Source organism: Homo sapiens, chromosome 5 (genome assembly GCF_000001405.40).
Source record: "Homo sapiens chromosome 5, GRCh38.p14 Primary Assembly".
Lineage (NCBI taxonomy): Eukaryota > Metazoa > Chordata > Mammalia > Primates > Hominidae > Homo > Homo sapiens.
The window spans coordinates 12,876,932-13,165,289 of NC_000005.10; the positions used below are offsets into that span (position 1 = coordinate 12,876,932).

A 288,358-nucleotide genomic window follows, 5' to 3' on the forward strand; every position below is an offset into this window, starting at 1 on the left:
GAGAACCACTTTCAGCAGCAATAAAATCCCCCACATTTACCATCCTTCAACTTATTAATATGACTTCATTTTTCCTGGATGCCAGACAAGAGCTCAGGAGTCACAAATGCAGATACAAAAGGCTGTCACTCTGGTCCTTTGCCCTCATTGGCAGAGGGCAGCTGCATCACACAAAAAGGCAAAGGGCACACTGAGCTGTTAACACTTAAGCCATCAGTGGATGGCAGAGCTAAAAGAGCACTGTAACGCACCCTTTGGGGCATTGGGCATCACAGGCACCCTGACCTGGATGCTACCATAGGGCCTACATGGAGTTTGCTCCTGCCAGCACCCAAAACAGGCCAGTGGGATCCCCTACTTGTGCTCCCTCCCACAAGGGATTTGAGCATGGCAAGCTGAGTAAACTGAGTTTGTTCCTGCCAGCACCGAAAAGCACTCGCTCTGGTTCCTACACCTACTCACCTGCGTGGTCCCTCCTGGAAGGGGTGGAAGGCATCAGGTAAGAGTGAGTGGGGTTTGATCCCCCTGGCACCGAAGCAGCTGGCAGGTTCCAGTGGTCATTCACTCCAGTTCCTGCACTTGTTTGCTTACATGCTCCCTCCCACAAGGAGTTTACACTGTCACGCTGAGTAAATGAGGCAACCCTGTAGTGAGTCCCAAGAAGGGGTCAGGGAAATATCCTACTTCACAAGCATGGTAAACATATAATTTTAGATAACTAAAAACAAAGGTAGAACTTATTAATTATTTGAAATATTGCTCATATATTATTGTGCTAATTACATTTAGCAAACTTAGAGGTGTCTATAATACTTATAAATTATATATAATATACCCACCTTTAATTAGTATTGGTAAAATATTAAGAAAATATTTACTTGAAAAAGGTATAGTATATGAGTATACTTATAATTTTTATGTTCACATATTTTTGTAGTGAAAATAGAATTATTTTTAATATAGACTTTTTTTCTCATTAACATATCCATCTAATTTGGAGATATTTAAAATACAGAAAAATGCAAAGATAAGATGAGAGACACCCACAAACTATACTATATTTACCTTTAAAATTGTTATTTATTTTATGGAAAACAATGAGAAGCATATTTGAGCATTTCCAAATATCTGCAACCAAATATCTTTCTCTTCTGGAGAAAACATTATTGAGAAATTTTGGAGTAGTTTCTCTAAGTCTGTTTTTCTTTTGCTGTTGTTTGATAATACACCTATATTTAATCATAAATAATTTCAAGTGCTATAATATTTGTTTTAAAAGTATGTTTGTTTTAAAATTTGAAATGTTTATACATTTTAAAATAAACATCATAGCACTTGAAACTTATTTGTGACTAGACATAGGTGTACTTTTCACTGTTTCTCAACAACATACATTCTTAATCAACCTGCTATCAGCAATCAACATTATGTTTTCAAAATCATTAATGCCACTCGCTTGATATTTTTCTTTGATGCATGAAAGTTAATTTTGATAAAGTCCAATTTATTATTTCTTTAGTTACTTTTACTTGTGGCATTATACTCAAAGAAACATCGCCAATTCTAAGGTCATGAAATGGATCCCTGTGTTTTATTTTAATAGTTCTCTAGTTTTAACTCACATTTAGGTCTTTATCTACTTTGAGTTTATTTTTGTACTTGGTTTAATGTATGGATCCAATTTCATTCTTTTGCATATCCAGTTGTTTCAACTGGATTCATAAACTTCAGTCTGTCAACTGACAGATTTATAAACTCATGTATCTTTGATAAATTGACTTTTAATGAGGATGACAAGACCATTCAATAGGAAAAGAACACATGAACGAATGATGCTGATGCAACTGGATAACCAAAAACAAGTAAAAGCTATACAATTAAAAAGGAAATAGCAGAACTATCTCCATTCATAGTTTTCATAATTTTAAAAACACAACATTCCCATGAATACACACAAACACACACACACATACACACAATCTTCGAGTTAACATAGTCAGCACAGGTACAATATACAAGATAAATACACAAAATGTGGATATCCAGTTGTCTCAGCATCATGTGTTAATGTGTTCTTTTCCTAGTGAATGGTCTTGGCACCCTTATTACAAATCAACTGACCACAGATGCATACATTTATTTCTCGACTCGCAATTATATTTCACTGATAAATATGCCTATCCTTGTGCCAGTTCCACTGTTTGAATTACTTGAGATTTGTAGAAGGTTTGGAAATTGAAAAGTGTTCATCCTCCAAATGTGTTCTTTTTCAAAATCATTTTGGCTACTCAGGGTACCTTGCAATCTCATATGAATTGTAGAATTGACTTTACCGTTTCTGAAAACAAAAACCATTGGGATTTTGACAGGGTTTGCACTGAATATGTAGATCACTTTGGGGAGTATTTTCATCTTAATATTAATTATTTATATTAATAAATGCAAGATATTTTTCATTATGTAGGTTCTTAATTTATTTCAACAGTGGTTTTTAGTTGTCAGCATACACATCTTTCTCCTTCATTTTATATATATATATATACACACACATATATGTAAAAGCTTAATAATATATATAATGAAGAAGGTGAAAGACGTGTATAATAACATTAAATTATATATACGCATTCTGATGTTATTGTAAATGAAAATTTTTTGTTTCTTTTTTAGGTTATTTGTTGCTAGTCTATAGCAATACTGTTGATTTTGTGTATTTACATTGTACACTGTAAATGTGCTGAATGTATTAACTCTAAGGTTTTTGTGTGTATGTATGTTTGTGCATTCTTTGGAATATTATATAATTATACAACAGTGAATAGAGTTAATTATACTACTTTCTTTTAATTGTATATCTTTTATTTGTATTTTTCTTTAATTGTTCTGGCTTGAATATCAAGTAAATGTTGAATAGAAGTGGTTAAAGTGGATATCCTCATCTTGTTCCTGCTCTGAGGATGAAAGCTTTCATCATTGAGTAGACTAGAGTGTTTATTTTTTTAATAAGTGCCCTGTATTATGTTGAGGAAATTTCCTCTATTTCTAGTTTTTGAGTCTTTCGATTACAAAAGAGGTTTAATTTTCTTCTAATAATCTTACTCCATAAATTGAGATGTACATATTTTTGTTGTTGTTTTTATTATTTTATTTTGGTGTCTTGCCCTTAGTGTTTTTGTATTTTTTAAATGTTAAACAACTCTTGCATTCCTAGAATAAATCCCACTTGGTCATAGTGAATTGCCCTTTTAATATGCTGCTAAATTCTGTTTGCTGCTATTTGCCAATAATTTTCGTGTCAATTGTTATAAAGGATATTGGCCTATAGTATTCATTTGTTATGATGTCAGTCTCTATCTTCGGTACTAGCATAATGCTGATCTCATAGAATGATTTAGAAAGTGTTTCACCTTCTGATTACTAGAAGGGTTTGTAAAAGATTGGCATTAGTTTTCTTTAAATATTTGATAGAATTCACTGTTGAAACCATCTGGTTGTGAGATTTTCTTACTTGAAGTTTTTTTTAAATGACACATTCAATCTCTATTTGTTAAATGTCTATTCAGATTTTGTATTTCTTCTTGAGTCAGTTTTGTAATCTGTGTTTCTAGGAATTTGTCAATTTCTTCATGGATATCTAATTTGTAGTGTATAATTTTCATAGTTTTTTCTTATAATTTTTTTTTAAGGTTTGACATAATATTGTTACTTTCATGTCTGAGTTTAGTGATTAAGTCTTGTTCCACTTTCTTGATCAGTATAGCTAAATTTTTGCAATTTTATTGACTTTTTTCAAAGAACCAACTTTTGGTTTTATTATTCTACTTTTTGATTGTACTTTTGAAATTTGTATTATAATCTCTATATTCCTTTTTTCTTATTAAATATATAACTAAATTAGGAAGAAGAGACAAATATCCCATGCATAAGAATTCCAAACAGCTTATGTAGATATCCTTATCTGAATAAGGAGGAAGAAAATATTCCACTCTTTAAGCATGGGCTTTGACAGTAGCTCTCTTCCAAAGAGTACAGTATGAAAAGGTAGAGGAGAGAGTAACTTTATGTTGGAGAAACTTGGTAAATTCAACTTCAAATCAAGGTCAACATCAATAGTCTGTACCCTTGATATGTTTCAATAAAAATGACATGAACTATAGAGTTTAGTTAATGCTAATGCACCAATATTGGTTCATTCATCATAACAAATGCACCATAGTCATATAAGATAGTAATAATAGGGGGAACTGAGTGAGAGAGTATATAGGACATTTTTATACTACCATTTCAACTTTTCCCTAACTGTAAAAGTGTTTTAAAAATAAAATCTATTTTTATTTATTTTTTATTGTTGTATATATTCATTTTATTTTATTTTATTTTTAACTTTTAAGTTCAGGGGTACAAGTACAGGTTTGTTGCAAAGATAAACTTTTGTTATAGGGGTTTGCTGTATAGATTACTTCATCACCCAGATCTTAAGCCTAGTACCCATTAGTTATTCTTCCTGATCCTCTCCCTCCTCCCACCCTCCACCCTCCAAAAGGCCACAGCGTGTATTTTTAACGTCTATGTGTTTATGTGTTCTCTTCATTTAGCTAGCACTTAGAACTGAGAACATGCGGTATTTGGATTTTTGTTCCTGCATTGGTTTGCTAAGGATAATTTCCTCCAGCTCCCTCTATGTCCCTGTAAAGGGCATGATCTTGTTCTTTTTTATGACTTCATAGTATCCATGTTGTATAGAACCACACATACCATTTAACCCAACAATCCTATTACTGAGTATATGTCCAAATGAATATCAATCATTCTATTATAAAGACACATGCACACATATGTTCATTGTAGTACTATTCACAATAGCAAAGACACAGAATCAACCTAAAGTCTATTATTTAAAAAGCTGCTTGTTAGATGTGAAGAATACCTTCATAATTTGTGAATACACATTATTATTAACAATATTTTTATGATTATCTCATAGTGCCCATCATAGATAATATCCCATTTAGCCTCAAACATGTCCAAAATATTGAGCAAGCATTGTTGCAAATATTTGCTATAAATATACTTGATGTGAAGAAACAGTCTTTTATTCTACCTGTTTTGCTATATTAATCACATCAATATAAAGTATCTGGAAACCATATCTTATTTTTATCAAAGATGTTTAAGTATAATTTGTGATAAAAGAATAAATAACCTATTAAATCATACATAAAACACATTTTACTTCTTTCTAGCTTGTGACATTTTTGTCACACTTAGTTGATTCAGAGTGGGCATAATTGCTATAAAAATTTGAAACAAGATATCCATTGTCACAATAATGATTGGATGTTATTGCCAAATGCTAAAGACAATAACGCTTAAAAACAATGCTAATCCTATTGTTCTCCACGGGGAGTTCTTAAATATGCACACATAAAGATAAGGTGTTTTAAAACCTCATTCATATTCTCTACAGGAAAACATATAAAACATTTTTAGTAAACAACTAAGACCAGGCAGTTTTGTATACTGTTTTCTGTTATATTTACTTATGTGTCTATTTTACATGATGCAGTTTTTTGATCCCATGGTGAACATAAAATACACAAATATCTCCTCTTGTATTCCCACACCCCATACTCCACACCTCCACTGCGTTCTTTTTACTTCATTAACAATTCTGGAACTATTACACACACCCCACTCTCATCATCCATGTGGCTTTTTATGATTTTTGCCTCTCTCCTTCATCAGCCTAGTTCCTATAACCACTTTTTGCTTCCTATGTTTAGTAGTAATTTTAAGCCCAAATCAACATAAGCATAGTTTGATGAAAAAAATATACACTTTGAAGTTAAATAGCTATGAGGTCAATTCATGACTTTACTACTTAATAGATTTTGAGAAAAGATATTTAACTTTTCTAAACAGCAGCTTTTTTTTTTTAAGTGAGAGCAAAGCGTTGGTTTTTAACACTCAATCTAAAATGCTTTCCATGTGGCCTTTAACAAATGTTAGTTTCTTTTCACTTTTCCAATCTGTATGTTCAATTCCAAATCCTAGGCTGATCACACATTCACCTGCCGTTGTTTTCATTGCTGTTGTCATTATTGCTCACAATCTGTTAGCTATTGCCCAAGAAAAGCATCATGGGAAGCATGATTGTCAAGCCACAAGTCTTCTCTCTGACCTTCAGTAGTGCTTTTATTGATTTCTACTTGTCAACTACCACATTCCAGTAATTTCCTAGTATCTACAAGTTCCAAATGCTATCTTTACTTTTACTCCTTGGAGATTACTCTGTGTTGTACTTTACTGGGAATTTAGAGGCCACCTAATATAAACTCTTATTATCTCTATACTTAAAAATCCATGTTCATCCATATTAGTCTACACAAAAATGATATTTTTTCTGCCATGTGCATACCTGTGTAGATGTGTGGGGGAGGTGTGTGTGTGTGTGTGTGTGTGTGTGTGTGTGGCTTTGTGCTGTTCCACTTCTGAACAATATGCTATATTATGTCTTGGCAAGCATGTATCCTGACATTTAAAAAGTAGATGAAGAAAATATAATTATGCTCTATAGAACAGGGCTCCCCAAACCCCAGGTCTAGGGACCAGTACTGTTTAGTGCTGCACAGCAGGAGGTGAGCGGCTGGCAAGCAGTACTGCCTGAGTTCCGCCTCCCGTGAGATCAGCAGTGGCATTAGATTCTCATAGGAGTGCGAACTTCCTTGCAAACTGCTCATGTGCATGTGAAGGGTCTAAGTTGTGCGCTCCTCATGAGAATCTAAGGCCTGATGATCTAAGGTGGAGTAGTTTCATCCTGAAATGGTACCCTCCTCCTCTTCTGTGGAAAAATTGCCTGCATTAAACGGCTCCCTGGTGCCAAAAAGTCTGGGAACTGCTGCTCTAGAATACTCTGTTTTTCTTTCTTTCTCTTTTTCTCTCTCTCCCTGTCCCTCTGTCTCTGTTTCTCTCTTTCTCTCTCACTTGTTTACAGAATAATTAATGCTTAGGTTTATTGTTGCTTCAATAATTCAGCTGCCTACTCAGCTTCCTATTTGCCATTTATTTCTGGTTCTTACTGGTTACAATGTAAACTAAGGATTATTGAAATAATACTAAATTCACTCAAATTATGAGCAGGTCATTGGGTGAAAATTTTAGATTGAAGATAGAAATGTACTTGAAACAAGTTAGCATAATGGATGTTTTGAGCTTTTGCAACATTTGGATTTAGGCCATTTGTAAATTTATAGAGTGAATCAGCTATTTAGTATTAATATTAATACACAAGTTTACAATACCAATGAATCCCTTGGACATATTTTGAAAGGTGTTTATCTTTTTCATTTACATTATATGGTATTTAATTATTTTTGAAGGCAAATCTCAATATTGAAAGCCCTTTGCAGCATCATCGTAGCAAGGAGCGTATCGTCATCTCTCAGGTTTCTCATATCATGATTTGAAGAAAGAACGAGATATTCTCAGTGGGCCAAGAAATGGGCACACTCACAATAATTCACTTCACTGCAAGTTATAATATAAAATTATCATACTTATTTGTCATTATTTGAATAGTAAGCAAAAAGGGTATGAGGATTTGAAGAGAAACCAAAAAAAAAAAAAAATAGCAGTTGTTTCCTGGGGAGTAATCAACAATAAAGTCAGTTCAGCCAAGTGGAACACAGAGAAAAATTGGTCAAGGGCAACTAGAGCAGGAGCCAAAATGAAGTTAAGTTCATAAGGCAGGAGCTGAATGTTTGCAGTGATAACAAATCAATACTGCCTGTAGGTCGTATTGGTAAAAAATAAAATATCTATCTGAGGTTTTATATAATGGTGATGGACAGTTAATAAAGCAATGAGGTTATTAGGAGATCAGGTAAAATGAGTTCCATTGGAATATAACCCTTTATAACAATTTAAAGAATCACTGTCTCTACTTCAGCGCCCTCAAGCTACTAAATTCCATGATTATATTTTAGTAACTATTAGACAAGAGTCTAGGTAAAATCAATAGATTAGGGAATTGTAGAGTCAAATACTCAGCCCAGCTTCGTCTGCATTGTGGAGAGACTAACTGGATACTTTATGCCAATATCTTCCCTTGACAAGGAATTATACCTGCTTTAAATTATTGTGTAATATTTTAATATGATTTTGTGAGTTAACACATGGTAATTCCATTTCTTCCTATTTCTTGCATTGCTGTTTTAATTTAAGCAATGTCTTCGCTGTCATTGTGAAACTTATGTGAGTCACTAGACTGCTCCCTGATGCAGTATGTTTAAGGCTAACTCTCATTAACCATCTTCTGCTGACATGTTAACAAAAGCTGTCATCTGGATACACAGACAAGCATATGGCCACTAAGGAGTTTAACATTGTCTATTAGCTCTCTGCACGTATTTCTCTTTTCCTAATTCCCTGGTACTTATTTATTTCCCCAAATAAACTGCAGGTGGATTTTTATTTTAGTGTACTAGACAATGTTATGGATTGATGAATTGAGTGATCCAAATAATGATCATCATTTATAAACATGCTCATAACAAGACACACTAATTTCATCCAACTTTAACACAACTAATATTACAACGGTCTCCTCAGAGCAAAATATCATCATGCCCTTGGAATGTACTGATGAAAAGAAAGCACTGCCACTCAATCGATTGAAAGAGACAGGAGATTTCAAAATTAAGATATGATCCTATAAAAGAGATATACAAAGTTATTTACACCCAATCACTTCTTTACTGTAAGAAATCATTTGCAGATTCCTTTCAATCTCTTATGGGAACTAGAGAAATTACATGTCCCCAATTATTTTTAGACAAAGTAAGATCTGTACTCTAACCAGCTATTTCAGGACTTATCCTTAGTCTCCTATAAAAACACCTTCCCAAAAATAATTACTATGCCATTTTCCTGTATATACCTTTCTCATTTACATTGAAATGGGTAGACCACTGTTCTCTATATCTTTTCAATGGAAAACTCATTCATTTTGTTAACATGTTTTTAAATGAAGTTTAATCCATTGGGCCCACCTCAAATGGCAACTTTTCTTGGCATCTTTTTATAATACCACCAATTACTGCCAAATTCTTCTTCTATTCAAGTTAGCTATGCTTTTCTCTTGTAATTCTTGTTTAATTATGTTATTTGCCTATAATCAAACTGTGTAATATGGCATAAATTAGTTAAATATAACAATAATAGCATCTATCTTGAAACAGTAACAGCTAATCTTTATTGAACACATGTGTGTGAAAGTAATGCTCAAGGAATGTCTAGAAGCTATTTATATTAAAGTTCTTATGTTAGTATTTATTTAATCAACCCAACGACTTCTCCCAATCAGCAAATGAGGAAAACAGTGCATGGAGAGATTAAATCGCTTACAGAAGTGACAGATTTCTGGTCACTTTTGCCATGTTCTAATAGTTAGAAACAAGTAACAGGCTCTGCTTCTGTTCAAAGGATTATTACACAGGAACGTGACTACCAAATTGAGTCACGAATTGAGTTCCCAATTTGAGTGACTACCAAATTGGGAACAAATTGAGCTGTGTTGTAGTCTCTCCATCACAGCCCATCTGTTGACCCCAGTGATCTGTGTCCTTCTTATAGAAAAAAAATACATTCATCTCCTCCCAGTGTCCCTGAGTCCCATCCCATTAAACTGTCTGCTCTATGTCCAATTATTTATCATCAAAATTAGATCCAGGTAAGGAAGAAACTTCCTTAGTATAATTTCCTTTACCCTGTCAATCTATAAAGCTAAAGAGACAAGTTATCTGTCCCCCACACACCCAACACACATGGTATAACAGTCAGAGGACAGCAGGAATAGACATTTCTGTCCAAAAAGGATGACAAATGATTTACTGGTCCATATTGATTTTAAAATTGATCCAGGGAAAAGTGTTGGCTAATCCTTGACTAAATTTCAAAGCCTCAGAATAATTCTCCTTGGTGCCCCCTTTATTTCTCTGTTCTTCATTCCAGCCTCTCAGTCAGCCTTCCTTTTTTTTTCATGGAAGTAGAATGTTCCATGCCTAAGTAGATTTAGTGGTTTGGTTGCTGCCTGTAGAATTTCAGAAGTCTGAACGACTCTTTTCATTTTTCACTCTCCATTATCCCTTTAGTCCAAGTTGGCAGTGTTTTTGCTAAAACAATTTTCTCAAAAACTGAGTAGGTGTTTTCTGTCTTTCCCAGGGTTTCTTTCTATTAGATAAAAGCCATACCCTCAAATCCCTTCTATATAATCCCTCTTCTACCTGGGACTCCCATAGAAAGAAGTGAGTGACAAGAGATTAAGCTTCCTAGAGGTCCTATTATTAGACTGAGAGGATCTGTGAGACAAAACTTTGATAGCTTTAAAAGGCCATTTTTATGACCAAATACTCTAATCATTTGATCTTTTGAAGTTTTAGCAAAGATTGTGTAATTACACCATTTTCTCTATGCCAAGCTTTATCTAAAGACCATGTTTTCCTGACAGTTCATAGAAACAATTTCCTAATTTTAACATCTTTTGTCATTTGGAAAAGCTAGAATTTTCTAAATTATCAAGTCCTTTTGATTTAACAGTTCCTTCCTCAAATTATCTTCCTATATTCTGACACATTGCTACAGAAATCAAGAAAAAAGCAGCTGGCATATCCAACACTTTTCTTGAAGGTTTCCTTTATTAAATAACCAAGTTCATCACTTATATTTTCTGTTGTCTACATAACTACAAGAGACAACTTCACTAAGCTCCCTGCTGGTACATGTCTCCCTTCCTCCAGTTTCTAGTAACATATTCCTTACTTCCTTTTGAGCCATCACTGGCGGTGTCCTCAAAATTCTTATTCATAATAGTCTGATTGAGAAAACTTAGTCTTTACCATGCTTTTCAAAAATTGTTTATCTTCTGTTCACTGTCTCATTATAAAGCCACTCCCACATTTGTAGTGTTTTCAGAGCAGCCCCTCATTTTCAGATACTTGAATCTGCATGTCATCTACAGCTGCATAACAAATTACCACAACTTAAAGGCATAAAACAACATGCATTTATTATCTCAGAATTTTTGAGAGTCAGAAACCCAGGCATGGATTAGCTGAATTCTCTGCTTCAGGGTCTCTCATAAGTTTACAGTCAGAATGTTGGCCAGACTTGAGGTGTTATCTGAGGCTCCACTGGGGAATGGATCTTCCATCAAACTCCTGTTATTGTTGACTGGATTCAGTGTCTCCTTTGCCATCAGACAGAAAGCTGTAGCTTTTTCCTAGCATTTGGATGGTGGCTGCCTTTAGTTTCTTGCCAAATGGGTCTCCACAGCATGGTATCCTGCCTCATCAAACTGTGCAAACAGAAAAGTCAATAGAGATGCTGCTAACAAAGCAAAAGTTAGAGTTTCATGTAGTGTAATCAGTCAAGAGGCATTCTTTTATCTTTTCTGTATTCTGTTGGTTAGAAGCAAGTATAGCTCCTGCCCATAGTCAAGAGGAAGACCTTACACAGGGCATGCATGTCAGGAGACAGAGATAATTTGGTCAGTTTTAAAGTTTGACCATATCAGGAAGTAGAACCATTATACCTGAGAACTTTTTATATTCCTAGAAGGTATGAAAATTATAAGAAACAGCGAGATAGCAAAGGGTCATTGTGCCCAAGTTTCAATATTGTATTCCACAATCCTGATTGAAGGGACTAACGATATTTTTACTAGACTCCAAAATGCATTCAGGAGATAATATGAATGTGACACATTGTTATTTTGTAATAATCATCACAGTTCCAGTTAAACACAATCTTCATATATGGTTATCATGTAATAATAACGGCTAGCATTTCAGCATGCATTGTATCCTAAACATATGTTATCCTAAAATCAGTATCATTGGCATTAGCTACAGATCTTGGTTCAATCCTCAGTTTTGATAGTGATTATATAAGTGTTTCTGTGTGTATATTATATACTACACATGTATGTGCACTCAGAAAAAGCTATGTAGTCTATCTTTCTGAATTTTAGTGTCTTTATCTATAATATGGGTGCAGCAATGGCATTTAATTGAAGCAAGTGTGTTAAAATGATATGAGTAAATGAAAATCTTGTATCGTGTTCAACAAAAAGAAATCCTCCAATATATTAATTGCTCAAGACAAACATACATTGTGATTAAGTAGAAGGGCCATGAACCAAAAAGACATTGTTGCACAGACAGCTAAATACACAAGCAGAAGTTCAACCACTGAAGAGAACAAGAAAAAAGAATCATCCAAGTGAGAGAATAACATTCACTTATTTTAAAATTGATAAACAATTTCTTTTTAAGGTTGCCATAATCCCACTAGAGAATGGATAACTATTTACCATATATATTTATACAAGTACATACTCCACACAATGCTTATCAAAAGTATGGAATCCATTACTGGCTTTTTCACTGGATGTGAGTTAAAGCGCTCCTCAAGGTATGAATGTGTATCTTCATTGGGGTTCAGTGGATTTCTCATAACCATTACAAAGGTATGAGGCCAATAGGGAAATCTGAAGAAGCCAAGCTCATTCTGTAACATTTTAATTTTGCCCTATGTATTACTAAGCATTAAAAAGTTGCCCTAGAATTGTATTCTTCATATCCCATCTTTTCTACCTACTGCTAAAATGTGTGCATTTATTTTGTTGTAGTTTACGTTGATTCATAAGCTTCTTTTCTGTGAGTATCCAGTGAAAACATCTTTTTTTTTTTGGAAAAGTCTGGAAATGTCTCATGGTCGGACGACCCACAGTCCTTGGTGGTATGTAGAATTATCCTTAGGGATGCAATACCAGAGATAAACACTAAATTTCAACTCTCAACTACTTATGCTATAAGAGATTAAAAATTTTTTAAAAACATAATCAAGAAAGAAAATGATCTCTGTTACTTGTTAATTGTCATGGTTTCTAAGAAAATTCTTTAGAAATAAGCTTATTTCAAGAATTGTACTTTATAATATTTGCAGACATAATGATTTGTAAAATATAACAGCTTTTTGGAATTCAGTTTCTTCTGTTAAATAATTGTTTTCATAATTTTAATAAATATTTTGCTTTCATTTCATTTACAATTATAATATAAAGCCATTCATAAAAACAAGTCAAAATTAGACAACTAATTTTATTCAGAATACAATTATATCTCGCTATGCTATTATACATCAAAATAAATATAAATGTCTGAACTTTCCCCTTTAGACAAGATTAGATAATCCACTAGTCTTATTCTAGTTCCTTAAAAATGAAGATCAGGTGATGTCCTCCTAGTGATTTACTAATTTTAAACTAAAGAAGAGAGAGTGGTAGGGATAAAGAGAGGCAGACAGAAATATTCAAAACTTGTACTCTGTCATGAGGTTTCCTAGCCTTTTTAGAAACTAGAAGTAAAGATGAGTTGGTTCTTAATGATAAAATAAAATACAATCATTTTACATATTAAACACTCTCAGGTCATCCTAAATTTCAGTGGTTTAAAGAGGCAACCAAAATACATGAATCAGCCATTATCCCCTATATTCCTGAACATTCCCATCCTTCATATACTCACATTTTCTTTCACATTACCTGATTTTTTTTTCCTTTTTATTTCTGGACCAGCTTCACAGCTCATTTGCTTGCAGTATGGCATAATTGCCTTTCCCCTTGACATGTTCTGAATACATGGTTTTATGTTAGAGCTTGAACAATGGAGAACATATCTCTGTCTGCCCAATAAGCTAAGTTATGGCAGAAAATCCTGATATTAAAGCTCTCATAGACAGGGAGAGCAATTTATCTTTTGATTTCATTGAATCTATTTTACATATTGGAGAAATCTGTTGTGGATAAAATAAAACCTCCTTTTCCTGCCCGCCTCCTGGGTGCCTTCCTTCAACAGTCATCTTTCTTTTTTCTTTTTTTTTTTCCCTTCTGAAAGCCTGGGGATTCCCTTTTGAAACTATTTGGTCCCCGTAACCGTATACAAGACTAAAAAAAATGTTTTCTTCGACCATTAGCCCACACTCATTTCAATTTCCTTTCACTGTGAATGCCTGTGTTCAAAGTCGTAGGCAACAAATGTCTCTGCCTCTTTATGCCCATTGGCCTCCACCTCCTGGGCTCAAAAGATCCTCCCACCTCAGCTTCCTGAGTGGCTGGGACTACAGGAACTTGCCACATGCCTAATTCTTTTACTTTCTGTAGAGATAGGATTTTGCCATGTTGCCCAAGCTGGTCTCAAACTCCTGAGCTCCAGCAACCTGCCCGCCTCGGATTCCCAAAGTGCTGGGATTACAGGCATGAACCATCACACCCGGCCTCTAGTAGGTATTTATGAAGTACCCTCTATGAGCAGTCTTTGCCCTAGGTATGGGACATAATGAAGAATAAGATCATGGTAACAATATCATTTAAATTTTCAACTAGCATGCCTATCTGTAATTTAGAATATCTATTTACATATATTTAGTAGACATTTTTCTATTAAAGTAAAAATGACACAATAATATAAATAACAATGTAAAATATACCTCCTCATCACTTTTCATTGTTCTCATCATTGGAGTACATTTTGTTTTCTGTTCTATGTTATATTTTAAACAGCATATTTTGTTTTGACAAAAATATATAACTAGCATAAAATATTTTCTTCAAATCTTTATGCCCCTATATACAGCATATTATTTTAATACAATGACAAACACTAAAATTAGTCAGTGGTCAATTACTATGCATTTTCATTATTATAGGTCAATTTGTGAATTTTTATATTATATAACTTGGTATATATTATATACCAATGTGATATATCCTTATCTCTCTATATATGTATATATACATGCACATAGAACATATCACACATGTACATATTATATTATGCCCAAAATTAAATGTATGTGTACACATGTGAACATACCTGTATGTGTATGTGCTTGTGTGTGTGTGTGTGTGTATGTATGTATGTGAAAAATACATAGATATTACCCAAGGTAGAGTTAGTAGTGTAAAATAGGGCAAAATAAATTATTTAATTTATGATTTCATACTTTTAGTTTCTTTGCAGAGCATATTAATTTACAGTGTCACTAGGAGCATATGAGTAAACAGTTAGCAATATAATTTTTAATTAAAAATTATTATTTTCTCGTCTCATAGTTTTCTTGCTGTTATTTTAGCATGTGTGTCCTTAAACAGCCTAATTTTTCAGTGGTTCTATCACTCACCCTAATTGTCATGAGTATACTTAAACAGTGACTGTTTCATTTTCTGAAAAATCTCTAATATTTTAAATGCCAAAATAATCAAGTTAAAATTCCAAAGGGTGTCTTTTAAAGCTCTTCGTTGTCTTGTTCAAATACGCTTGTTGAAATTCATATCTTGCTGCTTTTCCTTCAAACTTGCAACCTACTGAAGACATGGCTGCGTCTTATTCCTGATACAATAGGCACAGATTAAACCCTCTCTGTGCTTTTTTCAGTTTTCTCTACCTCAATGCCATGCATTTCTCTCAGCAGATTGTAAATGCATTTGCCTTTCCTAATTCATCTTCTCAGAAGAAAACTATAATTTATAAAATGTGTTTCTCCTTTATTAGATTATACTCTCCTTGTTGACAGTGACTAGACTGATCTGTTTTTTAAAGCAACATAATGGATAACACCTGGCCCAAGAAAGATGTTTAACAACTATCTACCTCTGCTGACATTTTAGTCAGTAGATCCTTTTCCCTTAATGAACTTCTTTTGTGTTCTGACTTAGTATAAAGTTAAGGTGACAAACTAAGCTTTAGGAAGGCTTAACAAATGGTCCACTTCTATAAGTAATGAATACCTATTTATTTATTTATCTCTATGCATGCATTATTTTATTTTATTAGTTTGTTTCTTCTACTTTTAAGTTCAGGGTTACATGTGCAGGATGTGCACGTTTGTTATTTAGGTAAACGAGTGTCATGGTGGTTTGGTACACAGATCATCCCATCACCTAGATATTAAGCCCAGCATCCATTAGCTATTCTTTCTGATGTGCTTCCTCCCCACAACCCCACCTCCAAAAGGCCCCAGAGTCTGTCGTTCCCCTTCATATGTCCATATATTCTCATCATTCTTCTCCCACGTGTAAGTGAGAACATGGGGTGTTTGGTTTCTAATTCAGCAATTTGCCACGGTAACATATTTGGTCTCCATTATCTATATAACTAGGGGAACAATTTCTCTTCAGTTATTGATATCAGGAAATAAATCGCAGTTGGACTCTTCCGAGCAGTGTCTTTTCTCAATCTTACCAGTAATTGTGGAAACAGTTTGCTATTTTCTGGAACTTTCCCAGAAAGAAGATATAATTTATTTGGCCTGGGATCTGGGAATTTCTTCCTGAATGTAGAGATAATTATTGATCGTATGGTTTTTTTTTTGGTGTCACAATCTAAATCATTATCCATAGCTAAGCCTCCAAGGATATTATTGTTAATCTTTTATTATGTATTTATACAAGTAGAGTAGACCTGCTCCTGGAAGTCTTGCATGTAAGAAAGAAAATTCAAAAAGATTATTTAACACAACTAAGACTATTCCATGGCTATCATTGTTTTCAAAACTGAAATATAGTTGGATTTCCTTTCTATTGCCATTCCCTTTAATAAGAAGCTCCACACCACAAACAGAAAGAACCAGAATGGAATATTTCAGAGCTAGATAAAAGCAAAGGGCTGGTAGCTTACAAGGATAAGGAAGCGAGGATGGGAATTCAGAAATATAAATGCACTGATATTGCTTATAAATATGCCGAGTCAACTCCAGAACCCAAGGTCTTGAGATTATATGACTCTTGGCTGACAGAGGATTATGTAAGCATTCCTGTCAGGGTCTTGACAGAAAACAAATAGCAATTCACAAAGAGTATAATTGAGGAGAGTAAAATTAAAGCACCTTTAAAAATGTGTGAGAAAGTATAAAAGAAATAAACAAGGAACAATAAAGCAGATACCAGGAAGATAGCCATTGTCCTTGTTCGAGAAGGGAAGGGCGGGGTCAGTTACCAGAACTAGGTAGAGAACTGAAGCAGAGGAGGGACTACCCCATAGGAACTGTTGGCTTCAATACAGGAATAAAGAGACTGCTGACATGTGGTTCTGGAGGGAAGAAATCCAGGGAAATAAATGTCCTCCCTTTCTTTACCTTCTTCCTGAAAATTTCCTGAGAGTATTTTCCATTGGTATATGCTGACTGCAAGTCCTCCAGTATCCTGTTGGTGGATTCTAAATGGATAAAGACATACACACACACACACACACACACACACACACACACACACACACACGTATATGCATTCGTGCATATAGGCACATATATATGCACCAAAATGTGTGCATGCTCAAGATCCATATATGAAATGGTATAGTATTTGCATATAACCTACACACATCCTTCTGTATACTTTAAATAATCCCTAGACTATTTACAATACATAACACTATGTAAACAGTAGTTACACTGATTGTTTTTTCTTTGTATTATGTTTACTGTACTGTTTTTAATTTTATCTAAATATTTTCAATCAGTAGTCAGTTGAATCCTCAGATGCAGGAACTATGAATATGGAGGGCCAACTGTACATATAATTTTAATTATACTAATACATAAATAATCATATGTCTCACTTTTCATGAGGATGTTCTCAGGTTCTTGGCCAATAAAATAGCATTATGGTGTATGATTACATAAAAAATAAGAACAGATCACTGTTTCTACATATACAAAGTCAAAGGATTTGCCAACTGATTAATTCAGGACTATTCTCTAACCCTACATAACTAGAGTTAGAATTGGCTGTCTGCACAAAATCCCCATATTTGAATGCTAAGTATTTGAACATCAAGAACATAGACTCCTTTGACTGACACCAGCTGGTGGAGTCATTCCTATATGGACTTCAGATCATTGATAATTGTTAAGACATGATGCTGCTTTCTGCTCCCTTCTCTTTATAAATAGCTTTTGGAATCCAACTGATTTCATACACATAGCTGATCCAATAAAAGTTGAATTCATAAATGCATGGACCATTAACGAAAGCTATGTGGAAGAAAATGTAAGTTTATGCTGTTTCACTTATGAATGAATATATATCTAAGAGTCTAGAGGAACTTCAGTAGGATAGGGAAGAGATGAAAAATCCACACATGAAATCTCTGTATTTCCCCTGTCATCAATCATAATTGGGTTCAGCACCTAGAACCACGTTCAAAGATTATTAATAGCAACAGATAGACAATGTGCTCATAGATTTGAAAAATGCTACCATGTACATGTTTATATATTTAATTAAATTGTGTAATGGATAAACATATGACTTGTTTTAGGGTATAAATAGTTTGAAATATAGCAAGCATTATTCATTTTAGTAAAAAAGGAAAATAATGCAGGTGAAGGTAGAGGGAGACGAGACAGCAAGAGACTGTCACAATTTATTCATACATTCACGTATACATTCTATCCTGCTATGATGGGAATCTTGTGAATTTTGTGAATACATACATAAATAAAACGGGCTTTGTTGGGCTCCATAAGTGTATTCTCTACAAAGTACTGCAAAGCCATATTCATCATCACATGAGCACAAGTTTCTATAAGCCACTCACAAAGAAAATAAATATGGACAGAGGACCTACAGTTTACCAAAAATATAATGGCTTTCTCAGAGAATTTTTTGAGGGTACCGATTAATTCAAAATTCTACAGAAGTCAGTCTTATTAACTGATGCAAACTGATTGAGGCAGACCAGCTGTTGGGCATTTTCCCAAGCACACTCCCACAGGGCCCATGTCACTCATCCACATCAGAATCCTCCAGAGTCCCCCTTTAATTGGGGAACATGAAAGAGTGACACAGAAGTCCTATGCTTCTTTTTGAGAAGTCCTCAAAAACACATCCCAAATAAAGTTGGAAATATCATCTTAATTTTCATGTTTTATAAACATATGATGTCTGATGTTTATAGTGGGTTGAATAAGGTCCTGCCCCATACCCTCACACCTTGCCTAAATTCATGTTCACTCAGAACCTCAGAATGTGACCTTTTTTTTTTTAAGAGTCTTTCCAGATGTGGTTACTTAAAATGAGCTCATATTGGATTAGAGTGCACCCTAAGTCCAATGACTGGGTTCTTACCAGTAGAGGAGAGGAAAGACAGCCATAAAGACACAGAAGAAAGAAGGCCAGGCAACAATAGAGGCACAGATCAGAGTGAAGCAGCAGCAAGCCAGGGAAGTTCAAGGCTTGCTAGCAATTACCATCTACTAGGACGGGCAAGTACCCTCTACTAGAGGGAGGGAGGGAGGATGGCTGTGCCAACAGCTGAGTTTGAACTCCTAACCTCCGTAACTGTGAGAAAATCAATGTCCTGTTTTAAGCTACCCAGTTATGGCAGCGCTAGGAAATAAATACAATGGAGTTGGTCATTTTGGTTGAGGTGAAGTTAAAAGCTGTGAATATCTTAACTCATTATGTGAAATACAAAATTTTTATCATAAAGAATTAAACTATAAAATGGAACTTAGAAAACAATAGCTTTAATATATTATTGCTCCATACAGAAACTTAAGGGCTAAAAATATGCAATTTAAATATATTTCAGACATTGCAGATGTAATCCTCCACTCTTTTAATCAATTTCCTTGAGGGTTAAAAGGCTTAGTTGCAGTTTGGAATACTTCATAGAGATAAGCTTATGGACTCAGCATTTAATGAGTTTATTTCAGGTAATGATATATAATTAAAAGCATAAATGGAGACTTAAGCTCAGCTAAAAGGATTTCTTTTAAAAATCACAATTAATTTACACAACATTCAATGGCGTTTAACACTTTGAGGTTGAGCAAAAAGAAAACTTACAGAAAGTACTCATGCTCAAATTATAAGCAGAAAAGGAGATTGGTATGTTATCCCAAGAGAAAGAAGTTTTGTTTCTTTTGTTGTCATTTGCTTTAACATATTGATATTGGATATTTCCAACACTCTAAGACAACGAAAGATTTTTTACTACATTTCTAAAATGGAAGGCTCTCTTTTTGACAATACCATCGCCTTCTATGCCAGGGATATAGAGTCAGTTTCATGTCAGATAAATCAGGTGCCATTCTTAAAGGGTAAATGAAAGAGATGTATGCTATTTATCCTCTCTGCCAGGAGGATTTCAGCTGTGTGGTGTAGATCAGCCTAGTTAGAAAAATTGGCTAAGATTCTTACATTGTCTGGCATTCTTACAAGTAGAGGAGAGGAATTTTTCCTTCCTTTCTTTCTTCCTTCCTTCTTCCTTTCCTTCCTTCTTCTTTCCTAAAATATTTTCTTTTTAGAGTACTACTCTTGTTTTCTTTTATAAAAATATATTCTGCTTTAAAATTCAGCATCTTTCTTCATCATATTGCCTTCAATGCTTTCCTTTTATTTTCTTTGCAAGTCCTTTTTTAAAAAGTGTTTCTACTTTGGTTTGACTCTTTTTGCTTTAATATTTAAAAATTTGCTTAATATTTTTAAAATCTTTAATATTTAAAAATTTGCTTAATATTTTAAAAATCTTAATATTTTAAAAATCTTTACAGTTAATTCACCATTTAAACTATTAACATATGTTTATGTTTGTGCTCCTTTAATCATTACTTAAAAATATTTACTAAGTAACATATTTCTAAGAATCATCCTTCACAAGTTTTACGCTGCAAAGACACCATCCCTCCTCTTGGCCTCCCTCAGTTTCACCCTTACTTGTTGTTTTCTTCTGTGCCCCCACCTCCACATGCCTTCGGCAGAAACAAGCAAATGTGCTATTGCATAGATAATCTCAGTATCTCACTTGATCACCCTTTGCTTTATGATAGTTTTTCATTACCATCTTTCTTTTTCCTCCAGCTCAGCCAGACCTCATACTTCCCCAAGCTGTTGCTTTGGCTCTTCCTTCTGTCTCAAATGCCCAATGCCCAGGTATCTGCTTAGTCGACCTTCATTTACCGCCTTAAGATTTTCAATGAGCTCTTGCCACCTTAGTTAACACTATCATTTCCATTCCCTCCCTGGTGCCACATTTTTTTTTCTTCCATAGCATTTATCACTTTCTCACATGCTACGCAACTTCATCATGTGTTATACATATTATTTATTCTTTGTTTCCCCAATAGAATATAAGCTGTACAAGAGCAGGGATCTTTGTCTTTGTGGTTAATAGGTGTATCCTAAGTGCCGGGATAGTGATGGGACCATATTACATCTGTTTACCTATTTTTGAATAGATGCATGAACATACATTTTTTTTAAATTAATCAATATGTCATATGTCAGTTGAGTACTACCCACTACTAATGACTGGTTTATGTTACCTTCAATATTATTTCAAAATCTATAAGCTTCTAAGAACCTCTTCACAGTTTGTCAAATATGGAAATTTATAAAAATTTACTTGGCTGTTTTTCTCAGAAGTGTATAGTAATTGATAACTTACAGTATATTCCTCATACTTTTATAATTTCTGTATTTATAATAACTAGCATTAGTATCTTTTATTTTTATTATTATAAAACAATATTTTCTGTTAGCAAGAAAGAGGCAGTTAACTATTCTGTAAGTAGGTGAAAACTATTCAATGAGACTATTAATTGAAGTACCTTTCTTCTCTTATACCCATGTCACTTTTTAAAGGTTTTCATAGTATTAGATCTGCAAAGTTCTAACTTATTGTAATTGAGTCAGGGAGCAAACTGACTTCTCACTAATTTACTTATGACTGAAACATCATTTTCAGAACCTGAAGTCACACCCAAGCCATCAAGGTACGTATTTAGTATCTGTTATTTACTGGTCAAATGCCTAAGGTGAAAGAAATACCAGTTGGAATGCTGAACTTGAGAATTTAAATCTTTGAACTGCCATCATATTATCTTCTATAGGATACGTAAATATTAACTGGTATAGTGATTTACAATTATTGGAAGGCTACCATTTGCTAATTTACCATTAGAAATATTGTTCCTTTTGGAAAGTAGATTGCAGAGTCATTGATATGTTAATTAAATTATTTGGCAACTGTTACATGTCAATACAATGACAGAGAAATTATCAAAAAATGACTCGTATATTAGCAGTTTTTGTCTTTGCTAACACTTATACACAAATAATGAATATTTCAAAAATCATAAGTGAATTGTGAATACTTGTTTTTAATGTCTAGCTAGTCTCACATGACTCTAATAAAACAATAAAATAACTCACTTTAGGTCATTTTGCTAATGCTACATGACGTCGATGTTAGAAGGAAAATTGTTCATCATGCCACTTCAAGGCAGATCCACAGGAGTTATATTTTACTTCTGGTGGTAACTATGGTTTTTTTTCAGCTTGTAATTGAATAAAATGTCAAGAAAGAGAATGCCTCTAAGTAAAATACAATACACATTAACTCAAAATTTACTAAAAAAAAAAATGCTAACTTGCTGTTTTCCTAATATGGATCATAGGTTTACTTAAGGGTACTGAAAGCAGAAATGGTATTACATGTTGTCAAGAGGGCAAAAATTGTTGAAACATGTCGCCTCATAAAGGAGAACAGGAATGTTTTACTTATAAAATTATATGTATGGAAAGGAAAAACAAATCTGTTAAATGATATAGCAGAACATCTTTCTACACTTGCAATTGTATTTTCAAATTTCATAAAAATTCATTATTATAGACCTGGACCACATAGGTAATAGTTAAATTTTACATTTAGAAGAGTTGTGCTTATTAATTTTTTCATTGTCATAAATAATTATAATATAATTTCTAATATTCTAATATCTGGGACAAAGAAACAAAAAGAAATCTTCTATTTTGTGGAATTGAGAGGGTTGATATTAAAAATAGGTTGGAACTCTGATTTAAAGAACTGATTAAATAGTTAGATATTGGTCATGAGGGGATGGGGGAGACTTAAGATTGCTTGCAGGCATGAAACCTAGGTGACTAGTGAAGTGATTGTGCCATTCTCTCAGATAAATAAAAATGATAACGTAAGGTGCATGAGCAAAAATGGGTGAAGGTGTTTATGAAGCAAGCAGGAAGGGGTGACATAGGACTCTGAAATATGCAGATCTGGAGCTGTGGAGAAAGATAGGAAAGAAATGATCTGAGCCATTAACTGAAGCAAGAGAGAGGATGGAGAGAGGGAGGGAGGAAGTGGGAAAGACAGAGAGAGAGACAGACAGGGGTGCGGGGAGAGAATATAGATGAGAGAAAAATTGAGTCACAGAAAGAAACGTTTCAAAGTGGTGCTGAAGTATCAGCTGAAGTCATTGCTTTAACATAAATTTACTTTGCACTGTACACACTAAAGACCTGAGAAAATGGTTATTTTTTTTCCATGACACCAGAGCAAATATGCAAGAAAGAGAAGGAAAGTGAAGATGCCAAACACATTGGAAAAAGGCTGGTGGACAAAAGGAATGAAGCGCTTTGAGAAAGGAAAGGGAAAGGAAACAAGTATAATAAAAAATCAGCTGAGAGAAATGGAAGGGTGGAAAAATATCAATAGACTGGATGAGGTGGCTCACGCCTGTAATCCCAGAACTTTGGGAAGTCAAGGCGGGCAGAACACGAGGTCAGGAGTTCGAGACCAGCCTGGTCAAGATGATGAAACCCCGTCTCTACTGTAGATACAAAAAATTAGCTGGGTATGGTGGCAGCTACTCAGGAGGCTGAGGCAGGAGAATCGCTTGAACTCGGGAGGCAGAGGCGGAGGCTGCAGTGAGCCAAGATCGTGCCATTGTACTCCAGCCTGGGTGACAGGGCTACACTCCATATCAAAAAAAAAAAAAAAAAAAAAAAAAAGAAAGAAAAACAATAGTATTGGTGAGTTTGAAGAATATTTTAAAGGGAAAGTAAGAAAGTAGCGAGCACACAAAAAATAAGACATCTTGTTGGATAATGGTCTATTTCTTGTTATATACAGTTTTAGAGAAGGAATAGGAATTTCATAAGAAATTTGAGAAGACAGATTGGATCTGCAGCCATCAACTAAGGTACCCACACTCAAGTCTGATGTTGAACGACTTTTGTGTATCCAGTTATCTGAAGACAGAACAGATAACCAACTATCTGGGGACTCTCCTTCTAGCTGGGGTACTTAAATACAGCCATTTATGATTATAAGAAGTTTTGAAAAAGTAAGAACTTCCTTTCCAACTGAACAGAGAAAAAAGAGAACTTTAGGGACCTACTTTTGTTTGTTAGAGTATAAGAAATAAAGTGGTTTTGCTAGATGAGCGTAAGAGGTCAAGTCCTGTGGGTCCACGTGGTTGTTTGTGCCAAGGCTGTATAGAAAAAGAATGTTGGCCAAATAGCAAACTCCTTGGTGAATGGCGTCGAGAAACCAGGAAGTGTGTTGGTGTCAATTACAAAATAAGAAAAGTATAGTTAGTATCAATATTCAGAAACTTAAATAAGGATAATTTCATGGCCAAATGAAAAAAAATCATCATTGAGAGAAAGCAACACAGAGCATCACTGTCTATGTTCTGCAGTGTGTCATGTCATGAGCACCCTTACTACAGAGACTGACAGGAATAAGAGGCAAGTTCGAACAGAGGGTCTTCAACTTCCCAAGTGACATTTTAAAGGTCCCAGCTGATGTCATGTGCCTGACAAGTTAATAGACATTAACCTGTGAGCAGTACAAGAAATAATCTTCTTGAGAACATGCCCTGGTGTCTCCAGAAAAAAATTTTAGTAACAAGAGGGGTTGTGTGTCGTGTAGAATGTGGACTCATCTTATGGACTTCTCTCTACTAATGGGGCCTAGGGATCTCACAATTTCATATTGAGGGACAGGCATGCCTTTAGAGAAGATTGTGAAAGTGGCCTTTCAGAGGAACTCTTCCCATACAGTGGACAGCAAGATTTGCAGATTTGTTCCATGAGTCATCCCAGGTTGCTTCCTGTCTCATCCTCCAGAACTAACTGCTAGTAGTTACCTGTATAAATAGTTGAATCTTCTCCCTCTTCTCCATGTCCACTTTATTTCCTCAGTTGTCCTCTTGATGTCTCACCTGGACTATTGTAGTAGCTTCCAGGTTGATCTACCTCTGCATATACATGCTCATAGCTTTGTATCTGTTTTGAACTGAAAAGTTTTATAGAAAGGAACAATGAAATGATTGAGCCTGACAAGGACAGAGGATGGCCAGTGAAGGGACACTGTGTACCCTCCAGTATAGTCATTTTAAACTACCACCTATCACTTTGGACCAATTTTCCCATATCTGACTCCAATTGCCATTTTCTATTCTTTAGATTTTATTAAAAAAAAAAAAAGCATAGAGAGAAGGCTAATTTATCACTACCCTGGAGTGATTTCTTAGGGGAAAAACACCTGCAATACTTGTATTTTCAAAAGAGAAGACTGTTTAAAGTTTTTTTTTTTGGAGATAAATACTTCAGATGTGCAACATGGTACACATAAAAAGAATATCATATTATAAATAACAAACTTCATATTCTTGTTGTTTTCCTTTCTATATCTTACCTCTTGCTCTCTCAGAGATGTTCACATCAGGAACAAATAAATGAAAGGAAAGACTAAAATAAAATTAAAGAAGAAAATAAGATATATACATCTATGTGTGTGCATGTCTGTGTTGTGTTGTTAGCTTTTGACATGTAATAACTCTCCCCAAAATCTAATGGGTTAAGATGATAACTAATTATTTAGCTCACAATTCTTCTTTCTTGTACTTTTGACCTAATCTGGGCTTGGCTAATCTCGTTCACTCATCATCTGCAGTCGGTTGGCAGGTCAGCTCAGGGTGGCTGGTTCAGGATACATTGCTTCACACTCATGTCAGCAGGTTATGTAACTGCCATCAAGAGCAAAAGGAGAGACTGGACCATGTGTCACTCATAATCCAACAGACCGTTTCAGTCTGCTCATGCAGCAGCAAAATTCCAAAGGCAGCAAGAGGTTTTCCAAATCTCTCCTTTCATCAAGTCAGCTTCTGCCTCACGGGCCAAAGTCCAGAATTAGTGTGAAGGGCACAACCCAATGTGTGTATCCATTTAAAGAGCATCAAATTAATATGCTACAAAAGAATAAACTTAATAAATGTTGTGAAAAACATCTACAATAGAAACCAAAACATTGCTTTGTTAAATTAATGGAGATCAAAATAAATGGAGACATATTCTATGTTCATGTTTTAGGAGTCAATGCTGTAAAATGTAATTTCTCTCCAAAGTAATCAGTGAAATTAACACAATCCCAGTCACAAACGCAGCAGATTTTTTTTTTTTTGATGAACTTGGAAAGTTCTTCCTAAAATATGTATGAAAATTCAAAAATGTCCAGTTGTCTGGAAAAACAGTACTGTTGGGTAGCCTAAATTACCTGACATCAATAATTATTATAAACTAATTCTAATCAAGATTATACAGTGTTAGCATTAAGGAAGGAAAAATGGATTAATAGAACCAAATAGAGAATACAGAAATACAGCCACACTTACACGGCCACATGATATTTGACAAAGATTCCAAAGCAGCACAGAAGGAAAATAAAAGATTTTTCAGCAAATATTTCGTGACAGCTGGACATCCATATGGAATAAAATTAACCTTGAACTCTATCTCATTCTATGTACAAAAAGTAGACCATATGCCTAAACTTAAAAGCTAAAGCAAAAGGAGCTTAGGAGAAAACTAGTTTAGTAGGTTTTTGCCATAATTTCTAGTAGACAACATTTTCCTAGGACACAAAATGTAGTAAAAATAAGGGAAAAATGGATAACTTAGACTTCATCAAAACTAAACAATTTGCTCATCAATCGTCACCCTTAAAAATATATAAGAAAGTCACATTCTAGGAGAAAATATATGCACAACATAGTCTAGAAACATCCCCAATGGGCAAAAATTTGAACTGTTTCATTAAAATATGTAAATGACTAATAAGCACTTTAAAAATGCTCATGCTCAACACCATTAGTCATAAAAGAAATGCAATTTAAACCACACCAAGCTACAAATCCCACAGAAAAGCTAAAATGAAAAAGACTGAATGTACAAATGTTGGCAAGGCTGTGGAACAACCAGAACTCTCATCCATTGTTAGTGAGAATCCCACAGAGTATAGAAGTTAATTATTGTATGCCTATAAAAGATCTTTAACAAGCAGAATTCATTTAATGTTAAAAATTCTTCAACTTGCACTTAGCATTCTATTATCATTTTTCTTTTCGTATCCTAAATGCTCGTTTCTGATTTATTACAGGAAGCTGTATTCTCAACACCACTGGTGGCCTTGATGTGTACATGCACATGAGACAGATCCTTATTAACTCTTTAGAAACTTTCAGTGATACTGGAAATAGGAAAACCTTTAATTTGCTCATTTATTTGTGTATTTTCTGTGTACTAAACTTGCTACTGAAGACAACATTCTATTTTATGTCACCTAAACCTCATGCCATCCAAGTAAATTACTGGTAAATTCTTCATCCCAAAGGATGATTCCTGCTTAATTTATATAAACAGAAAACTTCTAGGTTTAGTGGACAAAAGACTAATTTGAATTATGAAAACAGAGAATCACAGCCCCTCAATCAATTTCCAGACTTGAGCCAGTTTACAAACCCAGAATCCCTTGAATGAAGGGGAGGCCGGGTCCCCTTGAGAAGGACCCCACTGCACTACTGACAATTTATTCTGTTAATTTTTCCACTAGCCATCCCCAAGGAGACCTCCAGCCTTCTACCAGGGTAACTGTGCACTGGGGAAAGGGAAATGATCAGACATTTTGGGGACTATTGGACTACTGGACTACTGACACTGATTCCAGGGGACCCAAAACATCATTGTGGTCCTCCAGTTAAGGTAGGGGTTCCTGGAGGTCAGAAAATTAATGGAGTTTTAGCTCAGTTCCGACTTACAGTGGGTCTCCAAACTCATCCTGTGGTCATTTCCCCAGTGCCAGACTGCATAGTTGGCATGGATATACTTAGCAGCTGGCAGAAACCCCACATTGGCTCCTTGAGTGGTAGGGTGAGGGCTATTATGGTGGGAAAATCCAAATGGAAACCATTAGAGTTACTGATACCTAGAAAATTCGTAAATCAAAACCAATATCGCATCCTTGGAGGGACTGCAGAGATCAGTGCCACCATCAAGGACTTGAAAGAAGCAGAGGTGGTGATTCCCACCACATCCCCATTCAACTCTCCCATTTGGCCTGTGCAGAAGATAGATGGATCTTGGAGACACCATAAGCAGAAAATGCAGTTTTTTTCTTCTTTGACTTCTGGTTTACAGAACTGTGAGATGATAAATTAGTGTTTGTTTTGTTTTGTTTTGTTTTGTTTTGTTTTGTTTGAGACAGAGTTTCTCTCTTTTCGCCCAGGCTGGAGTGCAATGGTGCAATCTTGACTCACTGCAACCTCCGCCTCCCAGGTTCAAGTGATACTCCTGCCTCAGCCTCCTGAATAGCTGGGGATTACATGATTACATGCATGTGCCACCACGCCCGGCTAATTTTATATTTTTAGTAGAGACGGAGTTTCTCCATGTTGGTCAGGCTGGTCTTGAACTCCTGACATCAGAGTGTTAAGTTTCCAAATTTTGATGATTTGTTATGTAGCAAAAGAAAACTACTACAGGCTCATAGAGCACAAAATAAAAGCTGATTGTATTGCCTTCAGAACCAAATATGGCTTCACCAAAGAGAGGAATGTTTAACTGTGTCTTTGAAATGAGCACTAGTTCCTTAGTTGGAGATGGCAACAAAGTCAGGAAGGAAAGTGAGCATGGTGCATTCAGACATCACAGACTTGAGGGCTGTGACTGAGGAATAAGAATCCTAAGGTTCAGTGGCAGAAGGTGGGATCTCTAATGTTGGTTGAGAATATGTTGCAAAGGAGTTTCTAATGATATACTAATAGATGTATACCTCTCGGAAATAAACAGCCATGAACACCATTTAATTACTTATTTTACAGAGGAGTGGCATGGTTCTGTGTGAGGAAATTACCACTAGCTCAAAGCAAGGATGGAGAAAAGTGAGTGTTGTCATTTTAAACTAGTTAATATGGTTTAGAGATTATCAGTGATAAGCAAAGCTACACAGACACTAAACATATTTTTTTCTAAATTTCGACAGAATATTATGTTAATTGGATTTACTTTTTCTGGGCTCTGTTGTCTTTGTCTACAATTTACAGGTGACTGCAAAACATAAAATTATAGTGTCCAAGCATACAATATTTTTATATTGCTACCAGTAGTTAGTACAAAAAAATTTGATGGCATAAACATAAAGCATGCATTACTTGTAGTCTACAAGTCATCTGGAGAAATCTCTGGGCCTTGACTGGGCTTACTTATGTGTCTGTGTGCAGCTGTAGGTGCACACCTAAGCTGACTACTCTTGGGCTCTGTCACATATTTTGCTATAGTTTATTAGACAGCCTCATCTAGAAAAACTGACCTCCACTCCAAGATGCCTTTTATTATCCTGCAAGCTATGTCTGCCTCTTTATCAAGGTTAGCCTTATAAATGACAGAACATCACTATCTCTATGTTCTATTGAAAGAAATAAGTCACAAAGTTGGCTCAAATTAAAGCCTTTAGAAAACTGATTTTGCCATTTGTGATAGTGGACAAAGTCCTATTGCAAAAGATTGTGGATGCAGGAAGGCATAACAATCTGGGTCACAATCAATCCACAATAGTATCTGTTTTCACTTTTCAAGTAAATCCCTACATGGTGATCATAAAAACAAATGCTCTCAGGATAAAGCAGAGAACGTGTGATATGAAAGAATTTGAACAATAGAGACATATGATGGCAAAATGGTAAGTAGATGGCTCTGCAAACACATTTCAAAACACAACTCCAAAAATAGTTGTTCTAGCTAAAGAAACACCTTTGAAGGAAATTTTGAGCCTTTGTTTATAATATTTCTTATTAAAGAAAGGCTATTTCGATCATAGAATATTACTTTGAACCACATAATTTGTGAATATCCATATTTAATAGTTTACTATCTAATATTTTAGTCTACAACACAATAAATTGTACAGTGTAATAATTTATTTTATTTTTATCCCACTGCAAGTTTCACCCCTCCCTCAACCTGCTCACCATTGTTTAGTTTTATTATGCATTGTGAAATAATTACTCAAGCATAACATTTTTAATTTACTTATTTTGAGGATTGTATTAGTCCATTTTCACACTGCTATAAAGAACTACCTGAAACTGGGTAATTCATAAATTGACATAATTGTGAGCTTATTTGACTCACAGTTCTGCATGGCTGGGGAGGCCTCAGGAAACTTACAATCATGGCAGAAGGTGAAAGCAAGCACCTTCTTCACAAGGTGACAGGAGAAAGAGTGAAGGAGGAATGCCACACACTTTTAAACCATCAGATCTAGGGAGAACTCACTCACTATCTTAAGAACAGCAAGGAGGAAATCTGCCCCATGATTCAATCACCTTCCAGCGGTCCCCTCCTACCATTTGACAAGAGATTTGAGTGGGGACACAAATCCAAACCATACCAAGGATTAATTGTAATGTGATCAACATACTTTAAGATGTATATCCATGCATTCTTCTTTTCAATTTTATCTTTCTAGTTATTGAAAAAAATTCCACATTTATTGTTCTGCTACTGACTGGATCCAATTAGAATTGCAAAGCAAAATGCTTAGGATACTTAAAAGTGATATAAATGTTAGAATACTTTTTCTGAAAGCAGCTCCATAATACTGGATAATTACACAAATTAAAAAAAAAGTTGTAGTGTCAATAGCAGACTCTTGAATTTTTTTTAATAGGGACTTAGCAGAAACAATTTTTGCTCTGTCTTTCAATATACAGAATATAGTTACGGTTTGAATGTGTTCCCAAAAAGCATATATTGGAAACTTAATTTCCAGGTGCAGGTGATGAGATCATAAGGGCTCTACCCTCATAAATGAATTGACATTCATATTACAGTAATAAGTTCTTTATCATGAGAGTATGCCTGCTATAAAAGCAAGTTCCACCCCCTCTGACTCACTTGTGCTTTCTTGCCCTTCCGCCTTCTGCTATGAGATGACAGCAGGAATACATTTGCAAGATGGGGGTTCCTTGATATTAGACTTCCCACCCTCTAGAACTGTAAGGAATACATTTATTTCCCTTATAAATTACCCAATACCATGTATTCTGTTATAGTAACACAAAATGGACTAAGACAAAAGTTGTATAATCTAACATTAACAGGCAGCCCACCAGAGACTATATCCAACAAAGTATATAGCAGCTCCACACAATGGAACATGGGCCATATGACACATGAAGTAAATAGTAGCCATGTATTTACATGTTCCAAAGCCATTTGATTTATCTTCAAAATTCTAGAGATCTAGACTACTGAGATCTTGTTTGAAACAGAAACAGAATATTGGCCTTAACAGTTAGTAAACTATAGTGAGACCCGGAGCAAGGTATTTCCCCCAATGCAAGTATATATATCTCTTTTTATTAAATTGTGTCTCCTCATTGTGCATGTACTTCATTTTATTAGTTACTTTAAAAAGTACTATTTGTTTAATTAAGAAATTTCTTCTTGGCAAGTCTGAACCTCAGCTATTGCAAACCTTTAGTAATTACTCAAATCACAACTAAAGATTTTTAATACTGACTATATATTCAGATATAAAGATTCTTGATTTAGAGCAATGTCATTATTTAAAATATTGCTATGAGCACTTCAATACAACTTTAATTCTCCATGATATCATTTTGACTAGGGAATGTATGAAATACAGTTACCTAAACTCCTTACAATGGTAAATAATTACGATTTGGCTCCACATTTCTAGGAACTTAGTTTATTTTGAAAAGTTGAGAAACATCCCAATTTTCTATGCTTTCATTTTGCAATTTTTCCAATAGTTGGGAGAACCTATGTGGGTAATTGGAAAAACAGTAACACATTTTTCCTAATTGTTTTTCTAGATCAGGCTGAGGATCACTTAACATTTTTATGATTCAAGATGATTCAGGATAGAAATCAAATGTGTCATCATAATAAATTTAATATTTTTACTAAACTACTTATTTAATATATAGCTTACATTTACCTTTTCTACAAAACATTCTTCGATTTATCTGGACCTGCGTGATGTTGCTAATAAGTGGTCACAGTATGTGCTATTCTAGTGTCTCTTCCACCTGTCTGAAGGCATTAATTTCTGATAGACGTACATACTTCAATGATGTCCAAACATTAAGAGCTGTAATTGTAACCTAAGAAGGTTGAGTATTAGAACATGAATCAACGAAGTCTGAGACTCTGTTTTTCACAAAATCATTATGAATTTTGATGATTCTAAATATTTAATACCCGATTTTCTTCTGTAAACCTAGAGGTAAGATTTTGTCACAAGACCTCTAGAAATTTCAACAGTAATTGTGCAGTGTGTTATATAAAATATGAGCTCAATGGTAGTGTTGATAATGTGCAGCATTATAAAGAGTTATGTTGTTTACAATGTAATTATGTATATTGTTGAATACAATACACCTGTCATTTATAATATAATTGCTTATAATGCTGCACATTATCAACAATACCATTGATGGTTTATATATATGTGTATATATATGTTCATTTATATTGATATATAATTTATGTGTTGTTCTGAGTTACCCAGATCTAAACACTTTGTGGTCTCCTAGAATATGCAACCTGCTACTGAAACGTGAATTCTGTCCCAAGCAAAGACACAACTAACAGAGATCCTTATTGTCAATTTTTTGGTGGTTTCCTAGTATAACTCACAAATAGCATTTACATATACATGATGCACATGTAGGAGATGATAGAATTTGCAAATATTCTAGCTTTTATTGTATGCCCTATGCATGAAAATTGTTTGATTTACTATTTGGCACATCACAAAATCATTATAGTTTTCAACATTATACTCTCCCCTGTAGTGGCCATCTTATAGATGTTTAATATATTTGAGATAGTAATTTTTTGTAAAAGCATACTTTGTGATAAATGCTGTCTTGTATTCAGGCCAACAAACTTTTATTATTTCTTTATTACATGGAATCAAAAACTTTAAAAATGTATTTCTTTAAAGTGTCTCTGTGATTTCCAAAGCTGGAGTCTACAATAACTGTTTCTGCTTCCATTGAGAAGGCTGTCAAGTTAAAACTATTTAAGTAATACAGACAGAGCAGGTTTTGTGTGGATGTAATTTCCACTTTTTTTTTTAACAGTTTATTGCCTGAGGAAAGGAAATATTTCACTAGAGTTGTCTAATACATACATAACACTGACTATATGACAAATACAGCAAAGGAATATTGAGCACATCCTTCTTATTTTTAAGACTCTAGCATGTTCAATTCACTTGTGGGAGCAACCAACTCACTGATTTTATACATAGCCATCAATGTTAATAAAAAGAAGTCTTAATATTTCTAGATAAAGACTAAGCAGTCACAAATCCATTGTTACTAATTATTATAACTCCTTTCTCTACATTCCACCCTGGAAATTAAGGGCTACTAATAAAGTATTGAAGCCTGGAAGACAATCAGAGCAGAAATATGAGGAAATTTCAGAACACTACAATAGGACCAGAGGGAGAAAAAAAAATAGAGAGAGAAAGCAGTTGTATCTGGGAAGGTGTTACACGGATGTCTTCCAAAACCAGAGGAAAACCTCGCTATGCTGAAAGTTCCAGAAATTTGTAACTTCATTGCCTAAGACCTCATATCCTAGGGAAATGCTAACCATGTGATTCACTGGACTCTCTGACATGAAATTCAATTCATCACTCTGATTTATTAAAATAACCTATGAGGGGAAAAGATTAAGCAACCTCAGATGAGATTTGGATGACATCCATAGCAGCTATTTATTATATTCAGAACAGACTTTTAACCAAAAATGTCAACTGCCAACAGCTGCTCTTATCAGGCAACACACACACACACACACATACACACAGCACAAACTATTTTAACTCTTATCAGTATCGCTAGATTTAAGAAAATGTACACCTTAAAAAACAGAAGAGTATCTGGTATAAAATGAAGGAAAAACAAAAGAAATTATATAATGAAAGATAATAATTTGCCACATTTACAATATATTAAGAGTTTTAAATTAGAGAACTAAAAGAATGGAGGGGAGAATTCCATTTAAAAATGGAATAAATTTTTCATCGTCTGAAGAAAGAAAAGAGTATTTCTGTTCTAGAGATCCAGTGTTAATAAGCAGTACGAATAAAAGAATCACACTTCAATACATCCTGGTTAGATTTGAACAGCAGTAATAAACAGGAAATTCCAAAAGCTCTCATGGTCAAATCTAGGACTGTGAGACATAAATTTCAAAACAGCTTTCTTTTAGACGGCACTTAAAACCATAGGTCTGGATGAGATCATATAGAGCTATTGTAGAGAAAGAGAAAAGAGCAGGGTCTGTATTTAAGCTCGGGGAAACTCCAAAATTCAGAAGTTGAAGACTAAAAACTACACAATAAAAATCATATTTAAAAAGTTACCCAAGAAAACTGATAATGTAGAAAGTAAAACAAAAAGTATATATTTAGATCGTGTATATATAATACATAGATGCATAATAAATTAACAAAGTTAAATTTGACTTTTTTGAGAAGATAAAAAAAAAGACCCCGAATATAATAAAAAAAGAAAGAAAAATAAAATAATTTTTATCAACCCAGATCATATAGATGTTAAGCAGATAATAAGATTACATTAGGAACAACTTATGCCGAAAAGTTAAGACAACTTTTTTTATATGAGATCCATAGATTCCTTGAAAAAACGAAACTCATCACAAGTGACATATGATGAAACAAAATGTAACTAGCCCCACAGAGCTCAAAAATTGAATTAATTATCAACAAATTTCCTTTAAGAAAACACCCAACCCAAATGGCTTAGTGCTGAATTCTACCAAATATTAAAGGAAAAATGGTACTAATTATTCATAAAGTTTTTCAGAAACTAAAAACAGAAATAATACTTCCTAACTCATTTCATATAGGACCAGTATAGGCATAAAAACCAAACCTGTTGAAAATGTTCAAACAAGAAAAGAAGCAAGCAAGCAAACAAATATCCCTCATGAATACAGATGCAAAAAAGCCTTCTCAAAATATTAACTGAGTCTATTAAGCAATATAGAAAATAATACTTGAATGATGTATATTCCTTTAGAGCTAAATGATGAGAACACATGACATATAGAGGGGAACAGCACACACTGGGGCTTTTGGAGGGTGGAGGAAAGGAGGAGGAAGATCAAGAACAATAACTAATGGGTACTAGGCTAAATACCTGGGTGATGAAATAATCTGTACAACAAACACCCATGACACACGTTTACCTATGTAACAAACCTGCACTTGCACCCCTGAGTTTAAAAGTTAAAAAAAGAAAAAAGAAAGAAAAAGAAAAAAAAATACTATACAATAAGCAATTAAAGGTTATCCTAGCCATGAAAGGTTAGTTTACATTTGAAAAATCAAAGAATGCAGTTAAGAATATTAATAGAATCAATGATAAAAACTATGATCATTTCAAAATATAGTATTTTTTAAATTCAACATGAAACTAAGAATATAAAGAAAATTCCTGAACATGATAAAGAGCATCTATGAAAATAAAAGTAATGAAAACTAGTATCACGCTTAGTGGTGAAAAACTGAATGCTTTCCCAATACGATAGATCAAAGATGTTCCAAGTTTGAACATTTAAAAAAATACAAAAAAATCTTCACAGAGCATACTCACATGAGGGTTTTATTTCGAGGTAATGGCTAGGGTATGGCAAAAAAAAAAAAAACAAAACAAAAAAAACAAAAAAACAAGAGTACAAGCAACATTGTGCATTTGAGAGATATCCAGGCACAGTCCCCCTGGGTGATTCTTATTTGTACATGGACACAGAAAGCTCTGTCTCCAGGTTGAACCCCCAATATTTGAATGAAGACCTTAGCTAGTGGAAGTTCCCCTCTGTCCCTCTGGTTATATAGCCATACAAGTCTGTATAACCAGTTATGTCAGGTGAAAGCCATCAAAAATAAAACTGGCCCTGGAGTTACCAGCAGTATTTTAAAATTTAACTGCATATCACAACTTTCATAGCCCTCAACTTGGTCAACAGTTAAAACCAGACATACATGTATTCCCAGAGATATGCCTGGATCTCTCCCGGTCCATCTGTAAAATGATAGTATCCTCCATAGTTAGAAGGTAAGTGTGTCCATTCTCACCACATCTGTGCCACATTAAGAGATCCTAGTCATTATAAAGAGTCAACGAAGAAAAATAAAAGGCATGAAATTTAAAAAGAAAGAAAAGTCCCTTCTTTACAGATGGAAGATTTAATGGTAGATTCCTTACTAGCAGTTTAATGGTAGATTCCTTACTATTCATATGTATACAGATTATTGTAACTTGTTCCTAGGTATACAGATTACTGTAACCTGTTCCAGTGTATACAGATCACTGTTACTATGTATACAGATGACTGTATACATAGGAATAGTAAGGAATCTACCATTAAACTTCTAGAAGTAGCAAGTGAATTCAGCAAGGTCAATAGATACAAGCTAATATACAAAAATCAATTGTGTTTGTATGTACTAGGAGCAAACAATTAGACAATTTAAATGCAAAGAGAGAGGATATTAAAGGTTGTCACCACGAGCATAAATATGTGAGGTACTGCATTTGTTAATTAGCTAGATTTAACCATTCTACAATGTATATATAATACAAAACAACATATCATGCACAATAAATATATACAATTTTATCTGTTGATGTTTTAAAAACATAAAAACAATGAGAATATTGTAGTAAAATAAAAATGGCACCAGTTCGATAATATCAACAAAAACTCAAAATGCATAAAAGTCAATTATACAAACAATATAAAATATTTACATTAAAAATATCTAAATTTTGCTGAGTGAATTTCTTTAAAAAGACACCAAGAATAAATGGGGAAATATATCATCTACATAGAATATTGTTGGGATATATACCTCACCTTAATTGAGCTAAAGGTTCAGTACAGTTCCAATAATAATTTCTCCTTCCATAATTTCCAAATCCAAGGATGTTTCCTGGATTTAACAGTGAATGATGTTTTGGATATCTAGTAAATGAGGAGAAATATGAGCATAATCAGATATGTGATTCAGGCAGAATTTTTAAATACTCCTTTAGCATTTGCCTCTGGTTCTATAAAAAAATACATAGGGTACTGTTGTCTTTAAATTTAAAAAATCCATCATTTTTAAAATAAATATTCATTCATCTACTCTGAATCATGTATAATGTCCAAAATAATAGTTAGAATTATTGCTATTACATAAAGTAACAACACTTAAAGCTGATATGAGGTCAATAAATATTATGTCACATGATAAAGGAAAAAAAATAAAATGAAGGCATTTTCTTAGTACAAGTAAATATATGCACAGAAATGTTTTTAACAAAAGGAATAGGAGATACTCATGATGTAGAAGATAAATACTGATACACAGAGCTTACATTCAAGAAGAAAATATGTATATTAATATAGTATCATGAGTTTCCAAGTGATATTTCCAAATAAAAGTAGAGAGAATTCTGTAGGTAGAGTCAACAAGACTTCATAGCTGATCACGTGTAGGAGTGACATGGTAAAAAAGTTAAGGATTACAATGACTACTTACTTCCTGTTACTCAACTAAATAAAAAGATACCATATATTAAGACGGAAAATGTGTTAGTCAGTTTGGGCTGCTATAAAAAACTACCATAGACTAGGTGGCTTAAACAACAAATATTTATTGCTTACAGTCATTATTGTGCCCTCACATTGTGGAGAGTAGAGGGAGAGGAAGCAAGCATTCTGATGTATTTTCTTTTAAGGGGGTTAGCCCCCATTCATGAGGTCTCCATCTTCATAGCCTAATTATCCCAAAGTTCCCATTTCCAAATATCATTACGCTGGGAATTAGGCTTCAACCCGGGAATTTTGGAGTAACACAAAACTTTCTGTTCATAACAAGGAAAAATAACATTCCTTGAAAAAAGTATATATATTATATTGTTATATTATTATATTATATATATTTGAAACATGTAAATTATCAGTGTTATATAAGTTATCCAAATGTATATGCATATTAGGTCAATGGATAAGTCAAGTCTGTCTGTATCTAAGAAAACTAATCTGGATCGGTGATATAGACTTTGATAATTGAAACTGTGGAAGTACTTAGATAACTTTTGCTAGAGATAAGTTGTAAAAGGACAAAAATAAAGAGCACAGGATAAATCACAGCAAGGCAACACTTTTAGTTAGATAAGAAAGTCTGGGAAAGTAAAAGACTGGAAGTTGTTGACTGGTCACAGGCAGAAGGAAAACTACGGCGTGTGATACCCTATTAGCTAAGAAAACCCAAGGATTTGAGAAGTTAAGAGGGTTAGGAGTGTTGAATACTATTGAGAATTAATGCAAGGTAAGGGATGAAAGGCAAACAAAAGATTCAATAACACTGACGGCAAGATTAGAACAGCTTTGGTGAAGTAATAAAATGAAAGGTGGATTAAAATGGATAATGAATTTTAAAAGAAAGGAATTTTGTGTTTTGTGTATAGACTGTCATTTCAAGAAGGTATACACAATGGGAGGAGCGAAAGTAGATTGCTGGTTTTATACTTGGGAATTGAGTATTTAAGTCATGGTGAGAACGAACTATTACAAAGGAAGAGTTTGAAAATGCTATAAATAGGGTAAATCATTATGTTATGTGTATTAGTCAGGGTTCTCTAGAGAGAGAAAACTAATAGGATATATAGGTCTATATCCACATAGATCTATACATAGATCTATATCCACGTAGATCTATACATAGATCTATATCCACGTAGATCTATACATAGATCTATATCCACGTAGATCTATACATAGATCTATATCCACGTAGATCTATATATAGATATGTATAAAGGGGAGTTTATTAAGGAGTATTAAAATCACATGATCACGAGATCCCACAGTAGGCTGCCTGCAAGCTGAGGAGTAAGGAAGCTAGTCCAAGTCGCAAAGCTGAAGAACTTGAAGTCTGATGTTTAAGCACAGGAAGCATCCAGCACAGCACAATGATGTAGCTGGGAGGCTAAGCCAGTCTAGTCTTTTCATGTTCTTCTTCCTGCTTTATATTCTGGCCATGCTGGCAGCTGATTAGATTGTGCCCACTTGGATTAAAGGTGGGTCTGCCTTTCCCAGATCACTGACTGAAATGTTAATCTCCTTTGGCAACACTCTCACAGACACACCCAGGATCAATACTTTGCATCCTTCCATCCAATCAAGTTGACACTCAGTATTAACCATCACAAGTCAACCCATTGTCAACTCGAACCCATACACTTCTCCTGAGATCATACAGAATGTTCAAATAAAAACAATAATAAAATAATAAGGTCATAATTATGCCTAATATATACAACTATTCTTCCTACAACAGGAAATGCACCAATCCCCAACCCAAATACTATTACATAAAGCTAACAACACTTAAATGCTGATAGAAAGCCAATAAATCTTATGTCACATGATAAAGGAAAAGGAAATAAAATGAAGTTATTTTCTTAGTACAAGTGTATACATTCACAAACACGTTTTTAACAAAATGAGGAGGAAATACTCATGACAATTACAGTCCTCAGTTCTTCAAATGGTCACGTGGTCATAGCCGGTATTGACTACCACCTGCTTGTACTACCCATTCTGTATTCCCTCTACCTTAAGCAAGCACCTCAGCAGGTCGTGGCTTTATTCCTGGTAGAGTCACCCAAACCTTCATTCCTGAAGGGTCTGGGCCATTTGTAGTCCTGCCTAGATTGGGTTGCTGTAGTTTCTCATTGACCTTTATCACAGGGCATGGTAATATTAAGAGTCGCTCCAAGGGATCTCCTGTATTCCACAATATGCTTCCTTACCTTCATTGTGGAGTAGTAGACTGATTTCATCTTGATAGTCCAGGCCAATCACACCAGCCAACACAGTAACTCCCTTCTTAGACTGTTGACTTAAAGGTTGGAGGAGCCCAAAGTGTCCAGATGGCAATCTTAACTTTTAGTTTAATGGAATCATTTTTGTGTCTCCTGGTGGCAGATTCCTCCCTCTGGAACTAAGGCCTCTAGGCCAGCAGAAGGTAATGTTGCAGGAATAGGAAACAAAAATTTTGCTAGTGGATAACTAGGGGTGATGGTGAGTGGTGCCACTTTCACTTCCACCCCATGATTTCTGGACCCATGAATCCTGGCTGTGGGAGAAATGGTACCATACATTGGACACAGATTCAGAGCATACACGGTCTTCTGGAGAACTTTGTCCCAGCCCTAAAAAGTATTGTCACCTAGTTGGCATTGTAATTGTGACTTCAAAAGGCCATTCCACTGTTCTATAAATCTACTGCTTCAGGATGATGGGGAACATAGTAAGACCAGTGAATTCCATGAGCCTGAGCCCACTGCTGCCCTTATTTAGCTGTAAAGTGAGTGTCTTGGTCAGAGGCAATGCTGTGTGGAATACCATGATGGTGGATAAGGCATTCCATGACTCCACAGATGGTAGTCTTGGCAGAAGCATTGTGTGCAGGATAGGCAAACCCTTATCCAGAGGAAGTGTCTATTCCAGTGAGCACAAACCTCTGCCCTTTCCATGATGGAAGAGGTCCAATATAATCAACCTTCCTCCAAGTAGCTGGCTGATCACCCTGAGGAATGGTGCCACACTGAGGGCTCAGTGTTGGTCTCTGCTGCTGACAAACTGGGCACTCAGCAGTAGCTGTAGTGAGGTCAGCTTTGGTGAGTGGAAGTCCATGTTGCTGAGCCCATATGTATCCTCTGTCCCTGCCACCATGGCCACTTTGTTAGTGAGCCCATTGTGCCATGACAGGGGTGGCTGGGAAAAGAGGCTGAGTGGTGTCCACAGAACGGGTGATCCTATCCACATGATTATTACAATTCTCCTCTACTGAGGTCATCCATTGGTGAGCACTCATGTGGGATACAAATATATTCACAGTTTTTGACCACTCAGAGAAGTCTATCCACATATCTCTTCCCCAGACTTCTTTGTCACCAATTTTCCAATCATGCTTCTTCCAAATCCCTGACCATCCCTCTAAAGCATTGGTTACAGCCCATACATTAGTATATAATTGCTCATTTGGCCATTTCTCCTTCCATGCAAAGTGTACAACCACGTGCATTGCTCGAAGTTCTGCCCACTGGGAAGATTTCCCTTCACCGCTGTCCTTCAGTTTGTCCTAGAAAGGGGCTGTAGTGCTGTCACTGTCCACTTTCAGATGGTGCCTACATATCATGCAGAACCATCTGTGAACCAGGCCCTAGTCTTCTCTTCCCGTCAACTGACCATAAGGAACTCCCAGTGAGGCCATTGGTGCAGGCTGGGGGAGAGAAGTCAGGGTGGCAGGAGTGGAGACTATGGGCATTTGAGCTACTTTTTCATGTAACTTACTTGTGCCTTCAGGACATGTTTAAGCCCGATCATGTATATACCACTTCCATTTGATGATGGAATGCTGCTGTATATGACCCACTTTATAGATAGATGGGTCAGAAAGTACCCAGTTCATGAAGGGCAGTTCAGGTCACATGATGACTTGATGATCCATAATTAAACATTCAGTTTCCACCAAAGCCCAGTAATAGGCCAAGAGCTGTCTCTCAAAAGAAGAGTAGTTACCTGAAGAAGATGGCAGGGCCTTGCTTCAAAACCCTAGAAGCTTCCACTGTAATTCACCTGTGGGGACCTGTCAATAGCTCCAAACAGCATCCCTATCTGCCACTGACACCTCAAACACCATTGAATCTGCTGGGTCATATGGCCCGAGTAGCAGAGCAGCTTGCACAGCAGCTGGAACTGTTGCAGAGCCTTTTCCTGTTCTGGACACCACTCAAAACTGGTAGCCTTTTGGGTCACTCAATAAATAGGCTGAAGTAGCACACCCAAATGAGGAATGTGTTGCCTCCAAAACCCAAATAGGCCCACTAGGCGTTGTGCCTCTTTCTTGGTTGTAGGAGTGGCTAAATGCAACAATTTGTTCTTCACCTTAGAAGGAATATCTTGGCAGGCCCCACACCACTGGACCGCTAGAAATTTTACTGAGGTAGAAGTTTCCTGAATTTTAGTTGGATTTACTTCCCATCCTCTGGCATGCAAATGTCTCACCAAAAAGTCCAGTGTGTTTGCTACTTCTTGCTTACTGGATCCAATCAGCATAATGTCATCAATATAATGGACCAGTGTGATATCTTGTGGAAGTGAAAAGCAATCAAGAATATGACACAAAGCAGGAGAGTTGATATAACCCTTAGATAGGACAGTAAAGGGATATTGCTGGCCTTGCCAGCTGAAGGCAAATTGCTCCTGGTGGGCCTTATGGACAGGAATGAAGAAAAGGCATTTGTCAAATCGATGGCTGCATACCGGGTACCAGGAGATGTGTTAATTTGCCCAAGCAATGAAACCACATCTGGTATAGCAGCTGCAATTGGAATCACCACTTGGTTAACCTTATGATAATCCACTGTCATTCTCAAAGATCCATCTATCTTCTGCAAGGCCGAATGGGAGAACTGAATGAGGATATGGTAGGAATCACCACTTCTGCATCTTTCAAGTCCTTGATGGTGGCACTAATCTCTGCAATCCCTCCAAGGTTGTGATATTGGTTTTGATTTACTAATTTTATACGTATCAGTAACTCTAATTGTTTCCATTTGGACTTTCCCACCATAATAGCCCTCACCCTACCACTGAGGAAGCCAATGTGGAGTTTCTGCCAGCTGCTAAGTATGTCTATGCCAATTATGCATTCTGGCACTGGTGACATGACCACAGGATGAGTCCAGGAATCCACTGGACCCACTGTAAGTTGGACCTGAGCTAAAACTCCATTAATTATCTGACCTCCATGAACCCCTACCTTAACTGGAGGACCACAATAATGTTTTGGGTCCCCTGGAATCAATGTCAGCTCAGAGCCAGTGTACAGTTGTCCCCACAATGTTTGATAATTTCCCTTTCCCCAGTGCACAGTTACCTTGGTGAAAGACTGGAGGTCTCCTTGGGGATGGTTGGGAGAAAAATTAACGCATAAATTGTCAGTAGTGTAGTGGGGTCCTTCTCAAGGTGACCAGCCTCCCCTTCATTCAAGGGGTTCTGGGTTTGTAAACTGGCTCAAACCTGGAAATTGATTGAGGGGCTGTGATTCTGTTTTTGTAATTCAAATTAGTCTTTTGTCCACTTGATCTGGAAGTTTTCTGTTTATATAAATTAAGTAGGAATGTAGTAGGCTTCCTATCAATTTCACTTCTAGGAACACTGTAATTAATTAACCAATATCAGATCTCTACATGAGTCAGAGTATTCTGATTGCTGCTTTGCCTCTGCTGTCCATTACAATAGCTACACCCAACTTGTCTTTGATGGTTGAGTGCCACCACTTGGCTCCTGCCACCTTGGGATCCAATTATTCACATTGCATTTAAATTTTATTGTTCAGTGACTGCGGTTCCCACTGTTAGATCTGACATACAGGAAAGACAAATTACAGGACTCTTCCAAGATCCAGGTGCTGTCTTTGCAAATCTGTTTCACAAAGCATTGGTCACGGGTGTGTCTTCTAGACCCTCCCAGCTGGGATGAGTAAGTCTAAAGTGACTAACCCACTCCACCATCCCAATCTCCCTAAGCCTTTTGATCCCTTCCCCTACATTAAACCAAGGAAGATCAGGCATTTCCAACTCACTCACAGTGGGCCATATTTTAATCCATATTTCAGCTAACCAAGAAAATAAATTATTAGAACCTTTTTTAACTCCCAAGCTGCAACATTAAATTCAGAGTTCCTGCTTAGTGGTCACAAATCAATAGATTTCAGCCTGATCCGACTCTGTGTTCCTTCCACCATCATCCCACACCCTTAATATTCAATACCATGCCTGTTCTCCAGGTTTCTGCTTATATAAATTAGAAAACTCATGCAGTTCTTTTTGAGCATAGCAAACCTCCTCATGGGTCACACTCTGAACCTCACCTCTAGACGCTTGCCAGGAATTTAGTCTAGTTATACGTCTAGAAGCAAACAAGGGTGTTGAGGGTGGTTTGTAGGAGAATCACATTATCTTGCAACTGCCTGAGGGGAGGCCATCACTGTTGCCGCAGGCAGCGCAGGGCTTATCTTCTCAAATAAAGTTGGAAAGGCTGATGGCAGCATGGGTCAGGGAGGGATGTTGCCACTACTGGGGATGGGGAAGCTGTTTCTTCTATTCACCAGAGTTTACGAGCTCAAAATGTTTATTTTTGAAAGCAGAAATAAGCCTTGAATAAGAAAACTAAGATTGTTGACAGTTTTGAAGACATTATTGCTGTTACAGATATTGGTGACAATGATCTGTCTCCTTCTAATTATTCTATAAAATTGGTCAGTAATGCAGTTGACAGATTTTGGCATTTTCCATGCTTATGTGACTTCAGATATCAGAAAATAGAAATAAAAGTGTTGTTTAAGGACAGATTGAATATTAAAGTGATGGACTCTAAGCATACAGGAAACGGGGGAAGTAAAGCATAAAGCATAAAGTACAAGAAATAAGGAAGAATGCTAACGCATTGAATGCCCTGATATGCACCACAACTGATTCCAGTTCTAGTTAAGTGAAAACAGAGAAACTGTTGATATTCCTCCATTTTTGTTCTTCAAAAAAGCACTTTCTTTGTATTATTTAAATTTATCTCAGAATGATGAAAGTCCAAGAATATGGTTTGTGCATCTTATGATTCAAGAATGGAGAATGTAACTGCTAAATGGATAGAGAATACTGGATGGAATATGCCATACAGATGTGTATATCAGTTATGTTGCCGGTACAATTAAGCAGTAGAAGAAAAAACAGTGAAATATAAGGCATGGTTTTCACTGAAGGAAATGTTGTTGCTTTGGGTTACAATACAGTGAAGAGGTAAAAGGGAAGGTTCTGATTTAGTGAAAGTTCAGTCAATAAGAACAAATAATATTTGATATCTAGAATAAAGTCTGATACATTCTGGTTAATATTTTTTTAAGTTACAGATGCAAACACTAGGTCAAAGGAGGATTTTTGCTTCTCTGAAGTTACTAACCTATGGAGAGCTGAGTCTATTTCTTTTTCTTCTTTTCTACTTTTATTTTAATGTCAGAGAGCACATGTGAAGGTTTGTTACATGGGTAATGGTGTGTCATTGAGGCTTGAGGAATGAGTGATCCCATCAACAAGGTAGTGAGCATAGTACCTGATAGGTAGCTTTATAACCCATGCTCCCTCTAAACCTTCTTCTTAAGCGGTCCCCATTGTCTATTGCTCCCATCTTTGTGCCATGTGTAGTCAATGTTTGGCTCCCACTTATAAGTGAGAGCATGGAGTATTTGGTTTTTCATTCCTGCAGTAGTTCACTTAGGATAATGGCCTCCAACTGCATCCATGTTACTGCAAAGGATATGTATTCATTCTTTTTTATGAATTGTATTCCATGGTTTATATGATTTTATTTTACAGTTCTTTGGTGATGGGCATCTTGGTTGATCTTATATCTTTGCTGTTGTGAATAGTGCTGCAATGAACATACAAACGCATGTGTCTTTTTGGTAAGATGATTTATTTTTCTTTGGGCATTTTATTTATTTTCCATGGCTTTTTGGTTGACAAGCTTTTTATTATTGATTCAATTTCAGAAGTTGTTATTGGTCTACTCAGGGTTTTAATTTCTTCCTTGTTCACTCTTGGAAAGCTGTGTGTTTTTAGAAATTTATCCATTTCTTCTAGCTTTTCTGGTTTGTGTGAATAGAAGTGTTCATAATAGATAATAATTCTGTTATTTTAGAACAGGCAAAATTATGTAACCTAGAACAATAAATGCCTATGCAGTTCAAAAATGCACAAATAATAGAGGCTCAATATCTGAACATTAAATTTTCTTAAATGTACCCTTTTTAATAAAACTTATGCCTCTGTTTTTAATATTAAATGATCAGTAATTTATATAGTGTTTCAGGAAACAAAGGTATAAATATGTAAAAAATGTCTAATGGAAACTAGATCCTTGTATTAAAATGTATTTTCTGTATTTTTGCAGTCTAGATTAGTAACTTAGAACAATCTATAAGTTTGAACAAAATGCACAATATTTATAGTTTGTTGAAATAATACAGTGGAATTGTTAATAAAATTTTCACATTAATTCCTCTTTGGATATTATCTTTTTACCTAAATTGGTTAACATGAGGCAATTCCAATAAAAGAAAATGCCAAGAACATATTTGTAACTGAGGGAGCTATGAATAAAGTGAAAAGAGCAACTACAGTTTCCTTAAGGGCCTTTATCCACCCAAGAAAACCTGTTACGCTGGTTTGATAATTTTTTTAAAAAAAGAATTATGATATCTCTAATCTCTTATTAATTTAGCAAGCATAGATCTTTATTTAACTATGTTAACATTTCTGTAATTACCAAGAAGATTACAAATTCAAATACTGAAAGAGGAAGACATTATATGGAAGAGATGTCATTTTAAACAGATAAAAAAAGAAATGTTGACACTTTGGCACCTTTGCTGTTCTTAACAGAATAGAATGTGTGTGCGTGTGTGTGTGTGTGTGTCTGTGTGTGTGTATGTGTGTGTGTATCAAAGCAAGTTACAGATTTGGGCTAGGTAGGCACATTTTAGGAAAAACATATTTTATTGAATATATTTAAAAGCATCGATTGCTGTATATCCAAAGTAATAGGTACAAAATTACTCAACAATCTCAGAATATCTTAGAGATAAAATGTGATTTTTATGAAATTACCAAATGAAACAAGTGTTTATGATGGAAAATTGTATCTTGACTTGATTAATCTTTTAAAAGTTAACTGATAAAAGTGGCTGCCAAAAGGAACTAACAACTGCTCCTGGAAATGGTTTCTGGGATCTGTATTTATGAATTATAAATCAATTTATTTAATTAATGAATATTTCTGGATTTTCAAATCCTTTAATCCTCCAACATTTGGAATAAAATCAAATATAAGACTTTGTAGAAAATTTTCTGAAACGTATAAAAGTACCACCTCTGAGATGACCTCTCTGAAAAATAAGCATACTAATAAAAAAAATTGGACTGCCTTATTGTGTATGCCTCACAGGGTTACTTATAATGATAAACAAGATAAGCAAACAGCAGTAAGTGTTTTTGCCTGGACACACACTACCTTCTTATATGTTGTATATAGTTCATCAAAGTATTGATGGAGATTTTGTAAAGATTAAATGAAGGAATCAGTATACAATATATAAGAAGGAGGTATGTGGCAAAAAAAAAAGGTTGCTGTTGTTCACTTACATTGTTCATCATTGTAACTAATCCTGTGAGCCACACACAATGAGGCAGTCCAGTGGTTTCCTCTCTCATACTACAACAGTGGTACGCCTGGGTAATCTATGCCAGTTCAAGCTGTAGGATCATACAGGACTTATTTCACAGAGTTTTTACAGAATCAAGAGAAATGATACATAAAAAAACACATTAAATCTATAAAGAATTGTACAAATATAAAGTGTTGTGATTATTATCTAAATACTAGTTTTTATATGCCACCAGGGAAGAGTTGAAGCAGAAATCTTGACTGAATGTAATATATATATTATATATATATATACACACACATATATAAAATATACATATATTTACACACACATATATACACATATATGTATATATATACATATTATATATATGAAACATAGTTGTAGTAAATCGCAAGCTCATGAAGGAGAAAGGATCTTCTAAAACATACATAAGATGCGGTGACAGATTTAACTTGCACTAATACTGAATATATAAAGTGAATATCACGCCTCTGAGTTGTCTATAACTCTTCTGGTCCTATCATGATCTTCCATGTGCTAGCTAATGGTGAAAAAAAAATAACTTTCATATAACCTTTAGTTCAAGCTGATTTAAATCTTAATAAGATTCAGAAAATCAAATATTTTATTTCTTTTTAATAGTAATAACGTAACAGCTTGAATGTCAGATTTTCTGCCTTCCATCTCCCTTTCATATCTATTCCATAGACATGTCTGGCTGGGCAAGTGAAAGTGGGTGGCTTTCTCATAAGTTAGCAGGTCAGGGACTGATTGCAGTGTGTCTGACTCTCTCTGGCTTTCAAGACAGTGTCCCATTTCTTGCTGGCTAGAGCAGCATTTGTAACTGCTAAACAATCTGTATTTTGGGGATCAACTCTATCTCCTTGAAGACTCAGTTGTTCTCGGAATGTTCCAAGCTTCAGGCCCTAGAATCTGTGTCATTCCCGCAGTTCATCCAGCCTTTTACCTGGGAAGACATATCTCAAGTTTGCTATGCATAACCTTGTCCAATTCGGTACCATGCCGCATCTTAGTACCATGTGGGAAGGTCCTCTCTTCAGCTGCTCAACCTTTCACTTTTTCTACTGGGCTGGATTAAGCCATGTCTACAAAGTATCTCTGCGTAGTGGTTCCCTCCAAGAATACTAAATGAGAATCCCAAGCAAGATTCCACCTCACTTCCCTTATGTAAGAAAACTTTCCATTTCTACCAAGGCATGGAAAGGTTAAAATTTGAAGAAAAATATGATATTTCACTTCCGTGATTTCTTTTTGTTTATTTTTTCACAATTGTTTATGGTTGATTCCTTTTTTATTCTCCTCTTAAACAGCCTCTATCTACAATAAAAAGCAAATATCCAGGCTATGATGTTATAGATGAGAGGGTGTCCTCTCAATAGTAGGAAAAACGCTGTGAACTGAGACCTTTTTGACACACTAAATGAAGGAAATTATAGAAAACATTTTATCAAAACAACTCAACAGCCTTTCACATTTTCAAAACTCAAAACTCTTTGCATTTATTTTAGAAATATTTCTAATCCTCACCCCTATATAAACAAGAGCACAGTCTCTTTTTTTTCTATGTAAACTAATTCAGTAATGTCATAATCTTCAACCTCCTCCTGTCTTCTCAATCCAAGAAAGAAAAAAAAGACACAGACATCTAGGGCACACCAGAATGAAACTTTCGTTATCAGAAAGGTTAGCAAGAAAACTATCTTAATATTTTTAAAACCCCTTCCCTTACAGAGAACTTAGTCTTTAATCATTGTGCATACTATTGACTAAGAATATGGATATAATTTTGCATTAAGAAGCTGAAATAATATGTAATTTGAGAGAAACTTAAGAAAACTAAATATCATTTTTATATATTGCAGGGTTTTTTGTGCTGTCACTTAAAAAAAATTAAGAGAAAAACTCAGTTTAGATTAACTTGTGACTTCTTCCCATCAGACAATCTAACTTCTCAAAATAATATTGAATTCCCATAGCCATTCTAGAAAAACAGTGTACCGTCAATCCACGGATGGAAAACAATTTCAGAGAACCTGCTGCTTGGGTAGGTTATAAACATGAATCCTAAAATTGCTAGGAAATAGTCAATCTGTTGTAACAAAGGTAATGTTAATCTCTGCACAAATCATAATGTGTACTGATTCATCACTGGGCTACTTGCAGTCACGCAAATTATTGGAGATGAGAAGGTTTATGCTAACACCATAATGGCGAGGTAATTATAATAGAATTATGCTCAATGAGGAGAGTGACCTTTTCATGTTCACTATTGTTATGTTCAGCCCAAAGATTAAGGAGTATTAACCAAACACTGAATAAATGCTTTTTTTCCCCCCAGAGTGAGAATATAAATTATCATTTTGTTATACGTTCTCTATCATTGCTACGACAAGTTACCACAATTTTATTTATTATCTCACAGTTCTGTAAGTTGGAATTCTGACGAAGGTTTCACCAGGCTCAAATTAAGGCATCAGTAAGATCGTGTTTCTTTCCATGCTCTGAAGATGAATCTGCTTCCAGGTTCTTCGAGTGAGTTCCTGGCAGAATTCAGTCCTATGTGATGGTAGCACTCAGGTTTCCATTTCTTTGCCACTTGTCAGTCTGGGGTGATTCTCAACCTCCAGAGGCCACCCACTTACCTTACCTTCTTCTTTTAAGGCTATCTTTACAGGCGCATGGATGAGGCTGGAAACCATCATTCTCAGCAAACTAACACAGGAACAGAAAACCAAACACCGCATGTTCTCACTCATATGTGGAAGCTGAACAGTGAGAACACATGGACACAGGAAGGGGAACATCACACACTGGGGCCTGTTGAGGGGGTGGGGGGCTAGGGGAGGGATAACATTAGGAGAAATAACTAATGTAGATGATGGGTTGATGGGTACAGCAAACCACCATGGCACGTGTATACCTATGTAACAAACCTGCACATTCTGCACATCTATCCCAGAACTTAAAGTATAATTTAAAAAAAAACATGATAAACAAAATTTAAAAAAAAATCCCAGAGAATATTTGGGAAATACAAAAAAAAATGCTATCAATCGCTTGTCTTTTTCATGCTTTAAATCTCTCTGATCTTCTCTCCCTCCTTCTCTCTCCTCCTTTACACATCTGCCACATATCTCTAATGGGCCCTTTTGCATTCTTCTGTTACTTTTAAGGACTCAGATGATTACCCTGAGTTCACTTAGATCATTTAGAATAATCTCTCTATTTTGGGGGCAGCTGACTATAAATTCCAACCTCAATTCCATCTGCAAAGCTCCTTCTTAGCAATACCTAGATTATTGTTTGATTCAATGACCGTGGGACAGGGATTTGAGGAGGGGAAAATCTTTACATTTCTGCTTCCCACAATTTGCTTACTTGCCTTTTATTCTGTAATCAGCAAGTTTGTGAAATTCTAGGTGCCAGACACCTTTCACTTGTCACAATATAAGAATTACTAACTCGTGATTGTCAACTGCAAATAATAAAGTGCAGAGGTTAAGAGACACAAATAAACACTCTTTTCAATAAAATGTATTATAGAAACACTTGTGTATGGGTGTCAGTGGAACCGTGAGCCAACTAAACCTCTTTTCAGTGGCATAAGAAAATTTTATGGTAGTAGCAAGGTGGTGGTTCAACTCTCAGGAGGGTAGCAGAGAGCAAAAACTTTACAGAAAAGATATGATCTGATTATGCTAGAAGATCTTAGTTCAAAGTAGAAATAAGAGGAATTGAGATTCTAGGAAGAAGTAGGGTGCACAGCAGTGAGTTGTGTAAAAGCATACAACGTTCTAAAAATTGTGGGGAGACAATGGGGTATAGGTATGGCCAAAAGAAATAGTAGAATAGTTGAAAGACAAAATAAATTGCAAAAGTATTAATAGGTTGAAACAAATCTATAAATGCCTTGACTACTACTGCTAGGCGACACTAAGAACATAATGGAGATAAAAATCTAGAAAACCAGATATGTGAGTATGAGTGTGTATGTGTGTATTTAAGATAGCTGTAGAAGTTTAGTGCAATATAGGCTTGATAAGGGGACATAATGCTGAGAGATTTGAAAACTATAAGAAAATAATAATTTAGGTATTTTATTAATAGAACTTCTCACGGTACACTTTATATGCTCATGTAGTTTAACTCATTTTTATCTGTGAATGTCATAAATATAAATATAGGTTAAAGCAGAATCTAATTGATTCTTTGGACAGAGATTTTACTTTGGAGTCAGAATGGTTTCTTTATTTTCATACTGCTTTTTCCTTTTCCTTGTTCATGTTGGCTAGGCATATTTACTCCTTTTATATTTTAATCCTTATTCTATGCATTTACTTATGTTAACAGTATCAGATTTGGGAAGATAATTTAATTATGCACAGACATTTTCCCTCTTATTTCAGTATCAAAAATTTATTCAAATACGAAGTGGCACTGATTCAATGCATTATTACTGATGCAAGCAAAAGATTGTCAGCAGGTGAATTTGTGTTTATAATTCATGGTCGTGGGAAGAAAAAATAATCAAGTTTGGGAAAATGGATGCTAGCATAAAAAGCAGAATTTAAATATCTCTTTGTAGGTTCACAATTAAAATAGTTCTCCAAGGATATTACTTTATATGGACCCATGACAGTAACCATCCTACTGTAAATTTATTTGGTTCTTGCATGATAATACTGCAAACTCATCACTGCTGACCTCAGACAGCTTTCACAGATGTGCACCAACAAACACAGTCACAACACACTGGCCTTATTCCATATGCTACTGATAAAACGGCATACCATCTCAATAAGATTAAGGAAGAGAATAGTTATTTTTTAATGTAATATTGACTTTTTAAATATCTTTATGACCTTAGATGGTTTTGAGTTATTATATTTTGCATAAAAAAAGCATTTCTTTTTTTCTAATTTCTTTCACGGTACATGAACTGTCTTGTTGATTATACTGCATAGAAGAACAGCAACAACACAAACTAAAGAAAATGTACCATAAAATGTTGATATTCTTAAGAAATATTTTTAAAATACACACACTAAAAAGTCACCAAATGTTTGTTAAACTTATTTCAGTGTGTCCATTGTATTGTCACTTAATTTACTCAACAAACATTTATTGAGAGGTACTCTTCTATAAGCTGTGAATTCGGTGTTCAACAAATCAATGCATATACATTTCACATGGGTTGGGGCAAGCAATAAAGCAAATAAGAAAAAAGTATAGTAAATCATAGGATGATACATACATGGAGAGGATGAAAGATAAAGCAAAAAAATTGAATATAGATTGTCAAAAAATGGGGTATGGAGTGTGTGTGTGTGTGCGTGCGTGTGTTTGATGGGGTTGTGTGCAGAGGAACCTAAGAACACTACAATTATAAATGGTGAAGGCTTTCCTGAGTTCCTGACCTATGGGTAAGACCTGAACGTATGAAGATGAGCCTTGTGGATTTCTGGGAATGAGCATTCCTAGAAAAGGGAAAGCAATTGCAAAACCCTAATTTTAGAAGACAGTAGTATGGTGGTAAACAGACTCTAAAACATTAAAAAGCCACGATTTTTAGTGTTTGTTAATTTCTATTTTGTAAATATTCACACCATGACTAATTTTCAAGATACTGACATAATACTGCAGGACGCTGAGTTGGAATGACATGTACACAGTTGGAATGAGAGCTTGTTCCAGTGGCCCCAGCTCACCACTGGAAGAGAGTAATAGGATTTGAATTTGAGGAGGTAAGGACCAGATGGGGATGAGATAATATAGAGGCTTCTAAGTCATTAAAGGCTCTGAGTTTTTCTCTGTGGAAATTAGGAAATTATTGGATGGTTTAAACTCTACTTAACTCACACAGAATATAATATAAAACTATAGGAGTTATTAATTCCCCAATTAGAATTTACAAAATATTCCTTCCTTATTAAATCAAAAGTACTCATTAAAATTAAACAAATTTCAAGTTTACAGTTTTAAACATCACATGGAGAGCCAGATTAAATGGTGAGTCAATTAGGGAAAAATCTACAGACAGCACACAAGGTGCCATTTAGCTTGTTTGTTAATTGATGAAATCTAGAACTACTCATTTTCACCTTCCTGGTCACCAATACATTTACATTGAATTAATATTTAAATGCTATAGGATCAGAGGAGCACCAACTTTTTAGCTTGTTTACCATGGTCAGAAAATGTGTTGTGCTGAAAATCATCTACATATTATTGATAGCTCCCTCTCCTTTTCCAAGAGTGTTCATCTGAAAACTTAGTATTTCATCAAGCCCACTTTTCTTATTATACTCTGCCAAACATCCCTCACTATTTGACAGTGATAGCAAAGACCACCATCCAATATGAATAACATCACCTTATCTCCTCATGTAAAAAAAAGGAGTCTATATTAGTTAACCATTCTCACAAGACCCCTTAGGATCTCAAGGGAAAGTGGTCACTTTTTCCCAAGGACAAGTCTTCTACTTGTGCTCTACTTTCCTCTCCTTACCATTTGTCCAGATACTTTCTTCCATCACCTAGTTTATCAGTCCACCCATCAACAGGATCTATAATGAACATCATCAAATCACTGCAATATTGACAGAGATTCTTCTCCATGTTCCATAGAGCTAAAGCACTCTCTTTCTCTTCATGAAAAAGCTCCCAATGTGAAAATAGAGGTTGATATGGTTTAGATCTGTGTCCCTACCCAACTTTCATGTCAAATTGTAATCACCAGTATCAAAGGTAGGTCCTGGTAGGAGGTGATTGGATGGCGGTGATTCCCCCTCGGTGCTGCTCTCATAATAGTGAGTGAGTGCCCATCAGATCTGGTTGCTTAAGGCACCTTGCCTGTTTCTCTCTTCCTCCTGCTCTAGCCATGTGAAGATGGGCCTGCTTTCCCTTTATCTTCCACTATGATTGTAAGTTTCCTGAGCCCTTCCCAGGTATTCTTCCTGTACAGCCTGTGGAACCATGAGCCAATTAAACCTCTTTTTCTTATAAATTAACCGTTCTCAGCCACTTCTTTATAACAGCGTGAGAACAGACTAATTCCGAGGTTTTGATTTTGCTATGTATCATTCATAGATCATTATCCCACTGCCATCTGTCTTCCAACCCACTAGCTCATTTAATTCACTAATTGAAGTCATCAAGCATTTCTTAAATCTCAGATCCGTTGGGAAATTTTTGGTTGTTATATGACCACTTTGTGATATTTAATCCACTTGACAGCCTCATATCTTCTAATTTATTTCCTGATAATCACTGATATATATTTCTTTTCCTTCCTTTCTGATAGTGTTTTTCCTGCTTATGTTTCTATCCCTTTTCTCAACCCTTCACTAGGGTTATTTTCTTTCTGTCTTATCCTTTCCATGGTGTACAATCTCTTGATATATTCAGTATTTATCTATACGCTTGTCTAAATATCTAATTGATATATAGCTTGTCTAAATAGCTAATTGGTACATTTCATCCTGATGTCTTCTATATTTTCCAGAACCTTATTTCTAACAGCTTTAACCACATGCCTATTTAAAAGTCCAGTTAAAAAAAAAAAACTAAACTAAACTAAATTTAAAATACTTTTCTCAAATCTATTCTTCCATCTGTGCTTCTAATTTGGGCCAATGGTTCAAGCATTCATTTAGTGTTAAAGAATTAAATTGTTGAATATATTCTAAAATGCTCCCTATGTCTATTTGATAGACCAAATCACTAATGAAGTATTTTCATTTCTATCTCTTATGTTTAAAATCTATTCTTGTTTCTCAACATCTGACTTTGCCTTTATTAAAACCAATCTTTTACCCACCTAGGTGAATAAAATAAATACTTCACTAGATATAATGGCATCTTTGGTTATTTTTTTCTATTTCCAATTTATCCACCACTTTCCAATATACACACTTCATCAAATTTCCCAAAATGACTAATATGCCTAATATAAAATAAATAAATGCATTTTTAAAAAGTAAATTATTTTGCTTAGTATACATCATTCCTTTTGATATGGTCCCAATCTCTTGTGTGTCAGCTATTGTCTCTTTTCCACACCTTCATTTTTAGAAATAGAATTCCCTATATTTCTGAAAGGCAATCTTTTATAGGTATTTTTACTTGCTCTTCCCTCTGTCTAGACACCATATTCTTTCTCCACCTACATTACTAATTCTTTTTAACCTGTGAAAACAAAGGCTTTCTTTCCAAATGAAAAAATACGTATAAAGGTGCTTGAGTATCTACTTAACAAATCCAAACAAAAGACTACTAGTATTTAAAATAAGGGAAACTCAGAATCAGTACTTTATATAAGGAAAATGCTGGAGAATTTAAAAACGTATTTAAGAAAGTAAATGTAATTAATTTTAACCTACAGAATAAAAGAAACAAAAGCAATAATCCAAATACAAAAGAACAAATGTTTTCTTAAATGAAGAGAAAAAGTGTGTCTATATTTCAAAGCACTTACGAAGACCCAGGTATTATTAACGTAAATGATTAATTCTTACAAAGATTTTGATTAAAATCTTGAACTTTAAAAAACAAACGTATGAAAAATAGAAACATTTAGATAGGATAAATACATGAATCTACTAATATAGCCCCAAACAGGTAACCTTAGGTAACAGGTAACTTATTCTGAGTATATTTACAAAAAAATGCATTGTTAAATATAAAGTTGAGTCTAATATGGTACTAGAAAAATGATATATTATGTATAAATGATGCTAAGATAATTATTTAAATATGTGAAAACCACTTTTTTATTTATATCAAACACCAGAAAAAATAACAGCATTATTTTAAAATATTATAAAATTCATTGAATAAAATCTTAGAAAAAATGAAAACATAAGTGAATATCATAATATACTAACTGAAAATAATGTATGCAACGCTCATGTGCAAAATTCAAAAGAGAAATGTTGATGAGTTTGACCAAATACAAATTAATGACATTTACATGATAAAAGTAAACAAAATCAAGAGGTAAATGAAAATATTAAAGAAAAAAATGCAACATGTGAAGCGGTTTGTTAATATACTTAATATCTAAAGAACAATTTACAAATCATAAAAAGAACAGTATCTTACAATATAAAATTGGGCACAGTTTACATTAAAAAAGATATTTCAAGAGAGCAAGATAAAATAATTTTAACAGAAATAAGGAAACTGTAAGAGGTTTCATTCCCCACGTTTCATTTTATTGTTGTAACTGCTATAGTGGGCTCATAGTACATTTTACAATGACAATAAAAGATTACTAGTGGTTCCTTGTGCCAATGGTTTTGATGGCACAAAAGATTAGATCATCTTCATTGATCTAACAGTCATGACCTAAATTTGTTTTCATTTGTTCAGCAAAGCTAACGGTTATGTAACTGAAGTACTGAAATTTTAAAAGCAGCATATACAAAACAGTATGCCCAAATATAATATGAATTATTTTATTAACCATTTTATCCTTCATAACTCTTGAACAAGATGTATATATGTAGGCACAGGGTATGTTTTAAAATAATAGAGAAAACAAGGCTGTGAAAAGAAAGTTAATTTTCAGAATCTTGACAAAACAACTAAATTGATATAAAAATTTCTACAGATATAAAAGGTATCAATAGGTACAAGAAACAAGAATCTTATTTGAAAATGCATTAGTACTTGGTTACTGTGGCAGGTTAAGGAATGGCTCCATGAATGCCCATGCCATTAATCTCCGGAAACTAATTGCAGGAACCTCTGAATATGATATCTTACATGACAAAGGAAATTTTGTAGATGTGATTAGAAATTTTGAGATTCAAACATTATCCAAGTGGGCCCAATGTAATTACAAATTACTCTAAGAAAATGCAGGAAGGTCACAGTTAAGAAATGGTGGGAGGATAGAGACAAAAGTCAAAATGGTGAGAATATGCTATACTGTTGGCCTTGAAGATGGAGGAAGGGGCCATAAATCAGTGAATATGATGACCTCTAAAACTTGGAAAAGCTCTGAGACTCCTTTCAGAGCCTCCAGAAGAAACAAATCCTGCCAATCCCTTGACTTTAGCCTAGTGAGAATGATGTTGGACTTTTGATCTTGGAAATATAATTTGTGTTGTTTTAATCCAGTAAAATGTGGTAAATTGTAACAGAAGCAATAGAAAATTATAGAATCATAATCTTTTTTTGTTGAAATCAGGATATAATTTCAAAATCAGAGAACAAACCATGATTATTTATTTAAGTTGTTTTGAATGTGAAGGAGATTTTTTATAAAAGCATGTTTTGGGATGTGGGGGAGCCTATTTGTAAGGAACATGGCTATGCTGCAGCCAGGAAGGCAGAGGCTGAGGTAAACACCCTGCATGACTCAGCAGGATTGGAACACAGGTGCACAATTCCATGTGTTATATAATCACAGCTATGTAGCCATAACATGGGGAGACTCATCACCTGGCTCTGAGCCACTATTGTTTGTGAGGTGTGTAAATGCAGCACTGACACTGTGAGAGAGCTGCTGAATAAAGCCATGTTGGATCTACCTCCTGTCTTTCGAGTGTTCTGGAAGAACACTTGCAGCTCCCTGCCCCCCATCCACCCACTCCCCTCAGACCTCATCTGGGGCTCGAACCTGACATTTGGCATAGTTGGCAGGATGAGGTGAGTGGGTATTCAGCACCTGAGGCTCCTGGGTTGGCTATGTGGCTGCAGAACGGACTGTGGTACTCAGTGGCAGTAGTGCTGTTAAGATGGGCCCCAGTGGAAGCATGGGAGGCAATGGTCTGATCTCCCTCAAGGGTGGAGAAAGCACCGAAGCACCTGGAAGCATACAGCACCAAGAAGGAATGCGTCTTTGCCTCCAGAGTTGGATGGGTGTTTCTAACTGCAGTTCAGGAAGTACATGTTCAGTACTGCACAGGTAAGGGACCTCCAGGTGCAAGCTGTGCTCCTGGGGGCCCAAATGCACAGCTTAGAGCAAAACCTGGGGGTAAGGGAACACCAGCCACAAACAGGACACTTAGAGGCCCAGATAAACAGCCTGGAACAGGAGTTAGAGACTGTCATCAGTGTGATCTTGAGCCCATCCTCCCAGCCAGAAACTCCTGTTCAGTCTGATGATGAGGAGGAGGAGGTTCCTCCACTGTGGGCTCACCCTGTGATCCTTCAGAAGGTAGAGCAAAAAAGCCATTGGGCCCGAAGGGTGGGCCCAGGGACCCCCTCCCATAGTAGAGCACACTTCATATAGTGCCTACACTCCCACTGAGTCATGGGAGTTAGGCAAGCAGTGTAGGCAGTGTCTAGGGGAGCCCCTCCCCACCTGAATGCTTTGTCTCTGGGACAAAGTTGTGGATGCATTTTCTGCTCAGCCTCCAAGATGGAAAAGCTGGCTTTAATGACAGTGTAGACTGATGCCTGTGAAGTACCAGAAACTGTCAGTAGATGACAGTTGTGTACAGACTTGGTGCAAGTGATTCGGGAGAAGGATAATGCTGAGTGACCCAGTCCCTCCCAGGCACTTCAGTTCAAAGACACTTGCTGCAGCCAGGCAGGTGTGTAAAGATTTTACTGTCTAATTAGGGAACTGGCTGAAGTGCCTGGCACAGGGGGACACCAGACAACCAAAGGCCACATGTGACTTGGCAATCCACTGATCCCTGATCCCAGATAAGTTTCTAGGAAAGGATACATAGGCAGTTCTGAAGACCGGTCAGTGAAAGTAAAACCTGTATCTTTGCACTTTGACATCGGCTGCTTAGCTCTCCACTTATGCACTGTGTATGTCTCTCCCATACCTGAATACATTCTGGGGGTGGATGTTTTACACAGCTTGGCAGCTGTGTTGTCTGTCATGGATTTGACGGACTGCTTGACAAAGGAATGGGGACAGTACCACTATATATCGGACTTGGCTAATGCATTCTTCTCAATCGACATCACTCCGGGAAGCCAGGAACAGTTTGCCTTAATGGGAGGGCAACAATGGATTTTCATAGTGTTGCCACAGGGCTATGTGCATAGCCCCATCATATGTCATAGTCTTGTTGATATTACATTAACCTCTAATTCTCTTGCAGATTTAGAAGCAGCAACACCCCTCTTGCCTGGGATTAGGATGATGCAGCTAAGACCACCTTCCTGGCAGCCAAGCAGGCTATTCAGCAGGCACAAGCCCTATGGGTGATTAATCAGAGGCACCCATTTAAACTTAATGTACATGTGACCACCGATAGTTTTGACTAGGGCCTATAGTGGTGCATAGAGTGCTTTAGAATGCCAGTAGGCTTTTGGTTCCAACCTTGGAAGGGAGCTGAGCTCTGGTATTCATTATTAAAAAGCAGTTAGCTGCTGTATATGCTGTCCTTCAGGTCTGTGAGAGAATGATGGGACAGGCTATAGTAGTCATACGGACAACTTACCCAGTAGAGGGGTGGGTACACTCATGGGTAACAACTCCCTGCACTGGGATGGCACAGATATCCACTTTAGCAAAGTGGGGTGCCTACTTGGAACAGCAAAGTATACTGAGTACAAGTCCCTTAGCAACAGAGGTACAAGAGGTCTTGGGGCTTGTAGTCCTAATGCAAGATAAGGCCATGGGGCCTGAGGCACCCCTAGACCCTGAGCCCTCACCATTTAAAAAAGGGTGCCCCCCAATTCTTGGTGGGGAATGGTATATGGATGGGGCCAGCTGGGGTGCTACTACTGCCTGGACTGCTATCATCGTCTAGCCTAGTACTGACGCTATATGGTTTGATACCAGGTGTGGATAAAGTGGCTAATGAGCTGAACTCAGGGCAATGTAAATGGTGATCGCCAAGAAGGTGATACCTATAGTAATCTTCACCAATAGCTAGGCAGTTTATTGAGGCTTAACCTTTTGGTTAACTATCTGAAAGTTACAGAATTGATGAATGAGTCACTGGCCCATATAAGGCCAAGCCATATGGCAAGACCTATGGAAGGAAACATGTCCGTCTCCGACCAGGTATGGGGATGAATGATAATCTGTTGTTGCCTGCCCCAACTCCCCTGAAGGCAAGAGAACAGAAAGCCTGGTGTTGGCCATGGACCCTCCAAGCCCCTCACTGCAGGTGATTGGCTATCATAGCCCCCTGGGGGGAGGGCCTGCAGTATTACTTACATGTTACTCCTTGGGTATTTAATGTGTGACCTCCATGATGGGCCATTCCTAAGGGAACGGCCAGGGAAGGGACCCTCCTCCAGGGAACATATGTATTGTCTGTGTGGCCTATCATGAGCTCCCCTGTGACTCTGGCACAGGTACAGGACCCAAAAGAACCATGGGGAGCTGATAAGGTGTGGTACCATCGCCCAGGGCAGAAGCCCTTAGCAGCTGCATTGTTATCCAGAGACAAAAAGTTGGCCTGTATTTTGCCTGAGGAACGTAATTTATCCCTGTTAGTACTCGTGCCCGCTTTGGCGTTTCGGCCATAGTTTGGCATGCTCCTACAGCACCATGGACTAGGCCCACACCTATGCTGAGCTGACCAATGTCTCCAACTGCTGGATGTGCACCCTCCTTCCAGCAGCAGCTGTGGATGGCTTGCCCTGGGGTTCTGTGAAGAATTGGATGTGGCTAGAGACTTGGGGTCCCATGGACAATGCTTGGGGTGCAACATGCAAGCTTTGGATAAGAGGGTTGCAAAACCTACGGCATGCCTGCCCCCTGGCTGGCCCATAGTGTCCGGGATGGATGGGGCTGGCTAATGGGAGAACAAATGTACCATGATGTATAGAGCAACACTGGGGTAGTGTCACTGTGGGATGGTTGCCTGATGTGGCCTGTACAAACACTTAGAAAGCAATTTTGACTAATTGCTGGAGTCTTAGAGTGAGTTAATTTAAGAGTGAAGAATGCCTGGGGTCCCCATTTTAGGGGGCTCTCCATACCTACAAGAGCCCCACTAAGATGTCACAGTCAAGATGTAAGAAAAACCCCCTCTGGTTTCAGACAATACCGGGAATAGAAACCATTTTGAAACATGCCCAGAGTGTTCTTCACAGCAAAAGCCAACCCTTTAAGGGAAACTACTTTAGCGGAGCCTTATGTGACCAAGGAAGGGGCTATGAAAACAGTCTCAGCTCCCTCTAAACTTCCACTTCCATAGGAGAGGGGAAGGTCACATCTCCATGATCCAGAGCCACTAAAGAAAAAAAAAATCTAAAATCAAGAAAACAAACTCTCATCTCATGAAACTACACAATGAAGAGCAATATAAGAGTAAAGCAAGTAGGAAAAAAATGTTAAAAATAACAGCATGTATCAATATAATTAAAAACAGATAAACAATTGAGAAAAATCAACAAAACCTAAAGCTGGTTCTTTGAACATATCAATAAAAGTTGTAAATCTAAGCCAGGATAACAAAAAACACAGAAAAAGAGAAAGAGGTGTGAAAACATTATTGACTAATTCCAGAAATGAAAGGGGTCATCATTATGAATCCCAAGGAAATGAAAGGGATAATAAAGGAATATTATGAGAGTCCTGTGGCTGCAAATTTAATAATTTGATAAGTTAGATAAAAAGGACCAATTTCTTTTTTTTTCTTTTCTTTTTTTTTGAGACGGAATCTCACTCTGTCACCAGGCTGGAGTGCAGTGGCAGGATCTCAGCTCACTGCAACCTCTGCCTCCTGGGTTCAAGCGATTCTCCTGCCTCAGCCTCCCGAGTAGCTGGGACTACAGGCGCTTGCCACCATGCCCAGCTAATTTTTGCATTTTTTGTAGAGATGGGGTTTCACCACATTGGCCAGGATGGTCTCGATCTCTTGACCTCATGATCCACCTGCCTCAGCCTCCCAAAGTGCTGAGATTACGGGCGTGAGCCACTGCATCCAGTGCAAGGACCAATTTCTTAAAAACACAAACTACAAAAAGTCCTGTAAAGAACAGAGCCCTCAGAAATAATGCCACATATCTACAACTATCTGATCTTTGACAAACCTGACAAAAACAAGAAATGGGGAAAGGATTCCCTATTTAGTAAATGGTGCTGGGAAAACTGGCTAGCCATATATAGAAAGCTAAAACTGGACCCTTCCTTACACCTTATACAAAAATTAATTCAAGATGGATTAAAGACTTAAATGTTAGACCTAAAACCATAAAAACCCTAGAAGAAAACCTAGGCAATACCATTCAGGACATAGGCATGGGCAAGGACTTCATTTCCAAAACACCAAAAGCAATGGCAACAAAAGCCAAAATTGACAAATGGGATCTAATTAAACTAAAGAGCTTCTACACAGCAAAAGAAACTACCATCAAAGTGAACAGGCCACCAACCTACAGAATGGGAGAAAATTTTTGCAATATATTCACCTGACGAAGTGCTAATATCCAGAATCTACAATGAACTCAAACAAATTTACAAGAAAAAAAAAACAACCCCATCAAAAAGTGGCCAAAGGATATGAACAGACACTTCTCAAAAGACGACATTTATGCAGCCAAAAGACACGTGAAAAAATGCTCATCGTCACTGGCCATCAGAGAAATGCAAATCAAAACCACAATGAGATACCATCTCACACCAGTTAGAATGGCAATCATTAAAAAGTCAGGAAACAACAGGTGCTGGAGAGGATGTGGAGAAATAGGAACACTTTTACACTGTTGGTGGGACTCTAAACTAGTTCAACCATTGTGGAAGTCAGTGTGGCGATTCCTCAGGGATCTAGAATTAGAAATACCATTTGACCCAGCCATCCCATTACTGGGTATATACCCAAAGGATTATAAATCATGCTGCTATAAAGACACATGCACACGTATGTTTATTGCGGCACTATTCACAATAGCAAAGACTTGGAACCAATCCAAATGTCCAACAGTGATAGACTGGATTAAGAAAATGTGGCACATATACACCACGGAATACTATGCAGCCATAAAAAAGGATGAGTTCATGTCCTTTGTAGGGACATGGATGAAGCTGGAAACCATCATTCTTAGCAAACTATTGCAAGGACAAAAAACCAAACACTGCATGTTCTCACTCATAGGTGGGAATTGAACATTGAGAACACATGGACACGGGAAGGGGAATATCATACACCGGAGCCTGTTGTGGGGTGGGGGAAGCGGGGAGGGATAGCATTAGGAGATATACCTAATGTTAAACGACGAGTTAATGGGTGCAGCACACCAACACGGCACATGTATACATATGTAACAAACCTGCACGTTGTGCACATGTACCCTAAAACTTAAAGTATAATTAAAAAAAAAAAGAAAAAAGAAAAATCCATAATTTCTACTGGCCTAAAAGTATCAATGAAATTGAATCAATGATTCATAACTTTCCAAAACAGGAAGCACCAGGCCCAGATGGCTTCTGGTTAATTCTATAAAACGTTCAAGAATAAAAGCCATAAATTCACTACAATCACACTAAGAAAATAGAAGCAAAGGGAATACTTCATAAAATGCTCTATGAAACTAGCATTATCTTAAAACAAAATGAGAATTAAGACATAAAAAGAAAGAAAATCAGCAAACCAACATCCCTCATGAACATACATGTGAAAGTCTTTAATAGAATATTAGCAAATGAAATCCAACAAGGTATATAAAGACCAAGTGGGATTTCTTCCTGGTATGCAATTTATGATTTAAAATCAACTATATTAATTCAACGCAGCAATAGTCTAAAGAAGAAAAATCAGATAATCATATAAACAGATGCAGAAAATAATTGATAAAATTTGGTACACATTTATAATAAAACCCTCACCAAACTAACAATGAAAGGGAACTTCATCATAATTACACCTACCAAAAAAAACTCTACAGATTACATCATACTAATGTTGAAAAACTAGATGATTTCTCACTAACATCAGGAATAAGGCAAGGATGTTTGCTGTTATCATTCCTATTCAACATTATCTTAGAAGACCTAGAAAATCCGATAAGAAAAGAAAAAATAAATGCTACACATACAGATTCAGAAGAACAAAATAAAAATGGGTTTTTCCCCCAGGATGGCATACCAGTCGGTATATGTAGAAAACGCCAAGAAATCAACAACAAAACATTGAAACTAAAAGCAATTACAGCAAGATCACAGGATAAAAGGCCAATGTAAAAATGTCCATTTGTTTCCTTTATACCAGAAATAAAAATTTGACATTTGAAATTAAAACATGAAACAATTTTACACTAGCAACAAAATGAAATACGTAGGTAGAAATCTAAGCCAACCTGTACAGGACTTATACACAGAAAATTACAAAATTCTGATGAAAGTTATCATATAAAATATCTAAATAAATTGAGAGATATTCTATGTTTATGCCTTGGAAGACAATATTGTTCACATGTCAGTTCTTCTAAAACTGATCAATAGATTTAATGCAATCTCTAAAATCCTAGCAAGTTATCTTGTAAATATTAAAAAAACTGATTCAAAAGTTTATATGGAGGCCAGGCGTGGTGGCTCACATGCCTGTAATCCCAGAACCTTGGGAGGCCGAGGTAGGCGGATTGCTTGAGCCCATGCGTTCAAGACCAGCCTGAGCAATCTAGTGAAACCTCCTCCCTACTAAAAATAGAAAAATTATCTGGGCATTGTGGTACACACCTGTGGTCCCAGCTACTCCAGAGGCCGAGGCAGGAGAATTTCTTGAACCTGGAGGTGGAGGTTGCAGTGAGCCAAGATCGTACCACTACACTCAGCACTCCAGCCTGGGTGACAGAGTGAGACTCTTTCTCAAAACAAACAAACAAACAAACAAACAAAAAGTTTATAAGAATAGCTAATCAATACCCAGAGGAACTTTGGAAACTATGCACATACAAGGACATTAAACAAAATGCTCCTGAAAAACCTTTGTGTAATTAAGAAATTAAGACAGAAATTTTAAACAACTTTGAAACAAATGAATATGGAAACATGACATAACAAAAACCTCTGGGATAAGACAAAAACAGTGCTAAAAAGGAAGTTTTATAGCATTAAATGTGTACATCAAAAAATAGATCACAAATTAACAACCTAACATTGCTCTTCAAGCAACCTGAAAAATAAGAACAAATGAAACTCTAAGCTGGCAAAAGAAACCACAACAACCATAAGAACAGAAATAAATGAAATAAACACCAAAAAACAATACATAGGATTAGCAAATTGAAAGACTGGTTCTCAAAAGGATAAACAAAATTGATAAACCATTAGCTAGACTAACTTGAGAAGAAGAGAGAAGTTACAAATAATCAAAATCAGAAATGAAAATAAAAACATTACAACTGATACCACAGAAATCAGAGTCTATAATGAACAACTATATGCTCACAAAGTAGAAAACCTAGAGGAAATACAGAAATTCCTGGAACCACAGAACCTCCCAAGGTTGAACCAGAAACAATTAAAGATCATTAACAGACCAATAACGAGTAGTGATATTGAATCAGTAATAATAATAATTCCAAAAAACTCCAAGAAATCAACGACAAAACACTGGAGCTAAAAGCAATTACAGGAAGGTCACAGGATAAAAAGCCAACATACAAATGCCCATTTCTTTCCTTTATACCAGCAATGCTACATTAATTAAGACAGTGAAAGAATAGGCAAATCAATTGAACAGAATAGAGTTCACCAAATTCTAGTAAAATACAGTCACCTGAGCTTTAACAAAAGAGCAAAATAATTCACTGGTGACAACATTCCTTTTTCAACAAGTAGTGCTGAAACAACTGGACATTCATATGCAAAACACCACCTACAAAAACTCAAAAGGAACCATAAACCTCCATGAAAAACGCAAAAATACAAAATATCTAGGAGATAACATGAAAGAAAACCTAAATAACCTTGGTTTTGGCATTTGGTTTTAGATGCAATGTCAAAAGCACAAGCTGTAGAAAAAAATGATGTACTTTATAAATATTAAAAACTTCTCTGCAAAAACACTATTAGGAAAACAAAAAATATTTTATGAATTAAAATATTTGCAAAACATATATCTGATGAGGGACATATATCCAAAATATGCAAAGAACTCTTACACAATGATTAAACCAATGAACAACAACAGTTAATCAACGCTTAAATCTATGATTAGGAAAAACTCAATTTAAAAATGGAAAAAAAACCTGAATAGACACCCACCAAAAAACATAGATTGTAAATATACATATGAAAAGGTATTTAACATCATATATCATTAGGGAATTGTAAATTAAAACAAAAATTGATACTACTACACTCTTATTTGATTGGTAATACATATTTTAAAAATACTGAAAAAACCAAATGCTGACGTGAATGTGGAGCAACAGGAACTCTCTTTGAGTTCTGGTGTGTAAGAAGGCTTTATAGGGTAGTGAAACTATTCTGTACAATACTGTAATGGTAGATACATCATGCCATGCATTTGTCAAAATCCATAGTGGTACAGCACAAATGTGAACTTTACTGTAATCTGTTGACTTTAGTTAAAAATAATGTGTCCCTCTTGTTTCATTAATTGTAGCAAATATACTATAGTAATGCAAGATGTTAGTAATAGGCAAACTGTATGCAGGAGATGATATATGGGAACTCTCTCTGTATTGCCTGCTCAAATTTTCTGTAGATCCAAAACTGCTTCGATTTAGTTAGGAACAGTATTATAATTAGAAAAATAAGTAATTTTCTGGACCCCTTTACATTTATCTTTTACGGTAAACAATGTTTCCACTAATTAATTATTTCACAGTATCACTGCCAGAATTTTGGTAGCAGAAAGTTTTCTCCCGTTTTAATGTACTTGTGAATGCTTTACATTTAGATTTTTAAAGCATCTTACAAGTGACTGCAATTGTGGGATGCTCGACTTTCTCTATTGCCTGTTCTTCCATTTTTTAATCTAGTAATGTGAAATCTTAGCCTTGTCTGCAACAGGATCAGTTTTGCTCAGTGGATTACACTAATGCAATTCTGGCTCCTACTTATTAGGACAAATCAAAGAAAATGAGCCTAAGTACAAATTCCAAAATATGTGATTGGCCTGATTTGTGACAACGTGTACCCAGCTTAAGCTCACTAAGCTTTATAAGGACCCTATCTACAAACGGCAGTTGTTCAATCAATTAGGTGCAGCTGCAGCACCTGACCAGATTTCTAAACAAGGCTTCGTCTTTTAGCAAAGCAGGCAGACTCCTTGGTGTTTCAGGGACTTGTCTTTGGAAGTGAATGTGGCAGCAGCATTGAGGTAGTGAATTTAACTGAGAAACTGAGGCCAAGCTGGGGAAAATGGAAACAGAAAAATCCTCTGAAGACAAAGCAGCTAGAACCATACCATGTTTGGGATTAAAAGAGAATTGAGATACTAGAATTCTTTGGACGTGTTTTATTGGTTTGTTTCCTTGTAATTATTGGTGGCTGTAAGAAAATTGATCTTAATTAAAAAATTTTTACGAAAGTCAAGTATTATTACACCACAAAATGTGGAAAGCTAAGTTTTGCTATAAAGTGCAAAAACAAGAATCCATTAACAAATGAACATAAACTGAATGCAGATGGGCAGTTACCAATTCTCTGTTTCAGGAAAAACCTCTCCTAAAGCACATTAGATATGAGGGTACTCAAGGATAACAAGCTATAAACATGTAGACATTATTTATATTTCAATACAAGTACAACCTTAAAACTCTTAACAACATATTAATGCCATTTATTTTTGTTTGGAAAAAAATCACATCTGAGAATCCTTTAAACAAAAAGTATGCCCCCAGGTACAGCTGTCATTTTCTTCATTTTATACAATGAAAGGAAAGCAGAAGCTTATTTATCAACCAAAATGGTAATAATGGCAAATGGATAACTGTGATGAACTTCTCATTCCAGGAGTGAATTATCTAAAAAATGATTTCTAATCAGACTGCCTTCAGAGACCATAAGTGAGCATCATGATAGACTCTAGAGAGATGAACATTTTAAAAAGTGATCTAGTTTGGATATGTGTCCTCACACAAATCTCGTGTTGAACTGTAATCCTCAGTATTGGAGGTGGGGCCTGGTGGAAGGTAATTGGATCATGTGGTTGGATTTCTCATAAATGGTTTAGCCCCATCCCCTTGGTGCTGTCCTCCTGACAGTGAATTATTTCTCCTGAGATCTGGCTGTTTGTAAGCATGTAGCAGCCAGGGGGCAGTGGCTCATGCCTGTAATTCCAGCACTTTGGGAGGCTGAGGTGGGCAGATCACTTGAGGTTAGGAGTTCAAGACAAGCCTGGCCAATGTAGTGAAACCCCATTTCTATAAAAATACAAAAATTAGCTGGGCATGGTGGCATATGCCTGTAATCCCAGCTACTCAGGAGGCTGAGGCAGGAGAATTGCTGGAACCCTGGAGGCAGAGGTTGCAGTGGGCCGAGATCACACCACTACACTCCAGCCTGGGAGACAGAGTGAGACTCTGTCTCAAAAAAATAAAAAAAAAAATTTAAAAAAAAGTGTGTGGCACCTTACTCTCTGTCTCTTGCTCCTCGCCCCTGATTTTGCCAGGTGATATATGCCTGCTCCCACTTTGCCTTCTGCTATAAATATAAGCTTCCTGAGGATGCCACTATGCTTCTTGTACAGCCTAAAGAACCGTGAGCCAATTACACCTCTTTTCTTTATAAATTACCCAGTCTCAAGTATTTCTTTATAGCAGTACAAGAATGGCCTAATACATCTCCAGCGATTTCAGAGGCTAAGGTGAAAGGATAGCTTGATGTCTGGAGTTGAGACTAGTGGGGGCAACAGAGGGAGACTCTGTCACTACAAAAAATAGGCAGACTAACAATTCCAGTCAATGCAACATAAATAACCTCTGAATAACACATGGATTCATAAAGCTTACATGTGTAGAATCTTTCCTGAGGTGAAAAGGAAAAGACAAAAAAAATAAGCATGTACTAAAAACTCTAAAAAATGTAATGCAGATTAAAACAGAATGAACTCAGAAGTTTTAAAAATATGCCTGTACAACTAGACTTGAAATCTGTTTTTCAAATTCTAAGATTAAATCAGAGCTTTCAGATTAATATCACCAATAAAAATGGATTATCATCAAAAGAAAATACAAAAATAACTGGAATTTTAATTGATATGATTAAGAAGGATTATATAATCTCTAGAGGGACATGAAAGGCAATCATAAAATCCAAGAAAAACTTAAAAACAAAAAGCTTAGATAAAGCAATGATGGTGAGAAACTTTTAGAATATTTGGAAAAAGATCTAATCTAACTTCGAACCTTAGAATTCTCTCCCCATTGCACAGAGGTATGGTTGCTTAGGACTGAATTTCTTTCCTATTTATTGCTTTAGGAAATAAAATGCTGCCTGAAAATAGCATAGTATTTTAGGTTGCTAGCTCTGTATTTAAATGGCCTGGACTTTTATTTCAAATCTGATATTTATTAAAAATGTGGCTTTGGCAGCTTCCTTAAATATTCAGTGGCTGTCTCCTTGTGGTTAAATGAGGATTAATCCAAGTTATCTAGAAAATAGAAATGGAAACAAAGTGAAAATGATAAGGGAATTAGGAAAATGAAATCTTAGATCGACTATGGTGAGGGAATAGGACAAATGAGGCATGAAAGGAATAAATACAAGAGTTGGCAAGATGAAAGTGGATCACAGCTTCTGAGAAAAACACAGCTAGTATTTTGGCTATGTGTGGGGTTGCCAATTAAAACACAAGACACTAAGTTCTTTTTGAATTAGATAAATGCCCAGTAAAAATAAATCTAGACTTAGTAAAGGAGATGGGTTTTTTTCCTTAAAAAGATGATTGCAATAGGGAAAATGCTCTAAACTCTGAAATCTGCAAGCATAGCAAGATCAATAAGAATTTTTTTTTCTTTATTTTAGTTGGGACAGGTTATCAGGGATAACAAAAAACTTTTAAGAGTAAATCTACGGAGATTGAGCAGACAGCATGGTTGCCATTGTATGATAGGAAATGTATGTCAATGTGGCCAGCCAATCTCTGGGATGAGCTGGTAAGCGGGGTACATTCTGCCTTTTAAGGCTTGCTCAGGCTTGTGGGCAAGCCAAAGTTCATGCGGCCCATGAGGCCCATGAGGAGGAAAAGTCTGACTCAAGCTTGGCTAAGACAGGGCAGAAGGTGAGAACTGGTTCATTGAAATCACTTGATTATAAACAATAAATACTGTGTGGACTTTGGTTGTTTTGGTTTGATTTTTGTGTGTGTGTAAGTTGTCCTATCCAATGTTTGGAATTTATTTACTTTAAAAAAATCATGTAGTACTTCTGGTTTGTGGCCCAGCATGCAAGGAGCTTCAAAGTCTTCACTTCATTCTAGCAACTGGTATAAAGCTGAAAGGCTGAAGAATCAACAATTCTTCCTAGCTCCATCAGTGAAATGAAGATGCAGGGCAAATGAGGGCACAGGGCAAGGTGATGCCCCCAAATTGGAGAGACAGACCACTGCATTGAGAGGATTATTACTTACCTGAGCAGAAATACCCATGGGAACCAGGGTTGGGTTAGGAAAATCAGAGCAGAAATTGAATTGTTGGCAGCTTACTGTGGACAAGACTCAGAGAGTTAAAACCCCCAGGAGAGCCTAGCTGAAATGGGCCTTACACTTTTGGTTTCACTTGCAGCAACTCTACCAGTTTCCCAAGGTAAATATCAAAGAAAAATTGTTATGTCTTCATCGGGGAAAAACCAAAGGCAATCATTGTTAAATAAGCCAGGACCCTTTATTATTCTTTAGTTTAGCAATTCTTTATTTTTAATTTTTGTGGGTACATAGTAGGTGTATATGTATATATACACATAATATATCTATTTATATCATATATTTATATCTCTCTCTATGTAGAGACATGCAATTCATACACACAGTTTATTATTGTTGAAAAGGCCTTCTCTAAAAAGAAACTACCAGAGGCTAACCTATTGTGGTTTTATCAGAACCTAATTGATCTGGGGGAAAGGAAATACTCAACTTAAGCCCACGCTAGGCATCTTGCCCTATCTAAGGGTTGGGGTGAGAGTGGGGGAGGTTGAGAATCACTTGTAATGTTCATAGCCCAGGAGCATAGGCTCATAAAATACTGAGATCTAGTCATAAGACTGTAGTAGACTACTTGTTCCCACACATTTTACCAACACATTGCTAAAGACCTATTTACCAGAGTTCCTTTTACCCAGTATAGCATTGCCCTCTTTCAACAAAATATTACAAGTCATACTAAAAGGCAAAAAAAAGCACAGATTGGAAAGGCTGAGCAAGCATCAGAACCACACTCAGACATGGCAGGTATGTTGGAATTATCAGTCCATAAATTTAAAACAACTATAATTAATGTGCAAAAAAACAGTTATGGAAACAGTAGACAACAAGCAAGAATGTATGGGAATTGTAAGAAGACAGGTGGGAATTCTAAGAAAGAAAATAAAATGCTGGAGGCAAAAAAAAATCACTGTAATAGAAATGAAGAATGGCTTTGGTAGGGCTCAGTTTTAGACTGGATATGAGTGAGGAAGGAATCTCGGAGCTTTGAGATATGTTAATAGAGACTTTAAAACTAAAAAGCAAAAGCAAAAAAAAAAAATGAGAAAGAAACAGATACAACAAAATATCCAAAAGCTATGTGACAATTAAAAAAAGTGTAACATATATTTTAGTGAAATACTAGAATAAGAAAAAAGAGGAAACTGAGGCAATATTAGAAGCAATAATTACTGAGAATTTTCCCAAATCAATTTCAGACACCAATCCACAACTTCATGAAAATCAAAGAACACCAGGCAGAATAAGGGCCAAAAATTATACTTAAGCATGTCATATTCAAATTGGAAAAAGCTTAAAAGATAAGGAAAATTTTAAAGAAGCCACAAGGGGGAAAAATACCTTAACCTATAGACGAGCAAAGATAAAAATTGCATCTGAATTTTCCAAAGAAGCCACACAAACAAGAAGAGAGTGGAGTAAAATATTTCAATTTTTGAGAGAAAAATACTCACCAACTTAAAATTCTGTATTCTGTGAAATTATCCTTTAAAAAATGAGGAAAGCATTTCTCAGACAAATAAAAACAGAATTAGTCACCAGCAGACCTGCCTTGAAATAAATTTACAAGAGTCTCTTAAGAGAAAGAAAATGATATACATCAGAAATTCAGATCCACATAAAGAAATAAAGAGCACCAGAGAATAAATAAGTTTTCTTTTTCTTAATTGATCTGACAGATAACAGCTACTTGGAAACACTAATAGCAAAATGTATCCAAGTGTGTATGTGTGGGTTTGTGTCTCCCCTTCTCATTCATGAATATCATTGATATGTTTCAAATCACCATAAATGTACCTACTAAGTATAGTCAAAAGTCCAAAAGTTCTTTTAACCATTTTCACATGTTATAGCAACAGACAAGTAAAACCTTTTCCATCCTATTTTTATAGCCTATGACTTTAAGAAGCTGATAAATAACCTGTGACAAATCTACAGAATCTTTAATAAAAACTACATTAATAGCTAAGTTGCTATCACGGTGACTCTTCTCCTTCTAGGACTTGAGATCTAGAGAGCTAATTTGAGAATGATTATTTTTATGAAAGTAGAAGATGAAGATATAATTTGGACATTTTTCTATTGTACTGATGTGACTTTGAGATTTCTAGTAAAATGTCCTCCTCAAAGGGGAAGAATAATTTTAACTGTGGATATTTAATCAAAGCTCTCCTACAATAACGTTTCCTTAATATTACAGTCACATTTGCATTCAACATTTATTTAATATTTCTTGGTAGAAAATAGATACATGAGATGTGTGCAAATCTGCTATTTTTTAAAACTGTTTATATTGGTTTTGTTTTGTTTTGTTTTGTCTTTTACTTTTCTTTTTCTTAACTTGGCAAAAGGATAATTATCCATATGAATTCATTTTGTCAGGCACTTGTCCTGTTCATTGATCCAGAAGAAAAGTGTGTCATTTTTATATTTATGTTCTATCAAAGATTTCTTTGTGAAACTCAATCCTAAGAATATTTACTTGTGGTATAACTCTGGTTATCTTATTCTATGTGATGTAGTGCTTATATTTTAATTGTGTGGTCCCACTTGCACTATGAAAGCAGAAAGCGGAGAAAAGTGTTGCTTTCACCCTAAAAATGAAAACAAATATTCAGGTAATGTAAATAATTATTACTTTCTTTCAATCATCAAGAGCTAGTTTCAAATTTCTTAAAATCTAAGAAAAAAAGGGCCTTGCAACGAGAAATAGTCTCTGGCTCAACTCCTGGAGACCACAAGAAGAAGTGATGACTAGACTTATACAAATAGATAAGATCTTAGCAAGAACCTTCAAGAACCTGTTGAAAGTTGAGTGTGAGCAAATGTGAAGCAACTTACCATGGAACTCAGCCTGCATAAAGACCATTATTGGAGTCTATCTATAGAAATGAACTCCATTGGCCCCAACTTGTTCCAGGACATGGGCAGCCACAGATATCCTTTGCCTGCAGTAACAGCAATCCTTCCTATTTCAAAATACCCTGAAACTACCCACATGCTTCATTATAGACCACCAAAGTCTCACTAGCTTTATAAAACCCTATGTTAATGGAATGTTTGCCAACAGACTGTCTCAGTGTATTCTCCTTTTTCTCTATAAAACTTACACTCCTGTCTAATATCTTTGAACATTTGCTGAAATGAATGATAGAGCAGATGGTTTCTCTTGATGCAAGTTGAGTAAAAGGCCTTTGTTGCTTCAGTTTTGGACCTAGTTTTTTTTTTTTTTTTTTTGGTGGGGTGCGTTGGGGGGGAATGCAGAGCCTCCTGGTAGCACCTAATTGCGGGCTCTTTTCCATACACCTGCACAGGATGCTTAAGAGCAAGATTCAGTTAGAAGTAAAACCAGAGAAAGCCTTTCAAGGTCCAGGCAAAGAGATAAGGAAGAAAGTACCAGTGGAGGAAAGACAGAAAGCTCACCTAGACTCTTCTACACTATGAAATAAAAGTATTGAGTCATGGAGGAAGGGTAGCAATACCTCCTGCCCCAGGGCACAGATAAAGATGCACTGTGGCTAGGAGAGTGTAAAAAAAAAAGACAAGTAAAAACTCCTTATCCACAGGGGAGGCACCACAAATAGTCCTGGGCAAAAAATAAAATAATTAAATAAATAAAAGGCTCAATAGATACCTTGATAACAGATATGAGTCATACTCCTAAAAGAAGAACAGGATGCCCATTTTGGAAAAATAATCACTAGATATACAAGGTAGAGTTTGGCTGCCATGGAAAGAGAGCAAATCACTGAAGAAACTTTATGAACTGGTCCCATGGATACAGGGTGTTCCTAGGAGACTGAGCTCTCACCCATCCATCCATCTCAAGCACCCAAAAGTAGAATAGGAAGTACTGAGTAATCAGCAACCACAGTCTACTACTAACAAAGGAACAAAAGTGTGAGTAGAGATTCCTTTTGATATACAGGCATGCAGTGAAGGCCAATAGATGAAGGTAGAGTGCTGATACTTTCAGTTACCACATCAACTACAAAATAAGCCTAGAGAATTATAAAGGCGGTGATTCACTGAAGGTAACAATAGCAATTGCAAAACCCAAACACCAACTCTTAACTATGAGGGTTGGAATCAACCCTCATACTAACGGCCTAGCATCCTAGCAAAAGAAAAGCTATGATCAATTCAGGACACGAATATTACTTACCTCAGTCTCTAATCCTTTATGTATGACACCTAGCCCTCAGTAAAAAATTTAGTGACACGCACAAAAGCAAGGGCGCTGGTGGCAAGGTACAACCCACTGTGAAGAGACAAAACATTCAACAGCAGCAGAGTCAGAGAAAGCTCACAGGTGGAATGAGCACACAGGAAATTTAAATTAATTATGATTAATGAGCTAAAGACTGTAGTAATGAGGTGGAAAATAAGGCATAAACATGTGGGGGATTTCACTGGGAAGACCAGAAGTATAAGAAACAATTAAATGGAAATGCTATTAAGAGCAAAAATAAAAGCAACTTCAGCAGCAAAATGGTAACTGATGATTAATGCCATTGGCAGGCATCAGTTAACTTTACGTATCTGAGGAAAGGATCAGTAAACTTGGACATAGGTCAATGGAAATCACCTAAAATGATATACTTTAAACAAAGAGTATAAATACTATAAAACAGAGTATAAAAATTAAAAACAGCAGCGGCTGTAATAGTTGTAAGACAAAGCCAAATATTGCAAAATACATACAAATGGAATTACAGAACAAGAGGAAAGAAGAAAAGACCAGATAAATATTTGAAGAGATAATTGCTAAGAATTCTCAAAAATATTTAAAAAATAACAAGCCAGATATACAAGAATCTCAGAGGACTCCAAGCAGGATAAATGGAAAAACAAATAATAAAAAATCAGAAAAAAACCCAGATCTATAAGCATAATTTTCAAACTGCTCTAAACCAAAGATAAACAGAACATCTTGAATGAAACCAGAAAATAAACAAAATGCATCAGTATCTCATGTACTCCATAAATATATAGACTTACACAAAATTGAAAAATTAAATAAAAATTTAAACAAATAAATAAATATTATTTGACAATTAAAAAGCATAAAGAAATACACATGGTAGAGGAACAAGAGAAGACGTTAAGCACATTGCTTGTCAGACACCAGAAATCCAGAAGACAATGGGATGAGACCTTCTAAAAGCAAAACACTGCCTATGTAAATTCTGAAGGCAGCAAAAGTCTTTCAAAAATAAAAGAGAAAGCACATAATTTTTCTAAAACAATCTGAGAGATTTCAATGCTGTCAAAACTACCCAAGAAAAGATTTTAAAAGGTACTCTCTGAAAAAGAAATATGATATAAGATGCAAGCAGGTGTCTGCATAAAGAAATCTCTCTCTCTCTCTCTCTCTCTCCATATATATATATATATATATATATATATATATATTTGAAATGGCTGATATGGAAGGAAATAGACAGAAATTCAGGAGCAAGATGGCAGAATAGAAGGCTCTATTGATCATACCCCTGACAAGGACATCAAGTGAACAGCTATCTACAAAGAAAAAACACCTTTCTAAGAGCCAAAATCAGGTGAGCACTCATAGCACCTGGTTTTAACTTCATATCGCTGACAGAGGCACTGAGAGATAGAAAAGACAGTCTTGAATCATAAATGCCACCCCTCTCCACCACCCCCAGCAGCTGGTAGCATGATACAGAGAGCATCTCTTGGGCACTGAAGGCAGAGAGAACACAGTAAGTGTGAGGCATCAAACTCAGTGCTGTCCTGTTAGAACAGAAAGGAGAACCAGACCAAACTCAGCTGATGCCTGCCTTGGAGGGAGCATTTAAACCAGCCCTAGCCAGAAGGAAATTGACATTTCCAACTCTCCAAACTTGAGTTCCTGCAAACCTGGTGACCTACTAACTAAAGAACCCTTGGGCTCTGAATAATCAGCAGCAATACTCAGCTACTGAATCAAGGGCCTTGGGTGAGCCTCTGAGAATTGCTGGCTTCAGGGGAGTCTCAGCACATTACCAGCTGTGGTAGCTATGGGGAAGAATTCCTTCTGCTTGAGAAAAGCAGAAGGAAAAGAAAAGGCCACTTTGTCTTGCACCTTAGGTACCAGCACAGCCATAAGGAAGTAGAGCACCAAGTGGATTCTTGGGGTCCCCAATTCCAAGACTTGACTCTTGGATGGCATTTCTGGACCTGCCTTGGACAAGAGGAGAGGCCACTACCCTGAAGAGTGAGTCTCAAGCCAGGAGGCATTGACTACAAGCTGACTTGAGAACCCTTGGGCCTTAAGGGACCATCAGCAGGAGTCTGGCAGTACTCCTTATGGCCGTGCTGGTGGTGGCTGTGGGGTGAGATTTCTCTGCCCTTGGAAGGGAGCAGGAAGCGTGGAAAGGAATGCATTTTGTAGTTTGAGTGCCAGTTCAGCCACGATAAAATATAACACCAGGTGGACTTATAAGGTTTTTGATTCTAGTCCCTGACTCCAAATCAGTATCTCTGGACCTATTCAGGACTGGAGGAACTCTCTGCTCCAAAGGGAAGGACATAGACATAGCTGGCTTTACCACTTTCTGATCCTACAGCCCCAAGGCCTTGAGCCAACATAGGCATTAGCCAGGGAGTTGGTTATAGCATGCCTTGGGCAAAATCCAGTGTTGTGCTAGCTTCAGTTGTGACCCAGCACAGTCGTAGTTGTGGTAGCTACAAGGGTGCTTGTTGTCACTCCAGCCACAGCTTTAGGTGGCTAAAAACAGAAAGAGAGACTATGTTTGTTTGAGAGAAAGTAAGAGAAGAGAACAAAAGAGGCTCTACTTAACTGCAATTTTGATTTTCCAAGTTAATATCAGTATGACATATTCCAAGTTGTCATGATGTAAGTCTCCGTGGTATGTGTAATACTCAACTTGGTCAAACTCCTGACAGGTAATAAAATACTACGACAATTCAAGGGCTTTTTTAGAATTTTCAGAAGCTAATATTTTTAATATTGGTCTGGTATAATTAAATATAGATGGCTGTCTATTTTACGTAAAAATACTCTCTTAAAGATGCCCACCAAACAATTACTGGCGAGTACTATAAAACCCTTTGTTAGCTAGGTCCTTTACAAATCTAAATAAAATATAATGCATGTTTCAACCCTTAGAGAACTTACAAAGATAAATTAAATGAAATCATCAGTAAATAATTTAATAGTAACTTAATTTAGTTAGGAATAGGAAAATGAAATGGAGATATTCCTGTGGAGATACTGTAGTTCATTTATATATCGTCACATCCACTATGTTAAAAACAATTAACAATGATATATTAAACATCAAGATAACATTCAAAATGACCTATAGAGAAGAAAAACACTGAGCTTGTCTAAAGCAATTAGTGTAGTAACGAAAACAGCTAAGGATTATTTAAATTTACATTAACGAGGATTATATCTTATGAATTAAATTTGAAGCTATCAGTTAGAAATTTGCAACTGTAGATTACCAAGTAATATAGAAAAAGACATAAAACAGATATGTATGTTGTTATTGCTTTTATTAAAAATGCTTGTATGTAGAATAGACAAATACAGCATTCAAACCATATAGTGAGACCATTATAGTCTCATCAATGTGAATATTTTGTATATGACTTGAATAAAATTACTAAATCTTTGAGAAAAACATGGCTAACACAATGAGACTTATCAATAATTTATCCAAATGGAAAAATTATTAGACCTTCACCCATATACAATATAAATTTCCATATTCAAAGCCCCAAATGTTATTAGGAAAACTTTGAAAACATTAAAATAAATCATACATAGGTAGGTTCACCTTTGCGAACTGGAAAATATTTACTATTAAGTTTGACTATAAGCACATTAAGCAACTATTCCTGAATAAACTGTGATATAGTATGCTCCAGAATTGGAAAATATATTTCCATACTTATAAAGGCTAACATCTAGCCTCTACTAGAAATTATTCAATTCAGTAAGAATCCAATCTTTCAAGTGGATAAAAATAAAAATGAGCAAAATATATAAGTAGGAAATCCAAAATAGCAGAAACTAAAATGGTACAACTCCAATAATCAATGAAATAAAATAATATTTCATGACATAATATTAGCAGAAAGAAAAAAATTGTAGGCATAAAGAATTGGGAAAAAAGAAAAATATCAAATAATTTTTAATAAGGTACAAATTGGTATCATCATTTTAAAGGGAAAATTCTAATATTTAAAACTGTGAATACGTGTATATATTACTACTGACCACTGCAATTTCATAGTTTTCCAGGTGACAGTCCACATTTAGGAAAGGTTTTTGTATCGATATTTTTTGTAATATTATCAAAAATTTGCAAACAAATGTAAATACAATTTGTTATAGTCTAAAAAAGGAAATTACAAACCCATTGAGGTGAATTAACATCATTGATCAGAATAGATTGATGTCAAAATATTTTGAAGATATCTGATAATTAAATGCAACTCATGGGCCTAAATTTCATATTAGAATAGGGAAAAATGCTATAGGGACATTAGTAAGAATGTGGGTAAAAACCTGAAATATGGGCTGTGGATGAGACAATAATCTTACATTGATATTGAATATCCTAAATTTTATAATTATACTGTGGGATGGAAGGAGTGCCTGTATTCTCAAGAAATACACCATTAAATTATTTAGAGAAAATTGACATATTTTAACTTTAGCCCAAATTATTTGGAAAACAAATTATATGTACAGGCATACCATTTTATATTGCATATCACTCTATTGAAATTTTCAGATAGATACTGTCTTTTTTACACATTGAAAGTTTGTGGCAACCCTGTTTCAGTCAATTCTATTGGCACCATTTCTCCAATGCACATGCTCATTTTCTGACTCTGTGTCGTATTGGTAATTCTTGAAATATTTTAAACTTTTTCATTATTATTATATCTGTTATGGCAATCTATAATCAATGATCTTTGGTGTTACTATTATAATTGTTTTGGGACACCACAAATCCAGGCACATATAAGACAGCAAACTTAATCGATAAATGTTCTGTGTTTTTTGACTGCTCCACTGACTGCCTATTTCCCATCTATGTCCCTCTCCTGAGGCCTTTGTAGTATCTCAGACACAACAATATTAAAATCAGGAAAATTAATAATACTAAAAGAGCCTTTAAGTATTCAAATGAAAGGAAAAGTCACATCTTTCTCTGCCTTTAAATAAAAACTAGACATGATTAAGCTTATTGAGAAAGGCATGTTGAAAGCCAAGAGAGATTGAAAACTAGGCTTTCGGTGCCAATTTGCCAAGTTGAGAATGCAAAGGAAAAGTTATTGAAGGAAATTGGAAGTGCTACTCCAGTGAACAGCTTTATTGCTGATATGGCAAGAGTTGGTGATCTGAATAGATCAAATCAGCTGCAACATTCCCTTAAGCCAAAACCTAATCTGGAGTGAGCCTTTAACTCTCTTCATTCCTATGAAGACCAAGAGAGGTAAAGAAGTTGCAGAACAAAAGTTTAAAGGTTTTAAGAGGTTGGTTCATGTGATGCCATCTTCATAACATAAAAGTGCAAGGTGAGGCAGCAAGTACTGATGTAGAAGCTACAGCAAGTTATCCAGACCAGCCAAAATAATTGATGAAGGGAAGTACCCTAAATAATAGATTTTCAATGTAGATGAAACAGCCTTATATTGGAATAAGATGCCATGTAGTACTTTCAAAGAGACAGTGAAGAAGTCAATGCCTGGCTTCAAAGGACAAGTTGACTCTCTTGTTGGGTGCCAGTGAGTTTAAATTGAAGCCGTTGCTCATTTACCTAGGCTGAAAATCCTAGGGCCCTTAAGAATTATGTTAAATTTACTCTTCCTCTGTTTTCTAAATGGAACGACAAAGCCTGAATGACAGCACATCTGTGTAACAGCAGGATTCACTGAAATTTAAATCTACTGTTTGAGAGCTACTGCTTAGAGGACAAGACTCCTTTCAAAATATTACTGCTCATTGACAATGCACCTAATCCCCTGAGAGTTTTGATTAAGTGTATGCAGATATTAACATTGTTTTCATGCCTGCTGACACAAGATCTATGCTGTGGCTAATGGATCAAGGAGTAATTTTGACTTTCAAGTCTTATCATCGAAGAAAGACTTTTCATAAGACTGTATCTGCCATAGAGAGTGAATTATCTGATGGATCTGGGTAAAGTAAATTGAAACCTTTTGGAAAGGATTCACTAGACAAGATGCCACTAAGAACATTCAGGATTCATGGGAGGAAGTCAAAATATCAACATTCATAGGAGTTTGAAAGTTGATTCTAATCCTCACAGGTGACTTTGAGGGGTTAAGACTTCAGTGGAGGAAGTAACTGCAGATATGGTAGAAATAGCAAGAATACTAGATCTAGAAGGGAAGCCTGGAGATGTAACTTCATTGCTACAATCTCATGATAACACTTTTATAGACAGGAATTGCTTCTTGTGGATAAGCAAAGAAAGTGGTTTCTTGTGATAGTATCTATTCCTGGTAAAGAGGCTATGAACATATTTGAAATGACAACAAAGGGTTTAGATTACATACATTTAGTTGATAAAACAGTGGCAGGGTTGAAAAGAATCGACTCCAATTTTCAAAGAAGCTCTACTGTAAGTAAAATGCTATCACATGGCATCACATGCTACAGATGCATTTTTCATGGAAGAAAGAGTCAATCAATTTTGCAAACTTCATTTTTTTTAATGAAATTGCCACAGACAACCCAATCTTCAGCAACCACCACCTTGATCGTTAGCAGCCACCAACATTGAGGCAAAAGCCACCACCAGCAAAAGAGATTGCCTCTAGCCCAATGGTTCAATGATCATTTGCAATTTTTAGTAATAAAGCATTTTTAAGTAAGGTATATACATTTTTTAGATATAATGCTATTGCACCCTTAATAGACTACTGTATAGTGAAAACATAACTTTTATATGTACTGGGAAACCAAAAAATTTGTGTGACTCACTATATTGCTCTATTTGCTTTACTGTGGTGATCTGGATCCAAATCCACAATATCTCTAAGGAGAGACAGACAGAGAGAGAGAGAGAGAGAGAGAGAGAGAGTGTGTGTGTGTGTGTGTGTGTGTGTGTGTGTGTGTGTAGAAAAAGAATAAATTATAAGGCAAATGTGATAAAATTTTAAAAATTGGTCAATAAGTATAAAGTTTTTTTCAAAATATACATAATGACTAAGAATTGTGAAATACATTGAATAAAATGCAGTTTTATCCAATAAAAACATATTTCGTGATTAAACATGTATTTAATCATTGTTTATAAATGTATGTACAGTTATAAGGATTTTACACATAGGATTTTATACATGGGATTTTAAAAATCAAGTTTATGATTATTTTTGCTCTGAATACAGAGCATACAACTTTATGTTTAAGCTTATTTATTTAAAAATTGTTGATTATATAATTCATACTATAATCTATAAAAATCATTTCTCCTTCATTCTAGTTTCTAAACCAATATAAAATCAAGGAAAAGAAAGCAAATTAGCAACAGGAATGAAAAATACTATTTTAATCATTTTTAAAATCTCCTTTATTCCCCAAACACAGTGTGCATGAAGATAGGCTGCCAAGTCCAGTGAATATTAGATCAGACAGAATGGATATCAGAGCACCCAAACCCCAGCCAGATCTTGCATAGCACAGCATTTCCGAATTAGGAAACACAGACTGGGAGGTAAAAACACCATGCTTGAAACCCAATTGCACTGACCCTGGGAGCTTCCCTGAATGACATTTGAAATCATGGAACAGCAGATGAATTATTCCCAGAGGAGACCAACAGGCTTGCTTTGCAAGTTGCAACCTATTAAGGACAGACTTATGTAAAACACTGTTGTCAGCAAATTGCTACAATGTACCCACACATGCACATAACACATGCACACAAACACATATACCTATACAGGCACACATGCACATCTTGACACAAGGGCTTCAGAGTAAGTCACAGTAATGGCTTAATAACCTGAATTACTGGCCCTTTTCTAAATTATTTTGCCACAAATAGATGGTTCAAGAAGACATATACGCACATAAAGACATATACGCACATATAAATTAGATCAGCATTCCAAATATGGATAAAATATGTGGTAAAGAATATTTAAAATAAACCTAGAACATAAGAAACATGTTTTGCTATGAGTAGGTAAACATGGTAATTAAAGGGTACTCAAAAACATGCATTAAAAAATCTCGAAAGAGTGTGCACTACATATCTAGATGTTGAGTCCAAATTATAAGGATTATTGAACAAAGGTTAATACAAGAGAATAAAAATTAAATTCGCTGATCTAAAAAATGATGTAAAATGAATAATAAAGTCATAACATAAATAAATGCCACAGAGGAAGAGTCAAAATTGAGTAACAAATGAAAACCTGACACAGTGAATGTGACATTGTAAATCTAAGAAGAAAAGTAATCGGCTATCTCTGTGCTCCAAAAGAAATTATTCAAGTATAAGTTTGAGCCAAAGGGGAAAAAGTACATATTTTAAAAATAATTATCTGTGTAAATAAAAATATTTTATAAAGTAAATTATATTTAAATAAACATCAAGTTATCAAAATGTTGAAATACTTTAAAATTAACTCTGAAACTGAATGTAGTTCGCATGCCAATCCTAGCACATTTATTAGTACAATAGTCTTAAATTTTTTAATCACACAGCAAAACTATATGCTACATGCCAAAGTTACACCTAAAACAAAAATCTTTGAAATAATTGAAAATTTAAAAAAATGGAAATATCAATAGCAAACAAATACAATACTAATGGATGATAATATTAACAACAGGAACTTTAAATTCTAAGGAAAGTCATTAAACGACAAAGGAAATGGCCCTATAATTGTTGAAATCCACAAGAAATATCCTATAGTCAGGAATATGCTTGTATTAAATAACAGCATAAACATTTGTAAAGCAAAGACTACAGAGGATATAAGAAAAATTATGCTTCAGCTTTTATTGGCTAATGCTAATGCAAAGAAAGTATTCAGTAATAATTTAGGGAATCTAGTCAATATAATAAATTAACAAGATGTCATTGCTATGTATCAAGGACTTTACATAGGAAGCACCTCTTTTCCAAATGCACATGCAATAATCACACTTAAAATATATTATATATTAATAATAATGAAAAGGAAAGGAAATGTTGTGATAAATACAATGACTAGATAAAAACAATTAGTATACTAATCTTTTAAAAAATATTTAAGAAGCACACACACACCCCCACCGCCCACAGAAATGCTAAAGTATAAAAGTGTATTTCTCCAAAGATAATCTTTACACAAAGACAAGATAAAAATTGAAAGTGCAGACTATTTTGAAAATAGCAGTCATTAAATTACTATATATCAGAATATCTGTGAACAGATAATAAGAGAAAAATATACAGACATAAATGTTTTTATTAATGACTTAATAATACTGAATGAAATAAGATTCTAAAACTAGAATTTCTCAGTTACAAAAATTAAAAACTATAAAAAGAATAGGTTTGTAAAAGTCAAATGATAGGTTAATGAAGAAAATATTATGGAAAAACTATAATAAGCAATATTTGGAAAAGAACAAAGGAACAGTAAAACAACTCTAACAAAATCTAGATTAGAAGGGAAGAAAAATAATACAAAATACGAAAATAAGAAGATGGTGGTGGTAAAATAATCAAGTTTATAAAGTGGACAAAAGAACAAAGGGAAAGTTTTCACTTTTCCACTCTGCTCCACTTTGCAGCGACTGCGTTGCATCCTTAAAAAGGCTTACACAAACACATCAGACTCTACATGTTGTTTGCTCGTTTCTTTTCAGTTAACAAAATATAGTCAACATAATTTTATGTCTACATGTACAGACACTTTTATTCCTTCTTTGCATCTGAGTATTTTAGCATGTGAACATAAAATGATTCATTTAACACTTTCTCAATGACTATTTTGGTTTTTCTTGTTTTTTTCACAATTATAAAATATGCAGAAATGATCATCTCTGTTTACATCTTCCTGTGTAAATATTTCTGTAAGATAGCTAGCCAGAAGATGAATCATGAGATAGACAGTAACACATGTTGAAATTTTGTTTTCTCCATTATTTAATTCAAACTGTATATTCTGTAGGAGTATATGAGGATGCCAAATTCCCTAAAGCCAATAGTGTAAATTACCAATAGTTTAAATTCTTGTAATCTGAATATCATAAACATGTCATTTTTTAAATTTGCATTTACCTGATTACCAATTATGTTAAATATTATATATGCAAAATGTGTAAGGATATATGATATATAATATGGCAAGAGAAAAGAATATAAATCGACATTATGTGCAAACTAATACAGAGTGCAACTTTGCAAAATTTGGACAAAGCTTTATCACAAAATTCAGTAAAGACATCATAATACAAATTTTATTTTAGCTACAGTTTGAAGAAACTATTTGCAGTTTTGTAGGAGAGAAGAGTGTAGGAAAGTTAACTCTAGATGTTTTGGGGAAAAGGAATGACTCTAATGTTAAAATTGTATTACATATTTTCCATTTTACCAACATGGCTTTATATTGCTAGTTCCCTGAACCTAAAATGCTGATATTGTTACGTTTCAAAATTGAAAACTGTAAAATCTTTTAAAGTAACTTATTACTTTTGTGATATATATTTTTACAGAAGTAAAATAATTAGGAATGCTTGGGGATTTCTATCTGATATTACAATCCCTTCTATTATTTTTTGTTAATTTGATGATTTTGAAAATTGTTTTATCCTTTGGCATACAAATTTGAGGTCAGCTAATTAAAGACTTTAACAATTAATCTGTATTAAAGAAGGAATTTTATAACCATTTCAAAATTAGCTTCACAATACATTTGGAAAACTTTATCACATAAGAGGTCAATCTCAACCAAATTTTGATTCAACACTTCACGTCAAATATGCATTTTAATTAGGGTATATTTTGAAATTTGAATTGAATGTTTTTTATTAATTTTAACCATATGTATCAATAAAAACAGTAAGAAACATTTTGCATATAAATTATACACAGGAGAAAACAAAAAATCGTTACATGTTTTTTTCCCTTAAAATTAAACTAATGTAAGTTTTCATATATTTAATGTTATTAATTCCAACATTCCAAAAGAGGTTTTTGTATTGGTATGCTATGAGTGCCTTTATGTATTCAGAAATCTATACCTAGTAGGTCATCAGGAAAAATTATAATACCCATATAATAAACAGTCACATAAATGACATGAACAATACCATTGAGTTATATATTAGACATTATTATTTTGTTATGTTGACTTTCTTAAGACTTATTCCATGATTATGGAAAATAATGCTACAATGTAAATTCATTTCTATAATTGATAAACATATACACTTTATGGACTTTTAGATTATCACAGTTTTTCTACAGAGAGTTGTTTCATATCTATTAGAAAATCCATTAAAGCCGTAATCAATTCTCTTTAAGTAAACATAACAAAAATAGAATATTTATAGTCATTATGACACGTTATAAGATATACTTTGAAAAGACATAACATTGTTTTCTGTCAGGTTCTACCTATTAGTTTTCTGTTTTTAGATCTTAATGTCAGACCGTGCTAGTATCAAAAATAAACCTTTATCAGTAAATATAATAGTAGTAACACATGGTTATAATATTATGATGCCTTAGATATTAGTAGAAGTCTCAGACTCACTGTCCTTTGGTAATTCAACAGCAGACTCTAGTTTATTTTTTTAATTAAAGCTAATAGATCTATTTTCCAAAATGACCATTTGCTATGCAGTGTTTCCAAATTGGAAGGGTAAGTCTAGGTTTCAGTTTGACATCAGGAGATGTTGAAAAATTTATCCTTTTATTGAAATGTAATACATTCCAGCTAATGAACACAAATTTTCTTATTACTTAAATTCACTAGACAAAGGAAGAACCATGTTGCAGACACTTGGATATATTCTGCATTCACCGGCAAAGCAAATAAGCCACAGTAATTATAGAGATGCCATGAACACATGATTACAAATTACAAAACCTTCTAATATGCAAGTATTTATTTGAAACATTTCAATGAAGAACTCTTTAGATAGGTGGTGATAAACATTCCAGTTTTCAAATTACACAAAGCTAACTAAACGGGTAAGCTTTTCTTTTTTACCCTGTCCAGGTCCTTTTAATTTTAAATAGATTAGAAGGAAAAAAAGAAAGAGGAATATGCATAAGTTAAACATATTTTCAGGGAGAGAGCAGGAACTTAAGGGACCTTTAGTTCACATGTTATGTATTTCTCCAATTATTACATTTTCGATACCAAGGATGCATATTATTATTATTATTTTAGATGGAGTCTCGCTGTGTCGCCCAGGCTGGAGTGCAGTGGCGAGATCTAGGCTCACTGCAAGCTCTGCCTCCCGGGTTCACGCCATTCTCCTGCCTCAGCCTCCCAAGTAGCTGGGACTACAGGCACCCACCACCACACCTGGCTAATTTTTTGTATTTTTAGTAGAGACGGGGTTTCACTGTTAGTCAGGATGGCCTCGATCTCCTGACCTCGTGATCTGCCCGCCTCGGCCTCCCAAAGTGCTAGGATTACAGGCGTGAGCCACCGTGCCCAGCCAGGATGCATTATTTTTAATTTTGAAAAAAAAGTAATTATAAAAAGATAAATAAAACAAAGTATTTTCATTTGCTTTTGTAATCAATAATTAAAACTTTGATATCAAAAGCTGTGCATAACTTTTTACATAATCCAGTCTAAGTTCTCCTACATGGAGAATCATTTATAATGCATGCTTGTAAGTCACTCATATATCATTTGATGAGTTTTATAAACAGTACTGACTTTCTGCGGAGGTAGTCCATTGTTAGGCATGTCTCCTACTTTCAACATATTTTCCAATGTGTTGCCTAAATGTGCTTCTCATTGATTTTAAGTTTTATTCTTCCCTAGGACTAACCTTCAAGTTCATATTGAGAGACATCATGGGAAAATTAATAAACATCATTTTCCCTGAATAAATTTATTCCATGTTTGATTTATTAGTTGCATTTAATTATAGAACCCGTTATCATTCTGGATTTCTTCCAATATAGTTTATAAACATCTATTATAAGATACATTACTTCAAATTTTATAAAATACTCTAGTTGTGATTTGACAAGTAGGGTATTCTTCAATTTTCATGTATAAAAATGTCTCTTTTTCTGTAAGCAATTACAAGACTAATAAGAGCAAATGCTGTGAAGTAACTGAAAATATCATCTCTCTGTAATACTGTATTCTGTTAGCAGTTGATTGTTTTGGAGGCAACTATTGAAAAGAAGATGCATCTGTTACCTTCAATCTCGCTCAAGATCTGACTTTGAACATTTTAATATATCTTTGTCTTTTAAGGGGAAGAAAGCATTTATTAGTGGAGATGGATACTTTACAACAGGAGGAAATGAATATAGGCTAATTGTAATCAAGGAAATCTGATTAGAAGAGAAAGGGTCATTTTTTTATCATAAATTTTCATATTTTTCTAAAATGTGAATCAAATCAGTGCATGTTCACTAGTGGAAGCAAGAAATCTATAAAGTAAATGTCATTGTTAAAGTATTCAGTACAAAGTCTGGAATGTAGTAAGTGGCTCAAAATGGGGTTAACTATGTATGACGCAAGGGTTTTGTGTCTGGGTTCCAGAGATTGCCCTAAGGTGTTCATAGATAGAATTTTGGATAACTTTACATTAAAACAGGAAAAAAATACAGTTTTATTTTCATTAATTTCTAACTGAATTTTAGCATTTACTTTAAGTTGAAATGCAAGTGAGAACTCACATTAGTATCAGTATTAACTATTAATCGCCACCAGTAGAATCACAGACTTTTAGATCACGTGATTTATTGTATCTCAAAATATCAGGTATGCACACCACTCCTTTTAAAATGTAGTACTTTGTTTCAGCGCGATAATAAAGTAGTACAGATATCTATACAGCCCAATTTAAAAAGTAGTATTTTGGTAACTGTGAAACTGGTTTCCTTGAAACACTACATGTAATTTTTAAAATTTTGTGCATTTATTTGAGTAAGGTCCATGGCTTCACTAGACTTTAGAGTACCAATGCCACATAAAGTTTAAAAATCCTTCTTGTGGGCTGGACATGGTGGCTCACGCCTGTAATCCCAGCACTTTGGGAAGCAGAGGCAGGCAGATCACGAAGTCAGGAGATCAAGACCATCCTGGCTAACACTGTGAAACCCTGTCTCTACTAAAAAAAAATACAAAAAATTAGCCGGGAGTGGTGGCAGGCGCCTGTGGTCCCAGCTACTCGGGAGGCTGAGGCAGGAGAATGGCGTGAACCCAGAAGGCGGAGCTTGCATTGAGATGGCGAGACTGCACTCCAGCCTGGGCAGCAGACCGAGACTCCGTCTCAAAAAAATGAAAAAAAAAAAAAAATCCTTCTTGTGAAGTATTTAGCACCAAGTATACAACCAATAAATATAGGTCCAAATCCTACCTATCACCTAATACTTAGTCAAAATGTCGTATTTTCCGTAATACTTACTCTGACGCAAATTTCTCTCCTTGGAACTTCAAAATATTTTAGAAAGAGTGATAGAGAGAAGAATGCCTAATATCTACTCGCAATCTTAAAAAGACAAAAAAAGACTTTATTTTTTAGAAAAGTTTTTGGTTCACAGCAAAATTGAGCAGAAAATACAGAATTTCCCATATATGCCCTGCCCCCACTCAAGCACAATCTCCTCCACTGTCAGCTTCCCTCACTAGAATGGTGCATGTGTTACAATCTATGAACCCAAATTGACACATCACCCAAAGCCCATAGTTTAGGGTAGGGTTTACTCTTTGTGTTGTGCATACTCTGAGTTTTGACAAAGGTATAGTAATGTCTACTCACTATTACAGTATCACAGAGAATAATTTTACTGCCCTAAAAATCCTCTGTGCTCCACCTTTCCATCCCTCCCTCCCATCTAAACCCTGAAAAATCTTGATCTTTTTAATGTCTGTATAGTTTTGCCTTTTCCAGAATGTCCTATGTTGGAATCATACAGTATGTAGCGTTTCCAGATTAGCTTCTTTTATTTAGTAATATACATCTAAGATTCTTCCATGTCTACTCATGGTTTGATAGCTCATGTCTTTTTAGTGATTAATAATATTTCATTGTCTGGATGTACTACAGTTTATCCATTTGCTTACTAAAGGACACGCTGGTTGCTTCTAACTTTTGGCAAGTATAAATGAAGCTTACACACACATCTGTATGCAGCTTTTTGTGTAGAAATAATTTTTCAGTTCCTTTGGGAAATACCAGCTAGTATTATTGGTGGATCATATTACAAGAGTCCATTTAGTTTTGTAATAAAACACTAAGGCATTTTCCAAAGTGATTGCACTATTTTGCATTCCCATCAGCAATGCATGAGAGTTTCTTTGGTTCTACATTCTCACCAGCCCTTTCTACTGTCAGTGTTTTGAATTTTGGCCGTTCTGGTAGGTGGAATTCAATCTCATCATTGTTTGAATTTACAATTCCCTCATGGCATATCATGTTGAGCATTTTTTTTTTTTTACAATCTATCTCCTTTTATTGTGCTATGCTTTATTGCACTTCTTAGATATTGCATTTTTACTTTAAGTTCTGGGGTACATGTGCAGATGTGCAGGTATGTTACATAGTTAACACATGCCATGGCGGTTTGCTGCACCTATCAACTCATCACCTAGGTATTAAGCCTGGTGTGCATTAGCTGTTTTTCCTGATGCTTTTCTTTCCCCCACCCTCCCTTGACAGGCCCCAGTGTGTGTTGTTCCCCTCCCTGTGTCCAACATGGGTTCTCATTGTTCAGTTCTTATTTATAAGTAAGAATATGCTGTGTTTGGTTTTCTGTTCCTGTGTTAGTTTGCTGAGGATAATGGCTTCTAGCTTCATCCATGTCCCTGCAAAGGACATGATCTTGTTCCTTTTTATGGCTACGTAGTACTCCATGGTGTATATGTATCACATTTTCTTTCTCTAGTCTATCATTGATGAGCATTTGGGTTGATTCCATGTCTTTGCTATTGTGAATAGTGCTTCAATGAACATACATCTAACAGAATGATTTATATTCCTTTGGGTATACACCCAGTATTGGGATTGCTGGGTCAAATGGTATTTCTAGTTCTAAATCTTTGAGGAATTACCACACTGTCTTCCACAATGGATGAACTAATTTACATTTCCAGTAACAGAGTAAAAGTGTTCCTATCTCTCCACAACCTCGCCAGCATCTTGTTGTTTTTTGACATTTTAATAATCACCATTCTGACTGGCATGAGATGGTAACTCATTGTGGTTTTGACTTGCATTTCTCTAATGATCAGTGATGTTGATCTTTTTTTTCATATGTTTGTTAGCTGCATTTATGTCTTCTTTTGACAAGTGTCTGTTTTCATATGCTTATTTGTCATCTGTAAATCTTTGATGGGTGCACGTTCAGGTCTTTGCTTATTTTTAAATTGAGTGTTCATTTTCTTATTGTTGAGTTTTAAGCATTCTTTGTATATTTTGAATGAGTCCTTCATAAGATATGTCTTTTGCAAGTATCTTCTCCCAGCGTGTGGCTTCTCATCTCATTCTCTTGACGGTGTTTTCCAAAGAGCAGTTTTTATTTCTAATTAAGTAGAGCTTATCAGCCACTTCTTCCACAGACCATGCCTTTGGTGTTCTATCTAAAAAGTCATTGCCAAACACAGGATCATCTAGATTGTTTTTCTATGTTATCTTTTAAAAGTTTTATGGTTTTGCATTTAGGTTTTGATCCATTTTGAGTTCATTTTTATGCAGGCTTTCAGCCTTTTTGAAATAGTTGCTATACTTTTTCTTTCTGCCAATCACATTTTTCAGCAAGTTTTGAATACCTAATAAATGTACTAGTAGGTAAATTAAAATATACCAGTATGTGTTTTGCATCTCCTTTACACTCTCTTGTTTCTGCTTCTCCATTATTAAAACCCACATTGAGTGTGATTTGAAAGGGGCAGGAGGTTGTGAGCAGAGAATGAGAGAATGCTCACTTAGTACAGCTCTATGTTATTCCTGTGAGATGCATCCCAGAAATATCCAGAAAAGGCTGTCAATTTTTTTTTTTTCAAGACTGAGTCTCGCTCTGTCACCCAGGCTGGAGTGCAGTGGCATGATCTTGGCTCACTGCAACCTCTGCCTCCCAGATTCAAGCAATTCTCCTGCCTTAGCCTCCCGATTAGCTGGGATTACAGGCATGCACCACCACGGCCAGATAATTTTTTTTATTTTTAGTAGAGATGGGTTTCACCATGTTGGCCTGGTTGGTCTTGAATTCCTGACCTCAAATGATCCACTTGCCTTGGCCTCCCAAAGTGCTGGGATTACAGTCGTGAGCCACCGTGCCCAGCCTTGTCAAATTTAAACATGGACTCTATTATTGTGTGAATGTGGCTAAATCTAGTCTATCAGAATTAACTTTTTTGTCTTTTCGATTGCATTTTTAAATAACAAGCCAAAAAGACTTTCAGTGCTTCTAGACTACTGCCATATATAAACACTTAAAAGAAAAGCAGGTTGAAGTAGATACAGTGAATATTTTCCTGGATACATCAGATTTAAGTGACAGAGATTCATTGATAAGAATAATTTGAAAGAAACACTGTTAATTTATCATGAGCGATTGATTCTCCTACCTGATGCACAGTTTCACACAGTTACACACACCCACATATTTGGGTTTAAATAATAAATGTGCCCCCAAACCTATAGTCCTTTTAGAATATATTCCTGCACCTTATTGATCTTCACTGGTTTTCTTCTTCATATATCATATATTAAATAATTTCTTAGTTTCCTTGAATTTGGTACGTATATGTATTTTCCTTATACTTACTTTCCTGTCATTCCTATAAAAGAAGAGTAAGATACAGTTATTACTCTACCACTTTAAAACTGGAAGTTAATGATAGTGGAGCAATCTTTGTTATTTTAGAAACATGCACAAAATTTCTATAATCTTTGACTATCTTAATTGCATGTATTATTAAGGTAATAGGTTTCCCATATATTTTAATAATATGTATTTAAATCAAGAGTTTATCCTCAAATATATAATCAAATTATAGTAGGGCAAAATATACCAGTGGTGGATTCTGTAGATTTTGTAGATCTTGCTCTCCAAAATAAGTGGCAAAACCTGAGGGGAAGAGCTTACTTAACCTGCTTGCAGCCAGCGGTATTCTTGACCAGGTCTGCCATGATGGAAGAGAAAGTGTGTGCTGAATAAGGGAATACATCTGATCTCTAATTAGATCCATATTTAAGCACATCTCAAAAGAAAAAAATCATAAAGTCAAATATGAAAAGGAAAAGCTTTCACAAACAAGAATTGTAAGGTTTTGCTAATTTGTATTTGCCAAAAACAAAAACAAAACATAGGTAATATATATGGAAATTGATTCTGTGAGAGAAGAGGAAGGGAGAAAAATCTGGATTCTGCTGAATTTATCACGGAGAATCCACACACCAGAGATTATAAATTAATTGTGCTTGCTTAATAAACTGTATATAGTATTATTTCTTAGGTTAGTTCTCTAAAATCTAGACTTAACATTTCACTCACTAAATCAAGTTAAAATGATAGAAATTCAGTGAAATAATATAGATAAAAGTATTAGAATAATGCATTAGAAGAACATCCAATGAAAACGTTGCACATAACTAATTACTTGTAACTCACTTGCCCACCACCCATATTTTTCCAGTTTTAGGGTCCCAGAGTTCCTTCTTTCAATGAAGAATTGAAGAATACTTTGGGGAAGGGAGAACCAGTATATCTGAAAGGTTATCGTGGCAGTTATTCTGTTTTCAACTAGAAATTTGGTTTGGATATACTGGCTTTGAAATGGGCTCTTATTTTAATGAGGATAATTGTAGTCTAAGGTGGAAGAGGTCAAGTTGCAACAGTGCCTGCCAGAGAAAACATGAGTGATAATGGTCATTATGATAGGCACAAGGTCTAAACTGCTAATTAGAGCAACCTAACCCACAGTGGCCTTTGACAATAGCAAATACATTGTCGGGTCCTTGGAAGAAAATAAATGATCTGTCATACACAGTCCTGCTTAATGACTATTAGACAATAAAGATATCTAGGTCTGGTGAATTAAAATCTAACTTGAGACTTGACTGTCCAAAATAAAGATTTATTGGATTTAAATAAACTCCTATACTTCCATCAGTTGCAAATCCCAGAGCTCAATGAATAAAAGTGAAGAAAAATGGCAGATGAATTTCATAATACATTACAAGAATGTGCCCAACTAAATTTCCCCAAGATTACCAGCAGCCAATACTCTATATTGGGCAACTGTAAAGAAATAAAGGAAAAAGTACAATTTTCATAGGAATTATTGGACACTGGGCCCAAGTTAATGCTCTTACCTGAAATCAAAATATTTTGATCAGGGTGGGCTTCTGAACATCAAGTAATAAAGTTTTTACTCACTTAAATCTTCTAGTGTCCCCAGTCAGTTCACAAATGCATTTTAAACTTATCTCCCTCCCTGGTTATAAGGTGTACACTGATAGCAGTAATATTCAGTACCAGACACCTAATCTAGGTCTATGAGAATTTGCTTGCCAGTATCTATTAAAAAAAAAAAAAACCTGTTGAGGTTTTTTATCAAGACTACCATAAATCTATAGATCAATTTGAGGAAAATAGACATCTTGACAGCACTGTGTCTCCCAACCCATGACATGGCATTTTGTGCCATTTATGTTTATCTTTAGTTCCTCTCAGTAAATTTCAATAGTTTTGTATATACAGATCTTGCACATATTTTAATAAATGTATCCCTAAATATTTTGAGAATTTTTGCTCTAATATAATTGTATTTCTTTTTTCAATTATTTATTGTTGTTATATAACATTACATATGATTATTGTATATTAACACCATGGTCTGCACTAGCTAGGATCATTAGTACAATGGTATATAGAAGAAATATGTATGGACATCCTTTCCTTTTTCAGATGCTGTTGGAAAAACATTTAGTCCTGAACTGTTTGTTTAAGCATAATTTTTGTTTGGTGTTGGCATAGATTTTCTTTATTTTAAGCCATTTTGAATAAGTTCTAATGTATCTCTATTTTTCTGAGATGTTTTATTATAAATTTGTATTATGAGAATATTTTTCTGAGTTAAGATATATGATCTTAATTATGTTAATAAATTGAATAACAAATATTAAACCAACCTTATATTTATGAAATAAATCTGTTTGGCAAGCTTTACTTTTCTCTTTCTTTAAAATGTGCCAACCACCATTGTAAATATGCATTTATATTGATAAAGCAACATATTTTTGTAAGTCTGAATTAACAAATGTGATAAAGTATAATAAATTAAAATGTTGGCAAATGTAGAAAATAAGTATACTTATTCTTCCAGAGTGCCAATTCTAGTCCGAAAAGAGATAATTAATAATATCAATGCCAATTGATCCTTGAGCTTGTTTATTCAAAAAACAAACAAAATAACTCCACAGTGATTGGATTAAAGCAAGTGCTATACTCCTCCAAATTAGAGAAATGTAACCACTGTGGATATTTTAAACACATTGAATGATACTTCATAATTATAAGCAATGGGATTTATATAAGAAGACAAAATTTAAGTGTCAACCCATTTATGCCTAGTGTTCCATTATTGGAACGCTAAGCTTCTGGGAGTTATTTATATCCTACTGCTGAAGGTCATCAACAAGGTCTGATTTTCCACACAAAAAAAAACTTGCAGCCTCTGGCATAAATGGGTTAATAGAGTTCAAAAGACATACGTACCAATATATGATGTGCAAGATATTTTATTGCACACATCGGGAAAAAACAGAATGGTCTCAAACTCTTTAAAAATATCTATTATTTTTATTTTCTCATATTATACATAATATCTGGCCCATATGTTCACTAAGTATAAGAGACATATTTGAATGAGATGACTTAAAATGTAGACTTGTTGGTGTACCTGAAAATCACTTTGGATTTCACTTAAAGTACAGTTAAAATATTGTTTACTTTAATACAGAATAGTGTGACACATTGATTTAAATATTCTTTAGTATCAAATATGACCATAAACTTATTGATGGGAATTTTGGTCCAGGTGTCTGAATGCTGATTATTTTTCCACAGCACCTAATTTTATTTTTGTAGATATAAGAAATTATGCCCAAAAAACAAAAAGATCACGCTGGAAAACCTGTCAATACAATAGCAATGAGACCTAACATATATGAGAACTTTTAGAGGAAAGCCAATCAAACTTCCAAAAGATGAAACCCCAAACACCATATTCCCAAATATAGACATTCTGAAAGATCAAAATTTCTAGTTTAAAACCCTTAAAATCTCAATCCTGAAAGATCAAATTCTCAAAACTAAAATTCTGGAAAAATAATTTTTAAGGCTCTATATTTGTTTACATTCTTAAAGGCGATTTGCTGGAGAAACATATAAAAACATAACAGAGCACTTCATAGGCCACTATACACAATAAAATAACATGCATATTTTTGCAAGGATAAATACTGTGTATATTAACAACTATGGGGAAGTCCGTTCCCCATGTGCATATATATAGACCACAATACTGGTGATCAAACGGCTACACCTTTGCATACGTGTCTTCTTATCCTACAATGCACATAATTATTTTTAAACTATTTCATAATTTAGCTAGCTTCTTCAGGCAAAGATAGCTTTAATTCATTAAAAGCTCCTGATATGTTAATCAGTTAGAAAGAATGCCAATGCAGGCAAATGGCACACTTTTAAACTGAAGTTTTCATTGTTGCCATATTGTATGGCCAATCCATTCACCTGAGTTTTTTTTGCCAAATACATTGGGCTGAATGGAAAAAAAAAAAAAAAGAAACTTCATTGATACCACCTTGAAATTCACTTGGAAGCCTTGATTGCACCTGATTCTAAATCTGTCGTTACAGTTTGGAGACTCCGTTGAAATTCATTTTTTTCTACATAAAAACAATAACAAAGTAATCTCTCCACCTAACATGATGCAACTATTTTGTGATTGTAATTTCTTGGATTTTAGACATTAGGAATTTTAGGCTTTAGGAATTTAGACTTTAGGAATTCAATCTTTTGGGATTTCAACATTCGGAAGTATGGCATTTGGAATTGTGTCTTTAGAGATTATGATCCAAACCCTTCTAAGAGAATCTAAATGTCAATCTAGAAAAGATAGCCAGTTAAAGACCAATTAAGAGAGAGGAAAACTTTCAAGGTAAACAAAAGTAGAATCTTTGAGTACTATTGGCATAGGCCATCACCTTCCAGAGCCACTAAACCCCAGAGCCTGTGTTCATGCAGACAGGGAAAGATAGATTACACACAGAGAAACTGAATTTGCTAATCTAAACTCAGTCTACAATATGAAACATATTTCTATGCTGAATTCTGCTGTTAGGGGTTAAATTGTTTCCCCAAAAAGATGTTGAAGTTGTAACCCTAGTACCTGTAAATCAACCTTACTGCAAATAGTCTTTGCAGATGTTGAAATTAAAATGAGTCCATTAGGGTGGACCCTAATCCAATATCACTGGTGTACTCATAAAAGGGGAAAATTTGGAGATAGGGATAGACAAAATGTGAAGATCCAGAAGGAATACCATATGGGATCCAAGAAATGCCCAAGGTTACCGGAAGCTAAGGGAGAACAGAATACTCCTCGCAACCTTTAGAAAAACAAAAAAACAAAAAAACCTCTATTGGCACCTCAATTTCCATAACCATAAAACAATAAATTTCTTTTGAAGCCACCCTGTCTGTGGTACTACACTGCAGCAGCCCCAGGAAACTAATATATCTGAGATAAAAAATTGGGAAGTAGCAGCTTAAAATGTTTTTTAGCCACAAGTAACAGAATATCTGAATGCTAATGGCTTACATTTATTTTGCTCACTTAAAAATATGTTTTGGAGACCAGCAGCAACTAAACGTTGTGCAGCAACTCACTGAAGAAATCAGTATTCAAGACATTTCTAGCATTAAACTCTACCATTCTCAGTGTTGAGACAGTCGCCTGCCTCATGGTGAGAATGACTTACTGTTGATCAGGCTACCATGCAAGATGAAGAGGATATCAAAATAAACCACATTCGTCTCTTTTATCTACAAAATAGTAAAATGCATATTATGACCCATTGCCTATAGCTCTGTTATATTGCTTCACTACCTACTAAGGAGCATGAGAAAGCACTTATTTAGGTATTTTAGTCTCTACAGTGGAGGCAGACCAAAGAGAAATTGCTGGGGAATAGCATTTAGATATCAAACCTCAGTATCTGCCAAATGGGCTTATGCAGTGGTTATGTATTTTGAGTGTTAATGTTGGGCCATTCACAGAGCACTTAGAGCTTAGGCCATCATTTCTGGGGACAGCAACATCCAGAATCCAATGACAAAAAAAAAAAAAAAAAAAAAAAAGAAAGAAAGAAAGAAAAAAGGAAACATTGAGCCCAGATTGGCACACCCGATGAGGTGGATAAGTCACGATACATAAAGTGTCCGTCAGCCACTTTGAGTTTTTTCAGATTCCTCCTTTGCTTTTCACACATCTGCACTTCCCTGGGAAATTCTGTTTTGCATGGCTATCTGTTAGCAACATAAGAAAGGCATCTGATTAACAAACACTAATTTGTTCTACAGATGCTTCTTACATGAACAACCTCACTCCAGGTGTTTTCTCTGTAAGGTGAGGAAGAGCAAGAATTTATTAATATTTGCCAAGCAGTAGAAATAAAAATGTCACCCACCAAGATGTTTCCTTGCCAAATAAAACATGGTCGTTATTATTCATTGACATAATATTAAAATATATTATTCATTCAACATTTTTTAATTTGTATATTTACCTTTACTTATTGGTAGTTATTTTTACATTTAACTTTGCTTAATGAGAGGTAGCTGTTACAAATATATGTAACACTAGAGAATTCTTATCAAATATCTACAACATTTATTATATTGGTAGTTAATTAATTCTTCCATTAGTCTACTAAAATAATAGTATTCCTGAATTCTCACTTTATGAAGAGCTAAGAAATTATTTTAAAATATACATATTCAATAATAAAGTATGATGTAATGAAATAACAATAAGATTTACTTCCCGATTGATGTTTTGCAAATGGACAGAGAAGATAATCTGGAATGTGAAAAATTGAGAAAATGCAATACCAGGTTTTAGTTCATTTCTATGACTTTAAAATAAATTCAGATGAACAAGAAAATATGTATACAAAATGCCTTCCATGTAGTCAAGTTATATTGTTATGTCTAAAACATCACATTGAGGATATCACAATATTGTGATATCCAGCTTTCTCCTGTCCCTGGCAGCAGGAGGGAGAAGTGGGCAAGGAAAACAGGTGCACCTCTCAACTGAGCCAGCCAGTTTTAAAGAAGTTCTCTAAAATTCCCAAGCAATGCCACATGTTACTAGGCACTGCTAGTTGCAAACAGCTTAGAAAATAGTCTTCAAGTTTTGTAAAACAGTGTTCTGAATATATTTAGGGTTCTGTTACCAAAGAAAGAATGAGAAAATAGCTACAGGGACCACGTTATACTCACTATTAGAAAAGGCAAGCAGGGTAGGAGGAGATGTGTATTTATGGAATAGTAGTTTTGTTGAAATCTTCAGGGGCATTACAGAGAAAAGTACTCACTATGATATATGCTTTGAAATAGTTAAAACAAGCGTAATATATAAGACCATCAGACTCGACTGTGCAGATATGAGGGACTAAGAAAACAGACTTTGGTTCATACTGTGGAACTTCATAATGGAGATTCCAGAAAACAAGATTACTGTGGAAACATATCGAAGGTGGTTAAGTATGATTGATCATAAGGTACGTAATTAGACCAGATGTCTATTCCAATCCCTTATGTTTATTATTTTATTACATACTATATAACACAAGATTCATGTGGGGTTTAAGGGAAGTAGAAGGGCAATTTTGTGATCACTGAGTCTTCTTATTGAAACATATCAGTAAATGTTGACTGAGTTTAAAAAAATAACGTTTTATAGTACTTTACAGAATAATTCATGTTTTACATGGAAATAGAAGAAATGTAATAGTGGCCAGTGAAATTATATCACAAGTAAGAGACATCATTCTAACAACTTGTTTTCTACTTTTTTATACAAACTCCTCCACCTCTGATTTAAGTATTTTTATTATTTTATTAAAATACTCTATATCATATAAAACATTACTACTATTTTATATTTATAAATTTTACATGGCTTTGGTATTTATTTTTCAGAAAATGGATACCACATAAAGTGTTCCTGAAGTTTACATTATGTGTTGAGACATGGATTCAGTCAATAAGCATGTCTTGTGCATTTTAATTTTTCAAGGTCCTACATCAATGCTGTAAAATATGTCCATCCCATATGTGATCATCCTTACTAGAACATTCATGATTATTCTAAAAGCAGTCACTATCTATAAAACTGTCTCATTGTAGACTTACCAAACTTCACGATATACCTTCTACAATAACAAATAATATTCTAATGATTTCAAAATATATGTATTTCAGGAAATAAGAACATGTATCATTATGAATAATTTAAATAACTTTTAATGTATCAACAATGTTTGAAAACATCAAATGCAGCTCTGAAAAGCAAAAATAAATTGAACTAATTTTTTTCAAAGTTAGATTTTATAATGTAAAATTTCATACATATTAGTGGTAAGAAGCATGTATGATAGTGGTTCAGAAATCATCTATTTCACCTCTGTGTTTGTTATGAAACTGTATTTGATGATATCTTTACTAGTTCTACTATGGATTCCTTCCTCTGAAATTGAACAATGCCTTCTTTTCCACACAACTGAACATGCTTTTAATTTTCGTATTTCTAACTGTTACTTTTTTACAACCATTGCCCAATGTACTACATTTTATCGTTATTTCCTTTGCTTCAACTTGCTTCTTTCATTGGAATTTTATTGTTTGCTTGTTTTTTAACCATTGGAATTTTATTGTTTGCTTGTTTTTTAACCTATGGACTCACACATAAAGAGTTATATATTTTATTGAATTTATGTTTGGAGTGGCTAAAAGACTATCAGCAATTCTAAAGAAATAATCATTTGGAGTATATAATGACATATAACTTTTGCATAAGAAAGAAGAAATTCTGCCTACTCTACCATTTCCACCATCATGCATATCAAAGAAAAATTGCTTTATAAGTTTTCAAAGATAAGTGGCTGTTTACATGAGCCACAAAATCTAGGAGAAATAAATATTGATCCCAAGTTAAAACTAAGCCAACAATATAATATAGAAAGCTACTTTTATATGAAATTCACAGTAAGACATTTTACAAAATATTCCTCTATTTCCTGGATTTTGTCTAATCATGTCCCCTGTGGACATAGTGATATATAATGTGACTCCTTCTTCACAGCCTGGAAACAATAACCGGTTTTCTTTCTTATTCTCTGCCATAAATACTAAAATGAAATACAACTTGTAGTTCTAATGTATTCCTCATTTATTTTGAAGTAGAAAACATGTTAAAATATATCAATCAACTCTGATCATATTGTGCCAGGTTTTCCTTATCCTAAATTACAGGAGTTTATCTTTTTGCTAAAACTCTACCAAAAAAATAAATGTCATTCTATACTAAAAAATTGAATTATAATAATGATTTAGAATATTATAAGAATCCAACAAACATTTGACAGTAAGGTGGTATCAAATTTTTCTCTGAATTTAATGGGAATTTTTTTAAACATCAAAAACTTCTGTCCTACTGTGTACCCTGCAAAACGGGCCTCAGTGAGAAAATACATCTGTAAAGTATGAGTCATGTAAAACCAGTTAAGATTACAACCTCGATGTATTCATACTTGAAACACAGTTTTAACAATAAATAACTTCAGAGACACCTGAGAGTAAATTGACATGTAATTCAAAAAGAGTAGATGTTATATGCCCATTAAAAATATCCTGAGGAGTTATTATATTCAAAGATAAAAATACACATCAATGTCCTTAGAAATGACAAAAGTAATAATTCTAAATGAACTCATTTGTATTAGTCAATTTTCACAATGATGTAAAGAACTGCCTGGGACTGAGTAATTTATAAAGGAAAGAGGTTTAATTGATTAACAGTTCCGCATGGCTGGGGAGGCCTCAGAAAACTTACAGTCATGGTGGAAGGTGAAGAGGAAGCAAGGTACCTTCTTCACAAGGCAGTGGAAGAAGAATTGAATACAGGAGGAACTGCCACACATTTATAAAACCATCAAATCTCATGATAACTCAATCACTGTGATGAGAACAGCATGGAGGAAACCATCCCCGTGATTTAATTACCTCCACCTGGTCTCTCCCTTGACACATGGGGATTATGGGGATTACAATTCAAGATGAGATTTTCAGGGGGGACACAGCCAAACCATGTTACAATTCAAAACATTTTAAATAATTTAAAAATTCAAACCATATTGCCAGGCTCAATGGTAACAGCAGAAATAGTTCAGATTTCAGGTAACATGGTTTATATCACTCTCTCAAACAAAGTGATAAAAACAATAGTATTCTAATGGGGAACAGCTGTTAAAGACACCCAGCTTAAAATCTAAATTGTCTCCATTTTCCATTTTTTCAAGGGTAATATCTGTGTTGTGATTATATTTTACTAAATTCAAGAATGCCATGTAACTGTTCCTTTTCTACTAGTTTTGCTTATTTACCATTTTATTCTACACCAATAAAGGAGTCTATCTGAAGAGAGCTAAAATTGATAGTTGTTGAGATAATATAACGCAACATTTGTTATTGATAAGCTGAAAGTAGGCCTTCCTGGGTTCCTCTTCCATAGGAGTTTATTGTACCTCCTTTTTCATTTCTGGGTAATTGTTCTTTGTTACAACTACATTAGAGACTTCATATAGACAGTTGTTATGGGCTGAATTGTGTCCCTCCAAAATTTACATCTTGAAGTGCTAATGCCAGTAACTAAAAATATTATTGCTTTTGGAGGTGAGGCCTTTAAAGAGGCCAACTCTATAAAATAATATTATTATGGTGGGCCTTAATCTAATACGGCAGATGTCCTTAGAAGAAGAGGAAATTAGGACACAGACAAACACAGATGGAAGACAGTATGATGATGCAATGAAAAGACGGTCATCTATAAGCCAAGGGAAGAGGCCTCAAAAGCAACAACCTTGCATACACCTTACACTTGGATACCAAGCCTTCAAAACTGTGAGAAAATTACCTCTGTCATTTAACCCACACAGTTTGTGGTATTTTATTATGACAGCTCAAGTAAACAAATACAACATTGTGTACTTTATAGTTTAAATATCAACCAAAAAAAGTGTCTGTAAAACTCTATCCACATATAATTTTAATACAACTTATATTTAATAAAATATAAGTAACCTTATATATACTTAATATATGTACTTATTTTCTCATCCAATACCAGATGTATTTCAAATGTAAGGTAAGATTGTGCATTCATTGTAAATTATATAATATATAATACCCATATAGAGGCTATGACAGCACCTGTAATCAATAACATTACTATATCTACCTAGAAACATACAAATATTCACACGAAATGGGATTGAAGAATATTAATCCTCATCAGTATAAGTGTTCAGTGACAGTAACAAAATCTTTTGGGTTTTCAAAGCTTTGGGAGGGTTCTCAAAATTCAGATTGTTAAGCTGGCTGTGGGAAAATCACTGCAGGAATCTGGTATTGGTCAGCACCTTCCTGAATAGGAAGTATTCAAGATTTAAACCCTATCTGTCATGAATAACATGACAGTCTCTGCACTACGCTATCATCCATTTGTCATCTCACCACGGTGCCTAGTTCATTGCCAGCTCTTGATCTTCCTTAAAACCAATACTGGACAGAGCCTTTGTTGAATAAAAATGAATGTACTAATTTTACAGAATTCTTGTGTTAAATTTACCAAAATTGAGGCCTTAAAGAACCACATATTTGTAACCCAAGATATGTGATCCACACTTTTCTTTGGAAGATGAATATCTGGTAAGACATGGAGAGGTGGTTTCTGTCATAGTGGGGTGACAGGGGATTCCTGGTCAACTGAGGGTCTTTAGTGTAAGATTTCTAAAAGTGTGTACTAGTAGCAAGTTGTGTTATAAATTTCTAAACAACATAATCATCAAGTTTGTAAAAACTATCTAACCCATCGGAATTTTTTGCAGAATTCTATCAACATTCCATGAGTCACTAGAGTTGCCAATATCACTTATTAGGACGTGACACTGTAGTTATTTTTTTTCCTACTAGCTTCCATATAAATCTACCCAATGCTAAAACTCAGGCATATTTCTGTCCTGCAAAAGAGTATTTCAACTGAAAGGAGATAATGAAGTGGGGAGAGGGAAGGTGTGGCACGATATTCTGTAACTTGAGAGATGAGGAAATTGCATCTCAAAATACCTTTCTCTGTCTCTCAAAATAAATCTAAGAACACACTGCTAAACATTTTTATCAAGATATAGAAACCATTATTACTAGTCATTCCATGTCCATTTCTATGTACACTACATATACTACATTTTATAACCTTTCATATCCAAAGTATTTTGTGAACCTATACAAGAGAAAACTATCTATAGGAAAATAAACTCTGAAAAACAATTAATTGTAAACTGCATCCTAATTTCAGATATGTTAAAATGTAACTAGATAAGCATCTGATTTTAATAATTTAATTGAAAAAGTTATGCTTTTATGATAAACATATGGTTTGGGACATATCTAATAAATGAATCTGACAGAAAACCCAATTTTATTCCTATATCTTGACTCAGAAATTAATCTTATTTCAGACCTCTAAGGTCTTTTTCATTCCATAGGAGAAGTCAAGAACTATATCCCCCAAACTTCTCTCTTCATAGTGCCCTAGGTTGGAGTTTGCCAGTGAGAATCACTGACATGGGATGTACACAAGAGAAAGAAATGGAAGCGTCCAATAAAATGTGTCCAGAAAGGATCAGCAAAGGACAGATGGGTTGTCACTGGTCATCAGATTTATCAGAAGAAACAATAAAATAGGTGGATCTACACAATATGCTTAATCATTAAATTATATTGTAAATAGAAAATATAAGGCACATAATATAATCTATAACATAAAATAATATATGTAAACTGAAAATAACTCCATATGCAAACTAACTCCATTTGGGAAAAGCAGGTACGTTATAAAGAAAAATAAAACTATACTTCTACTTTATACCACATAAAAATAAGTACATCCCAATCTTTGTACAACATTTAGTGTTTTTCCAGTAGGGAAGCTATTTGCATTTTATATGACAAATGATTAACTTCTCTAACAAATAAGGGGACTCTATAAGTTAAGGGAAAATTATTCAAAACTTAATATAAAAATGAGCCAAAAAAAAACAGGTGTAGAGAGAATTAACAGAGAAGGAAATATGAAGGTCTCAAAGTACTCTAAAATATTTTGAACCATAAAAAGATATATCATTTTTTAAAAAAGAAAATAACATTGTTTCCTTTTTTCTTTTTAACACAACCCAGAAGAATCTTTTTTAAAAAATCAACATTCTATTGAAAGACATCAATGACCTTTTGCTCATATTAAAGTCATTGATGGTTTCTCCTGACACAAGAAATGATCTCTAGAAAGAGTCACCACGTTTTTTCTACAAAGGTGCAGAGAGTAAATATTTCAGGATTTTCCAGCCATCCAGTCTCTGTGGCAACTACACAACTGTGCTGTTGTAGTGTGAAGGAAGCTGTAGACAATACAGAAATAAATGGGCATGGTTGTTTTCCAATAAAATGTTATTTATCAAAAAACAGGTGGCAGGTGACATTTGGTCCATGAACTATACTTTGCTGACCCCATGATCTATAGAGCATTTTCCTATAACATATTGCTAAATGACATGTTAAAGTTATGCCTACATTGGGCCACCAAGCAGCTGCATATGGTACATTTAAATATTCATGACACCCTTTTGAAATCCCTCATGAGAATTCTGTATATCTCTGCTTAAAACATTAAAAAAAAAATCTCACTGATCATACTGAATATGCGAGTAAATAATTTCAGTCATATAATCGGACTTATATTATCATGGGAATTACTTTATATGAAAAAAGGCACAATCGGGTTTGAATTAAATTAACTAAACATATCCAGTTCTTAGAATTTTATTGTATTATTAATTTCATTAATTATAACCAAATCTCATATATTTTACTTGCTATTTTTCAGCCTTTTATAACATTCCTTCAATCTACAGCCTTTTTTTTTAACTTTCTAAATTTCCAATTATGTTTCAAAAATTATATTTCATTTATATTTTTAAGGAGAGAAGCCTAATTTGACTCTGACTTTTTACTGGGAAAATGCTACTCGCTATATGCTGAATCAAAAGTCCACATTTCAGACAGAATTTTTGGAACAAAGGCCTGTTGAGAAAGAATACTCTTTGAGGGAGAATGACTGTCAAATTCATTTGCATTCTGAGTGTAGTTCAGGAAGTGAGGCAACCTGACCTAGAGTATGTGAATAATAGACATTTCAGTGATCCAAAAATCCAATGAATTAAAGTTTTGTTTTTTTGTTTTTCTTTTAGAGACAGAGTCTCGCTCTGTCGCCCAGGCTGGAGTGCAGTGGTGCCATCTCAGCTCACTGCAAGCTCCGCCTCCCGGGTTCACGCCATTCTCCTGCCTCAGCGTCCTGAGTAGCTGGGACTACAGGCGCCCACCACCACGCCCGGCTAATTTTTTGTATTTTTAGTAGAGACAGGGTTTCACCATGTTAGCCAGGATGCTCTCGATCTCCTGACCTCGTGATCTGCCCGCCTCGGCCTCCCTAAGTGCTGGGATTACAGGCGTGAGCCACCGCGTCCGACCATGAATTAAAGTTTTAAGTGATAAAGCAGAGACTCATTGAGCTTAACCCACACTAAGCCAGGGATATGTGCTTTTTAATATCTATATTCAGATCCAAAGTTCTTTAATGTATATTTTAAACTATTTTTCACAATAATCCTGTGAGTTAGTCAAAGCAGCATTATTTTTCTATTTTTAAGAGATCATATTCATATTTACAGAACTTGAAAATCACAGGGCTAGCAAGTAGCAAAGCTGAAATATAAACTCACACATTCTGCAAAATTTCACTGGTGATGTTATGATTTGAGTCCACCACAATTCTTATCTGCTTCTTTACTGGCCTGGATAAATTCTGGAACATTTTCAGAATTATCTAATTGATATTAAAATAATTTTTAATATTTTTAAAGAATATTATATCTCATGTTAACTTTCAGGTTAGAAGCCATCTCTTTACAATTGGGAGGAATAAGGGCAGCTTATTTGCTCACTCAGCTTCCAAAGCAATATCCATGAACTTAAATATATCATCCAAGTATCTGTATCGAGTTGAAGTAAAATAAATTTTGCACAAAGTGTCAGCTCCGCATCTAACATATATTAAGTTAAATAACATGTCTCATCCTTCATAACAAAGTCTATATCGCTTCCAACAAAAACTCCTATAAAGATATGGAAAGAATTGTCAATGCTATGGAAGAGAACCTTGGGAGAGAGAACATCATGAAAGTCTGGGAGGATTATACTATCGAAGATGCCATCATTGTTATAGAAAAAGGTGGGAAAGCCATCAAGCCCTAAAGAGTAAATTCCTGCTGTAGAAAACTGTCCAGATAATGTGCCTGACTTGACAGGATTTGCTCTAGAGCCAATCAATAAATTATGAAAGAGATTGTGGATATGGCAAAAAGGTGGGGGTGAAGGGTTTTGAGTTACGGATCTTGAGTAAATTCAAAAGGTAATAGACACTACACTAGAGAAATTAACAGGAGGCAACTGGATGGAGATAAGTGCTTCAGAACCAGCGCCAGGTGATAAGGAAGGAGACAGAGGAAACAGTGGCAGAAAAAGAATTGTCTTTAGACAATGTGGTAGAAGAGTTCCGATTATTCAAGACAGCTTCTGGCCTCTTTTATGACATGGACCCTTCTATGATATGGGTACTGAAACTGAAAGCAAATGGTGGAAGAAGGATTGGTATCACACAGAAGCACTTTTAGAGAAATGAAAAGGTCAGAAAGAAATTACAACGTACTTCCTCAATGTTACACTGAGTATGGCTGTCTTTCCTGCCTGCCCTTCCACGTTTTCCACCTGTGCTACCCTTGAGAGAGCAAGACCAGCCCCTCCTCTCCCTCCTCCTTCTCAGTCTACTCAACATGAAGATGATGAGGATGAAGGCCTTTATGATGATCCACTTCCACTTAATGAATAATATTTTCTCTCCTTATGTTTTTAAAATAACATTTTCTTTTCTCTAGCTTACTTTACTGTAGTAATAACAATTTATAGTACATAAAACATACAAAATATGTGTTAATTTATTATGTTAACAGTAAGGCTTCTGATCAGCAGTAGTCTATTAATCATTAAGTTTTGGGAGAGTCAAAAGTTATACGTGGATTTTCCACTGTGCAGGGGGTCAACGACCCTCACTCCCATGTTGTTCAAGAGTCAAATATATTTTCCATAATTCATATACTTTTAAATGTTAACAAGCCATTTCAACTATAAAAATAACACCATGATATTTTTCTGTGTCGTCAGTGAAAAGTTGAAGTGATGTAAGGAGAATAATAAAGAACTCAGAAGACAATTATACAGCTGATGTCAATGCTGAGCACTGCTTCTCCTATCAATGATTTCCAACTGCTTTGTGAGTTCCAGGGATCTGGTCAATCCTTCCAGCCTCCTTCACTGGATGAGGATGAGAACGAGTAACAGGACTGTAGGTTTCTGGGCTGTACTCCATCCAGTTCAATCTAGCAAGATTCTGAATATAATTTTGTTTGAAGGAAAATTTGAACCCCACCTCCCCAAAAATGTAATGTTTTATCTTCTACAGATCTGGCATAGTCAGTGGCAAACGGAATTGGTCCCTATCTCTGTGACTCTGTAAATAAATGCCATTTTTATTCCATTCTGTTGGCTTGTTTCCCATAAATTTAAAAGAACATAACAGCAACTTGCTGATTGTATTGATTTTACAACCTTGAAGGTGTTTTTAATCTGGGGAAAAGTAAACCATTATTAACAAGTTGTCACTTTCACAGCAGATAATTCTAAGTTACAGGATTTCATTAAGAAAAGAAAAAAAATCCCCTTCCAACAATGTGGAGTGCTGGAAATGTTATTTGTTTAGCCTGTTAATTTGTAATTTTCTAAAGGTATTGCATTTAAGGATTTTACTTGTTTACATTACATAAAAATTACATAATATTTTGAATGTTATTTATCTGAAGCTAATGCTCATCTATATATGTTCACTGGAGGAGGAAAAAAAGCAAATGATACATTTCATCTTAATGTGTCAAGACAAGGAGGTTCACTTACAATAAAAATAAGAAAAAAAAGGTTGAGTTACATAAATAAATGACGTATGAAAAGTGTAGCTTTAAATAAGCAAGTCAATGAATTCTGATTTTGATATGTTATAAGGTACTGGTGATCTAAGGAAAGTCTCCTTTAATTTAATCTTTTCATTGTTTTTTCTACTCTAACCAGAACTCAATTAGAACAGACATCTCTCAGTTCCCAGGTAACATGATTCACTGATGTTCTGCACTTACGTTAGAATTGCCCTGACTAGAAGAAAAAAGTGCTAAGGTCAGCTGTCCCATCCTGGTATTAATTTAGAGAAACAAAGCTTGTTCTTTCGTCTCATGGAAGGAGAATACCTCCCAGAAGGGCTGAAATCCACTCCTATCATCAAACATAATTTCAGATACCAATATGGTTGCTTCTGATAATGCTCCCTATCCTAGAATTGTGAAAAATTAGATTCGAACGATAGAGTTTGATCCTGAACAAGTGTTTGTATCCCAAATCACGGTTGATAATAGGAGAGAATTTCAGTCTCACTCCATGGTGTAAAGAAATTTAATCCAACATGCTGTTTCAGAGATCACTTTCTGAAAATACTAAACTGATATTTTTATTTCTTTCCATTGTGAAACAGATACCTGGGCAGTCATTCCACATGATGTGCCAAGGAAAGAGAGCAAATACCCCCTTGAAGCTGCATATGGCATGCTGAGCAGAAGAGAGCCTGGTGTCAGGGAGAAACTCAGAGTGGCAGGAACAGCAGGCATGCAAACCCATCTCTTCAAGCAATGTTCCTAGACAAAGTATAGGTGAGTTTGGAAGAAAAACAGAAAAATCAGGAAGTGATAGCCCAAGAGTCCCCTGTTCCCTTCAGGCCACTCCCATTCACACATGTACATTCTACCTTCTACCTACCCAAGACAGGTAAAGGAAAATCAAACTGGCCTTGAGCCTCATCTAATATGGCAGAAGAAGCACTTCATTTTGGCCCCCAAGAATTTCCTATGGGCCCTATGTGGCTACAACCATGTCCAAGAGCTTTCTTCCACCAACCCCATGAAAGGACCACAAGGTTGTAGATGGTGCTGATTGGCAAGCTGACCAGGGAGGTCACTGCAGCTGGATATCAGCAATCTTGTAGCCAGGGCAGCAAGGCCAGAATTAGGAATCTTTTCAAGGTCAGGAATGCCAACTACTCCCTTGGAGAGAGAGAGATGACAAAAGAAAATCTGAAAGACAAGGGCATCTGAAAAAGACTGAGTAAATTAATGGAATGGCCTGAGTTTATTGATCTAGATACCTTTTCTGCCCTACACATAGGAGAATGAATGGGAGTACAAATAGGTAATTGGGCATGTACAGTTACAATCTTTGTATGTGTGATTACAGCGTGTACATTAGTCACCACAATACAATGCTTTTCAAGGCTCATCTGGCTGATAATCTTCCAGAAAATAAAATTGTAAATTCTAGACAATCTGTGTGCCACCTGAGGATGTGATAGAGATAGTGAAGATGAGATATATTAAAACAATTCAAATTACTAATAAAGTATAAATTTTGTGAATAAGAGGTTTAATTTCTAATACTTTGGTTTCAACAAACCTGTTTCATGAACCGCTCTGGCAAATTACAAGACTATTTTTTATAAAAGAAAAAGGTCAGATCTTTGAGATAGTTTTTAAATAAAACTGAAGAAGAGTTCTTTGTGGAGTCTTAATGTTCTTAATAGTCTTTTTGTTGGTACTTCTTTTAACCATGTCTATGGAAGAACATAATGGGATAATTCTTTTGTCAAAAAAACAGATGTGATTGTGTAAAAGGTAAAAATAACCAATGCAGAAATATATTCAAGTTTGTTTTTGTTCTTTTCTGAAGATAAACTCTGCTTTTCTATGTTCATTTAGAAGTATAATTTTAAGACAATTGTTGATTCAGGGAAATAGGTATATATATATATATACGTACATATAGATATGTTTATATATATGTATACATGTATGTCAATAATGTATATTTAATATATGTGTATATATACATCTATATTTTTCTGGGTTTTTCACTCAATTCTTTAGAAGATAGAGTGACTTTTTCTAATAAGTAATAACAATTATATGAGGATCCCAGTATCTGAATGTTGGGGTTACATGTGCTATCTTTCCTGAAAACTGTTTTACTTATACAAACAAGCAATCCTTTCCTCCCAGCCCAGAATCCTTTATATGTAACAACTCATACTGATAAACGGTAATTTTAGCATAATTGGAGAATACGTAAAATAAAAACTTAATCATAAGGACTGTGGACCCTACTTTCAGTGTGTGTGTGTGTGTGTGTGTGTGTGTGTGCATGTGTGTGTGTGTGTGTGTTGGGAGGAGAAGTGTTATAGGGATTGTACAGCCATCAATAAGGGTCAGATTGTAAATAACAAATGGAACAGTCTACTTTCTCCACTCCCCACTGGTCTTGACCTTTCTAAACTCTTGCACAAACATGGAGATTGAATGCTTAAAAGAATAACGTATTTTACTACAGTATGACAGTAAACAAAAGGAAAAATCGATTTGGAAATTGAGCCATGATCTATTAAGCTATGCCTATTTGTAAGGAAAAATCTTGTCAGTGTAACTTATTAAAGCTTAGTGTTTCGAATTAGAAGAGCAGTTCAGCAAATGCAGAGGTGTACAGAAGCATAGTAACTTGAAGTGAATGGTAAAATGCTGCTTCTGTATATTGCCCTCCTCTCTCTGGGGTTGAAATCTTGTTGAAACTAACCATACATGTTACTTTTTACATTTATTATGAAAAACAAGAGGGAGCCCAAAATGCAACACCAATAAATAAAGGCAGAGTGAATAAAGATGAAAAAATATTGTATTGTTTCGAAGGGTTTGTAACATACTGTTCAACTCCTTTCTGATATTTGACCTCTGAAGATAAATAAAAACATGTTAATTTCAAATTTTACATCTTGTTTCATTTGCCTTTTCAAATATAAGGTGAGCAGGCAGTGATAGTGTGAAACACAGAATTTAGTATAAAAGGCATTGCATTTAAAACATAACATTGATAACTCTACTAGCTATTGGACCTTGTGATAAGATATAATCTGTGTTTCAGTGTTCTCAGTATTAATAGGAACAATAATATATGTCTCTCTGGGTTGAAATAAGTGCTAAAGGTATTCATGGATATAAAGTACAAGAAAACACTCTCAAATAGTAGCTATTCACGATTCAAAATTACAGCTTTGGGATATTTTTGTCATTTATCTTCACCTTATAACAGAGAAGTGAATACCACCTATTCTCTGCCATTAGAATTCTTGCAGAGTTTAAAAATAACAGATGTTTGACTTCCTCTTTTCCTAATTGAATACCCTTTATTTCCTTCTCCTGCCTAATTGCCCTGGCCAGAACTTCCAACAATATATTGAATAGGAGTGGTGAGAGAGGGTATCCCTGTCTTGTGCCAGTTTTCAAAGGGAATGCTTCCAGTTTTTGCCCATTCAGTATGATATTGGCTGTGGGTTTCTCATAGATAGCTCTTATTATTTTGAGATATGTCCCACCAGACGACATGATTGTATATCTAGAAAACCCCATTGTCTCAGCCCAAAATCTCCTTAAGCTGATAAGCAACTTTAGCAAAGTCTCAGGATACAAAATCAATGTGCAAAAATCACAAGCATTCTTATACACCAACAACAGACAAACAGAGAGCCAAATTATGAGTGGACTCCCATTCACAATTGCTTCAAAGAGAATAAAATACTTAGGAATCCAACTTACAAGGGACGTGAAGGACCTCTTCAAGGAGAACTACAAACCACTGCTCAATGAAATAAAAGAGGACACAAACAAATGGAAGAACATTCCATGCTCACGGGTAGGAAGAATCAATATCGTGAAAATGGCCATACTGCCCAAGGTAATTTATAGATTCAATGCCATCCCCATCAAGCTACCAATGACTTTCTTCACAGAATTGGAAAAAACTACTTTAAATTTCATATGGAACCAAAAAAGAGCTTGCATAGCCAAGTCAATCCCAAGCCAAAAGAACACAGCTGGAGGCATCACGCTACCTGACTTCAAACTGTACTACAAGGCTACAGTAACCAAAACAGCATGGTACTGGTACCAAAACAGAGACATAGATCAATGGAACAGAACAGAGCCCTCAGAAATAACGCCGCATATCTACAACTATCTGATCTTTGACAAACCTGAGAAAGACAAGCAATGGGGAAAGGATTCCCTGTTTAATAAATGGAGCTGGGAAAACTGGCTAGCCATATGTAGAAAGCTGAAACTGGATCCCTTCCTTACACCTTATACAAAAATTAATTCAAGATGGATTAAAGACTTAAACGTTAGACCTAAAACCATAAAAACCCTAGAAGAAAACCTAGGCATTACCATTCAGGACATAGGCATGGGCAAGGACTTCATGTCTAAAACACCAAAGGCAATGGCAACAAAAGCCAAAATTGACAAATGGGATCTAATTAAACTAAAGAGCTTCTGCACAGCAAAAGAAACTACCATCAGAGTGAACAGGCAACCTACAAAATGGGAGAAAATTTTTGCAACCTTCTCATCTGACAAAGGGCTAATATCCAGAATCTACAATGAACTCAAACAAATTTACAAGAAAAAAAAACCATCAAAAAGTGGGCAAAGGATATGAACAGACACTTCTCAAAAGACGACATTTATGCAGCCAAAAAACACATGAAAAAATGCTCGTCATCACTGGCCATCAGAGAAATGCAAATCAAAACCACAATGAGATACCATCTCACACCAGTTAGAATGGCAATCATTAAAAAGTCAGGAAACAACAGGTGCTAGAGAGGATGTGGAGAAATAGGAACACTTTTACACTGTTGGTGGGACTCTAAACTAGTTCAACCAGTGTGGAAGTCAGTGTGGCAATTCCTCAGGGATCTAGAACTAGAAATACCATTTGACCCAGCCATCCCATTACTGGATATATACCCAAAGGATTATAAATTATGCTGCTATAAAGACACATGCACACGTATATTTATTGTGGCACTATTCACAATAGCAAAGACTTGGAACCAACCCAAATGTCCAACAATGATAGACTGGATTAAGAAAATGTGGCACATATACATCATGGAATACTATGCAGCCATAAAAAAGGATGAGTTCATGTCCTTTGTAGGGACATGGATGAAATTGGAAATCATCATTCTCAGTAAATTATCGCAAGGACAAAAAACCAAACACCGCATCTTCTCACTCACAGATGGGAATTGAACAATGAGAACACATGGACACAGGAAGGGGAACATCACACTCTGGGGACTGTTGTGGGGTGGGGTAAGGGGGGAAGGATAGCATTAGGAGATATACCTAATGCTAAATGACGAGTTAATGGGTGCAGCACACCAGCATGGCACATGTATACATATGTAACTAACCTGCACATTGTGCACATATACCCTAAAACTTAAAGTACAATAATAAAAAAAAAAAACAGATGTTGGTGAGGATGCAGAGAAAAGGGATGCTTATACACTGCTGGTAGAAATGTAAATTAGCACATGGAAAACAGTATGGAGATTTCTCAGTGAACTAAAAATAGAACTACCATTAGTTCCAGGAATCCCACTACTGTGTATCTACCCAAGGGAAAATAAGCTGTTGTATCAAAAAGATACCTACTCTCGTACATTTATCACAGTGCTATTCACAATACCAAAGATACGAAATCAAAGTGTTCATCAGTGCATTATTGGATAAAGAAAATGCTTATACACACAAACATACACACACAATGGAATAATATTCAGTCATAAAAAATGAAATCATATTCTTTGCTTAGCATGGATGGAACTGGATGCCATTATCTTAGGTGAAATGACTCAAAAATAGAAAGACAAATACATGTTCTCACTTATAAGTAGGAAATAAACAATGTTTACACATGAATATAGTGTAGGATGATAGACATTGGGGACTGAAAGGGTGGGAGGGGTGTGAAGCATGAGAAATTACTTAATGGGTACAGTGTACATTATTCCAGTTATAGTTACACTAAAGTGCCAGACTTCACTATACAATATATCCACATAACAAACTTATTCTCATACCCCTTAAATCAACACCCCCAAAAAATCTGATGATCTGATTTACTGATTCAACTGGTCTTGGGTTGGCCTGGGCTACATCCATACACACACTCTTTCTTTCTCTCTTTCTCTCTCACTATACACACCTAGGTGGCCAGCACCTCCATGTCGACAAAAAAAATTGCCATCACCCCAGACCCAGAACCTGTGCACTTTTCCAGGAACATCCTTGAGAATAATGACTATACAGATGCCTAAAAGCAAGGATTAGTTTTGCCCATTTTTGTTTGTCACAACTCATCATTCAACATTATATTTGTGATATTCATCCACGTGGTTGTTGATAGGTGTAGATAATTCAATACTATTGTAATCCATTCACTAAATATGTTACAACTTCTATATTATTCTTCCCTGAAGGGCCACTGGGCAATTTCTAGATTTTGTCTAATAAGAATAGAGCTCCTACTACATTGAAGCAAATGGATGTTTGTGAACATGTATCTGTTGGATATGTTCCTAGTTTGGTTGAATTATTTGATTACATGGTATTCATAACATCAGATTTCACAGATGCTGATGATTTTACAAATTGACTATTTCAATTTACATTCCAACCAGAACTATATGAGAGGGCCAAAGACTAGTTTTTGTCAACACTTGGCATTTTTCATAGTTTTCATTTTAGCCATTTTTGCGAAAGTTTATTGTTGTTTCAATTTGCAGTTCTTGATGATTTGTAAAATTGAGCAATCTTTCATCACTTATTGATCACCTGGATACGTTTTTTTTTGTAATGTCTATTCAACTCTAATTGCCTATTTCCTATTGTCTTGACTATCCTTTTATCTTAACATTATGTAGTCTGCGCGTGAGGTGTTTATTCTTCTTGCTGTTGTTGTTAGATATCTGTATTATAAATATTATATTCTACTCTGAGGACTACCATTTTAATCTCTTCATAGTATACTTTGATACTGAATTCCTTATTTGTAACATGTTGTAAAATATGTCAGGTTTATTATGTTTCCTTAGTCCTTAGTGCTTTTTGTGCACTCTTTATATATCTATTTAACAAATATTTTATGTGTTTTCTTGTGAAAGCTCTACTATTATTCTTAAAATTAGACTAGAGTGTCCAGAAACAAAGCAGCAAACAAAATTCTGTTATATTGGAAACTTTGTCTTGTCTAATATCCCACTCCCTTAACTATTCCAACTATTTTTAAAACTTAAAGTCTATTTTGTAAGGCCTTCAGCTTAAATCTTATTTTTCTTCATTTGTATTGCCTATTTTTGCCTCTCTGCTCTTCCATGTAAATTTCAGAATAAGTTTATCTATTTCTACCAAAAAAAAGCTGGCATTTTAATTTGGACAGTGTGGAATCTATAGATCATTTTAGGAAGAATGGACATCTTTACAATATCAAGAGTTCTAACCCATCAAAATGGTATATTCTTCCATTTACTTAAGTATTCGGTAATTTGTCTCAATAATGTTTATAATTGTTATCTTAAATTATTGATTTTGTGCTCATATTTAAATAGATTTATTTTAAATATTTCCTTTTTTGGACATGTTTATGGAGATAAAATTCACCTACCATACACTTTATCCATTTAAAATATATAATTATTACATTCAAACATGGTGAATTGTGCAGCCATCACCACACTCAAATTTAGAATATTTTCATGAAAATATGAATGAAAATCCATACCCACTAGTAGCTACTTTACATTAAAGCTTAGATAACCACTAATCTACTTTCAGTCTCTGTAGATCTACATATTTTACACATCTCATATACATGGAATCAAACAATATGCAATCTTTTGTGACTGGCTTCTTTTACTTGAGTTTAAGATTAATACACTGAGGTCCAGACATAGGTTTCTGGCCTCCATTGTGAAGCACCCAGGAGTGCCCCTAAACATCCCTAAACAATGACAGCCATGAGAAGCCCAAAGCAAGCCAGTGGTCCTATCTTTAGTTTCTGGAGAGCACTTCCTGTGTCCTCTGGCAGAAATGTTTCAGCTCCATCCCCAGTAACCAGAACAACAGCTGGAACTTCAATTTCAGAAGACAAGAAGCATATATTATGCAAGTGAGTAACTGAGTGATGGTGACCAGGTCTAATTCCCTTTCTATATTTTGGATCCTGAAGCTATTGGCAACACAGAAACACATATTGGCTGTTTGGTCACTACTCCCCATAGGCTACAGCCCCACATATTGTAAGATGTTGCCTCAAACTGTCATCTTAGGTTGGCTTTAAATAAATCTTTCCATCATCCTCTCTGCTGGGCTCTTTCCACTGGACACTCATGCACTGACATCCACACTTCCCCAGTTAAGAGTTGCCCCAGAGAGTATGGAATCCCCATACATCTGACTTATGCCATGGAAGGAAGTCCAGTTATCTGTAGCTTTGGAGGGAGCCCCAGGGCACCACAACAGAGCTGTCCATGCTTGGTGGGGGATACTACCAAGTGCACAGAATCGTCCAACAGAGCTGCCCTGACAACAGGTGGGCACGTGGCATGGTGCACCAAAGGTGGCTTTTACCGTATATATTTTGTTTCCTCCCTTGCTTAAAAGCTCCATGAACCGAAATTTTCTTTATTATGTTCAATATTTTACCCAATAAGTACTATGATGCTTGGCAAATGGTAGATTTCAATTAAGAGGTACTCAATGTATCACTGAATTAATTTATTTGTGAGTAAGCATGGGACTTCTTTTGGTATATTAACTATATGAAACATAACATTAAGCTCATTAAATGATAAAGTTTACTCTCTTCTTAAGGTAAATATTAGCACTTCCACAAGGTAGGAGTTAGTGATGATGTGGTGAATTTCATTGTTTATTCCAGATGACATTTTTCATCCTGTCAAAACATTAGACAGATTGTAGGTAAGAGTCTGATGAAATGAAGACTAAGTACCGGACATGATGTTTATTCACTCAGAATCAATTTACCTTCCCCCTAAAGGGGACATTCTATTTTATGGCAATGACTGATGATTGAAACATTTAACATGATATAGTCACGAAAATGACATGTTTTATTAATAATAAAATTTATGGTGAAAGCATATAACAGCCACTGACATTCTGGAAAAGTAGTAATTGTTTTTACATTAAAAATAATATTTAGATGCTTTCCTCATAATCGATTAGTAGAGTGCTTAAATAAATTTATTCATATACCTAACAATAGATATTTGAACTTCATATTATATCTGAAGGATTAGAAATAATTATAAACTGAAAGTTGTGCTATCTCATAATGTAAGCTGCATTTTAAACCAAAATTCAGTTACCAAACTATTACCTATACAAGTGTTTAGTCTAGATACTCAAATTCACGCCTAAATTAGTAATGAGTTAAAAAAGAAGAAAAAGTATCATGAAATAAAATTTTTCACCAATACACAAAAAACTTTTTGAAGAATGATTATAATAGATGTTGTCCACTCAGGAAAATATACTGAAATAGGTAAATCACACTTACATTAGGTTTTATCCTTAATTTTATATCAGTAGCTAATATACTAAATATTATCATTTCATTAAATCCTAAATTTAAATATTAAATAAATTTACTGTCTAAATGTTTTACCATTGACCTTTATTTTCAGCTCTTTGATAAGCATATTGAATTGCCCGTTTGAGACTTGTATGTACGATGTCACGCAAAGACCCAAATTTATTCATCTTTAATTCAAGAATAGAAAGTTCAGCTATAGTACCGGGCGAGTGGAATTTATGATGTGAAGATGGATCTCATCTTGAAATGGCAGCCGCATCTCATCTTGAAATGGCACTGAACTTACATTCACGCTTACAAGCACCTTTACTTGCTCACAAATATGAATCAGATACATTTATCTTTGACAACAAGAGAGAAAGAAATACAGCAATCAGTGTAATGTGCATGCAGCATCTGTTGCTTCTGTGCCAGGAAACACAACCTTCTCTCCTCAAGAAATACACATCATAGGCGTCTAGAATTTTAGATCTTGATTAGCCTCAGTATAGCCCTTTCTCATCTTTTATTAACAGTTATTTGATCTTAAATCATATGCTCCTATCACTTACCTAGGAATGGAGAGTAAATTGTTTCTGGGTAATATTGCTCATTATTAAGCATATAATTTTACAGATAACCTTTGGAAGATAGGATTAGCGAATTGAAATTTCTGGTTGAAAGGCTTATGCGTTTATAATTTCAATGCAAATCTCACAACTGTCTTAGAAAAAAACTTTGTATGTATAGTCAGCAACATTTCTCTGAAACTTTGCTGACACTGGGCATTGTTGAGCCTATGTAAATATTTGTAATATTTGTAAATATTTGTAAATATTCAAAGTGTCATTTAAAATATTTTTAATTTAGTTGACTAATGATAAGCATTAGTCCATTTTTATATATGTACTGGTGGTTGTTTTCACGTTTTAATTAAAACCCCATTCATTTTTTTTCTAGCTTTTGTATATAAGTATAGCATATTAAATTTTTTCTCTACTGGAAGTGTATCTCCATCTATTTTGCAACTTAATGCCCTATTTTCCTTCAATGCCTACGTTAGTCATTCTTCACTCACTTATTTACTGTACCACACTCCAAACCTACCAAAAAAAAAAAAAAAGAAAAAAATGTTTAAGAAAAATTAAAGATACACTTCAATTTTAAAGTCTCGTCTTCTTTTTTCAGCTCTTTCTTAATTCAGGTTCTTATCATCGCCTATACCCTTCCCTTGTCACCTCTGACCTCTCTCGCTGTATCTAAAATCAGGAACTATAGAAACAGGGTGACATAAGCTTTTCTCCCTAAATACTCCTCCTGTCTTCCGATTTCCAATGAAATTATCGAGACATGCTTTTGATGTGCAAGGAATTTCAATGTTTTACCCAAGGTAGTAAAGAAAGAATCATATTAATAAAAGAGTGGTCATCAGTCATCATCTAGTTCTTTTTTTTTTTTTTTCTGAAATGTTCAACATGACCTACTTCTAAAGAAAACTTAGAGAAAATTCCTAACGTAATCGCACTGCTTAACTTAGAAGGGTCTGAATAGCAAGACTGGACACAAGAACAGTTGGCAGGAAATTTTGTTTCCTACAACACAATTCGTTGTTGCTCTTAGCATGTGCACCCACAGAAGTCCAGTAGCCACATGGTGGATTTTAATTCAGCCTCATATTTGGCCTATATACTTATGAAAGTCAGAGATCAGGTGATTGATTCATTCACCATAACAAAAATTTCTCAGGTTGAACTAAAAGCACTGTTTGCCTACTGTCTACAGAAACTTTTTAGAGAGGGGACTGGGGGAAAATGGCAAAATAATTTATTTCTAGGGAGAGTAAAAGCCAAATAAAATGCATTCTCTGTGGTAATTATTACAATTGTTTGACCATAGTTTGAGTTGTTTCTTAGGTATGTGGTGTGATCACACACCTCTTCCTGCATTGAGGCTGGGTATTAAGATGCTACTTATCAGTTAATGAACTATGGGCAGGAGTGTCACATGTCACTTCCAGGAAGAAGCCTTCAAGCATCTGCATGGTTTTCTACAGTAATAATGGAAGCATGTGATGAGATGGCTTCTCCATCAGCCTGGCTCCTTGAGTGGTTGTGATAGGCAGGGTCCATTGACAATCAGCACTAGACATGTGGTGTGCGTGTGACATATATCTCATCATTAACTACTCGTAGGATTTTGGAATAAATTTTGACCAATATAGTCCCTTTCTTAAATATTAATTTAAGCAATTGAGGACAAAGTTGAGTTGACCAAGATATGTGAACATCAAGAATGGGTGACACAGGGAGACTTCATCTCAAAAAAAAATTAAAAAATTAAAAAAGAATATGGAGGTGTGGTATAAGAAATAGAAAAATTGATATAATAAAAAAGTTGTAATTTAGTCTTAAAATAGGATTTAGATTGTATGTCATACTTAGAGATAATTATAGCATCTTTTCTGCTCTCTCCAACGACAATAAAATGTCCATTTCTAAGGTGTTAAAATTAGAGACTACATTACCTAGCCTCCCTTACCCTCTGGCTTCTGAGCATCCAGAGAGAACATGATCAAGACACTTCTTTCCTCTCTGCTTTCTCTGGCACTGTGTTATAGCTGGCATGTATTCCTTTATGATAAGTAGTTCTCTAGTAGAAAGAACATTTGACAATGCCTAGAGACCTTTTTGATTGTCACAACTCTGATGCTACAGAAATCTAGTAAGAGGACACCGAGGATGCTGATATTTTACAATGTACAGGACAACTTCTCTCCCAAAATAACACCACACACACACACACACACACACACACACACACACACACACACACACACACACGAGACAGAGAGAGAGAGAGAGAATTATCCAATCCTAATGCAACAGTGCCACGATTGAGAACACCTGATCAATGACCACAGGTCCTTGTCAGGAGCCCCTTGTCCATGGCACCAGCTCACACACAGCTCTACCTCCTCCAACTTTTAAGCTTATTACAGGTAGTCATGTCTTCCCACTAATACTGGTCTCTGTGTGGCTCAGCAGCTTTCTTTGTTTTCTAAAGGCTAATTATACCTCCATATGTAATCCATTTATCAAAGTCTATTTAACTCTTCACTGTGTTTGCCATATTTGCTTGGATCCTGAATTATTAGAGTACTTGCCAAATGAATATGAACACTTAAAAAGGCTTTCTCGGGCCGGGCATGGTGGCTCATGCCTGTAGTCCCAGCACTTTGGGAGGCTGAGGTGGGTGGATCTCTTGAGGTCAGGAGTTTGAGACCAGCCTGGCCAACATGGTGAAACCCCATCTCTACTAAAAAAAAATACAAAATAGCTGGGTGTGGTGGTGAGCGCCTGTAGTCCCAGCTACTTGGGAGGCCGAGGCAGGAGAATCGCATGAATGCAGAAGGCGGAGGTTGCATTGAGCCAAGATTGTACCACTCCAGCCTGAGCAACAGAGTGAGACTGTAAGAAAAAAAAAAGGCTTTCTCAAATCGGATTGCTCATATATTTGGTTAGATGACTAACTGCAAGTAAATGAGAAACTGCTAATCCTAGACTTTTTGTTGCAGGTATAGGTCCTAGTATTGGGAGAGTATATCCCTGAGGTAGGTTTTAGTTATGGGCAGTTTTGATATGTAGAATGATTTTCAGATGTGCTAGCTATTCTGGCTAAAATAGGGAGTTATAGTATGAGATAAATCTAAGATATTTGACCACCCAAGTCAAAGCCTAGATGGACAAGGAGATATAAGAATGATAAAAAAGGTGGAGAAACTTAAGAAATATTAAGACTTTGCATCAATCGATTTTCATTATCCTTGACTGAAAATGAGGAAGAGTAAGTAAAACAAGAATAACAACGACAAAAATTCTTCCCAACTACTCAGTATTTTTCTCAAGATATGGATTGATGGTATTTGGGAGATGATATTTTCACTCATGGAGATGCATATGAAAAAAAGAAACAGATTTAAGGGACACAGTTTTTGATGAGTTCAATGTGGATATACTGAACTTAATGTTTGTGTAACATCACAGAATGTATGCTTGTGAATAGCTGGATATAAGAATCTGGAATTAAAGAGAATGATATGAGATAAATATGGAGATATGGGAGTCACCGGAATAAAAATAATCTTAATACCAACAAGTAGCAATTGCTAGATATCAATTACTGTTCTATGTGCCTTGTATAAATTAATGTCACTTAATCTCCACAGTAACAAAATGAGGTAGATAATATTATTGGATTACTATCCATCAGAAGAGAAAACTGCGACACAGAGGATTAAATGTCTTGCCCAAGCTCACAGATCTTGTAATTAATGGTGGTGAGATTTGTACCCAAGCAAACTGCAGGAGGACCCAGTCTCTGACATACAGTATGTACTGCTTCTTAAGACGTGGTCATTGAAACAATGAGAAAAGGTGATATCAACCAGAGAAAACTTCTTAAATGACAATAAAATGTCCCGAGACTGGAGTATTATGGAAAATAGACAATAAAGATACTGGCAGAGGATGAGGAGATTGGGAAAGGAATAGAAATGGACCCACCAGAAAAGTAACCAAAGGCTCGAGGGCCATGATGTCTAAGACAATTGTGCTCCCCAGGAGCAAGAGGATGGTGAGTTGGTAGTTTAAAAGCCATCAAATTAGGAAAGTGACCTGGAATATAAAAATAAAAGACATGGGCTGTGCTTCACATTTAAGAAGCTCAAGGATGACCTCGTTGTAGAACTGCAACAAGGTGAAATGTTGAATAGCCGAAGAGCATAGGGAATAATCATTAACAAAGGACTCAGGAGAAGCAGTGGCTTGCCTTTTTGAGAATTTGAGGTACAATATTTAAGAAGTCAATTAACCTTTTTCAAGTTCTGGACATAAACATTTTATTGTAAAATGAGTGTGATCCCCAATTTTCTTAGTCAGCCAGGCCTGATATAACAGAGTATCACAGACTGGGTGGCTTTTAAATAACAAAAATTAATTTCTCATAGTTCTGAAGGCTGGAAATGCAAGGCTAAAGTGTGAACAGATTTGGTGCTCATGGGACCCTCTCTTGGGCTGCAAACTGCCAACTTCTCTTTGTATCCTAAGACCATGAGAAGAAAGCTAGACAGCTCTCTGGGGTCTCTTTAATAAGGAAACTAATTCTATTTGTGAGAGTTCCACCCTCATGACCTAATATACTCCCAAAGGTCCCCCCTCCTAATACCATCACATTAAGGGTTAGGATTTCATCATATAAATTTTCGGCAAGCAAAAGCATTCAGTCTGTTGCATCAATGTTTTAATAATTTGTATAATTCAATTCTAAAAAAAGAATCTACATTAATATTACTATTATTATAATATTTTCTCAAAATTTATCTCTATAAAAGCATCTAGGAGTGGGGACAGCAGTTCCAGGAAGATATTTTACATTTTTGTACATTAGGAAATGCAAACTACTTGATGCTTTAAGAAAAAAACAAATAACCAGTTTATTTTGTTCTCTCCAACTTTTGTGGTAAATGGCTTGTGCAGGAAACAACAGATACCTCTGCTACTTGATATCTTCACTGGAAGATGAAAATGGCATAAATTATAACTTCAACCTTTAAAGGAAAAACACTATAGCACATTCTTGTAAATGAGTTTTGTAAATGATCAGCAACTAACATAGGAATTTAACATTTCATAAAATATTTTTAGAGCAGTTACCTTGAATTTCAAAGGTAAATGAACCTAGATATACTGAAATATCTTCTGATATTAAAAATTAGAAAAATTTTTTGGTTGTTTGTAACTTTTATTGCTTCTTCCCCAAAGTAATGTTTACAAACTGACATTTTGTACCTATGTTGCAGTAACTTTGGGATTAGGAGAAGAGATGAACTTCACACAGCATTCTAAATGAATGTCATAACTACAAATCCTGGGGGCAGAGAAGATCAAAAGCATTCCTTAATCTACAAATCAATTTTGATGCTCCAATAAATACACACCTTTCATAGAAACAACAGTGGCCTAAAAAGTGTTTTTCCTAAAAGCAATTCTACACACACACACACACACACACACACACACACACACACACACACACAACCTTTGGAATTGAACATAATGAAAAAGTCAGAATTATATTTTAAAAATTCCATTAGATTTAGCAAACATGTATTGCACAGATTTCAGTTACCCAATATTGTTTCAGTTCCTGATTTTGGTTCATAACTGAGAGGAAGAATTAGATTTGAAGAAATTAAATATAAAATAATGGGACAAAAAACCTAACAGAGTTATATATGATTTGATATAAAATATAAATCAATTTACTTATGGAAAGTTGCTGAAAATGTCTCCTGAAATTGTACGATGTTTTACAGTACATAAAACAATTTCCTCTGTATTATTTGCCTTTAAAGGCAACTTTCTTGGCTTGGCAATTGATAATGAAGGTGTATTGCACTGGTTTGTAATTTAAGGTTCAGAGTAATTTTGAGAGCTCTTGGAGATAACTTCCCCTCTTCCAGAAGACTCTTATGGACAGTAGTTGCTGCACCAGCACTCCTGGCTCTGCAGAAATGATGATATTGACATCACACCTGAGTCTCCCCAAGTGCATTAAGATATATAATATTATACTCTCTGCAACTGACTATTAGCATCATCTCTGAGTGACTTAACTTTCAACATAATCCTATAGTATTGCCTGTATTTTCCCTATATTGTTTTGTTCTTATTATAAAGTATATTTCCAGACTCTTATGCAATCTTAGCTATAAAACAACATTAGAACCGTATCATATTATAAATCATATCATAGCAAATCTAGAGATCCTTCTGCAGATACAGTCAAGAGAAATTAACTCATGATTTCAACATTCAAGTAGCATATGAAAGTAAACCCTACGATAAACTTACAATCATCTCTGCATTCAATACACATAAATTCCTAAGTATGGGTAATACTGATAATAATCAGTTATCTAAAATGTAAGTTTAAAATGCATACTTGTCCTGATGAAATTATTATACAGCCTGAAAAAATTATTTCGTCATTTTTCTGAGTTATTTTGTATTGTGTGGACCCAGACTGAAAGACTAATTATCATGGAACGTTACACTCAGGATCTAATTAATTTGGTTAACCAAAACCCATGGAAATTTGCATTGTTTAACTATAGGATATAAACATATACTTGGTCCCTCGATTACAAGTGACTCTTTTTCAACCCATTGTGAAATTAATGAGAACAGATATTAATATAGTACTTGTGACAGCAGCTAGGCAAACTGTCATGTTTATAAGAAAATCTTGAAAGCAATTCATGCAAATTGCAATGTAGCTTGTCATCTTTGGATCTTGTATGCTCTGGGCAGAGTCTATTACACTGGTACTGACAGGTTGCAAAAACAATAACAAAGAATGGTGTAACAAAAAATATTGGGAAGTATAAAAAATTTCAGAGAATGAAGAAGAAAAAATATAGATGTTGACAAATAGGACTTGCTAAAAATGATTTCAGTCTTTAAAGAAACTAGGGAAAGGGAAATAGAGATGAGAAGAGATAGCTTCTGAGGAGACAAAGTAATTAAAAACAAAGAGAAAGCAATGTTTATCACATAGAAGAAATGACCAGAAATGATTATGTTGTTGGTGAAAAGTGGGAGAGGGAATAATCTTTCATCTTTGCAATTAAAATAAATTACAGGGTTTAATTCTAAACAGGCTACATAAATTAAATCGTTGTCTGTACTCTAAGTAAATAAGTCATGAACTTAATTATTCATGAAGACAGTTACTATAAATAGATATTTCACAATAATTCACTGTAATTTTCAGAGCATTTATGTTTCTTTCTGTTTTTGTTCTGGAAAATTGGACAGTGAATACTGGCAAGCATCATACTCTAGAAAATGAAAGAAAATGTCCCTGAAAAATACGACATGGAACTTCTGTGGAGTGGAGGATTGAGTCATGTCTTTTCTGGAATAGAAAACTTTTTATTTTGTTTTGTTTTTCTTCTTTTTCCCAGCAGTGATATAAACTTACAGAATTGTTAGGTAGTAATGGTGAGGATCTTTTGTACTACTAAGTCCTAGAGTGTTCTGAGATCATGATATGCAAACACATGCTTTAGTTCACATCCAATATAATCAGAAAACCAGAAATAACACCCTATTAGAATTATCTTATTTGCCTTCACAAGACCACAGCATCTATGAGAGTCTTCATGATTTTAAGCCATGCAACAAGTAGATGGGCATGAATATCATTCCTCTTTCTTTCCTGGGCATTATCTCATGGTAGCTAGATTTACCAAATCCTCTTAATTTTTAACATAGTTTATCGGTACATTAGATTTTCATTTATTTATCCCTTCACTTAATAAGTATTTATTGAGAAATTAATATTAGAGTTTCTTAGTATACAATGGTGAACAAAACATAGTCCCTGTCTTTAAAAATAGGTAGGTCATGATCATGAAACCTTCCCCTATTGCAGGAGCATCCCTTAGGCCTTCCATGCTGTGTACCACATGACTTTATTCCTCAGGCATGTATGTGTGAACTACTGGCAGCAGCTAACCTAGGAGCTTTTGATACATGGCATGGCCAGTGTATCAAAATGCCTGGCCTGCTGTGCACAGACAGAATTATGATCTGAGCTTTTAGTGAGCTGGTGTCTTAGGATTGTGACATTTCTTCACAAGCGTTTCTCCAGCGGTATAACGCTTCCTCTACCCTTTATTTCCTTCCTTGGTTGCAGCATTCCCAGTTTATTTCTTTGAAGTTCTCATACTGTTTAATTTGTTTTGTTTTGCTTTATTTCTTGTTGTTGATGTTGTTTCATTTTTGCTTAAGTGAGACAGGATGGAATTAGAGTAACAAGAAGGTCCCTCTAAAAAGTGGAATAAAGCTCTGTCAAAATTTTCCCGTGTTATCACAAAGGCTCTGAAGTTATTTCACAATGAATTTTTTCTTCCTTTGTCCTTGCCAGATGCACAAGTGGATCTTTCTCAGATATTCACAGAGAGAAACTAATGAATCGCCTGCAGGTAAAGCCCACAAAAATGCTGGGTTCCCTTTAAAACTGCAGTCCACAGGAAATTCTCACACTTTCTTCCAACACTCTGCCTTGAGGAATTTGTCAAAATTAACATTAAAGAGTTTCAGCCAGTTATGGACTCAGTGGCTTCTATTTCAGGTAGGAAGATTTCAGATAGATCTCTCTGGATGATCCTGTCTCTCCAGATTTCCAAGAGGTAGTTTCCCCTGACTTGAATTATCTGATATGTAAAAAATAAGTCATTTATTTTCAGTTTCTCCAGCCTTTGCTTATTTTAAGGTGAGTGAGAACTTGTCAGCTGTTTATTTACATGTTGGAGCTGAAATTGAAAGTCCAAATGCTATTAGTACTATAATAATAATATTTTTAACTTAGCTATGTCAATGCCACATCATCCTATGTCAGACTTTATAGATTTGAAACATTGGGAATAACAAAGGGACAAATATAATTTAACCATAGTCACCATCTGTAGCACCATGGATATAAAAACTACTTACTGGGTGTAAAATAGGTGTAGAAATAAAGCACCTGGATCTTACTTCTTTATAGAAGTCATCTAGATAAACAGCAGAAATCAAGTATAGATTCAAACAGCAAAAAAAAAAAAAAATCTGAGAATTTTACAATTAAAATGTGTGGTATGTAAAATTTGAGAAATCATTAATTTGAACTTCAGATAATCACAGACTTCTTTTTTCCTGAATGTCTTGCATAAGTGTGAACTGTGTCTCAAAAGTGTCATACAAGGGGACAGACCAGCATATTTAAGGTAGCCTTCATCACAGAACACTTGCAAACCTCGTTCTTATGATTGAAAATATTTTAAAGGGCTGGAAAGTGCATTCAGTAAAAACCAAAGTAGACTTAATTGATCTACACCTTATCGCTGAAGTCTGAATTACCATCTTGTCAAAAGCGACTAGAGTCTTAGAGATAAAAGCTAAGAAAATTTTCATCCTCCAGTTATGATAAAGTCATAGTTCTCAAAAGTTGTCATATGTAAATCATGCACCATTTTATAAAACAAAGCTTAATGTGCTGTCATATTTAAAATTTTGAGGGGGGAAGTGCTTGTCTTGGGATTTTAACTTAGACAATTTTTGCAAAATTAGACTCACCTGGAAGCATTTTATTGACAATTTAATGATTGACTTTTCTTCAGATCATTCTACTAAGGGCAGAAATTTGAAGGTGAAAGCAACGTCGCTAATATTAAAAACAACTTTATCATTCTGAAAGGCAAGTTATTTCAAGCCTGAGTCTCTCTGGAAAACTTTGATAAAGTCATTTTGATTCTGGAACATGTTGTTTCTTGCTAAGTTTTGCCAGAGATCACCAGCTCTATAATATAGAAATTTCATTGAGTAATTAGGATTTTATAAGAAATTACCATCATAAATATCATATTTTATTGTTACTTTATGACATACTTACTATGTTCTATATTTGGTTTTAGATGTATTAATACTGAATATACCCTCAATATGGCATCACTACGAATTAGATTCAGTTAACCACAGCAAAAAGGAATAGTAACGTCAATTTAAATTTTCCTAGAATATTGTGGCAATTCTATGTTTACATTCAAAATCCAGTAACAAAAAATTGATTGCAAAACTCATCTACAATTTAGAATATGGGGAGATTAAACTAATTTTATCTCTAAATAAACTCAAAGTTGCATTTTAATATCAAAACTCATCAGTTCCCTTCCTGCTTTGGTATCATTAGCCTTTACAGCTTATCCCCAGAGAATGAAGAAATGGAAACCCTGAGCAGACCAAAAATGGGTTCCAAAACTGAATCAGCAAAACCAATCTACCCACCAAAAAAAAGCTCTGGACCAGATTTTTTTCAAAGCCAAATTCTGCCAGATTTATAGAGAAGAGCTGGTAACAATTCTACTGAAACTATTTCAAAAAATCAAGGAGAAGGAACTCCTCCCTAATTCATCCTAAAAAGTCAGGATCACCCTAATACTAAAACCTGGGAAAGACACAACCAAAAAAGAAAACTTCAGGCCAATATCTCTGATAAATATAGAGACAAAAATTCTCAACAAACTACTAGCAAATCGTATCCAGCAGTACATCAAAAAGTCAATACACCACAATCAAGTAGGCTTTACTCATGGGATGCAAAGATGGTTCAACATATGCAAATCAATAAGTGTAATTCAATACATAAACAGAATCAAAAGTAAAAACTATATGATCATCTCAATAGATGAAGAAAAAGCTTTTGATAAAATCCAGCATCCCTTTATCATACAAACTGTGAACAGACTAGGCATCGAAGAAATATACCTAAAAATAAAAATAGCCATCCATGACACATCCAGAGCCAACATCGTACTGAACTGACAAAAGCTCAAACCATTTTTTTTGAGAATGGCAACAAGACAAAAATGTCCACTCCCAACACTCCTATTCAACATATTATTGAAATTTCTAGCCAGAGCTAGAAGTCGTCCAAATAGAAAAAGAAGTCAAACTATCTCTCTTCACTGACAATATGAATCTATACCTAGAACATTGTAAACACTCTGCCAAAAGGCTCCTAGAATTGATAAACAACTTTGGTAAATTTCAGGATACAAAATCGTATACAAAAACCAGTAGCGTTTCTAGACTCGAATAGCATTCAAGTTGAAAGCCAAATCCAGGACACAATTCCATTTACAATAGCAACACACGCAAAATAAACTACCTAGGAATAATTGTAACTGAGGAGGTTAAAGAGCTCTACAAGAACTACAAAACACTTCAGAAAAAAAATTATAGATGATACAAATAAATAGACAAACATTCCATGCTGACGGACTGGAAGAATCAATATCATTAAAAAGATCATGCTACCCAAAGCAATCTACAGATTCAACACTATTCTTATCAAATGCCAATGTCATTTTTCACAGAATTAGAAAAAAGTATTTTATGATTCATGTGGAACCAAAAAATAGCTTGGATAACCAATGTAATCCTAAACAAAGAGAGCAAAGCCAGAGGCATAACATTACCTGACTTCAAACCATACTATGAGGCTACAGTAACCAAAATAGCATGGTACTGGTACAAAAACAGATACATAGACCAATATAACATAAATATAGCCACACACATACAGCTATTTGATTTTTGTCAAAGTCAACAAAAATAAGCAATAGGGAAAGCACTCCCTATTCAATAAACAGTGCCGGGATAGCTGGCTAGCCATATGCACAATCATCAAGCTAGACTCCTACCTTTTCCCATATACAAAAGTTAACTTAAAATGGATTAAAGATTTAAATGTAACACCTGAAGCTATACGATTCCTAAAAGAAAACTTAGACAACACCATTCTGGACATTGACCTTGGGAATACATTTACGACTAAGTCCTCAAAAGCAACTGCAATGGTAACAAAATTGACAAGTGGGACCTGGTGAAACTAAAGAGCTTCTGCACAACAAAAGAAACTAAAGAGAGAGTAAAAAGACAATCTGCAGGATAGGAGAAAGTATCTGCAAACTACGCATCTGACAAAGGTCTAATATGCAAAATCTATAAGGAACTTAATTCAACAAGTAAAAAGCACATAACTTCATTAAAAACTGGGAAAAACATATGAATAGAATCTTCTCAAAAGAAGACACACAAGTGGCAACGAACATAGGAAAAAAAAAGCTCAACATCACTAACCATCAGAGAAATGCAAATCAAAACCTCAAAAAGATACCATCTCACACCCATTAGAATGGCTAGTATTTAAAAGTCAAAAAACAGAGAAGATGAAGGCTTTAGAGAAAAGGGAATGCTTATACACTGTAGTTGGGAATATAAATTATTTCAGCCATGGTGGAAAGCAGTTGGGATAATTCTCAAAGAACTTAGAACTACCATTCAACCCAGCAATCCCATTACTGGGTATATATCCAGAAGAAAATAAATCATTCTACCAAAAAGACACGTGTACTCTTCACAGTAGCAAAGAAATGGAATCAACGTAGGTGCCCATCAATGGTAGATTAGATAAAGAAAGTGTGGTGCATATATACCATGGAATACTACATGGCCATAAAAAAAAAACTTGTCCTTTGCATCAATATAGATGAAGCTGGAGGCCATTATTCTAAGCGAATTAATACAGAAACAGAAAAACAAATATCACGAATTCTTACTTATAAGTGGGAGCTAAACATTTGGTACTCATGGACATAAAGATGATTGCACTAGATACTGGGGACTACCAGAAAGGGCAAAGGGGGAAACTACCTATTAGGTACTATACTCACTACCTGGGTGGTGGGATCAAGCATACCCCAAACATCACCATCACACAATATATTCATGTAAAAAACCAGCACATGTACCCACAGATCTAAAATAAAAGTTTATTATTTTTTTTTAATTTTTTAAAATTTTAATTTTTAAAAATTTAAAAAAGAATTGTTCTATCATACGTATTCTACAAATTCAATGGGAATCAGCTGGAGAAATTTCTTGAAAAATACAACTAATTAAATTGATCCAAGAAGATATAGAATGTCCATTTCTATATCTAAAAACATCAAAATAAATTCAACAAAACACTCCAACTAGGAAATCTCTAGGAAATCAACTAGGAAAGGTAAATCTGACATCCAAGGGAGAGGTGACAACATTACTGCATGTATATATGTATAAGTTTGTTTTTCTGGAGAAAAATCATTTACCAAATTGTTTTATGAAGGTAGTTCATGGCTAATCCAAAATCTAATAACACATTATACAATAAGAATAAGATAGGAAGAAAGGGAGGAAGAGAGAGAGGAAGGAAAGAAAAGGGAAGGGAGTAAGGCAAGAGGGCAATATAAAAGGAAAGAAAAGAGGACGGAAAGAAAGAAAAAGCAAAGAAAAAGATAAAAATATACACGAAATTCATAATACCCCTCATGCCTTTGAGGCAACGTTTATTTTCTTCATTCTTTTTTCTCTCTGTTATTCAGCTTTATAATCTCTTTCAATCTATTCTCAAATTTGCTTATCTTTCATCACCCATTCTAAGTCTACGTTCAAGCCCTTCTCATGAATGTGAAATTACTATAATACTTGTGGGTTTGTTTCATAATTTCTATCTCTGTATTGATATTAGCTCCTCAATGCAACATTGTCATCATCCCTTCCTTCTCTTCTCTGACCATACTTACCTTCAGTTCTGTGAACATATTTATAATGGCTATTTTGAAGTCTGTTTCTTTCAAATCTGGCATCTGGTTGCTCTCACAGGCAGTTGTGTAGCCTGCAATATTTTTTCCAGTGTAAACTCCATACTTTCCTGTTTATTTGCATGCCTCGAAATCCTTTGTTGGAAACCTGACATTTCAGTATACTTTCTAGCAACTCTGGGTACTGATATTCTTTGTTCCAGGACTTGGTTTTGTTGTTTATTTCCTAATGACTGGACTAGGCATATCATTTCTGTGAAGTACATCCCCCCACACCTATACAGTGTTAAACCAGTAATGTTAACACACAAGTAGGCATCTCTTTAGAGATACTCACAGGCGCTCTGGGAAGACATTAGTGCAGATCTCTTATCTCTATTCCTGACTAGACATGGCTGCTAAACTCCATTAATTGCTTCCTCCTTGTTCTAATAGTCTCACCAATGAACTGGGGCATAAATTGCTCCACAATCGAACCCAATTCAATTTTGGCTACTTTGAAGAAACAGTTTCTGATGTCTGTGTTTGATATTTGTTCTGACTCCATAACGGTCCCCTTCAGCTATCCTATTTGCTATTCCCTTACTTTTCTTACTGAATTTTCACAGATTTCCTTGTGTTTCTCCATTGCCATTTGCCTTTAGGGTCCAGAGCCTTATGATTCACTGGAAAGTGAGCCAGTGAAGTTCCTTATGCTGTCATGACAGTAGTTTATCCTCAAGAATGCCAGATAATTTAATGTTCAAAATCAATCAATACATTTACAATATTAAAAAATGCAGAAAAATATAATTCAACACCCACTCATGATTTTTAAATGCTGAATACACTAACAATAGTAAGAAACATACTCAACTGATAATGAACATTATAAAAATTCAATAGCTAATATAATGTACAATGATAAAAAAAACAAAGTTGTTTTCCTCTGATATCTAGAAAATTATGCTAGCTTTCACACTTCCCACTCAGAATTTTACTGGTTGTTCTAGCTATTATAATCAAGTAAGAAATTAAAATAAAATCTATAAAATCCATAAATTGTCAAATGAAACTTTGTTAATATATTTTTACATAGAAAATTCCAGAAATATGGAAATTAGTTCAAAAGGTAATATATAAATTTAGCAAGGATATAGAAATGATCAATAAAAACAATTGTTCTTATATACCAGCAGCAGACAATTTAAATATTAAAAATGACCACTTACAGGATTGCTGTAAAAAATACAGAAACATATCTAAGACCTCTGCGTTGAAATTTATAAATCAATACTAGGATAAATGGAACAAGATCTAAACAAAGAAATATACAATGTTTAGATATCAGAAAAATTGATTTTTTTAACTTTATGTTCAGGGATACATGGACAGATTTGTTACATAAGTAAACATCTGTCACCTGTCATGGGGGAATTGTTGTACAGATTATTTCATCATCTGGATATTAAGCAACTGGTTATTTTTCCTGATCCTATCCCTCTTCCCACCCTCCACCCTATGAAAGGCCCCAGTGTGTGTTGTTCCCTTCTATACATCCATGTGTTCTCATCATTTAGCTCCCACTTATAAGTGAGAACATGCGGTATTTGGTTTCCTGTTCCTGGGTTAGTTTGCTAAGGATGATGACCCCAAGCCTCGTCCATTTTCCTGTAAAGGACATGATGTCTATTTTTTTTTTTATGACTGCATAGTATCCCATGGTGTATCTGTACAGTTTCTTTATCCAGTACACCATTGTTCGACATTTAGGTTGATTCCATGTCTTTGCTATTGTGGATAGTGCTGCTATGAACATATATGCGCATGTATCTTTATGATAGAACAGTTTATATTCCATTGGGTATATACCCAGTAATAGGATTACTAGATCAAATGTGAGTTCTGTTTTTAGGTCTCTGAGGAATCACCACACTGCTTTACACAATGGTTGAACTAATTTACCCTTCTACCAACAGTGAATAGTGTTCCCATTTCTCTGCAACCTCACCAGCATCTATCATTTTTTAAAATAGCCACCTGACTGGTGTTAGATCTCATTATGGTTTTGATTTGCGTTTCTCTAATGATCAGTGATGTTGAGCATCTTATCATATGCTTGTTGGCCAAATAAATGTCTTCTTTTGAGAAGTGTCTGTTTATGTCCTTTGCCCACTTTTTAATGAGGTTGGGTTTTTTTCTTGTAAATTTTCCTAAATTCCTTATAGATGCTGGATATTAGACCTTTGTCAGATGCATAGTTTGCAAAAGTTTTCTCCCACTCTGTAGGCTGTCTCTTCACTCTGCCGATAGTTTCATTTGCTGTGCAGAAATTATGTTGTTTGATTAGATCCAATTTGTCAAGTTTTGCTTTCGTTGCAATTGTTTTTGGCGTCTTCCTCATGAAATCTTTGCCCTTCTCTATGTCCGGAATGATATTGCCTAAGTTCTTTACCGGAGTTTTCATAGCTTTGGGTTTTATGTTTAAGTCTTTAATCCATCTTGGGTTGATTTTTGTATATAGCATAAGGAAGGGGTCGAGTTTCAATCTTCTGCATATGGCTAGCCAGTTACCCCAGCACCATTTATTGAATAGGGAGTCCTTTCCCCATTGCCTGTTTTTATCAGCTTTGTCGAAGATCAGATGGTTGTAGCTGTGTGGCCTTATTTCTGGGCTTTCTATTCTGTTCCATTGATCTATGTGCCTGTTTTTGTACTAGTCCCATGCTGTTTTAGTTGACTATAGCCCTGTAGTATAGTTTGAAGTTGGGTACGGTGATGCCTCCAGTTTTGTTCTTTTTGCTTAAGATTGCCTTTGCTATTAGGGCTGTTTTTTGTTTCAATATAAATTTTAAAATAGTTTTTTTCTATTTATGTGAAAAATGTCATTGGTAATCTGATAGTAATAACATTGAATCTATAAATTGCTTTGAGCAATAAGGCCATTTTAACAATATTGATTATTTTTCTTTATCGAATATTTTTCCATTCGTTTGTGTCATCTCAGATTTCTTTCAGCAGTGTTTTATAGTTCTCATTGTACAGATCTTTTGCCTCCCTGGTTAGCTTTATTCTTAGGTATTTTATTTTTTTGGAAGAATCAATATTTTTAAATGCCAATTCTCCATAAGTTGATCTATAGATTCAAAAATCAATCTAAATCAAATTTCAGCAGGATTTTTGGTAGAAATGGCAAGAGTTCCTAAACTTCAAAAGACTGAAATTCAGGGTCTCAAGACTAAACAACTAAGACCAAACATGTAAACACAGACCAATAAAATATAATACAGAATTCACATTCATGGGCTATTTGAGTTTCAACAAAAGCATGAATATGTTTCAGGACATGAATGTAATTTTTTAATTGTATAGCATCAACTGTATATTCTTATGGAAAGTAATCATCAAACATTAACTTTCAACACACACACACACACGCACACTCATACTCACACCTGAAATAAATAATACACCTAAATGTAAAACCTAAGAATATAAAACTATGAAATACAGAGATGAAAATTGTTACCACATTCATATATGGAAACAATTATTAACTAGAACAAAGATGTGAAAACTATAAAATTTTTAAAAATAGATAAATTGGACTGCATGAAAATTAAAATTCAAGAAATGAAAAGGAAAACCACAGAAAGGAAACAAATTTATAGAAATATAAATAACTCTTACAACTCAGTAATGAGGATTTAAATAGCTCGATATAAATGGGCAAAAAGATCTAAATTGACATGACACATAAGACATTTGCATTGCCAATAAATCCATTACAGTGTTCTGCATATTAAGGTAAATAAACATTAAAATTACAGTGTGAGGCCCCTTCATATCCATTAGAACCATTAGAATGGTTAAAGTTTAAAATGCTGGCAATACGTAGTGGTGACAAGTATGTGGGCAACTGGAAGCCTCCTATACTGCTGGTGAAAATGTAAAATCATACAACTATTTTGAAAATCAGTTTCTTACAAACCTTACATGCACATTTACCATAAGACCCAACAATTCAACTCCTAGGTGTGTTATTTTAGTTAAATGAAAACATCCACATAAAGATCTTTATGAAAATGTTTATAGTCATTTTTGTAATAACAAATAGAGCCTTGCTAAATGATAAAAAGCAATGAATAATGGATAAACAATTTGTGCTATATCCATACAACACAATCCTGTTAAGCAGAAAAAAAAAAAAAAAGAACTATTACCACACGCAGCAGTACTTATCAGTCTCAAAATTATGTTGGGTGCAAGAAGCCAGATTAAACTGAGTATATCCTGTATTAATTTGTTTAGATAAAATTCTATAAAACAAAATTGTATACATATTAAAAGAAAGCAGTTCAGTGGTTTCCTGGAAATATAGGTAAAGGGAAAGATTACACAAGTACGCTTTTGGGCTAAGGCCTTATTTTGACCATAATGATGATTTTGCAGTTATAATCATATATCAAATCTCAACAAATAGGAAACATTAAGTATATGCAATTATATATCAATTATAACTCTATAAATTGGTGAAAACTATTTCCAACCATATTTTCATTTGTTTATTTATGTTTAATCTTGAAATAGCCTTGAGCAACCAATTGGAATGAAATTAGTGATAAGGCTTCAAACTGAATATGACGCAATGCTCTTTTTTTGTTTTGTTTTTGTTTTTGCTGTTGTTGTTTGATACAGAGTCCTGCTCTGTCCCCCAGGCTGGAGTGCAGTGGCATGATCTCAGCTCACTTCAACCTCCATCTCCCAGGTTCAAGCGATTCTCCTGCCTCAGCCTCCTAAGTAGCTAGCTGGGAGTGCAGGCATGCGCCACCATGCCCAGCTAATTTTTGTATTTTTAGTAGAGACAAGCTTCCACCATATTGGCCAGGCTCATCTTGAGCTCCTGACCTTGTGATCTGCCCACCTCGGCCTCCCAAAGTGCTGGGATTACAGGCATGAGCCATTGCGCCCGGCCAATGCTCTCCTTCTTTGCCTATTAAAATAATAGTGTAAGATGAATAGAACATAAAAACCTAATAAATGCAAGTATCCAAGAAGTTAAGATGCCATATTCTGGATCAACTTTCAGTGGGGAGCCATCAGTAAAGAGAGTGTATGTCAGTTCTAGGTGAGACTGGAGGATTTTTGTAGAGGGGAGTCTAAGCAATTGAACATTTCATTTTCTTACTTTTTCCTTCTGTTCTCTCCTCAGTTCTATTTCTTTCTCTCTTCTCTTCCATTTCCTTCTATTTCTTTTTTTTAATTTTTAATTTTTGTGGGTATATAGTAGGGGTATATATTTATGAGGTACATGAGAAGTTTTGCTACAGTCATACAATGTGAAATAAGCACATCACGGAGAACGGGGCATCCACTCCCTCAAGCATTTATCTTTGAGTTACAGAAAAATCCAATTACACTCGGTATTTAAAAATATACAAATAAGTTATTATGGACCATGGTCACCTCATTGTGCTATCAGGTAGTGGGTCTTATTTATTCTTTCTATTTTTCTTTTGTTACCTTCCCTCTGATCTACATTCTTTTCTTTTTGTTATTTTTGTCTTCTACTTTGTTTCTTTGTATTCACAGATGATAATATTTTTAATGTTTTCAGTATTTTCCATTTATTTTATCATCCCTTTCATCACTCATCTTCCAAAATCTAGCTTCACTTTTTATACATTTTTTCACCATTTTAATTATATGCTTTTAAAACATTATATGTGTCTTAATTCATTTAGACAGGTATAATAAAATATCACAAACCAGGTAACTTATAAATATCTTATTTTCCTTATTTCATTTTACCTTATAAACTTTTTATTTTTAACAATTCTAAGCTGGGAAGTCCAGTACCAAGGCACTGGCAGAGTTGGTGTCTGTGGCGGGCTGCTTTCTGGTGCACAGATAGCTCCCTCTCACTGTATCCTCACATGGTGGAAGGGAAGAATGAGCTCCCTTAAACTTCTTCTATAAGAGCACTAATCCCACTCATGAGCCTCGTGACCTAATCACTTGCCAAACACCCACCTATTAATACCATCACCCTGGGGGTTAAGATTTCATCATATGAATTTAGGGGAAACACAAACATTCAGACCCTAGCAATATGTCAATAAAACTATAAGAATACCATCATTTCCTATATATCTATAGTTACAATACTCAGATTACTTGTAAATGTCTTCATATTAACATCATGTCACAGGTGAGAACAATGATGGCTGAAAGAGCTCATTTTCATAATATTTCATAAGTAGAAATTAATTGAGCTATGATTTAAACCCACATGTTTTCAACCCACGAGCAATCTCATCTACTACACCTCCTTGTTGGTACATCCTGCCACATTTCTCTACACTGATAACCACTTTACAAAACTATACCTAAATAGATCGAAACCTTGGAAAGAGATTCTTATTTGCTTAGCTAAAGTGATCCTTCTTTTGGTTGTGCTGGAGTGAGGAAGCCCTCTACATACAGATTTTTTTTCATAAATTATGGACATCACAGTCCGAACTACAAGATGTCAGAAATACTCTACTAAGGAGACAAGACATAAAGTTTTGCCTTGCAGTGCTAAACATTTAAGAAAATATAGTATATGTAGAACTCCAGTGTTCTCAGATTAATACTTTAAGATCCTTTTTTCCCAAGACCTGGGAACAGAAGCACAGCAATACAGCCCATTAAGAATTTATAAATAATCTGGCAAACGTGACTTTCATAGACAACATAAAGCAATTTGGGTGTAATATTTTTATTCTAATTTAGGAAATAAGAAGGTAAATGTGTATTTGTAAAGTTTTTACATAGCACTGCCTTTATAATAAAGCACAAACACTGATATAAAAATGCCTAACAAATATTTGGGGAGTTAAATCAAGGTATGACCTCAAAGATTCACAGGAATAAATTTAAACCCTGTTTTCAAATACATATATATTTCATGAATGTTTATACTCTTAATAATTTGACTCTCAAATAAAAGCAATACATAACAGTTATTAAGTTATCGGTTCTAAAACTATTACCATTATAAAATTCAATATTTACATTCATATATTCTATAGATAGATAGTCATGCTTGGTAGTCTAATTTTAACTTAATAATATAAATGTCGGCCGGGCGTGGTGGCTCACGCCTGTAATCCCAGCACTTTGGAAGTCCAAGGCGGGCGGATCACGAGGTCGGGAGATCGAGACCATCCTGGCTAACACGGTGAAACCCCGTCTCTACTAAAAATACAAAAAAATTAGCAGGACATGGTGGCGGGTGCTTGTAGTCCCAGCAACTCGGGAGGCTGAGGCAGGAGAATGGCTGTGAACCCCGGAGGCAGAGCTTGCAGTGAGCCGAGATCGCGCCACTGCACTCCAGCCTGCACGGCAGAACCAGACTCCGCCTCAAAAAAAAAAAAAAAATAATAATATAAATGTCACCAAACAACTTTTATTCTAAAGTTAATGAAGACACAAATAAGTGAAGCCTGTATTAGCTTTAGTTCTAGGCTTGAGCCGGAATAAACAACACATAAAAAGCCTCTGTCATAGGCATGAGGTCCTAAAAAATGCATGCTGATTATAATAATAGTTGCAGTCTTTAGCAATTATCACCCTGACATTTGAGATCTGACACATGATTATAAAGTACCAACAATCATTTTTTGCAACCTTATGAAACTAGTGCAAGGGAAATACTTTCACATTTTCTTCCAAATATTTATATGCTGCTGCTTTGACCAGAGTCAATCATTAGTTTTTATTCAACATTTTTGTGGATTCACTTTATTTACAATTACTTGCCAGGAATGATGGCAGAATATTATCAGCTTAATTGTTGTGCATATATTTCTCTGTGCTGATTAAATTATCTTTTTATAAAGCATTATTTTAACCCGAATATTATTTATTCTTCTCTGTGTCATTCATTTTTTTCAAGACTTTTTTTTTTATTTCTGTGGTTAACAAAATTAGTAGCATCTATGTCTTTCAGTAAAGGAATAAGGGCAGTGAAATAATTTAATTTAGGTCACATTTGGTGATATTCTGCATTATGATAAAATGATCCTCATTCTGTTGAAGTATTTGTCAACTGTTATATTTAATATATTTAATCATGACACACAAGGCATGCTGCAGAACATAATGAGCTCAAAATTGTTGCCATGCTGGAGGAAAGTGTATAATATTGAGGTCCAGACAATCAATGGGCAGAATTTTGGCAAAATACAATTTCCTATTGGGAATTATTTTCAAAGCCTGGGAACGTGCACTTGGGAATGTATGAACACATTAGCATAGACCTCCCTCAATTGATCAAGAGCTAAATCCAGCCTCCATGTAGACAAGAGGCTAGGAAGACACAGACAAGATATTAGATAGCCATCCATTGTCAGAGCAATAGAAGGAGAACATGACAAATTGAGTAGAGATTTCAATAAAGCCCGTTGTCAGATTAACTAATACCACACGGGAAGGACCTACAGAAGGGCAGCTGCATCCCTCAAGAGGTAGGAGCTGATACTGACTGAAGTGGTAATTATCTAACAGCTCAAATGGCACATCAAACATGGGTGTTTGAAGAATAACCGAATATAGTTTCCTATGTAAAAAATGAGTTTCTACCTTACTATAGCGATTTTTTTACAGAAGGATTTCACCTAAATGAGCATAGTCTACAGGTCAAGCAGAGCAAAAGTAATATTTAATACAGAAGAGGATGTTTACTGTTGAGATGAAAACAACTGGGAACAAGATGAAAACTATGTTTCTGTTGAGATGAAAACAACTGGGAACAAGATGAAAACTGGGGACTGAGTCATCAGATACTTCTGGCATGAAGTGTTTCTCCCCAAACTTTCCTAACTTTTCATTTATTTCATTTTTTAAAAAAAGAAATTATACATTATTTAAAATTTTAAATTATCTTTGTAAAATATCAGTATTCAATTAAAACACTATTGTGAACTATTATTTTATTGATTTGAGGGTTTCCTCTGTTTATATGTCAGAGCATACCAACTGAAAGGTCAGGTGGTCTCAAAAAATGTCCCTAAAATGGGCTCATTGTATGCACAACAGTTCAGAACCTCAGGCAAGGTAAAAAGAGACCCGTTTCTTTAAGACAATTCATTCACTGTGACTAGTACCACCCCTGGTTTTGGAATAAGGTGAATCTGTTAAGCACACTGAAAAGCTAATATTGTTTCCAACGCTCAACATAAGCAAACTTAACTCTGGACATGCATTTCCCATCCTGAGAAGTTACACTAAGCTGGTGCATCCCCACAACAACAAGACCCATGTAGTAGAGGAAGCCTTAGAAAATCAGCATCAGCTCTGTGGACTGCCACTAACTGCTGCCAGCTTAAACTCCACCTGTTGCTCTTGTTATTATACCTGTTCTCAAATGCACATTCTAAGTTTGATTTTGATTCCTGTTTCTTATCTTTTTAGCACTGGCAATTGGCCCAGCTCTCTTTTGTGTATTAATAAATTTTTGTCTCCTTTTCAACTCTACAGCCTCTGCTAGTATAATGTCCTCCTCCTCTGGAAATAACTTGAGGGAAGCCATTTGCACCGTATGTGGAACTTAGCTATTTGATTGTGGGTTACTTCCCTTTTGAGCATTTCTATTTTAATTCTTCCATGCAATTCTAGAATAAGAGGGTATACTCACTCTCAAAGTAAATTAAGTAAAATTACTTAAGCAGGTGACTTTATTAGATATGAAGTCCTTATTGGTGTATAGAAAATGGTTGAATTTTGCTACTGGAAAAAGTCATAACGTGCTGTTGTTTGATATCATTTTTACTTTAAAGGATTGTGAGAGTGCTAACAAGTTCAAAGAGTACCCATTTTGGCTCAGAAGCCAGTCAAAATTAATTGAAACTACAAACCATCTTTAAAAATTACACCAAACGTCCAAGTGTGCCAACATTTATTCACTAAGTTGTATTGATTTAGGCATAAAATGTTTGCTTCTACTAATATCAGATTATTGAAGATTTGTAAGATTTTAATCAGGTTGATTGAAACAATTCAATAAGTCACTATTACTATGTACCAGTTAGCACATAGCAATTATCTTTGAGTTTGGAGATGAATAACAATGCACTCAATAAATAATACTTCTGATCTCATCTAAAGAAATCAGAAATTCCTAATATTTGTGTTGTACAGTTTGTGATATGTCATCATTTCAAATGTGATAAGATGGGAATCATCATGTCCAAACTAAATGTGGTCTTGTCATCTTCTATCTTACAAAACATTTTAAAATGGAGAAATGCCCTCTTTTTCTTAAAGTGCTAACTTTGTGTTGTTCATTACATCCTTTAATAATTTATCTCCAAAGAGAACAAACTGACAAAAAGCATTGAGCCAGAACCGGCAGCTTGTCAGTCCTCACTGCTTAGTGAAAAAAAGAGCAAACAGACAGAATTCATTAGAGACTGCACAGCTCTAGTTATCGATTATCATAAGGCTGTATTTTAAAATACTTCATAGAATCATCTAAATTCACTTATATAGTATAAGTGAAGAAGAGAAACACTCTTCTATATTTATTAATTTATTCTATCAACCTGTCATTTGATATCTGGGAGCAAGAAGGAAGAATAAATGTAAAATCCTGATTTCTTCCCTAAGCCTTTCAGTAGAAAAAAATAAATGTTGTAATCATTGAAGAAAAGTTGTTTTTCCTTAACTTTTAAAAAATTATTACCTACATACTATGTTTCCAAATGCTTCTGCCTCATGAATCTTAAATTCTCATTAGCAATTGCAGACAGATTCCAGATAGCTCTGATAACACTTGTATTAAGAGGATGGCAATTAATTACATTTAAATAACAATAACCTAAATTTTAAGTGCCAGTAACCAAATTCTAATACTGTATTTCAAATCAGAGGGTAAATAAATCTTTCTTTCTCTTCAGTCACAGCTCTTTTCACTCATTATTACTTTTGCAATGGAATTAAAAGGTATACTCTTCAGGCATAGCACTGAAACAGGTAGTTTGATGATTTAGGTAAAAATTACAGACATGTATAGAGTTGATAGATGAGATCATTATAGTCATTAAAAAATTGTACAGTTTTCAATGTAATTATCATATAAATTATTTTATAAAATAACTAGTATTTTTCTTTTTATAATGGAAATACATAATACAGTTTACATACACATTTTTAGAAATACACAGAGAAAACATTATACAACAGATGCAGCAGCAAACAAAGGTGCTTTCATTTATCTCAAAGTAGAGATAGACTGCTGTTTTTTTTTTTTTTTAACTAAGTTCAGGGCTACACATGCAGGTTTGTTACATAGGTAAATTTGTGTCATGAGGTTTTGTTGTATAGATTATTTCATCACCCAGGTATTAAGCCTAGTAGCCATTAGTTATTTTAATTTTCCATCAATCAATTCATATTGACCTAACCTATCTTAATAGATAATAAAAATTGATGGTGATCAATGTCTTACAGTTCATTTTCATGATGGAAGAAGATTATAAACCAAAGTGAACAAATGATAGATCAATTTCCCAAAAGAGAAGTTTTTACACAGAATAAGCAGATGTTCCCCAATGGTATATCAGGAAAGCTATTTAGTATTGTAACATAAATGTCCAGTAATGTCTATGAAGTCTATAAATGTCCAGTAAAGTGTGTATACAAACACACACACATACACACACATACATATATTTAATTATATATCATATATTTTATATTTTTGGTTAACATTGCACAGGTTACTTTAAATAGATTATATTTTCTCAAAAGTTTAATATTAATACTAATTTAAACTATTTATTCCAGGCTGGATATTGATTACTCCAAAATGATTTATTTAATGATATAAACAATAATGCTATTTTTATTATATACCTGCTTTTATATCTGCAAGCTGCATCTGAAATTATTATTTTTCATTCTTGCCTATCTTTGTAATTAGAAATCTCACATATATAATCCAACAAATCCTTAAATTTAGTCTACTTTGAAATTAAAGTGTTGTCTTACATCTACAGATTAATCTCATTTCAATTTCCCAGGGATTATAACTGGCATCTCTACTAGTCCATCATACAGGTTGCATTGTGAAATCACCTTCAATTCCCTCTTATTTTCATTTTCTAAAATCCTTCATCAACTTATCCAAAATAATTTTCCCTTAAAATGCTTTTCAGTTTTACCCTTTCCTTTTATCTTTACTATCAAAACATATTCCAAGGAAATATCAGTTTGGATGGGATCAAAGCAAATTTGAGTGGTGCAGAGACCACAGACTTTCAGGAAAGAGGGGTGTGAATGATTTTTGGAGTACTGTGAAAATACATAATTATAGAAAGTGATATTTAAGAAGAATGTGGTTGAAGAAAAGGAAAAGACAAAATAAATTAAGGGAAATGTACTTTTTCTCATTCTGTTAGAAACAACACAGATGGCTATAAACATTCATTTAGAAAATAAAACCCAGGGAAAAAATAACCTTAACATTTTGAACTGAAGTGCTATGCTTAATCAGTGACAGCGACAATACCATTCTTGGTGTTAATGCATTTTTCCACCATTTTTTAATCAAGAATGCATGATCTGTTGCTGGCATTAGCCAACTCCAGGCAGCAAAACAGATAAAATGTCAACAGTATCTACAATAACTCATATAATCACTACACTCCTTTACATGCCACAGAGTTGGTCTGATTCAGGAAAAAAATATGAGTGGAAAATTGAATGAAGTGACTGAAGACTGAGAAGCCATATTTTCCACAATAGGCTGCAGCTCAAGACATTCCAAGGTTTTAATATTAGTAAATGCACTTTGTAGTTTCAAAATGTTTCTAAAGCTCTTAGAAAGCAGTAAGGTTAAGAGCATTATTCGATTAATAAGTCTTTGTTGCAGACAACAAAATGTTTTTAAAGGCATCTTTCTTCAGTAAATGAGATACATAACTTCTACTCACTGATGAAACGGTAAGAGTTCATCCATCTTTGAAAACACATTCCACGTTAAAAAGTCCTTCTAGTAAAGGATCAAACCAATTGAGAGTTCCTTAGTGATGACTAAGGGAAATGTAATATTTCTTATTGGGTTTACACTTAATTTTGTTATCATAAAAATATCTTACCACACTTGTAATGTTTAATAAAAAATTAGAATTATACTTCTTACAATCAGAAAGATGACCTACTGAAAGTATTACAAATGTCAGGGTCAGAAAAATGTAAGAATAAAGCTGGTATCATGAAAGAACATTTCTGACTTCTGTAAAAATATCAGGATTTGGTCCCATCTCCTTCATTAATAACTTTTCATCTTGAGCAATTTATCTAATCAATCTATACAAATATATACAATTTTATATAAGTAATAACAAGAATAAAACCTTCATCATTACTTTACCTGAGAAAAAAGAGAGATTATGTGTGGGGGAAAAATCTAAGGAAACTGCAATAAGCTTAAGCAAAATTTAGTTATACAAACGTATCTCATTTTATTGTCATTTGCTTTATTGTGTTACAAATAATGCACTTTCTAAAATTGAAGGTTTATGGCAACACTGTGAACAGCAAGTCTATCAGCATCATTTTTCCAATAGTATGTGCTCGTTTTGAGTCCCTGAGTCACATTATTGCAATATTTCAAACTTTTTCATTACTTGTTACACTAATCTGTGATCGGTGATCTTTGTCATTACTATTATAATTGTTCTAGGCCACAAAACCATTATAATTACATGGGCCGCAAACTGCACTCATATAAGATGGTGAACTGAATCAGTAACTGTTGCATTCCTCTATCTCTCTCCCTCTCCTTGGGGACCCATATTCTCTAAAATGTAATAATATTAAAATCAGGCCAGTTAATAACTCTACATGGCCCCTAAGTGTTCAAGTGACAGAAAGACTCACAAGACTCTCACTTTAAATCTAAAGCTAGAAATGGTTAAGGTTAGTGGAAAAGGCACACCCCAAGGAGAGACAGGCTGGAAGCCAGGCTTCTTCCACCAAACATCCAAGTTGCAAATGCATAGAAAACATTCTTGAAGAAACTTAAAACTGCTACTCCAATGAATACATGAATAATAAGAAAATGAAACAGTTTTATTTCTGATACGGAGAAAGTTAGTGGTCATGATTAAAGATCAAACTAGACACAACATTCCCTTAAAACAAAGCCTAATCCAGAGTAAGGCCCTCACTCTCCTCAATTCTGTGAAGACTGATAGAGGTGACGAAGCAGCAGAAGAAAAGTTTGAAGGTAGCAGAGGTTGTATTGTGAGGTTAAGAAAAGAAGTCAGCTCCATAAAATAAAAGAGTAAGGTGAAGTAGCAAATGGTGATATAGAAGCTGCAGCATGTTATCCAGAAGATCCAGCTAAAACAACTGACAAAGGTGGCTAAACAACAGATTTTCAATGTGAATGAAAGCTTTACATTGAAAGAAGATGCCACTTGGGACAGTCATAGCTAAGAGGTAAGTCATCCCTGGCGCCAAAGCCTCAAAGGATAGGCTAAATCTTGTTATGAGCTATTTTAGCAAGTGACTTTAAGTTGAAACCAATGCTCATTTACCATTCTAAAAAATCCTAGGGCCCTTAAGAATTATGCTAATCCATCCTACCCGTGTTCTATAAATGAACCAGCAAAGCCTAAATGACGGCACATCTGGTTACAGCACGGTTAACTGAATATTTTAAGCCTACTATTGATACCTACTACTTAGAAAAAAAAATTCCTTTCAAAATATTACTGCTCATTGACAAGACATCTGAACATACAACAGCTCTAATGAAGAGGTACAAGGAGATTGATGTTGTTTTTATGCCTACTAATACAACCTCAATTCTGTAGCCCATGAGCAAGAAGTAATTTTGACTTTCAAGTCTTATCATGTAAGAAATACATTTCTTATGGCTATGACTACCATTTTTTTAAGGGTATAACTACCCATTCCTTTGGCAGATATAAACAAATAAGTTGCAAACTTTCTGTAAAGTATTCACCATCCTAGATGACATTAAGAACATTTGTGGCCAGGTGCAGTGGCTCACGCCTGTAATCCCAGCACTTTGGGAGGCCGAGGTGTGCGGATCACCTGAAGCAAGGAGTTCAAGACCAGCCTGGCCAACATGGTGAAACCCCACCTCTACTAAAAATACAAAATTAGCCGGGTGTGGTGGCACGTGCCTGTAGTCCCAGCTACTCAGGAGGCTGAGGCAGGAGAATCACTTGAACCGGGGAGGGGGAGGTTGCAGTGAGCCAAGATTGTGCCACTGCACTCCAGCCTTGGCAACAGATTGAGACTCCTTCTCAAAAAAAAAAAAAAAAAAGAATATTTGCAATTTATGGAAGCAGGTCAAAATAGCCACATTAGCAAGAGTCTGGAAGAAGTTGATTCCAACACTAATAGGTGAAATTAAGGGCTTTAAGACTTTCATGGAGAAAGTACCTACAGATATGATGGAAACAGCAAGATAATTAGAATTAGAAGTAGAGCCTGAAGGTGGACTTGAATTGTTCCAGTCTCATGATGAGGAGTTTCTTCTTGTGTATGAGCAAATAAAGTGCTTTACTGAGATGAAATCTACTCTGGGTAAAGATGCCAGGAACATTGTTGAAATTATAGCAAAGAATTTAGAACATTACACAAGCTTAGTTGATAAAGCGGTGGCAGAGTTTAAGAGAACTGACTCCAATTTTGAAAGAAGTTCTACTGTGGGTAAAAGGTCATCAAACAGCGCTGCATGCTACAGAGAAATATTTCATAAAAACAAAAGTCAATCAATGTGGCAAATCTTATTGTTGTCTAGGAAATTGCCACAGCTACCCTAACCTTCAGCCTCCACCACCTAATCAGTAAGCAGCCACCAACATTAAGGCAAGACTCTATCAGCAAAAAAACGATGACTCACTGAAGGTTTAGATGATTATTCGCATTTTGAATCAATAAAACATTTTAAATTAAGGTATGTACATTGTTTTTGAGACATAATGCTATTACACACTTAATAACCACAGTGGAGTGTAATCATAACTTTTATATGTATAGGGTTATATAAACCCAGTGCATATACAAGTTTATTTTATTGCAATATTATTTTTTCAATAATTATTGCAATATTCACTTTACAATAAATTTGCAACTTTATTACAATATTCACTTTATTACAGTGGTCTGGAACTGAACCCACAATATCTCTGAGGTATGCCTGTGTTAGGTCTGTTTCTAACACTAATTTACTATGTTAGTATGTGACAGTAGGTCTTTGAATATATTTTTTTTTGTGAAATGTAGCATGCAAGCAAAAATCCATGAGATAAATAGATGTATGTTTCAAAGGATGATAATAATTTGAAGACACGCAGTTTAATAATGTTACCAATATGATTGACATCTCCTTTTGACCGTCTGATAACTCTCCTCATATACTACAAAATCACAAAATTTAACCATTACTATGTATTTTTGATAATCATCTTGTCTTTATATTTTTATGACACATATATTTATTCCTAACTATATATGATTCAAATGGTCTTCTTGACAGGGTTCTGGGAGTCAAAAGGGCTAGCTTGGCTTCTTCAAAACATGGCAGTGAGCTTCCAAAAAGGAGAATTCCAAAGCAAAAATATTCAATGTGTAAGCATTTATCAAGTGTTGTTTGCATCATGCTTGCAAATGTCTTATTGGTCAAGCCTAGAGTCAATGTGGAAGGGCACAACCCAGGGACATGTATATCGGGAGATGTGATTCACTGGGGACCACCAAAGTCATAGTCTAGCACAGTGATCTAAAAAGCTATATGTGCAGTATCACAGAAATATTCATCTGGATAGTGGCTGCCCAAATGTGAAGACAGAATTAGATATAAGGTTTCTACTACCTAGAATGGATGCTAAGAAATGAGACACTTTATTTAGTCTTAGATGGAGAGGAAAAACAATCTGAGAGAAGGAACATAAAATCTGAGCAATACTAGCAAAACTGAAAACTTGATTTATAATCTTAGATTATTGAGCCAGATCTTCTTAAAGTCTTCCAGAAATCCCCTGTGGATCATCAGAGACAAATTTAGAAATAATCTCACTCAATAGTTGGGGGAAAAAATGAATGCAGGAATGATGATCCAGAAAGTTACATATTTCCTATCTTAGTCATGGCCCAAATTTAAAATATATCTTATATTATCCACCAAATAGAACTACCTTTAGCAGTATGATGGTTTTTCTTGATGTAACTATACTGGAGAAATATTTGAAATTCTAGATTTTGTTGTCATTTTTGCTGCCTTCACAAACAGCCTTAATGATAGACTCGTCCCCAATAACAGAGCAGTTTTTAAATAATAAACTTACATTGACAGAAACTTTAATGCACAGTTAGATTGGAGAGGGCTGAAGTGGTCTCTCTAGAGGCCAAGAGACTGGATGAGTCCCCATGGCAACATGATTTCAAGTCAGTGAAATAACCATGAAATCAAAGAGTAAGGGAGCAGCTGTGGGATCTAGCACATTTAGCACAACTAATCAAACCGAGGTCAGCAGCTGGTATAAGCTGTAAAGGGAAAAAATAAACTCCAGTGACAGGTTCTTAAAATATTGTCCACAGACACGTAAAAACAACGGTATTGTGTTGAGGTATTGCAGAAAGGGTGTTGCTCAGTTCAGCAATGTTTGCCACCATGGACAGCTAAACTGTCTTAATGAGCAGCTTCCAAAATGAAATATAATAGACAGAAGAGATGGACTGTTGGAAAAATAAGTATGGCAACTCCAAATGTCGTGCTGACAATAAATCCTAATATCTCCTGTTCATTCTATGGATGGATTTATTGAACTACATTTCATCCCATTTCATACCTAAGACTACACAAGTTATTTTAAATCACTTTCTGGGGAACACTGTGTTTTCTAAACTATGCCATAAAAATTTACTTATTATATCTGACTTTAGGCAACCCATTTTACCTACCTGGCTTACAGTTCTATAATTTTTAAAGTAGAAGATTTGTCCTCCCTCCCCCCCGCCAAATAATTTCTGGATCTAATATTTTATTGTGGTTCCTATTATCAACCAGTCCCTGGATAAGCTCTAGGTAAACAAAGTGGCAAAAAGCACTCTTCAAGAAATTAGTTATTTGGAAGTCTAACATAAATTCATGAAAATATAAATAATAAGCCAGCATGGGCTAAGCCTAATATTTTCAAAAAACATATATAGGTCGGGTGCAGTGGCTCATGCCTATAATCCCAGCAATTTGGGAGGCTGAGGCGGGTGGATCACCTGAGGTCAGGAGTTTGAGACCAGCCTGGGCAACTTGGTGAACCCTGTCTCTACTAAAAATACAAAAATTAGCTGGGCATGGTGGCCGGTGCCTGTAGTCCTAGCTACTCAGGAGGATGATGCAGCAGAATTGCTTGAACAACCTCCTGGGAGGCAGAGGTTGCAGTGAGCTGAATTGCACGATTGCACTCCAGCAGGGTGAGACTTCATCTCGGAAGGGAAGGGAAGGGGAGGGAAGGGGAGGGAAGGGGAAGGGGAAGGGGAAGGGGAAGGGGAAGGGGAAGGGGAAGGGAAAAGCGAAGGGGAAAGGGAAAGGGAAGGGGAAAGGGAAAGGGAAGGGGAAAGGGAAAGGGAAGGGGAAGGGGAAGAAGGGGAAGGGGAAGAAGGGGAAGGGGAAGAAGGGGAAGGGGGAAGAAGAAGGGGAAGGGGAAGAAGGGGAAGAAGAAGGGGAAGGGGAAGGGGAAGAAGGGGAAGAAGAAGGGGAAGGGGAAGGGGAAGAAGGGGAAGGGGAAGAAGGGGAAGGGGAAGGGGCACCTATAGCAAGTCCTCCAAGAATTGGGAGGAAGTAGAAATCACTTTGGGCCAATATTTTCGAAAATTTTCCTAACAGTGGGTAGAAACTGGATAAAATAGAGTGAGTTGAGCACACTGCAAGAATGGTAACTAAAGTGAGTTTAGGTGTGGAGACAGATGTTTAACTTTGGCCTTGAATAAGCCAACCACCACCATCTGCAATGGTGTCTCCATATATAATTTCCCAGATGTCTAAATATTTAGTCCAGATATGCACCTGCTCTGTTATTTATACCAGTTGGTCTTTTTCCTTTGCCCTATTTTCAGATGCCCACTATTCCTACTGGGGAGAAGCCCAGACTGACAATATATAAAGAGTAAGTATTGTATTGTATCTCACTTAAACAGTGCATTTTTTCTATTTGATCATTCTTCTACTTAATACACCATTTTTTTGCTCAAAAGCATGTTACTAAAAATAAAAACAGATCACCCCTCTGACGATGCAAATGGATCTGATGTAATTAATCTATATATCTAATCGCTATATGTCAACACTCACTGACTACCTACCAATCACTTTAAATTGAATAATTTGGACAATCGAAGAATGGTTGCTGCTCTTATGTAATCAATGTACAATATACAGATCAATTCAAGGTAAGACAGAACATATATTTTGCTTTCCAAGTCATAGTAGAAAAGACATGTAAGTGAGTTTTAACATGAGTATGTGTAAGAAGAACTTGAAGCAGATAATCTTAGAGCTCTGCTTGTCATCCTTTGGCCAACTGCAGTGATGGTGGCCCACCTGCAGCTCAATGGGGGACCATTCTATACGAGATCAGGCTCCCACTACAAGAATTCTATTTCAAACACAACATATGACTCTATATTTTGCTGCCTTTGGGACCTCACCAAGACTGCAAAATCTTTGTCACAATTCTCAACCCCACTCACATTAGACACTCAAAAATTAATATACACAAGTGTCTTACTATTCTGACATTGTGAAGAAAACTGCAGTTGATCCCATTTACATATCATTTTATTTGAAATATTTTATGGCAATTATTTCTTATCACATGAAACATATTTACTTTCTGAACTTTCTTTTTAAACCAATTTCAAAATGTATAAGTTTGGCTCAGTCACAAGTTGAACCCCAAATATGTTGCTATCTGTATCTTATTTTCTTAGTGGGAGGAATAAAGACAGTATTGAAGTGAAAGCGATTTTGTAGTCAAGGACATAGTCTCTGAAAGAGACCCTTCAGGAGATACGAGGTTGCTGGCAAAACTGGTGTTCAGCACTGGAGATACTCAGCATGGGCAACAAGTTATCAGGAAGCAGCCACTCTTAGGGATAAAGACAGGAAGTAAAAGTGATAACAAGAATAATAGAGAAGTAGTCAGAATAGTAGAATTAAAGATGACTGAAGCCATCTAACATACCTCATAATTTTGTCAAAGCAGTTTTGGAACAGGAAGAGGTACAGCAGTAAGAAAATGCATAAATGATTCATGGTGCGTATTCCGATTGTAAATAAGTGTTGCACTTAAAGCTAGATGCCTTCTCATTTTTAAAAGTATAAAATGCTATGTCTTAAATAATAAAGAAGAGAATTACCAAGCTGAGAAATAAAAAATGCCACATCTGGGGCAGGAGTTAATATAAGACCAGCACATGAAAAAGTTTGGATAAAATAGTTATTTGTGTATTATGAAACATCCAGACTTCAATGGAATCTTCTGCACTTGCAACCTCTTTGAAAGGTGGCTTATGCATGCCCATGGCTTATGCATGCTCAGGGGAGCTGGTAATACTCACTCCAAGCTGCAATTGCACTTCTGTAAAACATAGACCTGTTTTAAACTGTGATCTTTCTCCAAAATTTAATTTCTCCACATTATATACCCACTATTTAATCAATGTCTTCCATATTTAAGCATAAACATAATTTGAGAAACACACATGCAAAAAGCTTTAAAACAATTTTTCAAAGTTCCAAAGATTGCTTAAAAAAAGAACATTGTAATAGGAAAAGGGGCTCTTTAGAACAAAAACAATCTAGACTTTCTGACAAAAATTAAGTATGTTTTTGTCTAATTTCCTAGCCTACCTGAGTAAACCCAGAGAAGCTTTCACATAAATTCATGAAGCATCATGCACTAAGATATTCACCATGATATCATTGAGGGTAACGGGGAGCTGGTTACAGCCTAGATTTTCCTAAGAGGATATGTAAAAGAATTATAGTTAATGCATACTGTGAAATGCGTGATGCAGTTAGAAAAAAATAAATTTTAAGGTAATAGAGTAACATTGATAAATGTAGTAAACATTTTTTGTAAAGAGATACGTTTTTAAAAACAGCATTAAACAAGACAGAAAACATTGATTCAGTTTATAAAATCCAAAAAAAAAAAACTTGAACACGTGCATTTTCACATATAGACACACAAGGACATATATCAAACATGTTGAACAGATTGCATATTGGAAGAGGCAAAAGAGTAGGTATTGAGAGGAAGGAGAGAAACAGTACAGCTACATAAGGTCTTGCTTGGGAGACGGAATACTTTGGGAATAGAGAGGACTCTGAGTAATTAATGAGTTAAACTCACTCAGATTGTTTTTTTCAGGTATCAGGTGTGTCCACAAAAACTATGAATGCCAGAGGAAATACTTTCTGAAAGAGAGTCATGGAAGAGAGAAAGTGTTAAAGAGTTTATAGAATTCATGGGATGGTTTTAGGTCATTGTAACATAAAAATTCTGAGATTAAATGATAGCACTTTTTTTAGTTATGTGTAAATAAAAGATGCAGAAGCATATGAACAAGGTTCAGCTGTTAGTGATTACAAAAAAGGAAAATAAATGTGTAAGAAAATGTATCATTGTGAGCAGGGATTTTTCTATATTTTATTTTAAAATTTTGTGTGAATTGCATGTTTACAAATTTATGATTTTATGTTTCATGTCGCATTTGCCCTATTTTCAAAAATTCAATATTTGGCATCCTGCTTATGTAATTATATAACTCTTTATTACTTCCATGTTATGAAATATGATAACATGTTTATAACTTGTCAAACACAGCCAAAGCTCTTCCCCCTTCCTGAACTAGAGGGAAAGATTATGTCTATATTCTCAGAAAATGAACTGCCATGGGTATTCAAAGTGATCAACCCCACCACCTGCACCACAAAAGAATTTGAACAATTACTTTTATAACCTAGCAGTTGCTAATTTCAAATTAGGTTTCACAGAGGAGATTTTTTTAATGAACCATAATTTGATTGCCTGTGATACACACAAATGACTATTTAGTGTATAATGCTAGAATTGTAGGGCCCATACACACCATACCCATACACACACATACACCACACCCACTCACATGAAACTATGCTCTTAGCTTAGACTTTGGTTGCTCTCCTCTTTTCCATTGGGTGCATTCCTCTCTTCTAGTGAGGATAAGACTCCAAATCCATGCAGCTCTTAAAAGAAGGATCATGAATTTCTGATGTCCCAAAACTCCAAGAGAATAAGAATCATACAGGATTCTAGAACACTGCTAGGCAGGAAAAGTGAGAACAGTAATGGCAAAAGTCTGACACTGAAGGCTCCCATGAGAACTCCAGGCGTGGAGGAGTAGGATCTGTGGTGTAAAATCTACCCTCTTTGGTTACACCGTAAGTTGAGTCCATAAGAATTGTGGGGAAATGGGTGCACCCCTCTTGTATACCAGCTTAGAAGAGTTAGGTTGAAAATAAAAGCACTCTTCTCATATCTTATTTCAATTTTCTTAGTTTAGAGTATAAGAATGCAACAAAGCATCGAGTTATTCATAAAATACTGTATTTGGTGTATTAGTAGTTAATAGTTACTATTAATTTTTGTTTGTTTGTTTTTGAGATAGTTTTGCTCTTGTTTCCCAGGCTAGAGTGCAATGGAATGATCTTGGTTCACTGCAACCTCCACCTCCCAGGTTCAAGTGATTCTCTTGCCTCACCCTCCCCAGTAGCTGGGATTACAGGCTTGTGCAACCACACCTGGCTAATTTTGTATTTTGAGTAGAGACAGGGTTTCTCCATGTTGATCAGGCTGGTCTTGAACTCCTGACCTCAGGTGATCCACCCTCCTCGGCCTCCCAATGTGCTGGGATTACAGGCATGAGCCACCACGCCCGGCCTAATTTTATCATGAATACTATTAGTAATAATATACCGTATAATAAAGTTACAGTTTTATATTAATATTATATTTGTATAATGGTTTTTAGTTATTGATACTATATATTACATTATAACATAGTCATGATTTTTTTTTTCTTATCAGGATTAAGGGACTAGAAGAAAATCATCCAAGAAACATAATTCTTGTATTTCTTTCTTCCTAGAGATGTCAATTATCTATCTGGATAAAAATACAGCATGTCACATTTTGCAAAGCAGACATTGGACTTAAATGGAAAATGTGTGGCACCTGTATTCTTATTTCAATCTCTTTATCTCTTTATTTGCATCTGATGTGTCAAATTATCAAGGAACTCTTTAGACAAAGAATAGGACAAGCAAATTAAATAAGTTCTCATAAGCCTTCATCTTTTATAAATTGCCATAAAGCATAAAGATAAGATTCAAGAAAGGCTGCTATTTAAAAGTTCCTGTTTGTAGAATAGCTTCTCTGATCTTGCCATTGTTCCTTTACATTTTTGTCTCTTCAAATTCTGGCAGGTATGCAATATCTCATACAGCAGCTTTTGAGAACAGAACTTGAATAATAAAACTTAGCAATCTGATACTTATGAAAACAGAAGAAAGGTTTATTTTTCTAACTCCAGATATAGTCAAAATTTAGTCAGTCATTGTTAGTGGTATAAGACAAAAAGTAAACACTGCGAGTGTGACTCACGGGTTAGTCTATGTAATTCTACTTAATATGATTGTGAAAAAGTATTAAAATATAGCAATCAGCAATATAATTGATGTAGTAATATAAGTGCAAGAAAAAATAATAAAAAAGTCATCTGGCAGAAAATATATATTTTTCTTTCTGTCTAAATCAAAATTTAAAAATCACCAATGCTTTATAACATTTCTTTTTTATTAGAAATTACTTTAAAGACATAGTCCAAATAAATAATTGCTTAAAGATAATTTACGTTAAAGACAGATCAATATTAATTTCAGTAGGATTTATAACCGTTATGTTGGTATAAGCTTTAATTATACATATTATTGAATATTTTATTGCCCTCAACAAATCTCAATAAAAATCTGGGCAAAAGCAAGAATCTATATTTTAATTCAATGAAAAATAAGAATTACAATTTTAAGTGTTTATTTCAGCTAAAAAAAAGTACGTAGACTTCAAAAAAAAAATACAGCTCTTTTTATTTATAGATAGCATGATTGTCTACTTAAGTCCCCCAGGGAAAAAATGACTGAAAATAGTAAGGAAGGATAACAAAAAAATTACAATGGCATTAAAGAAGGTGAAACACTTAGGTATGAATCTAACAGAAATGGAAGGTGTTTATATGCAAAAAACTACAAAACTTTGATGAATAAAAGAGAAGATCTAATTAAATGAAATATTTTGTTTTCATGGATTATCAGACTTGATATTATGGTATAAATTGTGCATAACTCAACCTATAAATCCAGGAAGCTAGTTTCTAGCTATTGACAAATGAATTCTAAAGTGTGTATTAAAAGGCAAAAGACCTAGAACAGCCAACACAGTGTTGAAGTAAAAACACAAAGTTGGAGGACTTACACTATCCAACTTGAAGACTATAAGCTGCAGTCATTAACACAGTGTGATAACGGTGAAAGAACAGACACATGGATCAATGCAACAAAATAAAGTGCCCGTGTACAGACTCACACAGATAGTCCACTGACCTTTGATAAATGACCAAAGGTAATTAATAGAAGAAATGATAGCCGGTAGAACAACAGGTTCTGGAAATAAATGGATTTCTGTATATATAAAATGAACCAAAGCAGAAAACTTGTATCTTTCATTTAAAAACTTCAAATCTACTATAGGCCCAAACATATAATGCAGAACTATATAACTTCTAGAAGGAAACATAGGAGAAAATCTATGTGTCCTTAAACTTACTAATGAGTTTTTAGAAACAACACCAAAAGGTCAGTACATGTAACAAAATTTGGTGAGTTGGACTTTATGAAAACTAAAAGCTTCTTTCTGGAGTAAGACACTGTTAGCAAAGTCACAGATTGGAGATAATATTTACAAAACATAAATGTGATTTAAACAATTGACTTCAAAGTATACAAGGAATTCTTAACATTTAACAGTAAGAAAGCAAACAACCCAATTTTAAAAATGGGCAAAAGATCTAAGCAGAGAAACCTCATCAAAGAAGATATACATATGAACAGAATTAAATGAAAAAATGTTTAAATTAAATTAAAATAACAAGAGATACCAGTACACTACACATCTATTAGAACAGGTACAATTCCAAAACTAAAGTGCTACTTGCGGATAGAGCAACTGGAACTCTCATTCATTGTTGGTGGGAATGCACAATGGCATAAACATGTTGCAAGGCAGTTTGGCAGTTTTTTTGCAAATCTAAACATAAAATCCAGTAAATATACTAAGTATTTACTACCTACTTAATTTCAAATTTATGCCTCCACAAAAGCCTACCTGCCAATGTTTATAGAAACGCAATCCATAATCATTGAAAACTGGAAGCAATCAGATGTCTTTGGATAGAAGAATGGATAAACAAACTGTGATACATCCATGCAATACAGTATTACTCAGTAGCAAAAAGAAATTAGTTATCAAGCCACGAAAAAACAGAGATGAATCGTGTGTGTGTGTGTGTGTGTGTGTGTGTGTGTGTAAGAAGCCAATCTGAAAATGATACATACTATACGACTCCAATCATATAGCATTTTGGCAAAGGAAAACTTACAGAGACAATAATAAATCGGTAATTACCAGGCATTCTGGGGAAGTGGAGCTTTGAATGTGTGAGGCACAGAACATGTTTCAGAGGTTTGCAACTATTCTGTATAATACTATAATTTGGGTACACAACATTTACATTTGTCAAAATCCATAGAACTTTACAGCTCAAATTTATGTATACAAATTTTTAAATTATCATTTAGGAGGTAAGGGGAAATCCCAGAATAGAATGCACAAGATGACAAACAAACTGTATTACAAATGGGTGAAGCAATCTCACTGAAGTGAGTTGGGAAAAAATGTGCTAATCTAGTAAGATGGAAAATGAGTGTAGTATAGGTGTAACTTGAAATTGAGCAACTAATTAAAAGGATGGTCGATGATGGAAGCCAGATTTCTCACTGTTGGAGTGAGGGAGTACAGGTAAGTAAGAGAAGGAGGCTAGAGTGATCCACATGGTACTGGACTGGAGTTAGAGTTAGTATGAACTTTTGTTATAGTACAGATACAGAGTGTTGCATGTAGAAATATTTATAGATAATACATGGGTGAGTATATGTACATTTACTTCCCTGTTCTGTCAACTGAGAAGACCTAAAAGCAAGGGCAATTTAGTGATACTGAGTACATGAAACTCACATAATTTGGTTTTTATTCCATTTTCCAATAAAAAGAACTAGGGCTCTTTGAATAAATGTCTGATTTTAAAACTGGGGCAGAAATATAACAGCTGAGCCTAAAGAATCTTGTGCCAGAAAGCAAGGAACTGTTAATCACGTATACACACACACTCAAAATTATCAGAGTGTGTCAAAAGGCCCTAAGAGGCAAAAGAAAGTGGTTTCAATGGCCAAAGCTGGAATGATTTAAACAACAAAATAAATAAAGTACAACTGGATAATAACCCAAAGCATAAAATAAAAATTCATGATTTCACTCTGATATAAATAAAATATTTAATAAATGAACAAATAACTGAGAAAGACAAATGTACCATGCAGAAGAATTCAAAATAACTTATGTGGATACTCTGCTCTCAAAGAGCTGGACTGGAAGCCTTCACTTTTAGGTGTGGGCTCTGAATCGTCACTTCCTTCCAAAGAATACAGTATGAAAAGGGGGAAAAAGTGAAACTACTGTCTAGAAACCTGATCAACACTAGCTCGACCAGGTAATGTTAACATTGATCTGTCATGTTGATTGTACATACATTTAATATGATATGATAAAAATATCACCTTATGTCATAGGAATTCCTTCTGAAAACACATAATCTTAGTCTAATCATGAGTAAAACATTGGAAAAATCCTAATTGAGGGTCTTTCTACGAATACTTGACCAGTACTCCCCAAAATTCTCAAGGTTTTCAAAAACCAGAAGTCTGAGAAAATACGATACCCAACAGGAACCTAAGGAAAATATGACTACTAAATATAATGTAGTATTCTGGATAACATCTTGAAAGAAAAAAATGATGTTAAGTTAAAAAAAAAACTAAGAAAGGCCGGGCGCGGTGGCTCACGTCTGTAATCCCAGTACTTTGGGAGGCAGAGTCCAGCAGATCATGAGGTTAGGAGATCGAGACCATCCTGGCTAACATGGAGAAACCCCGTCTCTACTAAAAATACAAAAAATTAGGGGGGCGTGGTGGCGGGCGCCTGTACTCCCAGCTACTCAGGAGGCTGAGGCAGGAGAAAGGTGTGAACCCGGGAGGCGGAGCTTGCAGTGAGCCGAGATCTTGCCACTGCACTCCAGCCTGAGCGACAGAGTGAGACTCTGTCAAAAAAAAAAAAAGAGAAAAAAAAAGAAAATACGAAAAATATGACTTGTTGATAATAATGTATGAGTATTGGTTCATTAATTTAAACAAATATACAGTAGTCTGCCTTATGCCTGGGGGATATATTCCAAGACCACAGCAGATACCTGACACCATAAATAGTACCAAACCCTATATATACTATGCATATACTATGCGTTTTTTCCTATGCACTCATAACTATGATAAAGTTTAATTTATAAATCAGGCACCATAAGAAATAACAACAATAAGTAATAATAAAATATAAAACCATAATATACTGTAATAATTGTTATGTGAATGTGGTCTCTCTCTCTCCTTTCTCTCTTTCTCTCATTCCCTCTCTCTCAAAATACAGTAATATTTTGAACCACAGTTCATATGCATAACTGAAACTGGGGAAAACAAAACTATAGATACTGGGGGAACCTACTGTACTATATTCATGTAAGATGTTAATAGGGAAAACTGGGTCTAGGGTATACAAGAATTCTATATACTATCATAACAGTCTGAAGGTCTGTGCCCTCACAAAATTTGTAAGTTGAAATCCTAATCCCGGATGTGAGGGCATTAGGAGGTGGACACTTTGAGAGGTGATTAAATCATGAGAGTGAAAACCCCATGAATCAATTTATATATGCATATGCATATATGTATATATACATATAAATTAATAGGGCTTCAGATATTTGTATTATATGCTTTAAAACCACTATATTTCCTTTGGTTAAAGATATAAAAAGAAAAATAAGAATGTTGTTAGATAACTAAAAAATATAAATCTTACCAAAATAAAAATTCCAGAACTTAAAAGTCAAAGCACAGAAATTGATTTTTCTGTATATAAGACAAAAACAGAAACAAAGAGAGCACAAAAAAACTATATATAAGTATTAAATCTAAATTAATATTGAATGCATGAAACAATAATTATAATTGCATGTGGCATTAAAATATAGAGAAACTCATAGCAAAATAGCCCAAATATAGAAGAAAATGAATAAACTTAAAAGGGTACTAGGGACCTTGTATTTTTGGAATGATGATAACATAAAATATCCATGCTATATTCTCTACTAAGAAAATGAAATAGTGAAAAATGTCCAGTTTAATTAAAGTTAAAATAGGAGAGAGAAAAAAGAAGTAGGTAGGGCAAAGAAAGACCATGAATAAAATACTATAATAAGATAATAAATAAATAAGATCATAAAAAATAAATAAGATAATAAAAAGAACATAAATAAGATACTTAAAACCAAATATAGCAGTAATTATATTAAGCCATTATGGCCTAAATGCTCTAAATAAAATCAAAGTATTATTAGAGCAGACTACAAAAGGTAAAACTAAACAATACTACAGTCTGTTTTTAAAATTCAGATCTAAAATATGTGGATACAAAAAGGATAAAATCAAAAGTATTACCTAAGGAAGTTCTTCAGTCAGAAACAAAAGGATGTTAGTGAACAATAAGAAGTCATCTGAAGGTTCAAAACTCACTAGTAATAGTAAGTATACAAAACAGACCATTCTAACACTGTAATCATGGTGTGTAAACTACTCATATCTTGAGTAGAAAGATGAACCTATTGGGAGATGAAGTTAAAGTGTGAGTTTAATATTTTACTAGTTTTCTCTTTGCTTGTTTGCTAGTTTGTTTAGTCAATCATTGTTAAGTTGTCATAATTTAAAATAATGGGTTATAAGATGTTATTTGCAAGTCTCACAGTAACCTCAAATCAAAATACATACAACAGATACACATAAAATAGAAAGCAAGAAATTAAAATACACAATATGAGAAAATAATCTTCACTGAAAGAAAGGCAGAAGGGAAGAAAAGAAGTATGAGAAGCCCACAAAACAACCAGAAAACAAATACTAACATAGCAGAAGTGAGTTCATACTTATTCTTTCATTGGAGAGTTTAGTTTGTTTACATTCAGTAAGTATGTATGTATGTATATTTATCAAATGTTAATGAACTAAACTCGCCAATGAAAAGACATAGAGTAGCTGAATTAAAAAAAGAGAACAAATGACACAATGATCTGTTGCCTGCAAGAACCACATGTCACCCATACAGACAAATACAGAATGAATATAAAGAGATGGAAAAATATATTCCATATTAGTAGAAACCAAAAAAGAGCTGGAGTAACTACACTAATTTTGGAAAAAATAGATTTCAAGACAAAAACTATAAAAGACAAACAAGTTTATTATATAATAATGAAGCAGTCAATTCAGCAAGAGGTTATAACCCTTATAAATACATATGCATCCAACACTGGAGAACTCAAATACACAAAGCTAATATTATTAAAGAGGAACATTGACCCCCATACAGTAACACCTGGAGACTTCAACACCCCAGTTTCAGCATTGGACCAATCAGGCAGAAAGTCAACACCAAAAACAAAAAATCAGACTTAATCTGCACTATAGACCAAATGGACCTAAGAAATATTCACAGATTATATCCAGAGGCGGCAGAATACACATTCTTCTTTCCTCTCAACACATCCACCATTCTCAAGGATAGACCACATATTAGGCTGCAAAAGATACTTAATTCAAAAACCCTAAAATTATACTAAATATATTCTCTGAACACAATGGAATAAAATCAGAAATCAATAACAAGAAGAAATTTGGAAACTAACATACACACAGAACTTAAACAATAAGCTGCTGAATGACTAGAGCATCAATGAAGAAATTAAATAGAAAATTTTAAAATGTCCTGAAACATATGAAAATGAAAACATGACATACAAAATCTATGAGATACAGTGAAAACAGTAATATAGCAATAACTGCCTGCATCAAAAAAGTAGAGAAACTTCAAAAAACCTAATGCTGCATCTTAAAAAACTAGAAAAGTAAAAGCAAATCAAAGCCTAAATTAGTAGAAAAAAAGAAAGATCACAGCAGAAATAAATGAATTTGAAATGAGAAAAGCAATACAAATATAAATAAAATAAAAAGTTGGCTTTTTGAAAAAGTAAAATAATTGACAAATATTTAGCCAGACTAACCAAGAAAAAAAGACATAAGAGGCAAATAAAATCAGAAATGAAAAGGGAGACAGTGCAATTAATACCACAGAAATTCAAGGGATAATTAGAGACTACTATAAGGAACTATATATGTCAATTAAATGTAAAACCTAGAAGAAATGAATAAATTCCTAGAAATATACAACCTACCAAGAGATCAAAGTTATGACAAAAAGTCTCCCAGTGGAGAAAAGCCTGGAACCCAGTGGTTTCACTGTTAAATTGTAACAAAGATTTAAAGAAGAACTAATACAAATTCTATCCAAACTATTCCAAAAAGTAGAAGAGGGAATATTATCCAAATCATTCTGTGAAGCCAGTTTACTGTGGTGCCAAAACCAAAGACATATCAAACAAAGGCCTGTATCCCTGTTGATCACTGATATGAAAATCTGCAGTAAAATACTAGCAAACTGAATCCAACAACACATTAAAAAGATTATTTATCATGAACACATGTGATTTATACCCAGGATGCAAGGATGGCTCAACATATACAAATCAATCAATGTGAAACATCCTATCAACATAATAAAGAAAAGAACATAGGATCATTTCAATTTATGAAGAAAAAGCATTTGATAAAAATCAGCATCCTTTCGTGTTTTAAAAAAAACTGCATATAGAAGGAACAAATCACATAATAAAAAGCCTTATACCACAGACTTACAGCTAGTATTATACTGAATAAGAAAAAATTGAATTCCTTTTCTCTCGGACCTGAAAAAAGGCAAGGATGCCAACTTTCATCACTGTTATTTTTTTCTAGGACCTGAAAAAAGGCAGGGATGCCAACTTTCATCACTGTTATTCAACATAGTAGTGGAAGTCCTAGCTACAACAATCAAACAAAAGAAAGAAATAAGGGGCACCCAAATTGGAAAGGAACAAGTCAAATTATTCTTTCTAGCTTGCAGATGATATGATCTTATATTTGCAAAAACCTAAAGACTACATCAAAAAAATAAGGACCGAAAAACAAATTTTGTAAAGTTGCAGAATACAAAACCAACATACAAAAAATCAATAGCATATCTACATGCCAACAGTGAATAATCTGAAAAAAGAAATCAAGAAGTTAAAGATATTTATAATAGCTACAAATAAAATGAAATACCTAAGAATAAACTTAACTAAAGAAGTGAATGATCTCTACCATGTAAACTATATAACATTGATTCAAAAATTTGAAGTGCACTCAAAAAATTGGAAAGATATTCTGTTAATGGAGTAGAATAATTAATATAGTTAAAATGTTCTTAATACCCAAAGAAATCTACATGTTCCATGAATCCCTATCAAAATATCAATGACATTCTTCACAGACATATGAAAAACAATCCTAAAATTTGTATGAAATCACAAAAGACCCAGAATAGACAAAGCTATCCTGAACAAAAAGAACAAAACTAGAGGAATCACATTACTTGATTTCAAATTATACTACAGAGCTATACCAACCAAAACTGTGTGGTACTGACACAAAAACAGACACATAGGCCAATGGAATAGAATAGAGAACCTAGAAATAAACCCATATGCCTAGAGTAAATTCATTTTTAATACAAGTGCCAAAAACATAAATTGGAGTAGAATAGTCTCTTCAATCAATGGTGCTGGGAAAACTGGATATCCAAATGCAGAAGAATGAAGCGAAACCCCTATCGCTTGCCACACACAAAAATCAAATAAAAAAGGATTACAGATGTAAATCTAATATCTTAACCCATAAATCTACTAAAAGAAAACTTTGGGGAGACTCTACAGGACGTTGATCTCGGCAAAGATTTCTTGAGTAATACCCCACAAGCACAGGTAATCAAAACAAAAATGGACAAATGGGATTACATCAAGTGAAAAAGGTTCTGCACAGAAAAGGAAACAATCAACAAAGTCACGAGACAACCCACAGAATCGGAGATAATATTTACAAGCTATCTATCTGACAAGAGATTAATAACCAGAATACGAGGACCTCAAACAAATCAATAAGAAAAAATATAACAATTCAATTTTTAAATGGGCAATATATATAAAGAGATATTTCTCAAAAGAATGCATACAAATGGAAAACAGGTACATGAAAAGGTGCTCAATATCATTGATCATCAGAGACATGCAAATGCGTACTCCAATATATATCATCTTAACCTAGTTCAAATGGCTTTTATCCAAAAGACAGGCAATAATGAATGCTGAAGAGGATGTGGAGAAAAAGGAACCATTGTACACTGTTGGTCGGAATGTAAATTAGTACAAATGACATGTGTATTTATCTTATAACATAGTTTCAAAATATGTAAAATAAATAGAACTGAAAGGAGGAACTTAAAAATTCCATGTATTATCATTAAAAGAAAAACACACAGTAAAAAGTAAAAGCATCGACAAACTTAACACAAGAAACATGTACGGAACATATGAAAGGAAAATATCTTGGGGCCCCAAAATCACTCAGGAAAACTCCAGCTGGAAACTTCTTAGGGCAAACCTGTCTCCCATTCTATTCAAAGTTATCCCTCTGCTCACTGAGATAGATGCATATCTTTTTTCCTCCTTTGGAAAGGCTAAGCAGAAACTCTAAAGAATAAAAGCATTTTGTCTCACCTATTTGTGACCCAGAAGATCCCTTCCTACTTCAAGTCTCCCTTCCCTTGTTTCAAGATGTCCCACCTTTCCAGATAGAACCAATGGACTTCTTACATAGACTGATGTCTCATGTCCCCCTAAAATGTATAAAATCAAGCTATTCCCTGACCACCTTGGGCACATGTCATCAGGACTTCCTGAGGCTGTGTCACGGGCACGTCCTCAACCTTGGCAAAATAAACTTTCTAAATTAATGAGAACTGTCTCAGATTTTTTGGGTTCACAAACATCACACCCACAACTTCAGAATAATTTTCAAGCTCAAATGTAATATCTATTACATGCAAAACCATTGTTTTCATGACAAAAAAACAAGTCTCGACAAATTTTAAATCATGAAAATCTACATTTCGATTAGAAATAAAGATAATAAAAAGAGTATCATATTTTTGGTATTTAAGCATTGTACCTGTGTTACTCAGGGTTCTCCAGATAAACCAAACCTAAAGATATGTACTTGTGTCTTTGTGTGTGCATTTCACCATGGAGAATATTTCCAGCAAAGCTGTAAACTCTTCTTGCTCTTTTCCTGATCAAAGAGAATATTTATGTAAGTATCTCATTACAAAGGCTGAGAAGTCCTGTGATTTGCAACCTGCAAGCTAGAGAACCAGGAGAGCCAGTGGTGTCATTCAGTTTGAATTCAAGGGCCTGAGAACCAGAAAATGGAAGTCCTTGCTCAAGAAAAGAAAGCAAACATGCACTTCCTCTACCTTTTTGTTCAATTCAAGCCCTCAACCAGTTGAATGATACCCACCCACACTGGGAAGGGTGGCTCTTATCTCAGTCTATAGATTCAAAGATTAATGTCTTCTGGAAACACCTACCAGACTTACCTCAAAATAATGTTTTGCCAGCTATGTAGGCATCCCTTAGCAGTCAAATTGACCCTTAAAATTAACCTTCGCAGTACCTGTAAGTATACCAGAGTTAAATTAAATTTTAGTTGATTAATAATGAAATTATGAAATGTGAACACATATTAAACACAGGCAAATAAGCCTGTGTGTAATAAGTGTGAACCCCCAAAATTTGAGAGAGGTGTCAGTTATGTTAGAAAGTTGATTTTACCAAGATTGAGGATGCGCACCCATGACCCAGCCTCAAGAAGTCCTGATTACATGTGCCCAAGGTGGTTAGGGCACAGCGTGGTTTCATATATTTTAGGGAGACATGAGACATCAATCAATATATGTAAGAAGTACGTTGGTTCTATCCAGAAAGGCAAGGACAAACTCCAGGGAAGGAGCTTCCAGGTCACAGACAGGTGAGAGAAAAATGGTTGTACTCTTCTGAATTTCTGATTAGCCTTTCCAAAGGAGGCAATCAGAATATGCATTCAGCCATAAGGGGGATAATTTTAAATAGAATGGGAGGAGGTTTGCCCTGAGAAGTTTCCTGCTTGAATTTTCCTTTTAGCTTAGTGATTTTTGCAGGCCCAAGATATTTTCCTTTCGCATAAGAAATGCAATAAACTACTTGTGTTTAAAAGGCAAGAATCACAAAATCAATAACTAAGCATAAGCCCATGGAATTAAAGAGAGAAAAATAAACAGACAAAGAAAGGAGGAAATGAATGTAAATACAAAAATTAATGAAATAGGGAAAATAGACCAGAGAGAATCAACAAAGGCAAAAAAAAATAATATTAGCAACATTTTAAGAAAACAGGAGGTTGTTTGATGTCTGGTGATATGAATCAAGAAGAAATAAGAAAAATTGGACAAACTAATGACAGAAACATGAAAGATAACTACAGATTATTCAGACAATAAAAAGCATTAAAAAGTGATCTAATGCATAATTTTGTGCCCATAAAAAATACACAAAAAGGGTGAAATTCTTAGCATTAATTTAAATAATCCTCTTTCTAGTGAGATTATTAATGCTATACTACCAAAATAAATCTCAAAAGAAAATAGATAGTCCCAGTTAGCTTTCTTCAGCAGAGAGAAGCAGCAAACTGTATTGTCAAAGTTACGGTTATTTCTTTATTTAAATAATAAAAGACTTTGTGTTCCTTCTTTCTTTTCATTATTCTATGTCTGAACTTTGCTCACTGGAAAAGCATTCTTCCCCAACTTTATTTCTAAGAAAGCATTGATGTGTTAATTGTCATTAACAACTGGTAATAATTGGAAAATTTTTAAGGTACTTTCTTTCATAGGTTCTTTTGGTTGTTTCCCCTGAAACAGAGACTGAGACCGAAATGTTTGTTGAGTAAGTACAAGAGTGTTCTTAGAAAGGAAGCGAGAATTCTCAGAAAGGGAAGGAAAAAAACATCTAAGCAAGGATCAGCCTGATACCATAGAGAAATTTAAAGCTGAATTTTGTCAAAAAATAATTTTTTTCCCATGTATCAGGGACCTGTCCTTTTCTCCCTTGTGGAGGGTGGAGGGTGAGTACTAGAGATGACAGAGCCTTACTGGCTGGTGAGGAAGATCTTGTTTGGACAGGGTACCTCTTTAAAGAGCGCAGCCATCACTCACAGCAACTAGTAAACAGGGCATGGGCTGGTTAGTGGTTAGCAGAGTCTAGAAGGAAACCAAGAGCATCCTTATCCAGGAGCAACACAAAAACAATGAGCATACTTTTCTTTCTCACTTCAAGCATACATTCTAGAGGACATCCTGAAACCTCTCAAGGCAGAATTTCATGGAATTTTGTCCTAAAGTCATCTTCTAATCTTTCCCAGGTCTTGCAGTGTTTATTCATTTAATTCTTATCAACAAATGATATTCTCCCAATATTCTATGAATTTTTAAGTGCCTATATGTGCTTTTCTGTATTTCCAATATGACCTTCCTGACAATTTGGATATTTTAATAACACTTATTTCAGGGACTGTGGAAGGACTGTCACACAGTTTTATAGTGTGAAACTTCTAGTTTATTTAATATTTATAGCAAGCCATTCAGACCATGTCTTACCTTTTAAAATGCTGGGATATTATCTGTAAAGCTGTGCAAAAGCAAGGGTAAAGCATAGTCAAGCATCCATAAGAAGATGAATGTTCTTGTTTCCAAATGCACACTTCCACCCACACATACACAGGCACTCACACACTGGATTATTTTGTTTTCACGCTGCTGATAAAGACATACCTGAGACCGGGCACTTAAAAAATAAAGAGGTTTAATTGGACTTAGAGTTCTACGTGGCTGGGGAAGCCTCACAATCATGGTGGAAGGCAAGGAGGAGCAAGTCATATCTTACACAGATGGCAGCATGCAGAGAGAGAATGAGGAAGATGCAAAAGTGGAAACCCCTGATAAAACCACACTTATTCACTACCATGAGAACAGTATGGGGGAAACCATCCCCATGATTCAGTTATCTCTCAACTGGTCCCTCCCACAACAGGTGGGAACTATGGGAGTATAATTCAAGATGAGATTTGGGTGGGGACACAGAGCCAAACAATATCATTTCACCCCTGGCCCCTACCAAATCTTACGTCCTCACATTTCAAAACCAATCACGCTTTCCCAATAGTCCCTCAAAGTCTTAACTCATTTCAACATTAACTCAGAAGTCCACAGTCCAAAGTTTCATCTGAGACAAGGCAAGTCTCATCCACCTATGAGCCTGTAAAATCAAGGCAAGCTAGTTATTTCCTAGACACAATGGGGGTACAATCATTGGGTAAATACAACCATTTCAAATGGGAGAAATTGGCCAAAACAAAGGGGCTACAGGGCCCATGCAAGTCTGAAATCCAACAAGGCAGTCAAATCTTAAAGCTCCAAAATGATTTCTTTCACTTCATGTCTCACATCCAGGTCCTGTTGATGCAAGAAGTGGGTTCCCATGGTCTTGGGCAGTTCTGCCTCTGTGGCTTTGCAGGGTACAGCCTCCCTCCCAGTTACTTTTATGGGCTTGTATGGAGTGTCTATGGCTTTTCCAGGCACATGGTGCAAGTTGTTGGTAGATCTACCATTCTGGGGTCTGGAGGATGGTGGTCCTTTTCTCACAGCTCCACTAGGCAGTGCCCCAGTAGGGACTCAGTGTGGGGGTTCTGACCCCACATTTTCCTTCTGCACTGCCTTAGCAGAGGTTTTCCATGAGAACCCTGCCCGTGCAGCAAACTTCTGCCTGGGTATCCAGGCATTTCCATGTATTTTCTGAAATCTAGGCGGTGGTTCCCAAACCTCAATTTTGACTTCTGTGTACCCACAGACTCAACATCACATGGAAGCTGTCAAGGCTTGGGGCTTGCACCATCCAAAGCCACTGCTCAAGTTGTATGTTGGCCCCTTTCAGCCACCACTGGAGTGGCTGGGACGCAGGGCGCCAAGTCCCTAGGCTGCACACAGCACAGGGACCCTGGGCCCAGCCCAGGAAACCTCTTTTTTCTTCTAGTCCTCTGTGCCAGTAATGGGAAGGGCTACCGTGAAGATGTCTGACATGCCCTGGAGACATTTTTCTCATTGTCTTGGGGATTAGTATTCAGCTTCTTGATACTTATGCAAATTTCTACAGCCTGCTTGGATTTCTCCTCAGAAAATGGGATTTTCTTTTTTATCACATTGTCAGGCTATGAATTTTCCAAACTTTTATGCTTTTCCCTTTTAAAACTGAATGCCTTTAACAGCACCCAAGTCACCTCTTGAATGCTTTGCTGCTTAGAAATTTCTTCTGCCAGATACCCTAAATCATCTCTCTCAAGTTCAAAGTTTCACAAATCTCTAAGGCAGGGGTAAAATGCTGCCAGTCTGTTTGCTAAAACACAACAAGAGTCATCTTTACTACAGTTTCCAACAAGTTCCTCATCTTCATCTGAGACCACCTCAGCCTGGACCTCATTGTCCATATCACTATCAGCATTCTGGGCAAAGCCATTCAACAAGTCTCTAGGGAGTTCCAAAATTTCCCACATTTTCCTGTCTTCTTCTGAGCCCTGCAAACTGTTCCAACCTCTGCCCTTTACCCAGTTGCAAAGTCACTTCCACATTTTCAGATATCTTTTCAGCAATGCCCCACCCTACTGGTACCAATTTACTGTATTAGTTTGTTTTCATGCTGCTGAAAAAGACATACCTGAGACTGGGAAATTTACAAAATAAAGAGGTTTAACTGGATTTACAGTTCCACATGGCTGGAAAAGCCTCACAATCATGCTGAAAGGCAAGGAGGAATAAGTCACGTCTTATATGGATGGCAGCAGGCAAAAAGAGAATGAGGATGATGCAAAAGGAAAACCATCAAATCTTGTGAGACTTATTCACTACCATGAGAACAGTATTGGGGAAATCATCCCCATGATGCAATTATCTCCCACCAGATCCCCCCCACAAGATATGGGAATTATGGGAGTACAATTCGAGATTTGGGAGCCAAACCATATCACACAATTTATGGCAATCTCAACATGGTGAAAACTTTCAAAAGAATTCTAAACTCTCTGCTCTTTTTCTGCTTAAAGAAAGATTGCATCAAGGTATTCTATCTATCACTTACTTATTTATTCCATTGATTGGGCAGCAGTTAACAATTCCAATAGTAATGGGATACAACTGTTACGGGTAGTTAGGCAGGCATGAGCAGAACAGGAGAAGACTATTCTCCTCCACCCACTAGGAATGTCAGGTTCCACCGTTATCACATTACCAGCACCTGGGAGAGACAATCTCCTGCTTATCCACAGCTGTTAACATTAAAGTGTTAATTGAATGCAGGCAGCCCACCTGGAAGAAGAAAAAGGGATTCCAATAAAATCTCAGGTATTAGGTGAGTGAGCCCAGGCATGGTCATAAGAGACAAAATGGAAGAGAAGGTGGCATGCCCACCTTCCAGGGGCACTCCACTGGAAAAAGGAAGAAAGCCTCAGATGGGCAAGCATACAACTTCCTAAACACACGGCATGTGCTCAGTTTCCAAGGGTAAGAAATGCACTGCGCATGCCGGCAGCCCACCCTCAGGAAAGAATCACGGGAAAGGGATGCAAGATGCTAGCCTATAAAGTCCTAGCATCACAGTTAAATTGGGCATTTGTTCTTCAAGTCACCCACCTGGATCTCTTCTAAGTGCACTTTCCTTTCTTTCCTGATCTAAAGCTTTTTAATGAACTTCCACTCCTGTTTTAAAACTTGCATTGGTCGCATTTTCTGCTTTATACCCCTCAGTCAAATTCTTTCTTCTGAGGAGGCAAGAATTGAGGTTGCTGCAGACCCACATGGATTCGCTGCCAGTAACTCAGATACCTGCCACCAGTAACACAACCAAAAAAATATTTTACTGTCATACCATTTTTTTTTTACATTCTGGAATATCTAGTATTTCCAGATTTATTTTTTTAAACTTAACTTTATAATTTTGCTTTAGAAGTTAAGTTCTACAAAAGCGAGCCAGTGCCACCAGAGGAGATTGTCACATCACCTCAGAGACTACTTGGAAAGAAAACATGAAAACACATCAAAGATCCATTTCCTTCTCAGCCTTTTCTCTTTTTAAAGAAAATAAGTCCCCAGAAGACTAAAATATGCCAATGAATAATAACAGAAGAATTTTTCAAACCTTAAGACATTTTGGTTGAAATTAATTTTTCATGTAGACATTTAGATTATAGATAACAAAATGAATGCCTTACTGTATTAAAAGAGAAAATGAATAAAAATTTGTTAAAGTTCCCCCATCATAATCTTCTTAATAAGAAATTGTCAAGGACAGTTGAAGCCTTCAGTAAAGACATAGAGAGTTTAAGAAAACTAATTTCATCAGCCAGTGCCCTGGCCTCTAGAATCATTGCTATTAGGAATTGTTCTATTATATCATTACAGAGCCTTGTAAGTGACCAATCCACTCCAAAGTCACAGGTCAGGTTAATAAGTTTAAGCAATTTACCAGGTCACCTCAAATAGTAAGAATAATACTGGTAATATAATAAATAATGAAAATGTTAGTGACATCAATTCTATTCATTTTTCTAAATGCTTATTCATTTAAACCGTAAAACTCACAATTTTTGCAGATAAAAAGAGGCACAGAGAATTTAAGTAAGTTGTCCAAGTCTACCTTCTTAGTAAATGTTGCAACTGAGATTCAAAAACCCAAAAATTTGTTCAGTATGTAAAGGTTTGTTCAGGTTGTTCAGTAAGAATTTCTCTTATACAGTATAGGTAAAGAAAAGCTCGGCACAGTCAAGGAAAGCAGTAGACAAAGCTAAGCTTATGGGCATGAGGCGGGGAAACTGTGTAGAAAAGGACTTGACAGCATTGGAAGTTACGGGATTCATGCTACTCACAGTGTAGAGACCCAAAATTCAAAATATAGATTTCATAAACAATTGCAAATACTTGAAGACAAAGAAAGAAAATGGTCATCAACCCAGAATTCCATGCACAGACAAATCTTTCCATAAGAGTTAAGAAAAATTGACATTTTTCATTTATTTCTTTGCCTTCATTTACCAACAACCTTAAATGAAGCCAAGTTTATGATTCCAGTTTCAGTTAATTAAGGCTCAGCCCTTCTTCCTAGTTCTCTGTGGCTCTTGACTCTGCACTCTGGGTCAGCTTTCCTCTTCCATTGAACTTGGCTCTTGTTTTCAGAAGAGTAGCAAAGATCTTCTGAGGTGTTAACAAAAGGCTTTACATCACCCCCTTGCTTTTACCTTTACCATGTTTTCCTGATAGAAGTCTGGATCATATCTGTCTTAGAAGTCATTATTTAACTTGAGAATTGCCAGACATCTGGAGAGGGTGGGGATGAGAAAGAGTTTTATTTTCTAATTCAAGAAGCCCTGGCTTCTTTATATTTAGCTCATTTCTTTCTGTCTTATATTTCCTGCACAGCAAGAAGTAGTCAATTCTTCCTGGAAATCTTCTTCGCTAAGTTTTACAGTTCATTAAATATATATCCTGTTTTTCACAATGCAGGTTACAGCACTGCCAAATTACCACCACTCTCTAATAAGGGTCTTCGTTCCCCAGTTTCCAGTGCACATTCTCATCTTTGTTCAATCCCTCACTGAGAGCCTCCTCCATACCTTTATACATTTAATATTTTGCTTGGGCCCCTTCTAGATTTCACTTAACACTTTCCTTAAGCTTCTCCAGGGCTATTTAGGCTGACTTTTGGCATACAATCCAAAACGTATGCAACATATGCCTAAAAGTTAGCAACAATCACCATTGTTTCTAGGTAGTTGATATTTGTGTTGCTTACTTTATTCCATATCATACTTGGATTAAGTTTCCATCCTTGACAGATATGCCTTTGTTGTATTGCAATTTGTTACTATACTACCTCAGCAAGGGTATAAAACCTAAGAAATGCCATAAGAAAACATATTTCAGTATTTCTGATAATTATATGTATGGCTTAAACATTTTTTTCTTTTTTAGACATGGTTTCGCTCTGTTGCCCAGGCTTGAGTGCATTGGTGTGATCACTGCAGCCTCAACCTCCCAAGCTCAAGTGATCCTCTGCCTCAGCTACTTGAGTAACTGAGACCACAGGTGCACACCACCATAGTCAGATAATTTTTTATTTTTTGTAGAGATGGGGTCTTACCGTGTGCTCAGGCTTGTCTCAAACTCCTGGGTTCCAGCAATTCTCCCGCCTCAGCCTCCCGAAGTGTTGAGATTGCAGTAATGAGCCACCAGCTCAAACATCTCTTCTAATACCTCATATTGAATTCCTCTCATTGAATGTTCACAGGGAAAAATTAAAAACTTATGTGTCAGAACTAACTTGTTTATATTCCATCTAAATACTATTAGCTTTACTTTACTTTTTTATTGTTTTTAATTTGGTGCCTAAAAATTTTGATTGATAAATTTGCAACTGACTTCTGAGAACTGTGGAAAACCTTAAGGAATAACCTGTCTCCCAAATTAATCTTATTCCAGACTTTATCCAATGTTTATTTTTCATGTGCTTCAGTTTCCTGCATTTATTTGCTCTACCAACACAAGTATTTATTTTGTTCTACCCACACAATATGGCACATTGTAAACTAATTCAAGTGATTTCAGGAATGAAGTTGACTCTACACAGAAGTAATACAGGAGTTATTGAGAAATAATTTTTAGGCAACTAGAGAGGGTAAAGGTTCTTGGGGGAATTTTTTAAAAAATAAAAACAGCTCTGGAAACATTTCTTTTCTAACAGCAAGGCGGCTTGAAAACCAGGCCGGCAAGTGTTGATATGCAAATACCGACGATGAGAAACTAGGTCCACCCAACACAGCAGTTCCCACCCTCTTCTCCATGTCACCATGTGTGCCAGGTGTCATGGCTGCCTCCAGATAACACCACCAGCACGGGACATCATGGTGGCCCACATTTGCATATTAAAATCTAAGCTGGGAGGGCCAGGTTTTTCGTGGGCTACATGAATGACACACCTGGTCAAACCAATCCCCTGGGCCCTGTGCAAATAAGACACCGCCTCCTCCAGCCTCCCAATATAACCGACTATGTTTGTGCCACACACAGGGTTTTTCTCTCTCGGCTTGGAGCCCCCCTCCCTCTGGAACAAAATTTTAGAAAAACCTAATATACATTTTTCTGTCTTTAATGTAACAAAACAGATTTGCCACATTATCCAAGTTATTCTGTTGGGTCATTTGTTACAGGAAACATTATTATTCCAGATGCTGTTACTACTTTGCTCTACTCAAAGTCTAATGCTTCTATCTAACCTACTGCCAGAGAACAAACTTAATCAGATCTGCCTAAGTGCAAGGTGGCTTCGATGCTGTTGATTTATGTGTCTCTCAACCCTTAGTATGGTTGATTTCTGCACTGTCCCCTTGATTTAGTTGATCCAAATCAACTACCAAAGTCTCTACCCAAGCCATTATAGCTAAAGTATAGTTCAGTATTTTCTAGACTTAGATTGAAGCCCAGGGAACAGGTTATAAATATGCAGCATGCCTGGGGTCTCAACCCAAACAATGAGTTCTTAGTTGTCACATATCTGCACAAGGTGAATATTGTTTTTTATTTATGTCTGCTTTAAAAGTGAAGCTCTGCTTTTGAAATACACATCCCCCTTAAACACACACACACACATATGTATACACCACATAACCTGCAACTGAGAACGGCAAGAAGCAAGAGATGAAAGACATTTTTGATGTATTATTAACAAAATCTCTAGGCATAAGAATGCATTGGTTATTTACATGGCAAATTAGTGTCTCAGAATCACTAATTTTAATGAATAAGATACAAAGGGGAAGTTGATTTCATATATATATATATATATATACTATTATAAATATCTTTTAATCTGCTAATAAATTTTACACTGTGAGATTACATCAATTATGATCCATGTCTATGATCTTTTTAGCCATGTTAATTTCTTGTTCCTATTTTAATGCTAGATCTAGAGCAGTCTATGTGTGTCTGTGTGTGTGTATATTCTATATAAAATAATAGAGATTGATCATATCTGATGTAATTTCACAGTGTAAAATTTATTATATTAGGAGATTAAAAGATACTTATATTTTTTTTCATTCAGCAACTTGAATTGTACCAAGAATTGTTTAGTGTTTGCTGGTACATTTTATTAGTATAGCTGTGAACCCCAAAATGTATATTTGAAAATGTCCTTGTCCCCATAGTTGTGTCAGTATCCACACATACCAAAACATGCATTTAGCAAAAATTTTGGCATGTTAAGATTATGTATTTACAAATTCACATCACGATATTATGAAATATTAAAAGAAGATGCTAAGATGTATTTATCTTTCTGTTGCCACTTTTAACACAGTACCTAGGAAAATGGAAGGCAATCCATAAAATTTTTATTTATATTAAGCAATTAGTTTTGAAATTGCTAATTACTGCATAATATAGCTACAATCTAAGAACACGGAAGGAGCAAATTCAAAACATATAAGTAAACATTTCTCAAGGATAATAAAATATGAAAACAGAGAAATCATCACATACTTTTAACATCTTTGTCCTCAGAATTTTGTAAATATTCTCCATCCGACAATGATTGATTTTTCACTGGCAGAGTCTCCATGGAATCTCTCATCATTTTGATGAGTTACTAGATGGAATTGTTATTTACTTCATTTGTGCAGTCAATCAGCAATGCTCATTTCTTACCCAAGTCATAATGAGCACATTACTATTTCCACAGCAAATATTAATCAGCAGGTATTCTACTATTGTGCCAGAATACTATGTGCTAAATTGCAATGAATTATGATGCACGTTAATAAAGTAGAACCCTCCAGAGATTGTTGATATACAGTAGTTGTAATTTCACTTTTATTGATAATACATTAAATTGTATTAAGGTGAGAAATACCTTTTAAATAAATGAAGACTTACTCTGCTTGAATAATTTCCCTTCAGAAATTAACGTGTTAATATGACCTATGTGTCACTGTCTTCTCCAATCAACTAGCATGATGGAGATAGGAAGTGCTCACTTTATAGTCTACTACTCTCTGGCTGATAATACTTGCTGCCATGATTAAGAGATTAGTTAACATTCAACATATGTTAATTAAGTTTTTTTATTAAAATGTGTTATTGTTGCCTTTTATTCATGCTTAATACATAGTTTATTACATATAATGAACTATGGGCATATAGTAAAACCATTAGGGCTTTCCAAAAAGTCATTAAAACCTTGCACAGCTGAATTAAATTTTAAATAGTAGGATTTTTTTCCATTCACTTGCTGCTGCTTAAAATAATTATTTTTTGATATCCAGTAATTCATAAAGATGTATTATGTCAAAGGAATAAGGTACATGTGTTTTCAAAATATGTGTATGGTTTATCCTAAGAAATCCAATTAAAGATATTAGAAATATTCTGTGATAAAAGATAAAATCATATAAATTTGCAATGATTGGTGAAGCCATTTAAATTAATGGCATAGGCACTTAGGCACACAATAGAACTCTGTTTAGAAAGATAAAATCCAGTTTTTCTTTCTACAAAATATGCTAATGCCTAGAATGTAGGCTGAAAACTTTTTGCAAATGTGCTATGCCTGTTCCCATCAAGTGAATTATTATGGTTACCAAGAGTTAACTGCCTTACCTCCTGATAATGTTTGGTTTTGTGTCCTTACCCAAATCTCATCTGAATTGTTATCCCCACATGTCAAAGGAGGGACCTGGTAGGAGGTGATTGGATCATGGGGGTAGTTTCCACCATGCTGTTCTCATGATAGTGAGTGAATTCTCACAAGATCGGATGGTTTTTATAAGGGGTTTCCCCTCTTTTGCTCACATTCTTCTCCTTCCTGCCGCCCTGTGAAGAAGCACATGTTTCCACCATGACCATAAATTTCCTGAGGTCTCCCCAGCCATGTGAAACTGTGAGTCAATTAAACCTCTTTATTAATTACTCACTCTCAAGTATGTCTTTTTTGCAGTGTGAGAATGAATGATTACAGCTCCAAATCCTCTTACATCAATGAATATAGGCCAGGTAATGTGGTTGAAACAAATCAACCTCCAAATCTCAGTGGCTTAACAAAACAAAAATTTACTTCTGGCTTATTCAAAGTCTGCTGCATGTTGGGCAACACTTTAATCAACTGTCCTCTCCCAAAAATCTTGACTTCCATCATGATATCGCAAGTGGCCATCATGTCATTTATGTAGTTTTAACATGTGACTTCAAGATTGTTGGGGAAAGGGAAGAGAAAACATGGAGAACATAGATCTCTGCTTCTTACAGGAATTTACACACTTTCTCCTATAACCCATTATCCATAGTTAGACTCTTGGTACCAAACTAACTGCAGGGAAAGTTGGAAAATACAGGGGCATATACACACATTTGGGGAGCATTAAATGTTTCTCCTAAATTTGTGTAATTTAATCCAACTTAAATAAATTTACTAAATAGAACTGAAAATTTGAGACACAGCTATAAAAAAATGACTACCTTTAAAAAACCTTGGTAAAGTCTAGTTGATTAAAAAAGACATACTTACTGACACATTAGGTATCAGTAAGATTTAAGTAAAAAAAAAAAAAAAAAGGAAAGATAGGAAAAGGGCAGTAAAATCTAAAAGAATGCCTTGCCAGTGATTTTAACTTTTCATTAAATTATTTTTTTAAAAAGCAAGTAGTGATACTAGGTGAATTATAGTTGTTTTGGCAAGTTTTATAAAAAGTAAGAGTCTACAGAAACTAATAAAAAGACATACTGAGAGGAAGGGCCTTGAACTTTCATTATATTCATAAATGAATATGATTTAAGCTAAAATACAATGTTTAACGTAAATACACATTATTTTTAAAGAATAATATTATATAGAGTTAAATGGATCTCCCATATACTACTGTGTAACTTTGCCCAATTTATTTAACTTTCCATGATTCAGTTCCTCATCTATAAAGTATATCTATAAAATACATTAAAAATAGTACTCATCTCTTGAAATTGTTTTGAGGAATAAAGGAAAAAAATTGTAACATGCCTACAGAATGTAGAAATCACTGAATGCATATTAGCTACCATTTGTATTATCACAAATTTAAAATGGTTGACAAACCAAATTCTAGTATGATTTCCATCAGAGAATAAACCTATATTTAACTTTTTTTGAGACAAGGTCTTGCTCTGTGCCCAGGCTAAGTGCAGTGGTGCAATCATGGCTCACTGCAGACCCTGCTTCCTGGGCTCAAGTGATCCTCCCACCTCAGCCTCCAAAGCAGCGGGGACCACAGGTGCGTGCCACCATGCGTGGCTGAGTTTTAAATATTTTTTAGTAAAGTTGGTATTTTGCCATGTTGCCCAGACTGGTCTCAAACTCTTGGGCTCAATCAATCTGACTGTCTCTGCCTCTGAAAGTGCTGGGATTATAGGTATGGGCCACAGTGCCCAGCATAAATTAAAAAAATAAAATAAAATAACCTTTAGCTTTATTGCATTTCTGTGTGTATATATTTTAAAAACAAGTGGTTTAGATATTTTAGTTTTTAAATGATTTCTTTATATTTTTTAGATAAAATCTTACTCCATCACCCATGCTGGAGTGCAGTAGCATGATTATGGCTCACTGGAGCCTTCACCCAGGCTCAAGTGATCCTCCCTTGTCAGCCTTCCAAGTAGCTGAGACCACAACAAGTATATGCCACCACCCTTGGCTTTTTTTTTTTTTTTTTTTTTTAAGTCACAAGGTCTTTTCTATGTTGTCCAGGTTGGTCTCAGACTCTTGGACAAACTCAAGTGATCCTCCCACCTTAGGTTCCCAAAGTGCTGAGATTACAGGCATGAGCCACTGCACCCACCCAGCTATTTTTTTTTTTTTTTAATTTCTTGTAGACAAAGGAACTTGCTTTTTGGCTCAGGCTAGTCTTTAACTCATGAGCTCAAGGCATCTTCCCACCTCAGGTTCCCCAAGTACGGAATTATAGGTGTGTCACTGAGCCTAGCCTACATTTACTTTTAATTTAGTAAATTTAACTTTATTTTGAAACACATTTTCCAGCTGGCTGAAATGGTTAACACCTGTAATCCCAGCACTTTGGGAACTGAGGCAGGCAGATCACTTGAGCCCAGGAGTTAGAGATAAGCCTGGGAAACACAGCAAAACCCCATCACTACAAAAAGAATACAAAAATCGGCCAGGAGTTGGTGGTGTACACCTGCAGTCCCAGATGGTCAGGAGGCTGAGGCAGGAGGATCACTTGAGCCCAGGAGGCAGATATTGCAGTGAGCTGAGATCTCACCACTGCCGTCCAGCCTGTGTGACAAAGTGAGACTGTGTCTCAACAACAACAACAAAAATTCAAAATAAATTCAACCTTAAAACCTTGATTGATTTATTAATTTATTTAGGATATAAATCTAAGAATTATATATCTGATCCAAGTAAGTTAAGGTATATGTAGTAGAGTTTTTCAAGCCTAAAAATTAAGTGACATATATAAGAGCAATTGATTTTAGCCCGCTGGGGCTGCTATAACAAAATACCACAGACTGGGTAGCTTAATAATACAAATTTATTTCTGAGTCCTGGAGTCTGGGATGTGCAAGACCAAAGTGTTAGCCAATTTGGTGCCTGGCATGTGTGTCCTCTTCCTGGCTTGCAGAAAGCCACCTCTCTCATATGGCAGAGTGAGGGAGAAGAGAGAGATTTTTCTTTATCTTCTTATAAGGACACAGTTCCATCGTATTTGGACCTCATTTTTATGATGTCACTTAATCTTAATTACCTCCCAAATACCCAATGCCCAGGTACAGTCATTCTGGGGATTAGGACTTCAACCAATGAATTTTGAAGCACTACAATTCAGTCTATAGCAACAGTAAATAAACCCAAAGGGATACAAATGAATAAGCTTTTAGAAATAGTGACCTGAGGTCTATTATCAAAAAGACAAAAGATAATCAGTGTTAGCAAGGATGTAGAGTAAAGAAGATACTGTACACTGTTGGCCGAAATGTAAATTAGTAAGGCCATTATGGAGATTCCTCAAAAAGTTAAAAATAGACATATTGTACTATTCAGCAATCCCACTTCTGTGTATACAACCACAGGAAATGAAGTCCATATGTTAAGGAGTTATCTGCACTCCCATACTCACTACAATTCACAATAGCCAAGATATGGAATCAGCCTAAGTGTTCATATAGGTGCATGGATTTGAAAAATAAAATATATATTTCTTATATGTTAAGCCATTATTGCATTGTTATAAAGAAATATCTGAGACTAGATAATTTATAAAGAAAAGTAGTTTAACTGGCTCACAGTTTGCAGGCTTCATAGGAAGCATGGTGCTGGCATGTGCTCAAGCTTCTAGAGGAGCCTCTGGAAGCTCATAATCACAGTAAAAGGTGAAGGGGGAGCAGGTATGTAATATGATCAGAGCAGGAGCAAAAGAGAGTTGGGGAGGGAGGTGCTACACACTTTTAACTGACCAGATCTCATGAGAAATCACTCACTATTGTGAAGACAGCACCAAGGCATAAGGGATCCACCCCCATGATCCAAACACCTCTCACCAGACCCCACCTCCAGCATTAGGGACTACAATTCAACATGAGATTTGGGCAGGGACAAATATCCAAACTATATCATTCTGCCCCTGCCCCCTCTGATATCTCCTAGTCTTCTCACGTTGCAAAATAAAATTATGCCTTCTCAACAATATAAAATCATGTCTTCTCAACAATATAAAATCATGTCTTCTCAACAATGTCCCAAATTCTTAACTCATTCTAGCATTAACTCAGAAGTCCAAAGTCCAAAGTTTCATCTGAGACAAGGTAAGTCCCTTTCACCTATGAGCTTATAAAATCAAAAACAAGTTATTTAATTCCAAGACACAATGGTGGTGTAAGCATTCGGTAACATTGCCATTCCATAAGAGGGAAATCAACCAAAGGAAAGGGGCTAGAGGCCTCATGAAAGCTTGAAACCCACCAGGGTAGTTATTAAATCTTAAATCTCCAAAATAATCTCCAGTGACTAAACGTACCACATTCAGGACACACTGGTGCAAGGCACGGGGTCCTAAGACCTTGGGCAGCTCCACTCCTGTGGCTTTGCAGAGTTCAGCCCCTGCAGCTGCTCTCACATTTTGTTGTGTGCCTGTGGCTTTTTCAGGCACAAATTACAAACTTCTAGTTGATCTATCGTTCTAGGACCTGGAGAACAATGATGGTGACCTCCTTTTTACTGCTTCACTAGGCAGTGCCCCGGTGGGGACTCTACTGGGGCCTCCAATCCCACATTTTCCATCTGTACTGCCTGAATAGAAGTTCTCTGTGGAAGCTCCACCATTACAGCAGGATTCCATCTGTAGACACAGGCTTTTCCACATAACCTCTGAAATCTAGGTAGAGGCTGCTTCTTCACTTTTGCATTCTGTGCTCTTGCAAGCTTAACAATACCTGAAAGCCACCATGGCTTACTGCTTGCACCCTCTGAAGAAGCAGCCACAGTTGTAAATGGGGCCCTTTGAGCCAAGGCTGGAGTCAGAGCAGTCAGGATGCTGGAAGCAGTGGCCCGAGGCTGTGCAGCACATCAGGCCCATGGGCCTGACCCATAAAACTGTTTCTTCCTCCTAGGACTCCAGGCCTGTGATAGGAGGGGCTGCCACAAGGGTCTCTGAAATGACTTTGAGGCCATTTTTCTACTGTCTTGGTTGTTAGCACTTGGCTCCCTTTTAGTTATGCACATATTTCTAGTAAGTGGTTGCTCCACAGCCTGCTTGAATTCTGTCCTAAGAAAGCTTTATCTTTTTCTGCACCTGGTCAAGCTGCAAATTTTCCAAACTTTTATGCTCTGCTTCCCTTTCAAATATAAATTCCAACTTTAAGTCTTTTCTTTTTTTTTTTTATTTTTTATTTTTTATTTTTGCTTCTACATCTGAGAGTAGGCTGTTAGAAGCAGCCAGGCAATATTTTGAGCACACTGCTGCTTAGAAATTTCCTCCACCGGATATCCTAGGTTGTCACTCTGAAGTTCAAACTTCCACAGATCCCTAGGGCATAAATAGAATGCAGCCAAGCTCTTTGCTAAGGTATAACATGAATGACGTTTGCTCCACTTCCCACTAAGTTCCTCATTTACATCTTCATTGACCTGAACTTCATGGTCCATATCACTATCAACATTTTGGCCACAACCATTTAACTGGTCTCTAAGTAGTTTCAAATTTTCCTTCATCTTTTTGTTTTATTCTGAGCCCTCCAAACTCTTCCAGTGTCTACTTGTTACCCAGTTCCAAAACCGCTTCCACATTTTCAGGTATTTTTATAGAAATACCCCAATCCTCAGTGTCAGTTTTATTTGTGCATATGAGACCATTCTTGCATTGCTATGAAGAATACCAAAGATTGAGTAATTTATAAAGCAAAGAGGTTTAATTGGCTTACAGTTCTGCAGGCATTATAGGAAGCATGGTGCTGGCATCTGCTCAGATCCTGGGGATGCCTCAGGAAGCTCACCATCATGAGAGAAGGTGAAAGGGAAGCAGACACATCACTTGGCCAGAGCAGCAACAAGAGAGAGTTGGAGAGGAAGGTGCCACATACTTTTTCATGACCAGATCCTGAAAGAACTCACTCACTATCATGAAGACAGCACCAAGCCATAAGGGATCTGTCCCCAGACCTAAATACCTCCCAGCAGGCCCCACTTCCAGCATTGAAGATAAAAATGTAACACGAGATTTGAGGGGCAACAAATATCCAAACTATGTTACCATATAAATAAAATATTTAGTCTTTAAAAAGAAATGAATTATTTTCAACAAAATGAATGAGCCTGGTGGACATTATGCTAAGTGAAAGAAGCCAGGCACAGAAAGACAAATACTTCATGATTTCACTTATATTTGTCATCTTAAAATGTTGATGTTATACAAGCCAGAGAGTAGAATGATGGTCACCACGGTTTGAGGTGGAGCTGGGGGAATTGGGAGATGTTGGTCAAAGGGTGCAAAGTTTTGGTTAAGCAGGATGCAGAAGTTTGAGAGATGTATTGTAGACTATAGTGACTAATATAACTAACTATAGTCAGTAATAATTGTGTGCTTGAAAATTGCTCATAAGGTACATCATAAATGATCTCATCACACACGCAAAATGATAAGTATGTGAGGTGATCCATATGTAAACTAGCGTGATTTCAGCATTTCACTGTGTATACATATTTCAAAACATCACATTCTATACCAAAAGTATCTAAAATTTGTATTTGTCAATTACATGTTAATAAAGCTGAGAAAAAAATAATAATTTGGAAACTCAATACATCTTCTTTCAACACTTAAGGAACAAGAAAGAAAAATCAGAGAGGAATGGCAACAAGCATTGGGTAGCACTGACATATATTGGAATCGAGTGCAACATTAATTAATAATATATATCTATCAGATGGTGGAACATAGAAGTATTTGAGATGCAACAATATTTAGACATGAAAAATGGCAGACAGTAGGAAGGCAGTTTGAATTACCTATTAAATAGCAAAGGAACGTGAAAGATTGCTTTCCTCTGCACTCTTTCATTCAAATAGAATGTTCAGATTCTGTATAAAGGGGCCATGATCCTAGATGCCATGCATACAAACATGGTGTGTAGCCTCTAACAGCTCACAGCTCACTGTGGGAGACCTATATGTAAACAGGCAAGTTTAAAGCCATGTAGTAAATGAATAATGGAGTTTTATTCTTGAGAACATAAAGAAAGAAAAGAGCAATACATTTTCAGCAGGGGAAATGTTATAGATAAAAAGGCTTTTCAGAGGTGGTGCTGGGGCTGAGAAATAAAAAGTAAGTACTGATTCATGAGTCAAAGTTGGAATCAACATAGCATTATTTTCAAAGGGAATATCATGAGTAAAGTGAAGAAGGCAGGAAAAAACACATTATAAAGAAGTAATTGAAAACAACTTTGTATTGCTCATTAATATATTACTAGGCACAGAGTGGAGTGATGAGTGGCCTGAGAAGGCCATCATTCTCTTGCAGTGGTCTGTAGACATTACTGAGTCATATGTGTCACTGAAGGCTTTAATGTATCTCTAATCCTTCTAGATTTAGCCTTTAGAACTCTCAGTCTGGAGTATAAGAAGAGATAGATTTAAAAGAAAAATGTTAGATGTAGAAAGACTTCTTAAGAAATACTTTGGGCCTTTACAACAAGAACGTTTAAAGAGTACACAGAGGAATATGAGCCTACAGAAGAGCAAAGGAATAAATTATTAGAAAACTACAAAGAAAGCCAAAAGAGAATGGTATCCTAGAAATGACAACAAAAGCAAAATAGCATATTTCTTCTGTGTTTATAATATGTATGAGTTTCTTTCAAGCTGTTAATAACTAGTCAATGGAAAAAAGGTTTCTCAGGCAAATACATCAGAGAAGTGCTGTTAACCAAGGAGAATTATTTTCTTTAATTCTTTAATTAAAATTCTTGGAAATGTAATGCCATACTTTACACAACACAACCTTCCAAGAGGCACACAGAGTACATCATAGTGTGGGACAGATCAACTACAGTGAAATTCATATCCTTCACTGAGACTTTGATTCAACCAGCTGAACAAACTGTTATGCTGTATTTCTTAACTCCTCCCTCTCCTACATAACAGCCAAAGAATCACGAATTCCTAATCATTGTACCATTTAAATATTTCTTCAATGATTCCACTTTTCTACTTTAATCACTTCCACCTAACATTCTATCATTTTTAACACATTTTGTTAGTCTTTTATTGAGTCTTTTCCTGTATTATTTCATCAACTGCAGGATAAATAATACCTTTTATTTTTTCCTGCATATTTTCTTATAACTTATTGCTCTTCCTCCAGGGAGTATTTTGCATGAATTTCCCAGGACTTTCTAGAAAAAAAATAAAGACAGTTTTAGGTTTGTGATTTTCAAAAACTTGGAGAATTCTAATACTGGGGAAAACACTGATGAATTTTTGGAAAGTTGTCGATGCTGAATGCTACATAAAAAGATCACTATTTTTTTTCTTTTAGTGAAGAACGACAGTTCATAAGATAATTAGAAAGAAATAAAAAACTAGAATATTTGTCCACGTATATGAGAAAGATAACTGGCATCTTTCCATTTACATTACTTATATACTTGTAGACGGCCTTTACTTTTAAAAATATAGTTATGACCAAGCAATCATCAAAAGCTTACATTAGAAAACTGTTACTTTGGATAAACAATACAATCTTTCACATGTCCTACCACGTCTTCAAAATCTCTCATCTGCCTCCTTCTCCAATCATCTGCTAATCTTCCCCCAGCATCTGTGTTCCAGAATGATATATGAGAGAACTTTCTTTGGCTGAAAATGGTATGCATAGCATTCCAGAAAACACAGATCTACCTGTGTTTTATAATACAAAGCAAAGGAAACACAAAAATATTCTCAAACTTCTGTATTCATGGGTTAATCAAAGACTTCTTTCATTCAAGAGGAATTGAATTTTAAAGAATAACTTTTCTTAAATTAGCCCTTCCTCAAAATTTCATTTGAAAATCCTAATATACTTCAAGTTTTCCTCATTGTCAATTTAATTACTTCAACTATTAGGTTTTGAAAAAATTTTAAGCCAGTGAATTTCAAAATTATTAATTGCACAGTCTTAAATAGTGCCATAATTTTAGTTGTTTATTTTTCTGAGTCATCTATTTTGTTTCTATATTACTACTGTAATTTGAAAAGAATGTGATGCTTCTATTACATATTTTAAATTCATAATTTAACAATAAAAAAATTAACATATTATCAACATAAATATGTAAAAAACAATTTTATAAAATAATTTTAAAAAGTTTTTATATAGAGAAAATTCTCTGTGGTTCATTACTCAATAGGATGTGAATTCTAAATCAAATACAAAAGTAATTTTCATTTAGCTTTCTATTCTATTTTTTCTTGGGTTATAACTGCAAAAATATGCAAAATCCAATTTTGTAATTATTTAAAGTAAAAATGAAAATGCATAAAAGAACAATCACTTCTGAATTTGTTTTCCTCCCTTTTGCAGTCAAATTAAATGAAATGATAATTTTAAAGTGATATGCCAGAAACCTTCCTGGGACTTCCCACACCTCCCCACTTTATCAGGGAAAACAATCTACCAATTTTGCTGTTTTTCCATTTTCTATTCAAATGCTAACCTCAATCAATCAATCATGTCAATTTGAACAGATTCAAATTCTACCTAGAATGAAGAGCATTTGAATTTCAAATGATATTGGGAATACACACACAAAAAAATGAATTTATTTTTCTCTCAACTGATACTTGGGTCAGGATCAAACATCCTGTATGAAAGATATAGGACCTTGAGTTCCACATCTTTTGTTGATGAAGAGAGTCAAAATCTGTAAAATATTTGAGAAGATTTATTCTGAGCCAAATATGAGTGACCAATAGCCCTTAACACAGCTCCAGATCCTGAAAACATGTACTCAAGGTGGTCAGACTACAGTTTGGTTTTATATGTTTTAGGGAGACATCAATCAATACATGTAAGAGTTTCATTGGTTCCATCTAGAAAAGCAGGACAATTCAAAGTGTGGGGAGGCTTCCTGGTCATAGGTGGATTTAAAGATTTTCTGATTGACAATTAGTTGAAAGAGTTATTATCTAAAGACCTGGAGTCAATAGAAGGAAATGTCTGGGTTAAGATAAGGAGTTGGAAAGATCAAGGTCCTTATTGTGCAGATAAAGCCTCCAGGTAGCAGGCTTCTGAGAGAAATGGTTGTAGATGTTTCTTATCGGACTTAAAAGGGTGCCACACTCTTAGTTAATTCTTTCTTGGATCAGAAAAAAGATCTTGAAAGTGAAGGTGATTCTCCACAGAATGTAGATTTTCCCCACAAGAAACAGCGTTGCAGGGTCTTTACAAAAATATGTCAAAGAAATATATTTTGGGGTAAAATATTTCCATTTATTTTAGGGCCTGTTATCTGTCATGTGATGCTACACTAGAGTCAGGTTGGAGTTGGATATCTTATTGCTACAAAGAGTCTGTTTCATCAGTCTTAAGATCTGTTGTAATGTTAATGGTGGTCAGTTGTGCCTGAATTCCAAAGGGAGGACGATATAATGAAACATATTCAACCCGTTTCTATCATGGCCTGAAGTAGATTTTCAAATTTACTTTGGAATGCCAAATTTACTTTGGAAAGACCAAAAGTGGTGTTCATCAGTTACTTGAGGGGCTTAGAATTTTCTTTTTAATTTACACTTTGATGAAAGTCTTTATTTTTAAGTGTAAGGGAAAATATTTAGAAAGAGATTGCATATACAACTGAGATTGTAGCCTCTCTTAATGCTTGGAGTGTGTACTTGGAAATTCACAGCTTCCATAACTTTGATGGAAAACTTTGAATTAAAATATTGTATTGCATTTTCATAATCTAACAAAATAAATGTGTTTGAAAATAAATGATGTAAGCACAACTTTCAGAAGAGCTCCTTGTGTATGGTTTGTAGTGCCAACTAGATTTAAACAGAGCAGCTGGTTCCTGGGCGGGATTCCCTATGGTCTTGTGGATAGATGTGTTCCCAGTAGTTAGGAGACTTCTATTTTATTGTTTCTGACAAGCATAGCAGTCTGGTCACAGGTGTGGAAAGATAGCTTAAAAGAAAAAAAGCAAAACATACCCAAATTTTTGGCTGTCATTTTTATTACATTTTCATAGAACTTAAAGTAAACAAAAGTTATAATTTTTAAAATGTGACATCTAAAAGCTTGCTTTATATTATTATCAGTTGAAAATCTACTTTTTATAAAATATGTATTTGCTGTGCTTACATTGTTTGTGTCCTACCTAACATCCTCACATATATTTTAATGGATTAATAATGTAATAGTTTTTATTTATTCATTAAATCATTCCTTCATTTAGTTCAATGGGAACATCTAAAATGGCATTCAATGGCAAGACTTGTTATTAAACAGTATACGATATTAATTTGGTAGCTTTACAAATATTATATATTTGTTTAACTTTACTTTCGGTATAAAGCAGGAATTATAGGAGTTGGATCAAGTGAAACATTGATCATTAAATCACATGTTCTAATTACGTAAAGAGTTTCACTCTTCTCACCTTTGGCTTCCTTTATAGTTCTTATAGAAACATATATTTTTCCTGATATAGTCTTTTACTTTAATTACAGATAATTTAGTATCCAGATCTAATTCTTTTTTGTAATATGTTTCACTGCCTGGTTCTCCTCAATTTCTGCTATTTTCCTTAGTATTAATTATCCTCTTGCTTCTCTACCTCTGTAGTGTTTTGTAAATTTATACATCTCCATAGTTTTATAAAGCATGTATCTCAAAACAACTTGATCCCTTTCTAAGGTTTCTTTCACACTTTTCAATGTGATTTTAGAGTTCTTGCAGTCTAATCACTTTAAGCACCCCGAAAAAAGCCAAAATATGAATAAAAAGAGTATATTGGAGTCAGAAATATTTTGCTGCACCATTGAAAATATTTGTTATATATGTAAATATGGTTCATGGACCTCAGAAGGATTGACACTTTCAGGAATCCCATGATATCTGAGAAAGAGAAAAGCAGCCTCTAATATCCAGGAGTTTGCCTCACATCCACAGGCAAGACATGGTGTTCTGTTGGACATAAGTCACAGAACATCAACGACAGACAAGGCCATTCTGTGACCATACTGAATCAACATTTTGTTTTGTAATCATGTCTACACACAGAAAAAGCAAGGCCAATGTCCATCCCCTGATTTTGGCTGAGTGACTGCTTAGTATTTATGAATTACAGCTTTTGCATCATCTGTAATCTGCCCTCTAGAAACATGAGATGTATGGAAGTACCTCAATTTAAGATCATCCCTGCTTCCTAAAAGCAACTCAGAGCCAAACACCACTTCTTAAATTCTCTTCAAAACCACCAAATAGCTGGGCATGGTGACTCACACCTGTAATCCCAGCACTTTGGGAGGCCAAGGCAGGCAGATCACTTGTGGCCAGAAGTTTGAGACCAGCATGGCCAACATGGCAAACCCCATCTCTACTAAAAATATAAAATTACCTGAGGAAGGTGGTGTGCACCTGTAATCCCCACTACTTGAAAGGTTGAGACATGAGAATCACTCGAATTCAGGAGGCAGAGGTTGCAGTGAGCTGAGATTCCACCACTGCATTCCAGCCTGGGCAACAGAGTGAGACTCTGTCTCAAACCAAACCAAACAAAACAAAAACTACCAAATAAGTCCATATCCTGTAATAAATAAGTCTTTTTTAACACCTGTATGGAACTACCCATAGCTCTCTATGGTGATATGCTCCTTACTAAGATGAGTAATAAAACCAACCTGTTCAAACACAAGGTGTTGCAGGTGGTATTGACTAAACTGTCTAAACCGTCTCCATAATAATACTCAGATGTTATTTGGCCTTTCTTCTCTTTTTGAATTTGAAATAACTATGCAAAATCAATAGCAGATAAAACTATTGGAACCCTTAGCATCAGTTGCTTGACTGACTGTCTTGGGATTGCTACTATATTACTATTTACTGTGTATGTCAACACCACACACTTGGGGAAAAAAAAGGAAAAAAAGAAGAATGGCTTAAAAATGTTCTTTTAAAGCTAGTCAGATAACGTTACATTTTAATATTCTGTGTGGTGAAATTAGAAGTACACATAAGGCACTTTTGTCGCCTACTGAAGTGTGACAGATCATGGGTAAAAGCACATAAGGGACTGAGTTCTGAACTGAATGAGCCATATTTTCCAAGGAACAACAATTTTATTGGAAAGAATGACACAAACTCTGGTTACTCAACTTGGGTTTTGGCAGATATTTAAGAAAATCGGCAAAATGAGCCTGTCACTTCAAAACAAATAACTGATAGTGTTTGCTTTAAATACCAACATTTTTGCCTCCCAGTTAAGGTTAGAATTTGGGAAAATCTAATGGCCACCATGAGCTTGACAGCTTCCAACACTTAAAGGAAATATATCAACATTTGAAAAATTTGCATAATCACTGAACTGATATTTTCTAAGTGGCAAATGCATGATAATCATACACATGTTAAAGATTTACCCAAAGTGCAAGATATTCCAACTTCTTTTAAGGCAATAAAGTATGAAAAGTTCATTGAAATAATTTCAAATTAGAAGTTGCAAATAACCTTTATTTAAGTAACTACCACATACCAAATCTTGGTGTGGTATCAAAGACAAATATCGACAATTACCACGGAAGGTAATTCAAATATTCCTCCCATTTCCAAATATACATCTGTGTAATGATGAATCTTCTCTATACACATTTTTAAAAAGTGAATCTGGAAAAAGACTGAGATACAAATAAGAAATTTCAATTGCCCTGTACTAACCCAAATATTAAATATGTATGCAAAACTACAAAAAAGTTCTTCTCTTGTCATGGTTATTTTTTTGACAATAGAGTTTCTATGAGAAATAGGCTATTTATGTTAACATGATAAGTCTTATTTTATTGGTATATAAAAATATTTGTATTATTCCATTCTTACTCTACTGTAAAAAAACTACCTGAGATTGAGTAATTTATAAAGGAAAGAGGTTTAATTGGCTCACAGTTCTGCAGACTGTACAGGAAGTATGGAAGGTGAGGCCTCAGGAAACTTACAATCATAGCAGAAGGCAAAGAGGAAGGAGGCACATCTTCACATGGCCAGAGCAGGAAGAAGAAAAAGGAGGTGCTACACACTTTTAAACAACCAGAACTCATAAGAAATTACTCACTATTATGAAAACAGTAAGGGGGAAATCCACCCCCATGATCCAATCACCTCCCACAGGTGCCCTCCTCCAACACTGAGGATTACAATTTGCCATGAGATTTGAGTGGGGACACAGAGTCAAACCATATTCTTTCACCCTGGCCCCTCTCAAATCTCATGTGCTTGTCACATTGCGAAATACAATTATTCCTTTTCAACAGTTCCCCAGTCTTAACTCATTTTATCATTAACTCAAAAGCCTACATTCCAAAGTCTCATCTAAGGCAAGGTAAGTCCCTTCTGCTTATGAGCCTGTCAAATCAAAAACAATTTATTTACTTCCAAGAGACAATGGGGGTATAGGCTTTGAGTAAATGCTCCCCTTTCCAAAAGGATTGGCCAAAACAGAGACTGCAAGCTCCATGCAAGTCTGAAAAACAGCAGGGCAGGTATTAAATCTTAAACTTCAAAATAATCTCCTTTGGCTCCATGTTTCACATCCAGGCCACACTGATGCAATGGGTTGTCTCCCAAGGCTTTGGACAGCTCTGCTTTTCTGGCTCTGCTGGGTTCACCTCCCATGGCTGCTCTCAAGAGCTGCTGTTGAATGCCTGCAGCTTTTGCAGGTGCATGCTGCAAGTTGCCAGTGTATCTACCATTCTAGGCTCTGGAGGATGGTGACCCTCTTCTTTCAGCTCCACTAGGCAGTGCCCCAGTGGGGACTTGGTGTGGAGGCTCTAAGCCCACGTTTCCACTCCACATTGCACTAGTAGAGGATCTCCATAAGGGCTCCGCCCCTGCAGCAGACTTCCTACTAGACATGCAGACATTTTTATACATCCACTGAAATCTAGGTGGAAACTCTCAAGCCTCAACTCTTGCCCTCTGTGCACCTGCAGGTTTAACACTACATGGAAGTTACCAAGGCTTATGACTGGCACCCTCTGGAGAAGCAGCCTGAAACATACCTGGGGCCCTTTTAACCACAGCTCCAGCTGGAGTAGCTGGGATGCTGAGAGCAGTGTCTCAAGGTTGTGCAGGGGAGTGAGGCCATGGGCATGGTCCACAAAGCCATTTTTCCCTTCTAGGCCTCCAGATCTGTGATGGTAGGGACTGCCATGAAGCACTCTGTAATGTCTTCCAGGCATTTTCCCCATTGTCTTAGCTATTAACATTCAGCCCCTCCTTACTTATGCAAATTTCTGCAGCCTGCTTAAAAACTGGTTTCTCTTTTCTACCACATGGTCAGGCTGCAAATTTTCTATACTTTTATGTTTTGTTTTCCTTTCAAATATAAGTTCCAGTTTCACATTATCTCTTTGCTCATGCATATGACAATACACTATTAGAAGCAGCCAGTTCACATCTTGAACGCATTGCTGTTTAGAAATTACTTTTTGTCAGATACCCTAAATTATCATTGTCAAGTCCAAAGTTCCACAGATTCCTAGAGTATGGGAACAATGCCTCCCCAATCTCCTTGCTAAAGCAGAGAAAGAGTTACCTTTACTCCAGTTCCTGATAAGTTCCTCATTTCCATCTGAGACAACCTCAGCCTGTACTTCATTGTCTACATCACTGATCACAACAATTTAACAAGCCTCTAGGAAATTCCAACATTTCCTAATCTATCTATCTTCTTCTGAGTCCTCCAGATTGTTCCAGCTTCTGCTCATTATCCAGACCCAAAGCTGTTTCTACATTTTCAGGTATCTTTATAGCAATGCCCCACTTTCCAGTACCAACTTTCTGTATAAGTCAGTTCTTGCACTTCTACAGAAAACGACCTGAGACTGGCTTATTTATTTAAAAAAAAAAAAAAAAGGTTTAATGAGCTCACAGTTATGCAGGCTGTACATGAAGCATGATGTACATAGAAATTTACAATCAGGGAGAAAGGTGAAGAGGAAGGAGACACATCTTCACATGGCCAGAGCAGGAAAAAGAGAAGGGGGAGGTACTACAAACTTTAAAAAAAAAATCAGATCCCATGAGAACTCACTATCATGAGAACAGCAAAGGGAAAGGCCGCCCCCATGATCTAATCACCTCCCACCAGGCCTCTCCTTCAACACTGAGGGTTACAATTCAAAATGAGATTTTGGTGGGGACAGAAATCCAAACCATATCAATATCAATAAATAGTATTCAATAAAATATAAACAATATTTAAACATTATTAGTTGTAATTACCAATACAGTAAATAGAGAGACAGAAATAGTAATTTAGACTATTTAGAACTTCTATAATAGTTTTAAATATAAAGGCATCCTGAAAGCAAAAAGTTTAAGGGCTTCTGGGTTAATATATTAAAAATATTTCCTATAACAATATTAAGCAATTAATGTATAAGTATCTTTTCTTCTCTTTTGGAAACTGAGTACATTAATTGTAATGCAAATAGCAGAGTAAAAGTTTGCATTAGTTCTAAGACATTGTCAACATACTAAGAATACCAAAAAATTATAAGAACTATTGCTTCTTTTATATTCTGAGTTCCCAGAGTGACTCTATTTCCATGATACCCTGACAAAAATTTATTTTTAGAAAACTATTTTGTATCGGGGGAACCAGCCCCCAATATTTCAATGTAGGTCCTTTCTATTTTCCCTAAGTGTCGACCGTCTGAGAAATAAAGAGAAAGAGTACAAAGAGAGGAATTTTACAGCTGGGCCTCCAGGGGTGACATCACATATCAGTAGGTTCATGATGTTCCCTGAGCCACAAAACCAGCAGATTTTTATTAAGGACTTTAAAAGGGGAGGGTGTGTGTGAACAGGGAGTAGGTCACAAAGATCACATGCTTTAAAGGGCAATAAAGATCACAAAGCAAAGGGCAAAGCAAAGACCACAAGGCAAAGGGCAAAATTAGAATTACTGATGATGGTCTATGTTCGGCTGCACACATATTGTCTTGATAAACATCTTAAACAACAGAAAACAGGGTTCGAGAGCAGAGAACCGGTCTGACCTCAAATTTACCAGGGCAGGATCTTTTCCCCACCTTAATAAGCCTGAGGGTACTGCAGGAGACCAGGGCATATTTCAGTTCTTATCTCAACTGCATAAGACAGACACTCCCAGAGCGGCTGTTTATAGACCTCCCCCCAGGAATGCTTTCCTTCCCCAGGGTATTAATTATTAACATTCCTTGCTGGGAAAAGAATTCAGTGATATCTCTCCTACTTGCATGTCCAATTATAGGCTGTCTGCAAGAAGAAAAATATGGCTCTATTCTGCCCAACCCCACATGCAGTCAGACCTTTGGTTGTCTTCCCTTGTTCCCTAAAATCGCTGTTATTCTGTTCGTTTTCAAGGTGCACTAATTTCATATTGTTCAAACACACACGTTTTACAATCAGTTTGTAAAATAGTGGTCCTGAGGTGACATACATTCTCAGCTTATGAAGATAACAGGATTAAGAGATTAAAGACAGGCATAAGAAATTATAAGAGTATTAATTTTGGGAACTGATAAATGTCCATGAAAACTTCACAATTTATGTTCAGAGATTGCAGTAAAGACAGGCATAAGAATTTATAAAAGTGTTAATTTTGGGAACTGATAAATGTCCATGAAAACTTCACAAATTATGTTCAGAGATTGCAGTAAAGACAGGCGTAAGAATTTACAAAAGTATTAATTTTGGGAACTGATAAATGTCCATGAAATCTTCACAATTTATGTTCCTCTGCCTTGGCTCCAGCCGGTCCCTCCATTCGGAGTCCCTGACTTCCTGCATTTTGTCCTATTTTGGATTCCAGTGTTTTAATATTTAGAAAATGCGGAAGATAATACACTAATAGTCAATAACAATGCTTTGTTTATGGGGTATAAATCAAGTATAAAAATCATTTTTAGAAGAATAAAATGTTAGTACGTTGTAAAATTCTCAGAGTGTAGGAAAGAAAACATGAGAAAAAAAGAACGGCTAATAAGAAAAGAATTTCCAATGACAAAAATGTGTACAAAACTATAGTCCTTTGTTACTTTCAGTGAATCCAATTAATTAAAGTGATTGAAGTATATGACTTCTATTTATATAAAGCAAGACTGGCTAATATTTTTAATTTTTAAATTTTAAGTTGTGGGATACATGTGCAGAATGTGTCAGTTTGTTACACAGGTATACATGTGCCATAGTGGTCTGCTGCACCTATGAACCCATCATCTAAGTTTTAAGCCCCACATGCATTAGGTATTTGTCCTAATGCTTTCCCTCCTCTTCCATCCCAACCCCCAACAGGCCCTGGTGTGTGATGTTCCTCTCCCTGTGCCCATGTGTTCTCATTGTTCAACTTGCACTTATGAGTGAGAACATGCGGTGTTTAGTTTTCTGTTCCTGTGTTAGTTTGCTGAGAATGATGGTTTCCAGCTTAATCCACATCCCTGCAAAAGACATGAACTTGTTCTTTTTAATGGCTGCATAGAATTCCATGGTGTATACATGCCACATTTTCTTTATCCAGTCTATTATTGATGGGCATCTGGGTTGGTCCCAAGTCTTTCCTATCATAAATAGTGCTGTAAATAAACATACGTGTGCATGCGTCTTTATAGTAGAATGATTTATAATCCTTTGGGTATATACCCAGTAATGACATTGCTGGGTCAAATGGTATTTCTAGTTCTAGATCCTTGAGGAATCGCAACACTGTCTTCCACAATGGTTGAACTAATTTACTCTCCCATCAACAGTGTAAAAGTGTTCCTATTTCTCCAGATCCCTGTCAGCATCTGTTGTTTCCTTACTTTTTAGTGATCACCATTCTAACTGGCATGAGATGGTATCTCATTGTGGTTTTGATTTGCATTTCTCTAATGACCAGTGATGATGAGCTTTTTTTCATATGTTTGTTGGCTGCATAAATGTCTTCTTTTAAGCATCTGTTCATACCCTTGGCCCACTTTTTGATGGGGTTGTTTGGTTTTTTATTGTAAATTTGTTTAAGTTCCTTGTAGATTCTGGGTATTAGACCTTTGTCAGATGGCTAGAGTGCAAAAATTTTCTCCCGTTCTGTAGGTTGCCTGTTCACTCTGATGATAGTTTCTTTTGCTGTGCAGAAGCTCTTTGGTTCAATTAGATTCCATTTGTCAATTTTGGCTTTTGTTGCAATTGCTTTTGGCATTTTAGTCATGAAGTCTTTGCCCATGCCTATATCCTGAATGGTATTGCCTAGGTTTTCATCTAGGGTTTTTATGGTTTTAGGTTTTATGTTTAAGCCTTTAATACATCTCGAGTTAATTTTTGTATAAGGTGTAAAGAAGGGTTCCAGTTTCAGTTTTCTGCATATGGCTAGCCAGTTTTCCCAGCATGATTTATGAAATAGGGAATCCTTTCCCCATTACTTGTTTTTGTTAGGTTTATCAAAGATCAGATGGTTGTAGATGTGTGGTGTTATTTCTGAGGCCTCTGTTCTGTTGTGTTGGTCTATACATCTGTTTTGTTACCAGTACCATGCTGTTTTGGTTACTGTAGCCTTGTAGTATAGTTTGAAGACAAGCTAATTTTCTTTCCTGTTCATTTTTTGTCTGTTTTTAAAATTATTATTATTTTTAATTTGTTTTTTTAGGGAGAGGTAGTAAAAGGGACATTATATGCTATCATTGCTAGTGGAAAAATGATCATATATAACGTTGCCACTTATATTTAAAGATTAGAAAAAATATTGTAATCACTAAAGGAAGCTAAGTAATGATCCCAATTTCCAGCAAAGCTATTAGAGAAGTTCAGTAATTAGATCAACTTCATTAAGTATTAGAAAAAGCTAAATTTTTGGGTAAATCTTTGAAACATTATGAATTGAGAAACAATTTTATATCACAAATCTAAAAGTCTCTTTCTTATGAATCTTTCAGGATATTAGTAGATAACTCAGAAATATTATAACATTATAAAATCAAAATGTCCTTTGGACCTAAATGTTAAGAGTTCCTCTTTATGCTTTCATAACCCAGCCCCTTCCCACCACAGTTTCTTAATACCTGTTTATTTGCATTGTTCAACAAAGACTACAATAGTATAATTATAGCAAAGGCAAAATGTTGCTGTTGTGGTCTTAATCTTAAACTGGAAAAAAAAGTAATCTGGAAAGCAATCTTTCTTACAATTGGCACAAAAACGATTACAAGGCTCTCAGCAGGTTCAGAATTAATAAAGCTTAAAATAAGCAAGCAAAAAAAATCCTAGATTCCTTATCTCTCATCTAACCAACATTATTGGAATATTAAAGTCAATAACTGGCCCAATTATGCTATAGAAAATATTATCTTTGTTAACTTTTATTTACCTTACACAGTAATGTAATTAAAAATTATAAGTACTATCAAATAACATCAACATATATGAGACTTCAACTTCTTTAAAATAGAATTAAGCACTGAATCAAATTCTGTACTTACACCAGAATCTACCTAGTACATGACCTCATTGTAATCACACCAAATTACCTGCCAATATTTATCTACTCATATCCTGCTCTTAAAGTATTCCCAAAATGATATTAATAAAGTAAAAGAAAATTGTCATAAATAGCATTTCTTCTAGGAGTTATATTTTGACTGTTTAGCCCAGAACCCTTTGGGTTTTGTCTATCTTAAACACCAGCAAACTAAATGCCTTCAGTAACAATATACATATACATATTTTTTAAAAACTGAATATTAAGCATTTTTAATAGCATTTTTAAGAGTGGACAATCTTTTTTTAACCTCATTGTATTTAAAAATAATAGAAACAGGCATCAAAATGGACACAGCAAGAAGCATGTTAATTGTTTCTGAATGGAGAATTAGGTGCTCTGGCTTGTCCTTGAACATTAAGAACAGATGTATCGTAATTTGTTATTATCTACATTCATCTTGTTTCAGTAATTTCATATTTTGCTTTCTAGTTTCAAATTGGGATTCCTTGACTAGAATAAGATCTTGTTCATTCTGAAGGGAGTTTTGCCTCAGTATGCATTTTCTAACTTGCCTTAAATAATAAATTCAATAGTTAAGCTAGCTAGGCAAAGAGGAGTCAACAGTTGTTAAACACCCTCTTCAATGTTTATAGCCAAAGATACTGGTTAGGGTGGTGGGAATCCATTCTGAAGATACAAATTCTGAAATCAAGTAGTTTTGCAGAGAAGTGGCCAGCAAGAAATGTTAAGGTAGGAACTTAAATCATTGATAATGTGAACTTAGGTACTTTGGCCCTTTCCAAGGATCAGAGTTGCTTGTCGGGTCATGTGAGGGGACCTACGAGACCACACTTTTATATTAGTGCTGAGAACTAAGCAGTAGAGAAGAAAATTAGGGAAAGGAAGAATCACATGACCCTTCCAGGAGGAAATAACAAGAGTGGTGAGATCTTTTATGGCTATCCACAAAATAATAGTATTATTCAAGTAAAGGATGAAGTATCTTAATTCAACTTCTTTCATAAAAACACTTTATGAAAAAATGAATAGTTCCTTTTACTATTCTCTATTAAAATCTACAAGAATATTGCTCCAAATAAAAAATACGTTACAATTTGTTTACTGGTGCTTGTGAAATATTTTCTAGTCACGAGCAACAGAACAAATAATATTTGTTGATTTCAAAACACATCACAGAAGCATAAGCCTTTGAAAATAAAGATGCATAATCAAGGTATAAAATATTCTTAATGCCTTGCTAATTATGTTTAGAAGCACAGAAGCTTAATAAATTCAAAATAGCATGAGAAATAGAAGTGCAATTCCATCAGTCAAAATAAAGAATGGGTTCAAAGTGTTTAAACTTCAAAAGCACTATAAGATGCAGTAGTCTTATAGACATCATTAAATCACAGATATTGGAGAGCTCATTAGATTAGATTTCTTTAAAGGACTTTAAATTCAGGCATGATTATTACTATGAGCAAAGTGAAGAGAGTTAATATATTAGCCCTAAGAGGTTAATAACTTATCAGCCAAATCTCTTATAAAGTGGATTTGTTAGGTAAAAATCTAATAACTTTGAATACAACTTAAACAAATAAATAATTTAAATTAAAATGGAATAATTTTAACAAGACCAAGAAATGTAATTAGAATTGGAATGCCAAATCATCAATAGCTACTGTTCATCGAGTAGTTTATATGTGGCAAGCAGAACACAATATTGTCCATTTAAATGGCATCATAATACATTAACATGACAGATTACATAGATTATATTATATACATTATATATGGATAGATTATATGTAGAGAGGTTATATAGATTAAGAAATCCATATAGTGTGTCTCGTTTAATCCTCAAAGCAACAAAACATGGTAGGTTCTGTTAGTATTATCCCATTTTACAGATGGGAGTATCAACCAGTTTTATTTTTCCCTGGGTCTGAATATCTGAAATTCTACATGGATAGCCAGCCCTTCAAGGCTTCAACCTTGCAACAATCAAAGGAAATCTTAGACAAATTTATGTATTTGACCCCTTTGGATTAGACTATAATCCTAATCCACTTGAAATAGTCAGTGTTAAATTTGATTATGTTTTAATCTTGCTATTTCATTACAGTTTTGCTTAAATGTCCACTGTCAGAGAGTACAGAATAGTGGTTAACAGGATAATTTCTAAAGCTAGTTGGCTTGGGTTAACAAGTATAGACAATAGGCTGCTCTGCCTATTAAGTAGCCATGCTTTTATTCTTTACTTCTTGAATAAACTTGCTTTCACGTAAAAAAAAGTATAGATAATAAAAAGACCTCCCTCATGGCAACAGTTGAAAGATTGTTAGACTACGTAAAGTGTTTAGAACAGGCTCTAGCCCTATGTAAGTGTTTTATTTATTTAATTACAATTTCTATGGATTTATTGTATTAATGTTGTACTGTAACACCTAAAGTTAGACTTTTTACTCACCAATGTTCAGCTTTTCTTCTCTAATTGAATTACTTAAGGCTATAAACTTACATCTGAGCACTATTTTACCTGTATTCCACAGGTTTTGACAAGGAGAATTTTATCATTGATATCTAAATGTCTAATTTCTATTATAATTTCCAATTGGACCCAGAAGTTACTGATTATTAATTGGCTTTCTTACTAGATTTCAAAAGCATTTTTCTAGTTATGTCTTTTTTTTTAAGTTACTGCATTAGATGCAATGTAATCACAGAATATTGTGTTTTTTTGTAAAGATCTGCAACTAGCTTTATGTCTTAGGATATAGCCAATTCTCAGAGAGACTTTGTGTTTTATATTTGTACAATATATTTAGCTTATTTATTGGTTTGTTCAGATATCCTATGACCCTATTTATAGCTTTTATGTGTTCTACCAATTATTAAGAAGGTAAGGCAAAAATCCCTCCAATATAATGACAGATTTTCTAATTCTCCTTGTTATTAAAAATTTTGCTAAATATATTCTTAGATGTATCAACTCAGAACATGTTTCTACTGAGTTGAAACATTTATATGCACTTTTCTTCCCTAGGGTGCTTCCTGACCAAAAAAATGTCATTTTTTATATTAATATGGTCTAATCAGCATTCTTTTGGTGTGTAATTGATTAGCATTTGCCTTGTATGTTTTAAATGTATCCGCTTAGATTTACTAATAATGTATTTGCTACCTTATTTGTTTATCTTTTCATTGTTTTCATTTCAGATATTACATACAGAATCACTTTCAGGAAACATCTTACTAGTTGCCTTAGAGAGGGTCTGTAGTGTCTAACCCTCAATTCTTATTTATCTAAAAATGCCCACATACTGTTCTCAGTTGCAATATTTTCAGTTCATATAAAAATCTGAGTTATGTAATATTTTTCTTTTACGAGCACTTTATTTGTTTTTCAGTGTCTACTGAATTCTTATGGTTGAGAAGTGGGTTTTCATGAGAATTCTCTCGTGCCATTGAGGATAACCTATACTTTCCTCTAGATGTTTTTTAAACCTTAGTTTTCCTCTTCTTAATTCTTTCTCTCAATTTCTTCAGTAATGTTGATTAGAGACATCCTATTTCTTCCTATTTTCACTTTCATTTTTCGTGAAACTTTTTAAAATTTATTTACTGCTCTGTGTTGTATTCAGAATAACATCTTCAGATTTATCTTATGCTCACTAATGTTTCTTTAGATATTCATAATCTGATATTGTACCTGTCCAATTAGTGTTTATTTCAATTGCATTACTTTTCCCTTTAGTTTCCTTTAAAATCTGCTTCTTTTTATATAACAATTTTGTTGAGCATGTTTTAATAACTTACATTATTTCAATATAGATATTTTATATTTCATCTGGTAATTCTAATATCTGATATTTTTATGGACCTCACTCTGCTCTCTGCTTTTGATGTCAGTAGGAGTCAGACAGGTTCTTAGACAGAAAGGGGCAGGTCCCCAGTGAGGCCCAACCTTCAAGCCAGAGATGGCCTGAAGCCCAGGGTCCACATTGCCAGTTCTGCCTTGAGTCCGTGATAGAGTGGGCACTTCCTTGATCCCTTTTGGCCAATCAGATGGTGCAAAAGCCCACCTATGGACAAATCAGCACATACTTTCTCTCACACATGGACCAATCAGCATGCACTTCCTGCACTCTGAGCTCATAAAAACCCCAGACTCAGCCAGACTCAGTAGGAGCTACCCACTTTGGGTCACTCGCCACTGAGAGCTGTTGTGTCACTCAATAGAACTCTTCTCTGCCTTGTTCGCCCTCCAGTTGTCCATGTAATCTCTTTCTACACGTTCCTGGCCTGCTTACTGGAGCTGTGGGTGGTGACATGTTCCCATTCACCAGACTGGAAGTGAAGAATGGTGACCCTTCTGGGGGCCCAGACCTCAGGATTCCCTGAGACACAGCTGTAACACTATAGCCCTCCCAACCTCCACCAGCACTGGGTGGGCACACCATGTGATGGGAAGCAGCAGCAGGGCTGGGCCAGCCCAGAAACCATGGGTTGAAGTGAGGTGGCAGGACTAAATGAGCTGTAACACAAATGAGCTGAAACATGCCCTGCCAACTTTCACCATGCTGTAGGTGATGGGAATGAAAGAGTTGTAACATGTGCCTCGCTAAACCCTTTGGGCTCTGTGATTGCTGACATCTCTGAGTTTTTGGGGGCCACCATGTTCCTCTCATCTGGACACCGATGCCCACAGCAGGAACCACTTCCAGTATGCCTGGTTCAGCTGCAGCCTTGCACAGAGCTGATGCCTGTGCCGGCATCTGGAGCTGCCTGCCAAGCCACAGCAGCTGGCACAGCTGGCTGTGCACAGTGGCCAGACTCTGTGCTCACATACTGACACACTTCTCGCCATTTCATGCCTGGCTCACCCTCGATGGGCATGGAATCTGGGCCAGTAGCATGAGTCAAGTGCAGCTTGCCTGACAGAGTGGGTGAAATGAGCAAAACTCAAGCAGAGGTGCCACTGGCCACAGAGGTTTCCAGCAGACAAAGCAACACTCAAAGGATCCTGTGATATGTTGTCTGCTAGTCCTGAATAGTGTTTCATTTTTCTATCATGTTTTTTGTGATTTGTGACTATGAGTTTATATTCATTGGACTTTACTATGGCAATGCTTTTTGGCCTGATTTGAAATTGAATTTCTGCAGAGAATGTTTCCTACTGCTTCTGTCAGGCATGTAAAGGCATTACTTAGCCCACTTTTAAATTAAATTTTGGCTTTTAGGTGTTTCCTATCTATAAAGTTGTATAAATTTATGATGCAAATCTGCAAAACCATGTTTATGTACTTTTAATATTATTCTTTCTCCTCACTCAGGGCAGTATTTCTTAAGATCATCTGATGAGGGCAAGTGGGTTTATTTTTCTATTTTACTTTAGTATGATCATATTCTTTGGGACACTTAAAATATGATAAGCTAAGGATCCTATTTTCTTTCTTGAATTTTCTGCAGAACAGGAAAAAATGACTTTTCAGTACCATGTTGTAGAAATGAGAATATGCATGTAACTACTGGGAAATAACTATATCACAGTCAACAATGTTTCTTTGACAGATTGAAGGGAAAATTGATTTTTTTAAGATCACAATTTACAAGAAAAATCTCTCACAACTCTAATCAAAAGTGATATCAAAGAACCATGAAAGCAAGAAGGCAATGTTAAGCGAAGAACTTTGGTTGCCTTATTAACTCTCTGTATTTAATTGTGGTCCAATTGGTTACCCATTTCAGTTGCCGAAGGTTTTGTTTTTGCTTTTGTTTTGAGCAGTTCAAATCATATGAGTACTGATATTTCAAAGCTTTCCATCTTTGATAGAAGTAATTTTTAAAAATGAAAAAAATCACTTATTTTCTTTCAAAAGAATTAAAATCATTTTACCTAAAAAATACCATTAAATCCATTAGACTTTTAAAAAAATAAACCTCAGATGCATTATGAGCTATCAGTGACATTATTTTCTTGTATTTTGAAACAGTATTTACCACTCATTACTCACAATTATTTCTAACTATGGTAAAAAAGACAAAAATAAGCACAATTAACAAGGATGGAATAGCCAAGCGGGGTCCTGAAATACTAAATTAAATTATCTTTCTTTCTTCTTGTGTTATACAAAGTATGTCATCATCTTTCAAGGAGTTATTGGACAAAAATGGAGACATCATTTTTGTCATCACTTTGAAATTTCATTTAACGGAGTTGCAAATCCAGAATTTTCCATATTCTGTATTTAATGAGAAAGAGAAAACATTAACATAAGAAAGCATATATTATTACTAAATGAATCGGGAGATAAATACAATGCGACAAAGAACAGCCCTTTCAATGTTAATGTTAAAGGTTACATTAATCCTATTAGTGAACTTTCAGGCTGAATCTTCAGATGATGTTGTCCTAAATACATTTTCTTAAACTTAAAAACCGTGAATAAACAGTACATTCCCAAGAACGAAAGATAAGAGGGCATTATCACCTAGTCAGAAAGGACTTTATCTTACTTCAGTTAGATTTAAGACACAATTATCATGGAAGAATTTTTTTTAATATCCAAATACTTATTCTAAAAAAATAAACTTTGTTGAAATCATTGCTATCTATGCTGCCATTTTTAACAATCTAATTATGATTTTATGTCATAATACTGAGATGCAGGAATTTCACTTTAAACTACAGAATGCACATTTTGAAACTGATATTTTTCTTAAATGTTCATGTGCTTTCTGTATTAAAGCATTGATTCTCATGTTACTATAAAATAGAAAACTCAGCTTACATTTTCAGCTATTAGTGTGTGTAACATATAATTACATATTGAACCTTAAAGGAAGAGTTGAAACTCCACTGAACTTATGTTACTTAAAGTTCACAAAGTGAATATTGAAAAAATATGACTATCTCTACCTCGATGACCCAGACCTGACACCTTCTTAAAAAATTCTTCAGGGACAAAATCAAATAAAAAAACCCAAAGAACATCTGTTTTGTATTTATACAATTATTGATAAATTTCGTGTTTTAATAAAAGTTGTTGAGGCCAACTCTACTCTTTGTTTAGGTACAGCATTTTCTAATTCTTCTACATTGTCTGTTACTACAACAGCTTACTAGGATAACAGCTGATTATCTGTCATCATGGGGTGTAACATTTAATGGAATAATTCTGGAAGAGGTCCTGGCCATATCCACAGATCTTAAGTGAGTTCAGAAGCAGAACTTAAAATTCATATGTTTGACATCAGTGTATGGTCAGTCACTGACCTTGGTTATCAGTTTCTCCTGACATATATTACCAGGCAAAAGGGTCTCACTGCCTGATGCACTAGAAGCCAATACCATGACACATGGTTTTGAGGAAAAAAAATAAAGCTTTATATTGAAAATTTACTCACATGGAGAAAGGAGTCAAGCTCAAATATTTCTATTTGTGCTGGTTTCAGGTCAGTATATTAAAAAATATTCAGCAGTGGATTCTGAGATTAGTAGGTGATTGGTGGAAGGAAAAAGCAGGTCTGGAAAGTCTTTGCGTATGCAAAGTTATCTCTTCATGTTACCTAATGGGGGTATGGTGGAGGCACCTAACAGCCATAATGGGATCCTACTTTGAGAGTGACCTTATGGTCCAAGAAGAATGTCTGCTTTGAGTTCTGAGCAAGGAATCCAGAAGTGGCCAGCTCATTGATTCACTCCTTATCTATGAAGGATGTCTGAACACCCAGCCCATTCCTTAGAAAGCAGACTGTACAGGGAATTGAAGTCCTATATTTTGAGTTAAATGGAAGTTACTAGGCAGAGGGTGCTGAAAATGCTATATAAACTGCATGCTTTTTACAAACAATAGTGATTCTCCTGTCCAGCCCACTACCACTAGACTGCCCCATATATAATTCTCCTCAATAAATCTCATGTCTAATTCACTGAGTTTCTAGTTCAGCCTCTCAGATATGGTTTCATCCATACTGGAGTCAGTAGGGGTCTGGAACAACAATGGGTCACATGGGCAAATTTGGAGGGAGTTAATATGAAACACGTGTGGAAATTTAGGCTGTGATGTCAGCAAGCTCATTTGGTGTAAACTCCAGTCAACCATCTTGGCCCCAATTGATTTCAGCCAGATTTCTCTTTATCTCATAAGCAGAGGGAGTTTCAGTGTTTCAACAAGTTGTTCTTATCTGCTATCCTGCAAACTCAAGAATACATGTTAGCTTCTAGTTTCTCACTCTTTGGGGTACAGTTCCGGTTTCAGCTTTTAAGCAAGTTGCTTGTTTTTTTGTATACTACCCTGTAAGCCCAATAATTTCGTCATTAGTTTCCTTAACTCTTTAAGGCACAATTTCACATGTGCTCCCTCCTTCCCTTTGCTTTGGTTATCTTTTATATTCTCCCACTTCCTATGATAGCATTTACCTGTTTTCTCACCCAACTATGTTAACTTTAACTTACCCTTAGGTCATGAAATTTACTTCTGTCTTATTAGTTTCCCTGTATCCTTGGATGTGTTGCATAATTATGTCAGATGTTATCAGTATTTCTAAATGAGACCCTTGACTCTATCCCCTTGGCTAGTACTGAGATGAGTTCCTAAAGACAATAGGTTTAGGATTATCCCTCTTGCTCGATCTATTATGACACCAAATCCTTGAATCTCTGATGACCTATTATTTCCTCTTCTCAACAGGCATTTATTAAAAACTTTCTATACCAGATTTCATGCTAGATACAGTTTGCTCTTGAGGCCCTCAAAATGTACCACAGTGGTTCTAAATTTTGACAGCAGGTAATGTTAATTTTTTTTGTATTTAAATTCTTTAAAAAAATTTTATTTATTTTACTTTAAGTTCCGGGATACACGTGCAGTACACGCAGGTTTGTTACATAGGTATACACGTGCCATGGTTGTTTGCTGCACCTATTAACCTGTCATCTAGGTTTTAAGCCCAGCATGCATTAGTTATTTGTCCTAATGCTCTCCCCTCCCCTGCTGATATCTTGGCCTTATGCATAGACATTTTAATTCCATAAAGCCAAGGGAGGTGCATGAAAAAAATTACTCCCAGTGAATCTAACACTCATCTCTATATAGGGAAAGACAGGAAACCAATTAAAATGGAGCCAAATATATGTGCTTAAGACAGTTTACTCTCAAACTCCAGGCACAAAAGCCTGGAGAGGCTGCCCAAAATTAGTTGAGTAGACATTCTTTCCTCGCATTTAGCATGGGCTAGAATTGTCCAGTCACACCTAGGCTGTAATAACCTTACCAATATGTTGAAAGGGAGGACACTGAGGTTAAAACATTTTCTCTGGAATCAACCTGTCACCTCGGTGAACTTGAGCAAGTCATTTAGCCTTTGTGAGCTTCAATTTCTTACTTGCAGCATGGTTATTAAATGTTATTACCTTTTAGGGGTTTGGGGATATTTGAATACAATACTGTATGTTCATGCTTAAAGCAATGTCCAGTGCATAACCAATATATAATAAATGCAACATATTCATTTTTTCTAAGAAAACAAAATCAGATGATTTTCTAAAAAACTGTAGTTATTACTTAAAGCATCAATATATTTTGTATTGTAATTTACATATTTTTGCATTCTTTTTTCCCTTATTGATCAAAATAAGTGAATGAAGGTAAGCCTCTCCTGAAGGTATAGGTGAGGGTCCCCCTTATGATAATCAATTGCGAAGCCCTGAAATAAACAGGTCTGGGATTCGTTGATCCACGGGGTTGCCTGACAGACAGAAAAATGATTTAAACTGCATAGATTTACTAGAAGGTAATCTTGTGCCCTCATATTCACTATACATAGTTTTACTCTCCTGAACACACTGAGTTCAACAAGCCTTGTCAGCTAAAGAATATCAGATAAAGCACCACAAATAAGCTAGTTAAAACAATAATCTTAATTTCAAAAACAATGAAAAATCAAGTGGACTTAGATTGTTGCAAAACAACTAAAAAAAATAATTTCAGCTATTTTCAGCTATTTACAAAAGCCCAGAAGTGTTTATGCTTATTTGAGCTTGGTTATTAAAAATGTGAGTTGGCTGGATACAGTAACTCACACCTGTAATCCCAACACTTTGGGAGGCCAAGGCAGGTGGATCACCTGAGGTCCAGTGTTCAAAACCAGCCTGGCCAACATGGTGAAACCTCATCTCTACTAAGAATACAAAATTAGCTGGGTGTGGTGGAGCACGCCTGTAATCCCAGCTACTCGGGAGGCTGAGGCATGAGAATGGCTTGAACCTGGGAGGTGGAGGTTGCAGTGAGCCAAGATTGCCTCCTTGCACTCCAGCCTGGGCAACAAGAGTGGAACTGCATCTCAAAAAAGAAAAAAAAAATCTGAGATATAAAAATTTTAAACCCCCATTGCTTTTAATTTGTACCATGTAAAATACAAACATGTTACATAATGTTAACTCCAGGGATGTTAAGTAATAAGTCAACGTATCAGGCAGAGTCCAATCAGAAAAAAAAAATAGAACCTAAAATGAATATTTCAATGCAATGAAATAGTCACCAAAGAGTAAAAAAGATGAAAAGGTGCAGGTTTAAAAGAAAATGGTGGCCGGGAGCAGTGGTTCACACCTGTAATCCCAGCACTTTGCAAGGCCAATGTGGGCAGATCACTTGAGGTCAGGAGTTCAAGACCAGCCTGGCCAACATGGTGAAATCCTGTCTACACCAAAAATTTAAAAAATTAGCCAGGTGTGGTGGTGCACACCTGTAATCCCAGCTATTAAGGAGGCTGAGGCAGGAGAATTGCTTGAATTTGGGAGGTGGAGGTTGCAGTGAGCTGAGATCGTGCCACTGCACTCCAGCCTGGGTGACAGAGCAAGACTCAGTCAAAAAAAAAAAAAAAAACAGTAGATGGTGAAGCTGCTACCAGCGTTAGGGAGGAGGTGGAGCTGCCCCAGCCCTGGATTCAAGGCTTTTGGTGTAAATAAGAACCACAGATGAGATCAAGCTATTTAGAAATGCATCCTGAACTAGAGCAAAAGATGAGTGTTTCTTCCAGCCCTTCACCCTACTAATTGCTTCCGGTGACTGTCATTGCCTAGTAGGCAGGAAAGTAGTTGGTTAAGAGAGAAGAAGAAAGAAGAAAGAAGTTGGTGAAGAGACCAGAAAGAAAACAGGCAAAGGTCAACATAGTGAGAATATAAGGAAATAAATTACAATTTACTCATGACTTTCTGAAGATCTGTTATAGAACAACTAGGAGTATGTGTTCACATACTCTCAGAGGGTTGTTCTTTGTAGCATCCTAAAATTAATGTCCCATAATTACCTGGCCAATGGTTTCTTTATTTTCTTTAAGTGTTCTTGCCATAAATAAATAACATAATTAACTTAGAAAAAAAAACTTGATTGCATTTATTAAAAATCAACTCTGTATTTAATTTAAAGCAAAATTAAATGTCACTCAAAAATACAGCTAAAGTTACATGTGAAAGAAACCATCTTGTAATCATGCATTAAGGGTATGTTAATGGTTTGAGGCAGTCTTATGTTTGAATACCCTAGAGCCTTGTTGATAATTATATCCTTGTGCCTCTAATATAGGTAGACAACAGCAATCAGGAGATTTTTCAAAATATATTCTCCTCTTGCACTCTCTAAACAGGCTTAGAAATGCAAAAAAAAAAAAACCTCTAAATAACAACAAAAGTTAGCATGAAATAAAATCTAGTGTACCCTAATTTGTTTAGATTGGTCATTTTGTGAAAGTTGTACTCCATTGCATGCATTCTGTACTATTCTATGCACTACTGAAAATAATTGACATTATCAGTAATCTCCATCACGTAAGAAAACCATCAATGTCTAACTCAATGTGCTGGGTGAATTTAACCCGTATTCATTTGTGAGACAAAGTGTGGGAATTCATTAAACCTCTTTGAATATAGTTTTACCATTTAAATATTAGAAAGGAAGTAATGAAAGTCATTTAACATGAACATATTTAAAGGACATTACTAAACTCTCAAAATCTCATGTGGAGGTATTTATCCCATTTCATAGAGAAGGAAAGAAACCAAAACTAAGAGAGGTCAAAATAGCAGTTTCCTACAGTAATAGATGGGCAAAAACCACAATTTTGGCAAAACCACTGCCCCACAATATAATATTAACTAATACTATTAGAAAGTACCAGGCATATTTCTAAGAACTATTGAAAATTAACTCAATGAATAATCAAATAATAACAAGAAACAAACAAACAAGCAAAAAAACCCAAGAGTTCTATATGGATGAAAACTAGGAAGCACAGAGGAATTACGTAATTTGTTCGAGGTCACACAGCTATTAAGTGGCAGAACTTCAACTAGTTGGGCCCTAGGGTCTTCACTGTCAAATAATGTTATATTATCTCTCAACAGACTGTATAGGGATGTTGTGAAGATAATGTAAGTCAATATATGGGAAAATATTCATGGGATATAAAATGCTACGTATACATAAATTATCATTTTAATGCCTAACTAGAGAAAAGTATCTAATAAACACCCATTGCAGTATTATAACAAAAATCACATTCAGTTACTCTGTTTTTGAACAATAATATTGCACAGTAGATACAATCAAGCAATGCTTTCATTTGAGTAAAGATGTACTATATTTTTTCACTGGACTTAATATCTAAATTTTTATTCTAGCATGCCAATTTCTGCTTCAAATAGTCCCAGCTACTTCTCTAATGTTACCATTTCTTATTCTTTCCTGGCTCTCACATATTGAAGCAGATCAGTTTTTTAAGAATATGTCCTAATGGTATAAGCTAAATCTTGCTTTATCTCTTTCCTCTGCCTGTGAGACAATTCTTCCTGATCTCCTCATGAGCTGGTACCACTAGTATTCAAATAGCTTCTTCAGAGGTGCTTACCTGATCTTTCATTCTGAAGTAGACACTCCACCATGCTCTAGTCCATTGTCTTATTTTCATTCTCTACAAAGTAATAATGCATATCTATTTTTTTTCTTTTTTATAGTTACAGACTTTCATGCTCAACAGGAAGCAATCTCCATTTGAGAGGAAGCTTTGTCACTCTTCACTGACGGGCATATAGTAATCGTTTCATAATGTGGGTGATAAATGAATGAACAAATTATAAATAACCAAATAAATATAAATTATGTGACTATAGAAAGCATTGTTCTAATAAGAAAAAAGTCATGGGTTAGATCTTTATGAGAAGCAATTCACTTTATCAGAGTTGCAATACTGAAAATGAACTCAACATGAAATTTTATAATAGCAGTTGAAATATAAAGTTAAGTATGAGTATAAATGAATAAGCACATATCCACACCACTTCATAGAATTTACCTTAGAATGAATGTCATTTTTGGTATTATGTCAAAGACAGTGTTAACAAAAGTAAAAAATGAAAAATGTTATGTTGTTGCATTCTAGGTATACAAAATAAACACAATTTATTTAAAATAGTTTAAAAATTAAATTCAATAAAATTAATTTGATTTTAAAAATTCATAAACAACCCCTTCAGGGAAAAGTTAAGGAAGAAAGAATTTACAAAACAACTAGAAAACAAGTAACAAAAGGGCAGAAGTAAGTCTTTACTTATGAATAATTACTTTCAATATAAATGGATTAAGTTCTCCAATTAAAAGACATAGAATGGCTGAATGGATAAAAAAAACAAGAACTAACTATATGCTACCTGAAACAGACAAACTTCACATGTAAATACATGTATAGATTGAAAGTAAAATGATGGACAAAAGATATTCCGTACGAATGTAAACCAAAAAAGAGCAGGAGTTGCTATACTTATGTCAGATACCTTAAGCCAAAAGCCATAAAAAGACACAAAGAAGGCCATTATCTAATAATTAAGCGGTCAATATACCAAGAGGTTATAACAACTATAAATATACATGCATCAAAATAGGAACACTTAAATTTATAAAGCAAATATTAATAGAACTAAAGAGATAGACTACAATACAATAATAGAGATTTCAACCACCCCACCTTCAGCAATAAAATGATCATCCATACATAAAATCAAGAAACATCAGAGTTCCCATCCAGCAGTCAAAGAATGTGTATCATTCCCAATAATACCTAGCACATTCTCCAGGATATATTATACTTTAGGCAATGAAAAAGTCTTAAAATTTTTTTTAAATTTAAATTATATTAAGTATATTTTCTAACCACAATAAAATAAAACTAGGTAATCAATGTCAGAAACTGTACAACCCCATAGATATTAAACAACATGATCCCGAGCAACTGATGGACCAATGAAGAAATGTTAAAAAATAAAAAAAATTCTTGGAACAAATAAAAGTGGAAAAACAATATGCCAAAACCTGGAGATACAGAAAAGGCATTCTAAGAGGAACACTTATAGCAATTACTGCCTACCCCAAAAATGTAACTGGTACCAAAGATCTCAAATAAACAACATGTCATTGCACTTCTAGGAACTAGAAAAATAATTCCAGAAGAAGTATAAGGAAATAAATAATAAAGATCAGACCATAAATCAGTGCAACAGACCTTAAAAAATACAAAAGATCAATAAAATGAAGAACTAGTTTTTTGAAAAGATGAACAAAATCAACAAATATTTACTAGACTAAGAAAAAAAGAGATACGACTCAAATACAGCCAGAGATGAAAAAGGAAACATTACAACTGGTACCAAGGAAGTACAAAGGATCACTAAAGACTATTATGTAGAAATATATGCCAAAAAATTAGAAAACTTAGAAGAAATGGATAAATTCCTAGACACATACAAACTACAAAAATTTAATAATAAAGAAATAGAAAACTTGGGACCAATAAGGGGTAATGCTGTTGAATCAGTTATAAGAAGACTCCTAGCAAAGAAAAGCCCAGGACCTGATGGATTTGCTCCTGAGTTTTACTAAACACTTAATGAAGAACTAATAGTAATTCTTCTCAAACTATTTCAAATAAACGAAATAGAATTCTTTCAAACTCATCCTATGAAGTCAGCATTACCCTGATACCAAAACCAAAGATATACACACACAAAAATAAAACTAGAGACCAAAATCCCCGTGAACATGGATGAAAAAATCCTCAGCAAAATATGAGTAAACTGAATTCAATAACATATCAAAAGTGTCATTCACCATAACAAAGTGGTATTCATCTCAGGTATGCTAGGATGGTTCAACATATGCAAATCAATAAACATGATACACCACATTAACAGAAATGGAGGACAATAATCATACAGTCATCTTAATAAATGCAAAGAAAGCATTTAATACAACTGAAAATCTCTTCATAATAAAACCCTAAACAATTTAGGCATAAAAGAAACAGACCTCAACACAATACAGTCAATACATAAGAAACCATCAACTAGCATCATACTGAATGGAAAAAAAGTTGAAAGCTTTTTCTCTAAAACTTGGGAACAAAACAAGGATGCCCAGTTTCACCAATTTTATTCAACATAGTACTGAAAGTCCTTGCCCGATAAATTCAGTAAGAAAAATATAAAAATTTCATCCATATTGGAAGGGAGGAAGTCAAATTGCTCTTTTTTGTAGATGACATAATCTTAGATGTATTCAATCCTAAAGATCCTACCTAAAATTTGTTAGAACTAATAAACAATTTTAGTAAAGTTGCAGGATCCAAAATCAATATACAGAAATTAGCAGCATTTCTATAAACCAATAGCAGATGATCTAAAAAAATAAAAAAATCCTATTTGTAATTGTTGCCAAAATAATAAATATATAGGTGTCGATGTAACCAATAAGGTGAAACAATGAAAGCTATAAAATAGTGATGAAGAATTAAAGAGGACACAAGTAATTAGAAAGGCATCTCATGTTTTTACATTGAAAGAATTGATATTGTTAAAATGTTCATACTACCCAAAGTGATCTACAGATTTAATGCAATTCCTAACAAAATACCAATAGATTTTTTACAGAAAATGAAAAAACATCATAAAATTTCTATGGACAAACAAGACTCCAACTAGCAAAAGCAATTTTGAGCAAAATAAACAAAGCTGGAGACATCACACTACCTGACTTAAAAATATACTAGAAAGCAATAGTTACCAAAACACATGGGAGTGGCATAAAAATAGACACATAGACCAATGGAACAGAATAGACATGGCCCCCACCCCCCACAAAATCTGTGCATTTACAACCGACTTATTTTTGACAAAGCCAACAAGAACATACATTGAAGAAAAACCAGGGCCTTCAATAAACGGTGCTGAGAAAATTGGATATCCATATCCAGAAGAATTAAAATAGACACTTATCTCTGAGCACTTACAAAAATCAACACAAAATAAATGAAATAATTGTAAGATACAAGACTACCAGAATAAAACAGGGGAAAGGCTTCATGCCATTGATCTGTGCAATGAATTTTTGAATAAAACCTTAACAGCACAGACAACAAAATCAAAAATAGACAAATGGGATTAAATTGGACTCAAAAGCTTCTGCACAGCAAAGGGAATGATCAACACGATGAAAAGACAAACTACAGGATGGGGGAAAATATCCACCAACTGTGCATCTAATAAGGAGTTAATTTATAAAATATATAAGAAACTCAAACAACTCAATAGCGAAACCTAAAAAAAAATTAAAATTAAAATTATTCAATTCGAAAATGGGTAAAAATCTCAATATACATTTCCCAAAAAAAGAGTAAAAGGCCACCAGGTATATGAAAAAAATGCTCAACATTACTAATCATCAAGCAAACGCAAATCAAAACCACGATGAGAATCACTTCCCACTATCCCAGTTTGTATGGCTATTACAAAACAGATAAAATATAACAAACACTGGTTGGGATGTGGAGAAAAACAGACTCTTATGAACTGTTGGTGGGAATGTAAATTAGTATAGCCATTCTGGACAACAGTATGGAGGTTCCTCAAGAACTTAAAAATAAAACTAGCTGTCCCACTACTGGTTATCTATCCAAAGGAATTGAAATCAGCATATCAGACAGATATCTGCAGTCCCAGGTTTATTGCAGCACAATTCACAATGGCCAGGATATAGAATCAACCTAAGTGACCATCAATAAATGAATGGATACAAACAATGTGGTATATATAAACAACAGAATACTATTCAGCCGTAAAAATGAAAACCTCTCATGTGTGACAATACAGATGAACTTAAAGGATATTTTGTTAAGTGAAATAAAACAAGCACAAAAGGACAAATTCTGTATAATCTCACTCATATATGGAGTCTACAAAAGTTGATCTCATAGAAACTAGAGAACAGAGTAGTGGTTTCCAGAGGCTGGGGAGAATAGGGAGATGGGTTGTGGGGAGCAGTTGGTCAATACGCACAAAGTTAGGGCTAGAAAAAAGAAATAAATTTTGGTATTCTATTGTATAGTGGAGTGACTATAGTTCACAATAATATATTGTATACCTCAAAATAGCTAAAAGAAATAATTTTGAATGTTCTTACTACAAAGAAATGACAAGTTGTAGAGGTGAAAGATATGCTCACTATTCTGATTTAATCATTAAATAAGCTATAAATGTATTGAAACAACACACTATATCTCATTAATATGTACAATTGTGTCAATTAAAAACATGATAAATTTTACAAAAAACAGAAGTCAAGCAAACATTAAATTCATTAAAATTAAGTTGATTTTAAATATTCATAAAATATCCCTTCGGTGTAATATAACATAATGGAAAAAAAGCAAATTATTATAACTATGCTTTTACTCCAATTCCATTTGTTCTTTTTGATGTTTTTTCAAAATTATTTGCGTTTTAATTCTCAATAGTCACTTCAAACCATTGCACTTCTGAAAATCAAATAGTTTTCTTTTTCTTTATTCATGTTCATTTACAGTCACATAAAGCACTTTCTCTAAAGGCTTATTTTCTATTACTTGCTTTTATGACTGTTGATGTATGAAATAAGCCATTCAACTGAAAAACAAATATTTAAATTGAATAAGAATGACATTGACAATGAGGTTAATATGCATAAATGTATATCTAGATCAAAGTAACTTTTTCTATGATTTACAAAAAATACAGTTTACATTAAGGCAGCAAGATCAATATGCTTCACCACTGTTAGTGGAAATGTAAATTACAGATAACAGTATGGAAACTGCTTCCATTACAGAAAACAGTATGGAAGCTGCTCAGAAAATTAAAAATAGAACTACATAATACGATAATCCCATTACCAGGTATATATTAAAGGGAAATGACATCTGTTTGTCAAAGAGATATCTGAACTCTTGTTATTGAAGGACTGTTCATAATAGTAAAGATATGAAATCAACCTAAATGGCTGTCAGTGAAATCCCAAAATATATGGAGGTTAAATAACACATGGTTCAAAGAATAAATCTCAAGACAAATTTAAAAATATTTTGAACTAAACGAAAATGAAGACACAACTTAGAAAGAGTTATGTGATTGTGATGCAGCAAAAACAATGCTTAGGAGGAAATCCATAGCACTGAAGTCCTATATTAGAAAATAAGAAAGATCTAAAATTAATCTGAGTTTCTTAGTGAACTTTAAAAAATAATAAGAACAAATTAAAGCCAAAGTAATCAGAAAAAAATGAAAGATTAGGAATCAGAGAAGAAATTAATAAAAGTGACAACAGAAAATTAATTTAAAAAACTAATAAAACCAGACACTGATTCTTTTAAAAGATCAATAGAATTTATAATTTTCTGATCCAGCTAACTAGGGAAACAGAGAGATGACATGACTTTCTAATATTAGAAATAAAAGAGGATACATCATACAGGTGTCATGGACATTAAGAGAGTAATAATGAAACATTATGAACAACTGTATGGCCCAAAGTTGATAACCTAGATAAAATGTACCAATTTTTTGAAAAAGACAAATTGTAAAAACTCATAAAAGAAACATATCATCTGAATAAGCCTATATTAAGAAAAATGAATCAATAATTAATCACCTTACAAAACAGAAAGCATCAGCCCCAAATGGGTTTGTTGGAGAATTCTAGCAAAAATTTTAAGAAAAAATTGTACCAGTTATCTACAGCTTTTTCAGAGTATAGTCACATTGACAATACTTCCTAAATTATTCTGTAAGAAAGCATTACTCTATTACCACAACCGGAAAATAACATTACAAGAAAAGAATAGTATAGGAAAATAAGAAAAGAATAGTATAGGAAAATATATCTCATGAACATAGATGCAAAAATCCTTAACAAAATATTAACATATTTAACATACAATTTGTAGAATTATACAACATAATAAAGTGGGATTTATCACTGATAGATGAGGTTGGTTTAATATTTTAAAATCAATTAATGTAATCATTATTTCGACAGGCTAAAAAAATAAAAACCACACCATCTTACCAACAGATGCAGAAAAAGCATTTGACAAAATACAACACTCCTACATGATAAAAACTCTCAGTAAACTAGTAATACAGGAAAATTTTCTCAAGTTGATGAAGAATATTCACACAAAACCCCTCTACCTAACATCGTACTTAATCTCGAGAAAATCAAAGCTTTCCCACCAAGACTGGAAACAAGGCAAGCATGTCCCCTCCCACCACATCTTTTCAACATCATACTGAAAGCCCTAACTAATGCAATATAACAAGAGAAATAAATAAAAGGTACACAGATTGGGATGGAAGAAATCAAGCTGGCTTTGTTAGGAGATGACATGACCATCTGTGTAGAAAATCTGAAATAACCACCAAAAAACTTTTGAAAGAAATAAATGATTACAGCAAAATTACAGGATATAAGGTTCATAAATAAAAATCAATCACTTTCCTATATATAATCAATAGACAAGTGGAATTTTGAATTAAAAACAGATTATAATTTACATTAGCACTCTAAAAATAAAATAATTAGGGATATATTTTACAAAATCTGTACAAGAACCATATGAGAAAAACCACAAAACTGTCCAATGAAATCAAAGAACTAAATAGAGTGATATTCCATGGTTATAGATAAGAAAACTCAATAATATTAAGATGTCAGTTCTTCCACACTTAATCTATAGATTTGATACAATCCCAATCAAAATATCAGCACGTTATTTTGTGCATTTTGAGAAATTAATTCCAAAGTTTATCTAGGGAGGTAAAAGACCCAGAATAAACAACATATTGAAGAAGAACTGACAGTACCCAACTTCAAGACTTACTATAAAGCTACAGTAAGCAAGACAATGTGGTGTTGGTGAAAGAATAGACAAATAGGTCAGTGGAACAGAACAGAGAGCCCATGAATAGACCCACATATACATAGTCAACTGATCTTTGACAAACACGGTCTATCATTCAGCACTAAAAGAAAACCATGAGCTATCAAGCCATAAAAATACATGGAAGTATCTAAATGCATATTACTAAGTGAAATAAGCCAACCTGAAAATACGATATATTGTAAGATTCCAAATACACAACAATCTCCAAAACTACGGAGATAGTAAAAATTTCAGTGATTGCCCTGGGTTGGGGGGTAGGGGAAAGAATGAACAGCCATAATACAGAGGATTTTTAGGTCAATGAATATACTCTGTATGATTCTATAGGGAAGAATGCATATTATTACACATTTTTCCAAACCGATAGAATGTATACACCAAGGGTAAACCTTAATATAAACTACAGACTTGGAGTGATTATTAAGTGTCAGTGTAGGTTCAGTAATTGTAACTAATGTACCACTCAGGTGGGGGATGTTGCAAATGAGGGAACCTCTCCAGGTGTGGAGCCAGGAGATCTACAGGAAATCTCTCAAGTTTCCTATTAATTTTGCTGTGAATCTAAAATTCCTCTAAAAACATAAAGTGATGCACACGTACACATAGAGTTGATCATATCAACTTAGCTTATCAATTCAAGCAAATTTGACAGGATTAATGCATCATAGTAAAGGAGAAGATTCTGTGCCAATAATTTTATTAAATATATTGAAGTATTTAAATATTAATGTCATGTCTTCCTTCTAAATATTGCCCTTTAATTCATCTTTAACATTCCTAATTTTCTGTAAGGGTATCATGAGTGTTTAATGTAATGTCTGTGTCTTACCAGCTTTGGATTTATTTTATTCTTATGCAGAATAAAATTATTAATTTAATTTGACTTGCAATGTTAGAATATTGATGTTGAGCAAACAAATTTGCCATTGAAAGAGCTGATGCCTAAATATGTATATTTAAAATGTGTACTTTACAAAGCTATTGATTTATTCATTTATACTCTTCTTGTTCTGAAGGAATAATAAAGGAAACCTATACTTTAATAAAATTAGTATCCCCAGTCACCATCTAACATTCACTAATCTGTTAGTATATCAATAATGTATCAAGAAAGATCCTTGAAAAGGGTAAAATACTCATATGGATTTAGAAAATACTTATTTGGGGAAAAAGAGAATGTCCACAGTCTAATATGAAGATTTGGTGGGTCAGCAAAGTTAAAATTAGGAAGGATAAATATCATCTCTCTCAGAAAATGTATTTATTATAAGGAAGCAGAATATATCCTGCATATATATTTTTTCTTTTTAGAGACAGAGTCTTGCTCTGTCACCCAGGCTGCAGTGCAGTGGCACAATCATAGCTCACTGCAGCCTGCAACCTCGAATTCCTGGACTCAAGTGATCCTCCAATCTCAGCCACCAGAGGAGCTAAGACTGAAGGCATGTGCCATCAAGCCCAGCTAATTTGTATACTTTTTCTTTTGTTTCTGTTTTTTTTTGTTGTTGTTTTTTGTTTGTTTGCTTTTTTAGAAATGAATCTCACTATTTTGCCCAGGCTGGTCTCCAACTCCTGGCCTCAAGAGATCCTCATGCTTTAGCCTCCCAAAGTGCTGTGATTACAGACATGAAATACCACGTCTGGCCCTGTGTTTGACTTGAAGGATCTTTCATATGTACTTATTTTGATATTTTACATATCTAATTTTCTCTACTTATTAGTTTTGCTAAACTCAATTCATGTAGGATAACTAATAAACAGTGGATTTAGTACAGTGTTTTCACTCCCAGGTAACATTTACAAGAGGCCATCTTTGTCACTTCAGTCACCAATGAACATTACTCTTATTTCATCTTTGTTTTTGTTTGTTTGTCCATTTCTGACAGATTTTTTCCTCAACCGAACTTACTCCACTGGTTTGTTCTTTGTTTTACAATTAAGTGAGAGATACATCTCTGATAATTTTATAACCAGAGACACCTTTATTTATTTGGTTTATGAGATTCATAAAACAACCAAATAAAACTAAAAATGCTCCTAAATTTGACCTAGAATGTGTTGGAATTTCTTCTTTGCTCAATAGGAAAACTTTAAAATTTCCTATTGTTTAAATAGAAAGAACATGTTTGTGTGCAGACAACATACAACTGTGGTACAAAATGATGATGAACAGTTTTGTGACAGAGGTGAAAACAAAGTTTTGGGGAACAGTGAGAAGAAAATATGGATTTATTCTGACTGAACATGAGGAAAAACTTGACAAAAGAGGAAAAAACTTAAGTTAGCCTTAGTGGATGAGCAAATTTTTGACAGATGAGTATGTTAAAGAGTTTACTAGATATTCTAATATTTAAAAAATTGACTGTGCAACATTTTTGGCAGCTCTTTTTTTAATTAACTTTTTCCCGCTTAAGCTCTGGGCAGACATTTAGCAATTCATCTTCTAGTGCTGCAATGAAATAGGCAATTGTGATTAGAATTGTTAATAGCTCAATGTGAGGATAAAATACAAAAAAGATAAAAGACACAAGTCTAAGATAATAAAAAGCCATAGTTCACCAGAGATTAGATTCCCCATATTGCAGATTTTGCTATGTAGCCTTTAGTTAGGCATGAGACATCACTAAATGTATCCCATTTACTTGTTATGATGGTCTATTTAGGAAAAGAGAAAGCTATAGTACTTTGATATTTTACCAGTTATACTCCAGTCTGGGAATAAACTTTCTCCAAGGAAGGTAAATTATTTCAATGTTCAATTGATAAAAAGATGGTTTTCTAAAATGTGCAGTTAATTATCCACTTGCTTTCAAAACAATGAATTCCCTTTGGCTCAAGTTTGCATCAAGATCACTTTATATTTTATTATCACATCATCAATCTCCTTTTGTTCTCTATCTCATGAATCCCATCTATGCATTAACTTTCATGACAATATTCCAGTTTTAACTCAGTCATATTTTCTGTTGGTATGATTGTAAATTTAGAATATACTTATGCTATTTATTTTCACAAAAATTCCACATAAATAGGAAAAAAATCAGGGAGATTTTTGTGGGGAAATCAATATAGAAGATTTTCTTCCTGGCTTTAATATTTAGGAGATTTGTAATCTCCTGGGACAAAAAATGTCCCAGGAAGCAAATGTGCTCATTATGAAAGTCAAAATATCAGATATTTGCTAAACCTACTCTGATATTTTCTAGAACTAAACTATAAAATTATATATATCCAATGCAAGTATATAGTCTTTATTCACCTTTTACTAAAGAACCAAATTTATGTACCGTTTGAAATAATTTGAAGGAGATGTCTGCTTTGGAAATCAGGAGAAAACAACATGTTAAGGAGATCCTTATGTAAATGTGGGATCTCATGTTGTAACGACTTTGAAAGGACATATGACTACTCTAAACTTAGAATGAGTAATCCGTTTATTATTTTCATCCCTACCAAAGCCTATTCTAAGTCTAGGTCAATAAGCTAAACTTCCTTAAAGAGTAGAGGAACAAACTAGTTAATGAATAGGATTTCTGCATGTAAACAGGAGCATAAAAAGTAGGCCTTGGAAGAGACAGTAGAGGTTCCAGAACCACTGAAATCTCTTGAAGGAACCGAACATGGTCATAAAGTTAGGCAGGAAGGTCATGGGCTAAATCCAGGAAACCATGTATTTGCATTATACGAGCAGAAAGAACAAACTTACTGGACTCAGCCTTCAGCATTGCATTCGTTGTCATCTTGAGCTGCCAGATTAACTAAAAGATGCGAAAAGAAATACCGAAAAAAAGAGGGAGATCTGGACATGATTACTACCTGAAAAATTTGGCTGATGTTTAAACTTCATTTCTCCAAAAGTCTCAGGGAAAAACAACAGCTGTAAGACCGGAAAATTTCAGCAGCTTCCTGAAACTAACACAACATGTTTTGGAGTTTCATTCTGCTAAGTAGGAGGGATTTTGTAAATATTTTGTGCTTGATGAAACTCTAGAAGGGTCAGGACTCATGAGTAAGAACGGTATTTTTCCTTAAGATAATATTCTTGCTTAAGAGATTTGCTTAAGCTATAAGATCAAAATGGAAACTGACTTATTTTAACACAGGGGTCCTCAACCCCTGAGCCATGAACTAGTCACTGGTCCATGGCTTGTTAGGAACCAGGCAACACAGCAGGAGGTGAGTGGCAGGTGAGTGAGTGAAACTTCATCTGTATTTACAGCCACTCCTCATTACTCACATTACCGCCTGGGCTCCACCTCCTGTCAGATCAGCAGTGACATTAGATTCTCATAGGCATTCAAATCTTATTACGAACTGTGCATACAAGGATATAGGTTGTTCACTCCTTATGAAAATCTAATGCCTGATGATCTGTCACTGTCTCCCATCACCCCCAAATGGAACCATCTAGCCTCAGGAAAACAAACTCAGGGCTCTCACTGATTATACATTATGGAAACTTGTATAATTATTTCATTATGTATTACAATGTAACAATAATAGAAATAAAATGCATGATAAATGTAATGCACTTGAATCACCCTGAAACCATCCCCTGACCCTGGTCCATGGAAAAATAGTCTTCTATGAAAGTGAACCCTGGTGCAAAAAAGGTTGGGGACTGCTGCTTTAACAAACCCAAAACCTAAAACTCCACAAAATAAACACTCACCAGTAGCTTAATTGCCCTCTAGGGCAAAACTCAAAAACTCTTAAAAGGATAATTTTAAAAAAACAGTTTAAAATGTATCATCTACAATTTTCAGTATGCTGTTAAAAAATAATAAAGATGTGGGAAAAAAAGAAACGTGAAAATGTGAAGAGGGAAGAGAAAAATCAGTCAATAGGAAAAGAATGATAGAAAACTATGATTTTAGAATTAACCGATAAACATTATCACAAACTATGATAAATGTGTAAGTGAATCTTCAGAAAATTATGAGAATGCCAAGTAAACAGATTTGAACTATCAGAAGAGGTATGAAAAGTCTTAAAAATGGAATATTTAGGACAAAAATGTTACAAACAACAAAAAAAGCATTTTTGTATGGGATGAAATCTGTAAGAAAATAGGTGATTTTTAAAACATGGTAAACAATTTGGTTAACTATGTAATTATGTACCCCACAATTGTGGGATACACCTTGTTTCAAATATACAAGAAATGTTATAAAAATTGATGGAATTCTGGGCATAAAGTAGCCTTTAGAAAATTAAACAAACTAAACTAAAACAAAAAAAAATGTGTTTTCTTACTACAATGCAGCCATTCTAGACATCAGAAATAATATGTAAATAACTCATGGTTAAATACAAAATTAAAACAGAAATTTGATTTTTTTTTATGAATGATGGAACTGGTGGATTGTATCTTATTTTCAGGGAACTCTTTAACCCAAGCTGAAAATATCAGAAAAAAATAGTATTTTATTTTGTTTAAAAATCAGTGGCTAAGTATCCATCTCAATGTTATAATTCACCACTGTGCCCACAGTCTTCTTGTGTTCTATCTATGGCTACATACCAATGTTACCCCAAACAGTGGTTAAACAACACACAATCATTATACCACAGTTTCTGTGGGTGTGGACTTGACACAGCTTAGCTGGATCTAATGTTTCAGAGTCTCACAGTCTCCACTGAAGGTGTCAGCTCAGACTTCAGTCTCTTCTCAACAGGGGAAATATCTGCTTTTGAGCCCACCAGGTTGTCAATAGATTAAATTCTCTGTTGCCTACTAAACTGGAGGGTTCATTTTCTTGCTGGCTTTCAGGTATTGGCCACCCTGGGTTCCTAGCTGCTTCTTGTCTGGAAAACCAGTTCTTTCCCACGTGGCCTTTCTCAGCATTGCCACTTATTTCATCTAAATCAACAAAGGAGAGAGTCCACTAATGAGAATAACGTTACAGCCTTATGAAACATAATCACAGAAGAGACATCTAGTCACCTTTGCCATAAGTTATTATTTAGAGCAAGTCAAAGATCCTGCCCACACTCAAAAGGAGAATGCTGAAGTGTGTGGAAACCATGAGGTAGGAATAATCAGAGACATCTTGGAATCTTTCTGACACACTTTTAGTATTTCTCCATATGAACTCCTCATTTTTCTCCACCCAGTGCAGCATTCTGAGAGGCTAACTTTCATGGCCTGTGGTTAGGTATGGCCATGGGAGACACAAGTGCAGGCAATTGTAAGACTAGAAATATATGATATTGTTCACGCCTGTAATCCCAGCAATTTGGGAGGCCGAGGCAGGTGGATCACTTGAGGTCAGGAGTTTGAGATCAGGCTGGCCAACATAGTGAAACCCCGTCTCTACTAAAAATACAAAAATTAGCCAGGTGTGGTGGTGCATGCCTGTAGTCCTAGCTCCTTGGGAGGCTGAGGCAGGAGAATAGCTTGAACCTGGGAGGCAGAGGTTGCAGTGAGCTGAGATCATGCCACTGCACTCTAGACTGGGTGACAGAGTGAGATTCCGTCTCAAAAAAAGAAAAGAAAGGAAAAGAAAAGAAATATATGATATTGTAGTATTTGCTCTGCTGGCCTCCTCCCTTCCCAGGCATGGTTTGATAGGGGCTGCTTTTGGCTACTAAAGCTCAGCAATTAGGTTGTTGGCTCTCACTTATGGCATCAGCATTTCTCCAAATTATTATAATTTGCTTCCCTTTTACTCATCCCTTCAGGACCAGGAGTGGTAATGAAACTTGGCTCTTGGTAGTCTGCGGTGCTTCCGCATCTCTTGTATGGTTCCCTAAACTGCGCCCATTTCATTGCAAATAATCTCCTCTTTAGACTCTTTTCAATTATGCTGGGGAAACGTGCCACATGTTTTCTCTGAGACTAACTGATAAAACCACATGGTCAAATCACAGAAGAAAAATCATAGAACTTCAGGAGATGCAGGAAAAGCATTTGTTAATATTCAGCAGCAAACATTGATTAACAATTTTAAAAATAACTATTTTTAATACTAAGAATAAAAGGAAATTTAATCTGATAAAGCATATTCTCCAAAATATTGGAGCAAACATGAAGTCAAATGGTAAAACATTGAAAACTTTTCCTTAAAGATTTAGAATAATACAATGTTGTTTCCTATCTTGTTATTTAATATTGAATAGGAGACCTAATAAAGTAAGGCAAGAAACACACATAAACACAGATGCACACACACACACACAGATATAGACTGGGGAAACAATTCTCATTAGAAACAAATGTCAAGAGTATTAACATATATAAAATTATCTACAGAAAAAGTGTTAGTATTAAGAGAAATTAGCAAGTTTGATAAATTAAAAAATATATAAAAAAATCTATAGTCAAATATTCCAAAGAGAAGTATGAGAATATGAAATTTATTAGCATTAACTTAATAAATCTATGGAATCAATGCAATTGCAATCAAAATCTCAATGTGCTCAGTGTGTGTGTTTGTGTGTGTGAAAGTGGACAGAGAAAAGAAGAGAGTGCACACACATGGGTGATACAGAAAGCTAATTCTAATGGAAACACAGGGCACTAAGAATGGCCAAGCTACTTTACTGAAGAAGAATGCCAAGGTGTGAAAAGTTGTTCTACCATACATCAATATTGATTATAAAGCTATAGAAATTAATACAGTGTGCTAGTGGATAGCTGAATGAGCAAATGGTAAAATATAGATACACACAGATACACAGACACTTGATTTAGGACAAAAGAATGCAAAGAGCCACAGAAAGATATTATTATAAATAAATGGTTCTAAGTCAATTGGATATTGTAGCAGAAGAAAATGAACCTTGACTTCAAACACACGATATACAGGAAATGTTTAGTGTAAAATGTAATGACTTTTAATATGAAAGGCAAAATCTTAAATCTTCTAGAAAATAAAATAGAACATGTTTTTGACATTGGGAGTAGGCAGAGTGTTAGCCACAAAACACTAGACTACATTTTTGTCTAAAATAAAAGACTACATTGATATAGTCTTTTAAATTTTAAACATTTCAACTTAACACATAAGTAGTTTATATATAAAATATAGTTAAAATGTATACATACCAATAAGTAAAAGAAAGGCAACACAATATAACAGTGGGCAATAGGAGTAAATAGAACCTTTAAAATATAGATAATCCAAAATGACCAGTACTTCTATCCAAAAGTAATTCCTCTCATTAATAATCAAGGAGCTGGGCACGGTGGCTCAAGCCTGTAATCCCAGCACTTTGGGAGGCCAAGAAGGGCAGATCATGAGGTCAGGAGATCGAGATCATCCTGGCTAACACGGTGAAACCCCATCTTTACTAAAAACACAAAAAGTAGCTGGGCATGGTGGCGGGAGCCTGTAGTCCCAGCTGCTCAGGAGGCTGAGGCAGGAGAATTGCTCGAACTGGGAAGCGGAGGTTGCAGTGAGTCGAGATCTTGCCACTGCACTTCAGCCTGGGTGACAGAGCAAGACTCTGTCTCAAAATAAATAAATAAATAATCAAGGAAAAGCAAATTAAAACCACACTGAAATGGAAAAAATTAAAATAGACATCACTGTCGATGTGGATGTTGCACAGTAACTTATATACTCTGCAGATGGGAGGATAAATAGAGACAATTGGTATCTAAAAATAACTATAGGCAGTATCTAGTAAAGCCAAAAATATGCATATCCTATGTCTCAGCACTCCTTTGTATAAATGCAACAAAATGCATACATATGTTCTACAAGAGATATATACAAGAATGTTCAAGCAGCACTAATTGTAACAGCCATAATTAGAAACAACTCAATAGTTTATAACCAGTAGAATGGCTATATTTTGAAATATTTATTCAATAGAACATTAATTTGTAATGAGAATGAATAAACTCTTACTGCATGCAGCAATATGGATAAATCTCACAAACATGTTGAAAAACAAAACCTAGAAACAAAGAAATATACTCTGTGCAATTCATTTATAAGATTTTGGAAAAGTGGCAAAAGTAAAAAACAAAACAAAACAAAACAAAACAAAAACAGTCCTAGAACTTAGAATAATGGTTATCTTTGCAGAGAAGTAGAAACTGGAAGGGAGTAAGAGGAAGCTTCTAGGGTGTTGGTGCGTTCTAGTTCTTGATCAGGGTACAGAATAAGTGGGAATTTTCACTGTGTGGAAATCCACAAAGATGTATAATTGCTATTTTCACTCCACCTAAGTTGTATGTCATGCTTTAATTTTTCATTTTTAAGCTGATATTATCAAGCACTGGCAAGAAGAAGCACATAAAGAATTGTAAAGTACTGCTGGGAAGAATTAGAATTGTTATGACTACATTAGAAAATAATTTATCATGAATTATTATATAGAATGCATAAACTTATGACTCAGAAATCATACTCTATGGTTGCCAAGTATGAACATGTGCACAAGTGGACATTAAGTAACAAGTTAAGAGGAGCATTTTAATCACAGCATCAAGAATTAACCAAGAACTTCACAAAAATCAAATAAATGATTGTGGCATACCCATACAATGCATGAAACACTATCTGGCCACAATAATAAATGGATCCAAGCCACAGGCAACAACTTTAATCATAAAAGCCTAACTTTCAATAAAAAATTAACAACTATGTGGTTCTATTCTCCATAAAAGGCCAAATGAAACCCTATTGCAAAGTACAAGGAAAAACAAGGAAGCGGTTTCTGTAGAATTCAAACAGGTCATGTGAAACATACTCTGGAATGTAACTTAAAGTTTTAACACATGCTTGTAGATAAAAATGCAAACTTTAATTAACGCATAAATAAAAGCATCTACATCAGTGACAATAATAATAATAATATAAACAGTAATAACGTTTCTAGCAGTTAGACTTCTATGTGTAAGAGCACTGTGATATAGAAGTAATAATAACCAACATTCTACAATGCTTTAAATTTATACGTCCATTACCTCATTATTGAAAAAAGTTATATAATTAATAGCATCACTAGAAGGATTAAACTGTAGCACTTCTGACATTAAATCTTGGACTTCCAGGGTCCATATAATTAAAATCCAAAGTCCTTTAACTTCAAGTCGGCTGTCACAGGTAAGTGGGATTAAGACAATTCTTGGAGTTCTGTTTCTTACATTAAAATAAAGAAATTATACTAGATGTTCACAAGCATACATTTTGATTTTAAATCTCTATTTCTACACCAGTATATGTATATTTTTTCTTTTTGGAAATTAATATATTTGCTCAGTGACAAGCCAAGTAAGATGAAATGTGTAATTTTCAAAGATAACTATAGAAAAACAGTGATTTTATATTTCGATTAACTAACTTAAAATAATATATTACTATGATTCACCAGGAAGATTTTGTTTCTATTCTAAGGGTTTTTAAATGAAAATAACACTTTAAAGATGATCTCTGAAATCCAAGAGGAGCCCAGAAAAGTATGGAAATTAAATATTGTGATGTTTAAAATCATCATTTAGGATCTAGTACTCATATGCAGTACCTTTAGTACGACCCATCAGGACAATTACTCCTCATTCAATTAAATGAAGTTTCATACAAATCTTTACTCCACTCTTAGTTTTATCTCTCCAGGAGCAAATGATTGTATTTTCTTGTTTGCTATTAATATTTGGTCAAAGAAAGAGAGGAGAGAGTTACATCACTTTATTTTTAGAGTATTTCATTTCATGCCAATTGTTTCCTACGCCTTTGACACAAACAGCTGAAATTTCATTATAATATTCATCCTTTACACCACATCACTGTGGTATTTCTTCTTGTTCATTTCATATGCCATGTGTTATGACCCATGAAAAGGAAAAGTTCATTTAGCGAGTGCAAATACAATTCTGTTACTATATAGGGATATGGAGTAGGAGATACCAGGTGCATCACTTTCTGAGAAAAATGCTTCAGTTTAGAGAGTGCTTCCTAACACAGTCAGAGTATAGGAAGTAAAGTGTCACTTCCCTAGATACTAAATTTTCTTCCAGTAAGCTGGTGATTACAGCACATGCAGTCATGATTCATTATGACATGTTCTTCATGTTTGTATCTCTCTACAACTTGAGTATAATTGTTAGAGAAGAAAATAACACCATAAAAACATCTCTGAGTAATTAAACAAGACCTTAATAAGTAACCTCACAGGAGTGATCTGTTTTATGCACATCACTCCTTGATATCTGATTAATGAAAGTTTCAGGACTCTGTAATCTTGCAGAGTTTGGTTACAATTGAAACTGCAGAGTTTTAGCCGATGTAATTATTCATGTGATATAATCTGGACACAGATTTCCTACCTGTCCTTGACAACCTCAGTGATGAGTTACCTACTAACGACTCTTACTTTAACAGGTGAATAAAGGACTGAGCAGAGCCAAATAGAAGAAAATGGGCTACTTATGGTCCCTTGGGCTAGAAGGAAGCCAAGCAAAAGAGAAAGAATCCCAAGGTTACTGAGTCTGACTTTTAAGAAGCAACCATAAAAGCAAAACATTAGGATGATTTGTCATCATACTTCGAAAGTGATGATGAGAAACCTTGTTCTAAGTAGTTACAACAAAGCTACCCCATCTCATTGTCCTGGGGGGATTAAATGTCAAATTAAATAGTAGATCTTGGACTACTCTCCGTATTTGATTTATGAGACTATTGTGTACTGGAATAATTGTGAGAATTCCAAAGGATACAGGGAGGCTTTGGGTAAAACAAATGAAGGAATTCTTCCTTTAAATTTACGAACCTTAGAGTGAACATTCATCACTGTGGTCTCTGTAGATAAATTTCTGAGTCATAGACCTGCTGCTGTCTCAGTAGGCATGCTGTCATGGAGAGAATTTGGGAATTCCGTTGTTCTTAGAGTAAAACTTTAAAAATTCCAGGGAGTTCGAGTAGTTATAGATTTGAGAAATATGAATCCATGAGAGTAGATTCATTAACTTCAGTGTTTACTCATAAAGAAAACAGTATTAGTCCTAAAAGCAAAGAAAGCACCAATTGAGGCTCAGGAGAATTTGCTAGGAATATGACAGAATAACATTTACAAGCCCATGTTTTGGAAAGATCTTAATAAAATTAAATATTGGCTTCCAGAATTGGAAAATTATGCACATTTTTTAAATTTTTATTTTCAACATTTTAAGCCTTTAATTGTACTCTTGAAATATAAACTTGAAGGCTGATGTTATTTTTATAAAGGCATTTTGCCTATACTTTGACCATAAATGGAGATATATGACATCAATTTAATGAACTACCTGAATATTCCCATTTGTTGTAATGTATTAAGAGGAGTTCATAAATAATAGGACCAGCAGTTCTTCAGTTTTAATGGCCCCACTCATAGGATACCATTGCAATTAATTCCCTTCTATTATAATTAATTCCAACATTTGCATTTAAATGCAACATTTTGCATTAAGTATCTTTTTTTTTTTTTTTTGCTTGAGAAATGGAAAAAAAATAAGGCCACATTGAAGTTTGGGAAAATGTAAGAATAAAACTAAACAAAAAGTATTATTTTTCTATGGCTGAAATATTAATAAGCTTTAAACAAAGCTAATGGCAATTTTTTTTTCAGAGAATACAAATTTATATTAATCAGTTTTATTTCCTTCTGTGGAATGTATTTCTTTAAAATATTTATGTTTTATTATTAATTTAAAAATGTGCACTGATAAATTTGGGCATTTTTCAAAATCTACGCCTCTGGTTGTGTGTGTTAGCCCGATAATTTAATTATTACACAACATTTTAAATTTTTTTTAATTTTGATAAATGCAATAATAGTTGCTAATGTTTAAATTTCTAAATCACACATCTGCTGCTCTCTTAGTAGGCATGGTGCAAGGTAGATCTGGGAATTTTATTGCCCTTATAGTGAAACTCTCAAAATTTCAGGAAGTTTCAGTAGTTACAGATTTGCAAAATAGGGATACATGAGCATAAATTCATTAACTTCAGTTTTTGAAGTTACAATTTTATAAGCAAAGGGAAATAAAATTACAGAAAAATAACTTTATAGTAGTAAAGCCAATCAAAAACAAAATTTGTGATATTAATATTATAGTTAATGATCATATTAACATTTCTTTCAATTAAATATCTTAAAAGCAAAATTTCTAGAATAAAGCTTCTAAGCAAAATTTATTTTTACATTTAATTTAAGGAGCAAAAGACAATTCATAAGAAATCAAGGATCAAAGATTTGTTTCTATATACAATTTCACAGTATACCTTGGGGACAGTACCTATCTGGCCCACTCACTTTCCATTTTTACAATCCATTTATAGTCTTATACAATAAAAGACAGTGTAAAACCCAAGTCATCAAAGAAAGACTTAGCAATTACTTTTAGCAGAATTAACTACCATACCAGGAAAAGCAACCAACTGATTTAAGAAAGACTTTCAACCAAAAACTTTGGGGAAAAATCATGTTTTTGTTTTTTTTATTTTTTTACCCAAAGGCTAATAAGAGGAGTCCAGGCTATTGCACAGTTTAATATATGGCAACTATGGCTTAAAATATGATGATCATGACAAGACAATTGTACTTCTGCTCCCAAGATTATCCTTATCTCTTTACACTCCAGCACGGTCACTGGCACCACCTACCACCCGATTAGGGGCTCCCATTCTAAGTGTTGTTTGAATGGTTTCATGAAGTCTGGAGAATACTGGCTGCAATATCGTATCAAAACAACTTCACGTTACAGGCCAAAGAAAAAGGCTTTTAGCTGTCAACTCTTTTTCATTCCCTTTCCGATGGGAAAAGTCATTAGGTCATTTTGTCTTCACTTTTGAAGATCAAGATGGTAGGACTTCAATAGGATGGGAGTTTACAAATTGTATTTCTCTGAACAAGCAGTGAAAGTGACAACTTTCTGATTACACTGCCTTGGACAATGTATTAAATTATAAAAAGTGCCCAATTCTGAAAGATTCTGGTTATATTGTACGTTATACCTCAATCATTTTATATAAAAATATTATCTGAGAGAGAAAAACTATGTGTAAAGATATAAGGCAATGGAGAATAAAATTTGCTGAAATCGTACATAAAGTAAATCTCATTCTTTCTTTCTAAAGATATAACTTTGGGCCAAATTTAGTGTAAAGTCTCAAGCACGGGACATTTACTATACTTCCAATACTTAAATTGTAGAACAAACTAACGGTTCACTTAAGATTGCCAGGCCTCCCCTGTAGGTCTGAACTCTGTCTTATGACATATAAAGGATGTAACATAGGTCACCTTAAAAACATCTAAGGAAATCAGAACTTGTGTGCTCAGGGAATGCATACTCTAAGCTAGTCATCACTGACATTTTTCTGCTCCTCAAGCCTTCTCTGTCACCTGCTATGTTAATCTTTTCACAATTTGCCTATGACCCTTGGTTAAGGCCTTTTGCGAGTATAACAGCATAAGTACTGGGCATGTACATGCGGCACAACATTTATATTGTATATAAGCTGAATCTGCAACAATGGCATAAGTACACCTAATCTTGACAAACCCAATGAGGAGTGTGGAAAATTCTAAAGAGCCAACTTATTCAATACGTAAGGCCATTACATACATTATATTGTTATGTCAATTTAATTATTTACTTTCTCCATTGTTCTACAGCTTTCTGAAATTTATAATGAGCTTATGTGAAACTATATAGTAATATTGCTACTCCAGTTTATGCAAATTTATGTGCAAGGCAAGTTGTAGAGCTAATGGATAAGCTTGACTACAAATTCTTCATCTACATTAGATAGTGCAGTTGCAACACAAATTGTGTGATCATAGAAATACTGCTCATGTCCTTTTAAACCATTTAAAATTTGTGAACTGTATTTCCCCAAAACACACGAAAACTCTGCCCAAGGCCTTGGGAGCCCGTCTCTTGCACTAGTGTGCCCTGGATGTAGGACATGGAGTCAAATGAGATTATTTTGAAGCTTTAAGATTTAATGACTGCTATTCTGGGTTTCAAAATTGCATAGGGCCTGTAGTCCCTTTCTTTCAGTGGATTTCTCCCTTTTGGGAATGGAATGTTTACCAAACACCTATACCCCCATTGTATCTTGGAAGTAAATAACTTGCCTTTGATTTTATGGGCCCATAGGTGGAAGGGACTTGCTATGTTTCAGATGAGGCTTTGGATTTTGGACTTCTGAGTTAATGCTGGAATGAGTTAAGTCTTCGAGGGACTATTGGGAAGGTTTGATTGTATTTTGCAGTGCGAGAAGGAAATGAGATGTGGGAGGGGCTAGAGAGAGAATGATATGGTTTGGATATTTATGCCCATCCAAATCTCATATTGAATTGTAATTTCTCATGCTGGATGTGCGGTCTGGTGGGAGGTGTTTGGATTACAGGGGTGGATCCCTCATGACTTGGTACTATCTTCATGATGGTGAGTTCTCACGAGATCTGGTCATTTGCACCTGCCAACCCTACTCTCTGTCTCTCTGTCTCTCCTTCCCTCCCTCCCTCTGTCTCTTGCTTTCTCCATGTGATGTGCCTGCTCTTGCTTTGCCTTCTTCCTGAGTAAAACCTCCCTGAGCTTGACCTAATAAATATGTAGAAATGAAACAGACTATGCTACATTTCTATAACCACTATTTACATTATTTTGATTAAGATATACACATTTCTCTAAGATACAAAGAACTTTTTTTAAAGGGCTGCAAAATTCATCCAGTAACAGAATACTACTCAGCGCTCTTCGATACATTTTGAGTATGGAAAGATTGTCATACGGGTCCTCTTCTCAGAGGAAGTTACATGTTTTCCTTGGGAATGTATAGATCGTGAAATGATTTCAATACCAAGAAAACACAGCATAGTAATATTTTTCAAAGTCTAGCCTTCAGATCACCTCCGTGGGATCACCTGTTGAGCTTACTAAGGACCTAGTATTTTGGACTGCCCCCTCACCCCTCTTAATCATATAGTCCCTGAGGATGGAGATATATATTTTGCATTGTAAAGAAACTCTCTAGCTGATTCTTATGTGCACTATGAATTAACAACCAGCATAAAATGTACTCACAAAGATGTAAGATATATAATGCTTATCAATAAGAGACCATCATGGGGAAGAAGTCAAAGAGTATTACACAGGCAGCATTTAAGGTGAAGACAGAAGATGACTCATTTCATATAAAAATAACACAGCATTTATAGAAAGAGTATTTTCTTTCAATTTTTAAAGACTTAAAATACAGTGAATATCCTGATTATGGGAACCAGGATAATTGGATGTAAGACTGAAAATCAAAGTCAATGGAGCCAGTGCTAGATATATAGGTTATGTAAAATAAATATTTGTTGGCTGATTAATTAATGAAGGCCTTAAATGGGGAACTGAGAAATTCAAAGGCATTCTATGAAGTGAATAATAGCAATAGACATCATTTATTTCAAATATTTCTATAAAAATTGTTTTGTATTTTCATTTCCCATGATGTTCAGAACACCTCTCAGGATACATAGATAGTATCCTAAGTTACAAAATAGGAAATTCAAGCTTACAAAGTTAAAGTAACTTGCCTAACTTCATGCAGTTACCCAGTGAACCCAGGAGTGGCTCATGTCTACTACCATTGATGCTGCCTCTGCACATGAGAAGGGGGCCTGGAAGGAGGAAGGATATCGTGTACACAGTATGTTCAATGCTTCAGCTGTCTACACGCTCTGACTGGTTCTTTGTACATTTTGTTTTTAAATGAAATCCGTCAACTAAACTTAGAATACGTATTGTTCTATCTGAATTATGTTTTTGCTTTTTGCTGGGGGAGAAATAGTCTAGCTCTTTCAATGTAGGCTTTATTTATTTAGTTTTTTAAAAATTATATATAAAACAAACACTATGTAATTTTTTATAGTTTTATACTGGAGGCTTCAAGTCTCTACATCTAATCCTGTCACTGTTCTTAAAAGTGAAAAACTTCTCCAGCATCTGTGCTGGAGAGGATATGGAGAAATAGGAAAGCTTTTACACTGTTGGTGAGAGAGTAAATTAGTTCAACCATTGTGGAAGACAGTGTGGCGATTCCTCAAGGATCTAGAACCAGAAATACCATTTGACCCAGCAATCCCATTACTAGGCATATACCCAAAGTTTTATAAATTATGCTGCTATAAAGACATATGCACACATATGTTTATTGCAGCACTATTCACAATAATTAAGACTTGGAACCAACCGAAATGTCCACCAATGATACACTGGATAAAGAAAATATGGCACATATACACCATGGAATACTATGCAGCCACAAAAAAGATGAGTTCATGTCCTTTGCAGGGACATGGATGAAGCTGGAAACCATCATTCTCAGCAAACTGACACAGGAACAGAAAACCAAACACCGCATGTTCTCACTCATAAGTGGGAGTTGAACAATGAAAACATATGGGCACAGGAAGAGGAACATTACACATTGGGGCCTGTCGGGTTTGGGGGTTTATAGGAGGGATAGCCTTAGGTGAACTACCTAATGTAGATGACGGGTTGATGTGTGCAGCAAACCACCATGGCACGTGTATACCTATGTAACAAACCTGCACGTTCTGGACATGTATCCCAGAACTTAAAGTATTAAAAAAAAAAAAAGTGAAAAACTTACTTTATCTTTCCCAAAATCAGCCAATTGACCTGAATCCTGTGCAAGACTGTGAAGTACAATTATTTTCATGATTGGTTTTCTCAGAAGCCTAGCAATAACTCTGGGGTGAGAATGGTTAATGAGTAAAACACATTAACCTATGTTTAGCATTTCTTTTAAGAAATGAGATTGTGATTTCAACTTAGATGACAATCACCAGGACCAGGCCTGCACATTGTTGAATCATCACCGACATAACCCTCACTGATAGCTTTAATGGTAGTGCAATAACAGCAACTGCAAAGTTATAATATGACAATGATCTCTAAGGCCCCTACCACCCAGCTCTTCAAATATCACTGAAGTGTTGAGAGGTGAGAATTATAGGCTATATTTCTTTCTGTTTGGACTCACTTTGTAATTGCAGTTGCTTAAGCCACCTAGTCTATGTGATTGTGTTGTAGCTGCCTGAGCTGATTAAGAGATGCCCTGTTGCTGTTCCTGCTGTTAATAATGATCATGAAAAAAATTATGAGATGGCTTCTCATTTCATTTGGTGCTGATTGTGGATATAAGTTCAGGTAAGGTTCTAGGAACCTAGGTTAAGATAAATTAGAATACAATGCTCAAAGGTAATTAGGGGATTTGTGTGTGTGTGTGTGTGTGTGTGTGTGTGTGTGTTTCAGTTTTGAGGGAGGTCACTGAGGTATTCAGAAATTTCAATCTAAATAATTTCAATATAATCATTTGAGCATGATCCTCATTGGATCATGCTGAAGCTGAAATTTTTGGCAGCAGCAGGACAGGATAAAAAAAGAATGTATCCAATTAACCTAACTAAAGCTTTTATAATAGGGATATATATGTTGTGGTATTTGTTTATAAAGATAACGCTTTATGGCAAAGAGAAGGAAAAGGTTGCCCAACCAATAGGTAAGGCAACACATCCCAGGGGTTAAAGAAGTTATGCTGAACATGAGGTTTTCCACTTGAGGTCACTCCCTGATGAGCCACAGGGCAAACCTCTCTTTACTCACAGATTTACAAATCTTCCATAAAACAATGAAAATGGGCATCATCCTGACCCTCAGCACCATGATAACAAGGAAGGCATGATGAGCCTTGGGGGAATCTTTCAGTACAGTATTTTTTAAAGTGTCATTATTCCTATAAAAATGGAACTCAGGCCTTTTGCTTTAGCCAGTGGTTTATTTTATTTAATATGCTATAGTTTATATGAAGTACCAGGGAATATAAGGAAGTGAGTAATCTACAGATGTTATTAAAGTGAAGTGAAAATGAGGCAATCATAGAGGCTCTGATAAGTTTTCTGGCCTCAGTTATCGATGTATTTTGAAATGTATTTAAGAGGCTGAGTCACCTGAATAAGTAAGTCAGCAGCTTCTTAGGACCAATTTTTTTTCTTCACAACTTAGATGGGTCACAAAGAATTCACATCTCAAAAGAGAATAGAATTGAATTTTTCTAATCTAATTTTTTAGTAATAATAAGAAATGATGTTTCTAGCTACTTAAATAACTTTTGATGTTTTGGCTGTGTCTCCACCCAAATCTCATCTTGAATTGTAGTTCCCATAATCCTCACGTGTTGTGGGAGGGGCCCAGTGGGAGACAATGGAATCATGGGGGCGGTTACCTCCATGCTGTTCTCATGATAGTGAGTGAATTCTCACAAGATCTGATTGTTTTATAAGGAGCTTTCCCCCACTTCTTTCTTCACTTCTCCTTGATGCCACTATGTGAAGAAAGACGTATTTGCTTCCTCTTCTGCCATGATTGTAAGTTTCCTGTGGGCTCCTCAGCCACGCAGAACTGTAAATCAGTTAAACCTCTTTCCTTTATAAATTACCCAGTCTCAGGTATGTCTTTATTAGTAGTGTGACAATGGACTAATATACTTACAGACTGTCATCTACTTGTGTTCTGTAAATATGTGTTAAATTAAATTTGGAACCATAGCTAAACTACTTGATAAATGTTACTTATGTTTTCAGAGCAAGAACATATGCATGCATTATGGTTCATTTGTTATATTTTATTATAACAGAAAATTTTAAAATACCACAGATTTCAGAATATTAATTGGAAGTAGATTATATATAACAGTACATTCCAAATATGTAGCATTTTCCCAACTAATGATAGTATTAAGGAAAACTTAAGGCATACACATAAATTTTTACTTTGAAGTCAAATATCTATATAGTTTTAGTGAAGTTATGGTGAATATTAAATTACGTAGACAGCAGCTTCAATTTTCCATTTCAGTTTCCATGTACAGATAACACACAAATTGAATTTCTTCTAGGCCATAATTGAATATGTATTTTCTGTATATGTGAAATACATATTCAGACATGGCTATACAAAATCTATATTTATAACCGGAAGTAGTATGGAAATTGAGGTACTTCATTATTTTAGTATCTGAATATTGAAATAAATATTACATGCAAATAATTTCATCAGATTATGTTAATAAGGTATATCAAAACAATAAATAAAAATAACATTTTAATAATAGTGAAATGGAAAGATATAAATTGTTGAAAGCAGAGAAATGGTAAGATTTGTTTAGAGGCTACACAATTTAATTTATGCTAGTATAGATCAGTTTAACACATTTAATATTTTTTATCTGAAGTTGAATTATATGTAGATATTACCATCTAAGGCAATATTTTAAATATCAAATATTACTACATCTTTTCTCTTTCAACAAAGAATCCATCTCAGCTCTTTTATTTTGCTTGACATCTTTCCATCAGTCTGTGTCCTTGGCAATCATTGTTATTCACGGACATAATTTGCACACAGCCCTCAAAATTTTCCCTGCCATTTTAATTAGTGGTCTCTGTTCACACTGTAAGAACTGAGAATGCAAGTATTGAATTCATGTAGTTAATTAATAATAACTATTATTTGCAGGACAGAAAACATTTTGAAACACAAACCTATTACATTTCAAAGACAAATATGTATGGAAAAACAGTGGAACATATATGGCACTGTTGTACAGCTATTATAAAGGAATTAAGTCCATGAAAATTTTTCTATCTGCTTAAGTCTCAAGATTATAGATACTCTTATTACATTATCTGAAGACTTAGAATAAAGCCCTGCTTCATGATTCCTCAAGTATTATCAGTGCATCTATCATGTGATTTTTTAATTCATCCATGAAGAAAAGGAGATGACATCCTAACCATTTTTCATCTGTACCCATAGCCCTGATTTTCAATTAGCTACAGACGTTTGAATTATTTTCTGAGGGATAAAAAGTATTTTCTTCCAGATGTATTTGTTTTCAGATAAAGATTAAAAAATCCAGACACTAAAAAAACTACTGAAATTATGTGTGTGTGTGTGTGTGTATATATATATAACCATATATATATATAAAACCATATATATATAAAACCATATATATATATATAGGTGAACATATACATGTTCCTCAGCTCTTCAAAGGAACGTTTTCCTAATATTGTCTTTGTAAGCTAAAATGTCGCCTCTGAATTCGAAAGGGTCAATTCAGTTTAACTCTGACATATATGTTGTTTGATTTATTTGCCTACGTATGTAAAATGATAGTCTCATTGACAAGTAATATTAAATACTTAATATTATACACACTAGATTAATGAAAATGTACTATGTTTCATTTCCAAACCTAAGTGGAAAATGCTTCTCTAATAACCTATTCATTGGCTGCAAGCTTCTCAGAACATTGCCTTCTATTTTTGGAATAAACTTTTACTGTAATTTAGATTCTACTTCAGGCAAACAACCTGCAGTAGTATTTTCTTGCAAAGTTAAAAAAGTATTTGCAGGCAAACACAAAGAAAAAAATAGAGCAGACATATTTGCAAGAGAGAATTCTGAGGTGGTAGAGCAATTTCCTAAGTAAACAGTGGTGATTTCTCTCAAGAAGACTACACAAAAAATATAAAATTATTCAGGCTACTAATAAAACTATGTGTTTTCTAATTCCTTACAGGAAAAATATTCATTTGTGGATATAACTGATTTTGTTGACTATCATTATTAATATAGCATATATTAAATTACAATTCATACAATGTCTACTCCTATTTACCTTTCAATTTTAAAAGTCCCCAACATTTACGATATGTAAAAGGTTAATTGATTCATATGATAGTTTAACTATTCCATAAACAGATAATGATCTTTAAAGCTCTTATAATAGGGGTAGTGTAGATTAATGCCATATTCTAAAACTTTAGAGTGTGTTAAAGTAACATAATGTGTATGTTAAAACTCTCATTGCTGAGCCCTACTGCCAGAGTTTCTGAGTCAGTAGATCCGGAGTGGGTCTGAGAATGTACATTTCTGAAAAATTGCAGGTGATGCTAATGTTTCAATCCAGGCTACAAACTCGGGTCAAAACAATTATAAGTTTATCTTCACACTTTATTTAAAGCAAGTAATTTTAAAATTAAAAGTTAACCTAGAACTGCAGTATCAATTCCTGAAATTCTATGCCAAGAGTAATTTATGGTAGACAGGGAATCTGACCTAGTTTGATACTGGAAAACACTAGAGAAATTTAGGTTTCTCTTAAGTTACCTGGAATGTTATTTCATTAGATAGGCAGATTTATTTTTTGTATGTGAGATTCTTTTATGTTTATGAGGAAAAGCAGTTCTATGAAATTTTAGATTATTCAAACCATTTTGATTTAAAACATATGAAACTTATAATCTTTCAAAAATACCTAAAATTAGGGATTTTTAGAAGTTGGCCTTTATGATGTTTACTATTATATGATCATGATGATTAACTTGTTTCATCTTTAACCAGAATCTGTCGTCAGCGAACTCTAAAGCACTTGCTAGGTGCCATTGTTTTATGAAAGGAGACAGAGAGAGAGATACAGAGAGAGAAGGAGGAGGAGGAGGAGGAGGAGGAAGAGGAGGTAGGGAAGAGGAGAAGGAGGGGAGGATGGGGAAGAAAGAGGCAGAGAAGGAGAAGGACAGGGAAAAAAGAAAAAAAAAACTCACATCTAAGGACACAATGTCTTCAAAGCATTTTTTCCCCCTGACTTCCGCCCAGGAATACTCAGGCAGAACTGGCTTTATGCATATTTGACCTGTACAATCACAAGTTACCCTGTGTTCAGAAGATCCCTGTGCTTAGCTGAATATTCTGCTGTCATTGTCTTGAAATTTCTAATAATTTTAGAACAAGCACCCTGCATATTTATTTTGCATTGTAGCCTGTCCTGTCCTCAGGTAACAAAATTAATTCAAACATCGTTTTTTCTCCTCTTCCATTGTAAGTGTATACTTGTTAAGTAAATGTCTCAAAATTTTAAAAATGAATTAAAGCCGCAAATACTTCTAAGCATATTTACACATAGGGAATGTGTTAAGTATGACAGAATAAAAAGAAGAAAACTAAGGTTGGAGGGGGAAAAAGGAAAATAAGCCTATGTATGGTAGGAACAGAAAAAGCCCGAAATTCATCAAATAAAGGAAAAAGAATTTGAGCCAAAGACTTCCAGGTTTTGGAGGAACACTCCCATGTCTACAGAGGGAAGGACATCAGAGACTTGTAAATAAGAGGAACATATTGTTGAGCAAAGTGGATTATCACATCATCTACTGTGAAATATTCACAGGCAGATCTAACACTTCATATTGTGTGTGGAGGGATTTCTGGCCTAGAGGAGCATAGATAAAATACCCAAATAGCAAAGCTAATCTACTCAATCCATGGCCTCCATTTGGAGGCTCTTATAAATTATCAAATCAATGCATTTTCTGTTACCCATAGAAACAAAAATTAGTATTTATTTTTATCAGATTGCAAAAGTTCTTTCTTACAGATTGAAAGAAAATTCTCAAGCCTTTTTTTGTGCTACTTTTAAAGGACCAGCCTAAGGAAGAGAATGCCTCCATTGTGTGCAGGGAGGCAGAGGGGACAGAGATAAGTAAATAGACATTTTGTTTCCATTATAATTAAATTCCAAGTCTCAGGAAAACAAAACATCTAACATGTTCAATAACTCATCCTCTGTTTGAAATAAAAGCACAGTAAAAATGAATTACCCAAGAAATAAAGCACTCTAAAATAGGATATTTGGTCTCCTGTCCAAAAAGGATTTATTTTCATTAAAAAATACGTAAATGGTAGACACTAAATCAAAATTACTCCGGAATTTGAGTAGCAAAATTATAATTGATGATCTTCTTAAAGGTAAAATGTATTCTATACTACATCGTACATGTTCATGTCCTTAACAGTTTTACAAATAGGATTCTTGAACTTCCAGTTCTTAGGAAATAGTCTTGTTTTGTTTTGTTTTTTGAGACAGTCTCACTCTCTCGCCCAGGCTGGAGGGTAGTGGCACAATCTCAGCTCACTGCAACCTTCCCCTCCCAGGTTAAAGTGACTCTTGTGCCTCAGCCTCCTGACTAGCTGGGGTTACAGGCCTATGCCACCACAGCTGGTTAATTTTTGTATTTTTTTTAGAGATGGTGTTTCGCCATGTTTCCCAGTCTGATTTCAAATTCCTGACCTCAAGTGATCTGCCAGCCGCAGCCTCCCAAAGTGTTGGAATTACAGGAGTGAGCCACTGTGCCTGGTCACTTGGGCAATAGTCATGCAAAAAATAATTACTCTAATCCATCTATGTCATTGTCTCCTTGAATTATGAAACTGAAAAGTGCATATATTTTTTAAAATCACAGTAAAATGTATTTTGGAGACAAATGCTTGAGAATCAGGCCACTAAAATTTAAATACTGACTGACACTTAGTTCTGTGAATTTGTGAAAATGCTTACATTCTCTGAACCTCACTTTTTTATCTCATATTAATGACAACAAGAGAAAAATATCATAACATTTTTTGAGAAGTAAATGAATTAGATGTAAAGTGCTAAGAATGATCCCTGGTATTCAGTAATTATTCTTATTCTTATCACAATATAGCAAGTCCCCAAGACTAATGAAACAATCACAAAAGGCCACCCAGAGGAAGTGCTTTATGAAATGGAATTTAACTTCCCAACAAATGTTATGCACACATTTACTGAAGCACATATTGCTTAACTGGTTCGACATTAGACTTGAATAAAGCAAGGTCTGTGTTTTACTCACTTTTGTATTATTTATGCAAAATTCCAAGCTTAAGGAATATTTGCTGGATTCAAATTGCCATATGACTTTAACTATTGGCACAAATTACTTCCAAACATTATAGAAAGGCTATGTTCTTTAAGATAACAGAATAGGAAGTGATTATAATTTAGATGTGGACTGTAAGAGACCTTAGACATCAAGAAACCCAGGATTTTCATTGGAGAGATGAGAAAACTTGACCTCAAGAAGCCAAATTGCATATCAATATATAGAGCAAGTGAACACCTGCAGTGAGATTATAACACAAGTTCTTCATCAGCACTGGTCACACCAACACTAGGGATTATGAGACCTTTTAGTTTTTAATCCCCAAGTGTATAATAATTTTGCCTTATAACACTCATAACAATAGGCTTCTTTCCACTGTTGAAAATGCCCAGCAAAAGGACAAATCAACCAATTACCTTGCTCTGCTCCTAGAAAAATGACCTCTTTACTCCCTCAGACACTGTGCTCTTTTTAAAAAGAGAGAATCAATGTAAACCTTATGTGCAAAGAAAATGTCACCCAATTATATTTCATTATTTTAAGTGTTATGGATATAGGAAAGAAAACAAAAGCCATGAAAATTCTATCAAAATGTTAACCCTAAATATTCTCCCATTATGAGTCAATTGAATAAAATTACAACGTTAATTTTTTTCAGCCACACCAGTTACATCTTGGCAAGGATCAAATTACAGTTGATATATCTGTTTGACATCTTACCTCTTTCTGATGACTAAAGAATATTTTGTTTTAGAGATGACATATATTCCTGAAATGATTTACTTCATTTTCTCACAGAATATCACATCTCAGGCAAATATAGCTACAGATATATACATATGTATATACATATGTACGTGTGTGTTTGTGGGTGTGTATATATATAAACATAAATATACACACATGCACATTTTATGATCATTTTGATATAAATAAGAGCCCTATTTACAAAATATTTAAAAAATAAATGTTAAAGTTTATAAAATAAATTTATAAAACAAAACCATTCAAATTAGCAGATTGGAAAGCTTTGAAGAATATTCTACATACACAATGAAATTTCTATTCCACTCGTATCTGTTTTCTTATAATAAAAACAATATATAATTTGTCCAACTTTTAGCAGTCTCTACTGATAATACCCATAACTCCGGCTCTTCCATTAGGAGACGGGAGTCTCTGGTTCCTGAGTGTATTACCAATGCTTGACATAATGGTGGAAAAATGATAAATATTTGATAAATAAATGCATCAATTGTTAAAAAGGTCTACAGAGGTTCCCTTGATGCAGAATAATCTGCAAGCATGGTGCTTAAAACAAGTGCTTCCAATAAAAGCCTGATTTCAGTTCAGCAGCCTTCAATGCTTCGAAGATATATGCTTATTACTACTCTGTCCTCAAAAAACCCTCCATATTTTTTTCTATTTTTTAAAAATTTGCTCCTATTTCTTTCCAAAGGGATAGCCAGCCACTAGACACAGTACAACATTGAGTCACCCCTTTGACTTCCTATCCTCACTTCTTACAAATTCACTATCATTCTGTTAGATCCAAGAACATGGACCATCTTCCTGTTCCTTAAAAGTGCCAGGCACAGGCAGACTTTAAGCCCTTTGTACTGGCTGCTTACAACCTGTCATGTTGTGGCCCTTAATAATTATTGCCTTAAAGGATTAAACTTTATACTTTTTAAGGCTTTCTATTTGGTTTTTAAAAATTAAACAAGATCTGCTTAAAGCAAAAATTGCAAGTGATTGTGGGATGGGTTGGAGGAAGGGGTGGTCTTGCTCCTCAGTTAACTATATCAGTATCTTTGACTAGAGGGTTTCTTTGGCTTGTCCTCTTACTACATGCACAGCTTTTACTAAGATGTCGACTAAGGAAATAATAAGATTATAAAATATGGATTCAGGTCCTTGGGAAGCACTGTTGAAAAAATTTATATGAAGTTTCATTTTTTAATTTTGAAATATTGAAATAATGTGTTAAATTGTGCTATGAAACCATGGAGTTGTTCAATTGTCAGAAAGCAAAGTAGAACAAAATATTTCAGAACTCGAAGACAATTTTCTTGGTTTTTGTCAGATTTTACACAGAAATTTGGAGAGACTGAGGAACAAAAGCCCATGTCCTCCATTCCCTAGTTTTCCTTGTAGAGGAACGATGGGTTAGAACATTCTTATGTGCTCCTTCAAGATCATATGTTCTGTTTCACCAAAGTGCCAAATTTTACTTTCTATCCCTACAAGACTATCTTCCATATTATCCTCTTCATGTGAATAATTTCCTATATTAGGAGCCATTTACTTACTTTTTCTTCTAAATTCTGTCAGTGCTTTTTCTTTCAGTAGGTGTTATAGAGCCAGCTTGCCAAAGGAAATAAGGCTGAGCTACAGTGAGAGCAAGTACACAAAGGGGAGCACCCAGGGGAGGTTTGCAAATGCTCTCTCAAATGTATAACGCTGAAATGAAGAGCAAAACATTGCCTAGAATGGTGAGGAGGAAAGCAAGATTTGAAAGTAAACCCACAAAATTACTCTTGCTTACACACTTTGATGCAGCAACCCCATGTCTAGGAGTCTGTCCTAGAAATTCAGCTGCATAGAAGTGACATGTGCATATAGTAATTTATGATGACATAATTTGTAACAGTTAAAGCTAAGAAACAGCCCAGTTTCCATAAAGAGGACAAACGTAAACCATAAGTGGGATACAATGCAACATAAGAGTGAGAAAGTTCTCCACTTACTGTGGGGAACAATCTCCAAGATATGTTTGAAAAAACAATCAAGGTGAAGAATCCTATGTATATTATGCTACCATTGTATTAATAGAGAAACTGAGAGGGGAGCATATACTCATATTTGATATTTATTCATCAAAATTCTAGAATTAGATCTAATAATTTTTACATTTTAATTTCTTTAAAATTTAATTTGCACTTGTAATTTTACAAAAACAGTTAAAGTGTGACCCATATGTGCTGACTGAGAGGGAGGTATGCTCTCTATGGAAACACACAGATGACAGGAAGTTATTCTTCTACACACCATTTAAATTATCCATATTTGAACTTTATAAATTAAATATCTATTCAAATACATCTGATCTTTAACAAAGCTGACAAAAACAAGCAACAGGGAAAGGATTCCCTATTTAATAAATGGTCCTGGGAAAACTGGCTAGCCATATTCAGAAAACAGAAACTGGACACCTTCCTTACACCTTAGGCAAAAATTAACTCAAGATGGATTAGAGACGTAAATGTAAAACCCAAAGCCATAAAAACCCTAGAATAAAATAAAACACAGGGAATACCATTCAGGACATAGGCATGGGCAAAGACCAAAAGCAATGGCAACAAAAGCCAAAATTGACAAATGGAATCTAATTAAACTGAAGAGCTTCTGCACAGCAAAAGAAGCTATGATCAGAGTGAACAGGCAACATACAGAATGGGAGAAAATTTATACAATCTACCTATCTGACAAAGATCTAATATCCAGAATCTAAAAGGAACTTAAACACATTTACAAGAAAAAACAACCCATCAAAAAGTGGGCAAAGGATATGAACAGACACTTCTCAAAAGAAAACATTTATGCAGCCAATGAACATGAAAAAAAGCTCATCATTACTGGTCATTAGAGAAATTCAAATGAAAACCACAATGAGATACCATCTCACGCCAGTCAGAATGGCAATGATTAAAAAGTCAGGAAACAATAGATGGTGAAGAGGCTGTGGAGAAACAGGATTGCCTTTACACTGTCGGTAGGAGTGTAAATTAGTTCAACCATTATGGAAGACAGTGTGGTGATTCCTCAAGGATCTAGAACTAGAAATACCATTTGATCCAGCAATCCCATTACTGGGTATATACCCTAAGGATTATAAATCATTCTGCTAGAAAGACACATGCACACATACGTTTACTGTACCACTATTTACAATAGAAAGACTTGGAACCAACCCAAATGCCCAGCAATGATAGACTAGATAAAGAAAATGTGGCACATATACACCATGGAATACTATGCAGCCATAAAAAATGAGATCATGTTCTTTTCAGGGACATGGATGAAGCTGGAAGCCATCATCCTCAGCAAACTAACATGGGAACAGAAAACCAAACACTTCAAGTTCTCACTCATACGTGGGAGTTGAACAATGAGAACACATGGACACATGGAGGGGAACATCACATACTGGGGCCTGTCAGGGAGTGGGGGACAAGAGGAGGGAGAGCATTAGGACAAATACCTAATGCATGCAGGGCTTAAAACCTAGATGACGGGTTGACAGATACAGCAAACCACCATGGTACATGTTTACCTATATTACAAACCTGCACATTCTGCACATGTATCTAGAAACTTAAAGTAAAATCAAAATAAAACAAAAAACAAATGCATTTCACAATGAAATTATTAAGTAGGATACATTAAGTTTGATTAAATTTGGTATATTTTTAAGAGGAATACCAATGGAGTTTTGTTGGCTTTTTAATTGTTAAAAAAATTTTCATTGAGATATAACTGATGAAAGTTGTATATGCCCAAGTTATTAATAAATATATGCACTGTAAAGTGATTTCCACAATCAAGCTAATTAACATATCCATGTACTTAAGATCTACTGTCTTAGCAAATTTCAAGTATGCAGTACATCGTTATTAGCTACAGTCACTATGCTACACATTAGGTCTCTAGAACTTACTTAGCTTATAACTGTACATTTGTACCTTTGATGGGGAGATGTTGATCTCCCCTGGTCTCTGAGCCCTGATACCCACTCTTCTACTATCTGTTTCTATGAGCTCAGTGTTTTAACATTACACATAAAGCAAGATCACACAGTATTTGTCTTTCTGTGCCTGACTTATTTTACTTAGCATATGTCCTCCATGTTTATCTATGTTGCTGCAAATGACAAAATTTCCTTTCTTTTAGATTTCTTAATTTTAATTATAACTTTTAAGGCTGAGTAATATCCATTATATATTTCTTAATCCATTCATCTGTTGATGGACAACTAGGTTATTTCCGTTTCTTGGCTATTGTGAGTAATTCTGCAATGAACATGGGAATGCAGATACCTCTTCAAGATTAGTGATTTTATTTCCTTTCAATATATAATATACCCAGTAGTGGAGTTGCTGGATCATATCGTAGTTCTATTTTTAACTTTCTGAGGAACCTCCATACCTTTTTCAATATTTTCATAAAACTGTTGGTTATTTGTATGTCTTAATTGGGAAAATGTCTATTAAAGTTCTTTGCCAAATTTTTAGTCAGGTTATTATTATGATTTGCCATTGAGTGGTTGGAGTTCCTTATTATTTTGGATATTAACACCTTGTCAGATATGTTTGCAAATATTTCCTACTATTCCATGGGTTGCCTTTTCATTTTGTTTCTGTACAGAAAGGTTTTAGTTTAATGCAACCCCACTTGTTTATTTTTACTTTGGTTGCCTGTGTTTTAGCAACAATTGATATAAAAAAAAATTGCCAAGAGCAGTATCATTGGGCTTTACCCCTATTTTCTTCTAAGAGTTTTTGGTTACAGATCCTATGTTTAAATTTTTAATCAATTGTGAGTGATTTTTAATTATGCTCTGAAATAAGGATTCAATTTCATTTCTTTTGCATGTGTATATTCAGGTTTTCATACATATTTTATTTAACAGACTACCATTTCCCCATTGTGTATTGTTAGCACCTTTGTTGAAGATCACTTAGTCATATACACATAGGTTTATTTTTGGGCTTTCTATTCTGCTTAATTGCTCTGTATGTCTGTTTTTAACAGTATCATACTGTTTTGATTACTGGAGCTTTGTAATATAATCTGATATCATAAAACATGATACCTCCAGCTTTGTTCTTTTTCCTCAATAATACTTTAGCTACTTATTTGAAGGATTTTTTTGTTTCATATTCATTTAAATTTGTTTTTGTATTTCTTTGAAAAAATGACATTGGAATTTTGATAGGGATTGCATTGAGTCTGTAGATTGCTTTGAGTAATACAAAAATTCTATGAAAGCATAACACTCAATGGTAAAATAAGCAAATAGTGAAAATTAGAATGTCCTAATACTATAATGCTGTATATAAATTGCTTACATCCCAAGTATAAAGGTCAAAAGACAAAACTTTTAAAAATAACTAAGTTACAATAATTTGATAATAACTAAACAATATAAAAAGATATAAATTGTGACAAATCTAAACAGACAAATAATAAATAAGGAAATTGAATCAATAATGAAAAGTCTCCCATCAAAGAAAAGCCTAGGATCTGATGGTTTTACTTGTGAAACTACCAAAAATTTAAAGAATAACTAATACCAATTCTTCTCAAACTCTGTCTGAAAATAGAGGCAGCAACACTTCCATATTTGTTTTATGAGGCCAACAACCAAGATACCAAAGCCAGACAAGGACGCTACAAGAAAAGAAAACTATTGGCCAATATCTCTGATGAGCACAGATACAAAAATCCTCAATAAAATACTAGCAAACCAATTCAAGAGGACATTACAAAGATCATACACCATACCATGGGATTTATCCATAGGATGCATGAATAATTAAACTTATGCAAATAAATTACTGTGATATACCACATTAAGAGAATAAATGACAAAAATCACATGAACAACTCAATAGATGCAGAAAAACTTTTGACAATATTCAACAACCTTTCATAATAAAATCTCTCAACACATTAGATATAGAAAGTATGTATCTGAACACAGTAAAGGTCATGTATCACAGGCCCACAGCTAATATTATGTTCAACAATGAAAAGCTGAAATATTTTCCTCTAAGATCAGGAAAAACACACGAACATCCAGTCCTGCCACTTCTACTCAATATAGTACTAGAAGTCCTAGCCAGAAAAATTAAGCAATAAAAAATAATTAAAAGTATCCAAATTGGGCCAGGCTTGGTGGCTCACACCTGTAATCCCAGCACTTTGGGAGGCCGAGGCGGGAGAATCACGAGGTCAGGAGATCAAGACCATCCTGGCTAACATGATGAAACTCCGTCCCTACTAAAAATACAAAAAAATTAGCCAGGTGTGGTGGCAGGTGCCTGTAGTCCAAGCTACTTGGCAGGCTGAGGCAGGAGAGTGGTGTGAACCCAGGAGGCGGAGCTTGCAGTGAGCAGAGATCATACCACTGCACTGCAGCCTGGGCGACAGAGTGAGACTCCATCTAAAAAAAAAAAAAAAGAAAAAAGAAAACATCCAAATTGGAAAGGAAGAAAAAGTTGTCTCTTTTTGTAGATGACATATATATAAAGAGAAAACTTTAAAGACCCCACCAAAAAACTGTTAGAACTGATAAACAGATTCAGTAAGGATGTAGATTACAAAAATCAAGACACAAACATCAATTAAGTTTCTAGAAACTAACTTCAAAGTACCTGAAAAAGAAATTTAGAAAAACAATCTCATTTACAATAGCATTAAAAAGAATAAAATTTTCAGGAATAAATTTAACTGAGGAGGTAAAATATCTGAAAACTATATGCTGAAAACCATAGAACATTTGAAAAAAATTGAAGGAGACACATATCAATGGGAAGATACACTATGTTCATGAGTTGGAAGCATTAAAATTATTAAAAGGTCCACAGTACCCAAATGAGCAACTTTTTGGTTTGTTTGTTTGAGATGAAGTTTTAGTCTTTTTTGCCCAGGTTGGAGTGCAATGGCATGATCTTGGCTCACTGCAATCTCCACCTCCCGGGTTCAAGCTATTCTCCTGCCTCAGCCTCCAGAGTAGCTGGGATTACAGGCATGCACCACCACACCTGGCTAATTTTGTATTTTTAGTAGAGACGGGGTTTCACCATGTTGATCAGGCTAGTCTCGAACTCTTGACGTCAGGCCATCTACCCGCCTTGGCCTCTCAAAGTGCTGGAATTACAGGCATAAGCCACCATGCCTGGCCCCAAATGAGCAACTGTAACTATAAATGCATTTAAAGATAAATGCAATAACATTACCAATGACTAATACCAATTCTTCTCAAACTTATCTTTGGACTTTCCATACCCCTTTTTATTAAGCAGTATTTTCACGTACCAGGATTATCCCCAGGCTTTCTCCCACTATTCTCAAACACCGTCAATAGTTTTACCTTTTAATTATGATAAAAATACTTTCTCTCTGCTTAACATTAACTACTTACCGTTTTTCTAAATATCTACCAATACATAGCCAGCAGTCATGATATCTGTCTGTTACCTAGAAACACACATCCTGAGATGGTAGTCTCCTGGTTCCACTTTTAATCCAGGAACCTGGAATTTGAGTGCAAAGGGGTTCCATTACAAGCCACAATGTGAATTTAAAAATTAGATGGAAGCACCGAGAGATTTTATATCTTATGTGAATAATTCAACATTTTCTTGAAAACCTTATTGATGTTATTTGATTAACTGTCTTTTCAAGATATTATATAGTGCTTTCTCCTGAGAAAAATTTTTTACTTAGTTTGATTTACTAGCAAATCAGTAGCTAGCATGATTTAATATACTTTCAATTACATCTGATCTCATAAATTCACGTGTGCACCTTTATAGATATTGCGCATACATTTAGCAATTCTTTTACCTAGAAAAAGAGACTTAAACGTGGGTTTTTTTACATTCAAAAAAATTTTATAAAGATGAGAGAGTCAACATTTTTTCTCACAGTTGAATGTTCTTTGAAACAAATAAATTCAATTTATACTGATACCTACACATTTATTCATTTGTGGGACATCCTCCCTTTGAAAAAAAAAAAAGAAATCACAATTAAAATTAGATTTTGATTAGGAAGAATTTTCATTCTGCTGTTAAAAATAGATTTTTCAGAAAACAAAACTTTTATATGGACTTTAATAAAACATCATTCCTTGACGATTATTAAAAAATCAGGAAACAGATGCTGGTGAGGCTGTGGAGAAATAGGAATGCCTTTACACTGTTTGTGGGAGTGTAGTTCAACCACTGCAGAAGACAGTGTGGCGATTCCTCAAGGAACTAGAACCAGAAATACCATTTGACCCAGCAATCCCATTACTGGGTATGTACCCAAAGGATTATAAATCATTCTACTATAAAGATACATACACATCTATGTTTATTGTAGCACTATTTACAATAGCAAAGACTTGGAACCAACCCAAATGCCCAGCAATGATAGACTGGATAAAGAAAATGTGGCATATATATACCATGGAATACTATGCAGCCATAAAAAAGAATGAGATCATGTTCATTTCAGGGGCATGGATGAAGCTGGAAGCCATCATTCTCAGCAAACTAACACAGGAACAGAAAACCAAACACGGCATGTTGTCATACTTGGGAGTTGAACAACGAGAACACATGGACGCAGGGAGGGGAACATCACATATCAGGGCCTGTTGCTGGGGGGAAAGGGGAAGGAGAGCATTAGGACAAATACCTAACGCATGCGGGTCTTAAAACCTAGACGACGTGTTGATAGGTGCAGCGAAACCATGACACATGTATAACCTATGTAACAAACCTGCACATTCAGCACATGTATCCCAGAACTTAAAGTAAAAAAATAATAGTAAATAAAACATTCTTAAAAATAATCTAACAGTGTAGATATTCCATCTATTTAGATCAACAGTTCTAATTTCTAATTCATGTTTCAAATAAAAGAACATTTTATGTTATTAAAATGATTTGAGAAGCTAAAAGGGCTTTTGTTTTTTGCTGGTTACATATATCAAAATCTTTGTGAAAAATTACTATGTTCTATATCTCCCTCAAAATACAAAAAAGAAGAGTGAAATTATACCACAGTTTTGCATATTTCTTTCATGTCTGGTTGAATAGCACACAGCAGGATTACCACATGTGATTGTGGATTCCATCTGTTGCCTCCCACATATATGTAGTTGGATAATGGAGAAATATTTAAAAATAATTTTTCCATGATTGTAGATATTCTTCTTTGCTTCTACCACAAAGTTTAACAAGTGCACAAGTGGTGATTTATTAAAGGTTAGCTGCAATGTGGAATGTGAATTAGTATCAATGTCCTTTTCGTACTCTGTTACATTAAAATTTATTTTTTGAATTAAATTTGAATTAAATAGATCATTTACCCACGCATAATTTTGTAGCATCATGTGCTGGTCATTTGGTATATACTGTCTCATTGAATTATGGAGCTCATGGAAATGTGGACACATTTTGTTTTATGACATCAAGACATCACATTTGTTAATATCACCAATAATCTCATCAGAAAAGTCTTTCAGAATCCTGAATCTCTCAAGCTCATGACAATGGACACAAGTTTTCCAAAAGTGTAGCTTTCACTTGAAATTTCCAGTACAATCATTGACAACAAATACTGTCAGTTATCCTGAAGTGACAGTCTCACATCACTGATAATTTCTAGAAAATACCTTTCAAATACTGAAATCCAAATAATTGGTGTCGGTCATTCTTTACAATAAAATTGTGTCCCATGGAAAACCACCTAGTATAGCTCACAACTCAAACAACTGCATATGAAACAATTGCATCTACTCAAGTAAAGCATCGTCTTTCCTTTAGTAACAAATGTGTGTGGTGTGTACTTCCCATTTAACCACAGCTAATTTTTTAAAATACAAGGATTTAAGGTTCACTCAAGTGTTACTCTCCTAAATAGTAAAGAGAATAAAGGGAGGCCACTAATCAAAGCAGAGTCATAAACTGATGAATTATTATTTTATAAGGTGAAGTTTTCTTTACATCTTATTCCTCTCCTTTGTATGACACCCTTCCTTCCATTTTGGTCAAAATAAAAAGTGTTTCCCAAGCCTAGTTCCATACAGGAAAACGTAAAGTTTAATTTTTGGATCAGAATTGCTCAATAAATATTCTATCATGTTGATGGTATGAATACTCACTCCATCTCTTAGGTGATTTTACTGTTCTTTACTTGGACCATAGAATGCAGATCTAAATGTGATATTAGTAACTTATCATATATGTTATCATTTAGCTCTCTGGGTTATATTATACACAGAATTTATATGATTTCTAAACATTTTTAAGATGTGCATGGATAGCATTAAATGTTGAGAATAAGCAAAAGTTTCTGATTAGCCTTAGTTTTCAAATTAGCTTCAACCACAGATAAAATTCACTAAAGAATATAATCAGTATTCCAAAAATTATTGTGTGGGTATCTTCACAATTCATTCACCTTCTTTTTTTTTTTTTTTTTTTTTTTTTTTTTTTTTTTTTTTGAGATACAGTCTCGCTCTGTCACTCAGACTGGAGTGGACTGGCACCATCTTGGCTCACTGCAACCTCTGTCTCTGAGGTTCAAGTGATTCTTCTACTTCAGCCTCCTGAGTAACTGGGATAACAGGCATACACCACCACGCCCGGATAATTTTGTATTTTCAGTAGAGACGAGGTTTCACCATGTTGGTGGCCAGGCTGGTCTCAAACTCCTGACCTCAAGTGATCCACCAGCCTTGGCCTCCGAAAGTGCTGGGATTAGGGTCATGAGCCACTGCGCCCGGCCTCACTTTCTAATTCTATCTCTTCATAATAAAGCCACTAGATTTGTTTTGTAATTAGAACACTTTTTTATAAAGTGCACAGAAGTGCTTGGATTTATGCTGAAAAAAGCTGAATAAAATAAATACAAATGAAGTAGAGATCTCAGTCCACTGGATTCATTATGTGGACCACAGGGCAATAGAAGTATTTATTGTCACTTTGCTAGCTGATAAAAAGTATCTGGATTTATTTCATATAATGTACGCTATTTCAGTTCTAGGAGAGTTTGTGAGAAATTGTTAAATTATATTCTTGAGATAAAGAGTTGAGGTCTGATAACCAGTTGGAGAAAAGTTTAGGGATAAATTTTCCCAAATAAGAAGTACAAATGCAAAGAAGATGAGATATTTATAATTCTGACTGTGTGTTTTAAAAAATACCTGTTACATATTAGGGTTAATAAAGACAAAATAGGTAGAAAGTATAAGAAAATTGGAATTAAAATTATTTTTTTGATATTTTTCTTTAAGTGACCTAAATCACATGACAATAAAATATAGAATATGTTTTTTACAAGGCATAGTACCAAGAGCAAATAGTTGCAAAGATTATTTTAAGCTAATGGTTTAAATCATATATTATTTTACTCAATCTTTGGCTGGGGAGTTAATTTAGAATAATTGTATTTGTACTATAGGCAAGAACCTGTGGCTGAATGTAATGGAACAGCATCTCACTGGGAAGCAAATGACTTTATTTGCTCTTCAGCCAGTCAGAACACCTCCAGCAGCTTAAGCATGGCACGTAGCTTACCATGAAGCAAAATAACTGTGCACAGGATGATGGGCTTTTCTTTTGAGGTGCTAATTAGTCATAAAATTCACACTGGAATCAAAGTAATTAAAGATCAGAAATTGTTACTTACAGGCTGCATCATTTGGAAATGAGTAAATAATCAGGCTAAGGTTCTGGATTTAAGATCTCTTTGCCAAGTGGTTGTCAGCCAATACACAGGCCGTGTTTGCCAGAAAGACTTCTGAGCCTATGAGCCTTCAGCATCCTGTAGTCCTCATGAGTCCCCACTGTCATGATAATGCCTTTCTTCCTCCTTTGTCCCCAAGATAGGCTCCTAGGAACTCTGATTTCAGAAAGCTACCTGGAAGCAAATCTTCTCACAAAGTATATTTAATAAAACCATTAACAGACTAAAGACGTGAAGAAAAAACTATTTCAAATTCTTATAAGAAAACCAGAATTATATTTAGCGAGGCACTAGCTTTATTAAATGGAAAGGGCATGAACTCGGGATAAAAAATACAAACAACAACAATAATACTATAACAAAGGAGAAATATGCACACCTGATGTCATAGGTTTTGTAAAGTAAGTAGAGTTTTTGTTTTAATACATAAATTCTATCCCACAAAATCTAACTTTGTACTGCTTAAGATAATAAATGACCAGTAAGAACATCAAGAAGCATAACTATCCTACAGCCTTTTATGCATAGGTAATAATTACAAATGGGTATGTGTGTGAAAAATATATTTTCAATATATTTTTAAAATTTCAAAACTTATGTTTCCATATGGGTAAGCTAAGTATCTTACACCAACTCTTTTACCAAGAGTAGACATTAGCCCTGGAATCTAGAAGAATCCAAAAATTAGATCAATTATCCTTCAAGTACGAGCAAAAAATCTAAAAAAGTTCCCTGATGATTCAAGGACTCACCATCCTCCACTGCCCCAAGGTCCTTGAAGTCACTTCCTTTCCCCAAAAGCCCAGATACCATTTTGAAGAAAAAGCAGAGAACAGGAATCTAAAAGACTGAGGTATTAAACCTATAGAAACTAATGATTTACTTGACTGTGCTGATTAAAATCTTTTAAGTTTCTAAGTTTGCTGGATTGGACTACATTTCATATATTTTTCCTCTAACACCAATCAACGGCATGTCTGTGAGGGGGAAAAAAAGCAAAGCTTCACACATCCAAGTTGCAGTACTATCAATTATGTGATCAGAATGAATTCAATAAGATAAATAAAACAAAAAGAAATAGATGAAAAGAAGAAAATGACAAGGAAAAGAAATGCAATTAATTCCCCGGGCCTTTTGATCCGTTATAATTTTATTTAACATACGTCTCATCTCCTACAAATTTCTGTCTCTACTTCAGAGTTGATGCTTTAACAGTTATTTTTATCTTCATGTATCCGATGGCCTTCCTCTGTTCACCTCACATTTCCTGTTATTTTGTGCTCTGTCACCTCTGGGTTTCAACAAATCCCCAAAGTTCCTCTCCCGTAACGCTTTCTCTTTGACTTCCTTATCTTCCCATGTCCTACCTGTACTATCAATGCCCAGTGATCAAGGTGTTACAGGTAGTTCAGCATGAACAGGGCAGAAGTGGGCTCCCCGCTCCACCCACTAGAAATATCGGGTGATGATTCGGCAATTATCGCATTGCCTCTCAAAGTGTTAAGTTGGCAGCCAGCTCCAGGGAGAGGCCATTTCCTGATGGTCCACACCTGTTAACATTAAAGTGTTAAAGGCAGGCCCAGGGAGAAGAAACTTCCTAGGCATGCACAGTGAGAGACAAAAATGGTGAAGTATGATCTTTCAGGTACACTCCACTGGAAAAAGGAAGAAAGCCTCAGGTGGGCATGCGTACAACTCCCTAAACACACTGCATGCTCACTTCCTGAGGGTAAGGAGTGCTCTGCGCATGCGGGCAGCCTGTCCAGACCAGCTCCATAGGGGAGACCCTAACCTAGCAGCGCTAGAGGAATTAAAGACACACACACACACAGAAATATAGAGGTGTGAAGTGGGAAATCAGGGGTCTCACAGCCTTCAGAGCTGAGAGCCCCGAACAGATTTACCCACATATTTATTAACAGCAAGCCAGTCATTAGCATTCTTTCTATAGATATTAAATTAACTAAAAGTATCCCTTATGGGGAACGAAGGGATGGGCCGAATTAATTGCAGCAGGAACACGCCCTTAAGACACAGATCCCTCATGCTAATTGTTTGTGGCTTAAGAATGCCTTTAAGCAGTTTTCCACCCTGGGCGGGCCTGGTGTTCCTTGCCCTCATTCCCATAAACCCACAACCTTCCATCTTGGGCATTATGGCCATTATGGACATGTTACAGTGCTGCAGAAATTTTGTTTATGGCCAGTTTTCGGGCCAGTTTATGGCCGGATTTTGGGGGACTTGCTCCCAACACAGCCCACCCTAGGGGAAGAATCACAGGAAAGAGGCACCTATAAAAGTCCTAGGGACACGGTTACACAGGGCACTTGATCTTCTCTTCTCTCTCTTGGACTTTCATGTGCCCAACTGAATCTCTTCCAAAAAGTTCTTTTCTGTTATAAAGCCTTTTTATTTATTTATTTATTTTTTCTTGTCTTAATTAGCCTTCTATTTTTTTTTTAATTATACTTTAAGTTTTAGGGTACATGGGCACAATGTGCAGGTTAGTTACATATGTATACATGTGCCATGCTGGTGTGCTGCACCCACTAATTCGTCATCTAGCATTAGGTATATCTCTCAATGCTATCCCTCCCCACTCCCCCCACCCCACCACAGTCCCCAGAGTGTGATGTTCCCCTTCCTGTGCCCATGTGTTCTCATTATTCAATTCCCACCTATGAGTGAGAATATGCGGTGTTTGGTTTTTTGTTCTTGCGATAGTTTACTAAGAATGATGATTTCCAATTTCATCCATGTCCCTACAAAGGACATGAACTCATCATTTTCTATGGCTGCATAGTATTCCATGGTGAATATGTGCCACATTTTCTTAATCCAGTCTATCATTGTTGGACATTTGGGTTGGTTCCAAGTCTTTGCTATTGTGAATAATGCCGCAATAAACATATGTGTGCATGTGTCTTTATAGCAGCATGATTAACAGTCCTTTGGCTATATACCCAGTAGAAATAATGCCACATATCTACAACTATCTGATCTTTGACAAACCTGAGAAAAACAAGCAATGGGGAAAGGATTCCCTATTTAATAAATGGTGCTGGGAAAACTGGCTAGCCATATGGAGAAAGCTGAAACTGGATCCCTTCCTTACACCTTATACAAAAATCAATTTCAAGATGAATTAAAGACTTAAACGTTAGACCTAAAACCATAAAAACCCTAGAAGAAAACCTAGGCATTACCATTCAGGACATAGGCATGGGCAAGGACTTCATGTCTAAAACACCAAAAGCAATGGCAACAAAAGCCAAAATTGACAAATGGGATCTAATTAAACTAAAGAGCTTCTGCACAGCAAAAGAAACTACCATCAGAGTGAAAAGGCAACCTACAAAATGGGAGAAAATTTTCACAACCTACTCATCTGACAAAGGGCTAATATCCAGAATCTACAATGAACTCAAACAAATTTACAAGAAAAAAACAAACAACCCCATCAAAAAGTGGGCGAAGGACATGAACAGACACTTCTCAAAAGAAGACATTTATGCAGCCAAAAAAACACATGAAAAAATGCTCACCATCAATGGCCATCAGAGAAATGCAAATCAAAACCACAATGAGATACCATCTCACACCAGTTAGAATGGCAATCATTAAAAAGTCAGGAAACAACAGGTGCTAGAGAGGATGTGGAGAAATAGGAACACTTTTACACTGTTGGTGGGACTCTAAACTAGTTCAACCATTGTGGAAGTCAGTGTGGTGATTCCTCAGGGATCTAGAACTAGCCTTTTTAATACACTTCCACTCCTGCTCTGGAACTCACCTGGGCCTCTTTTTCTACATGCTGCCTCTCAGTCGAATTATTTCTTCTGAGGAAGCAATGGCTGAAGTTGCTTCAGCTACGTACAGATTTGTTGCTGGTAACTTGGATCTCTTCCACGGGTAACAAACGGGCCTGTGCAGTGGCTTCCAGTCGATAATGTTCCAAGGAAAACAGGTTGCAAGGTTTCTCAAAAGTAATTTCTGCAACTTATGAGTGTGATATCAAAATAGGATATATTTTAATTTTGAGGGTTTTTTTTTTTTTTATGATTCTATTTCTCCAGTGGATTGGAATCAAGAATAGAGACTGCGGGAAAAGAAGCAAAACTGAAACCAACCCAATTGTCCCATCAACAGTTTTCTTATTTTGTTTTGATAAACATAGAAATTGACCCTTCTGGTCTTAAAGCATGAAACATATATTTGTTTTTTCTGAGTTCTTTCCTCAGGAAAGAACTTTCAGACCTCTCAGAAAAATTATGAAAGAACTGAAACTAACCAAATAATAATATCCATATAATGAGATGCCAGACTCCTCATTCATCACGACTGCTTCATGGCCCCTCACTAGTTTCTGTTTTCTTACACATTGTTACATTTCTTCCCTGCTATATAAACCCCTAGTTTTAGTTAGTCTCGGAGATGGTTTCAACTGAACTCCCATCTCCTCAGCTGCAGCACCCAATTAAAACCTTCTTCCCTGGCAATACACATCTTCTCAGTGACTGGCTTTCTGTGCAGCAAGCAGCAGGACCCAGACCAAACCCCTGGTGGTTTGGTAACAAATTAACCCTATTTGTCCATGCCCAATGTACAGCTAAGGAATTCCAAGAACCAGAAGTTGAAGGTCCAGCATGAGTTTGTTATTTTTCCACAAGTTATTTCAGTAAATTCAATAAAATATGTTATATATTTTCAATATATAATAAACCTCTTTATTCTTCAGTGGCCATTGACTCTACGCTTCACCTGAAACAGGAAATGGTAAGGTGGCCAGCAGAGAAAGAGAGTGTGAAATGAAACTAGAGAGATGAAATGGGCCAGATTACTAAAGATATTTTAGTTTGGGGGACTGTTTTCTCTAGACAAAAGGAGAGAAATAAAAGTCTTTTAAGGAAGAGAATGACATATTGTAATTGGCAATTAAAGCCATTGAGAGAACTTCTGCTGAAAGAAATCATGAAGGAGGTCAAAACCACTGCTCCATATGGAAAACAAGCCTATGGAAAGTAGTGTATTTGCATTGCTATGTGTGGAGGGCTAAGAGAGATACACTGGGCTTGGATCTGAAATGTATCTTCCCTAGAATTTTCAGTAATATTTTGTGATAGTTGTTATGGGATACTGTAAAATTTGAGCTTTATCTGGTTTCCTAATGCATAAAAATGCTGACTTTCATAATAGTAATATTTCAGTTTTGAAATATAAATCAGTATAATTACAGAATATATGTTCTTGTGTACACGTGTGGGTGTGTGTGGACCTTCATATGTGCATATATACATGGTATATATATATGCCTGTTTATGTGTATGTGTGTGTGCACATGGCGTTTGTGTGTTTGTGTATCTTTGGGAAGGGAATGATAGACCATCCAGTTGGAAACCTACCTGTGAAACCTTTAGTAAAGAGATTTCACTAGGTTTCTAGGTGGGAAATCAAACTAATAAAATCGTGACTTGGTTACTCAAACATAAGGGGTTCAGTTTCAGTGCTGCTGCTTGCCACACAGTAAGTCAATCACTGAGGTGCCAAGTATTACCAAGGAAGAAGGCTTTAATCAGATGCTGCAGCTGAGGAGATGGGAGCTCAGTCTCAAATCCATCTCCCTGACTAAACCAGGGATTTATATGGCAGGTGAGAAATGTAACAATGTATAAGAAAACAGGAACTAGGGAGTGGCAAGGAAGCAATCATGTTGAATGAGGTCTCCAGCATCTGATGAGATGATCTGGTTTCAGTTTTTTGATACTTTTTGTGAGAGGCCTGGAGGCCATTTCCTGAGGAAAGAATTCAGATAAAACAAATATAATCACACCTGTAATCCCAGCACTTTGGGAGGCTGAGATGGGAGGATCACGTGAGGCTGGGAGTTCAAGACCAGCCTGGCCAACATGATGAACTCTGTCTCTACTAAAAATACAAAAATTAGCTGGGCGTGGTGGTGCATGCCTGTAATCCTAGCTACCTAGGAGGCTGAGGCAGGAGAATTGCTTGAACCCAGGAGGCAGAGTTTGCAGTGAGCCGAGACTGTGCCACTGCAATTCAGCCTGGGCAAAAGACCAAGACTCTGTCTCAAAATAAATAAATAACTAAAAATAAAAACGAACATAAGTTTCAAGTTTTTCAGACTAGAAGGGTAAAATCTCTATGTTTACCGAAAAGAACAGTCTATGAGTCTATGGGACAATTGAGTCGGTTTCAGCCTGACTCAAAGATGGCCATGCCTTCTGTGTTTAGCACTTTTCTCATTAAAATTTGATACACGATTTGTGTGTTTTGCAATACGCTAACAGGTATCTATAGGCTTTGTAAGGAAGGCAAGGGAAAGGTCCCTTATTCTGCCAATGGATTCTGCACTTTAGTATCTCCAGATTGGTTCTCAGCAAAAACCTTTCAAACACACAGCCCATTGGAGGCTGTCTCAAAACTTGCAGCTAGAATTCACATATATCAGTGATCTTGTGGTTCTTTTGTAAAATTTCTGTGTATTTGTATACATTTGTATCTGAGTATAAGTACTCCCACAGCAGTATCCTCTTATTTTATTTTATTATTATACTTTAAGTTTTAGGGTACATGTGCACAATGTGCAGGTTACATATGTATACACGTGCCATGCTGGTGTGCTGCACCCATTAACTCGTCATTTAGCCTTAGGTATATCTCCTAATGCTATCCCTCCCCACTCCCCCCACCCCACAACAGTCCCCAGAGTGTGATGTTCCCCTTCCTGTGCCCATGTGTTCTCATTGTTCAATTCCCACCTATGAGTGAGAATATGCGGTGTTTGGTTTTTTGTTCTTGCGATAGTTTACTGAGAATGATGATTTCCAATTTCATCCATGTCCCTACAAAGGACATGAACTCATCATTTTTTTATGGATGCATAGTATTCCATGGTGTATATGTGCCACATTTTCTTAATCCAGTCTATCATTGTTGGACATTGATTTGGGTTGAAGAATTCTCAATCAACTACCTTTTTCTTTTTGCTGGAAGAATTACTGGCCTCTTCCCAAAAGGAATTGAAGAGTCTGCTCTGTAGCCTCCCCAAGCAGTGAGACTCGTAACATTTTTTCTTCTTTTCCTTGTGTGCCTAAACTATGTTTAGGGTAAAATTGTACACATATATGTAATAACTCTTACTACATATAAGAGTTATTATGTACAATATGTAAAATTGTATTATCTACAATATATAAAATTGTGTACAATTTTACCCTAAACATAGTTTAGGCACACAAGGAAAAGAAGAACAAATGTTATGCGTCTCACTGCTTGGGGAGGCTACAGAGCAGACTCTTCAATTCCTTTTGGGAAGAGGCCAGTAATTCTTCCAGCAAAAAGAAAAAGGTAGTTGATTGAGAATTCTTCAGCCCAAAGCATCGTTGAAAAACATTCCTCAGTGCAATGACAGCAGAAAATTTCAGGCTCTGAGGTTAGGTCTTTAAGTAATATAAATGCAAAAATTACAGTTATATAATACAATCCAAAAATAATGTAATTCAGGACTTGCATATGGTAGTGAATATCCAGAAAGTGAAGGAGGTGAGGCACAGAGAGAACTACCTTTCACAACCACACTAAAATCACTTTTCATTTTTCTTCTAAACTTCACTTAAAGAAGAATAAAAAATAAAACATTTTCAAGTAGATTTTGGCATAAAGCCAGTTCTTAAAAAAAAAAATCTCAGTTCTGTTCTGGTCAGATTGATTATCAGAAAGTCGGCTTCCAACTTGATGAGATTTATGCTTACTTTGCTTTGAAAATTGACCTTTTCATTAAACAAAGCTTTACAAAGACCAAATAAGTCCTTATAAACTTTGTTTCCAATGCATCATCACACATGTGACTTGTCTGCAAATAAGAATTCTGCATTCCTAGGGCCCAGTTCTCTTTTATTTATACCTTTGATCTCAGCACATTTTCTCTGGAGGTCTCCAAATACTACTGTCCTTATTGGATCTTACCCTAATGCTGCCTAATGCCGCCAAATGCCCATGTCCTACAGTCAACTGTTCCAGTGGGAAAATAATATTTACTTCTTCCTTTACAAGTGGCCACTCAGAACTGACCCATGACAGTATTCTTCATCATCTTCCCTTTGTAAACCTCCTGCATCCATAAGTCAATTTCTTTAGGATGAAACTTTAATGAACTAAAATATCACAAATGGCTGTTATCCTGTATCTGCTATATTTGTCGTCCATTTCTCAACTTGGTCTTTACAGTTCACATTTATTCATGATTAATGTGTTTCCAGTTAGTACTAGTAGAAAAAAATTCCATTTCTTCATGGTTCACTAGAGAAGATTATAAACCTTCTAACTTAAAATTATGTTCATATTGAAATTCTGCCCAAATACAAATCCCAGATAAAGCTTCACATGTCCTGTTATGTTCTTCCTTGGTGACCTCAGCCTACAGAAATTTGTGTTTTCTCCAAGTGTCTTTTGCATTTATGGCTCCCAGCATAAACTTAATCACACATATTTAAACTCTACAGTTGTTCTCTGTGTAAATTATTGCCTCAGCAGTGCTTAATCTCCTTGTCGGTAGGATCTATATTATCCTTCCTCTGTATCCCATGAAGTGCCTAGAATACTACTCTGTAGGGGTCAAAAGTGTTGATAGATTTGACTTTGTAATGTCATAAATGGGAAATTATAAAGAATATTTTATCTCTTCAATTGTTAGATTTCAAGAGTTGGGTTCTTTCTAAACTAAACTCCTGGAAATCAGAGAAAATGTAACCTGTTGACAGACTCACTCAGCATCCATCTCGGTGCCTTATTAGTTAGAATGCAATCTCAGTGAAGCCAGGGATGTTGACCCTCCTGTTCACCCCTACAAGATGGCACACAATTTGGGTCCTAGACAAGTGCACGTTGAATGAAAAAAAGTGAGTTGTACCAAATAATTTCTGGGATGTTTTCCTAGCCCATATTTCTCTTTTTGAAAACATGCTATGTGGTTTGTTGGTCCCTAAAAAACTCATGTTAAAATCTTGCTCCCAGATTGGTAGTGTTGGGAGGTTCAGCCTACATGGAGGCGTTTGGGTTATGGAGTAGATCTTGCATCAGTGGCTTGCTGCTGTTCTTACTCTTGCAAGACTAGATGAGTTCATGGGACTGGATTAGTACTTGCCAGAAGGGGTTGTTATAAAGCTGGGATACCCCTCAAGTTTTCCTCTTTTCACATGCATCCACCTCCCCTTTGGCCTTCTGTGTCATGTTGTGACACAGCAAAAAGGCCCATGCCAGAAGCCAGGGCCATGCCTACAAACTTCTCAGCCTGCATAACCATGAGTTCCATAAACCTCTTTTAAATAAATTATGCAGTCTTGGGTATTCTGCTATAGCAACACAAAGCCAGTTAGGACAGAACACTACTTCCCTCACCAAAGGTGAGCCCCATAAGCAGAGAAAGCCCCTTTTATTTTTGTCATAACTGATTAGAATTTTAATACATGCTTGACCTAAACCAGTCAGTCAGATTCCCCCTTATTCTTGTTGAACTATTAACTTGGGGCACTGGAGTACATAATAGGGATGAAAGCTGACAGTAGAAGTGAATTGCAGGGCTGGAAGAACCACATGCTGCCATAGATACCAACGGCATAGCTCTCAGGTACCAGAAGGAGAAGACAAAGCTGATCTGCAGAGAAAGGTGAAGGAGCAAATCAAGGGGAAGAGACTCATAGGGCAAGAATAGACAAGCTTTGCCCCAGGGCTCTTGTCTGGTCCTGCCTCTGATACCTCAGGAGTTTGACTCATCCCCTGCCCTTAGTTTCCATGAATCACTCCTGGGCAGTCACCAGCCATCTCTCAGGGTTTCCTATTATTATGTCACCAAACATATTTTATGAACTCAAAATATTCAATAAATATGTGTAATAGAGATTGAATTGAGAGGACCATAAAGGTGCTTCTAAGTAATAGACAGAGGACTTGAACCCTGCTGTCAGTTGCACCATAGGTTGTGACTGAGTGCAAGTTAAGAATGCTGAACCAGATTACATTCATGGATGCTTCTACCTCTCAATTTCTGTCATCTGCCAGGTACCAGTCATTCCAATGAAAATGATTATATTCAATTCACCAAATATTTACATTCACCAGTTCACCGAAACTATTACATTCAATTCCCCAAACTATTTACATTCAATTCACCAAATATCCAGACATTTCATCACATGTGAGGATATATCTAGGCATTTATAGCATTTTTTAGTTTTCACTTAGTTTAAATTAAATTGGTGCAGTTTCTTTTCAAATCCATTTGTAGCTCTTCACATTCATATATCACCAGATTTTATTTCCTTTATTCTGGGATCTTTCCAAAGAAAATGAAATCAAAAGTATGTTTAAATAGGCTTTTCTAATCCATGTGCATGGAACACCTGTCTTTTTTACATCTGTAGAAGGCTCTCTCATTAACAATTTAGTGTTGTGATTTTATGATTTTTTTCTTCTGAACATATTAAAGCAGCTTTCTTAACAACATTTACAAGATTTTCTGGGCATATGTAAGTGTAAAAAACATGCTACAGGCCTTGATAGAAATTAATACAGACCCAAGGGACAGAAAGAATGGTGCATAGCAAAACAAACAAACAAACAAACAAAAGATATTTATATCACATCCAACTCTAATATTTCAATGAACTTTTATATAATTACTTCTATGTAGTTGAATGCTAGTTTGTAAGATGGACTTATAGTTGTTAAAGACTGAGAAAAAAACACATTTTGAACTCATAACTTTTTCTATTCTTTGTCTTAAGCAGCTGCAAAATGTGTTTGCTAGCCCTAATTAAATAGTATGTATAAAACTATATTTGTTACATAGCAACACCGTCTGCTTAAACTAAAAAATACATATACATATCTGTGCCTATATGTGTGTGTGTGTGTGTGTGTGTGTATATAAATATATCCAATATTCTCTTATAACTTGGTCCAAGTCCAAAATATTAGTTTTGTTGATGTAGTTATCTACAATATGATTACATCATATGTTCCTCCAGGAAAACTCACGTTAGAAAGATGGCAGAATCCTCTTTCTGACCCTGAGTTCATGCCTCAATGTAGCATAGTGGCCTATTTCATAGCATGCTGGCATTCATCCTGGTACAGGGGACCATCCACCCTTGTCCTCAGATGCACACAGGCAGGCAGGGAGCCTATACATATTCATAGGTCAATCTCTCCCTGGTGGGACCCAACCCATCTGAGTATCCAGACTCATTTAAATGGAGCAGAATAGTTTCATGAATGGCCAGCAGGAAGGGGGAGAGAAGAACTGGCTGACAACCATGGGAAGGGAGGAAAACCAAGAGCTTTGTTAAAATGAGGACTCAAAGAAATCAACAAACGTGCAAAAAAACAACAAATAGTTTAGTTTGACTCTGTTAGATGTTGCATGAAATGATGAATGGGAATTAAATCTAGAAATTTAGATCAGAACCAGATTATAGATGGCATTGATTACCAGGCTAAGGAAACCAAATCTCAAACCACTGATGATTTCCAAGCAGAGAATTGACTTAGAACAATGGAAACGGGAATGGCAATATTAAATCCTATTATCATGTCATAATCATTTACACTAGGCAGAATACTGCATGGAAAATAAAGATTAGTAAGGCATCATATTTGCCTTCAGGAAGAAAAAAGTCTACATGTATACAACATAAAATAATGAATAAATATCCTCATACTAGAAAGTAGAGAGGATTAACTTCTTAAGGAAGGACAGGAGTGCTATGGGGGTCATGTCAGTCCTATAAATTCTTTGCTGCTGTATCCTTTTTCTTCCATTAATTGACTCTGACCCTCTATTAATTCAGTCCTACTTCCAGTCTTCAGAAACAAATATGATTTCAAATAAAAATTATTGAACCAACTTTTACCCAATACTCTGAAGCTTAGCAAAAATCACCTTTACCACCCACATCTAATAATAGCAAACATCCCTTGAGCATATGCTAGATGGCAGGCATATTTCTAATCATTTCATAAGCCTCGTCTCATCCAATCTTTCCAAAAGCACTACCTGGTAAGTTCTGTTACCATTTCCTGAGGCTGAGAGATATAAAAGAAGATGCCCAAGGCTACCGAATTTATATTCCTTGCTCCTAGTCAACACATACACTGCATATGACATAATTTGAAAATCAGCCTCTGACCTGGAGTCAAAAGCCCTCACATTGTTCCCAGTGTCTGCCTTTTCTTTGAGATCTTGTCCTCACATTGTGCTCACATTTTCTTACATAGGTTCTGTCTTGTCTTGCCTGCTGTAGTCCCTGTAGCAAGACAGTCAATGTCTCAGAGAAAGACAGCTTCATCAGCCTAGCTCTGGGAACAAGGGGATGTGGGGTAAAATCAAAGCTGACCTGTAATAGAGGCTCAGAACCAGATTCAGATATCTCTGTCTCCACACTGGTTCTTTCTCAGTCCCTGAGGCATATACACTCCTCACAACACCAGTATTTACCTTAAGTGTACTAGATGCAGGCCACATTCCCAGGAAATTGACCCTGAAATGCTTGGATTGGTGCATGGAGAGCTTATTGGGAAGTCACCTTTGGAAAAAAACCTAAATCCTTTTACCATGTCATAATCATGGGTGAGGAAATGACGGGTGAGGGAAGCGAAACTCGGCAATGCAGAAATTGAGTTCTGATGCGCATCTCTTCAGATTACCTAGTTGTGAACCTGGATCTAGAAGGCCCTTTAGAATTCTCCCAGTTGAGACAAGAGGGCAGGAGATTTGCATGCCCATTCCACTGGCTTGTCATTGGACACAGGCTACCCCATTAGGTAAGGCAGCTTCCTCAGCCAAGGTTAATTCCTGGACAAGGACTTAATCTTTAACCATCTGAGGCAATACTCCCTGTAGTTGGGGCAATGGTTGATCCATTCTAAAGTGGGTTCTAGACAATACACACCACTATTGACCTTAGCCCCTCATCGTGATTTCCATCCATCTTGAAAAAGCTTCTGGTTCATCTCTTTTCCTACAAAAACTTAAATAAAGGAAGGTTAGCTGGCCAATCACATCCACTCCCACTGCAGCTGGTCTTAGGGTCACAATGGGTACTCATCATCTCTCTGCTACTACCCATGCTATATTTCCCAGATCTTTGTCTAAGGACTTGAAGGGCTTTGGGAACATATCTGATGTTGTGAACCAGACCCTTATTTCCAAGGGCAATGCTTTCCTGTCCACCTTGTCCTTCTCCAGGTGCACGTGATGAAATTTCAGTGGGTTCCTCAACTTGATATTGTGGAGAGCTCTGGAGCTGGAAATTCCTTGGCTTGCTTCAACTGAGGCAAGGAAGCCATGTCTTTTTACTCCCACATCAAGTTATTGATTATAGGCTGCCCCCAGGAAGGAGGCATAAAATCAGGCAAAGCACTTTCCTTTAGCTGAGAATAGTTCCTAAAGAAACTTAAACTGTAGGCAGTCAGCTACAAAACAAGATAGACAAGAAAAGCAGTTGTGAGACTGACTGCCTAATTCCCAAAGCAAAATGTGGTTGGCACACAACAGGGTTCAAGGGGTTCTGGGTCTGTAAACTGGCTCTAGTCCAAAAATTAATTGAGGGGCTGTGATTCTCTGTTTTTATAATTCAAATTAGTCTTTTGTCCATTCGACCTAGAAGTTTTCTCCTTATATAAATTAAGTAGGAATGCAGCAGGCTTCCTGTCAATTTCACTTCTAGGAACACCATTATTAATTAGCCAATGCCAGAGCTCTACATGAGTCAGACTATTCTGATTGCAGCTTTCCCTCTGCTGGCCATTACAGTAGTAGCTGTGCCCACCTTGCCTTTGACAGTTAAGTGCTGCCACTTGGCCCCTGCCACCTGGGGATCCAATTATTCCCACTGTATTTAAATTTTGTAGTTTTGTGACTGAGATTCCCACTGTTAGATCTGACATACAAAGAAGAGCAATTACAGGGCTCTTCAAAGATGCAGGTGCTGCCCTCACAAATCTATTTCACAAGGCATTGGTCAAAGATATCTCTTCTGGACCCTCCCAGCTGGGATGAGTAGGTCTAAAGTGACTAATCCACTTCACCGTCCCAATCTCCCTCAGCCTTTAGATCTCTTCCTCTACATTAAACCAAGGGAAATCAGGCATTTCCAGCTCACTCACAGTGGGCCACCTTTTAATCCGTATTTCAGATAACCAAGCAAATAAGCTATTGGAACTTTTTCTAACTTCCCGAGCTGCAACATTAAATGCAGAGTCCATACTTAGTGGGCCCAAATCAATAAATTCGACCTGATCCAACTCTATGTTCCTTCCACCATTATCCCATACCCTTAATATCCATTCCCGTGCCTGTTCTCCAGATTTCTGTTTATATAAATTAGAGAAGTCAAGCAGTTCTTTTCTAGTGTAGCCCACCTCCTCATGGGTCACACTCACAACTTCACCTCTAGGGACCTGCCGGAACGTTAGTCTAGTTTTAGGTCTAGAAGCCAACAGGGGTGTTGGGGGTGGCTCCTGAGGAGAATCAACATTATTTTGCCTGGCAGCTGCTTCAGAAGAGGTCATCACTGTTGCCTCAGGCAGCACAGGGTTTATCTCTTCAGACAAACGCAGAATAGTTAATGGCAGCATGGGTGGAGGAGGGGATGTTGCCACTACTGAGGATGGGGAAGCTGTTCCTTCTGGCAAAAAAGATTCATCAGGGCTTGCAAACTCAGTGTCCCCAGCTTCATCAGGGTCCTCCCAGATGTCCCCATTTCAAGTTGCATGGTCCCATTCTTTTCCAATCAATGTCCTCACTTTAACAGTAGACACCTGGTGAGGTTGTGCATGCACCTGTCATTGCAGGTCAGCCACTCACATAAGAGCTTGAGTCTGTTTTTCCATGATTTCTGCTCTTTCTCGACAGGAGATAAGACTTAGGGCAATCATAGCAGATTTGAGGCTTAGTATCTGCTTTTGAAGCTGGGAGACAGAATCCCTGAGTTCATTATTTTCTTTCATCACTCTCTCCAGTGAACTTGGGAGCAACCAACCAGCTTCATTATGTTCCTTGGTTCTCCACATATGATCAAAGGTATTATGTATAGAGTCACTAAACTGCTTGCCCCTCATGAGGGGTGAATCAGGAGTATCAAATGCATTTATTTTGCATAACTCTCTAAAATCATCATGCCAAGGACTATCAGTGTTCTCCATATTATTAGAAATAGAATTTTTAGCATTTTTGGCTCTAATCATATTAAGCAGCCAACTCCAGAAACCCTAAAGTCAATGAAAGAACTCCATTTTTCATATTCTGTTCCTCTAGAACCACTCCTGATACCAAAATCTGTATTAGTCAGGGTTCCCTAGAGGTACAGAACTAATAGGAGATAGACAGACAGACAGACAGACAGACAGATAGATAGATAGATAGATAGATAGATAGATAGATAGATTTCTATCTATCTATAAAGGGGAGTTTATTACGCATTAATTTATATGATCACGAGGTCCCACAATAGGCTGTCTGCAAGGAGAGCCAGCCTGAGTCTCAAAACTGAAGAACGTGGAGTCTGATGTTCTAGAGCAGGAAGCATCCAGCATAGGAGAAAGATGTAGGCTGGGAGGGTGGGCCAATCTCACCTTTTCATGGTTTTCTGCCTGTTTTATATTCACTAGCAGCTGATTTGATTGTGCCCACCAGATCAAGGGTGTGTCTGCCTTCCCCAGCCCACTGACTCAAATGTTAATCTCGTTTGGCAACACCCTCACAGACACACCCAGGATTAATACTTTGCATCCTTCAATGCAATCAAGTTGACACTCAGTATTAACCATCACAATAAGCAAGGAAAAAATATTGGAGGAAAGATCTTCTCAAAATTATAAGACATATGAAGACATATATGACTGCTTATTTATAAAGCCATATCACAGTAAAATTTCCCAATTTTAGTCAATAGCTATCTACTTACTGACCACAATGAATAGAATATTGTGTATAGACAGGCACCAAAGTGCAGAACACTAAATCTTCGCTTTAACAAGCCTCATTATATGGAAAGAATACATTAATTTATTCAATCAATTTGTGTTGACTTGTGTTCAAACATCTGTCACTGTATAGACAATTTAGGTGACACAGAACTAAGCACATGACCTCTAAGTTTATGATTAATTGGGATAGTGAGGAAGATATAAAATGAATTATATTAAATGAGACACAGAAATGGGTAGTACAGAAAATATACCAAAAAAATGTTGAGAGGAATTCATTTCAAATTTGAAGCCATTTGTGTCATATTTCACATCTGTTATCGGTACCCATCAGAAACATTTCTAGAAAGAAATTCACAGAGAGCTATGGGATGCAATAACCAACAAAGATGATCACATAGGCATATGGGTAAGCAGCTCATGAAGACTGAAATCAATACCAGAACTTGAAGTAAACAGGCTTAGAAAAGAACACGATGGGGGCAATCAGAAAATAATGCCTCCTAAGCAAAAAGAAATGATGTTTTTTAATATTTATATATGTGTGTGTGTGTGTGTGTGTGTGTATATATATATTTGTTTGCTTTGTCTCTATTGATAAATGTTTGGCAGTTTTCAAATGGTTTAAGATACCAACCATCTGAAATATAGGTCACTGACAATAGGTGAGCCAGAAAATCAATATACTACATCTAAGGAAGAATTGATTTGTTTAAAAGGAAAGAATACAACTCAACCAAAAGTAAATAGAAAATGAATCTTACACTTTACCCCACAGATGAAAATATATAAACTCTGAAACCACACACACAAAAACTATTACTAAAAGAATCTCTTGCAAGTTTAAGTCTGAGATATTCTTGTCCAGGGACTGATAATAATGAATTGTTCTGTATTTTATTTGCTTTTTCCCTAGTTGTTATACTCCATCTTCACAGGTAGTTATTAATGCAGTAGAGTGCAGATTATATATGTTTCAAATAATGAAGTGTGAATTATCAAGGACAAAAATCAATATTTCTATAGAAAATATGCATCTTTATTACATACCTAAAATGGTGCATTTAGCCCTTAAAATGGTAATGATAAGCATGTGATTTTATTTTCTGTTAATGTTATTGTATTCTTTTTAAAGTCAGTGTTCTTTTGTTTGTTTTATTGAATCTTATTGGAATTTCTTTTATTTAATAGATTTGGTCTTGTCTGGACAGAATAATCAATAACTTGATTCAAACATTGATCATATTTTAGTTCTTGGGATAAATGAAGAGTTCATGAGTATCCACCATATGTTTATAATTAAAACTAACATATGTGGCTAGCCAGTTTTCCCAGCACCATTACCATTTACAAAGAATAGGAGATCCTTTCCTCATTGCTTGTTTTTGTCAGGTTTGTTGAAATCAGATGGTTGTAGATGCACAGTGTTATTTCTGAGGTCTGTGTTCTGCTCCATTGGTCTATATGTCTGTTTTGGTACCAGTACCATGCTGTTTTGGTTATTGTTCCCTTGTAGTATAGTTTGAAGCCAGGTAGCATGATGCCTCCAGGTTTGTTCTTTTTGCTTAGGATTGTCTTGTCTATACAGGGTCTTATTTGATTCCATATGAAATTTAAAATAGGTTTTTTCTAATTCTATGAAGAATGTCAATGGTAGTTGGATGAGAGTAGCAACGAATCTATAAATTACTTTGGACAGTATGGCCATTTTCATATTGATTCTTCCTATCCATGAGGATGGAATGTTTTTCCATTTGTTTGTGTCCTCTCTTATTTCCTTGAGCAGTGGTTTGTAGTTCTCCTTGAAGAGGTCCTTCACATGCCTTGTTACCTGTATTTCCAGGTATTTTATTCTCTTTGTAGAGATTGTGAATGGGAGTTCATTCATGATTTGACTCTCTGCTTGCCTGTTATTGGTATAAAGGAATGCTTGTGATTTTTGCACATTGATTTCGTATCCTGAGACTTTGCTGAAGTTGCTTATCAGTTGAAGAAGTTTTGGGGCTGAGATGATGACATTTTCCAAATATAAAATCAAGTCATCTGCAAACAGAGACAACTTTACTTCCTCTCTTCCTATTTGAATACGCTTTATTTCTTTCTCTTGCCTGATTGCCCTGGCCAGAACTTCCAATACTATGTTGAATAGGAGTGGTGGTCCTTGTCTTGTACTGGTTTTCAAAGGGAATGCTTTCAGCTTTTTCCCATTCAATATGATATTGGCTGTGCATTTGTCATAAATAGCTCTTATTATTTTGAGATATGTTTCATCAATACCTAGTTTATTGAGAGTTTTTAACATGAAAGGATGTTTAATTTTATCAAAGGCTTTTCTGAATCTATTGAGATAATCATGAGTTTTTGTCTTTGTTTCTGTTTATGTGATGAATTACGTTTATTGATTTGTATATGTTGAACCAGCCTTGCACCCAAGGGTTGAAGCCAACTTGATCGTGCTGGATAAGTTTTTTGATGTGCTGCTGTTCTCGATTTCCCAGTATTTTATTAAGGATTTCCGCATTGATGTTCATCAGGGATATTGGCCTGAAATTTTCTTTTTTTGTTGTGTCTCTTCCTGGTTTTGTATCACGATGATACTGGCTTCATAAAATGAATTAAAACTGGACATCTTCCTTAAACCTTATACAAAAATTAAATCAAGATGGACTAAAGACTTAAATGTAAAATGAAAAGCCATAAAAACTGCAAAAGAAAACCTAGGCAATACCATTCAGCACATAGGAATGGGCAAAGACTTCATGACAAAAACACCAAAAGCAATTGCAACAAAAGCCAAAATTGACTAATGAGATCTAATCAAACTAAAGAGCTTCTGCACAGCAAAAGAAACTACCATCAGAGTGAACAGGCAACCTTCAGAATAAGAGATAATTTTTGCAATCTACCCATCTGACAAAGGTCTACTAATGTCCAGAATTTACGAGGAACTTAAACAAATTTACAAGAAGAAAAAAGAAGCCCCATCAAAAAGTGGGCAGAGGATATAAACAGACACTCCAAAAAGAAGTCATTTATGCAGCCAACAAACATATGAAAAAAAGCTCACCATCACTAATCATCAGAGAAATGCAAATCAAAACCACAATGAGATATCATCTCATGCCAGTCAGAAAGGTGATTATCAAAAAGTCAGGAACCAATAGATGCTGGTGAGGCTGTGGAGAAATAGGAACACTTTTACACTGTTGGTGGAAATGTAAATTAGTTCAGCCATTGTGGAATACAGGATGGTGATTCCTCACGGATCTAGAACCAGAAGTACCATTTGACCCAGCAATCTCATTACTGGATATATACTCAAACGAATATAAAGTATTCTACTATAAAGACACATGCACACCCATTTTACTGAAGCACTGTTTACAAGATCAAAGACATGGAATCAACCCAAATGCCCATCAATGATAGACTGGATAAAGAAAATATAGTAAATATACACTACGGAATACTATGCAGTCCTAAGAAGGAATGAGATCATGTCCTTTGCAGGCACATGGATGAAGCTGGAAGCCATCATCCTCAGCAAACTAACACAGGAACAAAAAACCAAACACCACATGTTCTCACTTTTAAGTGAGAGCTGAGCATTGAGAACACATGGACACAGAAAGGGGAACAACACACACCAGGTCCTGTTGGGGGGTGAGCGGTGAGGGGAGGAAACTTAGAGAATGGGTCAATAGGTGCAGCAAACCACCATGTCACATGTATTCCTATGTAACAAACCTGCACATTTTCCATATGTATCCCTTTTTTTTGGAAGAAATAAAAAAAACCAACATATATATTAATTATACTTATATTTAAACCAACATATATATTAATTATAAACATACACTATAAATATGTTTATATATAATATGTATTGTTTCATTGTAAACACTATATATATATATATATATATATATATATATATACACACACACACTCTTTTCTGATGTAAAAATATTGGAAAACATAATTCAAATGAGTAAGTTTAAAAGCAACAAAGAAACGTGAGTTGAACTGAGTCTACTATTACTTTTGTCTTCCGACCAAGTATACCCATATCCAAAGTTTTCTAGTTACATTTTTCTCTTCTAATTTATTGAAGCATCCAGAGATTCTATCATACCTTCAACCTTGAGAAGAAATATCTGAGCAGCTAGCCTAGATGTAAAATACAACAGGGTGCAAACTGTACTCTTCACTGGGAGTACCTCAATTCTGGAGAAAATTTTTAAATGTATTTGTAAAAGTGTTTATGCGAGGTTAAATGCTAAGGAAGAAAAGCAGTTAGCATTAAAATCACTCAGCTCATGTTTGATATTTCTGTAATAAAGGATGATTATCCTTGACTTTAGATTACGTATCATGATTATAACTTTCATAATATAACTATTCACAAAATTCTCCAAATTAGCCAGGCTTCTCAAACAAATCTAAAATTTGAATCTATATTGCCTTCTCTTGCTTGAATGTCCTGATTACAATCAGCAAATCTCAAATACTTTCCTCAGTTCTAAGTTGAATGCTACATACATTTTATACTAATTATGACTTTAAAATTTAACTATAATTCAAGAGACAACTAAAGAAAAACAAAGCAGCACTTTTGTGAATGTCTCATTAATTTTAATTAAATTTTTAAATTTACCCTTCCATCCTACATTTATAGCAAAATTACAAAGCTTAAAGCTTTTAAGCCCTGTCTACTTGAGTAAGTGAGAGTTAGCCTTGTTCTATGATGATACTTGGTTGAATTCTGGGAGCATGGAGGGTGGGGAATTGACTGTTTTCCAGAAAACACTGATGTCCCTATTTCTTTCATAGTAAGTTCTCTTCCAGAAGTTTTCTACAACTGAGGTGACAGTTGCCTAAGGATACAGCAGGTCTTCCCTTTATATCATAAGTCTTTCACTCATGGAGCATGTAGTTATGGTGGATGCAAGAGTGGGCTACTAGTAGGTAGGGCTAGGCCAGGAATGGTCAAGTTCAGTGGCCCTCTGTAACTTCTACTGCCTTCTATGAATTCTCAGTTCTACTCACAGTTTCTACCACTTCCAGTAACTTGGTAGCTTTTTCTCTGAATCATTGTCTCTACAAAACCTTAGCTCATTGTTAACCAATGTTAGGCAAGAATTTACTAAATATTCACTCGTCAATACCTCCATGAAATCTTTAACAAACTAACCTTAAATCCTGATTACTCCTTGCCATAGTAATGTCTAACAGAAATTTGAAAGTAGTCTTCACCAAGCAAAGTTTTCATTATCTCAAGCCCATGCTATCTAAAATCTAGCTGTATGTGAAGATGAAGACTAAATATCATAAGTTAAGAACATCCAGTAGTAGAAATAACAAGAAAAGAAAATGAAAGAAATCAAATTAAGGTGCAACACAATCTATGTAATTTGACTATAATTTGACTATGTGTGTGTGTGTATATATATACACATACATACATCCTCATGAAAAACATAAAAGAATGTGTCAGAACATGATTTTTTTGTTGTTGTTTTTTTTTTTGAGACAGAGTTTTGCTCTTGTTGCCCAGGCTGGAGTGCAGTGGCACAATCTCGGCTCACTGCAACCTCCGCCTTCCGGTTTCAAGCGATTCTCCTGCCTCAGCCTCCTGAGTAGCTGGGACTACAGGCACCCACCACCACTCCAGGCTAATTTTTACATTTTTAGTAGAGATGGGTTTTCACCATTTTGGCCAGGCTGGTCTCGAATTCCTGACCTCATGATCCACCCACCTCGTCCTCCCAAAGTGCTGGGATTACAGGTGTGAGCCACCATGCCTGGCCCAGAACATGATTTTTTAAATTAGTATTCTTATTATTTAAACTCATGTGAAATTCAGGTAAATTTTATGTAACTAAAACTAGAAGTCTGAATGTTTTGTGAAGCATGGAATGAATTATTAGGCAAATAACAAAAGCTGGAGAAACTCAGTGTGTAGACGATCTTGTTCTAAAGCCTTAAACAACACATTTCATGCTACTTAGCTCCCAATACTAAAGTGAAAAAGTCAAGTATTGTTTTTCCCAGCCTACCTTGCAGCTAAAGGTGGCCAAGTAATCCAGTTTTTACTCATGATATTTGATGTGAGATAATGCTTTTGATAGGAAAGGGGAAAAGAAGCTGTCAAGGTACTTCCTCCTGAACCCTTCTTCCTGCTTAAATACAGAGATGATTATTGAAATTACAGAGATAAGGCCAGGCGTGGTGGCTCATGCCTGTAATCCCAGCACTTTGGGAGGCTGGAGTGGGTGGATTACCTGAGGTCAGGAGTTTGAGACCAGCCTGGCCAACATGGTGAAACCCCATCTCTACTAAAAATACAAAAATTAGCTGGGTGTGGTGGTGTGTGCCTCCACGCCTGGCTAATTTTTATATTAGCTACTCAGGAGGCTGAGGCACAAGAATCGCTGGAACTCAGGAGGTGGAGGTTGCAGTGAGCCAAGATCTCACCACTGCACTCCAGCCTGGGCGACAGAGCAAGGGAGAGACTCTGTGTCAAAAAAATATATATATAGGAATTACAGAAATATTGGCTATTACATCATTAAGCCACTGAATCAAAGCAAACAATTTCCTTCTGGTGGACTTCTTATATAAGAAACATACATGTTACATTTGCATAAGCCATTATTGCTTATTGTAGCATTTTCTTTTTTCTTTATTTCAAATACATGTTGCTTAAGTGAATCTTTGAATTACACTGCTGAATTTTCTTATTACTCTTGTACAAAATATACAGACTGATAAATGATAAATAGATGGATAGACAGACAAATAGTCTGATAGAAAATAGATGCATAATGTATCAACACTATAAAGGGAATAGTGTGTGAGTTCGAACAGCCTGGCTTTAATTCCCTGTTCCATTACTTAATATTTGTGCAACCTCGAATGAATTTGTTTATCGCTCTGTGCTTTAGTTTCCTGTATTTAAAATGCATTTTCTTAAAAATAAATTAAAAATGCATCTTATGACAGTTATTATTCAGTTATTTTAAGGCTCATAAGAATGAATACATACAACACTAAAACTTAGTAAGCATTAAACCAAAGGCAACAGTAGCACACTGAGTCTTAATTTTTCTCTGATGACATACAATGTAAGATAATAGAAGTGCACATTTAAATAAAACACACATTTGAATTAGAATATTCAGAATCAATCATTGGGCTCCTACAGAAAGAGATGAATAGTTAAAATTTCTCTAATACTTTAGCCTTGTCATCAATTTCATATTTTTTTCTTTTCGCTCTGTTCCTATGGCTCTTCTGATGACATTAAACCATCTTCCCCTCTCTGCCCCGATATCATTCTTCCCCTTTTCTCAGGACCCTGGAGGATTAGCTTGAGCTTGTCAAGGAAGGTTTCCAAAACATATAGTTTTAAAATATGCTAAATATAGATGTTTAAGATAATCCAGTAGTCTTTTTTTCTCTACATTTCATTGTTCTTAGCTTAGAGCTATCTTTTAGCTTAAGCTCTCTGTTAGGGAATGAGGAGAGTCAAAGAACTACTACTTGTCTGCATCTGAGATCTGAAGCATCTTGAATAACTCAAAAGGGAAATGGAGTTGAAAAACCAGAGTACCTCTTTTATTAATGATAAACAGGCATCAAAAGAACCTAGAATAGAGAGAGTTACTCAAGCATCACTGGGCCTCTTGGGGCTGACACTAAATTTAAAGTAAAAAACGATAGAGATGGACACATGCTCTATGAGTAGTATTTATGAGGGTGGGACCTGAGTTCTCTATGCTCAGTTTCTTCTTGCACACGCCTCATCAGATTACGACCTTCCTCATTCCCCAGGGAGCCATGACTTAGGAAGTGAACAGGAGACTACAACGCCGTGTGAGCTGTCCTCCCTGACTAGAGGAATGCCATGCTAGCTGTCCTGTCTGAAAACCTACCAGTTGCAAGGAAACGTTACAAGAGGAGACAAAGCCTTCACCCTCAATGCTGGTTCAAGTTGTACCTCTCTTACTTGATATTAAGGGCCCTAAATATTTCCTAAATGAATGACTTCTTTCTTTCTTTCTTTCTTTTCTTTCTCTCTCTTTTTTTTTTGGACGGAATCTTGCCCTGTCGCCAGGCTGGAGTGCAGTGGTGTGATCTCAGCTCACCGCAACCTCCACCTCCCAGGTTCAAGTGATTCTCCTGCCTAGGCCTCCCAATTAGCTGGGACTATAGAAGTGCACCACCACACCCAGCTAATTTTTGTATTTTTAGTAGAGATGGGTTTCACCATATTGGCCAGGATGGTCTCAATCTCTTTACCTCGTGAACTACCCACCTTGGCCTCTCAAATTGATGGGATTACAGGTGTGAGCCACCGCACCCGGCCTGAATAACATATTTCTAATTCATTGTTTTCTTCTTGGCTGTGGTAGGTATAATCGATGCAAAATAATTAATTAAGATTATTGGCCAGGCGTGGTGGCTCACGCCTGCAATCCCAGCACTTTGGGAGGCCGAGGCGGCTGGATCACAAGGTCAGGAGATCGAGACCATCCTGGCTAACATGGTGAAACCCCATCTCTACTAAAAATACAAAAAATTAGCTGGGCATGGTGGCAGGTGCCTGTAGTCCCAGCTACTCAGGAGGCTGAGGCAGGAGAATGCTGTGAACTCGGGAGGTGGAGCTTGCAGTGAGCTGAGATCGCACCACTGCACTCCAGCCTGGGTGACAGGGCAAGACTCCGTCTCAAAAAAAAAAATTATTTTCTAATAATGTATAATATTTACAACCTTACCTCAATAAATTCATCAGCCCAATTTGCCAGAAATATTTGATAAAAACACTAATATTCCTGGGAATAGACCATTTAAAACAATTATAAGGAGGTTTTATGAACAGTGATATAAGGTTGTTTCACTGTAGCATACATACCAGCAAATCAAATTAATGAATATTTATCAAAGTATTATATTCTATAAAATATAGTGCTAGTGTTATAAGGAATAAAAAAATGATGTGACAAAAGTCATAAATACTTGCGATGTTTGATTTTTTTTCAAAATCACTAATGCAAATTTAGTTGGGGATATAAAGACCAAACACAAAAATGTAAGTGGCAATGCCAGAAATGTATACCTTATCAACAAGGCTATGAAACTGTTACTAAACAAAATCTTATTAATTTTCAAAATAGAATTTATAACACTAGCTGTGCATACAATGCAGGGAGAGATCTCATTGAAATGCTAAAGCTACCTAGAAGAAGGGATCAAGGTTATGAAGGAAGAAACAAAAGAGTAAAAAGGAAAGAAGGAAAGAAGGAAGGAAAGAAGGAAGGGAGGAAGGGATGGAGGGAGAAAGGGTTAAGCAGTTCACATTTTAAAAAAGAAATATGACATTTTAAAATTGGGAAAAAAGTAGTAAGAAGACCATTTTGACAGGCACTAAAGATTAAAGCCTGAACAAATAAAGATGTCAAAGTGAATATAGTTCAAAAGCCATGCTAAGGATCTGGACTTATGAACAATGAGGATTAAGATAAATTTTTCTGTTATTGTGTTGCCCAAACCACAAAAGTGGCCATGCTGACTATACTAGCTGTTGTTCCTTCATGTATTATGTCTAGTCATTTGTTTTCTTCTAGGAAAGGTATATTGAAATATCCAGTCCTAGTACTACCCTCAATTCCCTGACAGCATCCAATCCATAGCAAAGTCCTGCTTCCTTAAACCCTTCCCAAGATCACCTAACTCAGGCCCACATAAGTACTTCCTGACATCTTACTAAGACATCCCACAGTTCCCCATGCTGTGTGTTTCTCCTCACTTCACTGTGTCTTAAACCAACCTGTTCAGTTGCAGATGTGTTCCCAGTGGTGTTTGGTTCGAAGTCATTGGCACAACCATGCCCCTATCACTCACCCTTAATTTTTCTTTGTGTGGTAGATGACATGCTGCCACTTTCAATTTGTAAAAAATAGAAAATGTATATTCTTTTCACATTGAATCCTAGACACAAAGCTACCACTTGAGAATACAAATTGGTGTATGCTGTGCAAGCAAGAGGTGAAATGAACATATAAAACTAAACAAATAAGGGAGAGAAATGTCCACCTTTATCTCAGTTATTTCAAACACAGATCTAATGGGAGGCGCATCCATAGCCATCCATCATAATTGTTTCTTCCTATGTTTTGACTCTTAGCGTGCCTGGTGGAATTTTTAAAATCAATTACAGTTTCAGTCTCTGAAAAATGATCCCATGTGAGGGAATCTTTATTATCATGGATGTGATATACATTCTTGTTATTTTTTCCTTGAAAGCAGAGAAAAAATATTCTATAATCTTTAATATAGAGTGATTTATTTCTTCATTTCACCAACCAAAATTTTTTTTGGATTGAAAGAATTATTCTGCATATTGCTATCCCAGCTCCTAGTAATTTATGTGATTTTTATTCTGAACCAATTAACCAATTTACATGTTTATCCTCTCATAATTTTTGTTTGTATCTGAATTTACAAATGTAATGTCCAACTTGATTCATGATATATATTTTATAAACTGTTACTCCTTTGTCTGAATTTCAGTTAGGATTTAGAGAGAAAATACTATTTTTCATGCCTAACAGAGTTTGCTTACTTTTCTTCATTTCCGTATATTCCTAACTAAGCACTGTTGGCCTGTAAAGAAGCCTTCATTAAGGTTCTAGCATAAGTTGAACTATTATTCTAAACTAACCATCACCGTAAGATAACTCTAACTCAGTTACATTGAGCCATGTGTATATCCTTTCAAACTGTCTTATTAACTCTAATTTTATCACTCTGTAAATTGAGTAAGATGAGTCTTCTCAGTTTGTTCATTTTCAGAATTGTTTTGGCTGTTTTAGTAACTGTGCCTTTTCATGTAATTTTAGAATCAATTTTTGGGTATCTCCAAAAAAAGTCTTACTATTATTTAGAATAGGATTGCATTGAATTTTTAGATAAAATTGGAAAGAACTGACATTTTTAAAAAATATTGAGTCATCCAATCCATAAAGTTGGTTCATCTCCCCATTTTGTTAGATCTTCTATGATATCTTCAATCAGTGTTTCCTGGTTTTCTCTCTACATATATCCTGTACATATTTTACTTCTTAAATTGATATCTAACTACTTCCATTTTTGTTGCTGCTATATAGGGTTTTTGTGTTGATTTTGTTTTCAAATTCCAGTTTTTCATGGCAAGAATGAACAATATATATATTAAAAAAATTGACTTTGGACATTGGCACTGTATCCTGTAATCTTGCTAAACTCATTCACTAGTTCCAGAAATGGTTTGCTGTGCTTGTTTGCAGTTTTTTGGAATTGTCTACGTAGGCATCTGTGTCATCTGCAAATAAATATAAATTATTCCTTCTTTTCCTTTTTTATATGTATGGTTTTTCCTTTTTTTCTCCCTTTATCACAATAGCTGGGAATTCTGGTACAGTGTTAAATAACAATGGTGAGATTATATCCTTGCATTGTTTCTAATCTTAGAAAATATTTCGTCTCCAGATACTAAGTATGAAGCTAGCTGTAGAGTTTCTTTGTTTACCTATGCCCTTTATGATGTTAGGCACTTCCGTTCTATTTCTAGCTTTTTAGTTTGTTTTATAACTTTAAGTTCAGGGGTACATGTGCAAGATGTGCAGGTTCTTGTGGTGTTTTATCATAAGCATTGCATATTCTTCATTGCTTATTTTGCAACTATTGAGATGATCACATGTTTTTCTAAGTCTGTTAATATAATAAATTATTATATTTTTATACTATTTTTAACTTTATAACATTTAGAGTTATATTAATGTAATAAATTATACTTCTGTATTTACAAATGATGAAATATCCTTGCACTCCCAGAATGAACCCCACTTGGTCATAGTCTTTAAAATTCATTTTAAATATTGCCAGATTGAATTTGCTAATACTAAGTATTAAGTATTTCTGCATCTATGCTCATGAGAGGTAATGATCTTTAGGATTTTGTAATATATTTGTCTAGTTTGGCTACTAACAAAACATCCATTATTTTCTGAGAGGTCGTATATAATTGCTGTTAATTATTTCATCAATGTATTGTAGAAGTCACCAATAAAACTATACTGGCCTAATGTTTTCTTTTGGGAAAGTTTTACACTACTATTTCAATTGCTTATTAAGTCTAAAGCTTTTTAGATTATCTGTTTCTCTTTCAGTGATTTTTGTAGGTAGTGTCATTCAAGAAATTCAACAACTTTACTTAAGTTGTGGAATTTATGGATAACAATTGTTTGTAGTAGTTCTATATTATCCTTGCAATGTCTATGGAATCAACAGTGAAGACCCCTCTTTATTTCCTATTGGTCATTGGTATCTTCATTTATTTTTCTTTGCTAGCATGACTAGAACTTTATTAATTTTGCAGGTTTTCTCAAATCTGCAAAACAACAAATCTTTGGCTTCAGTAATTTTCCCTATTGTTTCTCTATTTTAAATTTCATTGATTTCTACTCTAATTTTTATGTTTTTCTTGTACTCACTTTAGAGAGAGAAATATTTGAAAGTTGTTCCTGCATGTAGAACAAACAGTAAACATCCTGAAAAGATTTGATAGCCAGTCTACCTTCTGTCCATCACCTATAGACACCCTCTTCCTTCTCAAGTCAAACTCAGTGGGTCAGTCATGTTCACTACTATGCTGTTACGGAGATGGCTACGAGAGAGTGGAACCACACTGTGGAAGAAGCTTCTGTCTTCTCTGACAAGGAAGAGGAGGTGACATCTTAAGTTCTATGATAATAACATACAAATACATTCAATATATTTAGATTTAAGTCATATACTTCTAATAAGATAAGTTGAAAATAATTAGACTAAGCTGTTCATATGCAGAAGCATGTAGTAAGCATAACAAGATGATTTTGGAGTCTATGATGATCCTGCATACAATTTTTTTCTGGTCAAATTATTTCATTTTTTTCCAAACTGCCCTCAAGCCTACTAGATTAAGAAAAAAATAAACTATGTGATTGTTAAAAATAAAGATCAGTAAAAATATATCAACTTTCCAAATGTAAAATAATGCAGCCAGTATTCACATTGCACAATGCTTTATTAATTGAGACATATGCATATTGGAGTTGTGCAGAGTGAGGATGTGTCTCCAATATGCATAAGTTTTTCTTAAAATAGTGAAATCTAAAGTGAGCACTCTGTTTAAGAATTAATTACAGGAGTTGTATAGTCAACGCAATATCATGTGACTTTTTATGTTTGTCATTTAATGTTCAAAGAATATCAGAAATATAAATGTCTAGAAAGAGACAAAAATAACTGCTGGAAAATAACTTAATCTTTTGACCCACACTGTGTTCCTCCTGAGTTTCATGTTTTATTCTATTTCAGTTATTATTTTCTTTCTCCAGATGCCCTTAATTGTACTTTAACAACAGATTGCAGTTATAGTATGCACTATTCTCTTTTTATTATACCAGTTTGCTGTTCCTTAGTATATGACGTTGTTGTACCTCTGTATTTTATCCTTCGACTTTTATCTCTGTTTTAATTATTATATTTGAATACACAAAACAATGCCCAAACTGTTTTGAATGGTAAGCCGAAAAGTTCTTTTTTTTTCAAGGCAACTTTCTTCTCAGAAGCAAGCTCTCCCTATCTACGGAAATATTTTTGTATTTTCTCACGGAGCCTTACAATTTATAAGGGATTTTATTTGTTTCCACCTTTTCAAAACTGAATAATCCCTGCTATGAATCCACCATTATAAGCTCTAACAAAGATCTTCATTGTTCACTGCAACATTATTTATGAGAACAAATTATTAGACACAACTTAATATAAAGGGCCATGATCAAATATAGACTTTGTCAACATAAATGTCTTCCTGTTAAAAAACAAGGGAGATATAGAATATATACAAAAATATATATACAGATATATATGTGCCTATTAAAAAGAATAAAGGACACTAGGACATATCAACATGGAAGCATATCATTGGTAAATCACTGAGTGAAAAACTGGGGAGTGTGTTTACCTACAGGTATATAAGGCAACAACTTTATTGTAATAAAGTACCTATCTTGGTCTGCCTGCCTATTTAGCTCTAACCTGACTCAATAATGCATAGCACATAGAAGACATTAAATAAATATTGTTTGACTCATAAATCTCTAGAAGAAGGCAACCTAGCTATTAATCATGGTTACATCAAAAAATGAGATTATGAGGATATTTGGAGAGAGAAGCAAGATTTTTCACCCTTTTTTATATATATTATATATAGAAAGATAGTTTAGATATTTCACGACACACACACACACACATATATTCTACAGCACATTATATGCATGTGCATTAAAATACTGCAACTATATAACGTATTTCTATAAAATGCTAGAAAGCCAATAAATATTTGGGGAAAAAACAAAATATTAAACATACCACTTAGTAACATTAATTATTAGAGAGGCTGTAAACTTCAGTTGTCTTTGCCTTCTGAGAGGCTACAATGTAAATCCCAAAGTAGGTTGTGATGTGGCAGCCTTAGTTCAATATTCCAGATAAATCTAAAATTTAGCATTGTGGTATCCATTGGTTTAGAGTGGCTTTGAAGACTTTATAGCTTATACATAACCATGAAAAGGGGATGAATTCCTGGTATATTTTAGGGAAGACAATTATTTGTACACCAACATTAACATTGCCTCAACAACTTAGATGAAATGGTACTAACACATTGTCGATGAAATTTACTGACCAAGAAAACTTGGCCTTCAAGCACTCTTCTTTCAAAAAAGTCTAACTCCAAATATCGTTTGCATATAAGCAAATCACAGTGGTTTTCCAGAGAAGCATGGCAGGAATTCCTTTTATGGTCGATGCTACTGGGGATTTCTGTAACAGGTGGTGCATAGATCATAAAGAAAAATAAAAAGCAATATGAAAAAAGTAAGCAAACATTAAATTCCAAAAATATTCTGTACCATACCCTAGCTGATGTTTTTATCCTTTCACTCTATTTAGGTGGAGAGAATCCTTCATTTTTTTAAATTAAAAAAAGCAGAAAGTCTTAAGGTGATTTCTCCATACAGAAGTATTAAAAGGGTCAATTTGTCCTCTACTTCATTCATTCAGATATTTCCCCATATAACAAATATTCATTAAACATCAATTTTATCCCAGGCTCTGTCATAGGTTG

General features: G+C 35.1%; 2 long non-coding RNA genes across 2 annotated transcripts in view; one reads left to right on the forward strand and one right to left on the reverse strand.

The window, feature by feature from the left end:
* Window positions 1-540: 540 nt before the first annotated feature.
* LINC02220 (long intergenic non-protein coding RNA 2220) lies at window positions 541-155,955 on the reverse strand. Its single transcript, NR_147005.1, has 5 exons — window positions 155,855-155,955; window positions 155,080-155,144; window positions 37,133-37,240; window positions 25,015-25,163; window positions 541-644 (listed from the first exon to the last, which is right to left on the reverse strand). It is a non-coding gene; the product is annotated as a long intergenic non-protein coding RNA 2220 (long non-coding RNA).
* Window positions 155,956-285,825: 129,870 nt separating this feature from the next.
* The window catches only part of LOC105374659 (uncharacterized), a 13,160-nt gene continuing 10,627 nt past the window's right edge, over window positions 285,826-288,358 (forward strand). Inside the window, exon 1 of the long non-coding RNA XR_925798.3 lies at window positions 285,826-285,915. This is a non-coding gene — a long non-coding RNA (uncharacterized LOC105374659). The remainder of the gene's footprint in view (window positions 285,916-288,358) is intronic.